At 41.1% G+C, this 284,085-nt stretch overlaps 5 protein-coding genes across 19 annotated transcripts; 1 reads left to right on the plus strand and 4 right to left on the minus strand.

The window, feature by feature from the left end:
* Positions 1-13,170: 13,170 nt before the first annotated feature.
* PARG (poly(ADP-ribose) glycohydrolase) lies at positions 13,171-141,908 on the minus strand. 9 transcript variants are annotated; one of them, XM_048858636.2, is made up of 19 exons: positions 141,370-141,908; positions 137,529-137,595; positions 133,531-134,360; positions 133,347-133,431; positions 128,615-128,798; positions 125,939-126,061; positions 123,962-124,045; positions 117,894-117,968; positions 87,872-87,964; positions 80,669-80,826; positions 58,573-58,652; positions 54,585-54,645; positions 50,978-51,053; positions 44,831-44,978; positions 34,362-34,440; positions 33,408-33,516; positions 25,899-26,004; positions 17,697-17,825; positions 13,171-16,780 (listed from the first exon to the last, which is right to left on the minus strand). In XM_048858636.2, exons 1-19 carry the CDS (start codon positions 141,587-141,589, stop codon positions 16,620-16,622), a joined length of 2,868 nt encoding a protein of 955 aa, XP_048714593.2. In that variant the 5' UTR covers positions 141,590-141,908; the 3' UTR covers positions 13,171-16,619. The 9 variants fall into 9 exon arrangements, 7 of the variants coding, with proteins under 7 accessions (XP_048714593.2, XP_048714592.2, XP_048714594.2 ...); XM_048858635.2 differs by having other exon boundaries at positions 128,615-128,801; XM_048858637.2 differs by having other exon boundaries at positions 128,615-128,801; positions 133,347-134,360; positions 141,650-141,908.
* Positions 141,909-141,954: 46 nt separating this feature from the next.
* TIMM23B (translocase of inner mitochondrial membrane 23 homolog B) lies at positions 141,955-187,937 on the plus strand. Of its 3 annotated transcripts, none has more exons than XM_048858647.2 (7): positions 141,955-142,181; positions 143,576-143,634; positions 147,342-147,435; positions 147,565-147,649; positions 152,780-152,838; positions 155,754-155,864; positions 185,848-187,937. In XM_048858647.2, the coding sequence occupies exons 1-7, from the start codon at positions 142,079-142,081 to the stop codon at positions 185,982-185,984; spliced, it is 648 nt and encodes a 215-aa protein (XP_048714604.1). In that variant the 5' UTR covers positions 141,955-142,078; the 3' UTR covers positions 185,985-187,937. The 3 variants fall into 3 exon arrangements, with proteins under 3 accessions (XP_048714604.1, XP_048714603.1, XP_048714602.1); XM_048858646.2 differs by lacking the exon at positions 185,848-187,937 and adding an exon at positions 157,202-157,927 and having other exon boundaries at positions 141,972-142,181; XM_048858645.2 differs by lacking the exon at positions 185,848-187,937 and adding an exon at positions 167,160-167,740 and having other exon boundaries at positions 141,974-142,181.
* On the minus strand, positions 172,402-197,775 carry NCOA4 (nuclear receptor coactivator 4). 4 transcript variants are annotated; one of them, XM_048858642.2, is made up of 10 exons: positions 197,596-197,775; positions 181,751-181,905; positions 180,140-180,280; positions 179,860-179,948; positions 179,098-179,206; positions 178,220-178,291; positions 177,267-177,410; positions 176,099-177,115; positions 175,673-175,762; positions 172,402-175,084 (listed from the first exon to the last, which is right to left on the minus strand). In XM_048858642.2, the coding sequence occupies exons 2-10, from the start codon at positions 181,889-181,891 to the stop codon at positions 175,079-175,081; spliced, it is 1,809 nt and encodes a 602-aa protein (XP_048714599.1). In that variant the 5' UTR covers positions 181,892-181,905; positions 197,596-197,775; the 3' UTR covers positions 172,402-175,078. The 4 variants fall into 4 exon arrangements, with proteins under 4 accessions (XP_048714599.1, XP_048714598.1, XP_048714601.1 ...); XM_048858641.2 differs by having other exon boundaries at positions 177,267-177,413; positions 197,596-197,773; XM_048858644.2 differs by lacking the exon at positions 197,596-197,775 and adding an exon at positions 197,205-197,321 and having other exon boundaries at positions 177,267-177,413.
* Positions 197,776-199,983: 2,208 nt separating this feature from the next.
* On the minus strand, positions 199,984-212,785 carry LOC125640353 (elastase-1-like). The gene is made up of 6 exons (XM_048858849.2): positions 208,468-212,785; positions 207,719-207,828; positions 206,013-206,107; positions 203,088-203,368; positions 201,876-202,039; positions 199,984-200,206 (listed from the first exon to the last, which is right to left on the minus strand). Exons 1-6 carry the CDS (start codon positions 208,472-208,474, stop codon positions 200,030-200,032), a joined length of 834 nt encoding a protein of 277 aa, XP_048714806.1. The 5' UTR covers positions 208,475-212,785; the 3' UTR covers positions 199,984-200,029.
* An 81-nt stretch (positions 212,786-212,866) lies between these two features.
* On the minus strand, positions 212,867-240,877 carry GPRIN2 (G protein regulated inducer of neurite outgrowth 2). 2 transcript variants are annotated; one of them, XM_048858846.2, is made up of 2 exons: positions 240,465-240,877; positions 212,867-216,389 (listed from the first exon to the last, which is right to left on the minus strand). In XM_048858846.2, exon 2 carries the CDS (start codon positions 216,373-216,375, stop codon positions 214,570-214,572), a length of 1,806 nt encoding a protein of 601 aa, XP_048714803.2. In that variant the 5' UTR covers positions 216,376-216,389; positions 240,465-240,877; the 3' UTR covers positions 212,867-214,569. The 2 variants fall into 2 exon arrangements, with proteins under 2 accessions (XP_048714803.2, XP_074986903.1); XM_075130802.1 differs by lacking the exon at positions 240,465-240,877 and adding an exon at positions 240,324-240,446.
* Between the last annotated feature and the right edge of the window lie 43,208 nt (positions 240,878-284,085).

The raw sequence follows: 284,085 nt of genomic DNA on the forward strand, positions 1-284,085 counted from the left end.
TGTCATATTATCATTGCTGCCGATTGAAAAAAAAAATCTGTCTGAGGCTTTATGAGAAAGTTTGGGAAAGTGTGAAATTTATTCCTGGCAAATCCTGCTCATAGGTGCCAGAGAAAGGAAAGGAAAGATAATTGCTCGGTTTGTTCCTCACACACACCCTTTTTAAACAGAGGGGCCCATGACCCCCACTTTGAGAATGTAACTTGGCAGGGGTGCAGTGCTGGGGTAGGGGTCCCAGGCCCCCCATCTGGCCCCTGACCAGAGCTGTGTGGGGTAATGGCAGAGCTTCTTCCCTGCGGCATGACAGGAGGGCAGCTATGGCAAATTTGAGTGAGTGGTATTGTGGGCTTGTGCTTAACCCCCCACTTTTGCAGTGCCTCCGGTTCTCCTTACCTGCTGTTCTCCCATTGCACTATCTTGGATGTTGTAGTAAGAGGAGATCTGGATCAGAGCAGAAAGCAGTCCATATGCAGTTTTGGACTATGGATCATGATCAGCCTACATCCTAAATAAAATGAGTCTGAAGCTGACATTTCATTCAATATTATAAAGCCACCAAGCATAACTGGCACAGTCTATCACTACTGGCAGCCTCCATGCTTTAGAGGCTTAGACCTAAACTAATAGGGAGACTGAATTATGACTTTCCTTCTAGACAGGCTGAGCCTTTCAGGACAGAGCTGAGATCACTGACTAGACAGAGCTGAAGAGCCTGAGCAGTGATAAGGCCATTATACCAGAGTGCGGAGATATAAAAAGAGAGCTTATAAAAATATTTTTAAAGCAACATGAACACTTTCATGAGCACAGGACAAAACATAAACCTAGATTTTATGGGAAGGTTTCAGTTTTGTGGTTGCAGGAGTTTCACCTTTTGAAGAAAATGTCACTGCACAGAGGTTTTCAAAAGCAAGATCTTTTATCGGGTGCGGCTAAGAGATCAGGCAGGACACTGGGAGCCAGGCTGCTTGGGGTTCTATACCCAGAGGACACTGACTCATTGTGGGAGTTGGACAAGTCACTTAACCTGTGGATGTCTCAGTATCTCTATCTGTACTATTCAAATAATGCCACCTTATAGTGTGTTTTGAATATTAATTAATATTCATAAATGTTTGTAACATGAGAACCATTGTATTCTTTGCCTGCTAGTGTCTCTCTGAGCCCTAGGGAGATGCTAAGGTAAGGTGTTTGAAAATATGTGAAGTCTGTTGTTTAGAGATGCAGTTCCACATCATCCACACAACATCCAGTGAAGAATTCGATCAACATTATTAGAGCTCAAATCTCAGATACAAATTTAAGATTATGTTAAAAACCATAGTTTAGTAACCCCACTGCCTTCTGCATTTTCAGAAGGGCAGAGCACTCTGCCATCAGTTTCCTTGGTACATAAGTACTTAGCTTTGGTCACAGACTATGGGCTTTTCATTGGTACAATTTTATATTGACCTGTCAAAAGCTTTTGCTACAGTACCACAGAGGCCAATTAAGACTCAATTTATTACTTAAATAATTTGAAGCTGTCTAAAGCTAATAGGTATATGGAATTCCCCAGACTTATTAAGCTTTGCAGAAACAAAGATGGGGGCTCTTGATGAAAGGAAACAGAATTTGAGCAGTATGGAATGGAAATGACAAAAGCCTGCATCCCATTAGCAGCCATTGGAGGATCCTGCTGTCTATCATAATGGAAAAGTTCCAAGAAAATACAGCTATTGTGCTAGATCATCTGATTGTTTCTAAAGCTCACATGTGAGGGGCTGGGAGAGGGGAGTCTCAGTGTTGCCAGCTCTCTTGACTTTAACACGTCTCATGCTTTTTGGAGAGGGATTTTAAAGCTCCAGATTCTGACGTCAGTTGATTACCAAGAATTAGCCATGATGATTGCAGGAAAAGACTTGAAAATGTGAATCCTATAGGTTCAAAGACCATGAGGCATATAAAAAGTACCCCAAATTTTAGGACCTGACTCATAATTTTTGGGCTGGCAGTACTGAGGAATGACAGATGCACTGAAGCAAGTGAAATGGGACTATTGATTATTATTACTGGGGTTGTAGTAGGGCAATATACACCCACATAACCAAAATACTATCCGCACCCCAAACATCCTGCATGTGGTTGGACAACACATGGAGAAAACGAGCAAAAGAGGAGGGAAGTGGACTGTGACATTCCCCAGAGTACAATCTAGATGGTTGAACATCTGTGTCCCCTAACCTCTCCAATTGCCGTGCCTTTTACACTACCTCGCTGTGAGAGAAACCGCCCCTGGTCTCTTCATGCATGCAAAATCACTCTTAGCTGAATTACAGGAGTGCTTCTAGCCAGCCACTCCTGAGAGTGACACCAGCAAATTCCCAGTCCCAGACTTGTCCCCAGAAATGTGGGTCCTGTACTGCCTACCTCTTTCCTTCTGGACAATACAAGCTGATAGAAAGTCTGTCACTTCATTAATAGAAAATGATATGCACAAACCCTGTTATCTCAAGTGGAGGTTCTCAAACAAACACACTGGCTTAGATGAAACAATAAAACAACTTCATTAACTAGTAGGGTGACCAGACAGCAAATGTGAAAAATCGGGTGTGTGGGGGGGGTAATAGGAGCCTATATAACAAAAAGACCCCAAAATCAGGACTGTCCCTATTAAATCAGGACATCTGGTCACCTTATTAACTACAGAAAGATAGATTTTGAATGATTACACATAAAGACAGATAAAAGTCAGAATTGGTTTGCATGATGGGGTATGCTTACCCTGCACTAGCCCAGACAGGGTTAAGCCCATATTATTGGCAGCAGAAGTCCTGCCCCTGCAGCGGGACTGGTCATACTCCAAATGCTCTAGCAGTATAAAGGGAGGAAGCCCAGCTCATTGTGGGCTGGAGACTGCAAGGGAAGGACCTGTCTGGGAAGCTCCTGCAGAGGGCCAGCCACAGCTCCTTACTGCGCCGGGAATCAGAGCCTCCCCGGGCCCACTTGAACCCCAGCAACTGGAGGAGCCACAGGAGGCGACCGGCCCAACTGACCATGGAGAATCCAAAGGCTCATGGGAGACCCCAACGCAGATACTAGTAGGAAGTGACCAAGGGAGGGTGACAGAGTGCTACCTCGCACCCGGGAAACCTCAATGTGTTTCAGTAGGACCCCCACACTGAGTCAGTAGCAAGTTGCTATACCACTGTTATGGCCCTGGGTCGGGCCCAGTGGAGTCGGGTGGGCCCGGATGCCCCTACCGGGGCTGCTACACTCCTTGGTGGGCGCCTCACCCCCATTGAACTCTGGCTGCTAGGGCACGCTGCCCTGCACCCAAGGGCTGCTCCATAGACTCTGGCCGCTAGGCCACGCTACCCTGACCCTAGGGGCGTAGACCGTCACACGTGGTGGAGAATGTGGGCAATGACCAGGACCTGCTGAAAGGTCCAGGGGAAGGAATCTAGATGACGGGAGCCCCACCACCATCCAAGATAGAGACCGAGAAGCTTCTCAAGTGGAGGCTGGAGAGTCAGCAAGAGCAAGCAGCCCAACAGCGACAGCAACAGGCTCAGATGATGCAGCAGATGGCCAGCCAGCTGCAGATGATCAGGGATCAGGAACAGCAGCAGCAGCAGCTTCTTCATAAGTTGGCTGCCTAGCAACAAATACAACAAGAGTGTCTGGTCCAGCAAGTGGCAACTCTATTATGCCCACCAGGAGCCCCAGCTCCTGCACCCATAGGGGCGGGATCTGGAGAGACTTTGGTGGGGCTGCCAATACGCCTAACTAAGATGGGACCAGGGGACGACCCTGAGGCATTCCTGGTCACTTTCGAGCTGGTCGCTACAGCCGCCCAGTGGCCCCTGGAGCGCTGGGCCACCATGCTAGCTCTGTATTTGGACAGGCACAGTGTCTACTGTAACCTTGATTCCCCAGAGGTCCTGGAGTACCCTTGGGTGAAGGCGGCCATATTGGAGCATACCGGCATTAGCTCGGAGACTTACCGCCAGCGCCTCTGCAAAGAACAGTACCCTCCTGGGGCTTGGCCACGGGCCGTGCACCAACGGGTACGGGACCACTGTTGGAGATGGTTGGACCCAGAAGGCTTGACCAGATCCCAGGTGGCGGAGATGGTGGCACTAGAGCAGTTCACCCAGATCCTCCCGGCAGGAGGGAGAGCATGCGTGCGATACCAACAACCTTGTCAGCAGCGTGAGCCTGATGGAGGACTATCTGGCAGCCAAGGGAGCTGAGGCACCACCCTGGGAATCTGGAAACCTGAACAGAAGGGACAGGCCAGGCAAGAGAAGCCCCTGGGAACCTCAGTCCATCGCCCACCCCACACTCACGAAACCCCCCAGCCCCGACCCCAGACACAGGATCGCCCAGACTCTGATTTGAAGGGATCGGCACTCCCAAGAAGCCCGAGAATGCTGCTGGGAGTGTGGCCAAGAGGGACATTTTTGGTGGGAATGTCCGTTCATGGACTGCAACTACGGGCAAGTCTGGGTTGCTGGCCAAAAAGCTCGGAAAAGAGGACTGGGAAAAATCGTGGTCCCTGTATGGGTTGAAGAGACCCCCCCACGAATGCCCTCATGGACTCAGGATGTAGTCAGACCCTCATAGGGGCGGGGCTGGTCCCTGACCTTAAACTCTCTGGTGAACAGATGCACTTACAATGTGTCCATGGGGACAACCATCCTTATCCCACAGCCTGGGTGAGGACTGAGATCTGCCACGAGGAGAAAGTCCTCCACGTGGGTGTGGCCCCCAGATTGGCCTACCCCGTAGTGCTGGGGCAAGACTGTCCAGAATTCAGGGAGATCCTCCAGAAGTATCAACCACCCACCCCATGAATGGCAGGGGCTAGGTCTCTGGGGAGAGGGCTGCTTGGACACACACCAGAGGCAGACCCTGGGGAAGGGACAGCTATGGCTGGGAAGATGCCCGCCAACTCCTGTGCAGCAAGGCACCCGCTGTGGACAACATGCAGGCAGAGCTAGAGTGAGATATAAGATTTCATGCAGGAGCAGAGAGATGACCCGACCCTGAGTAGTGCCTGGGAGCAGGCCACTGGCCTCAGGGAGGACGCACCTTCGAGACCTCCGCAGGGGCCCCAATTTGAGATCTATATTGGGTGGTACAGGAACCACAGACACCCAAGCTGCTCCATCAGCTTTGGTGCCCTTGCACCTCCTTGCACTTCAGTTTTGTTTCACAACTTGCCAGCTACGTGGAAGAGACCAGCGAAGTTTGTTTGTTCTTCTGAACTAGCAGAATTGAGTCTTTCCAATTTGTCTTGTTAGAGAAACCCATTTTCAACACAACTGCGGGGGAGAAAGAGATGCAAAAAATCCTGCTGCCCTACATTGGACATTCCAACTAAGAAGGCAGCAAGGAGGGAAAATGAATGGCTGTAGCACTCTTCTCACCCAACAAAACAAAACACAGTGGAGATGGGTGTTTAGCCAACCATGAGGATTCACTCATTTACTAATAAATAACAGTAATGCTTTTCTTAAACATTCATGAATAAAGACTCACCTCTAAACACTCTATTGGGGGCAGATAAGTGCTATTAACCCAATTCTATTCTGTACATAGAGAAACAGATACAGAAAGATTAAATACAAAATGCCCAAAGTAGCATTGTAAGTTACAAGCAGAAATGTACAGGAAAAGAACCCCAAATATTTATTCCCTGTTCTCGTCTCTAACCTGTGGATCACACTTTCTTCCCTCTCATTAAAATGAGTCGCAATCTGACATTTCCATGAGAAATTTCCATTGTAAGCTTTGAAGACTCCTCTGCTGAGACCTTCTCTGTGGGAAAACTATAAGTAGACGCCTTTTTTGATCAGAGTTTGGGATGCTCAATTCACAGTGGATGTTGGATTTTTGCTTTTCCACCTCCAATTTAAAGTTTTCCTTTTAAGTTGAACATAAAATCAAACTCTCCCTCATTCTTGACCCAGATCTGCAGAAGGTCAAGTAATTATGAATGAAAATGCCATTTTGTTTATACAACTTCTGTTTCATGACAGAGATGGAGTTATGAAATTTTTACTCCTGGCATCTTATTAATACTGTTTCTCTGTAAAGTTCCTCAGGCAACTGCGGAAATAATGACTTAAAACTTCAACAGGGTAATTACTTACAATGTAGGCATTTCTAAGATAGAGTTAGCACAAGATTTGAAAATACTATTTGTTCAGGGCCTTGTCCTTTTTTTAGAAAAAAATGTGAAACATATACAATTACCCAAATTTATTTCAATGACATTTTGGTTTAAACTCAATCAATTCCTAGTACAATAAGGAAAATTGTGTCATTTAATTACAGAATGCAGCCATCCAAAGCAGGTTTTTCACCATTTAATTTTGGAAATGTAAGTCAAATCTTTCCCTGAACAATATTAGCAGAATTAGAATTGGTCAAACTGGGATTTATAGTAAATTTATATTTGCATCAGGTGTGCCAGGATGTCCTGATGATTCAAATAAATTAATGTATTGCAGCACTGCGCTGCAACTTTCTGGTTCAAGTGCAGTTTTAATCTGAAAAAAAAAACTGTGAAAATAACACAATTTTACTCAACAGATTAGAATCTGGCCAGCTGACTCCAGAGGAAAAAAATGTTTATGCTGCTTTTTACTCTGACTAGCCCTGAAGAGCCAATACAGGTAAGAGGGAACAATCTGGTTTCTCATCTAGTTAGTACATCAACAGAATTGTTTTCCCACACCTCTGCAAAGCTATTAAAGACAGTGAGCATGAGACAGGTGTCACTAAGGGCCTAATTCAGCCTGAGGAACATTTATTACCAGTGAAAATGTTCAAGGTAAAAGAACTCTGTTTCAGTAATGGCCTGTGCCGCTCAAGTAAGGCCAAGCAAACAAAGCAGCCCTAATAAGGGCACCATCGAAGACTCCTAGTGTGGCTTAAAGTAGATGTAGCTGGCGCAGAGACTCCTCTCACTTGTGGTGGGGCCCAAACCATCCCCCAGTAGTGTCCGGAGTAGGGAAGCATTAAGCTGTGTGACAGGGTTGGGCCAGATGTCTACAGAAGAGTGATAGAAGGCAGATATATTAGCCCCAGGTTAAGTAGGTCCCTTTTCCCTGGGTAAGGTAACAAGGAAGGTTCCAGAACAATCAGGAACTTTCTGGAAACAATTAAGGCAGACAGGCTGATTAGAATGCAGCCAATCAAGAAGCTTCTAGAATCAATTAAGGCAGGCTAATCAGGGCACCTGGGTTTAAAAAGGAGCTCACTTCAGTTTGTGGTGCGCATGTGAGGAGGACCTGACAGTGAGAAGGTGTACTGCTGGAGAACTGAGGTGTACAAGCATTACCATGCAGCAGGAGGAAGGTCCTATGGTGAGGATAAAGAAGGTGTTAGGAGGAGGCCATGGGGAAGTAGCCCAGGGAGTTGCAGCTGTCGCACAGCTGTTCCAGGAGGCACTCTAGACAGCTGCATTGCACAGGGCCCTGGGCTGGAACCCGGAGTAGAGGGTGGGCCTGGGTTCCCCCCAAACCTCCCAACTCCTGATCAGATACAGGAGGAGTTGACCTGGACTGTGGGTTCACAAAAATGGCCAAACTGAGGGCTGCTGTGAATCTCCAAGGCGAGCAAATCCACCAATAAGCGCAAGACCCACCAAGGTAGAGGAGGAACTTTGTCACAGGTGGCTTGCAACTACCTTTGCCCCTGTGGGTCCTAAAATGAGCATCTCCAGGCCAGAGCTCAGTTTTGTGTTTGTAGATATAACAATGAGAAAAATGCTATATTTTTTACCTGTAAACTGAGCCATTTTGATTCAAGAACTGATAATGCCACGTTAGAGTAGAAATGTCTGTTAATCTTGGTGCTCATACAAACACTTGAAGAAGCCTACAAAGGAGGCCACTATATGTTGGATATGAACTTTGCTGTATTGTTCTTTGACATCAAGATCACCTTGTGGAGAAGGGACACCTTAGCAAATGGGCAACAATGCAAAAAAAGCTTGCCTAAAGTGTATCCCCACTAACAAGGTGGTCTGCCCCTTTAAGGGCTAAGAGCCCACTCCTCCCATTCAGAGAGAGACTCCCTTTAAGAACAGGTATTTGGGCCAGCAAGAGCGGATTATAAAACCAAGCTGGGACGGGACTGGATGATTTCTATAAAGAGCTGAAAGAACTCTGTTAAAGGGGGAGCTGTGGGAAGCATCCGGTGATAGGAAGACTGTGGAGCAGTGGGGAGAGATGTAAGAAGAAAGGCCTTTAAGCCTCTGCTGCTGATTTTAGTCAGGGCAATACCTTTGTTTGTGTTACTTTTTGAGTTTTGGTTTTTGAAGAATAAACTGTGCCTTGAAATAGTCTTTGGGCTTCACATTTAATCCTTCCTGGAGGGGAGACAGGTCAGCAACACACCAACTTAATTCTGAAAGCCTTGAATATTAGACAATAAAGGAGAGGGTGCTCTGGAAATAAACCAAAAGATGGAAGATAGAGGAGAGAAATCTAAACACACAGACAGAGAATACAACTACAGTATATTCCCATGCTAAAATCTAGACATATTGATGATGTTACTCTGGTTCATAACTCTACACTCACTTCATTACAGCAACACGTGAAAACTTTTATTGTATTATTAATAATTTGACAAACTTTTAAAAAAAAGAAACACCTAAATTTTCCAGGCCCAGGAAAGGAGTGGAAAAGAAAGGTGGTGATGTATTTGGAACCTGTGGAGGAGATTCAAACTTTCCCTTTTCCACTTCCTTGGTATGGCCCTGTCTTGGAGATAACGATTCTGGGTGGACAACTGTGGCTGGATGGCCAGATGCTTCTTCTCCTATACAAGGACATAACCTTGATTTGCAGAAGGTTTCAATTTCTCACCACTAATTCTGATGTAAAACAGTTGTTCCTTGTGTGAATTAAGAATTCCTGGTGGCCTTGAAGGTTGATGGATAGCAAGTATCAGACTTTTAGGGTATGTCCACACTGCTGCTTGGAAGTGTAATTCCCAGCTCCAGTAGACATATACACACTAACTTTGCTCAAGCTACTGTGCTAAAACAGGCAGTCTGGCCACAGCAACACAAGTAGCAGCTCAGCTAGCAGCTTGAGTACAATTCTGCCCACCTCTTTGGGTATTTACTCAAGCGCCTAGCCTCAGCCATTGTCTGGGCTGCTGTGAGCACACCACTCTTTTTAGCGTGCTAGCTCCAGGAGAGCTACTGCATATATGTCTACCCAAGCTGGGAATTACACCTCCCAGCTGTTGTGTAGACATACCTTTTTTATGTCTTGCCTGAGTGTAGCAGGGAAATTTTTGTCTAAGGGTAACATTTTAAGGAATTATTAAAAGAAAGTGATTAGTTATAACACCCTATCTACAAAAAAAGTCTTTAGAACAGCAGTGCCGAGCTACTACATGATTACCACCCCCAGTTTGTAATATAGTGAAAAATGGCAGTATCTCAGATGATGCTGTGTGCTGATACCTGGTAAATGTGGACTTTTTGACAACCCCTTTACCCGTCTCTATTTCACTGTCTCCAGCCACTGAATGGGGCCTTTGTCTCTCTCAGTGCAGGATGCCATTTTGGTGATCCTTCTCTGTATAGTAAGTGGCACAATGCTAATAATTTCTAAATAGTAGATGGCATCTCTTCAGGGGTAGTTTTTTTAGTTCATTAGGCAGGGCCTCCTGCTGGGAAGCAAACTGAGAACAAGATAGAGAAAGGCACCACTGAAAATACAAATAAATCAACAAGGTGGCTATTTGGACATCTACACTGTTCTCCAAGCACTACAGGAACAGTGAGGGGTGAGGGGTACAGGCTTCAGAAGATGCCACCTGTGATAGAAGGGTGCCATGCACTGTGGTGCCTCAGTCACCTTTGTCATTCAGGATCTTCTTTTCTATCTTCTTTTCGTAGTTATGGGAGCCCTCCCTTTTGGTTTCACGGCTCTAAAAACTTGATTGTTGGAATGGTGAGCCTGAAAGGAGATAAATCACTAGATAACTAAATCTCTCTTATTTTACAGTCCAGTTTTCCCTTTAATTTGTTCCATCCATGGTAGGGACAATACTGGGGCAGGAGTTTTGTAGATTAGACTAGTGTTGTCATTCTTTTTCGTAATCTGTTTTTGAAATTAAATCCCTTGTCTGTCTGGTAGATAGGACAGGTGGGATTTCTAAAATGCATTTAGAGAATAAGATTTAGAGAATATAGACAACTTTAAAGAGAGCCAGGTAGTAAATTCAGGTTAGCAAAAGATACAATGAAATGGTTATTTTATATAGGAACTACTGCCCTCTACTAGATGGATTTACAACTGATCAGCTGTAGACCATATACCCAGTACTGCTAACCGCGTGGGGTCGTTTAGCTTTTGGAATAGATCTAACGTCTATCCCCACTGACACCAAGCAGCCACGGATGTTAATGATCGTTGTGTGTCTAAGAACCTATCAAGTATGCTTAGAACATACGATAGCTTCCTTTAACCGTGTACCAAGTGTCACTTAGCAGAACCACATAGTTTTGTATCTCCAGCTGACAGCTCAGTTAACCAGAAATTGATGTGTTACTGTAATGGAGTTATCAGTGAGACACACCTCCTACATAGCTTCCAGGTCACACTCACTTACACAGTGATAAAGGAGTATGAAATACCATTAATCACAAAACAAGTACACAGTTTATAGTTTGCGAACCTTCAGACAGATACAGCTGATAGCCTTCTAAGGTTTTATGGATGTTTTTAATCCTGTTAAACATGCCAGATAATATCGGGTGGAAAATGCTGTTATAAACATTTTTGAAACATTTTACTACAGATATTCATAGCAAGTATTAGAGCTTGTCTGTTTTGGGGTGATAAAACATTAAGCTGGTAAACATGAAAGTGTTTATTGCAGCTTGTTGGTGTCCCAGCGTCTGCATAACTCCATCCTTAACCCCATTCCAAGGCCCAAGCAAAGATCTGTGAAATGGAAAAACACTTGGAGTGTAAATGTTGGCAGTTGTAAAATCTGTTTGCCTGAGGTTCCTATGAATAACGACAGAGACATTAAATAGGAAACTGGAGGCTTGCATTTAAGCAAGAGTCAAAACCTGACTAAATCCATGGGAAAGCAGACCTTGCAACTCAGGTTAGTCCCCAGTGCCATTTACATAAATTCCTTTCTCGGAATCTTAATTTCTATTAAGAATTAGCTGACCTTACTTCCCAAGGCTGCTGCCCCAGGGTACCATAGCATTACACCACTCTGTGACAGGGAGTGGTGGCTACTTTAGGTCTTAAGATGTTGCAGGAGCAGAGTGGAAGAGTTCCTTCTCTCATTAGTACATGCCCTTCTAATGTTTACAGCATATTTCTCCCAGCCAGTCATGGATTATCTAGGGCCCAATGGCCTGCGGCAGCTATCAATCTAGTAATCCATTCTGTTTTTTAATTGGATGGCCAACACCAATCAGATCCAGGTGATCTCCACTAGCATGCTGCAGTTAGAAAGCTGGAGTAAATAATATTTGACATTCACAAGCAATAATATGCTTTAGTGGCCATTTGCAGAAAAAATAAGTGTTCAAAGAAAAGAAAAATGACAGAACTGTGTCATGTGTGCTTGCAGATAAACGGAGACCACAGTATGGGGGAATTGACACAAGTGGTAACTGGTGAGAGAAGGTGGAGGGCTTTCAAAAGGTAGGCTCTTTTTTAAAATAGCAATGCATCCAAAGAAAAACACAAAACAAGTTTTCAGCTACCAGTGGATTTTCCATGTTAGTGTTTGCCACTGCAGGTTAGCTGTGTCATCATGCAAATAGTGCTACCATCAGAGAGAGCAGATGCTTCCTTTAATAAAAATATGATGAATGAAAGGGTGAATTTCTTTGAGTTGCATTTGATACACATGGCCTCCGGGCTATGGCATTTACTTTTTTTAAAAGGTCATAAATAAACAAGGAAATAGGGGGCAATTCTAGAGAGGAGCAACCATTGATAGCATCCTGCCGATGTAGGAGCTCCACTGAGGGGCAGCCACTTCAACCTCCCTTTGATGTTATCTGGTTTTAAAAGATCAGCTCTGCATGAATATTTACATATGCAAAATAGGAATCTAAGGAAGACAAGCTACAGCAAAATATTTCACCATTCAATTAAAAGGCAAATTGTTATTCACTTTCAGCAAGCTTAATCTGTGATCCCTCATCACCCAGATAAGCAAACACTTTTTCAGGTGCTGTGATTTGCTGGCTACTTCCTGCTTTAATTTGGAATCACATTCCTATTTCTGCCATAGCACTTCTTAAAAGTAAGCAATAAAAACTAAGATTCCATTGCTACCTCTATAAGGAAATAACTTCCCTATATGTACTGGACCTCATTCCAGACTGATTCATTGGGGTAAGATTTAGATGAACAGCTACATGTAATAGTATTACATTTGGGCTTGATTGATGCAGATTTTAAAACAAGTTCTAGATAGACAGACAAGATCTGCAGGGATGGTTGTTGCCTGCTAGATTAAAATCTAAAGCATTTTATAATCAAACACTTAAGCCTTGATGAGAAAATATTTTATATATATATATATTCCTCTTTAATGAAGAAAATTGATTTTGAAATTCATTTAAATGATGACTTTACAATAATCATTTCGTTCTCAGAGCTTTCATCTAGTGGGAATCTCAAAGTGCTTTTACAAATTGATTGGGCAAGCATAGGACACACAGCATTTGTTGTTTAAATTTTTTCAGTTTTTTTTTTAAATTAACGGTACTGTAGTATTTCCAACACTCGTTTTAAAGCAAAGTTGTGAATACCATAATACTGTTAATTGCTTGCCAATGGAAATTAAAGAATTTAATAGCCAACTATATGTGCACTTGCAAACTAACACAGTTTATTAGTTAGACCCCTGTACAAAATCACTTTGCTCATCCTTCAAATTTATAGTAATCCTCTTTTTAAAAAATGCTGCAATTGATCAACACTGCTTAGCAACAGCACACAACAGGCAAAGAAGGTTTAGCTGGACTACTCTTTGCTACAATTTATTTTTAGTCTGTTACACTACCTTGGTAAATAGCCAATATTATACAATGTAAACATACTGGAAATCTCAACCCATCTCAAATTTACCTAACATGATACATCACGATTGTAAATAATGAAGAGGACAAAGTTCTGATCATCAGATTTTTTTTATATTTTATTCCTACAAAAATCATGTAAACATTAGCATCCAAAAAAATCAAAATATGATGCATCAACTGCAAGTTTAAGAATGTGTCAAGAATATTTCAGCAATCCGTAAATTAATATATTCAGCTATTGGTACACATAACTGGATAAAAGCACCTCCTGACCGAGGTATTTAGGTGTAATAGCTGTAAAGTGAACAGAGGCACTCTGTCCCCCTAACCTGATTATAAGACCACACTCCAATCTAATAGACTGCCCACCATTGTTACATATTGATCATTCTATTTTGCAGCTAAAACAGTATAAATCAATTGTTAGGGTAGGAAGTTTAATAATTCTGTTTATTTGAACATATGTAGCAAACACCCCTATAAGAATGAAGAGAATAGAGCATTCCACAAACAGGTTTCTAGGAGAGTAAAATTCTAGCTTCCCTGACTGCAAGATTAGTCCATCAGCACTCTCCATTTCTCAATATTTTGAATTCAGCAACAGAAGCGCCTCTGGCTAGATAGTATGCTCCAGAAAGTATGGATGATGCTGATTGGGTGGGAAAGAAATTAAGATGTAGAGTGAATATTGCACTGACCCAAAGTTATCCTTTTGGCTTTGATGGAACGTCCTGGACAGTTTAAAATTTCTCTCAGATTAGAAAGAGCCTGGGAATATAATGCTTTTAACAACTTCTTAACCGTGTGCTATGTTACTTCGAGTCTGTATAAGTAAATATAATCTTTATGCTGCACTCAACATTACATTGCAAGTGCCTTCACAGTATTCCCCCTTCAAAGACCAAGTAGATAAAGATACAGGAGATATTACTTCTAATTTTTCAGGTGACTATATATAAATTAAATGAATTCTGTATGGACAGGTGAAAAAGCAGAGAATTTATTAACTAAATTTCAAAGAATATATATATGGAGGAACATACATTAAAAGAACTGAGCTTGAATAAGTTGCTCTCTCTGCTCCACCATTATTTAATTCTCCAGGATTTTAAGAAAAAAACAAAACAAAAAAAATCATAGATGTGATCACATGGGTTGTCCTGGAAATTCTTGATACTACCAACATCTTATTCTTTGAATTGAATACACTATGGTACAGTCAGAAAATGAACTTGAGAAAATCATCTTATAGTTACAAATATTCTCCATTTTCATGGCTGAAGTAGACTTTCTGGTAATGACAAGAAATTCATTTGGTAGAGTTTGATCTACAAAACTGATTTTTTCCCCAAAGATGAACACAATGCTTGTTTTCAATAAGACTCATTTAAAAAAGGGGGAAGTTATGCCCAACTACAGGACTTGCTGCTGTATTTTCTTCCAGTTGTTTAGGCCAAATCCTGTTCACCTTTGCTATAAGTAGTAAGCTGAACAGGATTTGACATTTAGCTTCAATTTTCTGTACACATGTATGATCAGGTTGTGTTTATTATCAGCAATGCATTGGAGTCAAATCCTAAAACATGATCCTTAGAACAAAATGCCTGGAATAAGAGTTCACTATGAGCATTAACCTCTTATAGTCAGAATCTGAGCAATTCCTGGAACAGACATTTCCTTTAGCTCTAAAGCCACAGGTATAAACGAAGTAAAGGTTCTGAAATGCTATTCCAAGTCTCTTTATGAGATTTCTTTTTCAATTTGCTCTTCAATGGATTTGGATGGACCAAAAGTACAACAGTTGGGAATTGCAGGGTTAAATCACCTATGCCATAATGTATTAAATTACAAGGAATGGTGATCTTTCCTAATTGAACCATGAGCATAACTGTGAAGATGTTTTTACAGAGCGTCTGCACTAATCTTTTTTCAAGTCCCAAATTCCCCACTAGTTCAGCTCCAACAGTACGAGCAGCAGCAGGAGCTTTAATGTAGGCGCACCAGTATTTAAGCACCATGTTGTCTAAGCCCACTCAGAGATCTACCAGACATCATGCTGAAAACGTTGGTGGCCAACAGTGCTTTATCTACTCTACAGCTTTCAGTATTACTACCACCTGCGGAGCTTAACTGGTAGCAGCAGCAGCAGCAATAATGAGATTGGACAAAAAAAGCCTACTGGAGAGAAGGCCATACTTTCCACCTTGGGACTAAATTGCAGACTGCTTACCAGAGGCAAAACTTCCACTGAAATCAATAGAGTTTGGCCAGGATACATTCCTGGGATGTTATGCTACAGTTATGTTCCTGAAGCCTTGAAACTCATTCATACTTTTTATTTAATGTACAGCAGCAGCATTCATTTTGGACTCATGGAGATGGTAATAGCACAATTTCTACACTTCTTCACGTGACATACCTCCACTGGTATCTCTTCCATACTTCAAATGGCACGCGCGCGCACAGCTCCCACCAACAGTTGCTGTTTTAATGTTTTCTTTTTTGTAGGATGGAAAGATTTCTTGCCCACTGATGCCTAAGTAATTATCATATCCTCATTTCATTTCTATTGTGTGCACATTTATACACATCTACATGTGTATATCTGTATATATTCTAGGTAGGGGATCATTGATATGCTGTTGTAAATCTAACAAATAACTGAATTCCAGCAATATTACAAATCACTGCAGCAAACTGAGTAATTTTAGATTCATCAGAATGTTTAAGAACTTGTTCACCGTTTTTATATAATACTTAGGACCTACTACAAATTTTTAAGAATGTAAGTAAACAATGTGAAATTGTTCCCTCTGCTTCCTCTAGTTTTAATGTTTTCTCTCTTTTTTCCTTATAACTCAGCCCCTCTTTTCCCTTTCCCAGTCTAACTTCCTGTTCTTCTCTCCTCAGAGTGCCAACACCAGAAGAGTAGTTGTGGGTGCTGCTTTAATTTTTGCTTCCCCAGAATCCTTGCAGTTTTTAAACTTTTACTTTTTATTTAAAACATATTTAAAATTGTGAAGTTTTAAAGCTGCAGAAATTAATAAATGAAAATTAAAGGCAAAAGTACCATGGCAGTTCCAGGGATGGACTGGAACTATTAGAATTTCCAATGAAATGGATAATTACAGGCTTTCCTAACATCACGCCCATGAGTTACATGGCTGTGGGTTTACTAGTAATCATTTTATGTTGGAAATCTGTATATTTTATAGGTGCTCTTAAAGAGAGAGTTTTCACATAAACTGGTATTTGTTGATTCCAAAGGGTAACAAATATAGACCAAAATCTGCCGATGAACAAGACGACATGCAAATAGGATTTACAAAACAAACCCTTTATATATGTGGATGGATGGGGTTTCCGTTGTATAAACAGAAAATCTCACCTCTGAAAGTTTGGTTTTAGGTTAGGAGAGTTTATAGGATTACAAATGCAGTATTATATACATTGATATTAAGTTAAGCCAGTCCATATATTATACCCAGCAATTCAATATATTAGGAGAGGAAAAAAATCCTCCTCATAAATTTTTATTTTAGTCATCAAAGCCCAATCCTTTCTCATCTTCATCGGTGGAATCTGCATAGGATTCAAGGGTATTATATAGGAAAGGGTAAAGCTTCACATCTGGTCCTGGAGTAGAACAGCTTCTGCATTCTTCATTATAATATCTGAGCAACAGCCTGTAAACATCCCCTTGAAAATGAAAAGAAATAAAATTAATAAAGTAATTCTAAAATTACTGCATCATACTATAAGTATGTATATATTCACAATCAACAACTGTGTACAGGCCAGAGGATCTGCATTTACATGGATTTCAGTGGCAAGGAACATTGTTTAGGGGAAGCGAAGGGGCAGCAGCTCTTATTTCAGTGTGTAGGCTGGAAATGCAGACCAAGAGGGACTGTGTCAATCTGTGGTTTGCTAGCTAGTTGAAAACAAGGCTTTGGGTCCCACTCAACTTCTCAGTTCCTTGCACAAAATCCATTGCTTACACAACTGATTGCAAAAAAAACTACCTGAACTCTGTGCTAGGAGTGTCACAGTAACTGTATGTATATACACTTTATAATTTTAAACAACAAAACCATTACAGAATGGATTATTTTTTCAACTGATTTGGAAAGACCTAAATTTAGAGTTCTGTTTCCCACAAAGAAGTTAGAGGTACTACTATCAGCAGGGCAATGAATGTAGCTTCTCCTGTATTGCCATTGGGACTCAAAGAGTCTGAATGACTTCAAATCCAGCTACTTAGGTGCATCAGGGCTTGTAGCATAGGGCTCATAATACCATACCAGAATAGTACGAGGAACAAAAATGTGGGTCCTATTTTTTTTTAAAGACAGAAAAGCATTTCAAATTCTATTTAGAGCTCTGGCAGGCCTTCAGTTACCATAAACTAACTAATATGATGGCACATGTTTATTATCTACCACTTTTTCAGGAATAGCTTCTTGCATAGATCTGTAATGCTGAGGTTTTCTTCACTTAAATTCAGCACTTTTATGATCCTAGTGTCTACATTTCTTACTGTTCAACTTTCACACTGGAGAGGGATTTATTCCTCTTTATATTTCACAGTGGAGAGAGATTGTTTTATGCTTACCAACAGTTTGGCCCTTCTCAGTGAGAAAGGTGTGCATGTTGTAAATATCCCTCATCAGCTCAGCATCTCCAAAGGTAAAATAAACCACATCTCGCCCAGCCTCCGCAGCTGCAAGGATTTGTATTAAGGCTGCAGCAAAAAATAAATACATAAATAAATAAATACATAAATAATTTTTTTTAAAAAGGGAGAGAGAACACAGAACACAGGTAAATATAGAATAAGACAATTTATTATAGAAGTAGAGTAATTTGTGGTCTAAATTTAAGGTTGGGAGCTTTCACAACTAATAATCACACCACATGGTATTCTTCATCTGGAGATCTTAAAGCCCACTTTTTGAAAAACTGCAAGTATCATTCCACTTAAAACAAAAAACAACCAGAAACTGAAGCTCAGAGCAGTTAAGTACACAATAGGCCAGATTCTGTCCTCTTACATCAAGTTGTATCTTGATTTTCAAGTAGTTCCCTTGAAGTAAATGGGTCTATTCAAGTAGGACTCAATTATAAACTGGCTAATGTTCCTGCACTGTGGATTAAGAGAGCATCCCCCCCTCCCTTGTGTGAGCTGTCTGCGTTGTGGGTCACAAAGCCAGATAAGTGCAGAGCAACAACCATTCAGGTGGGCAGGGAGTGGATGGAGCCTTCGCTCCTCACCCAACATAAAACCTGGCACATCCGAGTGTAAACTATGCCAGGAAAAGGGTTAGTATAGATTCCTTCCCCCAAGAACACGGGGGAAGCAGGGACCAAATGTGAATCCCTCAGCCAGTGCAGATACACACTGTCCTTTACTCAATGCAGATTGCCAATCTAGCCTAGTAAACTACTGCTCAGCATGAATAAAGGGGGCTTATGTGACCCCTAGAGAGTCAGTGGGAGAGCATGGAATATAACCCAAGTTTCCGAAGTCCCAGTTTTATATTTTACCCACTGGATGACGCTGCCTCCACTGCTCTGACACAGGCTCCCTCTATGAGCTTGGGTATGTTATACTACTTAGTCTCCCTGTCTCCGTTTTTTTCATATGGAAAATAGGGAGACTACTTTCTTCCGAAGAGTAAAATGTGTAAGTATTCATGTTAAGGAACCATACTTAGCAAGTAGCGTGATAGGCACTTTATGTATTATTTAATCACGTTTAGCTCAATCAGCCTTACAATGTTCCAAACGATGGATCTCGATCAACTGCTGAATCTATGGAGGGTTACCATTATTTCTCGTCTCTAGAGATATACTTGTCTGAATGCTAATCTTTCCATTCACAATGTCCGTCAGGGATATTATCTACTCTATACTCACCAGGTAGAAGGTGGTGAAGAATTTTATTTTAAACAAAAATATGACATAGGGAATTGTCCTTGCAGTCACACCTGGCAGGGCAAAGCACACTAGTAAGGTGTTCATTGTTCAGCTAGGAGGACAAATTTAACATACTATGCTCTTTAATCAAAGGGCCCTTTTAAACCCAGAACTAAATTATTCATTACACTCATCACATACACAATCAATCTCAATTTGGGGATGATATTTTAATTAAAATATTGAACCAGCAGCCTGTGGATTTGGTAACACTTCAGTAGTTCTGTTTTATAAAGGGCCTAATGAACTAACCTGCATAGGAGAACTGAATCTAATGAATCTTCACATTTAGGCCAAATGAACTATGCAAATGCGCATTGCACTAGGAGCATGAGAAGGTACTCTGCAAATTGCTTTCCACCCGAGTTTTTACTTTTAATTGCTAAAAGTCTGTAAATTTGGCACTCATGAAAGCGAGGAACAAACAGCAGTGGCTTCAGTCAGACTTCCCGCCATACAACCCTTCCCTTTCCCTTCCCTCACCTCTATTAGGGCCTAGTCCAATGTCCTTTGAAGCTAATGGAAAAAACCTCCCTTTGGTTTCTCACTTTAGTTTTTTGAACAGATTTTTTCAGGTTAGAGAAGTTTTTATAAAAACAGTGATCTAGGTAGTTGAGAAGTACCTTGTCTCTCATGTAATCACAAATAACATACCCCATTAAAATACATTTTCGTAACACTATGACGATACTGAACATTTAGCATTTATTTTAGTTATCTCAGACCTTGCTCCTCCCTTTTAACTTGAACATACCAGAAAACTGGGTAAATATTTTAAAACAATCAGGAAAGAATTCCTTTCTGTACAAGAAGCATCACTTCAGATTATTCCCCCCAAATTAGCACAATGGAACCATGAATCCTAAATGGAACCTTTTGGCAGTACTGCAATATAGGATTATGATATACTATTCGATTTTTCTAAAGAAAAAACTAAGTTGGCCTGGATAAAGTGTTCCAGTAGGAATCTACAGAATTAAGGGCAGATATACTTCATGGAACTATAGAAAAGACTGTAGAGGCCAAACAGCTCTAGTGCAAAGAAATTTAGAGGACATGGGAACAACACTGATGACTATGGCTGTTAGACTGTAGTAAGTCAGAGATCCACAGGATAAGTGTATGCATATCCTTAACCTTTTCCAGTACATACATACAGTGCAATTCAGAAAAAACAAACAAACAAAGCCCACTTCACAATACTAAAGCAGAATTTTTTGAAGGAGACAAAAAAGGGGCATTTCTATAAACAGCCAATTCTGTGGTGACTTTAAATCCGTTATAGCCTCACCTCAGGCTGATCACATTTGATACAAAGTAGAAATTAATCCAAATCAAAACCTTGCCTCCAAGCACCCCAATCTTTGGGAAGGTTTATGGATGTGGATCCAAACTTTGTAGCTCAGTTGTATCTCTAGCTGATAGACAGACAGACATTACCACATGTGTGTACACAGCCAGATAAACTCACCTTTTAAATATTCAAAATATCTATGCTCATAGCTTAAGATCATTGAAAACAGTCACAAACAAGCTGAAATCTACTTCAAAAAGTCTTATTTAGCCAACATAGCATTCCTCTATTTATAATCAGGAATAATTTTCTTTCTTTATACTGCAGTTTGTTGCGTTCTCAGGTCATTCACTGTGACCTTGATTCAGACTGTATTTTCAATACAATAGCTTTTCTTTAATGCGTGACACACAATCATGCTGGAGTGTGATTAAGGCTTCTAGAACAAATGTACTTTTTAAAAAATATATATATAAAATAACCAAGTTCTCCTGAAACATCTGCAGAATCTAGGGTGACGAGACAGCAAGTGTGAAAAATCAGGACAAGGGGTGGGGGGTAATAGGACCCTATATAAGAAAAAGACCCAAAAATTGGGACTGTCCCTATAAAATTGGGACGTCTGGTCACCCTAGCAGAATCTCTTGGTAGAACATTTGGAGATGAAGACTATTTTGCTTTTTTAATCTGTGAAAATGAATTCATATCTCAAACTTGAATCTTTGCATTTCTGAACACAAATAAAAACACTGGTCAACACCATACTAAAAAGGGTTATAAAAATACATATACAAAATATAGCCCCAAATGTCATATCAGTACACAAATTCTTCATTTCTAAAGTTGCTTTCTCACTGCCATATATTGTCAGATTTAAGACAGCCTGTAAAATCTATAATATCAGTTTCTTTTAGTTCATGAAAACTACAGATGACATTGATAATCTTACATGTATGTAATTCCTTCCATCACAAAGGATCCTAAAGCTCTTTACAAACTTTACCCGACAGACTTTTCTCCACCACTAAAAACTGAGCTACTACTGGGATGAAACCATTCCCAAATTTCATAGTGCAAACAATGGTATATAACATTTGAGGACAAGCGGAGAAAATATCTTTTGCACTTGAAATCATATAGGGAATTTGCCCAGGCAGAACGTAATAAGTAGTTTGAATTTGGCCAGGAATTACCCACTTCAATTCTCAGGAAGAGAATCATGGGATTTTAAATGATCAGAAGTTGGTCAAGTTCTTAGTTTTGCCCCATGTTTTATTCAAAAAGGCTGTTTTAACCCTTCAAGTATCGTATCAGCACTGACTCAGGAAAAAAAAAGTCACATGCTGAATCATAATACCTCTTGTGCAGCACCTAGCTGTTCCCTAATTCTACCAACCAAGTACTGACATAGCCAAACCCCGGTTAGAGCCTGATCCAAATCTAGTTGACGTCTTTCCACCCATTTCAGTGGATCAGCCCCAAAGTTTATAATATCTGATGGAAGCACAGCATAAGGTTAGAGCAGTGGTTCTTAAACTGTGGGTCAGGACCCCAAAGTGGGTCACGACCCCCTTTGAATGGGGTCATCAGTGCTGTCTTAGACTTGCTGTGGCCCAGGGCTGAGGCCCGAGCCCCACTACCCAGGGCCGAAGCCAAAGCCCGAGGGCTTCAGCTCTCGGTGGCAGGACTCAGGTTGCAGGGCCCCTGCATGGGGCTGAAACCCTTGAGCTTCAGCTTTGCCCCCCACACCCAGAGTGGTGGGCTCAGGCTTTGCCCTCACCCCCCGGGCAGTGAGGCTTAGGCGGGCTCAGGTTTCAGTCCCCGCTCCTGGGGTGGTGAAGTAATTTTTGTTGTCAGAAGGGGGTCGTGGTGCAATGAAGTATGAGAACCCTTGGGTTAGAGGATACATTTGTATATTCTGATCTGTATTCTCAACACAGTAACTGCAGCAAAACCTGCTTTCAAGTGGTACTAAATTGAGAATTTCAGCTCTGAAAAATCATAGATAGATACAGAAAGTAAGGCAAATTCCACCAATAGGTAGAGAAAGAGGCTAGTTTTCTCTTGCCAGACTAGAGATAATTATAGCACTTGGCTTACTGGAGATCAGGTTATAAACATTTTCTAACATCAATAGGCCACAATATTAGTGAACAAAAGCCAAATAAAATTAAACTTCTGTTCATATATTGTAACTGAAAAAAAGCTTATTTATGCTTCATAACATAATTTATATTTCTTTAAACAAACACACTTATAATTCTGCCATGCCCTTATACGCTCACTCTCTCTGAGGTCCTCCTTTAATTTTCATCTACTCAACACTGATTTTTAAGGAAATGCCTCTCTCCTCAACAAATCTGCTGGGACAGTCCTACTGGTCACCCCCAGACTGGACCTCTGCGTGAAAGGTATTTTCAGTGTAGGACCATCAATGTAAAGTTCATGTCCACTGTTGGTGCAATCGTACCTTAGTCAAGTGATCATTATTTCTAGCAGAAACCCATACATTTTAGGATTACACTGGAATATTGCATTTCAGACTAAGGAGCTCTTATGCAAATTAAAACATTTATTAAAACTCCCTAACTTGAACTGTCCATCAAATATGATCACAGATTGCAGCAGATGTGGCTCTTTGTATTGATAGCCTGAACTTGGTAATCTATTTTATTTAATGGAAAACAAAAAACAGTTGTCACGAAATCAATGAGCACAGAGTGAAAAATAGGCTCTCGCTGAGTGTAACACATTTGGAAAGAAAACTAATGAAGCTGGCAGCCTGAAGATCATGATGCTTACATTTAGTTTCTAACATAACCACCTAAAATATTCACTAGGTCATAGTTATAAAACTAACTTTTGAAAATATTTTTTCACCCCAAACACCTGACAATAAGCAGCAAAATATTGCAGTTTCTGTTTAGATTTAAATTATGTTAAAATTATAACTATGCAGAACTAGATTTGGGGATCTACTAATCCAGAAACCAAACGAGTGCTTGATTTGCAGGTACCCACAAAGTGGGAAGCAGTCCCAAATTAATCCAGGACTTTGGGGTCTGCTGTAGGTTGAATGCCTTGATTAAGGACAGGGCAAGAGAAATTGAGGGATTTGGTTGCAAGGAAGGTCTCAAGAATACACTTTGCCTTTTAGGAAAGCAGAGATCAAGAGGCATTTACAGAGGCTTCAAAGGAAGCTATGTTTCCTGTCCTTTCCTGACGATGATGTCAAGTATGTTGCATGGGCAATTGGTGCCCTCAAAGTGGTAGGGGAGAAAATGGGGCATGTAGCAAAGCGAGACTCACCGGCACGGTGCTCCTGCCGGTGATCCTGGGAATTAGCTCGATTCCAGGCCTCCTCCTGGCCAGTGGCTCACCTGCCGCTGGCCCTGGGTCCCTCCCAGGGAAATCCCCAACCCTCTAAACCCCAACTTGCCTCAGTGGCTACTGCCAGTCATCATCTAGCCCCCGCTCACTGGGGCAGACTGCAGTCAGTAAACCACTCATCACTGGCAAGCGGGTTGGACCAGCTGCCTCTGCCTAACCCCGGGGCCACGCCTCTGCAGCCCCGTACCTCTGTAGGCCTTGCACAAAGCTGCAGCCTGGGGAGTTACCTGGCTGGAGCTCCCCAGCTCCTCTTGCCTTTCCCCAGCACTACTCTACCTCATGTACCAGTGTGGGCAGCTAGGTCTTTCTCTCTCCACTGTTAGAGAGAGACTGCCCTGCCTTCTGGCCCTGAAGCTCTTTTATAGGGCCCAGCCTGGCCCTGATTGGCTGCCTTCCAGTCTTTTCCTATTGGCTCCCTGGGGCAGCTCTTTCCCAAGGATGGTTTTAACCCCTTCAGGGCTGGAGCAGGGTGACCGCCCCGCTACAGGGCATGAGCTCTCCTATAATGCAACTCATTCTTATCAGCCAACAATCTCCAATACAGTAACTTCCCACTTAACGTCCTCTCGCTTAACATTGTTTCGATCTTACATCCCTGTTCCATTACAGAACATGCTCCACTTAAAGTTGTGCAATGCTCCGCTATAACGACATTTTGCTGCCTGCTTTGTCCACACCTGGCAGCCCCCTATCAGCTCCCCTAAGCCCCACTCCCCCAGCGCCTCCCACCCACCGGCAGACCCTGTAGATCAGCCTCCTTCCCCCTGCCTCCTGCCCGTGGCAATCAGCTTGTTTGCAGCGTTGAGGAGGCAGAAAGGAAGAGTGAGGAGGCAGTGTGCGGAGTAAAGGGGGAGGAGACGGGGGGGGAGAAGAGGCGGGTTAAGGGTGGGTACTTGGGGGAAGGGTTGGAGTGGGTTGAGCCCCCCACCCCTGGTGCTTGCACAGTAGGGGAAGCTGCTGCTGAGCAACGTGCTTCTCCTAGCTTATGGCACCTTCAGTGTCCTTGCCTGCCTCACTGGCTGCAGTGCCAGTGGGCTGTGCCTGTGTGGGGTAAGGCGGGGGCACCTCCCATTGCTTCATACGCAATAATGATGTTCCCATTGCTTCATACTCAGCGGTGATGATTGTAATATTAAATTGTTTCTTTAAAATTGTTTAAAACTTATACCTGTATTAAACTGCTTGTTTAAAATGTATATAATGCCTTTTGTCTGGCAAAAAAAAATTTCCGTGGAACCTAACCCCCTCCCCCCGCCATTTACATTAATTCTTATGGGGAAATTGGATTCGCTTAACATCGTTTCGCTTAAAGTTGCATTTTTCAGGAACATAACTACAACGTTAAGTGAGGAGTTACTGTATTATACTTAACATTTTACATCTTCGGAGTGCTAGACAGATATTAACCCTCGCGTGGGGTAGATGGGCAGGTATCAACCCTGTTTTGCTCTGATTAGGAGTCTGCTTAAGGCAGTGGCCACTAATGATTTTTCTGTAAAAATCAGTGCAAACATACACTGGATAAACAAGAAAAGAATGAGAATAACTTGTAACAGATTAAAGAAACTGAGGGCGAGGCAAACTGTGGCAGCAAACTGTGCTTGCAAATAATTGCAGGCACTATTTTGCAACCAAAATGATTTGCTCCTGCATTTTAGGTAATTTAGGTATCTGAGGATTTGTGAGTGGAATTAGGTAATTAAGACAGTTTTGTGGGCCCATAAATAAAGGTCCACTTAAGATCGGGCTCAAAGTTTGGCCCAGAGAGGTTTGGCCCAAAGCCACAGAGTGTGCCAGTGACAGCAACGATTTAAAACTCAAATTCTTGACTCCCATTCCCATGCTCATTCCATTTGACCTTGCCTGTCAAAACAGAATTACAGCCTCCTCCCACTATAATGTGCAAAATACATGAATTTAAGAACAAGCATGTTCCTTTTTGGATTAGTATTACAGATGGTTTTAGTACTACTCCAGCCCTTGGCCAGCAGTTTGCTATGAAAACTCATTTCAATTTTCGGGACTTTTAAAGAGGGAGGAATAAAAACTTATTTCCTTCTCAACCAAAGTGTCCAAGCACCTAAAATAAAAAGCTTACTCCAACTTGACATTTGATTTGATTCATTCTGTCCTTAAAACACTGCTATTATTTACCTTTCAATCTGGAATCCCCACCGAAGGCACCACATCCCCAGTTTCCTGTGGCTACTGCTGAAAGATGCTGAGGGGGAACAGCTGGTCGAGCAAAGCCACAGTATGCCTGCAATCAGACAAAAAGCGTATCAGCAGAGGAGGTTTTTGACAGTAGTTCTGCTGTTATATTCTTAAGCTTAGTGTTAGATAACAGTAATCAACATTTTTATTCTACTGTTTTCTGGTAAACTAAAATTCAATATAGCTTCAGGCTGGCTTAAAAGTGAAAGTTCACACACTAGTTTGTTGGCAAATGAGCAATGATAGGCAATGGAAACATTTAAAGTGAAAATCAGATAGGAAAACAAAATCCTAGTTATTTCCCCAGGACTAATGAGGAGCAGGGAATCCCTCATGCCCTAGGTAGAATTCCAAGAATACCTGTAAAACAATGTCTTTCATTCCATAAAACCCTAAGGCACTTTACATATTTAAACGTAATGTGTATTCTATATCGAGTGAAAGCTCACTTGGTCCACTTGAAACCTTTCCGGTGAAATAGCTACACTATGCTAAAGTTGAGCAAAGAAAGAGGATACTTGTAGTCAGTTGAAACTTGAGAGCGTATTCAGGTAAATAGGAATTTCTTAAACGGAATGTGGCTGAGACCCTGGGATTAACCCTACTTGTATGGAAAATGCCATGGTCTCTTTAAATTACCATACTGGTCAGGCCCTAGTTTTTGTGTCTCATCTGAAAGCAGTACAGTACTAGGACACACCATGCTGGGGCTTCAGTTCAGTATCTACTCAGAGGGAAGAGTACTACCTCCCAAACCACATTATGCAGGTTGCTTAGAGGGCTTCCATCCAAGCACAGGTATTTATAGTTTTTCTGCATAATCCCCTTTACCCTATGCAACTCCTGCTACCCTAGGCCCTGCATAACTGTCACCTTTCAAGGATAAGGAAGTATTTCATTTCTGGCTTTCACAAAACTAAAGGTTAGATTAGCTATAGGTTTAAAATGGTATATCTTTTCTTACTGTGCCTCTCTCATATACCAATACTATAAAGTTAATAAAATTCTGTCCTTTTTATATTTTTAAGGTTTTTGTTTAGGTCTTTTGACCACCCAATTGTTTCTCATAAAGGTGTAAAATCTCTTCTCACTAGTTAAGCGATCAGAATTGAGAGAGCATGACCCAGAAAGGATCAACATAGCAAAGACAAAAGAAACTCATCTGAGCCAAGTAAACAGAATTACCTTACAAGAAAAGGAGACAAATTTCCAGCACTAAATGAAATGTAATGAAGCATTTTTGTGATTGCTTGTGAAGTGAAAACTTGAAAGGCCTATCGCTGATCCACACATGAGACCATTACAGTAGGTTAAACCACTACGTAACAGCAGGACAAATCTGTCCCATGTTCTTTAAAGCCTTGAAACTGAGAATAAAATACACAAAGCCATCTTAAAATACAGGTCTTATATAATATTAAGTGAGGGAAGGAGGAGGAAAACCTGACATAGTCACTCACAAATCTTGAATAAAGAAAGATGCTTCTACAAAAGACCCAGGGGGGGGCAAAAGGGCAAATCTCTCCTTGAAATGTTTACAAAGGTATAAAAATTTATTGAACGCACTGTCTGGTACGGATTAGTAAACTCGTTTTTTTTCGCCCCCATGTAGTCTGTAAATTCTGACAGATATTAGTTATGATTTGGCAGTACACCATTATTCAAAGTTTAAAACAGAGAGCTTACACAACGGTTCACAAATTACCTGTTCTATCAGATGCATGTGGCTTTTTAAAATCTCTCTCAAGTCAGAAATATTGGTGTGCTCAATGACTGGAGCAGGTTTGTGAAAAATGACAGCACCTAGCAAACCATTACACAGCTGTGTGGAAAATAAACCTCCCCAGATGAAAGAACTGGATCTGTATTGGAACAAGACAGCCATTTTGTTTCTGTGTTTGTTTATTTGCAGGAAGGAGTGGGACATGTATTTTCTTTGTGTACTTCAAAAATACATGGAGACCATGGAAACTGCCTTTATATTCTCTCTCACTGTCCTATTTTTTGTAGGCTTTCTTCCGGCAGCTCACGGAAGCTACTGGATCGCATGCCCTGATTCTCATGGGTGACTTTAATTTTCCTGATATCTGCTGGGAGAGCAATACAGCGGTGCATAGACAATCCAGGAAGTTTTTGGAAAGCGTAGGGGACAATTTCCTGGCGCAAGTGCTCGAGGAGCCAACTAGGGGGGGGCGCTTTTCTTGACCTGCTGCTCACAAACCGGGTAGAATTAGTGGGGGAAGCAAAAGTGGATGGGAATCTGGGAGGCAGTGACCATGAGTTGGTTGAGTTCAGGATCCTGACACAGGGAAGAAAGGTAAGCAGCACGATACGGACCCTGGACTTCAGGAAAGCAGACTTCGACTCCCTCAGGGAACGGATGGCCAGGATCCCCTGGGGGACTAACTTGAAGGGGAAAGGAGTCCAGGAGAGCTGGCTGTATTTCAAGGAATCCCTGTTGAGGTTACAGGGACAAACCATCCCGATGAGTCGAAAGAATAGTAAATATGGCAGGCGACCAGCTTGGCTTAATGGTGAAATCTTAGCGGATCTTAAACATAAAAAAGAAGCTTACAAGAAGTGGAAGGTTGGACATATGACCAAGGAAGAGTATAAAAATATTGCTAGGGCATGTAGGAATGTTATCAGGAGGGCCAAATCGCACCTGGAGCTGCAGCTAGCCAGAGATGTCAAGAGTAACAAGAAGGGTTTCTTCAGGTATGTTGGCAACAAGAAGAAAGCCAAGGAATGTGTGGGCCCCTTACTGAATGAGGGAGGCAAATTAGTGACAGAGGATGTGGAAAAAGCTAATGTACTCAATACTTTTTTTGCCTCTGTTTTCACTAACAAGGTCAGCTCCCAGACTGCTACGCTGGGCATCACAAAATGGGGAAGAGATGGCCAGCCCTCTGTGGAGATAGAGGTGGTTAGGGACTTTTTAGAAAAGCTGGACGTGCACAAGTCCATGGGGCCGGACGAGTTGCATCCGAGAGTGCTGAAGGAACTGGCGGCTGTGATTGCAGAGCCATTGGCCATTATCTTTGAAAACTCGTGGCGAACCGGGGAAGTCCCGGATGACTGGAAAAAGGCTAATGTAGTGCCAATCTTTAAAAAAGGGAAGAAGGAGGATCCTGGGAACTACAGGCCAGTCAGCCTCACTTCAGTCCCTGGAAAAATCATGGAGCAGGTCCTCAAAGAATCAATCCTGAAGCACTTGCATGAGAGGAAAGTGATCAGGAACAGCCAGCATGGATTCACCAAGGGAAGGTCATGCCTGACTAATCTAATCGCCTTTTATGATGAGATTACTGGTTCTGTGGATGAAGGGAAAGCAGTGGATGTATTGTTTCTTGACTTTAGCAAAGCTTTTGACACGGTCTCCCACAGTATTCTTGTCAGCAAGTTAAGGAAGTATGGGCTGGATGAATGCACTACAAGGTGGGTAGATAGCTGGCTAGATTGTCGGGCTCAACGGGTAGTGATCAATGGCTCCATGTCTAGTTGGCAGCCGGTATCAAGTGGTGTGCCCCAAGGGTCGGTCCTGGGGCCGGTTTTGTTCAATATCTTCATAAATGATCTGGAGGATGGTGTGGATTGCACTCTCAGCAAATTTGCGGATGATACTAAACTGGGAGGAGTGGTAGATACGCTGGAGGGGAGGGATAGGATACAGAGGGACCTAGACAAATTGGAGGATTGGGCCAAAAGAAATCTGATGAGGTTCAATAAGGATAAGTGCAGGGTCCTGCACTTAGGACGGAAGAACCCAATGCACAGCTACAGACTAGGGACCGAATGGCTAGGCAGCAGTTCTGCGGAAAAGGACCTAGGGGTGACAGTGGACGAGAAGCTGGATATGAGTCAGCAGTGTGCCCTTGTTGCCAAGAAGGCCAATGGCATTTTGGGATGTATAAGTAGGGGCATAGCGAGCAGATCGAGGGACGTGATCGTTCCCCTCTATTCGACATTGGTGAGGCCTCATCTGGAGTACTGTGTCCAGTTTTGGGCCCCACACTTCAAGAAGGATGTGGATAAATTGGAGAGAGTCCAGCGAAGGGCAACAAAAATGATTAGGGGTCTGGAACATATGAGTTATGAGGAGAGGCTGAGGGAGCTGGGATTGTTTAGCCTGCAGAAGAGAAGAATGAGGGGGGATTTGATAGCTGTTTTCAACTACCTGAAAGGGGGTTCCAAAGAGGATGGCTCTAGACTGTTCTCAATGGTAGCAGATGACAGAACGAGGAGTAATGGTCTCAAGTTACAGTGGGGGAGGTTTAGATTGGATATTAGGAAAAACTTTTTCACTATGAGGGTGGTGAAACACTGGAATGCGTTACCTAGGGAGGTGGTAGAATCTCCTTCCTTAGAGGTTTTTAAGGTCAGGCTTGACAAAGCCCTGGCTGGGATGATTTAACTGGGAATTGGTCCTGCTTTGAGCAGGGGGTTGGACTAGATGACCTTCTGGGGTCCCTTCCAACCCTTATATTCTATGATTCTATGATTCTATTTAAACAACAGATAGAAGAGCTCCAGAACTAGCAAGCTGAGTGCCTGGAGTACCTCTCATTGCTCCACAATGACCCTTATAGCCAATATAAGGGTGGAACTGTCTTCGTCATAAAATATCTCAAATTTCTAAACAGTGATAAGTGATGCTCTACTGGAAATTAAAAAGAGCAAGTTGCATCTTGATAATTAATCTATAAAGTATCACCAGGGATAGAATATTATTAACTAGCACTATTCTCAAGGGAATCATGATGATAATACAGTAGCCCTGTGGACTATCTTACTATTACATTTCTTACACTGTGTATTTGCAAATCTTAATATTGAAATCAGGCACAATGGATGCCTTAGAATTCTAAACAGCTGATCTCGGACAACATTCATCAGTTTTTTTTAGGGATGGGTTAAACCAGGTATACAGCCAGTTATAAAACCAAAGAATTATAGTTATCTTAACTTTGATTAAAAAATAATATATTTGCTTCATAGTTTGTGGCTAATAAGCAGAAAAAGACCCTAATCAGCAAATAAAGGAAGCCTATGAGAATAATTAGTAGGACGGATGCATGGTTAAAAAAAACTAATAAAAAGCTGCAGTAGCAAGACAAAGGAAAACGGTCTTAAAACCTTTTCTCTTCAAAAGAAACAAGCACAAACCTTCCCACTGTTCTGCTGGTAAACAAGGAGATGGGAGTGGACAAGAAAGGAAGGATAAAAGCAAGGATAAATTGCTTCAAACTGGGTTTTTGCTACAGCTAGCAAGTTAGCTGATGGGTATAAAGAGAGCCATGAATCTGAACGTTCTTTGTTAGACCCTACCTGATTATTCTGGAGCACACCAGGATGAGACTATTTTCCCTGGGTCTGACCTGTTTTTAAATATACTGATCACATGCTTATGAATAATTTGTTACTGTATTGGGTGTAGTGACTGGTTATCTTTGGGCTGTTAGGCATGTTTTGAGCAACTGTATAAATACCATTTGTCCTTTGGACTTAATAAAGAAATTTATGGTTGAATTAGTGTTTGGTGATCTCCCATATTAATATTAATAATTTCAAATAATATTAATAATTCCAACACCACGAGTAGGTGTCACTCCCAACAAACTACCTCTTGGGAAAGCTGAGTGACAACTAACATCTGGTCCCATTGAGATAAGTGCAGCTTAAAAAGGAGTAAAATACCAACTTATAAAATAGGATCCTTTTAAAAAATAAAACCACTCTATTAAATGTCTCTCTCAATTATTTCCTAATGCTTAATAACAGAATAGAAGTATAACAGAACTACAGGAGTCAATGGATACCGATCCCTATCCTATCATGGGGTGCCATTCTTGTATAAACAGGTATTTGATGGCCTAAATAAATAAATGGTCTAACTAATTAAATCATAATATATTTTAGATAAGAAAAAATGTATTGTTTGTTTCCACACCGCACAAAAAATTAACTCTCTTGGTTTAGATAAACTGACTGAAAACCAGTGTAGACAAATACACTAGCAATATGTTGTCTTCAGAAGGCATGGTGATTTCTAGTATGATTTAGTATAAAATTCCCCCTTATATTTAAGTTTACCTTACTTAATGGAATGTAAAATCTATTTCACTCAGCAGTTGGCTTAGCATTTTCCTCAGATATGATTAACCTGTTCACATTGAACTACCGCTGCCTAACCGGAGTTGTAAACAGAAGAAAATACATACATTTATCCTAATATATGAAAGGATTTGCATCTATCAATATGATTGATAAGTTTAGTCTGATCTCAAATGCATTGGGGTGGGCGATTTAGTTTTCCAATTAAACTGTCACTGAAGTTTACTAAATTAATTTACTGTCTTTTTCAGGGCTTATTTCATTACCATCAGTGATGGAATGATGTGATGTATGCGACTTTATACAGGAAACACAGGTTTTTAAACTAAAACTAGTCTTGATCGGTGTACATTATTTTTGGAAAAATAACCTTAAAAGTGGTATTTCCTTTTCAGTAGGAAGATTAATGAAAAGCTTGCCTATACTTGCTTGAATTTATTTACATATCTATAGTAGGACCTGATCCTGAAAGGTGCTGAATGCTTCAATTCCCACTGATGTACAATGGAAACTGAGGTTTCCCAGTACCTTTCACAGTTGGGCCTATATAGTACATATGTACACCTGCAAAAGATTAATTACAGGGCATAGAAATTAATGAAAAACCTGCCTTGTTTAGTTTAAAAAAAAGAGTTGCAACTAAAGATACCTGTAGCTGGAAAGGTATACCAAGAATGTACAGTATCATCAGAATTCAATGTTTACATGGTTTCTAGATGGGGCTAGGATCTGATCCATAATAAAGCAAGAGAATTCCCTCTCCAGTGTCTGAGTGAAAATAGAAACTTAAATTGGATAGTCATTTAGAGGAGAAAGAATTAGTCCAGAATTTGGTCATAAATTAGAAACTGTGGGCAGGGGAGAAGAGAAGGTTAACAATATCAGTATTGTTAACTGTCACTCTATAGAAATATGAGGTACTATACTTTTTTTTGTTTGTTTGTTTCTTTAAAATCATAGGGTAGGCTAGATTCATTACAGCTAACCAGTCAAACACAAATTGCAGGAAATATTGGTAGTGGTAACTTTTTAGTTCTGGGCTTAGAACCTTTGAAAAACATTATTGGGAAGATTTAGACAGACCTATTAGTTTCCATTTAGAAAATTAAAAAATGTATGCCAAGTCAGAAACCATTTACTAACAAGTATTCTATCTGGCATGCTTAGACTTTAATCTTACTATTGCAAAATATGAAGGATACCTATTATGAAAAGGTACTGCAATTAAACAAGATGTCCCCTTCAAAGGAGTTGCCGATCCTGCAAGAACTATGGGAAAGCATAACTCCAACATTAATGAAAGGCTGTAAATAATGGGCCTTAGAAGTTACTGGCCTTGTTGAGTTCTCTTCTAATTTTCTCAGGAACAAACTGATCAAGGAAACGTCTGAAGTGAAATGCATCAATAGCAACAATTTCAGTGCAGCGCCTCTGCCATTCATCCCTGCATTGGGAAAAGGAGGACAGCAAAATTTTGTGTAGTCAATAATATAGTGTCTAGAAACAATTCCAAAAATTGAAGTGTGACTCAAAGCTTCATTACTCATTCAGCAGGTTAACACTTTCAGTAGGCTAAGCTACAATTCTGAAACACAAACTTGGCAGAGATAATAGCACCACCTTATCTCACAGTGATGTGAAAATACATTCATTAGGTCTGTGAAGCACTGATATCATGGTGATGAAGGCCATGAAAAAGCCCTTTCAATGTGTTACAGATATTTTTGTACTGAAGACTCATAACTACACCACAGAAGTTATGAGAAAGTAAAATGGAGTCATAGGTAGCTGTGGCTTTTGGCACCGAACAAGGTAATGCTCAGCAGTGAAACAGTAAATGCTGATAAACTGTCAGATTTCAGAGTTAGCACCCTTTCTGAATAGATGCAATTTATGCCTCTCAGAACTACTGTTGCAAGCTGTCCAGTCTAAGGAAGACAATACTGTTACAGTTTGCACTTGGTTCCTCTTTGAAAGGTTTTCTTTGGAACCATAACGACTTTAAATTAATGAATTAGTTTATTACCCTAAACTATCCTGTTGCAAAGAACAGATTCTGCAGTAAATTGCCCTGCCATAGAATATATGCGTCTTATCTATAACAAAGCACCTACATGCTTTCTAGCAGTTTTAAAAAACCCAACTGGTCAGATCTGTAAAAAAGAAGCTAAAAAGTGCCCGAGAGCTGTAGTTCAACATTCATGATTGTTTCCTTACTCTTTTTTCAGGAATAAAGGCTAAACTTTAATTGTAAAAATTATCTCAGCTACTCAACAGTGAATGTATTACCTTGGGGTATCATCTTCATGGCTTCTTGCCCATCGGTATGTTTCTGCATAGCCTGTATATTCACTGTATTGCTCAGTACCTGAAATAAATCATTTGCCATTTGTCAATTTGCAGATGTTTCTCTTCTTAATACATCGCCTCCCTCCAAGGAGTCTTCACTCCTCTGAATATATGTGCAACTTATGTTAATACTAATGGGAGCTACATATGAACATTACGAGGCAAACTGAACCCTATGTAATCAATATGAGTCTCTTTTCCTCATAGTGTAGTAAGTAAGGTAGTAAGTAGTACTAGGGTAGTACTTACATAGGGTAGTAAGTGTCCAACACAGGCAATCAAAACTGCAGGTCTCTTTTACCTGTGTCCACAAGTCCTAACATACATTTAACTACCTGCTGTTCTCACCCTCCCTAGCCCACAGTGAAATTCACCAGGAAAGACACTGGGCTGACAGCTAAGGATGCAGAGCTTGTGAGTAGCAAGTTAATTTTTGCTGGGGGGGAGGGAGGAGAGGACGACGAGGAGGAGGACAGGGAAGAATGGAAGGACACGAGTTAATCCAACACAGAATTTTTCCAACAAACTATTTTTCCTTCAAGTTTTCACTGATAAACGTCTATTTAACAAAGAAATCAGATGCCTTACCGACCGGGGTTTTTTGTTTGAGACACAAGAAAATTAGTTCTTTCATATGAGCAAAAATATTTTCCTGAATTTTAATAATCTGACAATGATTTCTAATCTATATTGTTCAAAGATCAGAAATTTCATGCGAAACATTTCTTAGGAAGGGTTAAGTTATTAACCCTAGGAGTTCCTCTTTCAACTGGCAATTCAGTTAGGACATTTTTGAAATACCAGGAGTCAGCAAAGTGAGGGAAAAGGAGGAAGAAAATCATAATATGGCAAGTTTTTTTTAATATATATTAAACCTTTATTTTTATATATATTAAACCATATATATATATATAGATAGATAGATAGATAGTTAGATATGACAAGGTTTAACATATTAGAACCCATTAATACATAGTTCAACTCCTTAACATGACATGAATTATTAATTCATTTGGACCAGGAGCTAAATGGGCAGTAGGTTCGCAGGTACATAGACACTGAAACAATACTCGCATACATATTACAATGACAATAAAATACTCCGCTATTCAGAATATAATTACACTGTATTAACCACCATTCACTGAAAGACTGGAATGATACACCTAATGAAGGAAACACAATAAGAGGAGGAAAATGGGATCTCAGAGAGTAGTACATTTTCACAGGGCAATATAAATTTCTCTGAAAGAAAGTCTAGAGAATACATGAAGGTGTAAAAGACTGTGTGCCAGGAGTGGTGCAGAGCTGCATCACCCCAACAGGAGCCTTGGGCATCCAGACTGCACACCTTAAAATCAATACATCTGGTCTAGGGCTGTCTTGCACTGGATGTTTGTCACCTTGGACCTCAGAGACCCGTGACTGCTTCTTCCGCTATACCCGTACCTCCACTTGCTCGTCTTCACTAGCAACATTAAAGTGGTGCTGTGGCAGCACTTTCACGTGGCTTGTGTAGTCGCGGCATAGCACTGGGAGAGAGCTCTCCCAGCGCTATAAAACACCCACCTCCATGGGGGCCTGGCTCCCAGCGCTGGGGCACTGTCTACACTGGCACTTTACAGCACTGAAACTTGCAGCACTCAGGGGGGTGTTTTTTTCACACTCCTGAGTGAGAAAGTTGCAGCCCTGTAAAGTGCCAGTGTAGACAAGCCCTGAAGGTCATCAACCGGCAATTCATCTATGGATTGCTAACTGAGTGTATAATCTGTGTCCCCACAGCTCCAATCAAAAGTCTGACTGCCCCAGATCATGTTCCCCTTCACCTACATCTAAGACTGAAACCTAACTTAACAAATTAGAGTTGTTCGTTCAAATTTTCTCACCACAGCTGTTCTTCACGCATGGGTTGCTACTACTGAGCCAGGATCCAACACAAACCAAGTTATTTGAGCTCTCTGACTCTTCGGGTAAAGGATGCCAAAATGGCACGCTCTCTCTCCTTGTACCAAAATTCAATGACCTTGCTTCAGGAGGCAGGAAGGTTTCCTGGAGCTGCAGCTTCCATCCTGCACTGTGTGTGTTAAGTGGCCATCCCTCACACTGGGTTTGCCGGATGGCTTTATCTACCTTGCACATAAAGGTAATTTCATTGTCTCTTCGTGCTGAGTTTATTTTGGAGACACATTTATGGAGGCAGAACCACATTCCTTTGTCTAGGACAGGGTGATTTAAGCTCTGCCTGCCAAACACCCTTTAAGAACATATTTCCAGCACATATTTATAATTTTTCATCTATCACCTGTACTTTCACAACACAATAATATTAATGACCAGCATATTACCAGTTCATATAGGATACCTTACATCACACCTTTTAGATACAGATTATGACAACAATGAGTTGGGGTACACTGAGCTGGTCCGGCCAGCGAAGGCTCACTTCTACATACCAGGAAGCCCTTCGCCCTCTGGTATTGGAATGCTATTAGGATCACAATTGAACGATTTTTTCCACAACAAGCCTTTGTCATTCAGCGCACAGGATGGATGGTGCTCAATTAATGAGCAGCTATTCAATATTTTGTTTTCTCCTCAATGTGTGACCCTCCACCTCATTTACTCCATAGAACTGAAACCCTGCTCTAAAGACAGAATTATAAATATCCTCATAGGCTTTGCTATGGTACTCATCACTATAGTATCCGAGTGTTCTAGAAACATCACTTTATTTTCACAACATGCCTATGAAGTGAGGGGGTGATACTATCCCCATTTTACAGATGAGGAGCTGAGGCACCGAGAGATTCAGGTCAAAAATAGCTACTAATTTTGGATAGATCCCGGATTTGAAATGCCTAGAATCTGATTTTTCAGAGTACTTAGTATTACACAGGACTTATGTTCAAACCACATCTCCCATTGACCAAAGTTGCAGCTGTGACCGCTCAGCAATTCTGCAAAGCAGGCCCAGGGTCTCAAGATGGGCACTCAGAAAATGAGGAACACACAATCAGTGACCACTTCTGAAAAGTCTGATTTAACTGACTTGCTTGGTATCACAGAGGAACTCTAAGGCCAGGTCTACACTCAAAAGTTAAGTCGATCCAGCTTTGTCACTCAGGGGTGTGAATAATCCACACCCTTGAGCAACATAGTTAATCCAATCTAGTCCCCAGAGTAGATAGTGATAGGCTGACAGAAGAATTCTTCCACTGACCTAGCTATTGACTCTCGGGGAGGTGGATTACCGAGGCTGATGGGAGAATCCCTCCCGTCGCTGTAGTGAGTGTCTACGCTGAAACACTATAGCAGCACAGCTGCAGCTTCTCTGCTGTAGAGTCTCAAGTGTAGCCAAGCCCTGTGGCAGAGGCAGGGATAGAATCTACTTGTCCAGGGCAGCTTTCAACAGCCTTAACCATGAGACCCTCTTTTTTTCTCCCTGAAATCCTCTGCCTCATTACTACACACCTTTCAACTTCTGCAACAAACAAGGCAGGGGTCCTCCAGACAACAGCATCCTTCATGACACAACATTTATTCACCCCCCCAGGTCCTGTGCACTGGATTTCCCCCAAGCTTGACCCTTTCTGTCAAACTCTAGTCCTATCTCTTTCCCATCCCTGGCTCCTTGTCCAAGTCCCACTATCCTATTCTACCCAGTTCCTATTCCTCAGGCTTCTCACAGTCCCAGTCTCCTTGCCCAGCCACTACTAGTCTTCCCCTCTAGGATCCTTTTTCAAGTCCCAATCTCTTCTCCCCATGACTCCCAATCATTCCCCCTTCCCACATCCTGTCCCAGTCCCTCCACCACCCCAACTCCTTGTCCCCAGTCTCCTTGTCCAGTCAGTACCAGTTCCCCCTCTCTTTGGCTCCTCGTCTGATCCATCTTCCTTTACCCGCTAGCTCCTAATCCCAGTCTCCTCATCCAATCTCTGTTTCCTTTCCCCATCCACTCCCTGGCTTCTTGTCTCCCAGTTCCTTTGCCCAGTCAGTCACAGTCCTCCCACACATCCATGCATTTTGTTAGATCTGCCTCTGCTCCCCCCTTCTACACCTGCTGAGAGTGTAATTAAACTGTGTTTTGCCAAGGCCTCTGAAATCAGGGTACGATTTCATAAGCCAAGGAAAAAGAGGGTACGTGAAGTCCCCCAGAATAATGGTGGGGACAGTAACCCCGTTTATGACAATGTCATTTGATGAAAACAGTGTCCCAGACTGTCCATCAACAGAGACTCCCAATTGGTGAAAAACTCAGGCATCTTGAACGTTTCCAGTGCACCCATGTTGATATTCATAAATCGACCTCTGTGGTCCACTAGTGCCTGCATAACAATGGAATAGTCCCCTTTCTGGTTTATGTACCGATGTGCTCCTTGACGAGGACAAACAATGGGAACATGAGTTCCATCAATGGCCTCAGCGCAGTTAGGAAACCCAATAGTCTCAAAGCTAGCAATTACCTAAGGAATATCTTTAACGCCTGCCACCTTGAGGTAAAACACATGCCTCATTGCCTCAGAAACCACCGCCACCACTTTACCCACAGTCAACTTTCCAACACCAAAATGGTTGGTAACAGACCTATAACAGTCTGGGGTAGCCAGCTTCCAGACAGTTATAGTGACCCGCTTCTGGACTGGCCAGGGTGACCTCATTCATCTCTCTTTATGCTGGAGGGTTGGGGCAAGCCTCTCACAAATCTCCAAGAATGTTGCTTTCTTCACGTGAAAGTTCTGGACCCACTGCTGGTCACCCCAGGTCTGTATGACAACGTGATCCCTACAGTCTGTGCTTATGGCCCTGCGCTAGAAGCGGCAGTCTACTTAGGGGGCATCAGCAGCTATGCCAAGTGTATTGAGCAGCATAAGGGAGTAAGAGTCTGCCATGCCAGGGTACTCCCCCCTCCTCCATCATGGAATCAATCAGGTACCTTTGGTGGGTCAGAAAATGCTGTCCACAAGTGCCTCATGGAAGCTTTGCCCATTTCCTGACACGAGTGAAAGCGCAAGCAAGAGAAGTTCTTCAAAAGGCACCTCCCCAATGTTACTGGCTCTTAAGCTGAGAGCACACAGACCAAAATCACTCCTCGGCTGGCTGTGTTGGCAGGCTGGGTCAAACATTCTGTAACATGCAGGGTGGGCAGTAAAGTTTTCCCATAGCGCATCATGGTGAAAGGGCTAGAGAGGCCACAATTCCAGAGGATGCTAGGGACTCCAGGATAAGTTTGGTTTGACTCAGGTGTGTGTACTGTAGTGTGGAAGCCAGAGCTCCAGGTTCAAGCCTGGGATGGAAAGTCTTAAGTCAGGTTTAAGAATTAGTGTAGACGCTCAGGCCCAGGAGTTTCTCCCACAGGTCAGCTGACTCAAGTCCTATTAACCCTAGGCTTACACTGAAGTATAGACATATCTTAAGAGTATGATTACCATTAAAAATGCTAAGAGTCACAAACGCAAGTGAATCTGGCACAGACAGTGCATTCAGTCATTCATATACACACAAATGCACACAGAAAAGATATAGCTGTGTACAGTTTATAAAGTATTAAATACAAAAGACAAACCTTATTTTGAAACATACAGCCTATCAGCTTTCAATACAGGCTGTTCTTGACTTGCTTAAAATTCATATTTATTGATATGCCTGGGGAAAATGTCTGTGCAAACAACAAGAAAAGCAAATAAGAGCTGACAGCTCTCTATCAGGACAGCCTTGGAAACCTTCAACTTTGAGAAGAAAACGTTCCCTTCGGGTATAGCAGTTAGAAGGAAAGCACTGGGTTATCAGGAAGGAGAAACTATACCATATCATGACAGTTTAATGAGTGTAGAAGTATTAGTTTTGTTTTTTAAAGGGTCATTTTCATTTGCTTTTTATGAAAATGCAACTTCTGATGACCAAACTATGAAGAGATGAATTAATCCTCAAGAGGCTCACAGAAATCACACACAATTTAAACTCATGTCCCAGAAACCCACATTAATGAAAACCATTGATTTTCATAAATGAAACTCTGGAAAGATACCAGATAAAAATTATTACTTGACAGGCAGCAGTCTTGCCTGTGACTCACAGGCTTACAAGCTGAGGCTGGAAAAAGAATCAGCTCTGCAAACATTTCTGGAGAATTTCAGAGGCTCCTTTATCTTCTGCCCTATTTTTTGGGATAAATTGATTAGCATTTCCAACATCTGAATTAAAATGAAAGTATATACAGTAGCATACTGCAGAACACTAGGGAAAACAACAAGTAGAGAAATGTAGGAGGATAATTTGCCATTTACAAAGCAGAAAACAACAAAGAAAACGAGAGCAAAGAAAGAAACAAAACATATAGGTGGAGTGCCAAGGTTTAGAGGACAAGCTGCAAAATAAGATGAGGGTGGTGCTTATAAAAGGAGAAAAAACAAATACAATAAAGTAGCATAGAATATATTTTCTTTAGCACTTCTATGAATGACAGAAGTCGAGGAAAACTATGTTTGTCATATGCTAGAGCCTCTAAAAAGAATTGTGTATGTTACTAGAAACAACGTAAGGACTCCGGATCTTACTATGCTTAAGATCTACCATTGTAAATTAAATTACTTAGCTATAGGGGAGGAGGAAAAGGGCACTGCCCCACCTATTTTTCCCATAGTGTCTGCATGGAAGAAGATAGAACATCATACCCTCTGAGGGAGGAAGGTTAGTACCACTGGTATCCAGTGAAGTAGCAGAATAAGCAGCCTGTTTTTACTTTGGTTGAACATACTTGGTCTGAAATGGTAAAAAGGCTGAATTTAGAGTATCAGGACTTGTTCACAACCTGAGTAGAAACCACAGTCAGCGGCAATCGTGATATATAATGTAAACAAGAAAATATAGTAGAAATATATCACTGGAATCTCTAGCATTCCCTCTAACATTTCTGTAGGCAGACAATTCTCTGTGTGTTGAACTACTTTGTTTGCATGACCAGTTTCATATTCATTACAGTGATGATCTCAACCAGATGCTGCACAATCAGAACAAATTTAATTTCTTTCCAATTTCTCAGACTCTTCTGCAAATTTGAGTAGCACAGTTACATCCATTAGGCCACTGCATCAAGATGCATCACAGAAAGAATGTAATTTATCAGGAAGATAGTGGCATACAGTTGCAGACATGCCTAAGAACCAAGATGGAAGAAAGCCAGAGATCAAATAAGGATGATGAAATGGCCATTTCCATTAAGAGAGCAGAACATCACATCACAGATATTAATTAGAAGGCACTATAATAAAGTAAAGTGGATCGAAAAAAAAATTGGGAGAATACTGGCTGAATGAAAATGTCACACTTGTTTGACCCTAGCAACAAATGCTTGCATTTTTGAAGGTGAATGGCTAGCTGCCCCAAAATCTTTGTTTACTGTATCCAGAGATATAGACTTCTCTTGGGATGACTCCTCCTTTACAATCTCTTTTAGTAATCTTAACCTGGAAGAGCTAACCCTTTCCAGAGGAGAAGTAATTCAGTGCTTTAATCTTGTTAGGGCCTAACACAAGGCATTTGATTGAGAACCTGAAACTCATATCACCTTACAGCAAATGTGTTATGGCACATGAACTATATTCCTGAAGATATTTGCCTATTGATACAACTATATATAAGATAATCAAATTTAAAATGAGACCCTGAAAAATGGACATTGTACTAAACTATCTTTTGTATGAGTACATTCTTTCATTAAGTATTCTTTCAGAGGGTTTTATCACATGTGTGTTTAAATGTATTTATAAACTTATAAAAATTTTTTATCACTGTTTAACCTCTGGTCTGAATTAAAATTAAAGGGAATCTGGGTTCCATTAAAATGTAGACCCCTCACACCAACTTTAATTTCAAAGAGATTCTTCCTTCCTTCCTTCCCCATCTCCAGATCCCCCCCAGACTCATCTTCTACTCCTGAACTCTCAGTCTACCATTCCAGTGATACAGTTCACCCAAGCCGTCAGTTGAGCACATCATTATTTCGGGAAACACTACATAGCTCAAAGCCACAGCTCAGCCTCCCTTCAACTCTGTGGGGCTCAGAAGCCTGATTTAATCCATCCTGGTTTGGTGCTAGAAACTGTATTAACATGAGTAACAGTAAATTCCAAATTCTAAAAGGTGTAACAGATTGCACATTTCTGTAAACAGTCTCAAAACAACATATTCCAGGCACTGTGCAGACCCTGAGCATATTCTGTCTAAATAACTTGCAAAATCAACAGTCTGAGAGGGACTTCTTGGATTGCCTTGTCTTGCTCTGCTCTTTGTGTTGATTGATTTTTTTCCTTTTATGGTGACTATAAACCAGTTTCTTTCTTCAGACTGAGTTTTCAATCTCCCACTTTAATCAGGTTAAATGTAGCTGATTCCAGGAAGGTTTTGGAAAACTGTTTTTTGACGAAATAGAAGTATCTGCTAATGGTGACTGATTGTGGCTTTTACTTACTGACTCTTCTTTGCAGTGCTCTTTAGTTAAATCTTAAAAATAGCCGTGGAGACTGTTTAGGAGTCTCCAGAGACCTGTGTGTAATAAATGAGTTTTATTTCTCTTGTCAGCCTGCTGTTGGCCACTTTTTTACTAGCTCATTCACAAAAATATTCTATGCTGTATATTGGCCTTTTTCTCTGGAAATGGACAATTTGTTTTTTGTTTTTGTTTTTTTAAAAAACACATGCACTGTTGTACCATTTTTAAACTTCAACTTGATATATAAACCTAACTGAAATATTTTCAAATCCACATTCAAACTTAAAAAAAAAATTCAAAACATTGAAAAGTATTAGTTCATTTTGTTTCTACTGTTCTTTGTCTCAAACAGTGACAGATGAAGAAATATGAGATTAAGCCACAGAAAAAGAAATAGTAGTAGGGAAAATATTGCAGGTTGTAAATAGCTTGGTCTTTCCTAACAGTAATAATAAAACTCCATTATATTTATTCCATGTCTAAGGCCTGGTCCACCTCCCTGGGAAGTCAATGGGAGCTGTTCCACAGACTTCAGTAAGACCTGAGACCCTATATCAATAATTTAAGTATAAATATTCTCCTTTTATCTCTGATATCTTGGCCAATTCAAATTTGGGAAACTATATTCCTGTACAGTTTTAGATCTATTTATGTATTCATATTGTGTTCTTCGCAGGTATATTTAATCCAGAAAAACACAGTTAACTCTTAAAGTCCTTTCTTAAATTGTTGCATACATTGCTGTGTGCTACTAAAACAAACTCTGCAAACATTAAAACAGCTGTAATTTTCCAGCCCAGCTGTAACGGCACTTCAAACAGATGTAGTGAGTGGAGTGTTTTTAAAGACGGTGAAGTGCTTTGGACTCCCTTCAGGATGAATGTCACAATTTCACTAAAAATATAAAGGCTTAATATGCAAAACACACAAGTTGTTAATCTGCATATCAGTTAATCCTGTGCATCTCCTAGATATGCTAATAATGCAACCATCCTGATAAGAGCCACTTTCTATTCTTGACCACAATACTAACATAACCAAAAAAGAGACTACCTCCAAAAGAAGCCATGCCAGGTTTTACACTGGGCTCGTGATTTACTAAAATGGAACTTTGTGAGCATAGTAAATATTCTGTACATAACTGTGCAGGGTAGACATCTCCAATACACTTCATAACTACTATCTTCAATATCAAATCTTAGTATTTTAGTTCAAGAAACCCACAATAAACTGAGACATTATGTAGACTGAGTATTAATGTAGGTATTTTAGCCAAGTTACAGCAGACCCTAAGTGGAATTTACAATCAGACCATTAGACTCAAAAGAGGTTTGTTTTTTACTATAAAGCCTGTTACTGAGTTATCTGAAGTCAGTGGGATTTTTAGCATAAACTCACACTGGAACATAATTAGGTCATTAATCTCTTATCACAATAATTGCTCATTTGAGAACGGTCTACAAAGATCGGTTTCAGAGGAACAGCCGTGTTAGTCTGTATTCGCAAAAAGAAAAGGAGGACTTGTGGCACCTTAGAGACTAACCAATTTATTTGAGCATGAGCTTTCGTGAGCTACAGCTCACTTCTGTAGCTCACGAAAGCTCATGCTCAAATAAATTGGTTAGTCTCTAAGGTGCCACAAGTACTCCTTTTCTTTTTTCGGTCTACAAAGAGAAATATCAACAAACAGCATTGCAGTGAGTGTGAAGACTAGGAGATAGGTGCACAGGACACTTTTTAAATTTGTGATCTAAAAGAAAAACGGCATGAATAAATCAGGGTATGTATATGACTGTTGACAGTGCCTGAACTTCTGTGATGTTGGAGATGTCAACTGAAACCTCCTGGCATCACACTGATTCCATATATAATAGGAAGATAAGTATTTGAAACGTTCTGCACAGAGTTCACAAAGACTAACCTGTGATTATAAGACATTCATTGTGGTCCAGGACTTCAGTGATGAGCCGAGATACTATCAGCTCTGGATTGATTAAAAAACGAATTTCTTCTTGTACCAGTCCTGCACCAGTGACACCACCTCCAACAAAACGATTTGCAAAATCAACCTAGTAGAAAAAATGTCCTAGATGATTACAGAATAGGCAAACATCTTTACATCCTTTCTTTAATAAGGTAAATAAATGCTGTATGAGATTCATCTTTCTGTTCAGCCTTTGTTTTGTTTGCCTACTTGCATTTAGAAATGCAACTAGCAGGACTGACCCACCTTGCCCTCACTGCATATTAAGTGGTGGGGACCTTTGTCTGGCTTGACAAAGAAGGTGAGTTGCCCCTGTTTAATTGCAAAGGTGGCTTGTCCAGCAGGCTGATAGGAAAGAGGTTGTTGCGCCCTGTCCCCTGGTTAACTTCTCCACCTAAGAAGCAGAAAGCAGTTAGTGGATCATGTGGGGTGGGGGTTTATTATTTGACAAAATGCTCTCAGCCCAAGATCCTTAGAAGGAACACTTTCTTTCCAAACATTTATTGGAGTAAAATATAGTTGCTGTGTCCATTTTTACATCCCTTTACAATTTTCCCATTCTATATTTTATAGGAGTTAGAAAAATTACACATTATTAAACATTTGGCCATCAGCTGCATGTCCTAAACCATTTATAGATTGGTAATGCAACTGTACCAGCAGTTCTCTACCTAGTGAGATTCACTGTGAACTATAGCTGAGGACACCTGAATGGGATGAGACTTTTTGTTCAAAATAGACTGTCACACTGTTTAAAATAGATAAGCTTTAAACTCTTGTTTTTTTGTAGGAATAGCATGTATTTCACTTTAAAAAAGCCTCCAACCATAGAGATAAAGGTGGTGAACTAACACCTGTATATTAATCATGAGGTAGACTGTAAAGAAATTAAAAGTGACGGACTGGATAAAATAGAATCTATTTGGGTCAAAAGCACTTCAGGGGAAAAAATTACCAGAGGTTCCTCTAGGTTAGTGCTTGGGGTATGCTATGGACTTCCTAGGATCTGATGTGGATATGGATAGAGACATCTTTAATATTTTTAATGAAATAAATATTACTGGCAATTGTGTGATTATGGGAGACTTTAATTTCCCAGATATAGACTGGAGAACAAGTGCTACTAATAATGGTAGTGTCCAGATTCTCCTGGATGCGACAGCTGACAGATTTTTCCACCAAATAGTCACCAAACAAACAAGAGGTGATGCCATTTTAGATTCAGTATTGGTAAGTAGTAAGGATCTCACAGAAGAACTGGTTGTAAGGGAAAAATTTCATAGGGAGGGGTTGCAGACCAAACTGGATGAGCAAGCATCTCAAACAGGTTACTAAGAGAAAGCAGAAAGCCAAAAGCCAATATGGAATGGAATATGGGATGGATCAGAAAGGAAAGCTACTTTTTGGAGGTCAGAAAGTGTAGGGATAAAGTGAGAATTGCCAAAAGCCTAGCAGAGTTAGACCTTACAAAGGAAATTAAAACCAATAGTAAGGCTCTACAGCGGTATAAATAAAAAGAAAACAAGGAAAGAAGTGGGACCGCTAAGCATTGAGGATGCTCAGGGTTTAACTGATTGCCATATTTGGGGTTGGGAAGGAATTTTCCTCCAGGGCAGATTGGCAGAGGCCCTGTGGGGTTTTCACCTTTCTCTGCAGCGTGAGGCACGAGTCACTTGCTGGAGGATTCTCTGCACCTTGAAGTCTTTAAATCACGAGTTGAAGACTTCAGTAGCTCAGACATAGGTCAGGGGTTTGTTACAGGAGTGGGTGGGTGAGATTCTGTGGCCTGTGTTGTGCGGGAGGTCAGACTAGACGATCATAATGGTCCCTTCCAACCTTAAAGTCTATGAGGATGGGGTGGAGATTAAAGATAATCTAGGCAAGGTCCAACACCTAAACAAACACTTTGCCTCAGTTTTTAATAAGGATAATGAGGAGTTTAGGGGTAGTAGCAGAGTGGCTAATAGAAATGTTGATTTGGAAGAAGAACTTATCACATCTGAGGTAGAAGTCAAACTCGAACAGTTTAATGGGACCAAACAGGAGGGCCCAGATAATCTCCATCCAAGAATATTAAAGGAACTGGCACATGAAATTGCAAGCCCTATTGCAAGGATTTTTAATGAATACCCTACGAATGGAGAATTGGTAATATAGTACCTATTTTTAAGAAAAAGAAAAACAGTGATCCAGGAAACTACAGGCTTGTTAGTTTGACCTCAATTGTGTGCAAGGTCTTGGAACAAATTTTGAAAGAGAAGCAGTTAAGGACATAGAGATAAACAGTAATTGGGATAAAATACAACATGATTTTACAAAAGGTAGTTTGTGCCAAACCAATCTGATCTCTTTTTTTGAGAAGATAACTGATTTTTTAGACAAAGGAAATGCAGTAGATCTAATCCACTTGGATTTCAGTAAGGCATTTGATACAGTTCCACATGGGAAATTATTAGTTAAATTAGATAAAATGGGGATTAATATGAGAACTGAAAGGTGGATAAGGAACTGGGTTAAAGGGAGACTAGCATGGGTCATACTGAAAGGTGAACTGTCAGGCTGAGAGGGGCTTACTAGTGGAATTCCTCAGGGATCGGTCTTGGGATCAATCTTATTTACATTTTCATTAATGACTTTGGCGCAAAAGTGGGAATGACATAATAAAATTTGCAGACGACAAAAAGTTGGGAGGTACTGCTGATATAAGATAAGACTCAGGGAGCTTGACTTGGTTCGCCTAACCAAGAGAAGGCTGAGGGGTGTATGATTGCTCTCTATAAATACATAGGGTGATAAATACCAGGGAGGCGAAGAGTTATTTAATCCCCAACGTGGACACAAGAACAAATGGATACAAACTGGCAATCAACAAGTTTAGGCTTGAAATTAGATGAAGGTTTCTAACCATCAGAGGAGCGAAGTTCTGGAACAGCCTCCCAAGGGGAGCAGTAGGGGCAAAAAACCTAAGTGGCTTCAAGACTGAGCATGATAAGTTTATGGAAGGGATGGTATGATGAGACTGCCTACAACGACATGTGACCCATCTGCAACTGCCAGGAGCAAATATCCACGAAGGCCAGAGATGGGACACTAGATGGGGAAGGCTCTGAGTTACTACAGAGAATTCTATCCCAGGTGTCTGGCTGGTTGGTCTTGCCACTATTTGGGGTCAGGAAGGAATTTTCCCCCAGGTCAGATGGGAGACCCTGGGGATTTTTCACCTTCCTCTGCAGGATGGGGCACGGGTCACTTGCAGGTTTAAACTAGAGCAAATGGTGGGTTCTCTGTAATTTGAACTCTTTAAATCATTATTTGAGGACTTCAGTAACTCAGCCACAGGTTATGAGTCTATTACAGGTGTGGGTGGGTGAAGTTCTGTGGCCTGCAGTGTGCAGGTCAGACTGAATGATCATGATGGTCCCTCCTGGCCTTAAAGTCCATGAGTCTACATTATAAACTAGTGACCAGCATACATTTATAGTTTTATTTTTTTTAAAAAAAGGATGCTATTCCATCCTAATCTTTCAAATGCTATTATATTTTTCCACATCTCTCTTAAGATAACTGAATTCATAATAGATAATAAGAGTTGAACCAAAATGAGAGGATGGCAGAATAAATAAACCCCCTTGGACCAGAAACTCGTATGAAGTGTCAAGTCTAAAATGATTTTTAATCTTAGTGGCAAGGCCCTGAAACAACTAGCCAAAATAACAACAAATTCCCACTGAAACTTATGATGAAAATGTTGATAGACACTTAGTGGTTGAGGTGTTGCTAAAAGTAACTGTGGTATGTAAAACTCAAATGAAAATTCTCCAAAATGTTTTGCCAGAGTTCTTAATCCAAGCAGAGGGATTACGTGCTCTGTTAATATCATCATCCCTCAGGGTATATTTGTTTTAGCTGAGTTTAATGTAAATTTATACAACACATAAAAGGCATTATAAAAGTATCAACATAATTTCCTCCTCCCTCCGAGGGTTACAGGATGGGTGGCTAAGGAGAAGAAAGAAAAATTAATATTTCTGTGTAGTTTTTAAGTTTATCATCTCCATGCAGATTCTGGCTGCTTGGATTTAATGAAGCTATGAAGGGCTTCAAGGAGAAGAATTTTCCTCCTGTTAAAATATCAGCAATCTACTTGTGGTCATGCTCTCACTTGAGACATCGGATATGCCATGCTTGGTCACATCATTGGGTCCAGTATCGTGTGTCTGCTTGTGGCTAATATTGGAGCAGCACTAATGCCTACTGGGTATCAACTACAATATTTTAGAGCTGCCTGGAATAACTAGTTAATGTACTATTATTATTGATAATAATAGTATTATGTGTATACCGTGGTAGCAACCAAAGACCCCCAGTGAGGATCAGGGATCAATTGTCCTAGCTGCTGTACAAGCAAAAAGGTAGAACATGGTCCCTCCCTATTCTGAAGGGCCTAACAGTTTAAATTCAAGACAAGACACAAAAAATAGGAGACAGATGAGGAGAGATAAGGGTAACACTAATAAGTTCATATGGTTACACAGGGAATTTGTAGAGGTATAAATGTTTGGGAACCATTCTGTTGTGCATTTGTTAACCTATCAAACCATTATCTTCTGTGTACTCTTCATATTTGCTGTCCCACAGAAAGAGTAACCCTGGGCACATTCCTTTTTATATTTATATGTTTCATCTCCGCACTTCTACTTTGCATTACTGGTTCCTGTTTAATATTTATATACATATATATATATATATACACACACACACAAGATTTTATATGCATTAAACAATGTGTACACACACACACACACACACACACGCTGGCTATCAGCCAGGATGGGCAGGGATGGTATCCCTAACTTCTGTTTGCCACAAGCTGGGAACGGGCGAAAGGGATGGATCACTTGATGATTACCTGTTCTGTTCATTCCCTCTGAGGCACCTGGCACTGGCCACTGTCGGAAGACAGGATACTGGGCTAGATGGACCTTTGGTCTGACCCAATATGGCCGTTCTTATGTTCTTACACAATTTTCATAATGCTCTCAGACAACCCATATAATGATGTAAGCCCCCTTCCTCCTGGTTGGCCATTGGGGCCCGGAAGGTTTCCTAAACTCTGCAGGAATGGATCACTGCAGGTGTAAGGTGTGAATTGGCATGGAACAGCTGACATCCCTGGAGCCTCTGAGGTGATAAAGGCACCACCTCCCTAGCACTGCTCCACAGGAGGCAGGACAGACTTTCCAGACTCCATCTGGCCACTAGTGCTGGTAAACAGGAGATGCTAGGGTCTTTTTAAAGGGTCACTCCCCATGGAAAATTCTGTGGAGGACTCCAAATCACATGGAGCTCCCCCCTTAACAAACACATTCCCAGATGTTATCCAGCAACCTTGTAGTTCCAGCTACAGACTTTATGGATCTATTTCTCCCTCAGGCAAGGACTGTATTTCCCCTTTTCAACTGAGATTGCAAGAACTAAAAGCAACTTCAAATGACAGGGATAAGTTCATAAAAGGGATAGAACTCAAAGTTTTATACTAAACTCTAAAAGCTAAACTTGTCACCCCTTCAAACAATACTAAATATTTCTTTATGGAAATGGAGGAGACATTCTCCTTATCAATCGGTTTTAGCTGACGGCTCTCAGACCAAAACAACTGTGCTGGCAGCAGAAAGAGCCTTTTGACTAATGAACTGGTCACCAGATGGGGCACAGCAACAGCTTTTAAAAAATAAACTGAAAACTGTGACATCCTGTCAAGATCATACCCTGGAAACTCCTCTCCTGTCAATCTCCAATCCATGTCTGAACTTATAGACCTGAAGCTGTCCAGGTCTTGTGATTTTCTGTCAAATGGTTTTGGAAACAGGGACACATGTGAAAAAAAAAAGCTGGGGAATGTTGACACTACTAAGGCTTTCAGAATGATCAGTTTTGTGGTTTCTTTTATCCGGTATAATGTCACTACTTTAAAAAAAACAAAATGAAAAACAAGGAGGTATATGAATAACTGTGCTAAACTGCCCAGTCATCAATAATGTGCCAAAAGCACAGCATAAAGCCCTATTTTTATTAGGCACTTACCTGTAGCATACCACGTCCATTGCTTTCTATAGTGCCCTCATATGTGACATACAATCTGGTCAGTTTTTTATGAGATCTATAATTTAAAAAATATAAACAGATACAGTGTTACCTTACAGAGAATCAATTAACTACATCACCAAATGTAAAAGTCTCCATTATAAAAATCTGCAAAAAAATAAATGAACAAAATTATGTTTTCAGTTACATTAGTGTAAATCCAAAGTAACTCCATTGACTTCAATGAAAAGCTCTGTTTGCTTTCCAAAGGAATACTCCAGATATACAACTAAGACCAGTATAACTTAGAACAGAATTTGATACAATGTGACAAAGGTCAGATATAAGTTAGGGAAGTGGGAGGTGAAGAAAATGAATACTTTGCATTTACATCGTACTTTCCATCCAATGAGCTCCGCTCCCTATAAACACATCAGTCAATCCTCACTACCACTTGGTGAATTGGGTTTTATTATTCTCATTTTATAGATGGTGAAACAGAAGTTAGGTTTCTTGCCCAAGGCCACAGAACAAGAGAACAGCAGGTCTGGGCCTAGAATTCTGATACTCCTGGATGTGGCTGAGTGTAGGGGCACCATCTGCACCCCTGTTCACAAAGGATTAACTATAGCTTCCCTTTTCTTTTCTGTTACATAGCAACTCAGGCGAAGAACTATATGCAGGAATGCTGGAAAGACAAAAGAGAGGAACGTCTGTTGGAAGGCGGGACTCCACACTCAGGTACTGAGGCTATGAGAGAGCTCACAGCAGCTGCAATAAACAATCTGTGTAGCCGCTCTAAGGTAATGGGAGAGAGCTCATCCATCAGCTTAATTACTCCAGTCTCCGTGAGTGGCGATAGTTAGGTCAGCGGGAGAGCTTCTTCCACAGACATAGCACTGTCCACACCAGCACTTAAATCAGCATAAATTATGTCACTTGGGGTGTGTGTGTGCCTAATTCACACCCTAGAGCAACATAATTTATGTCAATTTAAGCTGTAGTGTAGCCATACCCTGAGTGAACCCACCTTGGGGGATCTTTTTGTTGTTGCTTTATGCTTATGGTAACTTATTTTGATCTATGCTGATAAAGATTTGCTGCTGTTGAAAAATCCTGTTGCACGCTGCCATTTTACTTCTGCTGAACTACACCCTCCAGCCCACAACTACTCTTTGGGTTTTCACAAAATTGGCCTTATTTTGATCAGAATGATCATTTTTGATCATTAATTTCTATCCAGAATTGTAAAATTAAAATAACTTAATTTTATGGGTTGATCACCAGTGTTGTGGACAGAATATTCTAATCTACCATATACTTTCATTAATAATGGTATTCAATCTTTTGACTTACTGCCTTTATTTCCTCCAGAAAGAACAATTACTCCCACACTTTGTAAAGAAGAAAGTCACTGACATATTTAACAATAATACAGTTGAATTTAAAAAAAAGAAAAAAAAAGAAAAAGAAAAAAAGAGGTTTAAATTAAGCTGCATTAGTTACAATCATCTATTAATAGATTTACAGGGGACATAAATCTGCCCTCTACTTGAGCAGGATATTAAGAAACAGAATATTCTGTGTGAGAAGCTAGTACATAGACTGAATTTCCTTCATATCAGTGATGGCTTAGATTCCTCACTTCAGCAAACAAGAAATAAAATGATGTTTCACCTTTCTGTTTAAAAAGAAAAAAACATTTGCCACTCAGCTCCCATTGAGGTTAAAGTGAAACATATCTATATCCTCAATCACCAATTTAAAAACCTTTAATAGCATACAATTACATATTTCCTACCCCTAAATAGTAGTTACAGAGATAGAGCAAAGAAGCACTATGTTAATATGACAAAATCATCTGACAGAAGATTTGGTCAGATTTTGAAAAATAATTTTGGGTCAGATCCTCATTTGAGTACACTGGCAAAGCATCAGGGAAGTCAATGGAGGTAAACTGATTTACACCAGCTGAAGATCTGGCCCTTGACATATACAATTGTAAGGGTGTGCAGTTTCCTGGAAGACTAGGGGAACCATGTGTACTCTGTTATTACTAAAGATGCATGAATTTATGTACTCCGAGACTTACAGTAATAGATTTTAAAAAAATGTTTTGGACCCCAAAATGAGAGCATCTTTTCTGCTCAGCACATATATATACCTGTTTACTTCTGCAATTCAAGGGTTAATATGACATTCTGAATTGATTCATCATTTTAAAATGGTGGCTTAATTCTCCTCTGCCATACCTCAAAGTCTCTCTCAGTAATCACTGCATATTTACCCTGAAACCAGAGCAAGCTGAGTGCTTTTTCCTTACAATTCACTGTGCCACCATCACCTCAAGAAATCAATCTCTTTGAAAGAGAGAGCACAAAATTACTCAAGCAGTGAGTGCCAAGGGAATGCAATGTCAGCTCCTACACTGAGTAACTACTTTCAATAGGATTACCTTCTAAAATAACTTTTGTTTTATACCCTTTAGGGCCTGGGCATCCATTTATCATGTACTAACTATAGTATATTTGAGAACTGGTAAAACTAACAAGAAATCCATGACATGCTATTTGCAAGATATAGTATCAGACCTTTCATTCTACTATGTGCCTAACAAGGGTACATTTTTTAGATTATAGTTAATATGCATTGTATAGCAAGTAAATCAAAAGTGAATGTACACACTAGTTATTTTAGCACATTTTAGGGATAGTAACTATTGTAACTACTACAGTTATAAGATTTTCTTTTTTAATAAACACCTATTATTAAAGTAAGTCTAAAAAAGAAAGAGCATGGAATAGCCAGTAAGTCTACACCGTGCTACTTACAGTTTTGGATACAAATTTAACATATGTTATATCTTAACTAGTATTTATAGCTATAATCCTAAATTTGCAGATTTTGATTCTAGGGTTACACATCCAATTTCTTGCCTCTTTTCCCAGTCCCAAAACTCCAACATCCAAAACTCTGCTTAAAACTAAAACTTCACATACCCAGACAAGCAGCCATCATCTTACTTGGACTGTTTGCTGATGACATGGCACTAGCCAATGAAAAAGCTAATAAATCAAAATTTTCATGCTGGTTGTCAGCCACATTGCATTCGAGTTCCTGTCATTGCTGCTTCAGATGAACCATCACACCCAGGCTTCCCTCATCCCCACATATATACCTGCAAATTTTCATGGAAATATCACTGTTTAAATGTTCATCTAAATCATGAACAAAAACAAAATGAAATGAGGTAGCTGAAGCACATAAATATGCTCAAGTTAGAAATTAATTTTACAAAATTTTAGAACTTTTGACTAAATTATCAACTTCTACAGAACACTGAAACAACTCCCCCGCCAAAGAGTAACAACCTCCACCACCAAATTGCTTTTGCATCAGTTCAGCTGACTTCCCCCCCCCTGCAAACTTGATGAATAAAAATAACAAAGATCCATACAAAATAGTGTCCCTTGTAATGATTAAGAGCCTGACTCAACTCCTAATGAAGTCACTGGGAGCCTATGACTTTACTGGGAGTTGCATAAGGCCCTAAGTCACCAAAATCAAGTAAAACAATTTCTCACACTGAGAGATGTGTTTAACTTACCTTTCCCAGTCTGGAAGGTCTTGAAAACTTTGTCTTGTAAACGTCACTAATCCAGTTGGTTCTATTTTTAAAAAATAACAAAAAACAATACAACATACATTATCAGCTGTATGTTTCAAATTTTAAAAGCTTACCACTTAAAATCATTCAGAGACTAAGGCTACAACACGTGGTTCTTACTCAGGAATATTAAAAAACAATTTAAAATAAAAATGCTAGTTAAAATAAATATTTGTTTCTCCTAAAAGGAAAACTGAAGTTTGATTCCCTCACAGACAGTGCCAGTGTTCAAACTGAAGGAAATGTATGCGATGATCAAACTTTCACCTCCTTGCCCCCACTTCCTTTTACATCTATTTTTCTTTTTATCAGCCAGCAGAAGTGGGGGTATGACATATGTCATAAGTTGGGGGTATGATTTATGTCCCTTCCCAATTCGAGTACATGAAAGTGTTTCTTTGCAATATCAGACCAAAGAAGGAAAGCACGTTGTTTCTCAAATATTCCACTTAAGCTGTAAACATCATGAGACTGGCTTGGTAGCTCAGGCGAGAGCAGAATGTGTTGCCATAGACAAAAATCAGACTTCAGATCCTGAGCAGGCTCCAGTCAGTAGGTCATGAAGCATTACATGCAAGTAGTAGGGGAGCATCGTACGTTTTCAGCCAAGATTCTTGGCTGATTAACATGAAGGACTGATGGATTTCAGAGGAAGGAAATTCATTATCTCTTGAAGCATTTGAGAGAGGAAATAGGAAGATTCCTGGAGGACTCCAGCCCTCAACAGAAAAAAAGATGTGTATAGACGCATATTATAAGAGTTTACCTCTATTTATGTGACTTCCTTTTATTTCACTAAAAATATGTTTTAGTTGCAGCAACAAAAAATCAGTTTTTGAATATTTGGAAGAAACTTATTTTATTCAATCTGTTCTTTGTCCAGAAAGCAATTCCATTTTTTCTGTGGAAAAGCATTCTTAGAGTGAGAAACATTAGAAACTATTAGAGACAATGGTGGTATCATCTAAATAAAACACATATTTTAAAACTTCTATTCTTTAAGAACTCCTATTTTTTTTGGAAAGAATAAAATATTCCTCAGAAAGTGTTAAATATTCCTGTAATACTGTTAGAAATGTTATGAGGTTATAAAGAATTTTATTTAAAAAGGTTAGCTTAATTTTTTAAAGAGAAGGTCTTGTATTAATCAAGTGTTTCCCCACAAGGGTTCTCTTGTATTATGGAGGTGATGTTTCACAAATTAAGCATACATTTTGAGTACTAAGCTTTGGTTTGCATACGCTTCAATGTATTCTGTTACAAGGAACTCAATTACTATTTATAATAAAAGGGCTGGGGAATTAAACATTTAATTTCCACTCATTTCCAGGGCTAAATTACTTCAGTCTTAATTCATTATGCGGGGGGGTGGGAGGGGAGAAAATAAAAGGGACAGGGTCTGTTTGAAAGTGCAATGTAAGTTACTAATTCAAGGAAGAACATTTGAGAATCCCATTAAATATTATTTGGAATTATAGTTAAAAAAATTCCAATTCACTGGTTACATAGAACATAATCCCAAATGATTTTAAGTACATAAAGAGGCAGAGCAGCTGTATAACTTAGAAGTAAGAGGTTGCTGTAATTCAGGTTGCATGTAAACATCTTTTCACTACCCTGTGAAAATGTAATAAGCTATACACAAAGTCACATGCCTGGGTCACATTCTACTCTTGACCTTGATGTCAATGGATGTTATTCACAAATGAGACTTTGGTAGGTATATGAAGGACAGGATGTGATTCTACTAGTTTTCATGGTGGCAGTATAAATCCTCAAGTCAAAAGAATGACTGTCAGATAAAATGAAAAGGAGGACTTGTGGCACCTTAGAGACTAACCAATTTATTTGAGCATCTAAGGTGCCACAAGTACTCCTTTTCTTTTTGCGAATACAGACTAACATGGCTGTTACTCTGAAACCTGTCGGATAAAATGGGAACCTTTTTTTGGCCCAAGTATGGGAGTAGCTTTTTTTAATGCCATTTTGCACCTGAATACCTCAAAAATGTCTTTTTTTAAAAACAAATGCTTCTGACTTGGTATGAGTTAGTTATGAGGGAAAATTACTATTCTCTACATGTTAGAACAAATGATTTTCTAAAATAAAGTTTAAGAGTAGAAAACATCATGATGTTCATATGGAGTATGCCATCAGAAAATCTAACACCAGACCAAGATATGATACTTCAGATATAATTAAGATACATATTGTATGAATGATTATTAAGGCTCCATGTTTGTCGCAGAAGTCACGGATTCCATGACTTCCTGTGACCTCCGTGACTTCTGTAGCAGCTGGTGTGCTTGAGCAGCTAGCCCTGGGGCCAATTGCTTGGGCGGCCTTGGGGACAGCCACACCGTCCACTGCTGGAGCAGCCCTGGGCAGTGGCTGATGCAGCTGGCCCCGGGGACTACCTGATCAGCAGTCCCAGGGGCGGCAGGAGCAGCCACAGCTCAGGGGCTCCTAGCAGTGATCCTGGGACGGCCAGAGATACCATTAGCTGCCTGGGACTCCCCTCCTGCCCCCAGCAGTGGCCGGAGCTGCCACTGGCTGCCCGGGGCTTTCCTCCCCTCACAGCACCCCCCCCACACTAAGATTAAATCAGAGGTATTTATGGTATGAGTCACAGACAGTTACAGGCCGTGATTTTTTGTTTTTTGCCCTTTACCTGTCCATGACTTTTACTAAAAATACCCGTTATTAAATCTTAGCCTTAATGATTATGCATACAACTAGAGCATCATAGGTACATGTTTATTGCAATGAGTGCTCAGCCACATACATGTGTTTTTACACGTTTATGTGAATGTGAAACTCCATGACCATGTAAGAAGCTTTAACTTGGTACATTAACTTGAATCTCAGATAGCTTATATAATCTTATTGGACTGTCCAGCTACACACATTCTGAGCATTATCTTGCCAGGCGGCTGAATGCCTTAAAATCCAGTTAAGTTCCATGGGAGTTGAGGGTGCCCAACATCTCGCTGGGTCGCTCATTTAGTGGGTTTATTTTAAACATGGGTCAGCTCTCTTATGAGCTTTTGGGGAAGAAGGGGATAGAAGTGGTTGGGGAAAAAATGAAAAAACCTGCATTATTGCAATATCAGAGCTGAGATTTTGGATACACTTAAGCCAGTAAAGTCAAAGTTACAGTTCCCCGGAAACCATTATTTTGACACAGAGTGTGTGTGTTTATATGCTTCTAACTGCTGCTATGTGCGTGAGTGCTCTCTCTCCTTTTTTATGGACAAGAAAGAGAATGGCAGTTAGCAGCATATGGAATAATTAAGATAATACATATATTTTAATTACTGAATATTCTGCTAACTGCCATACCCTCGCACATTAGAGAAACAAAGTGGGTGAGGTAAAAATCTCTTATTGGACCCTCTTATTGGACCAACTTCTGTTGGTAAGAAGCAAGCTTTCGAGCCACACAGAGCTCTTCTTCAGGTCTGGGAAAGGTACTCATAGCTGAAGAAGAGCTCTGTGTGGCTCAAAAGCTTGTCCTTCTTACCAACAGAATTTTGTCCAATAAAAGTTATTACCTCACCCACTTTGTCTTTCTAATACCCTGGAACTGACACAGCTACTACACTGCATCCTCTCACATATACATACACAAAGTGTTAAAGCATGTGTGTGAGTGAGAGAGAGAGAACACGTGTGCATGTGCATGGCAGTTAGCATCTTACATAATAATTTAACACTTTATATAGTCTGTACCTCAGGGCAAAGCTACAGTTCCTGTGGGAACCAATATTTTTCAATTTCTTGACTTCTTTGTTCAAAACCTTCATCATAACATTGTATTGCCGTAGATTTTTCCATTTATTATACATTCTTTATGTGTTTGCTTTGCAGCTCAGACTAAGGCATTTTTCACAGCATTCAAAAGAAATGAACTAATAAGAGGATATACTTTTTTCTGTGACTCTTCTAAAGTAGCAGAAAAGGGTTTTAAGCTTCTCAGGCTTCCTTGGCGACCGCCCTTCAAACAATCTGAATAAAAAGAAAGATAGAAAAGTGACTGTATTAGTTTCAATGGCACACAGAGTAATAATTAAGCTGTTTAATAACAGTGATCTGATTGGATTTTGAAAATAATAAGGATAACTTCAAGAGGCTTCTCTAGATGTTTAATAAGATAAAAGTGTCACACTCATTTAAATTGAAAAGTAACATGGAAAACAAATGTGATTTCTCTGTTCAAAGAGGGTTGTAAATCAAATGCATAATTTTCTCTCTTTAATCAGTTAGTAGTACTTACACACTCTAGTTAAAATCCTTGTTGCCTGCCATAAAGCCCAAATACTTTAGCTTTAAGCAGATGAAGTAGAGAGACTGTGGAGAAAAAAATCCACCCAACAACCAAGTGTCAGGTCCCAAGGCCCCTCCACAGCCACTATTCCAGTCTACAAGCTTGAAACCACAGACCTTCCATAGCATTTGTATGGGGTGTGGATATACAGCCTTCCCCTGGCCTGCCCTCAATGTTGTATTTACATGCTGGTCTATGCAGGCTGAGTGCAGAGACCTTTTCAGCAGCACCCTGGGGGCATGAGGCATACCTGCATGGTTGCTCAGCCAGTGGACAGCCTTGGGGAACCTCTACAGGGTTTAAGTGGTACAGATAGCCTTGCACTGGCCCTCCAGAGTGGGGTTAATTTAATCCCACTAGTATTAAGTGGCTCAAACAACAAATTATTTTGGTTGGTTGATTAAATGGAAGAATACTCCCATCCTTATTTTAAAGGGGAAAAAATCCTTAATGAGATAATAGTACACAACTAAAGCTTCAGATCTCCTTGTAATCTTCAGTTCTCCAAGACACTAAACCTTTTAATATGTTATCAGTTTCCTTAGAAATAGGTGCCAGTAGAACAGAGGTGGGCAAACTATAGCCTGAGGGTCACACCCGGCCCGTGGAACGCTCCTGCCTGGCCCCTGAGCTCCTGGCCCGGGAGGCTAGCCCCCGGCCCCTCCCTTGCCGTTTCCCCTCCTCCACAGCCTCAGCTCACTGTGCAGCCAGCACAATGCTCTGGGCGGCGGGGCAGCGAGCTCTTGCCGGGCTCACAGCTGCAGAGCCACGGCCTGACCCAGTGCTCTGTGCTGTGCGGTGGCGTGGCTGGCTCCAGCGCGGCTGCCTGTCTTGGTGCTCTGGGCGGCTCGGCTGTAGCACTGCAGGGGGCAGGGAGGTTAGATAGAGGACAGGGGAGTTCGGGGTGGTGGTCAGGGGTGTGGATAGGGGTAGGGAACAGGGGGGTTGAATGGGGGCAGGGGTCCCGGGGGGGGCAGTCAGGAATGAGAGGAGGGGTTGGATGGGGAGGAGGCGGGGGGGCATTCAGGGGCAGAGGTTCTGGGGGCAGTCAGGGGACAGAGAGAAGGGGTGGTTGGATGGTGCAGGGGTTCTGGGGGGGGGCAGTCAGGAATGAGAGGAGGGGTTGGATGGGCCAGCGGGGGGCAGTCAGGGGCAGGAGGTCCAGGGTCAGTCACGGGACAGGAAGTGTGGGGAAGGTAGGGGGTGTGTGGATGGGGCAGGGGTCCCGGCGGGCAGGCATCAGGAAACAGTGGGGGTTGGATAGGGGGTGGGGGCCGGGCCACACCTGGCTGTTTGGGGAGGCACAGCCTCCCCTAACCAGCCCTCCATACAATTTCGGAAACCCGATGTGGGCCTCAGGCCAAAAAGTTTGCCTGCTCCTGCCTTAGAACTAGAAGTTCAGAGAAATCTGTTAAAAAACCAATTAACATATTTCCCTGTTTTTCCCCTATTTATCCTCCATTACATTATTATTTATATTGCAAAAGCACCCAAAATATATCAGGAGTTGTAAAGACATATAGTCCCTGCCCCAAACAGTTTACAGTGAAAGGCACTGATCCTAGAAACACCTCTTTAATTCTTCTCAGAGAAGTATTCCCCATAGATTTCAGTAAGACTATTCAAGTGAGAAAAGGTACACGTTTGTTTGCAGGATTGGCTCCTAAAATGACAAAAGGCAGATAAGTGAGGAAAAGGCATACGAAATACAAACAAAGTGGTCAATGTGACAAAGGGCATATGTTTCTCTAGTTCTTTTTCATTCTATTTGGTTTGTAAATATACAGATCATCTACAACTACTCCTCAACCTAGCCACGGTTACTTCCTTCAAAATGCAATATAATGTACATAAACTACCCCAATTGCTCTAGCATTGGTAACTTTATAACAACAGCTTGTAAGAGGACAGTTGTGGATAACAAATCACTTATATGATAATAAATAAAAAGTAAGTTATCCTTAACTGACAAATATATACCCATCTATGGAAGACTCATTTATTCCCTAACATGGGTTAATTAGAACCACATGTCCCACTGCCTCCCACTCCTCAAATTCCCCTTTGTGCTACCATGGACAACAAAATTAAAGAAAGGACTGAAATAAACTTCTCCTTATTTAATTCTGGCAACCAGAATCTGGCAACCCCTGTGTTTCCGTACTGCTAACTAAAAACTGGCACCAAGGCCAATGTTTGTTCCACAGAAAAGCTGGTAAAGCATCTGTTGGATAACCTCATCCCTACAAGACTAAATACATCACTTCATAAAGAGACAGATCTGAGCTCAGGTACATCTACAAATACTAGTAGATATCACCTTAAAATTAATTCAGAGAATAGCAAACCCAACAGAAACTCAATATTTTAAATTAGAGATGAATGAACTCACCAAAATATTTTGAGAGACCATAAATTTGGGGGGAAATTTTTTTTTTTTTGGAGAACTGAAAAAACAGAAGTTTCCAACATTTGATTCTGCACCTGGAGCCACATGGGTAGACCCAGGGGCTTGTGCAGAATCCCACTGGAGTCAATCTGATTCCACACAAACACAATGGTCTACCCATACAGATCCAACTGCAGGACTGGGACCAATATTAGCACACACTTTGTTCCTTGTACTTAAAGCGCAGAACTTAAAAGCAGCACAAACTTTGGAGTCTACCTTCTTTTCTCCAAGCTCAGGATTGACAAATATTGACGGGAAAGTGTGGGAGAAGTTTACACTGATATTGTTATTGCTTTGCTCATTAATTTCAAAATTCTTTCATGACCTTAGTGCTCATGAAAGGTACCAGACTGACAATCGTGGAAACTAGGATCTATCTACAGAAAAGCTACAGTATGGGCAGCAAGAATGCAAGCTTCTCTATGTTATACCATAAATACTTTTCAACTTTGAATTGCAGAGATCACCTCTGGGGTGAAAAATTCATTTGCTTGCTATATCTATGCCATGCTTGGTCTCTCTGATGAGACTGCCAACAAGAACACCAATTAGTCCTATTTACAGGGATTTTGTAATGTTAAAAAAAGAAACCTGTCCTCGGGAATTGCAGCTGAAACTACTAATTCATTACATACTGGCTGCCTGGACTAGCAGATATTAAAGAGGGTTTGTTTTGATACTGCTCTGCACAGGACTGGCACTAGGAACCAAGAAGTTAAAAGCTGCAAATCCAAATTCCAGTACCCTAAGCCATCTAACTCTTCCAGTCAAAACTGAATTTTATCTACTTACACTTCAATGATCATGTTTGGAATGGAAATAATATAACATTGGCCTTCAGAAATTTCATTGCAAGGGGAAAACACAACACCAGCTACCTTTTCTTCTGGATTAAAAAACAAAATAAAAACAAGAAAAGCTGTACTTTAAATTACCAAGAGGGCTACTTCTGACATACAGAAATCCATTTATGAAAATCTAAGAAATAAAAAGAAACGTCCTTACTTTTAGCCATTAAGTGAATGCATTCTTTCCGTGTTAACCAAAATACTATTTTTACTGCATCATCTATCTTCCAACAACCTGCACTTGCATTGCTTAATTTGGTTTCCTACAAAATGACATGGCATTGTTATTGGTAACACATAATGCAATTTGTCTGGAGGGAAGAAAATAGGGGGCTTTGTAAGTAATATGCCTTGAGTAAGAAGTTCACTAAAAGATGTTGGATACAGTAGAAGCCCTTGGGGCTTAAGATCTCATTTCTGAAAGCCATTCTTAAAGTATAGCAAAATTGGCTGGGAATGGGAATGCAAAGTGACAGAATGCTATTCATCTACTTCCATGTAACATAAAGACAACCCTGCTTCAAAAGCAGAAAGCTTTAGGTGAATTCAGCCTTCTAGTATTGAAATGGATTAGATTTTTCATATTTAGAAAAGACGACTTACATAAGAACTATGTGAAGCGAGTGTATTCAATGTGAACAGATTAATTTTACTGGGAAATTATTATTCAATAAAAAAATTAATTGGGGAGGAGGGAAGAGAAGGGAAGGTTAGTCTCTACTCCTGGTTTCACTAATCGGGAGGGACGGGGGGGAGGACCTGTAAATAAGGACTTCAGGAAAACAAATTTTACTTGTACACCCCATTTTAAAATGGTGTTACTGCAGGCACTAATAAAGTACAGTGATTGTAGAGTTAAGGAGGCAAGTTGACTCAGCAAAACAAATAAAAACAAATTAGGTGTCTGTTAAAGGTTTTTCCTCTAAAAACTTCTGACTTTTTATTTTAATATTTGTGCTCTTTATCTGAGACAGTTTATATACAGGACTAATAATGCGCACACTAGCCTTTTGCCTCTTCAATTTAAATTGAAATAATGTTTAGGTTGCAAATAAATTTGTTAATCTCAACCAAATGTTCAGTGGATGGCCGTCCACATCACAAAGCCAACAACGATTCAGGATAACAGACAGCTTCTGTACAGAAAAAGCCAAGAACTGGAATAGCAGTGCTCATTGTTGGCCTAATTTTCTCACTGAAGTAAATGGGATTTTTATAATTTATTTCAATTGAGTGGAGTTCAGACCAACACAGAGCATCTTTTCAGAAGTATTTGGGTGGATTTCCTAAACATGAGAGACTTGCTAATCATCAAACGGACCCTTCTGGCCTTAGAATCTATTAATTGATTTCCTATTTCCTTCTCCCAGTTCCAGGTTTTTTTTTTCATTCTTAAAGCAATGGAGAGTTATATTTACAATCAAGAAGTCCATTTATATAAAATATTTTTTCGTTTCCAATTTAATTGTTTATATTTAAGATAAAGCCTTCATTATTAAAACTTTTTTCCATGGCAATAAGTGGAAAAAAGGATTTCATGGGCAAAGGCTAGTTAGATGAGAATGTAAATCAGTGCACCTCCCCTAAGCCAGTGGTTCCATACTTACTTGTTAAGAAAGATGTAACCCTGACACTTTCTGACCCCAAATCCATGCTCACTCCAATCAGAATAATTCTGAATTCATCACAATTAATGTTTGTTCAAATCAAAGAGTTTCACCAAATGAAGTATTGGAGTGGCAATTTAAGTGAAAAAAACAATGAGTGAAAATACTGGATGAATATGCTAGGATTCATTTCACAATCTCCATGTAGGCTTCTTATTAATTAGTGAGTTTGTCAATACAGATCAAAAATGTGATATAGCAGCCACACTTTTTGTAAGTCACTTAACAATACAAAACATAGAATGAGAGAAACATTTTGGTTCTTTGCAATGTTGAGACAGTTAGGACAGGAAACTTCTGTTCATTTGAGGCTCAGAAACATCTCTAGAAACTCAGGGCCCGATTCAAAGGCCATGGAAGTGAGTGAAAAAGTTCCCATTGATTATAGTGGTCCTTGGATCAGCCCCTAAATCCTTACATTTATCAGCTTATGAAAATGCATCCAAATGTAATCTCACTATGCAGTTTACTTCATATATCTTTTTTTTTTCAGTGTCCAAAGAGATTAAATGATCAAATTAGAAGACTTCCAAACAGCATTAAAGTTGTTGTCCCTGCAGAAGGGAGGGAGGGAAGGAGGTACATGCCTTTGGGGGTGGGGTGACATTGTGATGAATGAACACCTGAAAGATTGTTGGGGTTTTAAAAGTGTTTCACATTTAAAAATAAATTACATTGCCGGAGGGCTCCTTGAATGACGACAGAACTAGCTGGATTATAACATCAAAAGCAAGCATGAAATCTTCATGAAAATCCCCCCCCAAACAAATGTACAAACAACCTCTTAGGCCTTCCCTATAAATTATAAAGCAGTAGGTTATTTTTTATGGCAGTAAGCTTATTACTATAGTAACAGAGAGTAGGGTTTTCAACAGCACACACCATTGCCCTAACCAAGCTTCCACTGAAGTTGGTGGGAATTTTACAATGAACATGAATGGGAGCAAAATTAGGACAACGATGAATGCTTTCAAAAATCTTGCCCAAAAAATTATTGGCGAGCTAAGTCTCAAATTTCATCTATATTAATATGTACACCCAAATCTTAACACACACTAAACAGTCTCAGTTTATTAGTTTCCAAAAACTCCATTTAAATCCACCTACTTTTTCTTCCCACACCAGACTTGTCTGCAAAGTGCTCAAAAGGGCTGTAAGGTCAGCCACCTTCCACACATCATGACAAGCCAAAGGCCCTATTTTCAGAGGTGCAGAGATCCACATTTTCCCATTGACTGCAATCTGAGTTTTAGGTGCTTAGAACCTCTGAAGAAAAAAAATAAATAAATAAAATAAAAAAGAAATCAGACCCTAGACTTCTATTCTCTGTCTGAGAAAGTGAATCTATTCCAGAGCCAAGTTTTCAATTGCAAGAGCAGAGCTCTTTCTCCTGAAGGCAGGGGATAGGAGATGAACTAAAGACACACACAAAAATATTTAATCTAAATAAATGCAACATTCCCTACTAAGAAAAAGTCCAAACACCACATGAACAAATCATGTCTCAAGTGCATATGCATCATACAATTAAATATCTTTCAAATCTCCAACATGGAGACAAAGAATTAATAGTATCAGAGGGGTAGCCATGTTAGTCTGGATCTGTAAAAGCGGCAAAGAGTCCTGTAGCACCTTATAGACTAACAGACATATTGGAGCATAAGCTTTCGCGGGTGAATACCCACTTTGTCGGATGCATGTAGTAGAAGGCCTGTGAAAGTGAGGGACTGTTGTCCAGGATGGGTTGTAGATCACTGATGATACACTGGAGAGGTTTTAGTTGAGGACTGTATGTGATGGCCAGTAGAGTTCTGTTGGTTTCTCATCCTCCCTGATTGAACTAACCTCGTTACCCCTAGCCTGATTCTTGTTTGCATATACATACCTGCCTCTGGAAATTTCCACTACATGCATCCGACGAAGTGGGTATTCACCAACGAAAGCTTATGCTCCAATACGTCTGTTAGTCTATAAGGTGCCACAGGACACTTTGCCGCTAACGCACTAATAGAAATTAGTGGGACACTGGGAAAATATTAATAGACAGTTATACAACAACCTAGAGTATCAACTGTCTCTATGTAGAACCAGAAATATCAAATATTAATTTAATGGTGAGGTCTCATTAACACCTGTACTTGCTAACATGAAACTTAAAGTGAATTGGTCAATATGCAACATCATGGAAACATTTATTTCAAGTACAGAGTTTTGTAGTTTTAAAAAGAATAGGTTTTGTTAGGGCATGATATATATTAACTGGAATTTTTCTTGAGCTCTGTATGACAAGATCACAAAAAAGCAATTCCCTGAGTGGAATGTAGATTATCAATTTACCAATATAAGAATCCACGGCAAGAAACCATTAATACAATTTTTAAGAATTCATCCAACTAAACTGCACTGTAAATCAAACTCAAAGCACTGCAAACCCCATTTTAAATTAAAGTAATTGATAAATTACTTGCAACTGCATATTTTCATCCAGTAAGCCACTTTTGCTTTGTGCAAGATGTTCTGTCAAACTGCCACACAGCTACTTCAATTTAGTAAGGAGACAGATGCCAAAAGTCTGCCGAGCTGACCACTGAGGCAACCTACAATTTATCTTTGACCTTCTAGCTTCTCAACAAATGCAGCAGCAATGCTTATCAAATTGAAGCCCTTTACATAGATATTTAGGTATTCTGAGGAACCAAAGGACAGGCAGAAGTGAAGGTCAATAATAAAAGTAAGCAGACTTGTGGGAGCAACATAACAAGACATTCAGTTAACATTAGCAGCCAAACAAAATCTTTTCTGATTTAATCTTCAACTGTTTTCAGTGATTATGTTCTGAATATAAATCCTACACTTGATACAAAAAAAATCATAAAAAACTACAGTGGTTATGTTCCAACTAGGGCTGTCAAGCAATCAAAAAAATTAATTGTGATTAATTGCACAAATAAAAAAATTAATCGTGATCAATCACACAGTTAAACAATAATAGAATACCATTTATTTAAATATATTTGGATGTTTTCTACTTTTTTCAAATATATTGATTTCAATTACAACACAGAACACAAAGTGTACAGTGCTCACTTTACATTTAATTTTGATTACAAGTATTTGCACTGTAAAAAACCAAGAAATAGTATTTTTCAATTCACCAATACATGTCCTATAGTGTAATCTCTTTACCATGAAAGTTGAATTTACAAATGTAGAATTATGTAAAAAAAAAAACTGCATTCAAAAATAAAACAATGTAAAATTTTAGAGCCTGCAAGTCCACTCAGTCCTACTTCTTGTTCAGCCAACTGCCCAGACAAACAAGTTTGTTTACATTTGCAGGAAATCATGCTGCCCACTTCTTGTTTACAATATCACCTGAAAGTGAGCACAGGTGTTCTCATGGCACTGTTGTAACTGGTGTCGCAAGATATTTACATGCCAGATGCGCTAAAGATTTGTATGCCCCTTCATGCTTCAACCACCATTACAGGGGATATGTGTCCATGCTGATGACAGATTCTGCTCAATAACAATCCAAAGCAGTGTGGACCAACACATGATCATTTTTATTATCTTAGTTAGATGCCACCAGCAGAAGGTTGAATTTCTTTTTTGATGGTTCAGTTCTGTAGTTTTCACATCAGAGTGGTGCTCTTTTAAGATTTCTGAAAGCATGTCCACACCTCGTCCCTCTTAGATTTTGGAAGGCCAAAATCTAATCTATTATTATTTATTATTATAAAATCTATTATTATTTAATAATCTGAATAATTTTCAGATTATTAAAGCTTGGGTCAAGTGCTGTAGCTATCTTTAGAAATTTCACATTGGTATCTTTTTTGTGTTTTGTCAAATCTGCAGTAAAAGCGTTATTACAATGAACAACATGTGCTGGGTCATCATCCGAGACTGTTATAACATGAAACATACGGCAGAATGCAGGTAAAACAGAGCAGGGGACATACAATTCTCCCCCAAGGAGTTCAGTCACAAATTTAATTAACGCGTTTTTTTTTTTTAAAACTATCATCATCCACATGGAAGCATGTCTACTGGAATGGTGGCCAAAGCATGAAGGGGCATATGAATGTTTAGCATATCCGGCACGTAAATATTTTGCAATGCTGGCTACAAAAGTGCCATGCAAATGCCTGTTCTCACTTTCTGGTGACACTGTAAATAAGAAGAGGGCAGCATTATCACCTGTAAATGTAAACTTGTTTGTCTGAGCAATTGGCTGAACAAGAAGTAGGACTGAGTGGACTTGTAGGCTCTGAAGTTTTACGTTATTTTCTTTTTGAGTGCAGTTATGTAACAAAAAAATTACATTTGTAAGTTGTACTGTCTTTGTCATGAAAGTACTTGTCTGAGTTGAATTGAAAAAATACTATTTTCTTTTATCATTTTTACAGTGCAAATATTTATAATCAAAAATATACACTTTATTTCAATTATAACAGAATATAATATATATGAAAATGTAGAAAAACATCCAAAATATTTAATAAATGTAAATTGGTATTCTATTGTTTAACAGTGCAATTAAAACTGCGATTAATTTTTTGAGTTAATCACATGAGTTAACTGCCATTAATTGACAGCTCTAGTTCCAATATATTAGAATGCCACAAAAATATGCCATATGACAGAGTAAGTGGTGAGGAGTATTTAAAATAAACAATTTCAATACTATATGGTTAGAAACAAAGAAAATATTTTAAAAACACTCTTTAATTCTACACTTTGCTTAAAATTTTGATTTGATTTTAAAATGACATCATGAGATTCCATGTTTATTGTCTAATTACTTCTACATAGAATTTACAACTTTTACAAGTAAACTTCTCCCACACCCCAACTGTTAGGGCTGCAGTTTGCAGCCCCAGTTCAGGAAAGTACTTAAGAATGTGCTCAATGGCTTTTCTGAAGGCCTCGCCCAGTTAGTTTGGGCTGTGTTCTTTCTGTGGTTCCTTCACTATCGTCAGCAAGAGAGATTCTGGAACTGGAAACAAACTTGGTAACATGCTAGTTAAGAAAGAAAACCAGCCTTCCATCTCACTGCTGCTTTACAGGAATAAACGTACATATTTATCAGAAATATAGGCAGCTCTGACTTGGACATATTGAGATTAGATTAATTGAATATCATGGTGCCATGTTCACACAATAAATTTCCTGATATCATATTTTATAGACATTTCATGGCAAAACTACAAGGCAAAAAATATTTCAAATATAGTGGGTCATCATGTCAATATAAGTATATTAATTTTGTAACACTACATTATTTGCTACAAAAAACTGACAGGGCATGGGTTTTGTCTAATGGAAAGAAGTTGAACCTTTGAAGTAAATGGTTCTGAAAATGTCTTCTGTTTCATTAAATCAGAATAAAATCATCTAATTTTGAAACTTGGAATTCAGGCAACTCCACTATTCTAGTAAGTTTTTTCCAAAAACTGTGTCCCAATTCATAGATTTTTAAGGCCAGAAGGGACCCTTATGATCATCTATTCTAGTCCAACTTCCTACATAACAAAGGCCATAGAGTTTCATCAAGATCATATCTTGCATCAAGTAATCTCTGCATCAAGATCATATCTTGTGGCTAATCTACAGTATATTTTTTAGAAAGGTATCCAATCTTTATTTAAATGATGCATATTCCACCACATCCCTTGGTAAATTGTTCCAGTGGTTAATTACCCTAATGGTTAAAGATTTGCATTTTATGGCAAGAATGGCTCAAACGCCAAATCTCAATATAAAATTTCCCATTCACAGATACATGGTATTGATTGTAATTCCAGGACATTTACATGTATCCAAACACACTAGTTATGGTTCCCTGAACAACCTCAATCTGTAAAGTTAACAGAGAGTGCAATTTAAATTCTGCAGTCAACCCTATTCATCAAGAAAAAAACTGATCTCTGCTGATGCAATTGAACATAAAATCAGATTACTCATGCTGTTTCCTGGATTTTAACATGCTCTCACAGTGGATGACGACATTTACTCCTGTGCGGGGGGGCAGCACATATGTACCACCGAAGTCCTACTTAAGACCTTAAAATAGTTTAAAATGAAATTTAAAATATAGGACTTAAATGGAGCTGGCATAAAGATCCATTTCATCCTTTGAGAATAATATGTTATTGGGACAAAGAAAGCTGCCATGCATATAAGGAATATTCACTTTTCCATTTCAAAAATATCAGAAGGATACAACACATCTTTAAGCAAAAGTTCATTTGAATGCATAGGCTGACCAAATACTTGAACCCCAAATAATAAGCTATTATTATCACAGTCCATTTTATTGGGTGGATCTGCTTAGGAGGTAAACTATTATGCTTGTATGTCCTTCGTGAAGACTGATTTAAGTCTACATAGAGATACAAGATGGGTTAGGTAATACCTTTTATTGGATGAACTTCTGTTGGTGAGAGAGACAAACTTTCGAGCCATATAGAGCTCTTCTTCTGTGTGTTTCAAAACCTTCTCTCTCTCATCAACAGTTGGTCCAATAAAAGATCCTACCTCATCCGCCTTCTCTCTAATACTCTGGGACCAACATGGCTATGACGACACTTAGGTCTACTAGGTATTAAGAGCCTTATCCTTTACTAAGCTACGCACACTCAGATCCTACTGATGTCAGTGGGAGATGTGGACACTCCACCCCACTTCACAAGGCCCGAAGAGAAAAACCAGGGGTTAAATGGGAAAACACTAACATCATCATCTACTAGGCTAACTAGTGAGCTTAGAAGCACTTGCTTTCAACTATCATTGCTTATTTCTTCGAACCATGCAACTTGACTTCAGATTCTCCCCCCTACCCATAGAATTGCTTAAGGAAAACAGAGGTCTTATGCAAACAGAAATGTTTTCTCTTTTCAAAACCATCTTTTCTTTCACTTATTAAAGATCTGTTAGACTTCAATTTACGTTGTTATAAACATTTGCCTGAAACCTTTCAATAAGTATCCTGTCACATCATCAGCATTATCTGACCTTTTCATTCAATTATACTCCAAGCAAGTTTAATCACCACGGGTTCTCAACCTTATTCTTTCTGAGGCCCCCCGCAACATGCTATAAAAACTCCATGGCCCACCTGTGTCACAATAGCAGGTTTTCTGCATATAAAAGTCAGGGCCGGCATAAGGGAGTAGCAAGCAGGGCAATTGCCTAGGGCCTGACGCCACAGGAACCCCCGCAAAGCTACATTGCTCAGGCTTCGGCTTCAGCCTTGGGTGGCGGGGCTCAAGGCCTGTGCTTCAAACTCATGTGGCAGGGCTTTAGCTTTCTGCCCTGAGCCCTGCTAGGCGGCCTCCCTGAAACCTGCTCGTGACACCCCAGGGGCCTCAGGTCCCTGGTTGAGAACCATTGTCCGAGACCACACAGAGTTAGGTTTTTGTATCAAATGTTTGGGAAAATCAGGAGAATCTCTCTACAGAGTATTTGCAGATTGCAATGTTTCTTTATATAAGTGCAGCAACTACCTTTGAAAAGTTTCAGGCTAATAATAAAAGCAGTTGATTAGTATTATCATTCTAGTCACCCTTAGACATTAGGGGTTTTTTTTTAAACAAATATTTTCCATTTACATTTTTAGATATTTTGTGTTCCATCACAGATATTGATCGAGTTCTGTAAGATGAAATTGTGCTGGAATCAGTTATTCATCAAAGCCATCGTGAAGAACAAAGAGCTACAATAAGTGTTTGCTACTGTTATTTATATTCCCATCATCAAGTGAAATGGTCTCCACAACATTCCACTAGTGCTTTTGTGGACAACAGTATGTTGCACAGCTTTAAGTAGTTCAGCGTCAACTACAGACCATAGGATGGCAGTCTATAGAGATCTTTAGAAACGTAAAGAAATTTAGAATGGGAAATTCTAATCTCCAATAGAAAATATAAAACACAGCCATACTTGCTAGCACATGTATAAATCCCAACTCTGTCACTCCGAGTGCAGAAGTGGGGCCCACAAGGATTTTAAAAATTAATACTTGCCACTCCAGGTGTGTATTAAACTCCCAAGGTTACAGCTTTTCTCTGACCTTGGCTTGGTAAACACTGCTGCCACCCAAACGCAAAAAAAACAAAAACCCCTTTGAACCCAGGAAGGAGCACTTGGGAATTCCTCCCTGTGGGGTATCCTCAAGCCCTTTCACCCCCCGCTCCACGGAAGAGCTGAGAAAGAAAACAAAGGAAATTAGCTGTGGCTACCAGCACTCCCAGCTATCTTCAAGACACCACTGACTTCCTGAGGAAACTACAATCCATTGGTCCAATCCATTGGTGATCCAATTGGTGATCCATTGGTGATCCAATCCATTGGTGATCTTCCAGAAAACACCATCCTAGCCACTATGGATGTAGAAACTCTCTACACCAACATTCCACACAAAGATGGAGTACAAGCCATCAGGAACAGTATCCCTGATAATGTCACAGCAAACCTGGTGGCTGAACTTTGTGACTTTGTCCTCACCCACAAATATTTCAGATTTGGGGACAATTGATACCTTCAAGTCAGCGGGACTGCTATGGGTATTCGCATGGCCCCACAGTATGATAACATTTTTATGGCTGACTTAGAACAATGTTTCCTCCGCTCTCATCCCCTAAATCCCCTACTCTACTTGCGCTACATTGATGACATCTTCATCATCTGGACCCCTGGGAAAGAGGCCCTTGAGGAATTCCATCAGGATTTCAACAATTTCCACCCCACCATCAATCTCAGCCTTGACCGGTCCACACAAGAGATCTACTTCCTGGATACTACAGTACAAATAAGCGATAGTCACAAAAACACCACCTTATATCGGAAACCTACTGACTGCTATACTTACCTACATGCCTCCACCTTTCATCCAGACCACATCACACGATCCATTGTCTACAGACAAGCACTAAGATACAACTGCATTTTCTCCAATCCCTCAGACAGAGACAAACACCTACAAGGTCTCTATCAAGCGTTCTTAAAACTACAATACCCACCTGGTGAAGTGAAGAAACAGACTGACAGAGCCAGAAGGGTACCCAGAAATCACCTTCTACAGGACAGGCCCAACAAAGAAAGTAACAGAACGCCACTAGCTATCACGTTCAGCCCCCAACTAAAACCTCTCCAGCGCATCTTCAAGGATTTACAATCTATCCTGAAGGACGATCCTTCACTCTTCTCACAGACCTTGGGAGACAGGCCAGTCCTCGCTTACAGACAGCCCCCCAACCTGAAGCAAATACTCACCAGCAACTATACACCACACAACAAAAACACTAACCCAGGAACCAATTCCTGCAACAAACCCCGTTGCCAATTCTGTCCACATATCTATTCAAGGGACACCATCATAGGACCTAACCACATCAGCCACACCATCAGGGGCTCATTCACCTGCACATCTGCCAATGTGATATATGGCATCATGTGCCCAGCAATGCCCCTTTGCCATGTACATTGATCAAACCGGACAGTCTCTACGCAAAAGAATAAATGGACACAAATCAGACATCAAGTATTATAACATTCAAAAACCAGTGGGAAAACACTCCAATCTCCCTGGACACTCCAAAACAGACTTAAAAGTAGCAATTCTTCAACAAACAGACTCCAATGAGAAACTGCAGAACTGGAATGAATTTTCAAACTGGACATCATCAAATTAGGCCTGAATAAAGACTGGGAGTGGATGGGTGACTACAAAAACTAATTTCCCTCTGCTGATACTCACACCTTCTTGTCAACTATTTTAAATGGACCACCTTGACTACATTGGCCTCATTAGCACTATAAAAGTGATTTTCCCTCCCTTGCTATTCACCCCTCCTTGTCAACTGATGAGAATAGGCCACTTCCACCTTAACTGAATTGGCTTGTTAGCACTGCCCCCCTCCCCCCAACTTGGTAAGGCAACTCCCATCTTTTCGTGTGCTGTGTATTTATACCTGCCTACTGTATTTTCCACTCCATGCATTTGATGAAGTGGGTTTTAGCCCACGAAAGCTTATGCCCAAATAAATCTGTTAGTCTCTAAGGTGCCACAAGGACTCCTCGTTGTTTTTGCTGATACAGACTAACATGGCTACCACTCAAACTTAAAAAATGGTAACTACAAAATAACGTTGCTGAATAAAATATTTTAAAAAAACATCCAAGTGACTTGGGACCTTAAGTCTCACTGAAAATCAGGCTCCTAAGTTTCTTTAATACTATTGAAAATGTTACTCTTTATGTACAAGCTGATACAGATTTTAGTAAATCACTAATACGAGGTTTTTGTGGAAAAACAGGTCTCTCAAATGGATTAATGTTAAGAATGTTCTTTACAGTGTCAAAATTTTACCCAAATAATTGATCTCTAACAGTCCAGGTGATAATTCTGAGAAAACCTGTCATGATGGGTATCAAGCAGACTGCAAATTATCACTCTTGTGGTAATGCAGGAGGAAATGAAATTATCTAACGAGCTATTATGTTTTCTAGTGGGGAAAAACTTCAGAGCAGACTTATACAAGTCAAACACACAAGGCACTGTGAAATAAATAGATTTGATGCTGTTGTATATCTTTTCAAATTAAGTAAGTAAATCCCACCTTTCTACATTAAAACCTGCCTTCTATTCCTTTCTTTACATAGAGTAGCTTAGAGGTTTGGGATTCCCCTTGGCCTCAAAGAGAAGAAACATACTATACTTCAACAATTTAACTTCACTGGCAATTTCTTCTTTTAGTTACTGCAGACTATTAACTGTCACAGGTGTAAAATATTGTCAGCGAAACAGACAAAACCAGAGCACTGAACAACCTGATGTGTAATTAGAAATTTACCTTTAAAACAAAGATGTTTTTCATTAAGGTTTGTATGAACATATATACATGGAGCAATGTAATTTTTGTTGGTCAATCCAATTGCAAACACTGCCCTCCCTTACTACACCCCCAAAAAAGAGGCATCTCTCATTTCTGGGTTTTTCCCATGTTTGGTAAGTGAACTGGATCAAAGAAAATAATAGCAACTTCTTTTTTTAAAGTTACTGGGGATCTTTTTTAGTCTTAAGAACCACAAATTTACGCTAAGGAGCAAATCTTGCTCTCGCTGAAGTCAGAGGGAACTGTGGGAGTTCAGTAACTGAAAGTTAGGCCCTAGGTCATGAGTTAGGCATGTGAAAATTGACGCTTTCAAAATTAGTAAATACTTGAAAATTGTAGGGTATGTCTACATAGAAAAGAAAAACCTGCGGTTCGCCCAGGCCAGCCAACTCGGGCTGATGGGGCTTGGGTTGCAGGGCTGCTTCAGCGCTTTGTAGACTTCTGGGCTTGGGCTGGAGCCCGAGCTCTGGGACTCGCCCACAACGCAGAACCCTAGAGCCCAGGCTCCAACCTAAGCCTGGAAGTGTACAAAGCAATGAAACAGCCCCACAGCCCAAGTCCCACCAGCCCGAGTCAGCTAGCATGGGCCAGCTGCGGGTGTCTAGCTGCTGTGTGGATATACCCTAAGTGACTTAACTCACTGTATGACCATGGGTAATAGGAGAACCAGGAATAGAACCCAAAACTCAGTTTTTATGCTTTAAGCATTAAACCAAATTCCCATTATCCAATCATTAGAGTTTGCTCTACTGATTATTCTAAGAATATAAGACCTTTCATTTTGAAATTTAGACCACATTTTATAACCCAAATTCACATGTATATTTGTAAGTTGTACAGAAAATTACGCATTTAAAAATAAACATTTCCATCTACAATGAAGATTAATAGAATCCACAGCCATCATCCTAAAGGGGAAAAAAAACCCTTAAAAGCAATATTCAGTTCTTTGCAATGAAATGTTTATGGTTAGGAGGTAACTGGAGCCACTTTTTATAGAAACAATATATATTCCTATTCCCTAACCAGATCACCTCAAATACACTGGATAATTTACTCCACAGAGAATACTCAATGCTATGAAATTGATGTTGTTTATGGTACGAGACAACTGCATTATTGCTAAATCAGATTTCAGTTCCCCTGTATAAGTGTCTGTACAGTTTGCCCATTTCCTTTCCTATATTAAAAAAATCCATAAAAGATGCATATATCTTAACTAGTGTAAATTTTTTCCTATTTCCATTCACTAAAATAATTAGCTTAAAGATCCTGCCTGACAAGGCTGGAGTTAAATTTAGGATACATATTGGTGGTGTCAGTATATTATATAGTCACTATTGCAGAAATGCACAACAGTTTAGATGTAATTTTATATAACTTTATTTTATTGTCTTAATTGTGCGTCAAAAAATCTCCAGGTTTATGCCGGTGTATGTACCACTTTAAAATATGAAGCTGAACCCTGTGATCTGAGCTAAGCCTATTTATGACTTGGAACCATGCGCTTTTAATGTGCACAGTCTCTTGTTACAGGAAAACGGGGAAAGGAGCTACTGTAGCAGCATACCATAGCTAAGAGTCAACAACTGCTAGCAGATCAGAGCCACATAAGTAAAGCGTATGAGCTCTTGACAAGCCATTCAACCCCTCTTACAGTTATCCGGAAAACTACTTTGAGAAGAAAACGTATTTTACCCTCATAACCTGCTTCAAACTCAATTTTATTTAAAAACTGCCCAAATATCATGAAGGGGCTTCCCAAAGTCTAGGAATTTAAGAGGCAAGTCTAATAACTCTCAATAGGAACAACAGGCAAACTCAACAGTATCACAATCAGTACAAACCCTCATGACAGAGACCATTCTCATCTGCAATCCTCACACAAAAGTAGAGAAATTAAAGAACAAAAGATCGGCCATACATGTTTTATTTTTTTATTTTACAAGGGAGGGAACAAGGAGGAATATTTTGTTCCCTAAAAAGGTACTAGATAGATAAGCCCTGGACACAACTCAGATTCTCTGTCTATTCACAGAACAGATACACCGTAAGCAGAAGCAGCGTAAGTTTCTTCAACTACCCTAACAACGTGCCTCAACTATGTTCTAGAAGGATCACCTTTAGAACTGAAAAATGTAATTCATTCTCTAAGCACAGTTGGTGCTTGACCTCTCTGCAGAGTCTGTCAACAAGGGTGTCACACAACAACAAACTTAATGACTACTTATTTTGTGATGGAGATAAGATTGGCATTTCAACCATAACACCTAAATTCCCCGATTGTCTCTTTTTAATTCAGACAAGTTAAAATGCATCTTTTCCATGTCAACTTAATCTCTCTCTCTCCCTTCTAAAATATTGCTCACAATATTTTTACTCACATTTCAAATGTTCTGAAAGGAAACAGCATAGGCATTGTCCTAATTACAATTCTAAGGCAACATTTTAACACTGTAATCTAAAGAGAGTCTTAGAGACCATTCCATTTTATCAGATATACTTCTAATTTATATATTATACTATTAACAACTTTAAAAACCCAAAAAGGCACATCCTTGCCAGGTTTAAAAGGGATGTATTTAATCACATTGGCAAGTGTTTTACTACTTTATTATATTATTACTTAACAGCCTCTTAGTTTGTAGGAGGAAGTACAATCTAAATTTACATGAAAATGTTACAATGTACTATAAAGTTAAGCACCACAAAGTCAAAGATGTACTGACACATATATATTTATTTTAGGTGACAATAGCAAGAGTTGGACTGGAAAGAGCAAAGTGTAAAATGGCTTATGTTACGCTGATGTATAAGCATTCTCCCTTCCAGATGACCATAAAGCGGTCAGCATGCAGAAAAGCACTCAGGAAACTTGCCTTCATCAGCACATAACAAGGAGTGGCACATTTGAGATGGTTTACAGAAAATAAAATAAATGGTATGTCACAGGTCTCTTGTACCAAGTATGGCTTGTTTGATAAAACAGATTGATAGCCTTGTCAAATCACAGTAAGCAAACAGTGACAATTTTTATTTAATATGTACATACCAAGTGTATCATTTCATTTTATTACCTAAAATGGCCAAGCCCTAGACTGGAAAAGGGGGACATTTTCTGACAGCCGATTTAAAGTGTTTTAAATTAGACTTAAGACCTTTCTCAGTTTAACCATCTATGAAGTACCAATTTTTAAATGTGTTTAAAATTAATAGAGGTTAAAGGGGCATAATTCATTCTGCAATTTGATATAAAAGCCAAATCCACACAACTATGAGGGTACAGATCTTTTTCACTTTGAAACAAAAGTCCATCATTGTTAACGATGAGGGATGGATACTGTGAAGTGCAGAACACCATCAACTCCCATAGAATCCAGTAAGATACAAGATTGAATAGCAAAACATAGTATCAGGCCCTAAAATTAACAGGGTTGAAAATACCTATATTTGGCCGACGATTTTATAGTCCTTTCCAAAACAATCACTGAACATGTGTATACCTAGTCATTTCTTTGTAGAATAAAACAAATTAATAATCAAAGATTAGGAACATGACTACTGTATGAAGTTAAAGACATTTGATTAACAGATTTCTTATGCACATGTATTTTTTTACCTTAAGCTGCAAATTTTATTATTTAAAGATTTGGTGGGAAGAAAAATGTGTATTATGCAAACGTTGGGAAGGCAGAAAGTCAGTTTAATTATGGAATAATGCATTTGTTAAAAGAAAAAAAATCACAAAAATTTGCTAATATGCACACAATTATTCTGCTTCATTAAAGGAGTATAGTACGTTAATTTCTACAGGTAATGGAAGGAATTCATTCCATTATACAGAAGATAAAACGTAGTAGTTTCTACACAATTTAAGTCTCGATGCCATAGCACTTTGCTGTGGGGAAGCAGGGTTGCTGCAGCAGAACAACTTCTAATATATCCCTCTCTAACCACAGTAGGAAAAAAGCCCCCGATATTCCTTAGAAGTGGAGTGCATTGTTATAACAATCACAAATTATGATTTTGGACACTGCCCAGTACATTTTGTACATATGCTGCCAGCTTGTCAATGCTTGTTTGTATTTTCAAATCTTATAGAATGTAATGGGACAAATTCTGCCCTAATTACAAGCATGCAATACCACTAATGGCTAAAGACATTTATTTTATTGCCCTTTCCTTCCTGTTGACATGCCCATATTTTCAAAAACCAGGAAATGTGGAGGGAAGATGACAGTGGCATTGAGGGTAGGAAGAAAATGGTGCAAACTCTACGCTTTCCTTCTCTACCTCTCCCCATTTTCAAAATACAAATGGGGCCATGTTACAGTAAAAGGTGAGGTAGGAAACAGTGTTACTCCTCTGGGTCAGTTTCTCCCAGTGCTCATGGTTGAATGCCTCCATCCTTCAATCTACTTTTTGTATGCTTTCCTCCACAGCTCATGCCGTATTAATCCTTCCCTGTCTCTGCTATATTTATTCACTCTCCCTTTATGCATGGTCACAGCTGCTTGTTTTCCCTCCACACCAGGTGCCCTTCCCTAGTCTATTCATTACTGGTGCAAGGGAGATAGGAAGCAGAGTTCATGGTGGTTGAGGATATGACTACTACTTCAAGCAAATGGCTGCAGTACAGCTGATCTTTCTGTCGACATGTCACTTACAGCACTGCCTGGAGTAAGAGTTAGACAACAACTCCATGTGGATTGGACTCTAATGCAATGGAGGAGTAGCCCAAGGACTTATGAAGGATTGCATACCCATGGTTCCACTATGTAACAGAACTAGGGGAGATGGTGGTGACATAACATCAGACTGGCTAAACAGGTAACTGCATCAGCTCCAATGGTCAAAATTTGCAAGTGTTTACAAAAACCATGACAAAACACGCTTTTTGTAAAAATCAACAGGGACTCTGATAAGCGCTAAGAACAAAGACAGTTCCACTTTTCAGGGACACTATGCTCTCTTCCTTTCCCCAGCGTCAGTAGCCTTCCATGCATGCAACATTCTGCCCTATGTAAATAAAGGGATTAGTTTGTTTTAGCCTATGTTCTGAGCAGGAGGTTTGAGATACTTTGATTTAAAAAGTGGTGATGAAACAATGTAGGAATTTATATTGGTTGATGGGCAGAGAGTTTAAAGAGAAAAAAGAGGAGCAGGCAGGCATTACAGGCAGACAACATGGCACAGCCCAATATAATATTTAACAAAAGGTGTGAATTAAGATCAATTTAATTATTTCAGTGCAAGTTTGAGCCCATGAAGGGGAGACTAAAGGCTTGTCTACACTCAGAATTCCACTGGTTTTAGCTTAAGGTGCAATTTTAACTGCTGTAGTTAAACCAGATCACAAAAGGCTGTGTGGACACAGTCAGTTTAAGCCAGATTTATTTCAGTTTCACTTAAGTCTTCTAGGAACAGGCTGAAGCTAAAAAGAAGTAAGGCACTCTTTAATAAGAATTATACCTAGCTCTTATATAGCACTTTTCATGCTTATAAATGTTCATAAATGGAAATAAGAGTGTCCACAGAGGGGGTTGCAGTCAATTAATTAAATCAGTGCAAGTTTGTGAATAGATTGGGGTAGGACAACCTTGTTATCAAGCATTAACTTTTCATCCACAAGACCCTCATATTTCCCATGGATAATGTGATTAAATTGTTTCCTGTTTTTTCCTTATAATTTTAGAGGCAATAAATCAACTACTGAATTGGTGTTAATTGCCTTTTACTGATGTGAAAGAAAAAACAGAATTCTCCCCTAAGTGGCTACAATATTTTCCTTGAAGGGTCATCTGCTCCATTTATTCAAGAATGCCATACCTGTTGAAGTTAATGTCTGGATAACTAGAATACTCAGACTTCATCTTGGCATTGCGTCGTGGAAAAGTGCAGAAAAAAGCATTGGCTAGAAAACTAGCGATCTGCTCCTGTGACATTGTGATGGAGTGATTCATCTTTTGTTTCAGTAAAGGTATTGGCTACCAGAATAGAATGGACAAAAAAAAAGAGAGAGAGAGAGAGAGAGAGAGAAATAATTAGTTTAGCAATTCAAAAAAAAAAAAAAAAAAAAAAGCAGGAGCACAAAATTACATTTGCTAAATTAGAGCAAGGGTAATTTAGGGCCATTGGTTGGTCCTTAAATCAGCAGCACCATTAAAGTCAAGGGCTGTTCAACTAAGATGATTGGGAACTAGCTTGTTTGACAAATAGCAGATTTCTAATCAGTAACAATAAGGCCAACAAAGCACAACTTATCAGAGAAAAAACAGGCTCCAGAGGTGGAAACAGACTGAACGTAGTAATAACTGGGCAATCTTAAAATCAAGTAAGATATATATATATTATATTTTATTTATTCCAGCAGCTGGATTCTAAAGTTATGCCTGTGGGTAGTTCACTACTCTGTCTCAGCAACTCTTGTCAGGCCTGACATACCTTCTGTACCCCACACATTGGTGTCATTATCTGCATCTAAAAGGTGTTATGTAATATATCTACACAAACTGGTAACGTACTTGTCCCAAAAATCATTGCATGGTGCATGTAAGAGGTGTACACAAAGGGTAATGAATATGTTCCAGAATTATGTTCTTAAAATGTATTTGGCAAGCAATGCTTAAGATACAACTGTTTCAAAGGAATATGATTCTGATTGCTTGAATGTCTCTCCGTTGAAAAGTAGCCAAGATGTGACCAAAGACAAAGAAAAGCACACTGACATGCAAGAAAACAGACATCAGGAGAGCAAGTGGAGAAAGATGACCATTTAGCAATCTCAATGGGGGATGAAGATTGCACCCCAGGAAGCCCACCTATCTCTTGAAGCAGGGTCAATGAATTTTGGAAAGATATAAGCAGAGAGAAAAGGCCATTTTGGCATCCTTCACCAGAAGGGATAAAGGAACTGAGCACTTTGAGATCTATGAAGGGTCCTGGCCAGAGAATCTGGTCAGCCATGGTAGAAAAGAGACTTGAGAAACACTTCTTTGAACAAGAGTCTAGTTTGTTGAACCAGATTTTAGTCTTAGAAGTGTATTTTTACTTTTGTTTGTAACCTTTCATCCTTATACTTGGCATCATTCAATCCTCTGTCCTTTTTGTTAAATAAATTTGCTTTACTTTTACTATAAAACAATTAAGTGCACTTTTTGAAGGGAAGGGAGTGTAAAACCCACTTAAGCTAACAGGCTGCAGTATATTGTCTCCTTAAAGGAGCAACAAATTTAACTTCTGTTTGTTCACTAAGGAGACTGGACATTGCACTGAGAGGTCTCTAGGGAAGTCTCTGGGGGAGTTTGTTACCTGCAAGGCAAGAGCTGGACTGAGAGTCCTGAAGAGTTTACTGGGAAAGCTGAGAAGCTGGTGTGTCAGTGAGTTGTCACACTTCTTAGCAATACCAAAACTCTCAGCTGCTGAGGCTGAGAGGGTTAACATTAACTCTCAAGTCTGGGAACCTCAGCATACTGTCACAATGCTGTTGCACAATTTAAAGAAAATATATTATTACAGCATTCACCCATTTACAGCTGTAAAATGAGGGGACAAATGTCACCTTAACTATAAAAAATTTAATTACTCAATGATTTATTTTGACTCCCTCATCCAATTTTGTGTTTTGGATAACTAGAAGACTCAAATATAATTTGAATTAAAGAACACACACAACAAGCACCATTATTATTATATATTTATTTTATGACTGGCTTATCAATTTGAAGGCCTTCTTTCTTTATCCCCACCCTATAAAACATGTGCAGTGCATAAATTAGAAATTCTGTCCCTTTATGATATGCCTGAGGAGGAAGATGTTGGATGGAGTGGAGGAGTTGGAGAGGAATTTAGTTCACCATTTTCACTCCTGTGAGGAATCACTGTTCAAATCTTATTTGATCACAGGTGGAAACCAATTTGGAGAATCTCATTCTACATTCTAAGTGGGCATCTGTCCACAGCACAAAAATTAGCACAACTAGCAGTCCATGACATAAAAAGGACCAAATTTAGCAATACATGTACAGGACAAGACTAAAGTGGATTAACAGAGCTGTGAATAGGCCTGGGATGAGATCAGGAATGACATGCACTGGCAAAAATGAATCGAGAAGGTTGTACAGAGCCAACTTACAACTATCCACATTGGTAACTTGTATGATTAAACCTTTATTGACACCATTTGTTACCACTTATATTCAATCCATCTTAATCTCACAATTCCATGCAACATCCTCAGGTTGAAGATGCCTCTCTCCAAAGAATTTACAAGTCTAAATCATGAATGTTATGAAGACCAGGACAACATAATTAAAGATTTAATACTTTAAGGGAAGCATAATTAGCCAGAATGGAACAGTAACTTTTTTATTATTATTATTAAAATAACCCTAATGAAGACTAAAAAACAAAACAAAAAAGTTTGGGGGCCAGAAAATGAAAAGAAATACTGAAAACAGGAGCCACCAACTTTCAAAGTTATCCAGGAAAAAACAAAAAGTCTTAAGTAAAGACTAATAAAGAACAGCGTCTTACAAAGAATATTTTCCCCCCTCCCTATCTATAGGTTCACATCAGACAAAACTATCCTTCGGGGTTGTCCACACAAAACACTACAGTGGCAAGCACTGTAGCACGTCAGTGTAGACACTACCTACTCCGACAGAAAGGGTTCTTCTGTCGGTGTAGGTAATACACCGCCCTGAGAGGCAGTAGTGAGGGTGACAGAAGAATTGTTCTGTTGACATAGTGCTGTCTATATGGGGACTTAGGTCATCTTAACAACGCCACTCAGGAGCATGGATTTTTCACACCCCAGCCTATGTAGTTAAACCAACCTAATTTTCTAGTGTTCACCAGGTCTTTGAATCTGCTCACTATTCTGACAAGGCACTTGCTCATTAGTAATGGCTGTGAAACATCTGTGGTCACTGAAGATGGTCCCTGCTTCTTATCTGAACACCAAATATGGCTTTTAAACTCATGAGAGTAATGTTAACAGATACACTAAGCATATTCTGCAAGTTTTCCCCTCCACAAAATGTTCTATAGTGAACAGGATGTCAACTAAAGAAACTTAAAAGGGGCTATAACCCAAAGCAGACTCTCCTTGCTGGCAGCTCTATTTGGGAGTTCTGCCAACAAATTAACAGGGGTCATACACTACAAAGAATCTTCAGTATCTGGTTTTATAAATCATCATGAGCTGCTTCTCTGAGTGCTCTACAAGACCTGAAGAGGGGAGCAGGTTTCTGCCCCTTTATAGAAATGCTACCTTCCCCTAGACAGCAGCCACAGATTTAGGATATGTCTATACTGCAGTCAGAGTATGCGACTGCTATTTAAGTGGACACATACCCAAGCTAGCTTTAAATAAGCTAGCTTGCGTCCTGGAGCAACGAAGACATGACAGCACATGCTTCAGCATGAGCTGTATGAGCCCAAGAACCTTGGGTAATTACTCGCAGGGCTAGCCTGCACTGAAGTGCACACTGTTGTGGCTTCACTACTCCAGGACCCAAGCTAACTAGACTAAAGTTAGCTCCGGTATGTCTACTTGAACTGCCACCACACCCTGTGGCTGCAGTACACACACACACACACACACACACACACACACACACAATGGAAGCATCTCTGAAAGGGTATCTTCTGTCCCCACTCCCTGCAAACAGCACACCTACAGTAAGAGGGAGATAGCTGTAAGTATGAGGGGTGGTAAGTGCAGGAAGCTGGTCTTCACCCCAGCTGGCAGCTATGCGGGACAGCCACTTTCCTAGTAGGGCTGTAGGAATTCCAAAAGGCTTGAATGGGTAAAAGGAGAGAACCAGGGTAAGCATATTGGAGCCACTGCAGAGATTGAAGGACAGAGATTTATATCAGCTTCCCTCTCTCTAAATTCTTTGGCAATAAGTGGGAAGTGGGTGTTTTTGTTTGTTTGGCGGGGAGGTTGTCTCTTTTTGATAAGTAAAACGACTGCAAAAGGAGCATCCAGTTTGCACAGTGCAATTAGAACTTTACACAAAACTCAAAAGGTGGACTATAGCATTTATATAAAAACTAAGCTTTACGTTATTACTGTTAATTTTATCATTAAATTCCACACCATTCAGTGAAAAAAATACGCTTTCCATTACTACCACACCCATTTTTGCTTTGTGTTTCTTCCTTCTCTATTTGCCTGTTTTTCTCCTTCGTGTCTTTCCTCTTTTCTTCAATGCACATTTCCTCCTTGCGTTAATTTCCAGTTCTCATCTCCCATGAGCTTCACTCCCATGAAAATGATCAGCAATGAAGTAGTTAATGCTCACATTTAAAGCATGATCACTAGGTTTTAGAGTTAACCAATCAATTAGATGAATGGGGGTGATGGAGTTCACACTTCTCCAAGCTACCGTTTCAAGTTCTGTGCAAACTGATCCATGTTTTCAATGTCTGCTTTCCAACAACGAGAAACCAACTTTCCTCTTCCCCAGTGGAAGTTAGGATTCTGCAGGATGTGAACATGCCATCTCTCTTACACATACACACACACACACACACAAAAACATACATTAGAAAGGCTGAATCCAGGCCAGGGGCTATGTTTTTGACATTTCTGATTTAGAGTAATTATTCTGCATTAACTAGGAAATACTGTTGCAGAGCTATAAAAATGTCTTGAAACATTTTGTTAAAGAGGAGAAACTGTGTATTGGCAGAATAGAATGTGTTAGAATAAAAAGAGATGTATACCTTTAGACAACATAAGAGAAAGCAAAACCCTCAGATGCATGCAGCATTTTCACGAATGTATTAGCACATCAATAATCTCTGCATTAAATCCTTGGCTATCATTCTTAGTTTCTAAGGAGACCTTCAAAAACGGGTACAGATTCCCACTCATCTCTAGTAAATTGACCATTTTGTATTTTTACAAATCTACTTGCATGTCTACTATAAGATTAGGAAACCAAATTGGCTCTCAACTGCCATTTTGGTTTGCAAAAAGAAAAGGAGTACTTGTGGCACCGTAGAGACTAACAAATTTATTTGAGCATAAGCTTTCATGAGCTACAGCTCACTTCATCGGCATGCTCACGAAAGCTTATGCTCAAATAAATTTGTTAGTCTCTAAGGTGCCACAAGTACTTCTTTTCTTTTTGCGAATACAGACTAACACAGCTGCTACTCTGAAACCTGTCATTTTGGTTTGGTAACTTGACTTCAGGAGATGCAGAGTTTGAAAAGCCACATTTTCATACGAGCAAAAGCAAGTACACATCTGAAAAACAGGATGAAATTAATGCTCTTTAGATTTTAGAAACTGAAATCAAACTAGCAGACCCTGCTATCCTTTAATCATAGCTGACAGCATGAAAAATTTTACTGTGCATTAAAAGAAGTCTGAAAAATTTCCTTCATTGAGTTTTTCCCATAACATTCAAGGGATTTTAGTTTAAGAACCACTTTTATATCTGACACAATATTACAAAATAAGTTAGAATTATTTAAGTAATGGGCTAGTAGCTATTGTAATAGTCATTTAAAAAATAATCAAATGAAAATACATTTCTTCATCCCTTCTTCTAGCTCCTCCCTCCCAATTAAACAATTGCCATCTTTGCTTCTGGTTCTCCGCAAATGCAACAAGCACAGCTTCAGTGGAGCTGGGTCATTAGATTTTAGCACTAGCTGTGAAGAGACATTTCCTGTGTGAACAGGTGCAATAAGTAGAATTATTGGATATACAATCCTAGGAGACATGCAATAAATGAAATCTCCATTAAGAATGTTTTGACATATTTTTATAAAATGTGAAGTTATTAAATTTATATTCACTGAATTTAGATATCTCTTTTGGCTACAGGTTTTTCTTTCTCCATATATTCATCTGTTCATATTAGGGCTCTGTAAGACTGGGTTATATCACATCACAGAAGAAAAAATGGAAGAAAGATTGAAAAATCCTGTTTCACAGAATTCAGTTTATTTAGCTAAACTATACTGCTGTTGTAGATTAAGTCATTTCAGTGTATAAAATAGATTTCACTACTGCATCTTAAGTTCAGCTACCCCTAAACTCAAAGAGTGACTTAGAGATAGTATAAAAAGGTCAATAACTCATCTCTCAAATAGAAACATTTCAAGGCAGTAAAACTCCTTTAAAATATGCATAATTTAATCATCTTGGTGTCCTGTGCATGCTGAATTCACTTTTAAAAGCTTTGTAGCTGTCAGAAAAGTTCTTCCAGCCAAACGACTGGTAAAAAGACCAGAAAATATTCCAATTTTCTGAATTCGTGTCCTTTGTAAACATCCTCTTTAGCATAACTAAGCAGGGCAATGCTTTTCTATTCCAATACAAACACCTTACTTTTGAAAAACCTATTTTAAAAGTTGAGAGTCGTGCTTACTAATTAGAGGCTCTATCCTGCAAATGCTTACTCATCTAAATAGCCTTTACTCACATGAACAGTCCTATTGAGTTTGAGGTGACTATTCCCAGCAGTAAGCATTATACCAACTAAGAAGTGCCTAAAGGATTTGGCCCTATTACAATAAAGTAAAACATTCATGATCATTACTGAGAACCGTATATTCACAGACACTGTGGAGGTGTAAATATAATCATGTATTTTTATACGTAAAAGAAGAAAGCCTTATCTGAAGCATTATTCACATAAGATTAAAATAGCTTTAAAAGTGGTTTCAAATCCAAAAGGCTATAAAAATCAACTAAAATATTTTCAAAGTTTAAAAATTTCATGGTCATTTCATTAGAAAGAACAAGACATTTCTAATATATATAGAATTTTGACTGATGGCTTAAATTAAGGTTCAGAAATGAGACAGTGAGTTTTTAATGTTCTTTTGTACCATTGTGGGTGTGTGTTGTCCTCCCTGTTCCCTAGGCCTCAGCTAAATGAGACAGAACCACCACAGCTTTCAATAAGAAACGTAACATGGCTATGGCATTTTGACCCCAGCAATTAGTTATAGTTTATAGGAAATTAATCTGCCCTGGGGGTGTACCTATTTGTGCTTACTTACCTGAGTGCAGATACTAGGGAGACAAAGTGCTAGCTTCACCATATCAGGCAAGATGGACTGGAACAAATGCTGAGACTCTGCATCTTCGAGCACCTACAAAAAGAAAGATTTCTTTTGCACCAAAAATGTGATTGATATTAACAAGATAAAGACTGCACAGGTCCACTTTTCACACTGGAAAATAGTAAACATTAGGCAAGTTAATCTTAAATTATTTTGTTTAATAATCTCTTCATTCCTATAGCATCTTTCATCCAAAGTTTTCGATTAACTTTACAAACTAATTATCTTTCCCAATAATCTGTAAAGTACAGAGTAGGTAACCATTATCCACACATTTTACTTATATGTATGTTGAGAGCAAAGGTTAAGTGACTTGTCCAAGACAAAATAAGACGCAAATGACAAGGTGAATGTAGAATCCAATTAGCCGCTAATTAATCTCTAACGTAATAAAAGACAAGACAATGGTTATCCAAAGACACTTTACAGAGTTAAATAATAAAGTTACTAAGAAATAAGAGCCAAAGGGTAGAGAAACCTAAGACGTACAGGCAAGGGAGAAGAGATGTTTCTAGCTGTAATTTAAAATGAAATGAAGATTGCTGATGGAGAGAGAAACAGGAAGAATGTTCCCAGATCTCCCAACTGTCCTGGGTTTAACTGAACAGTCCTGCTTTGATCCCAAAAACCCCCTGTCCTGGTTGAAGTGAACATTTCCTCCATTCAGGGCTGCCCTGCGGATGGAGTTTGCCCTGGACCCCACTTTGAGAGGGGCCCCAAACCCAGTGGTGGTGGTGGTGACATGGCACACAGGGTCTCACAGCACCACTCACATTTGGCCTGTCTGCTTCTCCATCTCCGCTTCTCCTCTAAATGTGATTGGTGTTGCAATCCCATGTGCTAGGTTGCAACATCAATCAAATCTGGCCAGTCTGTCCTTCCATCTCTATGTGGATTGACCAAACCTGAGTGGTGCTGCATACCGCTTTAGCCACCTGAAATTTTGGGAGGTATATGTTCCAGGTGGCAAAAGCTGCAGTAGAGAAAAATTAACATTGGCTAGACTGTGTGGAAGATTAAAAAAATGGGGGTCAGGGAAATCCCAGGAACTTTTCACTCAAGATTACCAGTTTATACCAACTGGGGAATTGGTTAAGCTCAACTGAAGTCAAGAGAGCTACATTAATTTACAGCAGCTGAGGATGTGGCCTACAATCTTTGAGGGGAAGTGGCAGGTCTGAATACATCTGGTAGTTCTTCTCTGCTTTTTTTTTTTTTTTGCTCAGCCAATTTCCTCTTCTCCTCCCTCCTCTTATTTGATGTCACTCCATCTGTGTATATTTTTATTCTAGTTTAACACAAGGCACTGAAGGAATCTGAAGAGCAAGATAGTTGGGTCCCTCCAATAGGCAACTAAGATCATTACCTTCACCAACAACGACCCCCAAAATCTGGAGATCTAGTATTCCATAGTTTTGAAGCCAAATTGTCAATTTAGAACATCCAGAATTGCTTTCTAAATATTTTATATATTGTACACACCAAAAATATGAATAGTAGATAGTGGACTTAATATGAAAAACACTGATGAGTGTTATTGACTTTAGACACGCATAAGAGTTCAGAGATTAAATAATCAAAAGTTACAAAGAAAATATTTCTTTTTAGTCATATATTTAGTAATTTTCCTGCTTCAAGTGTCCATTATATGATTTCACTACACACTGAAGTCTCTTTGAAACTTTGCAGATAGATTTCTTGCAAAGGGGACCTTCTAGCTTCCACTGGACCACCATATACTACTTCAGTTCTTCACCTTTGTGGTTTGTTCTTCCCTTAAAACTTCTGCCTTCAATTTTCCCCAAATTATTTCTACAGCATGCACAGGAGATGCGAAGGAATGAATATAAGTGCTTAGGAAGTTAAAGGAACTTATGGAACTTATGGAACAAACTAAATATGTGAAAGAAAGGAGGATAATACAACCTTAATACATGCATAGTGTGGCTCTAGTTTATTATTTATAACTAGGTGAAAGTCCGTGCTGTCATTCAGGGGTAAATTTGTAAAGTGTAAAAAAGCCAAAAATGGCTGAAAACTTAAAAATTGGACATAGAAGTCCATGAATTCCAGTAATGATTGAGCCTGATGATATTCTAGACAAAAAGAGCACTCAACCATCCTTGAAGCTTTTTCCTTTGCTTTGTACTGACTCAGATATCCGAGGCTTCAGAGTGAGACATAGACAGAATGACAATCCTAGAATCTTATTATAAGATGTTCATGTAAAAAAAAAAAAAAAGACTATGATGTAGAGTTTTAAATTTCCATTTAACACTCTGAATTAAAGCTCGTCTTGCAAAGAAAGTTGCAAGTCTGAGAAATCTGAAGGAAATTTGGCTGCAGTGGAGCAACTGAGTGCAAGTTATATATCAATCTATTAACAATATATTATTTTCAGAAACGGGACATGTCTTAATAAAAATTGAATAAGGCACCTACTACACTGCAGTGGCTGGCTGTTGGCTTCATGTACATTTGCATTTTTGTGCAGTAAAAAACATGGATATCAAAGTTAACATCTAAAATCTAGGTTTCAGAGTAGCAGCCGTATTAGTCTGTAACCGCAAAAAGAAAAGGAGGACTTGTGGCACCTTAGAGACTAACAAATTTATTTGAGCATGAGCTGTAGCTCACGAAAGCTTATGCTCAAATAAATTTGTTAGTCTCTAAGGTGCCACAAGTCCTCCTTTTCTTTTTATCTAAAATCTAGTACCCTTCAATTTTAGCAGGAAACTTTAAAGATGTTGGCTTGTTCTCCCACAGCACAAACACCCCCGAATAATGAGATAAACAAAAAAGTGTTGCAAGTCTGGAATTTCAGACTTCAAGCCATAAAATAAAATGAATACATATATAAATTAAATCTATTCAAAAGAAGACATTTAACCTTAAGTGTCACCAGGCTGTCAAATTCTGATATTCTCTCTCCTTTGGGTAATGCTTCCTGTCTTTTAAAACTGACACATGAATAGTAGCCGCCATGCTTTGCTGACTGTCACAAACTATACAGTATCACTTATCTGGTGACACACTATGGTACTGAACTTTGTCATAGCTGTCAACACTTCAACCTTTTGTTTATGCTCCTTTGCAGAAAATGTAATGATAGTATGACACACATCCTTCCTGAAACAGAACCAAGGCCAGCAACTTCACAAGTCTGATGGCAAATGCGTAATTAAATGAATATAAGTGCACATTTTAAACTCTGCAATTCTGCTTTCCTTTTTCCCTTTCTTTTCCCTCCTTATGCCCCTACAAGAGCATCTTCCTCTGTCTCTCTTACCCACCTATAAGTTTGATTAGGAATCCTCCCTGTACAAATCATGAGGCAAAGTACAGACATTTATGCACAGGAGTACTTTCACTGGGACTACTCACGTGCACGAAGTTAAGCATGGAATAAGTGTTATCAGTATCAGGACCTAAAGGCCTAATCCTACAGCACCTACACAAGTGAATAATCCCACTGATTATTTTAACAGAACTCATTTACCTGAGTAAGGGCTACAAGACTGGGTACTAAATCCACAAGCATACCCAGGATCTCCCAGCTTTTTCTCTAGGGATCATCATTGCTTTCAACCCTCTCCTTTTTACAAGGCAGAGTTCCCTAAATAGTTTTCACCATAGATTCACAGTGCTTTTACCTAGAAAAGGGGGGGAGAGGTGATGAAGGGGGTACTTCCCCTTTTTCCCCAGCCCACTAGATCTTCTCAACAACACTTCTAAACTTAACTAAACTATCAAGTTTTCAGGAGGAAACAAAACACACTAACGTGACTGTTGCAGGATGCAGACCAAGAGCACACCCCCTTATGGCCTGCCAAACATTGCAACCACTGTGACTCAGTTTCCCTCCTAGTTTTTACCAATAATTCTCTTGGCCATCGGCACAGTTCCACTGCTGAGGTGACTTAACCCTCTGACCAAGTCACAAGAACCCCTTCTGGGCTCTGAAGTCCAAACACACACAGAAGTCTTCCAGTCATTCCTTCCTGAGGGTCTGTCTTCTTGTCACCTCAATTCCAGCCCTTCCTTCCCAGGCTCAGCAACAAGACATTGAGGGCTCTATTCAGTCGGTCTTCCCACTTATATAAAGGGGACATTGGAGGGTGGGAGAGTGCAAACAGAGTGGCAGTACAAGTGGAACTCACACCCACCCTCTATGGATTCCTGGCCCGGGGAACACTAAAAATTGGACTGACTGAACCCCATAACCACTATGTGTCTTGCTTCTCTTTTCTTCTATACTACCAGCTTTCCTGACTGCCCTCCTAATTCTTTATAGAGCACAGACTCCCAAGATTCCTCTCCCGGGAGTCCTCTCTACTTGGCTCTCCTCTTACTGAGATGCTGCCTTTATATCTCCCAGTGCACCCAGCTCCTAGTCATCTGATTGTCACATGACTAATTCATTTCTTTCACCTGGGGACACGGGGCAGGGCGGGCTCAGGTGTAGATGAACTCTAACCTCCTTACAAGTCCACTCACTCTGTGACAGTGGCAATAGAAAAAGTGATACAATACTTTAATTATAATAATAATAATATTGTGATCAGATTCAAATGATGAAAATCTATTCTTCTTGAGTGCAGATGCCCAAACTTTGGAACATTAAGCCATGCTCATTTGTGGATAAATTTACATTATTTCTCTTTTTCTAACTTAAGGTACAGAAGCATAAAAATTGTTGCCAACATTTTTCTTGATAGAGGGAAATAAAAAACATTAGCAATAAAAACCTATAGTTGACCAGTTAGGTCCTTACTTTTTTAACATGTACTTACCCTTTGCGGCATTTTTTGGGCAACTGGATTTGAAACTAAGTTATATAACTGAATGAAATCTACAGTGTATTTTACCTATCACCAAAAATTTTGAAGGAATATTTAAAGCTTTAAGATCTTTTTAGGAGGGTTTTATTTCTCAGGGAAGCTCTAGGGTTTATTTACAAAACATGAGCTACTATTTGCCAAATATAATTTGGTAATTTCATCAAGGTTTGCACCTGAGTGGTTGACTAAATGACTATGACTTCGTGATGCAAATGGTTTAATGAGTTGTAGCAGAGGTAAGAGCTCCTGGCCAAGCATACTTGACTTGCAATTTAGCAAAATGAACATTTATACTGCAGCAAAAGAAGCCCGACTAAACACTGCCATAAGTAATGACTGCTTGTCAATATAAACTGGTCCTCCAAATATAATGAACAAATGTGCCTGACAGCCCAAATGAGAAGAGGCTGAGGTAGCATGTGGTGGTAGTGATGGCAGGGAGTTTAAATCTAAATCTGACAGCCCATCAAACCAAACAAACTAAACATACGAAACATGCACTTAGACAACTCTATCCATCACATAAGAAGGTAGAATAATGAAGCCAAAAAGACAAAAACAACATGCAGAGACAGCAATGGCTTAACATTTTCTACTTGGTTGTTTTCTCTTCCCCATATTAACTTGCTGTGACAGGATGCTGACTGACTGAACAACACTTCAGTAACAAAATGAATGTTTCCTTCAGACCTGATGAAATCTGTGTTTCCCAACTGTAATTTATTTTGGTCATTTTACTCCTTTCTGCTCTTCAAACTGCAGTGGTACTGTTTGTAAGAAAACATTTTTCCTGTTTTAAAACATCTTGTTTCATATTTGGAATCAGTTTCCACAATACTAGTTACTGTCATGACCTGCCTTTCCAGCTAAGCAGTTTCGCCAACTATTGTAACAGTAGATGCAATATAGATGGAGGTGGTAACCACTCTACAGCTAAAACAATTATTGTTGATTTTATGTGACATTGTAATATCATGTCTACTGCATTCAACTTAAGGAGTTTTATGTTTAAATTTAGCAGACTATACTATTTCCCCCTAAACAAAATACCCTCAATATTCCTAGTGCCTAATAAAATCAATACAATATTAATTTCTGGATTTTACATATATATTAATTATAAATTATATTATATTAATAAATAAATAAATGTGCACACTCAGTAGCCACATACACACACATTCAGAAGCCAGCAGAGAGATTTTGAATCAATAATATAGTTCCAGGAATGAACAAAAAATATGAATGAAGCAGATTTTATTCTTGTATTTACAAAGTAAGAACAAACTGAAATTCTGGGTTAAAGGAGTTTAATATGAATTTTACTCCCATAAGAAGAGAAAGTGCAGAGAGGTCATTTGACTATTAAGTCATATTCATAAAATTCAGTCCCTTTTTGTGTATCAAAGGGATAAGGGCATGGAAAAGAAAATAAAGCAGAGCAATAATAATTAAAAGTAAAACACATTGTTCCCATTTGGGGAGGGAGCAATAAGCATTTACTATATTAATTTACAGATTTTAATTTGTTTGTTTCTTTACCAAGGCCACAATTTTGTCCTGCTTATATACATTCAAAATACTGCTGCAGAGGTCATTTTCTTAGCTCATCGCTTCGACCAGGTCACCCAACTTTGCATCCCTCCATCAGTTTCCCTTTCTCCATCAGATCAAATATAAGCTGCTTGTCTTCATTTTCAAGCCCTATTCCCAAAGTTGCCTATCATGTCTCATACACTAGTGAGATGCTGACTCTCATCTCCCTTCAGTCAATGATGTCACCCTTCAACATGCACTCATTAAGCTTCCAAAAGAGTACCTTTCTTGTGCTTTGGAAGAGTTCTTTGTATATAACTGTAAAGCTACCTCATTATCCTCCTTCAAAATACCTCCTTAAAACTATCCCTTGCAGTGAAGCCTACAAAGAAAAAACTTTAAAATGGTTAGGCAGCTGGAGTCCTATGAGAACTGCCTATCACATTAACCAATACTGGCTCCTTGTTTTCTTGTGCTTCCCTGAGCTGTTGTCTTTTGTCTTATACTTCAGGCCCTACTTAACTTTCGATATAGCAGATTCGCAATATTAGACTTCCACCGCAATTTTGACAGTGGGAGTCCCCGCTCTCAGACCCCAGAAGCTGATAACGGGAGCCCCAGGCAATCAACAGTGCAAAATCGTGGAAAAGTAATAATGGACTTTTCCGCAATTTTCCACAGCTTGTCCACAACGCAGCTGCAATTTTTTGACAATCATCCTGCAATTCAAGTTGGGCCTTACTTAGACTGTCATCCCTTTGGGGCACGGACCATCTTTTTGTTGTGTGTTTGTACAGCACCTAGCACAGTTGGGTCCCAGTCCATGACAGATAGTCCTAGGTGCTACCACAATATAAACAGAACAATTTTCTATCATACATCAATATTTTACCAGAAAGAAGAATAACCTCATCGATAACCATTCAGGACTCCCCAAGAGGCATATGATAAATGCTAAAACAGAAATGATTCAAAACACTGGGGATTCCGAAAAGTAATTTTGCCTATGAGTTTATTTGGTAAATATTTATAAACTACATATTAATCTAACCTGTTCCTGGTTTGACTGAGAAGAGATCCTCAGGACACTTTATAAACATAACCCTGGCTTCTTGCTTGGGAGATAATTATGATTCCACTTTGACTGCATTGTGCCAGCACACACCTACACATTTTATCAATGGTTTGTGTCAGGGACTGATACACAGATATGAGGGTGCAGTTCTCTAATAAGTATACATATATAGCCTTGTACCATGTAAAACAAACTATTAATCATTGTCTTTATCCAAAACACTGTAGAAAGCATGACAAGAAAGCCTACAGCCTGGCAGCAAAAAAAACAGTAAGTGTTCAGGCTTTTATTTTTATTCTTACTTTAAGAATTGTTAATGAATTTCCAACACTATAGGAAAACAAAACAAAAAACAGCCAAACAAATGAACTCCCTCCTCTCCCCTTTTTAAGTTATCACATGAAACTAATTAAGTAGGAAACACACTCTGCTGTCAACTCCATCCCATTACTCAGATACTCTTCCGATGAGAAACCATAGGAAGGACAAAGTAATCTTTGGAGGGATGAGAAAAAATCACAACACAGGATTATGCAGAGAAGAACTTTATTTGAAAAAAAGAGAAATGTTTCTGACATTTATCAAAACCACAAACTGACACTTTGAAAAGAAAAAGGAAGACAGGTTACAAGAGAGAAGTTAATTCATTTTTGTTTAAATTTTTTGCAGGCTCATATATGTCTCCTGCCAACTGAACCCTGAAATGATCTCTCAGGTCTATCAACCTTCACAGCTGCAGCTTCATTCTTACAGTTTTTCAAATTTTTAAATAAAGTCCAAACGGTTAATGAGAAATAATTATAAAAAGTGTATTAAATTTATTTTTATGACTCATTTTAATGTACTTTTTAAAAAAAACAGTTCATATTTCACCACAGTACTGGAAAGATAACATTTCCCTCATGGGCATGGACATCAACCTGGGTCTGGTGAATGACATACTATACTTTTTACATCTCAGTTGCTGGTCTGCATCAGTAATGATTGAAAGTCATTGACGTCTGAAGGTCACTTATGTGAAATAACCAGCCATCTCCCTAGCTATGAAGGATTGTTCACATCAGTACTTTCCTTTGTCCAAGTGATGGGGCTTCCAACACTTACTTTGAGACTAGTCAAAAGCCTAACAGATTTCATCATCAGGCACTCTGATATTCAGTCTATATTTTTTCCCCACTCATCTTGGTTCCATTATCCTTAAAATGTTTAATGACTTCCTTCTTTACTATATGGCCCGTGAGTGAAAACTAATTTACTCCAGAAGCTTTTCTGTCATCATGAAATTGCAAGAGTAGAGCTCCATCATTTTATGAGCACCAGCAGACCCCTACGAGGGAAAGCCTAGTAACTATGTACTGCAGTTGAAAGATGCTGGATTGAAGTCATGGAGTCTGAAGCATTACCCGAAATGAGCTGCAGCACAGGCAGCAGCAGCAGCAACGCAAGCTTCCCAACACTGACCATCCAACGTGCTCCACCCCTCACCTGAGCAGATCGTCTCTAGGAGTCAGCTTCCATGACTACTCAAATCTTTGACACATGTACTGCTGAAACTGCCAAAAAAGCTGATATACATCCTCTCCCACTCGCAGGAATAGTAGGTTCAACCTATTACCTTTTTGATTGTAGAATTTCCTCAATAATATTGGCTACCAGAGAAGCGCGGGCCAGTTTGGCTAGAAATATTAAATTCTGTTTCTTCTCACACATACATACTGTACTTTGGGTCAACCCATTGCTGAAAATGGACAAGAAATCATTAATGGGTAGAGTGGATGGATAAGGGGATAATTTGGGTGTCTCAGTTGATCGCAGAGATCAGTTTCTCCTATTCCAAGAACTCCAACCCTGCAATCTACTCGGTCCACCTGCATGACATTACCGGCAGCTTAAGCATCTCTTGAAGGACATTTGAGCCTGATGCGCTGGAAGGACCAGAGACTTCAGAATTGTTGTTGATGTGGTGAGAGCTTCATTAAGTTCACCCAACCAACCGGAGCCCATTATGGCTTACAGGCCCTAAAGACCCTCCCTAATTTAACTGCCTGCACCATGCATGTATATCCTTGAACACTAGCCAATGGGGAAGTGCCTTGCAAAACATTAAAAACTCTATCCAGCAGAGAATTATATTTCATTGATACTGGTCCCCATATAGGTTACTGTGGACAGGCCTTGCCAAAAAGAGACTCCTGCTGGAGATGTGGGTTTCCTGCAGCCACGCACTGTCTCAAAAGTTTTGCAGCTGATACAATCCTTTTGGCTAGAAATAAGTAGGAAGATTAATATGATAGTAGATATCTCCTTAAAAATTACTTCCCACACTGTGTTTAGCAATTTATCCCTTCATCTTGGAAAATCTCCATCTCACAGAAAGCTTGGTTCTCCAGAGCAGTGCTTGAAACCAAACAACTACGTCACACCTCAGATACATTTGAAAAGATTTGCTCTAACTTTTTAGAATCTTTGATTAATCTCTACAAAATAGAAACCAAAATGCCACTTTTTTGCTTCCCCTCCTCCCTCTCCATTCCTCTTCTTTTACTGCTTTGGTCTTTTGTCTCTATTCTCTGTTCTTCTCTCATAGGGGCGGGTGGAACCCAAGAAAATAAATTTTTTTTGAAAGGGTGTCAGAAAGCATTGTAATGGTAGCGTTTTTCAAAAGTCTACCAAGAACAGGCTTGACACCAAAAACTTGATTTGTGGATGCCACGAAAAAGGCAACCTATGTTAACAAATTTCATTCACTACTAACACGGTCCATTTTTGAATCAGTGTTCCCAGCTGCCAGCACTGCACACCTAACATGACAGAGAGCCCTACTTGAACAATATCTCTAGTAATAAAGATGCCATGTGCCTAATCAGAACCCCAGTAACATCTGGTGCAAACTCACGGCCTTCAGTAAGTAGACAGCTCTTGGTAAGCAATTCTGTTGATGAGGATACTATAAGGAATAGACTCCAAGTCACTTTCTAAGAGGAGACAGCAGGAGTAAAAAAAGCAGTTAAAAACCTTCAGTTACAAGAATAAGCAGATAGGACTTTGAAGACAGACTGGAAATATCTGTAAATGGCACTGCCATTTTTTTCCACAGCCACTTTTCAGGATAGCAATGTAATCAATGCACTTCAAAGTTTTGAAAGATTTTACCTTTGAAACTTTTTCAGTGGCACAACTATTTCTGACACCTATTATGTGGAGACACCATGAAATAAAGCAAGAAGAGGAATGTTCTGATGAAAGAGCCTGTAGCTCACTCATTTGTGACAAGGAATTGTTGTGGGTAATGGCATAGTTTTCATACAACCTAATGATTACAGTAAAATCTGCCTAAAGCAACCACTCAAAAGGCCTGACAAAAATCTGACTGATGAGCAGAGGTGGCTTTCAAATGAAGGCTGCGTATATAGGTACCTTCAAATTAATTAGATGTCTAATAGAAGCGGTCTCTTGCATAGTTTCACTGCATTTTAAAAATCTAAAATACACCTTTCCATATGGCTTAATGCATATGTACAAACTTTATGCGCACATAACATAATTATAACGCCACATCTGTTACAAGTGAGTAGCCTACTTTCCTCCCCACCCCACTTAAGGCAAATCTGTTTCTATGCCACGCTCATCACCATGGTGCCTGCATATGCCATTTTTTAATAATCACTGATAGATATGGAAAATCACCTATATGCCTGTAATTCAATCCTTATTGCTATTGTCTAAAATGTTTAGCCTCTACATTTTAAATCTGTACATTTCAGATAAATACGCTTCCAATATTTGAGCTAACTTTTTTCAGTTCTTCACATATTAGAGATGTTTATATTTTGTTCGGTATGGGGAAAAATTCATTTCTGCTACTTTGAACAGAAAACCCTCCACCGCACATTCACAAAACCATTTCAGTTTAGATTACTCTTTTTTAATCTGATGTAATGAAATTTTTTCAAAACATCTGGACTAATATGAAATCCAGAATGGAGCAGTGGATAGGTTATTTCATGCCTTAGGACATGTTGTTTCTTGCTTAAAAAGCCTACATTTGTAGTGCTGACCTCTCTCAACAATGCTTACTTCTGTTAGCACTGTCCAGCCAATTATGAAGATAATTTATCAAAAACCCAGTCATCAGTACAACAAGCCTGTACTTTAGATTTTCCTTTATTCTGGTTTCATTGATTACAGCACTCATTTATTCAAGCAGTTGGTTCAAACAAAAACATATCAAGGACTATTCCAGTCTTCCCTATGTGAAGGCTGGTAGTTATACAGAAAAGTAACTGCACGAACCATTATTTTATATATATATATTATACATACATACATACATACATACACACACACACATATATACATATACACACACCCCTAGTAAACAGACACTTAAATCATTCTTGCAAGATAAATGTACCGAATATTAGTTATGTGTTCTTAAGATGAACATCTTTCAAAACTAGAGTATAGTCTAGAGAATAGGACTGCTGTCAGAAGTTCTAGATTCTAACTAGATCTTGGTACTAAATGACCATGTGACCTTTAGGCTTGTTGTTTAACTTGAGTCTCCATTTCATCATCTATAAAGTGAGGAATTTTCACTTGTATAAGGATAAATGAGATGGCGAGGATTAATTATTTAAGGTTTGTGAAGCTCTTTGTAATCTTCCAGTGAAAGATTATAGAAGTATATTACCACCTAGACAGGACCATATTGATTTCATCCATATAAAGGAGGAAGCAGCTTACCGATATTTATGACCAGACCATTCCTCTAACAGAAGAGCCATACTAATTTGACCTGTGCTAGTCTGCATACCATCATCATTTGCACACAAGATTTGCTCCTTAATTCTAAAAGAGTTGATGGAGCGATGGCTACTCTTTGTTTGAAATATTACTACTTAAACATCAGCACTTCTACAAAATATACTGTCACGTGTACTAGTACACTATGTAGTAGTATAAATCAAACGAAACTATCCTTTATCAAATAAATGAACAAAATAAATTTAGTAATGCATTATCTTGGGTTGTGTGTGTTTTTAGTCACTAAATTAGCCAGCTCAGTAACAGGTTTCCCAGAAAGTGTGAATTTGCAAAGGTCTACCTCAATAATAAAATTATGCCACATTTTACATTTGTAAATAATTCTGGAGTGCAAAATATTGAATAATGGAATCAGAGGCCCATTGCAGTGGGTTCCACCGCAATGAACTTGAATTTACATGGAGTCTACACAAAAAAACTAAAAGAAACCTTTCTACAAGCTTCTTGTAAACAAGTACTTTGTGCCCATACTTGCATAAGTATTGCAAAGCCAAAATTTAGATATTGAGATCTGTGTAAATGCAAAACGTTTGCGAGTATGATACAACGTATGCTGTAATTAAAACTGCTAATAATAAAGAAGAAACAAATGTTAATGAAGAAAAGCATATGTATTTGCAATAAAGCAATTAATTTTCATTCAAAATAAGATGTATGCAATGATGTTCTAGTCAAGATTCACAGACACAGATCTGTATGTAAAGAAAGAAAACAAGGAACCTTACACCATGACAGAGCCATACTTTTCATAAGGATCCAGTAGCTAGAACGAAAAGATGAGCAGGTGAGGATTAAAAGAAAAAAGAATTCTTTCTTCAGTCTGAATGACCAACAGGACAGATCACTTGTTTCTGCTGCTATAGCTACATAAAGATTTACCTATTTCCATTAACCTTTGACAAATTATGCCATATTGTTTTAGTCTGACAGCTGACTCTGTTTTCTATAGATTTTACCAGAAATTATATAATGGTATAGACCTTGACTGATCCTAAAAATAAATTAATAAGAACAGCAGATTTTAGCATCTTAAAGCCAAAATAAAGTGCATCCGAGCTGCAAAGGGCCAGAAAAGAGGGAGGACTGGTTTTATGGCATGACCCTCCTTTCCCTTGACTCCAAAGATTGAGCTCTGTATCTGGGAAGGGATGGGTCAGAAGGTTAGCCCATTTCTGGGGCAATGTCACCATCCCCAGCCTCATAAGGAGTACCCAAGTAAGTGATGAATGAATCAACATTCATTTATGCAGCTTCCCCCACACAAAAAAAGGAGGGTTGGGAGCCATAGAGTCCCTCCTAAAGGAACTGTGTTTAAATGGAAACTGAGAGCAAGAATGGACGCACCTGGTCTTGAACAAATTTCCTGACACTCAAGGCATCGGGCACAGAAATCCTCCCTTCCTAATCTGCATAACCAAATCCAGGGCTTGGAAACAGCTAGTGTGTGCCCACACACCATACCGGCATCTCTCTGAAAAACGTGAGTAGCAGCAATATCTCAGCTGCTTTTTTTTTTTTTTTTTTAAAAGGTTTCTAGCTATTCGGGTTGCTAAGAAAGCTGTAAAAATTTGAACTGAGTTTAGCTGATGCAGAGATGTAAGCTGTGGAGAGCCCGGAACAAGAGAGGTGTGAGCTGCCCACTCATCTCAACTCAGATGCCCAGTGATAGTAAACCATTTTGACATTTAAATTATTTCATTCCTCATAAGAGAGGGTAGATCACAGGTCTTTTCCATTTCTTGAGTGACATCATTTTGATTCTACAAGGGGTATTGGCGTGAACCCACCACTTCCCTTCTGCCACATCAAGAAGGAGCCCACCAAAACATGTACAAGCCCCACCAAGGGGAGCTAAGCTCAAGGAGTCTGAGCTACACTCATTTCGATTATTCACATGGGAGAAGTTTCATTTTTGTGGATGAGCTTATAATAGTATCACCACCACTTCCTCTCCCCACCTCAGTCTGACTGCTGGCCATTTCCCACTTCTCATCTCTTTTCTTCACAGAAAATCAGTCAGGAACTCCATGAGTCCAGACTTTCCATTTACAAACCTCTGTGTAGGAATAACCTACAAAGTTGACAATTTGTCCTTTAATGACATGTTTAATATGAACATTTAACCTTTTTTTTTACTGAATGAGGTAACACAAACATCAATCCATTAAGTGTGGAGGGTCCTGAAGTATATATACTCATTGCCTGCATGTATAGAATGACAAGACCACAGCAGACAACTGGTGTCTCACACCCACCCCACTCTGCAGTAGAAGATAAAGCAAGATATGATCACTGGGTCTTTTGGTTTTGATTCCTTTCTTTCATTTAAGTATAAGAGGCAAGTACATTATTTCTATTACTTAGCAATTGATTTAGTCTGCAGCAAATTCTGGCAGTGGTGACATTTATTTTCTACTACTAAAAATCAAAATTAAAACCCATAGACTTCCTTCTCAAGGAGGGAAGCTGATTCTGACTCCAGCCCTGAGCTGTTTCACCAGCAGCTTTACTGTTAGTTTAAATACTGCTGCTATGGTTGCTCAGTTTTATACAGAGGCCAGAAATCTCTGAGCTTGACACAACTCCCCTGTACAATCAGTGTACAACAAACTCTGTGCCAACTCTTCTGCTGGTTACTCTGGCAGAATTCCAATGATTCTACTGAAGACTGGGTTCTGAAGCTGGAGAAAGCCTCCAATTTGTGAAATCAATGGAGTGCCAATTTGGACCTACTCGTTTAAGTCTCTGCTACATTCTATATAAACAAAACTAAATTTGCAAGCTGGGTTTTGTTTTTGCACTGGTCACTCCAACTGTGTGTACAACGGTGCCATGTCTATTTAAAATTCAAAAGTTTCTCCAACTCTTCAAAGAATGGCGCAGTCACAAGCAACAAAAGAGCAATTCACAAAGCAGCGTCAACAGTATGCTTAAGCTCAAAAAGTTTAAAAATTGTAGGAAGTAACAAAGGATGTCTTTAGCAGATATAACCCTCTTTGTCCTTGGAATTAACTTCCCGAGACAAAGCAGAAGCAATTGGAGGTGGAGCCTTTCACAGATCTTGGGATTTGGCTCAGGCAATCCTTTGCCCACTCAGAGAATGATAATTGGAAGTGGAATGGTAAATATACACGAAAGGAAAGGAAAAAAGTTACAAAAATAAACAGAGCACTGTTTATAGGGGACCATTAAATAAAACCCACTGGTCTGTTGTCATATAGTGAAGCCCCACCACCATTAGGTTATCATCTCACCTTGGGACTGCGACAGCCCCAACCCCAGCAACATCCCCCCTTTCCACCTCCTGCTCTTCACCCTTACTTTCATTGCCTACTCTTTCCTATCACTTTGGAACTTTTCCTCCTTGCCATCTGATTAGAGCCCAGCAAGATTTTCATGATCTAGCTGACAATATTAGCAATGATGTGCAAACGAATCACACACGTGGTTAGCCACTGTTAGAAAACAAGAGAAAACTGTGTGTCAATTCCATACACGTCAACAGAACTGTCCACCTACCAGATATCAATCCCAGGTAGCATCCATTAGGGACAAGTGAGCCATCTTGACTTAGGAGGAATTCTGTGCAATACTACTTAGTTATGTTTAAAAAAGTAAAGTGTTCATTTTAACTTTGTTTCTTACAAAATGTTTTAAGACAATGTTCCTTATTTCTGGAATGTGAGTTTTGCGTTCACACAGTAAATTGCATCCTGAAAGAGACTATTCCTAAAACAGTGTATGAGCTCCCTCTTGCGTTGGAAAAACACTAGAGCTACTTGGAACGTTTTGTCAAAACCAAAATGTTTCAAGGAGACTTGACACTAGGAGGGTGAGGTAATATCTTTTATTGGACCAACTTTTGTTGGTGAGAGACAAGCGTTTGAGCCACACAGAGCTCTTCTTCAGGTCATATTACCTCACTCACCTTGTGTCTCTAATATCCTGGTACCGACATGGCTACAACAATCACAGAGACTTATCAGTTTCAACAAAAGTTTTTGTCAGGAAAGTTGAGAAAGAGAGATACTGACACCTATAAGTCTGGTGGGTAGGGGACTGGCTTGAGACTTGGAAGACCCCAGGGTGATCTGGAATAAAAAACTCTGCTCTGAATCAGGCAAATAAGCAACTTGAATACGAGTCCCCCACATCCCAGGCCAGTTCCCTAATCACCAGTCTTCTCTTCTCCACTCACTTGCAAATCCAAAAGCTCATCTTTCAAGCCCAAAAGTGGAAATTTCAACACAACTCCATTTTTGAGAGGGGAAGGAGAAAACATTCAGAAGGTTTTGTTTTGATGTGGAACAAAATCAAACGTCAAAGCCTTGAAAGTTGCCACGAAATGGAATAACCATCTTCTGGCCAGCTCTAAAAACACTCAAACAATCAAACAAACAAAAAACAAACAGTCTCATTCTGAACACCTGCAGACACTCAATATGCAATTTATTTGGATTTAAACCAGTTTTTCTTAGCCAGTAATATGGCAAAAAATACACAAGAACATAAAAATAGCCCTTCTGGGTCACACCAAAGGTCCATCTAGCCCAACATCCTGTCTTCCGACAGTGGCCAGTGCCAGGTGCCCCAGGGGGAATGAACAGAACAGGTAATTATTAAGTGATCCATCCCCTGTCGCTCATTCCCAGTTTCTGGCAAACAGAGACTAGGGACACCATTCGTGCCCATCCTGGCTAACAGCCATTGATGGACCTATCCTCCATGAATTTATCTAGTTCTTTTTTGAACCCTGTTATGGTCTTGGCCTTCACAATATCCTCTGACAAGGAGTTACACAAGTTGACTGTGCGTTGTGTGAAGAAATACTTCCTTTTATTTGTTTAAAACCTGCTGCTCATTAATTTCATTTGGTGACCCCTAGTTCTTGTGTTATGAGAAATAGTAAACAACACTTCCTTATCTATTTTCTCAACACCAGTCATTATTTTATAGACCTCAATCATATCTCCCCTTAGCCGTCTCTTTTCCAAGCTGAAAAGTCCCAGTCTTATTAATCTCTCCTCATACGGAAGTTGTTCCATACCCCTAATCGTTTTTGTTGCCCTTTTCTGAACCTTTTCCAATTCCAGTATATCTTTTTTGAGATGGGGCGACCACATCTGCACACAGTATTCAAGATGTGGGCGTCCCATGGATTTATATAGAGGCAACATAATATTTTCTGTCCTATTATCTATCCCTTTCTTAAATTACTCCCAGCATTCTGTTGGCTTTTTTGACTGCCGCTGCACATTGAGTGGGTGTTTTCAGAGATCTATCCACAATGACTCCAAGATCTCTTTCTTGAGTGGTAACAGCTAATTTAGACCCCATCGTTTTATATGCATAGTTGGGATTATGCTTTCCAATGTGCATTACTTCGCATTTATCAACATCAAATTTCATCTGCCATTTTGTTGCCCAGTCACCCAGTTTTGACAGATCCTTCTGAAGCTCTTCGCAGTTTGCCTGGGTCTTAACTATCTTTAGTAATTTTGTATCATCTGCAAATTTTGCCAGCTCACTATTTACCCCTTTTTCCAGATCATTTATGAATATGCTGAATAGGACTGGTCCCAGAACAGACCCCTGGGAGACACCACATATTGATCTCTCTCCATTCTGAAAACTGACCATTTATACCTACCCTTTGTTTCCTATCTTTTAACCAGTTACCAATCCAGGAAAGCACCTTCCCTCATCCCGTGGCAGCTTACTTTGCGTAAGAGCCTTTGGTGAGAGTCCTTGTCAAAGGCTTTCTGAAAATCTAAGTAAACTCTATCCACTGGATCCCCTTGGTCCACATGCTTTACTGACCCCCTCAAAGAATTCCAGTAGATTGGTGAGGCATGATTTCCCTTTACTAAAACCATGTTGACTCTTCCTCAACAAATTATGTTCATCTATATGTCTGACAATATTCTTCTTTATTATAGTTTCAACCAGTTTGACCGGTACTGAAGTCAGGCTTACAGGCCTTACAGTTATGCCCCTGAAACCACAATTTAAGAGCTGTACATGACAAAACTGAATGAACTGCACATAAATCAGTCAATCACTTTTTACTGTCTGGTGGCTAGAAAATATAAAATAATCATCTTTGTTTTGCCTTAGCTGTAGTTCAAAGCTGCTGCAGGAGGTTAAAAAATTTAAACTGTAAGGATTAAGTTGGTAAATAGTGTGATCAATATGACAAAGCAAAATAGTTTGTACTATATAAACCTAATGGAACATGCTCAGCGTGTATTAAAGCACGGCAGTATATCAAAACCAGACAGTGAATAAGCTGTGGAATTACTATCACTGGGGATAATCAAGAAAGCCTGTGGAATTACTATCACTGGGGATAATCAAAACTAGACTGTACACTACCCATCCATCAAGGTAGTTAAGGGATAATTAAATTGATCCTGCCATGACACAGGGGAATAATTCTATGAGAAATGTCTAACACAAATTGTTTGATGTGCATATGGATGCGTTTAATTAACATTACGGAAAAAGGGTGTTTGTTTCTTCTAGTTGATATATTTTCCAGTTGAATGCTATGGGTTCAGTGACAAAGTTCACAAGTAAGGGCTGGTCTGGGCTAATGGAGTACTGTCCAATATGTTAAAACTCTTACTTCTAAAGTTCTGTATTTTAACAGTTCAAATGAAACAACTGAGCAGGCGGTACATACGTGTACGGCCCTCCACATAGCAAAAGTCCTTTGGTACATAGGCAAGACAAGGTGGCATTTAGGGAGAGGGGAGTACAGTCACACAGAATTGACTCTACGTTGGCTCCAAACAGACTAACATGGCATTGAGCAATCAGGGGTAAGCCACAGAAAGAGGTCACTAGACAGCACTTTTGAGGAGTCAGTGGCTGTAAGACCCTGGACTTCTAACACAAGAATATGGAAAGGCAACAATTGCTCTTCCAGCCTCCAGGCTGGAGCAGGACAGCCACAGAGATAGTTTCTAGGTTGCCCCCCTCCCAAAAAATAAAATATTCCAACACTGCTTAGTTCTCCCACAAAGCCAACAGGCTTTGTGCAAAAGAGGGAAGGGGTAAAGCACTAAATCTCCCCCTTTGTGAAGAGTAACTCCCTTCAAATATGAATTACACAGATGCATTGAAAGCACAACCTATATCTGTACTTAACCTATAAACACAGTGCATGTCCAAAGAAGACACATACACCATCATGCAGCTCCACAGGCACCGCCTGCCTTAAAAAGCGTGGCACTCAAGGAGTGAAGATCCATGGAGTTAAAAGGTACCAAGAGCACTTGATATCTAAGTTGTCACTTCTTCAGCTCATATCACAGTTCAGATTTCTTAGAATAGTACAAGTAATATATAGCAATCTCAGATAAAATGCCTCAACTGTTTTAACGACACACACAAAATGTAAATGTCATGCTTCGTTAGGTCTAGCTCATCTTATCTAATGGCTCTGATTAGCTCCCTTGTGATTTAAACAGTCCTTTTTAATTAAATTAAACTGAGCCGTAAAATAATGCAGTCTGTACTGATTAAAACATCCTGATTCATGCTGGGAAGGAGTCCAGAAAGAGTGAGAATTTCCATTAAATTTTAAATCTGAGATTCCAAAGCACAAAGAGAAAACAAACGTCAGGTGGCATCTTGTAAAAGTATGTAATATATTTGTAGTACTGACTACCTTCAAAATATCTGGTTTGCAGTCACCCCTGAGGCTGTAGCAAGTCTATGAGACCACAAAACTTGCAGAACACACACCTGAAAAGGCACATTCCAAGAGATACCCCCCCAAAAAAAAATCAACCTTAAGCATGATTATAAGTCGTACAAGACTGATATTTGATAACTTGCTTCCACAGCTTTACTCGCAAACAATATAAACAGCATTCCAAGCATACATGTAAAAATTCAGTCCTTTTTATTAGCATGTTTGTACTGTATCTCAGTTAATTGCCACACATATATAATGCATAAAATAGTATTCTGTAGCCCCAATCCTGCTATTCTATAGTCCCAGTCAGTCCATTAAAGGGACTGGGATTCTTCCCACACTAGCACTTGCAGATCCTTCTCCAGGATTAGGGTCTCAGAATGTTGTACAGGCTTTATGTCAGTCTGTGCTGATTGACTGATCTGCATTACTTGTCTTAGGCTTTGGTGACATGCATTTGATAGTTGAGAAAATAGTCTTTCAAAGAAAAAAACAAAAAACACTTTTTGTACTTAAAACTATTAATCAAATAAAGAACTTTAAGAGAAAATTAAACGTAAGTTTTAATGACAATAATTAGCGCTTATATTATGCACTTAAAATTTCCAGAAGTGCTGGGCAAACATTACTTACACCTGTCTTTTTGGGAAAGTGAAATAACTTAAAAAAGTTAATAGGTCAGATTTCCTCTGGGCATGAAATCCGTCTCAGCTAAGTTTATTTAAATTTATAAATGCCCTCACAGGAGCCTATTGCATAAATATACAGAACACCAATAAAATAATAATAATGGACTGATCACCCCACCTTAACAGAAATTGGAATAATAAAATAAATCCAACCCTTTGCCCACTCAAACACTTCATGGACTTTGCAGCATGCCTAGAAGGTTAATTAATTTGGGATGGCTCCAGAGAGTAGAAGACTGCTAGAGCAAGGTCCAAGGGCCTTTCTGAAGAGTTCCCAGATAGAATCCCCCTCCCATTTACAATAAGGAAGCTGTACCGCGATCACTGGTTTCAACTGTGATAATATAGTACCGGAAGAGAAGCATCGAACAGGACCTTAGGCATGAAATGTGTGAAATGTTCAAGTAGTCATCACAAGATACACAATAAGGATATTTATCTAAGCAAAAATACTAACACAGTGAATAGGCTTGTCAAAATATTGCATGGATTAATTCTATATAGTGAACTTCTTATGCTTGAAAGATATGCTACTACACTTTAATTATCTAAAGTCAACTACGAGGTTTATAAGCAGCTTGATCACACATTCATTATCTTCTAAACAATAGCACCTAGGTCAGGGGTGGGTAAACTATAGCCCGCAGGCCACATCCGGCTCGCCAGACGTTTTAATCCAGCCCTTGAGCTCCCACTGGGGAGCGGGGTCTGGTGCTTGCCCCTCTCCTGCCGAGGACCAGGGTTGGAGGCTGCTCCATGTGGCTCCCGGAAGCAGCGGCATTGCCCACTCCAGCTCCTACGCGTAGGGGCAGCCAGGGGGCTCCACTCTGGATGCTGCCCCCGCCCCAACCACCACCCCTGCAGCACCCATTAGCCAGGAACCGCGGCCAATGGGAGCTGCAAAGGGCTGCGCCTGCAGATGGGGTAGCGTGCAGAGCCTCCTGGCCACGTCTCCACGTAGGAGCTGGAGAAGGGACATGCTGCTGCTTCCAGGAGCCGCTTGAGGTAAGCGCCACCCGGAGCCTGCACCCCTGAGCCTTCCCCCGTGCTCCAACCACCTGCCCTGATCCCCCTCTCACCCGCCAAACCCCTTGGTCCCATCCCAGAGCACCCTCCTACACCCAAAACTCCTCATTCCCAGCCCCACCCCAGAGCCTGCACCCCCAACCAGAGCCCTCATCCCCTCCCGCACTCCAACCCCAATTTTGAGAGTATTCAGGCCCACCACACAATTTCTATTCCTAGATGTGGCCCTCAGGCCAAAAACTTTTCCCACCCCTGACCTAGGTCCTGTTAAATGATTGCATTAAAAACATACAAAAAATCATATGTGATGTACAGTTTATTAAAAGAAAAAAATAAAATAATTAGCCTGACCTAAAACACCCAACAAAACAAAAACAGATAATAAGGAAACATGTCCCAATGGATTTACCTGGGGAAAATAAACATCGGATCCCCCAGTGACATACGAAAGGCAGCACTAAGTATTTCCTTCCAGTGCACATAGGTGAATTCAACAATACATTGTTCCCCTTGGTATTCCTACTCACTGTCAAGAGATATGTGCAAAAGTATATGCATATGCAAATGTATTTTTGTTTCTGCTATCAAATCAGTGTTTCTCAGAGCTTTACGTAGAGCTACAAATTGTAATTAAGTGTTAACTCTTACTCTGTAAGTAATCTGCCATTAAAAGGAATAAATAAGCTAGAAATATTCAGGAATTCATACCACAGAAGCCTCTTCGTGCGTCTTTCAAAATTAATTAGCCATGGCTTTTATAAAATAATCTGAAAATAAAGTGCAAAAATGAAGGCACCTTTATTCTTGATGGGTTGGAAAAACATCTTATCTACACACTTTTCCAGATGGTCATATAATGCCAGCCATAACATAACAGATGTTTTATGATTCAGTCCAACATAATTTAAAAGAAACAAATCTACATAACTTCTGATGTTAGTATTTCAGCCTTTCATGCTTACTTGTGCAATTAGTGCTGTGCCTCTCAAAAGCATTTTTGACTTCTTACAAAAAACATAAGAGTAAAAAATCATTGTAATTTCACCTTCAGTATTTCACTATTTATGACTTGCTTTCTACCTTGCATTGTCCCTCACTCTACTGCTCCTTTTAGCTGTGTGATACAACAAATAATTGCATTAGACAGGAGTATCCCTTGTGGATCAGTCAGGACGTAGAGGAAAAATAATTCCTACCATAGCACTTTCTCCCCAGACCAACAGGGTTTAACATGGGTTCTACTTTCCCTCACCTCAAAACCACAAAAATTTATTTTAGAACTGCAGCCTCCCAAAAAGAATCCAATACATGGATTAGGAAAAGTGTGTTATGCTCAAGATTTGTTTCAAAGGTTTTAAAGATAAATCCAAAACACACTACATTTTTTCTTAGAAATCCAAATAAGTTAAATCCAGGAACGCTGTGAGGAAGAAAATCCTCTATTTGGAATCAGACGATGTTAATTCAGGTTAACTGTTTTTTAGAAGCTGTCTGATGCAGAGCATTATTTCAACAATGTAAATTTCACTTTCAAATGTACTAGGCATACAATAAGTGGTAAAATCAAGAGGAATGTCTTAAAACACACGCTTCCAAAAGCACCCTGAATGCATTAGCACAGGAGACCTTCATTCTGTAATGTATCGTCACATATTCCTGTGAAAAATTGCCACATTAAGAATATTGATTCATTGAGAATATAAGTTATTAGGCAAGTGTTTTGGATTTAATTTAGTGGAACGCTAACAGGAGAGCCATAAAACAAAGCATGTTAGCTTCTGCTGTTTTCAGCAGCTGGCAGAGAGGAAGACCAACATAGCACTTAAAATGCAAAAAACACTAAATATTGCCACTTCAGCTCAGCACCATTTTCAATTTTCTAATCACAGATAGAATGATAAATTGCAGTTAATATGTTCACCTTTACCTTATTCTGATAGAAATATGACTAAATCCATTACAAACACACAGTTATTGTTTTATCTAGATAAATACTTCCTCCCTCAAATCCCTTTTCACTTTCTAATGACATATGAAACTGCTGAAGATTTCAAACTATAGCACTTTACAGGGCTTGGAAGGCTGGAGGGCAGTATTTTTATTTCTTAAATTCACCCACTCCTCCCTAAAAGACATCTGTATTTATAATATTAAACTGGCTATCAGGATCAGCTAATAAGCCTACTATACTGATCCTACACCACAGACCGGGATACAAAACAGCTCCGTTGACATAAAAGCCACAATGAACCACAAAGAAAACTGCTGCTTATGTAGAATAAAATAGCTATTTTACATCCTCAAGACTGATTTATGTCTCTAAGGAGGTAACTTTGGGAGTTACCTAACTGCATGCCACTTGTTCTACTTATAGGAGGCTTACTTCCTACAAATTTCCTTGTTTTTCCTGCATTTAAGCAAGTTCCCTTTGCGCTGTTTGCCAGGATTTTTAAATAATGTAGATACTTTTTTTTTTAATTGATTTTACAACTGTGTAACAAATGTTTAGAGTATAAGACACTCCCTATCTTGAAGAATTTAAATTATACTCTAAGTCAAATCCCACAAGTATAACTGAGGAAGTATGAGAGTTAACTGCAATATCTAGTCCAGGTAAACATGTATTCCTACATCCAAAAACTATCATCTCAACTTTTTTGCTTTAAAAAAAATGAATACTTAGTAATATTCTTTAACACCTTTTAAGAAAAATCCTTCCATCCGAACAGATGTGAGCAAAAGAATACTAGAAATTCAAAAAAGAAAAGGGATTAAGATTAGGTGGATACGGCAGAAGAGACACTACTCTGCCAAAGATGGATTCAATAAAAAAAAATAAAATAAAATCCACCATATTCCCTAGTTTGAAACATTTAAAAAAAAATTTCTCTCTGCATTCAACCTTACTAACCAGCAAAATATGTTTAGCAATGCCAGGCTAAACAACAATATTTCATGCCTTTTAAGACATCAGTTGTCAATGGCCGAAATCCAAGAATTGAGGTTTCCTGTGCAAACTTAAACTACCTCGATTGTATGTATGTATGTATTATAAACTCAAATTATAATTTGTTTTACAGGGCCCCTAAGTCATTCAGTGCACAGAATGGACAATGAATGAGGCAGAAAGTTTCAAGTAGAGAAAAAAGATGTTCTCTTGTGTTTAAGGCACTGGACTGGGACACAGCTGAGCTGGGACTTTGCTACTTCTGTCAGACTTTCAATATGACGTTGGTCCAGACTATGAAAACGAATACACACAATGGGGCCAATTTAAGATTGCACAAGGAACCAAGTTCTGCCATTTCTTAACTTTCAAGTGCTTGACTTTGCAACCTTACCATTGTTATAAAATGTATTTTATATATTCTCAATGAAAGCACCCGCATATCTAGCAGAATTATATCCATCTGCTTAGGGCCACCAAAATCGTAAGCTCTTGCTCCTGCCCAAGGCCCACAACCAGACTGTGTAATTTAGCCCTATAATCAGGTAAGAGACCAAGAATAGTCAATTCAAAAATACTTGGGTATTTTTTATGAGGGCATCACCAAGCCACATCGATCTGATCTCTTAAACACATTTCAGGCTGTATATTGTACCCCCATGCACTTTTCTACAAAGTAACCATCATCCCCATCTTTTACTGTTACTTAACTGAAACAAATGACCTTCAAAAGTTAACTAGCTGTATACAGGTTGAGCTGACAGAATTATACAATGTCAATGGACCACCTGTGCATTATCATTCTGACAGCCAACAGGGGAAGTCCCTTTTGATCTTGCCCTCCTTACATCACTCAGCCTTTGGAATTAGCAGCACCTTTGGCAAACTAGAACTTTGAAACTTTCCCACATGAGAATGATAGAGACACTGGGTTGCGTACAGGAATCTGTTTCTAAACCGGTTTAAAAAGCCAAAGGAGCTTTAATATTTAAAACACTCACCCAAAGGTTTAATACCTATCTTAATAAGTATTGCTGTTACAATTAATTTGAATTTTACATTTAAAAATTTAAAGAATGACCCTGTATTTTGACTATATAACAATTAAGAAAATCACAAGCAGATCCACAAGACAAGAATTTGCTAATAGGATAGCATGAAACAAACTAGTGGGTGAGGAGCATTGAGCACACAGAAGATGCATCAGGAGATTGCAATGCCAACATTCTTTGGAATAACATTGTTAAATATTTATTATATACAGATATGGCCTAAAAGTTACACCCAGATACAAACGGGCCCCAGTGTGCCATTACAGCAGACAGGGCTATCCAGAGGACAATAGTGGAATGCAGTTAGAATTGTGGAGGCTCAGCTCTTCTGAAAATCAGACTGTACAGGACTTAGTTAAAAAAACCACAGAAAGTAAGCAGTGGCTGTGAATGAAAACAAAGGTTCTTGTCTTAGTCTCCAGCTCTAACAACAAAATCACAATTTTATACTTTTTTGTACTAATTTTGACCCATATTCAGCAAATTATTTCCTCTTAGTCAAGTGACTTGCCACCCCCTGGACTTTTACTACTACAGCTAGTTTTGCTTTCATCCCACCCTCTCAAACGGACTTAGTAAATAGGAGAAAGCATCAGTAATCAGTAAAACTGTAAGTGCTAGCTCCCAAAGTCAATAGGTTCAAACTCTGCACTTCACTCCAGCTGGCATGTTTAGGTCAATCTGCAACCATCTCCACTGAGTGCCCACAGAAGCTCAGCTTTTCATTCAATAGCTCATGTGCTCTGGTACTGCAAAGTAAGCAAAAGAAGAGGTTTTGATAATTTATGGAACCTTTCAAAGTTTTCATGTTCCTCAGTCCAAAACTGATTTAAAATAATTTCTCGATCTAAAATATATAGTTTTTTTTGTTTGCAGTGTTGTTGTAGCTGTTTTGTTCCCCGGATATTAGATGGATGACGTAATATAATTTACTGGACAAACCTCTCATAGTGAAAGAGACACGCTTTTGAGCTTACTCGGAGCTCTTCTTCAGACTTGTAAGATCAAAAGCTTGAATCTTTAACCACAAGAAGTTGGTCCAGTAAAATATACTACCTCACTCACCTACGACTTTGATAGTTTTTTGGGGAATTCAACTTTTTAACATGAATGAATACATGCATTTCCATGAAGTGATTTAGTTATGAGAGTAATGGGGAAGTTAGAAAATTTGGAGAGGGAAATTTTCCTGTGCTATAGCTCTAGACATTTAATTTCTGAACCGGGGGATGGATTTATTCCCTTTTTGTACAATTTATGTGATTTTCATTATTCTTTGTTTAGTATACCAACACACACTATTCAAGCCTGGTCTGCAGCTCAGACTTTGGTACAGCTTTTCTCAATTTCTCTGGGAATCTCACAAATAAATCACTGTTACTGTGTGACAGAAACTGCCTTCCCACCTTTGGATGGATTAATGCCCACTGTAGTTTATTTCCCTATTGTTCCTATCTTCTCCAGTACCAGCTGATATTACTTACTGCCTCTGGCTGATGATCTCCCAGTCTGATCATCCACAGTTTTTGAACTCCCACAGCATCACTTGCATGCATTATGACAAGCTCAGAAACATTTGTAGCTGTGCAGTATCAGTTTCAAACATTCGAGTGTATTCTTCAATAGTACTTTTGATAAAAAAACATTGGGGATTGAAACAGGGGGATATTGGTCCTTTAAAGGGAAGAGGCCAGGTCATCTGTGACTGGTCAGTTGACCCCAGCTGAGCTTAAAGCAAGGCACGTGGGCCATATATTTGGGTAGAGACAAAGACAGTGAAGGAGTCAGTCAGAAAAAGGGCAGCTGAGAGATGCCAGAGACCAGGAGACTGTAGGAATTCCCTGAAGGAAGCTATAGGTTACTGGGGCAAGGCTGACAGGAGAGACGTAAGAGTGATTTGATGACTGACCACTTAGGATAGAGAGCCAGGGCTAATGGCTGAGAGCAGGAAAGGAAGTTGCCTACTGACTTTAAAGTGGGAGAGCCACCGCCAGAAAGGGACGAATGCAAGAAAGCAGCAGAAGGGTTTGCCAGCTGACCTCCCCAAGGTCCAGGGCCAAAGGGCTGGAGAGGGATGAAGACAAGAAACAGAGCAGAGGGAGCTGCCGGCTGACTCTCAAGCTGGAGTTGAGGGCCAGAAAGGGCTGATGGGAAATAAGCAGCAGAGGAGCTTACTTGATGGCCTGTCTGAAATGAGAGGTTAATGGAGCAGGGGAAGTCATGGACTGCTTCCTGGATGAGGATGAACTTCCAGCAGAGAAGCGTTGTAGGGGGAAGAGGGATGTGTGTTCTCCACTGGGAAGAACAGGGTTGCATCCCTGCTGGAAGGTCAGGGATAGCTGTCCTGGCAGAAGGTCAGTAGAAGACTAATGAAAAACCCAGGTGTGGTAGAATACACTAGAGTGTGGTATGTCCCAAATTAATGGACTAGAAGTAATGGAATTTTTAAAGAACTACATACACTGTGGGCAAGTAATACATGATGTTTTAAGCCTTCTGTTATGGACTAAATTGCACTAGATTTGGTAATAAACTGGCCCCAATGAGGATATTAGTGAGTAAAGAAAGCTAGTACAGAGTTGCAGGTGACTCTAAAGGAGGGAAATTAAGGCCAGTAGGCCTGTTTTGCCACAACCTGCTGCTGGAGGGTACCCCAGCAGGGTCGTCCCATGACAGGGGTTTTCCCACCCCTTTTTTATAAGTTGTTATATTTTTTGAAATATTATATTGTTTGACAATATTATAGGGAGCATCTTCAACAGACCAGATTAATTTCTGGTGGTGCAGCCAAGGTTGCAAGCCCTGAGTGGTGGAAAGCACACCAGGAGCAAGGATGCAAAAAAATACCCACAACCACTGCTAAGCTAGTGGCATGAAAGGTAGCCAATGCAGCCCCAAAAGAAGATGAACTAGGACTAGGAGGGGGCAGCTCCAGAGAGGCCTGAAGACAGACTGATTCAGCACCTCTTCAAGACAATCTTGACAAGGAGGGCTCCCTATGAACCCATAAGCAGTTTTTACAGCTGCCCTTCTGCAGCAGTGTCACCGCCATGTTGTCCCAGAACCAAATCCCACTCCAATCCAGCTGTCCCTATGAGCATAAGAGAGGTATTGCAAAGAACAGCCTGCTTTCCCACATAGATCAAGTTGACCAAACGTTTTTACACGTACGTACTGTATGAACTTACAAAAAGGCAAATACATGAATTATGAAGAAAATTACTAAACACCAATTGTTTAAATGCACAGCTACTTTTGGATACTTATTGTTTCTCCTATGAAATTTTTGCTTCTGTACAAATTGGTCAACAAAAGAAAATACATTTTCTTCTACATTTTATAGTAAAGCAGGCATATTTCAAATTTTCTGGCATATCTTTGTAATGGACTACCAAAAAACTTCCCAACAAGTTCATACCATATTAAAAATTCTCCTTTATAAAACATTCAATACAAATCAAATTCAATTTCAACCATACCTGAATTACCTACTAGAGAAGCCCCCGGATGGAGACCCATCCATAATTTTTATCACCAAAACAAAGGCAGTCTTGTGTATTTTCTAAATACATTTCTTTCTCTCCTTCCAACTCAGAATCTGTGTCTTTTTTGGAGCTCTTAAACTCAAGATACAAACCCTTTCTTTGTAGTCTATTTAAGTTCTTGTACTGCCTTCATCAACATGGCATCTGAGCACTTTGCAGAAGTGCATTAAGCAATGTTACTAGCATCTGTCACCTGTAGCTCTCTTCCACCATCCTCTTGCCAGGGGGAAAGTTTGAAGATAGAGCAATTGCCCCATCTTCACGAGGGTTTGTCTAAAGTTTGAAATCAAGACCTCCCGTCCCTTAAAAGAAAAATATACTGCTAGACTTACAACCAGTCTCTGTGTCAGGGAATGAAACTGGGGAGAAACATAAAAATAAGTTTCTTTTTAATATAATGTTTCTTTATAAAAACACAATAGAGTTTACTAACAAATCTGGCAGCATAGCAGGATGATCACAGATTTTTTCCTGGAAGCAAACGGTTCAGGAATGCTCTAAAACTTCTGAGCTAGTCATGCAAAATCTAAAATGAAGCAAATGCCTTGTATGCACTAACCAAAGTATTACATTTGGGCCAGTTATAGAAATGTGCAGCTCGTGACTCTTGTTAGAAGGGAAAATGAAAAAAAAGTAACACAAGATATATAGTAAATATAGCCAGAATTCATTGAATTATCTTTTACATTTTCAGTTTTGAAGTAAACTTGCTTTACCTTATCACAGAAGTCAGTAAGAGCAGTAAAGTCCCACTTCTTGGCATAAGCAACATTATATCTCAATATAGCCTCCTATGGGGAAAAAAACACACATACTGGAATAATAAATACAGATTCTTGGTTGGCATATGACAATTCACTGAAGTTTATCTTTTCGAAGAAATAGCACCATCTACTGGCAGAAAAGTATCTTAACCCACAACAAACTTGCTATCTTGGGGCCTCACCTGAAGGCTTTATATAGACAAAAAACTCCCCTTGTAGTTGTCAGGAGCTTTTGCATGTGTAGGGCACTGGAGAATCAAAAGCATATCAAGGTTAAGCAGAACAATTAAAAACAGAGAAACAAGGACCAGGCCTAAACATAATCTTACCAAAAATAATTCCAAGAAAAACTGACTTAGTTCTTAATTTACTCTTTGTGCGTGTGTATTTGACTTTATGATTTCTTTTTGTCTAATTTAAACTCACTTTTTGTTTTCGTTTATTTTAAACAAAGAACAACATTTCTAAAATATCAATTTTACACTGCTTCAAGAAATTAGTCAGCCTCAAAACACACGCTAGGAATTGTTGACAAAAAAATAATTTCATAGTTGCTATGTCATTCATGAAACATATAAAAATTGAGCATTTTCTTTAGTCATCACAGGGCATAGAGGCTTTTTTTTTAATTGTTTTTAAAAAAGGTTTAAAGCCTTTCCAGCAGCCTCAATTCTTGTGAAATAGAAATAGAAGCAGGAATTCCTGACAGCCCTGAGCTCCAACAGATTGATGTGGAGATTGGTTTTCTGAGCTGTCCATTTGCCCTGAGGCATGAGAGCATTGAGATGAGTTCCCCATCCCAATAGCGATGCATTGGTCGTTAAAGTCAGTGATGTAATTGGGCGACAGAAGAGAATGTCCATGAAGATGTTGAATTGATCTTTCCACCAATCCAGGGAGTTCCTCACTTATAGAGGAACAGTCACCTGTCTGTCCAAGGTGTTTCTGACTGGAGAATATGTCATTCTGAGCCAACCTTGAAAACAGAGCAAGGGCCAGGTGGCTGGAAGACAGCACTGTTTCATAGGAATGGCCCTTGGAAGACCAGGATTGGCTCCTGTCAGAGGTAAACAGCCACTACCACCACGACCTTGCAGAACAGCCTTGGGGCAGAGGAGATACTGAAGGGAAGTACTCTGGAAATGATCCTGGTCTACAGTGAATCATAAATATTTCCTGTGCGAAGGGTGTATCATTATATGGAAATAGGCATCTTGTAGGTCGAGAGCTGAAAACCAATCCCCCTTCTCTGTGAAGTAATTATAGCTGCCAGAATCGCCATCCTGAACTTCTGAGGCTTTACAAACTTGTTCAGAACTCTTAGAGCAAAGATCAGTCTCCGCCCTCCATCCTTCTTTCATATGAGGAAATACTTTGAGTAAAACCTCTTGCCCCTCTGAGGGGCAAGGACTGGCTCTGTTGCTTCTAAAAGAGGAGTTCACCTTCCATCTTAATACAACCTCATGAAAGGGGTCCCTAAAGAGGAATGGGGAAGGGGAATTGAAAGGAGGTAGTGACATACAATGGATGATATAGCGTGATGTTGTAACCTCTATAACCCACTTGTCTGTAGTAATGCACCTCCAGGCATGCTGGAAATCAGAAAGGCAGTCCCCAAAGAGAGGGTGGAGGGCAAACAGTTGCAGCTGTAAAACCAGAGATGCAGGAGGATCCCAACTCTCAACCAGCCTCTCAAAACCACTGCTTAGGAGATGGTTGAGTCGTCATGGAGGGCAGGTGGGCTGTCCTTTTTCTCTGAAACTTATGTCTTTTCCTGAGGCGTTCAGTGGACCTATGGAATCCAGAGAACTGATCAGGACGTGATCTCCAGGCAGCTTGTGACCTACTAAACTGTCTCTTATTAGTAGGTGTATATATGCCCAGGGAATATAAAGTAGCTCCAGAGTCCTTCAGTGTATGCAAAGACTCATCTGTTGTCCCCAAGAAAAGCCTACAACCACTGAAAGGGAGGGCCTCAACAGTTTTCAGTACTTCTCTTGGAAATCCCAAGAGCTGGAGCCATCATGCCCTGCGCATAACTACCACCATGGAGATGGACCTGGCAGCAGTGTCCACAGCAACTAAGGATGTTTGAAGAACAGTCCTGGCCAATAATTGCCCCTTTGAAATGGACTGGAATTGCTCCCCATGTTCCTATCCCAGGTGTTCAATAAAAGCCATCAATTTATTATAGTTTCTGAAATGGATTGCCTGATAGTTCATGATCCTGAACTGCAGGATTGCTGATGAATAGGACTTCTGTCCAAAAAGATCAAGTCTCTTGTGGTCCTTGTCATGTGGAACAGAAATGGAGAAGTGCTGCCTGCCCTACTTGTTTACTGCATCCACTACTAGGGAGTTCAGTGGAGGGTGGGAGAACAAGAAATCAGAGTCCTTAGGGGAAATATAATATTTTTTGTCTGCCCTTTTACACATGGGTGGAATAGTAGAAGATGTTTGCCATACAGTCTTGGCGGGATCCAGGAGTGCCTCACTGATAGATAATGCCACCTGGAGGGTGTTGTTGACAGTAGAATATCTAACAGCTTATGCGTGTTGTGAATCCCCGACCTCTTCAAGTGGAATTTGAAGAGTGTCAGCTACCCTCTTTATGAGGTCTTCAAATTGCTGAAAATCACTGGCCCTGGAAGATGGTGGAGGCAAAACTGCTTCGCCTGGAGAAGAGGATGAAATTGGTGTTTGAGGGTGATTTCTTCATCTGCCCTGGGCTCCTGTTCCTAAAAAGTGTCTCTTCCTGGGGTGAGGAGGGTATGGGGTAGCTGGTTGAGGAGGAGAGGACTGAACAACCCTACTCTCGTGTCTAGAGAATTGCTGTCAGTAAGCAACCCAGGGATCCTAGTATGCCCATTGAAGGGGCCGATACAGGAATGGGGGTGGCATATAGGGTTAGTTCCACCACCTTTGATGATGGTTACACTCTTCCCTATGACTGTCAAAGAATGGGTTCCTGACAGGCTATGTTGGGGAACCCTGGACTCAAATAGAAGACCCCTTCATCCTCCTCAACGCTGTCCGATGGAGGACATAGAAAAGGATGGAGAACCCTGAGGTACAGGGGGACTACAGCAGTCTGGAGACTGAGGTCTCAGTACTGAGAGACACTCAGTGCTGACGAGGAACTGGGATTCCGGCTCATATGTTATGGATAGGGCCCTACCAAATTCACAGTCCATTTTGGTCAATTTCATGGTCATAGGATTTTAAAAATCATAAATTTCACAATTTCAGCTATTTAAATCTGAAATTTCACAGTGTTGTAATTGTAGGGATCCTGAACCAAAAAGGAGTTGGGGGGGGGGTTGCTAGGGGGTTGGGGGGGGTACTGCTACCCTTACTTCCCCACTTCTGCAGGTGGCAGCACTGCCTTCAGAGCTGGGCAGCTGGAGAGCAGCAGCTGCTGGCCGGGAGCCTAGCTTTGAAAGCAGAGCCGCCGCCATCAGCAGCGCAGAAGTAAGGCTGGCATGGCATTGCCACACTTACTCCTGTGCTGCTGCCTGCAGAGCTGGGCCCTCAGTCGGCAGCCGCCACTCTCCGGTCACCCAGATCTGAAGGCAGCGGCGCAGAAGCAAGGATGGCAAAAGCATGACCCCCCTAAAATAACCTTGCGACCCCCCTGCAACTTTCTTTTGGGTCAGGACCCCCAATTTGAGAAACCCTGGTCTCCCACATGAAATCTGTATCATAGAAGGTAAAAGCACACAAAAGGCCGGAGACCATGGCAGGAGACCAGATTTCACGGTCCATGATGCGTTTTTCATGGTCGTAAATTTGGTAGGGCCCTAGTTATGGACAAGTCCCTCACATATCTGAACTCTTGAGGTACGGAGTAGGGAAGCTGTACCAATGTGGTAGCTATGGACATGGTAGCCAAAGCTGACGGTATCACCGATGGCAGGCATACCAGCGTAGACACTAATGGAGTCTGGCACCATTGCTTCCTCGGTACCGAGGGTGCCAAATGGGTAGGTGCCGACATGGACCTGGAACTGACAGTACCGGACAACGGTGTTTATGCTTTCCCTTCTTCTCCCTGTCAGAGCCATGTCTCTCCCTCGAGCTCCAGGGCTTTCTGGCTCCACCAGTACCAGATGAGGAGTCCTTCTACTCAATGGTACCAAGCCAAGAGGTCAAGGCATTGGAGACTGTAGCTCTTCAAAGGGGACTGGGCTTTTCTGGAGCGGGCTCTTTCAGATGAGAGTCCACGCTCCTTTTTTAGGAGCCCTTTCAGAAGCCTCCAACAACATTCACTTCTTAAGGGGAGCCTGTGCCAAGGTGGAGGGGAGGGGACGGGGGGGGAGAAGAAATCTCCTGACCTGACTCAGACACTGAAGTGAGCACTCAAACATTAACAGTCTGAGCTTAACCTTCTTGTTCTTCCTTGTCCTCAACTTGAGGAATAGGCAGAAATTGCACCGCCCCAAACAATGGATACACTTAGAGTGGCTATTGCTCACAGGTATAGCCTCTCAGAAGGAAAGGCAACATTTGAAGCCTGGAGAGCCAGGCATGTCCTGCCAGAAAGACAAGGCTCCCCAAGGAAAAAGAGAAGAGGGGGGGGAAAAAAACCAATCCTCTCACTACTAACACTCACTAAGTAACTAACTACTACTAACAACGACCTACGCTCACAAAACTTAAGCTATAAATATAATTTGAAATAACTGAGGCATGCTCAAGGAGTGCATGCTAGAGCTCCATCTGAGGCCAAGGCGGTAAAAAAGGAAATGAGGGCGGTTTTCCCAAGCATCCATCTATGGCTTCAATGTCCAGCACAAGGAGGCATATGGCGCACATGAAGGCTGAACGAGTACTGTTACTGGAAAAATCTCCAAACAAGGGCTTGAGAAGCAAATGTGCAAGGAGGTATGTTTGGAGAAGTTACAGTGCAGCTTGCTGAGGAAAAGGCACTAGAGAAAATATTTATGAGAATTTAGAAGAATACCACTTATGTCTCTTGCTCATTTTCAGTATCTCCATTTACATCTGAAAACTGGTACACAAGACCTGCTACTTTTGAGTGAAAAGCAGTTCAGAGTGTTAAAAATGCCATGGTGCTCAGTGAGGACTTAGAGTGGAATCTGCTCTTTGCTTGGTCCAAAATAGCCCAAATCTGGGGACCATCTTGGTACTCTGCATGTGTCCTCTGTTGAATGGAGTTTTGGAGAGGGCTGAAGATGTGCTTCCTACAACAATGAAGGGGAAGAAAGGAATTTTTGTAGGTAGCTGATGACATGTTGAAATGATTATTTAACGCTGCTGGCATTTTATTGTGTTATGGCATCTAGAGACTTGAACTAGCGTCTTTATGATTTAAATAAATACAAATAACATTAAAAAGAGAAACTGCCTGATGTGTTTTGGACCTATCTCATACAAAACTAACCAGAAAATGAAGGAAGGTGCACACACACAAGCTAAATCTGACCTAAATTCTATTTTTTCCAGCTTTCTTCCATATTTAAATGGTCTAGCCTATTAAAACAATTAGATGGTAGGTTAAGATTCTGTATTCAAATTTCAAACCCATGAGCAGGTAGGATTGGTTTCTTTTTAAATTGCTAAATCAACAGTTCCTTTAAAAAGAAAAAACAAACAAAAAACAAAACGTGACTTAAGGATAATGCTGTTAGGCATTTATTGTGTTTAACCAGGCAGTGAGGAAAATAGCTCTGCTACTACACTACATAAAGGGATACCATCATTTAAAAAAAAAAAAATCACATTCCTGCCTGCTATGTTTCTTTAAACTAATGTTATCAAACACACCTAAGGGAACAGTGATTAGAGAAAAAATATCTCTTTTTCCAGTATCTTTACTTTGTGCATTTGACAGCACATTTTGCAGAATGAGTTTCACATTTCCCTGTATGGTCACTTTCTTCAGTTGTTTATGTGGGTCCATTCATCAGCAGAGAAAAAAAGAAAAAAAAACTAGGATTGGCAAAGGCACTCCTAGACAGATATAGGACCATTGACTTTATTTTAGATTGCCGCCTTACCTTCAAATCATGTGAGCTGGTGAACTTGTTAAGTAGTGCAGTCTGGATTAGCTCCCATCGGCTTCCAGCAGTCCTATCACCATTCTTTAAAAAATAAAATAAAAAACATGAACAAAGCAAAGCAAACACTTCAGCTAATAAAATTGTATTTGACCACCCAAGCCAAAAAGCACATAGCAGTAAAATATTCAGTGTTATTGACAGTATACCACAGTATAACTGTAGAGGGGAGAAAAGGAAAAGGGGTTCTCTATTTGCCTACTTTTAGAAAGAACTATGCTTTGAGCACTTGTGTAATTTCCTAATTAATGTCTCAAATCACACTGCATTTTGCTTTAAATTTTTTTTTTTTTTTTAAATTGGGACATTTGTTAAACAATATATAAAGTGCTCTCCTTCATACTGACCACACTGTTAGTCTTTTCTATACTACCCCCTCAGCCATAAATAATGCATTAATGGACCTTAATGCAGGAAATGGTTGACCAAAACATTATTAAAGGAGACCACTGTTGGAAGAAGTGAGCTTAATAGCTGAAGACCCTCCACCAGAAACAGTCTGCCTCTAGACCCAAAGGTCGCACATCCATGAACCGTAGGCAAAAGTGCCTCATATATCCTCTCAACTACCAAAATGGTAAAGTGGCAAAGAGCAAGTCCCTAAACGAGCCAAGTCCCAAATGACGTAGGGCTTTACAGATTACAAACACCACCATCAATCACACCCAGAATCAGAAGGAAAGCCAATACAATTCACAAAAATCAGAGGTATTCTATGCTCATTATACTAGGCAAGGAAAGGTGGTATCATCAAAGCAGTAGGAGACGAAATTGCTAGCGAAGATCTGGACCATCTGGAAACGGAGGTGAGAAATGGGAGGGTTATAATTAGCAAGGTAAGCGATATGACCAAGACTTGAACAAAAGTTTCAGCAGTAAGGATAAAGTGGATATTTGATTATGACATAATATGGCTAGAGTTATAAAATCCCCCAAAATCTCCTTTCACACTCAGAATATTAATTCAACAATTCATACTTCAAAAGCAGTCATTTTTTCTAGTATAGATAGGGGGATTAAGGTACAGAAAGTCTGTCTCGTTCTTCCACATACTTAAATTAAGGCCATATGCCTAAAGAGAGAAAAAGATACTTGGAAAAACTCCAATGCTTACTCTGTGTAAACACAGGCAATTTTCATGAGGCTGGTATGAGGGGGCTGGGCAAGACAGTTTACCTCTTCAGAGTCATGCTAATGGTCTTGTCTAAGTGGTGCCATAGGGTTTTCATGAATCCTTTTCCTATGAAGCACCAATTCATTAGTTATTAATTTTTCAGCTGCAGCAAAAATACCACAGCGGAGAAAGTCAAAAAGCCTTTAGGTTATAGACATGTGTGACAGCTGTCAAGAGGCAATATAATTTGGTCTCCACACAGGTCCATCTCCAAAAATTTGTTAACCTATAACTAAGGGATCTCTCAATCACAAGTCTCCCAAGTGGTAACAGGATACTCGTATCAAAAAATCTTTAACCTAGCAAGACTAGGCCATTTGTGGTTTAACCAGTAACATAATAAAGAAGATACACTTGAAAACTATGAACACATGCACACTGAGTGACAAACTATAACCGAACCAATCTCATTCTGCAAGGTGAATGGTCATCCCCAATAGGATCGGGGGTGGGGAAGGCTCTCCTTTTTTCCATGCTCAACCTGCCCCTCAGCCTTTTTCCCTACCATGTATACTATTCATCACACAGATGGCTAAATGAATTATCGGCTGGCAGAAGAGTTCTCTTCTTCTGTCTGAAGCTTAGCTACCAGACCAGATAGACCAGTGTTCTGGTTCAGTATGGCAAACTGAACATCTACAACTGTAGTAGAAGGCAGGGTCACAACTCCTTACCATATCCGTCTCAGTTTTATTGCCCAAACTTTCATTCATATTTGTAAGGAAATTTTTTTTTAATCTTACCTCATCCTCTACAGGGTATAAGTTTTGTTCTGAACAAGGCATTTTAACATGTTTATTATCCCACAAATCTTTATAATGAGTTGGAAAAGGTTTGGGCACCTCTTCTTCCCTCAATAGATCTACCTGCAACAAAGAATAGAAAGAAAATTCATGCTATGCAAAGTGCTTGTGAAAGCTATCTAAACAATAAGAAACAGAAATCCTCATGAAAAGTGAGTACACAGCCAAATTTTGGCCACAAATCCTTTTCCACACGTTCCATCAAGTTTAACAGCAACTATACCCAACATCTAAGAGCAGGCATTGACCCATATTATATAGTCTTAGACATAACTCTGGTTACGTGTACGCTACCGCTGTAAGTCAATCTAAGTTACACAACTCCAGCTAGTGAATAACATAGCTGGAGTTGACATAGCTTAGGTCGACTTACTGCGGTGTCTACACCGTGCTGGGTCGATGGGAGACACTCTTCCATCAACTTACCTTGCTCTTCTTGTTCTTAGTGGAGTACCAGGGTCGATTGGAAAGTGCTCTGCCGTCAATTTAGCAGGTCCTTCACTAGACCCGTTAAATCAACTAGCGGTGCATCAATCCAGCAGTAGTGTAGACATGGCCTCAGACACACATGTTTGTGTAACACTGCTCCTGCCTGGGCTTTCTGTGAGGATTGAACCCAGGACCTCTGGATCTAAAACAGAGTGCAGCTACTGCTTGAGCTAAAGCACCTGGTCAAATAGGTCAGCAGTAGTAGACTCAAACTTCTGTATGCAGTCTAGCCACCAGAAGGGGACAAAAAGCCACACTGTGCTGGTGTGGGTTACACTTGTTTTCAGTCTAAGACACTAGGATATTATAGTAAGAAAACAATCATTTTGGTGAAGACACTTTCATTACAAATTGATCATTTTCAGGTATTTACATAACATTTTCTAAAATTATTTCTTTTTGGGTTGGAGGAGCATACTTCCCCTTTTAAGAGGCAGGCTTGAGCCTACAACCAAGACAGCCTGGGTGTAATAAAGGAGGCCCCCTGCCCAACTTAGGGCTTGGTAATTTAAACAGGAACAGGAAACTGAGCAGGAGGAATGGGTCTAGAAGCCCTCCAGGCTGCAAAGGACAGTAGTCTCTCCCTCACGCTCCAGAGGGCTAGCCTAACCCAGCTAGAGGATTTCTTTGTGGACTTTTAGTTTGGAAATTCTGAAACAGGGTCATCTGGTAAGGGCCTATGAACTGCTGTTACAACTGCTCCTTCCCTAAGACCTTATTAAAGGGGATATATATATGTTGTTTCAGCTTACCCTTGCCTGGATTCTTTAGAGTGGATTTACTAATAGATACAGTTGGAAACATTGCGGCCAGGTGTATCTCCTGCACGTATCTGGCCACAACGGTCACACAGGGAAAGCACACACCTTTTACAGGTGAAAAGCTATTCATTTTTATACACAGCCCAAAAGTGGATTAAAAAAAATTGTACAATTTAGTTTGGCCTCTTTTGAGCCATCAGAATGCAGAAAATTATTTTTTCATGCTTTTACAAAATGTATTATATGCTGTTCTGCTTTCTAATAACTCAAACATGGATGTATTTTAAAAACTCCAGACATAGCACATTTGTAATTCTCAGTGTGATATTACTGGGTGAGCTTCTATGGCCTGTGTTATGCAGGAGGTCAGACTATACAATCATAATGGTTCCTTCTAGCCTAACATTCTATAAAAAAGTGTGATCATTTTAGTGCACTTTGAAATAAATGTAATATATGCAATCATTCCAATGTCTGATCACCTGCTAGGGTTTTTCCCCTCTAAAAATAAAAAATACTGAAAGCTATTCTAAGCCAATATGGCTAGAAATTTATATACAGAAAAGTCACACATTATGGTTCTAAATGTAGCCAATTATGTGTATGGACAACACACTCTATTATTGCACATGGTGATAACTAGTTGTGGATACAGTGGGATATATATTTAAAATTCCTGACTTTTCTGATAGTAAATTCTATTTATAACATTGCATTAACAGTTGAACACCTTATAGACCACATGCCTTTTAAGCAACATGTAAGTCAAATAAATGTCAATTTATTGAGAATGAATGCGATTTTCTTTACCTGTGCTTTGTGACATCCTGCCAGTTTATCATATATTTCACTTTAACAATTATTTAACTGTACATTATTTCAAAGAGAGAGACAGAGACAGACACACACATATATGTGCTAGGTTAGTATTGGATGCAAGGCTAAGATTCCTTTATACTCCTCTTCACTCGTTCACTTTTATACCTTGAATCCAAAATGGAGAAATTTTGAAAAGGGAAAACATTGACCAATTCTGGATACAGATATACATCCTGCAGTTCCCAGAACCGGGAAGTCAAATGGGGAGGCACAAACCTATCTAAAATAAAAGTTTGTCCCATAAGGGCCAGAGTCAAAATCTTAATCATGTTTCTGCAGCCCTACTCAACCAAACTGTAAGACCTCTGTATCACAGAAGGCAAGGCATCTTTAAGCATATTAGATACTCTAGCTAGCTTTCCATGAGAAGTCAAAAGTTTCCACAACCAGGTAAAGCTGCAAAACTGATAAATGGCAGGATATCAGTCTTATGCCATCAATTTAATAAGAAGGTTGTGTTTTCAAATAATATTTTGAATTATCATACTCTGATGGTCACTGTGTGATTGGTTGATGGTCTCAAATGAGGAAGACGAGCCCCACACACAGGCATTCTCCTCATCTCTTCAATAGGTGTCCCAAACCATTTCTTATTAGTGGGAAGTGAAGGTGGGATATATTTAGGAATCTTCCTTCCCGGCCTTTGGTGTTTGAATTCACAAGGTTCTTTTCTGCTGTTAAAATAAAAAGAATATATTGAAGCACATCTTATTTACAATGGAAAACTCTATAGCTAAATGTATGTATTAACATTAGATTTCAAACTAAATTTATGTCACTTAAGCAGTTTCTTTCCTAAAATACTTTTTAACAGCATCCAAAACACAGCAAAAGCTGAATCCAGAAACATCTTGTTTTCAGCAACATGCACAGTTTTCCATAGTGTTTTGTTGCATATTCAACAGCAGAAAAGCCATCCTCAAAACTGCTCCAAATATTGTAAACTTTATGGAATGGAACACAATCCTTAGCCAGGGGCATTGGTCCCATTAAGGTCCCCATTAACAGGAATCTAAGTATCAGTTTAATCATTAACTTTACATGTTCAATGCAATATTCTATTTATACATGATGAAAAGTGCTTTTACCATATGAACCCATCAGGACACTGTATTGGACAACAGCTTTCTCAAGATGACATTTACCTGTACCACCAGCTCCCCAGACACTACCAGTGGTATGGAACATATTGACTCCTAAGTCAGTAGTTTGAACAGCCTTTGTATTTGTATTTGTCCTCAAACAGCAGCAAAACAGTTCCAGTGTATTCCACCTGTGTACTAAGGCTTAAGCAGACACTGTAGAGACCTGGCACAAATCATCAGTTGTAGAACTTCAGAGTGATTATAGATCTCAGTTTAACAGACAAGCAACATCCTAGCTGAATACCAAAAAAAAGGGTTTATCAAGGTGGAAGCACAGACTGAGTGTTCAATCAGAAGTAGAGATGCATATTCAGAAGTGCTTGAGCATTCACAGCTGCCATTAAAATTAATGGGAGCTACAAATGCTCTTACACATTTCAAAATCCAGCTTTGCCTTTCACCTTATGTAGGTAATGATTTACACCCACTTTGCATGTGCATAAGTGACTACACAAAACGTAGGGCAATAGTGAATTGGGCCTAACACACAAGGAAAGATTATAGAAACAAGCCCAAACTTTGTTCTCTGTTACACTGGCATTACTTCAGACTTACACAGGTAATTTAGAGCAATAATTTGACTCAATTTCTTGAAGCTGGCAGGGGCTAAACTAACCAAAGAATCTCCAGAAACAAGACTGATTTTGGTGAACACTTCATTATTTATTAACTCATTGCCCAAAAGTCTGCTCAGTGCCCAACAGATACAAGAGATAGCATCCTGAAGCTTTGTTTGAATCTAGATTTACTAAAACTATAATAAATATATATCTATATATAATATATACATTAACTTGTGAGGAAATTCCCCTTGTGCAAGACTCATTTGTTACGGTAAGGTGAGCATCTCTACCAGACTATACAATGAAATACAAACTATCCAGAGGTCTCTGTGCTAATCTATTTCGTATAAAACCAACAGTTGTAATGGATGGGTGGCAATTCATTCCATGGTCTCATTGAAATCTGGTGTACTCATTCATTATCAGCCACTAAGGCAAAAAAAATTTTTTTTAAATCCTATTTTGAACTTTCTTCAGAAGTCAAAAGATCTACATAACAATTTTGACAAACTATATTACTAATTTCTTCTGTTAGATTAGACCTCCAAGAAATTAACTAGCTCTGTTTATCAGATTTTAGCCAAGAAAATTGCTACAGATAAACAAATGCCACCTGAAGAATGGATTTCTATTATCTAGTAACTTGAATCAAAGATGAAGTACAGAAAATTTCAGAAGTTTGAGAAAGTCCTGAAAAGTAAGGGCATGTCTACACCAAGGGGTAGAGTAAAATAAAAACTGGGACTCAACCTTAAGTACAATGTGCACCATGAAGTAGTGAAACTATAATAAAAGTGTGCACATAGTTTTAGATACATACTAAAGAGCCAAGGCAGAAAACAAAGTCTTGAATTATATTATTACTCAATAAAAAAGTCAGAAGCTTCCAAGTATTCTGTTTCCATGGAATAGGCGTAGCATACAATACTCTCGTGAAGCAAGGTTTCTGCTGCTTAAAAAATTAAGATCTACTTCATTAAAAACTTACATTTCTACTTGCACAAGTGATTTTTTACCAATTGCTGCTCTTTGCTATTGAGAACAGACGCAGTGCCACTGGCAGATGCAGCTTAATATCGAGCTAAAATACAGTATGTCATATAGTCAAGCAAACAACACTTCTCTGAACACAAATTGCTGTCCACTTTATTACTCAGTATGTCCACTTTATTACAAAGTATGTCCACTTTATTACTCAGAATTTACACTGGTGAAACTGAAATCGGAATCTGGCCCAAATTCATTCACTGTCCTCTATGATCTAATTTAACAAAAAGATTTTGTATACTGTATTGAAAGGGATCTGTTCTTCCCTCAACTCCATTAATGCCATGGGAGTTACCTGCATTTGTTAAGGAGAAACAGACGCTTTAGAACAGAGGTGGGCAAACTACGGCCCGCGGAACTGTCCTGCCTGGCCCCATAGCTCCTGGCCAGGGAGGCTACCGCCAGCCCCTCCCCCACAGCCACGCCGCCACGCGGGGAGCACTCTGGTGCGCCGCTCCTGCCAGACAGAGCAGCTTGCACCCACCCACCTCCCAGGCTTTCTAATAAGCTAGTCCCACCGCTCTGAGCAGCATAGTAAGGGGGCGGGGAGAGGGGGGTTGGATAAGGGGCAGGGAGTTCTGGGGGGCAGTCAGGGGACAGGGAGGAGGGGGCGGTTGGATGGGGTGGAGGTTCGGGGGGGGGGGGGGCGGCCAGGGGATGGGGAGGTTGGATAGGGCGTGGGAGTCCCAGGGGGCTTGTCAGGATGTGGACAGGGGTCGGGGCAGTCAGGGGACAGGAGGGGGTTGTAGCGCTTAGTGGATTTTCCACGCCCCTGAGCAACACAGTTATATCAACGTAAGTTTGCAGTGTAGCCCAGGGCTTAGACAAGTTAGATGTCTTCAAGTCGGCTGGGCCTGAGGTAATACATCCTAGAATACTTAGGAATTGTCTGAAGAGATCTCTCAGCCATTAGTTATCATCTCTGAGAATTCGTGGAAGAGAGGAGAGATATCAGAGGACTGGAAAAGGGCAAATACAGTATCTATAAAAAGGGGAATAAGGACAACCCAGGGAATTATAGACCAGTCAGCTTAACTTGGTTGTCCAGAAAGACAATGGAGCAAATAATCAAACAATCAATTTGTAAGCACCTAGAACAAAATAAGGTAATAAGTAACAGTCAACATGGATTTGTCAAGAACAAATCATGTCAAACCAACCTAATAGTCTTCTGACAGGATAATAATGACATCTTGACTTTAGAAAGGCTTGTGATACTGTCTCACATGACCTCTTCAAAAATAAGCTAGAGAAACCTATTATAAAGCATGTGCACCTCTTTGGGGCAGCTTGTGTTTCTGCTGTATTTTCAGAGCACGTAGAATAATGCGGTCTTGATCCATGACTAGGACTTCTATGCTTTATGGTAATACAAACAAAAACAAACAGCAAGCACCATCACCACTACATTTCCCAATTATGAATATCTTTCTCAAAGTTTTCTGGACTGAAATTTTCCATATTGGTCTCAACCCAAGGGTAAATATTTTGGTAAGTTTGAGCAAAACTAAGTCAGGTTGGTTTGTTTGTTTAACTGAGTAATGTAAGCATTGAAAAAACAAATAAAAAAACAAAAAAACAAAAGCCCCTTTCTCCCATGTGTTCTGATTGAATTTTGTAGCTTGTGCCTTCTTTGCCATTAGACGAATGAGCACACAAAAATCTAACTTATTTTTAATATAGATCATTGACAAAGGAACAATTGAAGTTTGAAGGAAATCTTCTTGATCAATGGATTAAATTCTTTACCCAAACACCTCAAAAATAGATTATCCATGTATTTAAGAATTGGTCCACTGGATCTCTTTCAAAGCTAATAAAAGCTAATTGTATTAGATTGTGTCACAGATCAGTAGGCCAGATTCATCCTTGCTATAAATCTATCGAATTCAATGGAATTACACTAGGAATTTAATTTGGTCCGATAATCATACTAATGCTTTAGAAAGAAAAATTCACTTGTATTCAAGCTCATATATATAACATTCAGAAGTATTTCCACAAGTCACAGTACTCGTTTGCCAAGATATATCAAAAGAAAATACATACCACCTCTTTATTTTAGAAGGATCTTGCTATTACACAATTTACTAAACAATGAATAGTAAAGCTATTCTTTGTCAATGATGTCCTGTGCCACCATGTATTAAAATCTCATTATTCTAAACTATTTCTTAACAAGATATACAGAGAAGCCCTTTCAGTACTCTGGCTTTAGAAGGTCAGTATTAATTCCTGACCTTAATATTTCTTCTGTGTTCTACAAATGGCACAAGACAAGCTGTCATTGTGTAACCTTGAAAGAAGGTTATATAAACATTTTTTAACTCATCTGCTATTTTTAAAATCAATGGTTTCTTCACTTTTATGTACAATTTTGCAAAACTGCTTAAAGGATAATAAAAGTCTACTGGGCTATTACTGAAGAGAAATATATTTAAAAGGGAAAGAAGGAAGAGGTTACCTTTTCTCCTCTGTCCTGGGTATCCTCATGAAATGGGCAGTGATTTTCGAGTCCTTCTTCCCACAGTGTTTTGCACCTTTGCATTCTGATGAAAGAGCAGGAGAGATCCCATATGACTTTGTATGCAATTCGTCCTCTTTGACAGAGTCACCCATCCCCTCAAAATGGAGGTTATATCGAGCACCTTCACAACATTTGGAAGAAAACGGTGACTTTCTCAACTCTGGGTCAGCATTCCCTCGCTGAAACCTGGAAGATTTGCTTGCAGCTTTTGATGTGTCAACATCCTCTTGCTCATCAAGAAATGGACTTGTTTCTTCATCAGCTTCTGAGCCCTGGCAGCTATTCTTAGAATTATCTACATCCATTGGTGACTCAGGTTCACTTTCTTTCTCAAAAGCATGTGAATCTCCTGAACTACTTTGATATTTGTTCAGTTTTCCTGTATCTCCAATATCAGATACACAGGTATCACTGCAAACATCTGAAAGTGGGCTTTCTGGAACTACATCCACCTCATCTTGCTCACTAGTCACACAGACTACATGGACAGGATTGCAGCTCTTTAGCTGCTGTGGATTACATGAGGTCACTTTTCCTTCTGTTTCACTGTCTTTTGATGGATGTTTTCTATTTGCCATCTTCACAGACCTGCCTGATGATAATTTCCTGTGAGTCCAATTGTCACTATTTTCTTCACTAACTCTGTGAACCTGCTTGCCAGTTTTGTGCATTTGATCAATATTGGCATTTTTAAACTGATCTCCAGACCAGGTCCCTTTGACAGGCTCTGTGTCTGATGGCTGATCTCTGCACGGCCCCTCTGCCTCCCATTTACACGGGTTTCCAGTCTGAGGCAGATTTACATGTTTTGTACTCGTTTCCACGGATTTTCTTGGATAGCTTTGTGGACAAGTATTCTCCAGCTTTTTAACATCATGCTCACACAAGTTATCCTTTTTAACAGAAGTCATCTTGGGATCTGCTCCTGTGTTATTAGTTTTGCTCTGCAAACTGTGGAAGAAAAGATGTAAAAAGCTGGGTTTAATTGTTTCTTGTGAAATTCTTATTTGTAGATTTAAAGGCCAGAGGGACTACTACAACCATGTAAGACAAACCACAGAATTTTACCCCAGTAACACCAGCAGTAAAGTCCAATAACTTACAGCTAAACTAGAGTATATCTTTTAGAACAGGGGTAGCCAACCTGAGCCTGAGAAGGAGCCAGAATTCACCAACGTACATTTCCAAAGAGCCACGGTAATGTGTCAGTAGCCACCCCATCAACACCCATCCCCCAGCTCCCAGAACCTCCCACCCACCAGCACTCCCACTGATCAGCGCCTCGCCCTCCCTCCCCGCACCTCCCAATCAGCTGTTTCATGGTATGCAGGAGGCTCTGGGGGGGAGGGAGAGGAGTGAGGGCATGGCAGGCTCAGGGGAGGAGGTGGGAAGGGGTGGAGTGGGGGCAGGACCCGTGGCAGAGCCAGCGGTTGAGCAGTGAGCAACCCCTGGCACATTGGAAAGTTGGCACTTATAGCTCCGGCCCCGGAGTTGGTGCCTATACAAGGAGCAGCATATTAACTTCTGAAGAGCCACATATGGGTCCGGAGCCAGAGGTTGGCCACCCCTGTTTTAGAAAGATAACACGTCTCCCTTTAAAGGTTCCAAGTGAGATGATGAATTAGTTACTTCTCTCAGTCATCTGTTCCAGTGGTTAATTATCTTCACAGTTAAAATGTTGCATCTTAGAAAAATTTAATTGGAAGTATCTTGTTATGCCTTTTCTGCCATCTTAAAGACCCTCCTAAATGAGGTCTCTTTTCTCTCAGTATAGGTAATTCGAGGCCACAATCTACTCATCTCTTAACCTTGTTTTTGATAATCTAAATACAATATGATTTAACTAGCTAAAATTAAGTCATGTTTCCCAGACCACAAATCATTTTTGTACCTTTTCTCTGAACACTCAGCAATTTTCTTACACACTTCTAAAAAAGTGTGGACAGCAGAACGGGACATAGTAATTTAGTTGTTTTCTCACCAATGTTGTATATACCTCTACTCCCACTCCACATACATTCAGTTTATACATTTATGTATAATAATTCTTGGATGCAGCAGTCCTAAACAGTCTGCAGTTTAATAAAAAATGATATTTACTAAATCTTTTATTATTTTACAACTAAGTCAGTTCTAGACTAAATATTACACTAAGATTGAACAGAGACATGATCTGCTGGTTAAATAACAGGCCTGTGAGTCAAAAGATTTAGTTTATATTCCCAGCATGCACCCAAGCAGCAGTGGGCAAGTCACTTCACCTTTCTCTGTTGCTCATCTGTAAATCTGTATAAAAATACATACCTACAGCGAAGAGATGCTGTAAAACTAAACAAATGTTAATAAAGCACTTTAAGATCTTCAAATAGAAGGTTCTATAATAGAATTGTCTATAAGTAACATATATCAAATGTTTGACAGTACTTTGTTGGGTATTTCCCTAATCTTTCATCATCTAAAAGATAAAAAAGGGAAATTACTGATTGTTACAGTTTATGAACTCTTTGACTAAACACATTTTGATAAGCTACTGAAAATCAGCAGCCACCTCAACAAATGATAAGATTCTGCTGTTCTTAGAAGATACTATGGATGAATAAATGGATTACTTGTTGTGTACTATGAACTAAGCAATACAAATAAACAGGATAAATGACTCACTGCTCAAGACCTGACACTGAAAGCGCAGAAGCTACAAGAACACCAGTTACAACTAAAAAGAGTTTAGTGGCTTTCATCTTACAATATTCACATCCACCTCCATTAATCTGTATACCTAGATCAGTTTCTCTACTCATTGATATTTCTGATTATATTACTGTCTACTTCTCAAGAAATACTGAAATGACACTGTCAACTTAAAAAAAACCAACCTTCTATCTGAATTTTAAACAACGTATTGCTAAAAGTAACACCTATGCTGACTATAGTTGAAAGAGACTAGTGGGGGAAAAAAACTTTGTTTTTGTTTATTTTGTATATTTGGCAGCATTTATATATATCCAATGGGTCAGTTTCCACTACAGAGAAAGTCAGGACCCCATCCTGCAAGCTTCATGTGGGCACAGAACTCTACCTGGGTAGAACGGCTTGCAGAGACAGAATTTTCCCTCTTTGTGCAAGTCTTTAAAATAGGAGCAAAAGTCATAAAAATTGGCAGAAGGACTATGGAACAGATATATGTACCATTCCTACTTTTTCATTATTTTTTATACTGACTAGGTTTCAAGTTGATCATGTCCCTTTAGAGGCCTCACATTAGAGCCACAGCTAGAAAGGGAATTTGGAATAAAGATTCTCATTCCATTCACCTTTTTGTGTCAAGTATTTCACCATGTATGGCGCATGATATCACATAGCAATCTGAGGCCCTGTAATATGCAGGTACAACGGGCACCACTTAATCAATCACTTTAATAGAATTTCCTTGCTTTTGCTGGTTATTTTATCATCATGGCTGTCAATTTTCTTTTCCAGTGCTTTTTTTTTGTTATTGTGAAAAATAAATCTGTTGACATGATAATTATGAGAATGGAACGGTTATTATTTTCTGCCGAAAAGATTGCCTAATATTACTTCATGCCAGATACCACATAAATTAAACCTTTGTGGGTTTAGTTATGTTTTAGAAACTATACTTAATAGCTTGTACCAGCAGAACGATGAAGATTGTACATCAAGTTTACATTTATTTGTAATAGTGATGCTGTCACACCAGCCTATGAATAAGTTTATGAATGCAAGATTGGGCATTCATACTCAGCAAGAAGAGTATGTTCCAAACTAAACACAGATGTGAGCAGCTACAACTTGATCACAGTCAATGGAGATGCACCACCTTATATCAGAACTGAATATGATCTTAAAAGCTGTAGGAACAGCAAAACTATTTGCTGAAAACAGGCTTACAACAAGAGCTTTGATTTATTAATGCTCTATGTTATACCACAATGAAAGCAGAGCCGTATCTACAATAGTCCTACTTCTATTCCAGAATAAAATGATTGTGTTAGTAAGTTATAATAAACCTTCTGACCCAAATCCTCTTTAGAGACAGTTAAAAGAATTGTTCCATTAATTAAAAAATATCTTTCAAGAAGTTTATATTATAGCTTTTACCTCTTTAACTCTATTGTCTTGGGTCCTTTATTCTCCATCCAAGTGGTAATTGTCCTTTGTTTGTAAACTGAAAAACCATAATATGTATATTATGACACAAACTGCAATATTACCAAAAACTATGAAGTTTACATTTTCCATTAGCTATAAGTAAAACATCTAAATTAAGTTTTCATTACCATACCTGCTTCAGGTATCATCCAGACCAGGGGTTGGCAACCTTTGGCACGCGTGCCAAAGACGGCACGCGAGCCGATTTTTAATGGCATGCTGCTGCCTGCCGGGCCCCAGCCGCCAGCCCCGCTCAGCCCGCTGCCGAACCGAGGCCAGGACCCCAGCAGACAGTAGCAGGCCATTAAAAATCCTGCCCGCCCCGGCCCGCTCTTCTCTGCCCCATCCCCCCAGTGGGGGCTGGGTGAAGAAGCTTGATCCTGCCAGCTGCTGCTGCAGGGCAGGCGAGCTCCCTCCTCCCCCACCTCTTCCCCCAGCATGCTGCGTTCCTGCCCCTCCTCCTCTCCCTCCCTGCTGATGGCCCTTGCAAGGGAGGGGGAGAAGCGGAGCCGCAGCACGCTCGCTGCTCCGGGGAGGAGGCGGAGAAGAGGTGGGGATGGGGCCTTGGAGAAGGGGGGTGAAAACAGGGCATATCCCCTCCAGCCCCCTGCCTTGAGCCGCTCTGGGCAGGGAGCACCCCCACAACCCTAGCCCACACCCCCAGCCCTCTGCTCTGACCCCTACACCCCCCCACACACACCCCAGCCCCTTGCCCTGACCCCTGCACCCCCTCACATGCCCCCTGCCCTGACTCCTGCACCCCCCACACCCAATGCCCTGGCTCTTGCGCCCCCCCACATTCCCACCTGCATCCCTCGCACCAAATGGGAGCTGCCCAGGTAAGTACTCCACACCCAAACCTCCTGCCCCAATCCTGAGCCCCCTCCCACATTCTAGCTCCTGGCCTCACCCTGCACCCTAACCCCCCAGCCTGCTCCTTCACCCCCAGCCCTGTGCTCAGTGCACTCCCACCCTCAGTTCAGTGCAGAGAGAGAGGAAGAGAATGGGCTAGAACCAGGGAGAAGGTAGGTATCCACTCTATGTGGGAAGGGCCGGGATCCCAGACCAGCAGTGGGCTGAGAGGGGCCGGCAGCTGGGACCCTGCTGGCAGGAGCCAGCGGATGGAACCCCAGACCGGCCGTGGGCTGAGCCGCTCAGCCCACTGCCAGCCCGGGGTTCTGGGCTGCCAGTCTGGGGTTCTGGCTGCCAGCCCCTTCCCAGCCGGAGTCCCGGCTGCAGGCCCCGCTCAGCCTGCTGCCGGCCTAGGTGAATGGAACCCCAGGCTGGCAGCGGGCTGGCAGTGTAAGATCAGCGCTTTAATTTAATTTTAAATGAAGCTTCTTAAACATTTTGAAAACCTTGTTTACTTTACATACAACAATAGTTTAGTTATATAATATACAGACTTATAGAGAGAGACCTTCTAAAAAACTTTTAAATGTATTACTGGCACGCGAAACCTTAAATTAAAGTGAATAAATGAAGACTCAGCACACCACTTCTGAAAGGCTGCCAACCCCTGATCCAGACTAATGATGTAATATTACAACACATGTAGATTTAACATCTGTAATTAGCTCTTGTATTCCCTGTAAACTCCAGGCTTGCTTTTAGGATACAGTCACAGGTTTCTTTCCTCCCCATCCCAGGATTATCTGCAAAGCAGGGTCAGTGCATTGGCTACTTAGTATTCACAATGAATACAAAGTAATTGGCTGGACTCAATGGAATGGGTTGGAAAATTACCTTACCCATACAGCTGCTCTTGATGTATTCACTTCTCAGACAGGAAAATTAGATGCTTCTGTATCTTTAGCTATTGGTACCAACATACACCTTTAGTATACTGGAAAAAGACACATCCTGGATCTTTAAATGGCAAAATTAAGATAGTCAATCTTGCTTCTCTACTGCCACCACTGCTCCACTCTATTGATCAGTGGCTAGGTTTAGTCTACCCTTGAAAATTATATTGGCATAGTTCTGTCGATCAGGGGTGTAAAAAACCATGTAGCTATGGCGTAGAAAATTACATAGCTATGCCGACATAACCCCCAAAGCAGACGCAGCTACATTGAAAGAAGAGAGTTTCTGACAACTCAGTTAACATTTTGAGGGAGGCCTACCCCAACAGGAAAACCTCTTCTGTCAGTTCAGGCTGCGTTTACTATATGGGGCTATGGTGACACAGTCTATGTCGTGCACGCATAGCCACAAGCAGTGAACACCGACAGACACATTCTAGCCACTGAACTCTCAGAATGTGTGGGGCAGGGGGAGAAGGTAAGAAGGGGTGAAACAAGATCCTGAACATCCTCACTAAGCTGAATTTCCCTTGCTCTTCATACAATTTTAGTATCATAATATACTTGACTGATAAAGCCAATTGGTGCACATTGTACAATGAAACATGGGCCTTGTAATACTGAGAGTATTAAAAATGAGCTGGAGCAGCCTTAGTTTATGCACTCAGTTGTTCCAAAGTTCAAAATAGAGAATGTATGTAACTTGCTCTTTTGGGTTAATCTAGTCCTTTTTTCTTTTGTGAATGTACAATCCACCCATCCTTTCATACCAGAAAATTTCTTGAAATGCATGTCCAGTTTTAGGAAGAACAGAATTTAGAATTTGTATTTTCAAGTGTATGTAACTGAATGCTACCATTTATTGTTATTTTATTTTATATTTTAGTATTATGAAGGTAAGATAGCACATAAGGAAAGGTAGAAGAGAATCTCTCTTATTAACCAAAATCTTACAACAAAAAAAATCTGATTTCTAAATCTGAAGTAGAATTTTAAGTTCAAAATATATTAAAGTAATTGACAATCTGTGTATTTGTCATAACTGGATTGCTGCTAAAAAGCCCCAAATATGATGGTACAACCCAGTAAGACTTAAATCTTCACCTTGAAACAACCCACTACATAAAGCATTTAGTTGGAGCCTTTTAACTAACTTGGCTACTCCAGTAAACAATCTGAAGTTTTGGTGGAATAAAAACATGCAGAGCAGCCAAGAAACTCAGCAGTTGCAAGTCATAGTGTTCTTAATTTGTTGGGGTACAGTACTTTCCCTCCTCTGGCTTCATTTCTACTCTCTGTCCGTATCCCTGTCTTTCTTTTTCCATTCACCTCTACAACAACCAAATCTCATCACTGCAATGGCCTCCAATGTTTAAATCTGACAATCATTACTTCCTGTAATCCCAATGGATGACCAGATTTGGATGAACATGAGAAACTTTTGGCCATTGAAACAAGTGAATTCCTTATAATTTAACATAAGCATTTCTCTCCATTAAGTTCATCACGCATATAGCGCTTTATATATTTGAAAAGTGGTCAGTTTTCTAGCTAGGTTAACTATTGCTCTCAATATACACCTAGCAAAACTATGTTCTGAAAGATTATAAAAAGTCTCAAATCTTAACAAGCCTAACTCCAAGAAAAAAGGGGGAAATGAACTCTTTCTACAGGCGACTAGTAGGGAGTAGTTAGTGAAGACATCATTTGCCCTGTTTATTTTAAGTACATGAAAGCAAACAAAACAATCAGAAGACTGAACAACATACTTGTCTCTGTGCACTTGTCTACCACTCTGATACTTGTCTCTGTGCACTTAGTACAATCTTGGCTTCTCCGATGGACATGGGGCTGGGGGGATGGGGAAGGGAATCACAATTACACACACATACAGGGAAAGACTCTCCCCAGTCAGACAAGAGACGAAAACCAGCCACAGAAAGAGATGCACGGAAGAAGGTTAAAAGGAGGCGGGTGGCACAAACCTTTGTTCCCCACCGTGGCTGCCAAGCTTTGGCAACTACCGCTGCTTCTGGGCCCTCGTTCCCGGGGGAGAGGGGGAAGAGAAGACGGAGGCTGCAGTGTCCCTTTTCTGTCCAAGGAAGGGGGCTGCTCTTCCTCCGACCCGCGGCTGCCGCTGGGAGAGGCGGGGGGGGCCAACCTGACTCTCTTCCTGGGGGGTTCACACTCAGCCCCTGCACTCATGCTTAGGAGACACCCCCCCGGCTGCGCGCACCCCCAAACGCGCTGCGGCGCTGGGCTCACCAGGGAGGAGAGGCAGCCCCCAAGGGAGAGAAGGCGGGCGCCCTTCCCCTCCACATCCTCCTGCTGCCGAAGGTGCGTCGGGGGCAGCTCGCCCGGCTCTCCCACGCCCCAGACCTTCCGGGGAGCAGCGAGCGGACAGGGAACAGGGACCCGCACAGGGCTGGACTCAGGCCAATGGGGGGGCAGGGGCCGCGGCCACACACCTCAAAATGTCTCCCCCTCTCCCCATAGCAACAGCTCCTCCGTCGCCCCGCCTCCTTGGGCCGGAAAGCCACATGCCCGGGGTCGTCGTAAAGCGGAACCGGAGACGTAAAAGCTGCGGCGCTGAGGACTCGCTTTACGGCAGCAGTAGCAGCGGGCGAGGGAGGGGGCGGCAGGGCGGTTGTTCGTTGGCTCGGTCAAGGCCAGACCCTGTCCAAAGGCGGCTGCATGGAGGGTGGCAACTCGAAGGGCTCAGGCCTCGGCGGCCTGTTCGGTGCTGGCGGAGCCGGGGGCCCGGGCTATTCCCACGCGGACTTGGCCGGGGTGCCATGTGAGTATCGGCCGGCCGGGCCCGGCCTCTTGCCCTTCCCGCCACGCTCGGCGAGCCCCCCCCCCCCCATATCCCCGGGGGCGGGCGGGACTCGAGGCCGCGGGGCAGAACCGGGGCGCGCCGGCGGGGTTAGAGGAGGAGAACTGGCTCTAGTGAGGGGGAAATAGAGGAGCTGGAGGTGCAGTAACCCTCCTGTGTGGGGGGGGGACGGGGGACGGGACGACCGCGCTCGCTTCTCGCCCCGCGCGCCCCGGTAGCGGGCACTGACTCGAGCCCTGGGAAGCAGCTAGCCCCAGTCACGAGCGTTGCACGGGTACCGGGCGGGGTGCGCTGCCCTCTGCGGCCTCCGAGTCTTGTGCAATCGTAGAGGAGCCAGTGGCCGAGAAGCGGGGGTCAAGAGCCGGCACGCAATACATCGGTCTTCAGCGAAAGCACTAATCGAGGGTGCGAGCTGAGGCCCTGGGCACTTTGACTGTCTCTCAGTGTTTCCATCCGCTATTACTAGCGTGGCGCCTGAGAGGGTGGCCAGGATTTATTCATACAAGCTGCTTTTGGCACAGAAACGTGAAAATGATCACGTCCTTGTTGGGAGTGATAAGCAGATAAGGGGGCCTTGCTTCTTAGTTTGAGAAAAACTTCAGTTTTTGAGATGACCTATACAAGACTTTATATATAGTTGAATGGATTTGACAGCTAAGTATGACTTAGGCAATTGGATCTGTAGTAAGCATTTAATTACTTGTCAGATAGTCCTGTTTTAGGGGGTCATCAGGTTGATTTCGGACAAAATATCATCTTGCTCATCTCAGCCTGGCTATAGGCTTAAAGAAAAATAAAAGAAATGTGTAACTTTTGCACCTAAGAATAATAATCTATACAACTTGTACCAGTCTGTCTATAAATAAATTGATTTACAAAGATGTTTACGGGGGGGGGGAGGGTGAGAGAACCTGGATTTGTGCTGGAAATGGACTACCTTGATTATCATACACATTGTAAAGAGAGTGGTCACTTTGGATGGGCTATTACCAGCAGGAGAGTGAGTTTGTGGGGGGAGGGGGGGCGGAGGGTGAGAGAACCTGGATTTATGCTGGAAATGGCCCAACTTGATTATCATACACATTGTAAGGAGAGTGATCACTTTAGATAAGCTATTACCAGCAGGAAAGTGGGGTGGGAGGAGGTATTGTTTCATGGTCTCTGTGTATATAATGTCTTCTGCAGTTTCCACAGTATGCATCCGATAAAGTGAGCTGTAGCTCACGAAAGCTTACGCTCAAATAAATTGGTTAGTCTCTAAGGTGCCACAAGTACTCCTTTTCTTTTTGCGAATACAGACTAACACGGCAGCTACTCTGAAACCAGTAACAAAGTTCTTTTTCTTCCTCATTCAGTAACTGGAATGAGCCCTTTGTCTCCTTATTTAAATGTGGATCCCAGATATTTAATACAGGTAAGAAGCATGTTTCTATTTTGATTCTATTAAGTCAGTTATCTTAAATGAGTCACTGTCTCCCTTGTGTAGAGCTGCTTTTCCTAAAGTAAAGAGGTCTGATTTTTCTCTCCTGTATCAGCGACAAATTGAACTAAGCTGAAAACTTAAAATTTGTATGGAACCATATTAAGTTTTATACTATTCATCACTTGAAGTCTGAGAACAAAGTTTCAGCACAGTATTTAATACAACTTCTTGATGTCACAGTGTCTGAGAGGAGAAATCCAGTTTAGGGACACAGTGTGAATTAGTTCAAATTAGAAATGGAACTTCTAGAATCTTAAGTCATGCTTCCTTCCAGGTCAAGATCTAGTACCCAACAAGAGGATGTATCAGTTGTGAAACTGATACTACGCTTAATCATTTCCCTTTGCTGGATCCTACACCCGAGAGGAGAGATCACCTACGTCAGAATTAGTTTAATTTAAAAGTATCCCTTATAAAATAACTCTCAGTTGACTGAGAGGGAGTTGACCTCCCTGCCCGCTTCCTGCGCCCATCGCTCCTCAGCTACAGGGAAGTGGGATCACTGTACGGGGAGCTGCTCCCCCATCTGCCTAACCCCTGTGCATCCAGACCCTCTCCTGCCGAGCCTCCCCGCCCTCAGAACCTCCCTTTAGAGCCCCACTCCCCCTTCACCTGGACCACCTCTACGAGCCACTTGTACCTGGATCCCCACCCCACCGAGCGCCAAATAGCTACACCTGGATCCCCATCCCACTGAGTCCCACTCCTCCAGCATCTGGACCCCCTCACTGAACCCTCTACACCCAGACACACACCCCCTCACCCTCCCGCCAAGCCCCAACCACCGTCACCTGGACCTCACTGCAGAGTCCCATTACCATTGCACCCAGAACCTCCCTCAATAAGCCCCTGTGCATCCAGATCTCCCCTGCACCCAGATCCCCCCACTGAGCCACCTGTATCCAGATTGCCTCACACAGAACCCTCTCAACCCACACATAGATCCCCCATACACTAAGTCCCTCCACACTTGGACTGTGCCTTGCTGAGCCTGCATGCTCACACCTGGTGTACCTGGCACAGAGGGGCAAGGCCCTGGAGTGTTTCTGGGGCAGGTCCAGTCCTTGCGCTGCGTCAGGGTTGGGTGTATCCCCACCGCTGAGCCAGTGTCCTGGGGGTGGGGGAAGCTGCAGAGTGATCTCCCACCTCTGTGCAGCCAGTAGCCTGTGCTCCCCAATGCCATGCTGGAGCCTCCACATTTATTTGACAAATAAAATTTGCAGAATTTTAAAATAATTGTGCGCATATTTATTTTTTGGTATATAATTTTTAGGCACAGAATGCCCTCAGGAGTAGTTATCAGTCCATAGGGTGTTGCAGAAACTCACTCAGAAAACTCAATTCAAAGTGTTGATGAAAAGATTCAGTGGAAAAGGAGAAATGTTTTCTTCTCTCCCCTTTCCCTTGAAAAGTAAGGATTCTACACTGACTTCCTTAGTTCTCAACAAATGTTGTTGCTTTGATATAACAAACCAATATTAACTGAGAGAGTAGTATCATGAATCCACTGGATCTGTGCTATGCCCCCAGCTTTGGAACAGTCTCTTGGAGGAATCCCTTCAGTATGCCAGACCCCCCCATAGGGGCTCATTCTTCCTTCAAAGTAAGCCACCGGGCCTCACCACCTCCTAAGGCTGAACATGTGGAGCTCCAGCACTCATGTTTCACACTGTGAGCTCTGTTCAGCGAATCCAACTGAGATAGGCTCCTGGTAGAGACTTGTATATTCAGGGATTAACACACCTCACCAAGCATCTGCAGTGACCCTCACATGGCATTGTCAAAGCAGTAGGCTTTATTAGTCAACTGGAACACAGCATAGGAAGTCCTTAGGTTAGCATAGAGAAATGAAGGGTAAAACATAATCCAGGTCCATTCTGGGCCCAGAGTGTGTAGTGAATGCCATGTTCAGACTCTGGGCTTGTCTACACTGGCAATTTACAGCACTGTAACTTTCTCACTTGGGTGTGAAAAAACACACCCCTGAGTGCAGTAAGTTTCAGCGCTGTAAAGTACCAGTGTAGACCGTGCACCAGCTTTGCTGAATTTGCTGGTCTCTTATACACTATTTAGGCATCATGGTGTATGAGTGTCGCTACGTTTCATTTTGTAATTCATAGTGCGTTCCATAACATGACAGCCAGAATTTTCTAGAATTTCATCCAATGTCCCCAGTGATTTTGGGAATAATGAAGCTAAGAATTGTTTGGATCCCAACAGAACAGACAGGGGAAGGAGATCATTTAAAAAAAAAAAATCTTAACTGTGCTTTCTGACATAAGGTTTAGCAGAGACTGAGGACTAATCTGTACAGAGAAATTGCACTAGTTGAACTAGGGGTGTGACATTAAACTGATTTATTACCCAGTGCAATTGTGTGGACACTTACAGCAGTTTAAGTCTGGTTTATCTGTTTAGTTTGCACCTATGCATTTCAGGTGCAAGCTAAATGGATATAAACCAAGTTTAAATCAGTGTAAGAGTGTCAGCTCACAAAATTGCACTGGTTTAACTAAATCAGTTTAATGTCACATCTTTAGTTGAACGGGTGCAACTTTATGCGTGGACCAGGCCTGAAGTCTGTGTGTTTTTGCCAAGTCTACCCACTCTGATTGAGCTAACTGTAAAAATTACTAAACTTCTGGAGTACAGATATCTTTGAACCAAGCAACACATTTTCTTTCTGACAAGTCATAATGTTGGAAAAATACAAAAGAAAATTTCCATAGATTTTGTACAAACAATACATTTAATATCAAATGCTACAGCAACACTGTTAGGGAATATTGTGAATTCTCAACCAGGATCACCTTATGATCTATCTTTGGCAAAGGAGGAGTTTGCTAGAAAAAATATGCAGACGTTGATTGCTTTGCTCTCCCACATCTGATGTGTTGAGAACGAAAGTGGAAACTGTTAGATGCTATATCTACTGTCTAGAGTGAAGAAGGAAACTTACCATCTACCTTAAAGAAAATCTTACCACAGAAAATATAAATTACCAAGGAAGATGAAATATTGAGTCAGAAAAAATACAGAACTGTGAAACTACAATTGTTCTTTTTCACATGTTAATTGGCTAAAGGGCAGATATTGTGCTAGACTTGTAAACTGCATAACAAATTGTAAAAACATATCTTACTTCTGAATTCTTTTATTATTGATGTGCGGGCTTCGGTGAAGCAGCTGTCCTGTTGCTTTCTTTCAGAGGCTAGACATTGAATTGCCTGCTATGAGGCATAAGTAATAATAAACATTGTACAAATGATTGATTAATGCATACTGAGTTTCTTGGTTTTTTTCACTTCATATTGAGCTAGCTGGAAATACTAGTCTAGGAAGAGAATCTCAGATTTAAACTTGCAGATTTAAAATCTCCCTTTTTTAGAATTTGTATCTAATCTATTCCAATCTGAATTTTTTTTGTAACATAATTAGTGAGAGGCAAGAGTATTCCTGATTTTTTTTTTTTTTTTTTCCCCTGCCACCCATGGTGTTCAGCAGCATTTATGTGGAAGTGTGTGTTTTGTATTTTAACCTTAGTATGGTTAAGCCAACAGAGAGAATTTGAGATGTCTGAAACCATGCCTACTTCGAAAGTACAAATGTATAAACACTTACCTTTTCTTCTGTTTCAGGATACAGATGAGTTTATCTTACCCACGGGAGCAAACAAAACTCGGGGAAGGTTTGAGCTGGCCTTTTTTACCATTGGAGGGTGTTGTATGACAGGTAATATCTTAATGTAAGATTGATGTTACTGTACTAAATCCCAAGTACATGAGACACAGTAAAAGTGAAGAGATGTTGTCCTATAGATTGGGAATGAATGTGTTTGTCCGTTTACTGTATTGTTGATAGGGGCTGCATTTGGTGCACTGAATGGTTTGCGGCTGGGATTGAAGGAGACACACAGCATGGCCTGGTCCAAACCTAGAAATGTACAGTGAGTATATAAATATACCTATGAATGTATACTTTCACCCCATCATTATTAGAATGGCTCAAAGCTAACTGAGTATATTACAATAACAAAATTAAAAGTACATTTGCCTCTTCTGTGGGACAAGGTGTACAAAGCGTAAATGCAGTATTAGGTAAATTGAGTTGTGAAATGCCTTGGTTAATCTGTTAAGTGCTAATTTTACTTTTCAAATGAGCTTTTGTAGGGGTGTTTGACCCTTCTCACAGGGGTCTGGAAAGAGAATAAGTGAAACATTAGTCATTCCCTGGATGCTTATTGAAAACCCACCTTGCATCAAGACTATATTTTTACAGGTTGAAGTACTCCCAAAGGGATTACAAGTTGTCTAGAGGCTGCTTTTTTTTTTTCCCCTCCCCCTTATCTGGAACTGAGTACTCTTTCTTCAGTACTCCCAGCCTTTGCAGGATCAGGCAGGGAGAGATTTAGGCTACGTCTATACTATAAAGACTATGTTGGCATAGCTTGTGCTGGCATAGCGCCCAAGTGTAGACACAGCTCTGCCAAAAGGAGGAGTTTTTCTGCCGGTGTAGGAACACCACCACTCCAGGTGACATTGTCTATGTAGATAGAAGTGCTCTTCAGTCAGCATAGCTGCATCTACACTGGGATTTTTATTGGCATAATTATGTTGGTCAGGGATATGTCTTTTCTCACACTCCTGGCAGACATCGCTGTCCCAATATAAGTTTTAAGTGTAGATCAGCCTCAGAATAGAATCAGTCTCCAAGCCAGCACAGAAAGCAAACAGATGGGTCCACCTGGATATTTTCCTGGGGGGGCAGGAGGAAGTTCCACTGTGGGACAGTCCAAGGCACAAAATTTGTTCTAGTGTGCTGTTACTCCTGAGATCCCTAGCACTCATCTCGCCTTACAGTGTTGCACAGGCTATATTCTTTCCAAGTCTCTAGATTAAACTCCAGAAACAGGGTGAGCTGATTGTATGACAAATAGGCTTCATATACTGCTTTCCCTCCCTCCCCTTCAAGAATGATTTTGTTGGGGAGACTCTCGTAACTGGATTGGCATAACTGTTGAAAAACGTAATTTTAAGTTGGCTATAGTACCTCGTCGTGGAATTAGTCATCTGGGGGAGGAAATTAGCACTCACTAGTGATTTTTTTCCCCCCCATTGACTTCTCATGTTTGAGCATTGTTTGTGTATCCTTTTCCTTCCTCCTTCACAGTGTATAAAATGAAAACATATAAACCAAATATTCTATAGTATAAATCTAAATTTATTTTTATCTAAATGGTTGATTTATTAACAGATCCTTTCTTTATAGATTGTGGGGGAGAGGGGCATAGTGAGCAAACTTGAGGCAAGAAAATTAACTATTTACTTTTCTTAATTGAGACTGTCATATGAAAAACTTACCAAGTTGAGCCAGCAGAGGGCAACAGACACACATACTCCACCTAAGTTTGTCCTTTTATGCAAGGCCAATGAAATCGTGAGCTCAGTTCCACTCTTTCATATTCAGCTAGAGGAGTAGACACGCCTCACATGTCTCTTTTATAAGCTGAAATTTAGTTTCATTTTGTTACATTCCCTTCACACTACATTTTGTATTAGGTAATCACTAAGATTGAGATTCTGTCACAGATTTTTTAGTAAAAGTCAGGGACAGGTCATGGGCAATTTAAAAAAAAAAAAAAAAAAAAATTCACAGAAGCCTGTCCCTGACTCTTACTAAAAATCCCCAGGGGACAGAGGGAAACTAACAGTCGGAGTGCTGCCAGGCGCTGACTTCTGGTAGCTGCTCCAGCCACATTGCAGTTCGTGTGGGCTGGCCACTCTGGAAGAAGTCACAGAGGTCCTGGAAAGTCATGGAATGCATGACCTCTGTGACAGTCGTATCCTTAATAATCACCATCACAAAGAATGTGAACAAACTTTTGAAAAATGTCTGAAATATCTTCTATTACTAGTGTATGCCAGGAGCTTCTGTCTGTTTATCAGGCAGCACAGTCCTCTCCCAAAACTTGATGGAAGTTTTGACACTGGTGTCATTAGGAGCAGGACTGAGCCTGATGCCTCTAATGACTTTACACTGAAAGGTCTTTGCTTAATTTAATCTTGCTAATAAATTCAATTTTAATTGCTGCCAATAACTGAATTAATTACAAAGGCTTTTTCATAAATTTCTGTTCTTTGCCTGTAGTTTATTAATCTGTCTCTTTATACTGTTATCTGGTTATAACATCGACTTAAATCAAACCATACCTTATTTATGAAAGCAAGGTAACCAGTGAAGGCTCCAGACATGGTTAGGGCAGACCAGTGGTGTACAGAAATATTTAGTTAAGTATGCTATCAGTTAGATGAGCTTTGCTTTTTTTTTAAAGAGATATCTATATTCTTAACTTTAAATTTACATTTATGTAAATATTTTTTAAAAATAACTCTAATACAGCTAGAGACGTTATTTAACATTGCAGCTATTTGAAACATGTCCTGACTCTTTAAATGCTCAAACTTGATGTAAAACTGATAAATTGGGAAAATGGAGGGTGTTGATGTGTTCTGGATAGATGGATATACTTGAGCACCTCTTCTCTATTGTACTACACCAGATAGTTTCAGAATGAGCTTCTCCATGCCCTTTCAACTCATTTAAATGTAGCAGCATTCAGTGTTGTCCTGTGTCTCAGTGAAAAGTTAGTGTAGTGTTACAAAGGAAAGTAATGGGGAAACAAGCTTTATAATTCAGAAACAAATACATGTAAAACATGTTTTCATAGTTTGACACTGAATTCCAGTGGCAGTAAGCTGTCCAGGGCAGTGCCATGCCTATGACATTGTTACACTGGTGGGAGATAAAGATACTGGCCATTTCATCTGTCTGTCTTCATGCTTCTGAAGGCAGCTGCCACCAGTGTGGAACAATGCTATACTTCCATGAGTGTGTGCTAGGCATTTGCCTTCACTCTTTAATGCTAGTCTGGAACCACACATGAAATACTTAAGAGTGAGGTCAGCGTACTTAAAGGGGAACGAACACACACACACACACACACACACACACACACACACACACACACACACACACACACACACACACACACACACACACACACACACACACACACACACACACACACACACACACACACACACACACACACACACACACACACACACACACACACACACACACACACACACACACACACACACACACACACACACACACACACACACACACACACACACACACACACACACACACACACACACACACACAGTGTCTCTGTCTGCCATGCTGTCTCCCCTCCCTCCATTCGTGCTGCCTTGTAGAGTGTGAGTCAACATTAACAACGAGTTAATCCTTGAGGGCTCAGCCAGTTGCTAGTTCATCATTTAGCAGTAAGACATCCCCTGGGAAATATCCCACCCACGGACTTCACCACCTCAACCAAGCTTCAGTCATCATCGCTGTGTGCCAGTATTAAATTGTTTAAAACTTAAGTTTGTGTGTATACATAATATAGTCTTTTGTCTGGTGAAAAAAATTTCCCTGGAACCAACCCCCCCCCCCCCTTTACATTAATTCTTATGGGGAAATTGGATTCGCTTAAATGTAACTTTAAGCAAAACAATGTTTTCAGGAACATAACTACAACATTAAGTGAGGAGTTACTGTACCTGCAGCCAGCCTAAAATTTTAATGTTTTATATCAGATTCTGACTTGATAGGGTCTGAGAAAATTGAAACTTCATCCATTTGTTTGCTGAAAGGGAGACTTTTCTTAAGCTTAGAAAGTAATCCTGGCTTTCTGCGCAGCTTTTCTTGTTGGTAACAATGGCTGTATCATTCAAGCCTGTTGGAGGTATTACATGGTGCATAATGGTTCTTGTATCTAGCTACATAATCACAGTCCTCCCAATGCATACCACACTAATTGCCAAAGATTGTTATATTAACTGTCATGAAGAGATGTCACTCACTGTACTTACAAGATTTTTCCAATTTTGAGTGCCTTGGTATCTTCTGTGTGGCTGGTTGACAGCTACTGTATATTGACAGTCATGATTTTCGTTGGAAAGAGCACAAATTACCCAGTGCAACTAATATTGCTATAGTTGAGCTAGCAGGTCATTCACAGCTGTAGTATACTCGTGTTTTAAAACTGAGAAGTTGGATTACTTGGAGAGGTACAAGCCAGATGAGAGTGGGAATTGGAAGGAGGATATTTTCCATTTTGTTTAGGACTTGACAGGGCCAAATACTTGTACTCAATATTGAGTGGCTAATTTTTCATTTGTAGCATTCAAGGTAGAAATGACACAGCAAGAAGAAAATTGATTGGCTTCCTTGTCTAATTCCCTCCTCTCATCCCTACTTCTTAAATCATTAGGGGAGTCTTAAGGTATGTCTACACTACAGTCCTTACAGCAGCACAGCTGTACCCCTTCAGCTGCGTCACTATAATGTCTCTCAAGTAGCCGCTATATGCCGCCGGGAGAGCTCATTAAACCATCCCTAATGAGCAGCAGTAGCTATACCAAGAGCTTCTCCTGCTGACATAGCACTGAAGCTTATTTCTGTCAGTGAGGTGGTTTTGTTTTTTTCCCACATCCCTGACTGACAAAAGTGCTAGTGTAGACAAAGCCTAACATACCTTTTGTGACTAGAAAGGGATTACTATGGTATCATTTGGAAGCACTCTAGCAGATGGTCATTTTGCATTTGACTGTCACTTTGTGCTTCCCAGAAGTACAGAAACAGGGTTTTGAACTGAACAGCAGCATCAGAGGTCAAACCTGAGAATTTGTTTTAAATTGTCTCCTGACATGAGGACTGGCATCAGGGATGTATCAGTTTAAACTTCAGGCAGGCTAGTAGGAAGTCGTATGTCTCTCTCTATATTAAAAACAAAGTTTTAAGACTACATAATCTCCTCTGATGATGGAATGGCTTTATATTAGATCTTCATACTATAGTTATTACCATATTAAATATATAGAATTCTGTGTATTCCATTGTGCTTTGCACCATGCAGTCCTCATCTTGATTGGGGCCCATAGGCACTTGATTAATAAATAAGGTATTTAAGTTTTATTAAATAGTGCCTTTTTTTAATCTTCAGAATTCTAAATATGGTGACAAGGCAAGGAGCTCTATGGGCCAACACTCTGGGATCCTTAGGTAAGTCCAATTTATCTCAAACTAAATAATGTACAAAGGGTTTGAAACTTTTTGGTTTCTTGGCACACTAAATGAGTTGATGTAGCCTATGGCTAAATTTTTCAGTCACAGCTGGTGATTTTGGGTCTCCACTTTAAGACATCTAAAAGGCTCAGTTTTTCAGAGAATGGTGCTCTGCAATGCCTGAAAACTAGGCCCCTTTCAGGTGTCTGAAGTTGGGCACCCAAATTCTCTAATCCTCTGATCAGAGAGACGTTTGTAAAATTAACTTGCCCTTATTCTTTCAGCCTTTCATTTGTATCATGACAATTGCTTAGTCATTAGTCACCATTTTTTGTCTCTGAAAAATACAACATACATTAAGAGAAATTTGAAAGTCCAAAATGGATTTTGAAGACTAAAGGTGTAAAAATAACCAACTAATGGGTTGTTTTAGTACATCAGAAGTAAGAAGACTGAACAAAAATCTGTGGGTCTGCTGGATCAATGCCAGTAATTAAGGACAATAGACATCCTAAAACTATTTCTTTGTGTGTCTCCCTAAAGTGATAGCAAATGAAATTCAGTGTTGCTAAATGCAAAGTAGCAATGCACACTGGAGCGACATATAGATTAGTTAATTTTAGAACTCTGTATGGTGCAAAACTATCTCAGCCCAAGAAAGGGATCTTGGTTGTGGTGTAGGAAGCTCAGTGAAGACCTCTACTTCGGGGCAGCTGCAGTTAAAAAAAGCTAACAAGATGTTAGGATGCATAAGGAATGGGATGGTCGATAATAAAATAATGCTTTTGTATAAATCAATAGTGCACCCTCATCTGGAATACTGTGTACAGTATTGGCCATCCAGTTTCTTAGGGTATGTCTGCACTGCAGCCCGGAGCAGTCCTCACAGCTAGACTCAAGCTAGCAGGGCTCAGGCTGCAGCTCAGACTTTCAAGCCCACACAACCCCCTAAACTTGAAAGCCTGAGCTGTAATGTCAGTCCACATTGCTATTTTTAGCCTTGTGCTAGCAGGCTAAAACTAGCAGTCTTACCCAGCTGAGAGGCTTACTCCCAGCTGCAGTGTAGACATTGCTGAACTAAAGGGACTCCAGAGGAGAACCACAAGAATGATCAAGGGCCTGAAGAGAGATTGAAAAGATTGGGGTTGTTTATCTTAGAAATAAGGCTAAAGTTGGGACACGATAAAAGTTGATAAAATGAATGGTCTAGAGAAGGTAGATTGGGAACTTCTGTTCTCCCTGTTTCACACAAGAACAAGGGGGTATTCAAGGAAATTGAAAGGTAGGAAATTCAAAAAACTGATAAAAGGGATTACTTTTCACAGAATGTGTAATTAAACTAGGGAATTTATTGTCAGAGGAAGTTGATGCCAAGAATTTAAGATTCTAAAAGGGACTGGATAATTTCACAGATATCCAGAGTTATAATTTACACCAATTTTTGGAATAAGCTTAAATCCTGAAGCACCAGGTTCAATATCTATCTGTAACTCTTAGAAATCTGGATGACCCAATGTGGGGAGCAGATTATCCCACATCTGGTACTTCAGAGGAAGGCACAAGAACCCTGCAGTATAAGATATTGGCCACTGTCAGACAGGATACTGGAAGAGATGAACCTTGGGTCTTTTCCATTATGGCAGTTCTCTTTTAGGTTTACCTATTAGCTGATTATAAAACTGGAAAACAATATAGATAAAAACACACGTCTGAAAAAGGTGCTGCATGTTGCAGTTCAAGGTTCCAGTGTGATGAGTGATATATTAACAGATTTTTTACAGCTGTGTTTGTTTTCTTGAGTAATCTTCCTTTTTCAGTATTTGCCTTATATTGGCATGCATTCCAGTGGCCTACTAGTGTGCAAATTTCATATAGAACATGACCTTTCTGGTTAGCATATTATAGTCCTTCGGAGTGCCAGGCATGACATGAGAGTTGGTTCTGGCTTCTCCTGTGCTAGGTGCTGGGGAAGTGCCAGGCTTTTTCTCAGTGTGGAGTGCTTTGTATGTGTGTGTCAAAAATAAGAAGCAACCCTCTCCTCTTCCACCTTGCTGTTTGTGTTAATTTTCAAGAGTCTCTGCTAAGCAGAGATGGTTCAATAATGTTACAGTTGTCCACTTATGGAGTGATCCATTTTGAAGGATTCTGTTGAACAAGAATTTTTTTTCCTCTAATACTGCACCCTTAAGGCCAGATCAATATCCTTGCTAATATTCAGTAGCATTTTAAGTGGGGCTGTTTTTGGAGGAGTAAAGTACAATCATGTGAGTAAAGGTATCATAGTCTGGCTTTTAGAGCCGCAAGAATAACTAACAGTATTGTATCTATATTGTTTTGAGTGATATGAAGTTCTTCGCCCTGTATGAAGATTCTAGATATTGTTACATTATACCAGGGATTACTTTATGTCTGCTGGCTTGGGCTCATGCAACCATATTAAGAATGCATAGATTTCCTTTTGCCACAGGGAGGGTCCCTCAGATTGATGCTTTCCTGTTAACTAAGTGTGTAAGGTGGTGCCACTCTTCATGTATAGGGACAAAATTATTATATGCAGATAGAAACAAAGAGCTTATAGTACAGTTGAAAATTCTGAGAAACCGAATATCCTAATTTAGAATGAGGGAAGACCTAGATGTCCTCCTTATAGAATAGAAATGATGTAATGTTAAAGACTGAAAAGGCCAAAGATATAGCCTTAAGGCATTAATAGTAGGAGTAAAGGGAAGTTGCAAAGACTCCATCAGAAATGAAAAATATGAATGGTGAGCTCAGGATGGATAGCTTTGAAAGCTGCATTTGACACCAGAATCCAAGGCCTGGTTAATCTTATCTCTTCTAGAACATGGATGGCAAGGTAATTTGGTGCAAATGTTTTCATATTTTACCAATAACTTTAATTCCTCTCCCAGCATTGCTTTACAGCGCATTTGGAGTCGTCATAGAGAAAACACGAGGTGCAGAAGATGACCTGAACACAGTAGCTGCTGGGACCATGACAGGAATGCTATACAAATGCACAGGTAGACTGAGAAGATCATATAAATATTTTTGCCAAAGATATGTAAAGCATGAATGTAAACTTAGGTTTTTAAAGTGCAGTTCTGCTCTGAAGAGTGACTATATAAAAAGGGCATATTTTTACTCAGTTTTTCCACAGATACAACTCTGAGTGCACACAGGACTTTAGTGTCAACCAACACAGCAAAGAATGTGAGCCGTTTTATTCCTTCATATATATATATATATCAGATTTGTTAAAAGCCTCTAAAGACAATGTGGTTACCCAGGTGGCACTCAAGGCATAGTTTTGCTCGCAGAATCTGTCAGTGCTGATGTGTGAGAATGGAAGAAGCCATATGGGAGTTTGTAGGGCTGGAAAATTGCCTATGTAAACTGGGTAAATGTAACCTGGAAATCATTTAAACAGAGATGAATCTCCACAGTGCTGTTTTTAAAGTCACTTTTCAGAGTAGACTTACGCTTAAGAATTAGAGCATGATTTAGCATTTAAAAAGTATGGAAATGTTTATGGTGGAAGAATATATTCTGTGATATAGTAGATTCACAATAACCACTTAATTACATGTGTTGTGCCTGTTGTTGCTATAACCAGAGATTTTAGGGTTAAGGCAAAATGAGGCCCAAGACTGTGTGAATCCTCAGCCACCTGAGAGGTAAAGATTGTTTAAGGGAACAAAATGTTGGGAGGGAGGGGCGTCTGACCAATAAAATCCTATTAGATAGACATACAGTGCAACTATAGTAGGCGTTGTTTTGGATTTCATCTTCATAAAAAAGATGACTCCTTAAATCAATTGTTTCATGCTCCAGCATAAGTACCAGCGGTACCCCCACGGCCCCTCGATATCCCCTTCCATCTTGACAGTGTACTGATGATTACTCTCTGGGAACAGTTTTCCAACCAGTTATGCACCCACCTATAGTAGCTCCATCTAGGTTGTATTTTCCTAGTTTGTTGATGAAAAGATCACGTGAGACCGTATCAAAAGAGTTAATAAAAATCAAGGTATACCACATCTACCACTTCCCCCCACATCAACAAGGCTTGTTACATCTGTGTTGGCATTACCATTACAGTACAACCCTAAGTACATATTGTTTATAATAGTAACCAAACCATTTCAAAGGAAAATGAAATTCTACAAAAATGAAAACCTAAGAATTTGAAGTAGCCTTTTTCCTTAAGGCAACAGAGAATTTGGTATTGTAATCAGGGGGATTATAAAACCACCTTAGTAAACAAATTAGTATATTGTGGGAGATAAATTTTGGGAATATAATTACATCACCCTTTGTAGAGACCTTACACTGTTTCTTGTGTAACTTGTTTCCTAAGCCATTAGGACATGGAGTCAAACACCACTGTGAATTGCAGCCAGACAGTGAGCGTTGGAAGATGATGGGATATTTCCTACAGGAAGCACCACAAAGCAAGCAGGCTGGCATACTTTACACTACCAGAAGTTTCCCATTGGTTTTCAAGTGTAAAACCATAAGAATGATCATAGTGAGACCAATGGTTCATATCGCCCAGTATCCAGTCTTCTGACAGTGACCAATGCCAGATGCTTTAAAGGGAATGAACAGCAGAGGTCAATTATCAAGTGATCCATCCTGTCATCCAGTCCCAGCATTTGGCAGTCAGATGCTTAGGGATACCCAGAGCAAGGGGCTGTACCTCTGGCTATCTTGGCCAATAGCCATTGATGGACCTATCATTCATGAACTTCTCTCTAATTCTTTTTTTAGTCCAGTTATATTTTTGTCCTTCACAACAACCCCGGGCAACAATTTTCACAGGTTGACTGTGCGCTGTGTGAAGAAGTACTTCCTTTGGTTTGTTTTAAACCTACTACCTATTAATTTCATCAGGTGATCCCTGCTTCATATGTTGTGTAAAGGGGTAAATAACACTTCCTTATTCATTTTCTCCACACCATTCATGATTTTATAAACCTTTATCCATAGCCCCTCTTAGCCATCTCATGGAGCATGCATTGCTTTAATCCAGTCTTGGGGTGGCACAGGCATGGATAACTTGTAAGGTCACCTAGCCTTTCCCTTGCCAATACAGGATTGTTCCTGCAGTATATCTTCAGTGTACTGATTTTCTTTGATTTTTTTTTTTTTTTAAAGACAAATAAGAAGAAAAAGGGTTGTATTTCTTTAACTTCTAATGTCCAAAGCTACTGAGCCAATGGAAGTGTAGATAGTGGTTTGCCTATGTTCACAGCACTGTATGTACCAATATATCACTTCAGGCAATTTTTCTATACTCTGTTACATATGAAATGCCACATGCAAAAAAAACCCTAAGAACAATTGGGATATTCAACTCCACTGGACCTAGTTAAGTACAGTATTAGCTGCTACACTATAGGTGTGATTGAAACTTTCCAAGGTTTATGATAAGGAATCAAAACTTAAGTGAGAACATCACAGATGATATTCACACTTGTTGAAGGGAATGAATTCCATCTTCACTTTCTAGGTTCTACACAGCTCTGACTTTTTCCCCTTCCTCCCCCACTCTTCCCTGAGTTTTGTTCTTTTATTCCTATTACTCTTTGCACATGAATGCCTCTGTACTCACCTTTTTCCCCTGCTGCCCCTATGCCAGTCATGTCCTTCCTGCATACATTATAGCCTCCATCTCAAATCCACTTCTCATTTCCACTTTCTCTCCAACCTAATGCAGTCTAGTTGTAATAAATTAAAACTGCTCATGTGTACCATACAGAAACAAGCAGTTATTTCACTGATTCAAATCAGTCATGTCATGTATCTAACTTTGGCAGTTTAGACAAGGCCTCTTTAGAGCGTTGAAACTTGCAGCGCTCAAGGGTGTGAAAAAAACACACCCCTGAGCGCTGCAAGTTTCAGCACTGTAAAGTGGCAGCGTACCAGTGCTGATAGCTGTACTCCCAGTGCTGGTCGCCACTCCCCTCATGGAGGTGTTTTTTTTTACAGCGCTAGTGAAGACGTGCCCTTAGATTTAAGCTCTCAGGATGGGGGAGGTGGTTTTTTTACAGTGCTAGTGAAGACGTGCCCTTAGATTTAAGCTCTCAGGATGGGGACCATGACTTTGCTTGTTATGTGAAGAGCCCAGGCACTATATACCAGTGTGAATTGATAATATCCACAGGAGAGGTTTATATGTTCATGGTGTGTCCTCTCCCACACCTTTTACTGGCAGCTGGCAAAGCAGGATCGTGCCCAGTTTCAAAGTTAGCTCCATTCTATAATCCAGAAAGGATGGGTACATTTGTGTTGGAGGCAGCGTTGTGGTGCACAGGTCTCGTACGGCCACCCTCTTTTTGTTTAACAATGAGTTCATGGACAATTTATATACAGTAATGTAACATTTGGCATTAACTTTGCCAGCAGTGCATGGATGTAGCACTGTGACTCAGTATCAGTGGTAGCCTTGCGGGATTGAACATTTCTGTGTCTGTATTATGAAGCTTGCTTATTGACTGGATTTGTAAAACTGCCTTGACTGAGCTTTTGATGAGGGGAAAACTGGTCAGAAATAGCTCATGGGAAGGCCATTGTTGGAGTCTAGTGCATTATGCTGCTACTTAGAAAACTCTTGCCCCAAACTAACCCTTGATCTCACATTTTGCCCTTATGATGGTTTTAAATGCACAAAGATGTCACAAGATCAGACTAGGAAACTATGTTGCAACAAAATCCTTTGCAGAATTTAGCTATTCCACATGGTCTAGATTAGCAAATGTTTATAAATGACTAAGCAACAAAATGAGTTGAACTTCGGAACCATGCACTGTTTGACCACTCTGGACAAAATTATCTAAGATTTTCTGTTTATGCTGTGGCATAAACTTAAGTGCTGTGATTAGAGACTTTTTACAACTGGAGCTAGTGAAGTACAGTATTAACTGCTACACTACTCTTGCAGCTTGTTGGGACACATTTTGAGATCATACTTCACACTGAATGTAGACAGGTTTCAGAGGAACAGCCGTGTTAGTCTGTATTCGCAAAAAGAAAAGGAGGACTTGTGGCACCTTAGAGACTAACCAATTTATTTGAGCATAAGCTTTCGTGAGCTACAGCTCACTTCATCAGATGCATACTGTGGAAAGCGTAGAAGATCTTTTTATATACACACAAAGCATGAAAAATACCTCCTCCCACCCCACTCTCCTGCTGGTAATAGCTTATTATCCAAAGTATGCATCCGATGAAGTGAGCTGTAGCTCACGAAAGCTTATGCTCAAGTAAATTGAATGTAGACAGTTAGTGATAGACAAAGGAAATCCTCTCCTGTTCCTTTTACCAGTATTATAAGCAGGAACATTGTTGGGAAAACACTCTAGGCCATCAGGGAGCATGTGCCTCTCAGTTATAGACTGATTTTTCCCCCACTTGTTGCCTGCCAAAAGTGGTCTTGTAAACAGATTTATAATCTCAGAAAAAGGCCAGTCAACACTTCCTTCTTCCTGTTTTTTTTTTTTTTCCCCTTCTTGGGTTGCACAACATCATCATAGTTTGCGGAGAAGTGGTTAAAATTCAAAGTCTCACTTCCTTATAGACATTCCAAAAACCCCTTGTTGAAGAGGGAGGCATCATGCAGATAAAATGATCAGAAAAGCCCGTAAAAGCAATAAGGTGGTGGGTGTCTCTCCCCCTCCTCCCCCGTTTAAAAAAATCTGCCTGTTGGGTGTTTTGCCACTTATAAATAGGCAGAAATAAGAACTGATCCGTTGTGGTCAGAATTACTGCAATGGATGTTATGATGCATACATGTTCAGACTCAAGCTTATATTGAGCCCATCTCTGTATGGGCTCATTCATTCAGCAGCCTTTCTTTTGATTCAGAAACAAGGGTCACTGAAAACTTCAGTCAAGCTTAAAACAAGTTTGGCAGTTTTCAATTTACCTGTTTAGCTATGAAAGCAAAGCTCTTTGCACAGTGAATTGAGTCAGCAGGAAACTTAACCTTTAACATAAAACATGAGCCGAGTTTGTAAATTACTTTCCTTTTCCCTCCTTATGGCTTAGTGTGTTTAGCTTTTTCTTTTGGGGAGGCAGGAGGGAGACCTAACATTTGGGAAAGGGACTGTTTCCATGTATGCGTACAGCACCTAGTACAATGGGGCTGTGATCCTGATTAGAGTCTCTGGATCCTAAATCTATTGCAATAAATATATATAAATTTGTTGCAATCAGGAGGTCCATCTGAACAGAAGTGACATACATGTTAATAGCTAAAATGGACCAGTCATCATTTTAGAAATACAGGACACAACCCTGAAAGTCAACAAATCCTAAATTCATTAAACAGGACTAATCACTTTATTGCTACCAATACAAAGTCTAACCAAGCCAGATCTAGAGACTAATTTGGTGTAGTTGTAATGGGCAGAAGTTCAGGAGAACTGGTCTAGCTGTAAAAGAAGCCACACAGACAAACCATAAGACAGCAAGCCCTGCAAACTGAGGCCTGATTTGTTGCAGTCAAGGTTTTCTGTTTCCTTGATCCAAGTCTGATTTTTCTTTTTTTTTAAATTTAAATCTGTATCTGCTAGGAAGTAGAGGTTCTCTTTTTTTAACCCCCTTATATTTCTTCAGGGAGAGACCCTTGAGGTATTTTGCAACCTGCTGTAGATACAGGGTCTGTGATATTTCTTGTCTTCAGAATCTACATAAAATTGTAGAAGATTTTGCTTCCTAGCTGTAAATTGAAATCAATTCAGATAATTTAGAACAGAGGTGGGCAAACTACAGCCTGTGGGACCCTCCTGACCAGCCCCTGAGTTCCTGGCCCTGGAGGCTAGCCCCTCCTCTGCTGTTCTCCCTCCCCCCGCAATGCTCCGGGCAGCAGGGCTGTGAGCTTCTGGAGCAGCGCAGCTGCAGAACCCGGTGCTCTGTGCTACGTGGTGCATGGGTGGCTCCAGCCAGGCAGCGTGACTGTAGTGCTGCCAGCCACCAGTGCTCCAGGCAGCGCGGTAAGGGAACAGGGGGCATTGGATAGAGGGCAGGGGAGTTCGGGGTGGTGGTCAGGGGGCGGGAGTGTGGATAGGGGTCGGGGTGGTCAGAGGGCGAGGAACAGGGGGGTTGAATGGGGGCAGGGGTCCGGGGGGGGCAGTCAGGGGCAGGGGTACTGGGAGCAGGGGAGGTGGGGGGGGCATCAGGGAACAGGGAGGGTTGGATGGGACAGGAGTCCCCAGGAGGCGAGAAGGGGGGCGGGGCATGCCTGGCTGTTTGGGGAGGCACAGCCTCCCCTAACCGGCCCTCCATACAATTTCCAAAACCTGATGCGGCCCTCAGGCCAAAAAGTTGCCCGCCCCTGCTTTAGAAACATAATGAACAACCAGTGTGGTCTGCCTTCTTTATAATGTCAGCATCTTAGATGCCACTTTGACATGAGTTCCAAATAAATCAACTCAACTGAATTAGGTTGTGGACAGATTCACTCTTAATCATGCTCTGATCCAACAGATGTTCCACATCTGGTGCAAGAAGGGAAGGGTATTTTTGTGTCTGATCTTACTACAAACTGGTATGTTACATATAATGATGGGCAGTAATATTTGATTTTCAGTCGCAAGGGAGGATGATCAAATACAACCCATTTGGGGGTTTAATCCCTGAATGGCTAAAACAGTTACCTCTGACTTATGCCTGTTCTTAGTTCTCTCAAGTAGCAGCACAGTGTAAAATAGACCACCTTCTCAGTTTCACTGCTGCTTGCAGGGTTCTGAATATCACCACTGGAAACACAGGAGCTGTCTAACAGACTCGGGAAGATAACACTGCATTGGTTAATATATAGAAGGTGATGCTAACAACCATTAAGGGGCTGTAAAGTGGGGGTGGGGTAAAGTGGAAAATTTAGTTTCTTTAGAAAATGAAGTCTGTCTCCCTTCCACCACCACCAAACAAGGAAAGTTTCCTAGTTTTAGGTGCTGCAGCTGTGCTGTTGTAGTGTTGATGCTTCCTAGACGAACATAAGGGGTTTTCCTGTTGATGTAGGGAATCCACCACTCCAAGATGCAGCTACAGTGAGGAGGGAGGTCAACCTAGCTGCATTGCGTAGGGTGTGAAATTGTTCATAGCCTTGAGAGATGTAACTAGGTCAACTTAAGGCTATGTCTACACTAGCACTTTTGTCTTTCAAACTAGTCGGTCAGGGGTGTGGGAGGTAAAAACCCACCCCTGACCAATGTGAGTTTCACCAACAAAAGCACTGGTGTAGACAGTGCTAGGCCGAGTCCACATAGAGTGGCTACGTGGGAGACCTTACAGCAACACAGCTGCAGTGGTGCTCCTGTAAGGTCTGTAGCGTGGACCTAGCCTGCGTTTTAAGTATGGACCGTGCCTTAGCATCTGGCTACAGCAGTCTGAAATCAGAGCTGTTTCTCTAGAACATTTCATTTCTTCAGCTCAGCTTTCCCTCCGTAATTTCTATACCAGCGGACCTTTCCTACCCTGACAACTTTTACAAACTCTCTCAGGGGCAATAGTGAACTTTTAGAAAATTTTCCTAGCATAGACCTACATTTAACTACACAAATGTACATATTAAAAAACAAAACAAAAAAACCTGTGGGCCAGATTCAGAGATGCCGATTAACTACAGCTTCTTTTTAAGTCGGTGGGAGTTGAAGGTGTTGATCATCTCTGAAAATCAGGCCCTTTAAACCTCTGAAGCTATTTCTTCTACGGGCTGCAAAAGAAAAAAAGGATTATTTCTCATTCTAAGTTCTTGGGAGGCAGATGCTGGAAGCCATGAAATGTTTAGATTTCACTATCTGCCTTGTTCTACTTGACATATTTTGTAAGTCTAGATTTCTGGCTTTGTGTTTTTAATGCCTACCTATTCAGGTAATAAGGCAGCAGTTATCAATGCTGGCATTTTCTTCTCTTCAGCTCCTGACCCATCGTTTTCCTTTTTTTAAACTTTCAGGAAATGATGAGGAATTAATGTTGCCTGAAACCCATATACCTGTTTGAGTCAGTGAAAACTATAGGCTAAAAATGTGCCTGTCCAGCTTTTTCAGCTTGAGCACATAATTCCTCCTGCTCTGTCAGCTCCAGTTTTGTGAAGAGGCAGTGAATTGAAATGGTATTATAGTTGCGCTCCTTGAGTACTGCAAGTATGCTGTACAATAAAGTCTAATACTAGGACTGGGACAGAATGAATATGCATGCTCACTGATATTGGAAGTAGACAGGATTCTTTGATAAGCTAGATCAGCTAAAAGTATACAACAGCTCATCTAACTTAAGGTTTGGGAAATGTATCCTTAGAAACTTTGGCCATTTCCTCAAATAACTTTTGTTGTTTGGCTAACCCTTAAAGATCTGGTTTAATATTAGATTCTAGCAAATTAAGCCTCTTTTTTTTTTTATTCTTTTAGCTTCACCTTGCTCATGTCAAAGTGAGATAATGGCATAACTATGTATGTCTGGTGGGGTGTGCCAAAGCAACTTGCTATCAAGACTAACAGAACGTGATTGTAAGGGAGGAGTGGGAATTTAGCTTATCACTTAGTTTACACCCCAGGGATGGGGGTGGGATAATTGCTAAGCAAGGTCATCAGGTCAGAACACTTAGCATTTCCTGCCCAGTAACTTAGTTTTGTTTGCTCTAGCCAGCAAACTGCAGTTTCACCAGAGCTGGAAGGATTTAACATCTTACTCAAATACAGTCTACCCACTTGGCAGAATGGGATAATACTCCTTTAGCAGTGCACTCCTGTTTGTGAATGCTTTGGAGAGCAGAGGCAAATTGCACCAAACAAGAGTGAAATTGTAGAACTCAATAGTAATAGCTGGGGGCTTAAGTATGTATTAGGGCCCAGTTCCTATGTGCTTTCGAGTTACCAGGAAGGCTCATTGTATAAACCATATGCATCACTTTCCATTACATGAAACAAGCTGTTCTGCTGAAACAGTACTCTAAATCTTTCAGCAAAGTACAAGAAGTACCAAGCTACCCACTCTGCACTGAAGTATGTGGTGGTTGGAGGGTTGTAAAAGCTTGTGTGAGGCTTTATTCAACTGCCTGACCTGCCCACATGAAAACTTTGGCCCTGCATCAGATGCTCTAAGCAGTACATTGACATGAAAATTGAAGAGTCCAAACTTGCACACAAAATAGCTAGACATGGCAAGTGACTCATTGCAACAACCAAATACATTCTGTCTTTATATAAATAGCTTCCTTCTGTCAGAAATCAGTCCAGACCCTCTTGCAACCTCCCTCTAGTGGGAGAATGAGATTTTTAGAAGAGAGGGGTTACCCTGTGTTTTAGCTTCTGTAGTGTTTGTTCTGCGAATAGGTGAAACCTTGCAAATTCCTTTCATCTGCCTTTACACCTAACTGGTTAAAGCCTTCCCTTATTTATTCTCCATGGCAAATCCTTTCCCACAGCACAAGCTAAGGTTTCATTTGGGTTTTTCCTTAGGATTGCGGGGAAGGGGCAAAATTTTATTGTTGTCCCCAAGATGATTATCTTAATTGCACAAATGTCCTGTCAGCTTTTTACCTCCTCTTGTGCTATGTACTCAAGACAAATTTTCAAGAATAGGAGTCACTCCTAAATCCTGTTTTAGGTAAATAAGGATAACTTTTAATGTTGCTGGGGGCTCAGTACTTCTGAGAATCAACCCACTTATTTAGAAGCCTAACTAGAATTGAGTTCTTGACCCACTTACAAACAAGAGATCTTGTAGCTAGGTAAGCACAGCTACTCTGGCTGCAAAGTTACAGAAGGTAGGACTGGAAGTAACTTGGGTCACCGGTTATCCCTTGTGCTGTTTCCTGGTTTTATTACATGCCTAGGCCAATGTAAATAGATTTAAGACATAGCAGCTCCAGAGGGATTCTGCTTAATCTTAACACTGGAATGTCTTAATCTAGATGAAACTAACAATTTGCCCCACTAAAAGTAATCTACAAAACCTTGAGCAGTTTAGGGGGAGACAACTAATAACCTAGGAGGAACTAATTAATTGGTACAGATTACCATGATAAACAGAAAAAGGAATGAGTAAGTCTGAAGAATTTGTGAAATTCCCCTGGTACTTCTGCTAATTCCCATCTAGCAGGCAGTTCATATCTAGCTCTAAAACTGAAAGTGATCCATTTCTAAGTGTCAGACTTTTTCTCTCACTTGGCTTGATCCTGGTAAACACTGAAGGTTCCAATACTTAGTGACATTTTCCTGACAGTTTAAGGTCAGGGTCCCTAATACCATTGCATGTACAGTGTGTTCCTGGAAATGTCCCAGGAAGCTTTTAGGTATTAGATACTGGAAACTGCAGAAGTCTCCATTTTACTGTTAGATGGGTGAAAGCTGAAATCGGACAGCGATTAACAGAGCAAGATGGTTAAATAGGGCATAGAACTGAAATGCTAACTGTCAAATGACTGAAAAACTTCATCTGATTATATTATGACCATTGAGTAGCTAAACCTACATTTTACCATTAGTAGTAGAACTTTTTTAAACTAAACTTGGAATAGGAGAGCCATTTAAAATGGTTTTATTATATTTCTCTGCGACTATGTGGTAGCTGGATAAATTGTTTTTTCATTGCCTTTTCTTGACCTCAGCTGCCTGATACTAGTGAGAGTGAAGTCAGTCAATTCAATGATCCCCATAAATGCTTGATGACTGATCCTATTTCCCCAATTTATTCCAAATTACCAAAATTAGCTAAACTATAAAAACCTAGATGCAATTCTGTTTAACTCTCAATTTCTAATTAAAGGAGTTGGGCCAGACAAAGAAGTTCTGTTGCAGAAGTTCACATCTGCTTCTGCTGTTGTTTGCTTGTCCCCTCACCTCTTCCCCCTTAGTTACCTTATTTGAGAGACAGGATTAGGATTTCAGGTGAGCTACAATAAACATGAGATTGATTCTAAAGCAGCAAAGGTGGTCTCTGCATATCAACATCCAGTCATAAGGACAAGAGAAATACATGGAAGATATGACCTATGAAGAGTTTTTTGTTTGCTTCAAAAGCCCTTTACCGTCCATTTAAAATAAGTAAAGCTAATAATTGTACAGGCAGTTATATGAACAGCATTAAAGCTGGAATCAGGAAAGACCCATTATATCATCCAGTCTAGTAAAATTACAAGTACTCTTTGGGAGAGCTTTGCTTTTATGAATAAGCTTAGACTTTAAAGGGGAAAAGGCGCAGTCACGTAGAGCGTCTTGTATTTGAGATCCTCTTAGATGAAATGGTGCCAATTGCTCTAACTAAATACTTACTCTCGGTATTATTTAATGCTATTTATTTTTCTTTTCTAGGTGGAGTGCGTGGAATAGCACGAGGAGGCCTTGTAGGCTTGATGCTTACTGGCCTCTATGCTCTCTATAATAACTGGGAGCATATGAAGGGCTCAGTACAACGACAATCCCTCTGAGCAGGGTCATGAGGACTGACTATAGGACACTTATGTAGTTCACCAATCAAATTGATTGCAAAATCTGTCTGGTGATGTCCCTTCTTATTTTATCTACAATTAGTGTGAAACTGAATGGAAGCTATTGTACTGTGAGGAAGTTCATTGACATCTCTTCTAGCCAGCAGACTACTGGAGGCAGCAGTACCTGGTGGGTCTGCAAATGATTACAATGTGGCTATTAACTTCTCCTCAAAAGGCACAGATTGTCTCCCCAGCATCTCACTTTCTACTAGTCCTGGACATAAGCTCCAAGATCTGGTCCCCTAACTCGGCTCACGTAGACAGTGCTATGCCACCAGGTTCATTTGGTTATTTCTGTACTATAATTGTGCTACTTTCTAGCCAATAATGTTTGAGTCCCTAGAGGTAACTGCTGCAATTCTAACATAAATAAAAATGGTTTTGTAAGCCACTGTTAATTCAGCTGGAGCGAGGTGGAGTCTGTCAGTAGCAGTTAGCACAAGGCAAGGTTTGTGCTAATGGTAAAAGCATAGTGAAAACTGTAAATAGGTATATCGGGCAGTAAATAGAAGCATGGTACAAATGTGCTTTTTCTAAGCTGTCCTCTTTTGTTTGGACAGGGCAAAGAAACATGCAGAGTCTAGTGGTTTTTGTTTGATTCTTAAATAGTTTGTTCAGGAACTTGTCAGTGCTAAAAATTGAGGTCCGTAGTAATTTCTCAAGAAACATTGAATGACATAACTTCCCTCCCCCCCACCCCCATCCCCCAATGTCCTTCATGAAGTAGAGTAATTTTGTAAAGTGTCCATCGTGCAACATGGTGGGGCCAACCCGTGGTTTTGTTTGAAGGAGCAATGTGATGAGGTCACAGAAGGGCAATACATAGGAATCAGTGGAATAGAAAAGCCACAGGCCAACTGACTCCTGCTGCCAGATAAATGGTAGGGTGATAGTTTTAAAGAGGGGGTAATTGACTGGGCGTTGTATTTGTTTCTATTACTACAAATAGAGGGACTCATTTCTTCATCCCAGGCTGTGGTTGGGATGAACTGAAAGCTGTTGCAGAATAGTTTCTCACTATTAAAACACAAGTGCTTCAAAATTAAGATAATGTTGAGGAAACTGGTTTGGTTAGTAAATTGGAACTAAGTAAACGGAACAGTACTGTTCAGAAAGCAATTTCTGTTTTAAACCATCCATTTCAACCTAGTGAAAATTTCTCTGTGGAGTCAAGCAGGATAATGTTTATGCTTTTTGAAGAAATCTGAACCTTCATTCTCAGTAAAGGACAGTTTCTCCAACAGCTGTCTTTAATACACCCACACTGAGAAGCATGGGCCTGAGTCTCTTCTCAGTTACACTAACATAAATCAGGAGCAACGCCCCTGAAATCAGTGGAGTAACACTGGTGGTACAAGGTGGAAAGGGGAAAGGCGAATCATCCATCATATGGGCAGAACTTATGACTAGAGTAGTGGATTCCTTAAGTGTATACATTAACATTTACTGGTTACAAAAATGTAATGGGAACAGCTGCAGCCTATGCTTAACTTCATATGCTTACAGTTGAGCATATGCCTCAGTAAGCCACATTACAGAAGTGCATATTAATCCAGTGCACTTACAAATTCCAATATAGGACTAAGATTCTATTCCAACACAATTCCTTCTCTCTAAAATAAACCCTTCTTTGCTTTCTCTTAACCCCATCTTCTGGCTGTTGATAGTTTGTCTACAGGAAGCCTCTTTACCACAATAGTGCTCTTGCATCGTGCCAGGAAATTATTACAACACAGAGAATTGGCTTTCAGTGAAAAAGTAGTTCCTGTCACTGGAAAGTATGGGAGGAGATTCACTGCAGGCAGCAAGCAGTCTTCTAGTTCCTCTGGTGGTTCTCCTACCTACTTTTACTGCTAATTTTGTTGTAGCCACTCCCTGGTTCATGTCCATCTGAGACCTAGTCAATTTCCTCAGGATTAAAGCAAAACCCCCTATGCTATGGCAGTAAATCAGGATGAAAAGGGAACAGTAAAGGGTGAGTTGGGGTTATTGTATTGTAGCTCCCCACCCCCCCTCCCATTGTTTTTTTAAGGTAGAGCCTGTGAATTAGTAAGCAGCCCTTTGTACTGTTTGAAAGCAGGACAATGGACACTCAAAAGCTTCCTCCTCATTTCTGCAACCCCCTGTGAAAGGTAATTTAAAAAAAAAAAAAACACCTCCCAGTTGAAACAACAGTTCTGCATCCCAATTCATACCTCAGTGCAGTGAGATCAATAAAGGCAGGAAGCAGCTGCTCCTGGCTTGATTTTACCTTTTCTTCTTTCAACAAGAGGAGATGAAAGGATGTGGCTTTTCACAGGACTTTCTTCCTTTGAAAGGGGAGCCTCACTTTACCCCATAGCAAATACCTTTTGGACCAGCTTTTATCTAGAGCTAACAAGCCTTATAATTGACACCCATTAGCCTAAATTATCAGTCATTAGAGCACAGAACCAAGCAGGTGTTTAATATCACCACTATAACTGGATGTAGCTGAGAGCCCCAGAGCTCTGCTACTGGAGCTACTTAAAACTAGATTTTGTGTTTTTCCTTGATAAGTGCATAGTGTGAAAAAGAGTAACTGCTGTTGCTTCTCCCTAATCGCTGCTTGTCCTCCATTCTAGCACGCTCAGATTGGAATAGCATAATCCATCAGTGTAGAGAGTTAAACAGCCATATCACCATACTATCTGCATCCTTTATGGATACAGAGGGATGATTTATCCAGCACATCTGACAGGTCAGCTGACAATGAGCAAGAAAATGCATGTGGCTCCTTTTAAGAACTCCCTCAACTCTCCCACCACCTTCATTTTTTTCTCCTGTGCTGGTCACCTTTAATACTTGGCAGGGGGTGTTGCACTTTTGTGATGGTATCTAAAGGAAATCTGAGATGGTGGGAGTTTTTTTGCTTGAAATATCAGGACTTAGTAAAGTTTCCTCCTATTTTGCTGAAGATTTTTTCAGGAGGACTGAAATGTAGCCTTATAGCTCACAGATCTTAACTAAAGCAGAAGAGGTTGTGAAGCTTTAACAGATGGACTCCTCCAGCAGGAGAGGGGCATGCAAGTTAGCTGAAAACTGAAGTTTTGAAAGCAAGTTAAAATAGTTCCCCTCAATTAGATTTCAGTTGCTTGATTTGTGATGTTAGCCCTACTCTCTATCCAGTTAATTGGAATCCTCGGCCCCAAAAAATTGAGATGGCCTCTTGTCTCCTTTGCAGGTCACCTGTAATTCATTAGATGCAAAATTAATTACTAGCCTGTATGATGTTCAAATTCACTAATGCCTTGAGGCCATAATTAAAGGCTAGATTTACTAGACTTCTAACTACAGTCAATCTATCCTACAAAAAGTCTCAAACTACTTTGAAGTGATGTCCCCACTAGAGCAAAGTAGGCTTGGGTCACTGGAAACAGGAGTTTAATTAATTTTACTTTTAAGGTAAGTAAATAGCCTTGGTTCATCATAGTCACAGCTACTCAGTCATGTGTCTTTGACTACATTCCAATATGTCCACTAGGAAGGAGGATGCTAATCTTTAGTCCTCCCTTGGCTTTTGTACCCAAGAAGGAATAATAGCATCAACATACTGGAGAGGTGAAGGCTTAGTATAAAATACAGGCCCTGAGACTTGACAAGGAGAGAAGTGGTTTTATAGCAGTTCAAGATGAATAATTAAAGGGAATGGTTTTAAACTGCTCACATGCGTTTAAAGATTAAAGAAAAAGTGGGAGATGGCTGGTAAGTGGAAAGGCGGGGGGAGAAGGTGGTCATGGCAGTTCTTTTTTATCTTCTTTGTCAAAGCTGTTTTGTCCTTTTGAAAGAAGCTAATCATGCTGTCTACTTTTACTCTCCATTGTAACTGGGAATGTGCAGAGCTGCCACTCTATGAGCAGCCAGCTCTCCAAACTCTACTGATCAGTTTGAGAACATTTACTCCAAGCAACCTGGCAAGATCGTGACATTTCAGGTGTAAAGAAATGCTTTTTCAGGTTTGCAAGGTGGTCTTCATTCATTATAAGGAGCAGCCAAAGACAAACTTCTTTTGCTGTTCTCTTTCACATGACTTCTCTCTTCCAGCCATACTTGTTAAAGTACCTTTCAGCAGATTGCATTTGGAATTCCCAGCCCCATAGTTCCTGGTTGAGGCAGAGTGCATTTCTGAACCATAGGGGTATGTACATGAAAGCAGTTAAGGTGCTAACACTCCTAGCCTCTGGGCACTTGTAACTGTCAGCCCAGCTTCTCCCTGAACTAAAATGTGAGGAGGTGCAGAATGATCCACCTTTTCAAAGGCCAGGTCCTAGCAGAAGATTGATTAGAGAAGCTGTGAAGCAGTCCAAAGAGAAGGGAATTCTCACTTCAGTCTATTCTGCAGGGAAGTTTAAAAGATTTGTACAGCAACTTTACAGAAGTGGGGTCTACTACAACAATACATGACATTTCTAGACAGCTAATAAGGAAAATGGCAGAAAACTCCAGGGTAGCTTGAATTTTTACTCATCACTAAACCTATAAACACAAGAGGCAGCCCTCACCTATGTCGTTTAAACTGTTGGATTTCTAAGGTCTTGTCTACACGGCAGATTTGCCAATTTCAGGCAAGCAAGTGAAAGTTGCAGCTTATAGCATTTACCCTGTCTACACTAGGGCTTTTCACCACTACATTTACTCCAATGACTTTAGAATTCCATGTAGACAAAGCCTCAGAAACTTCCTTCTCTACAGGAGTGTTCTGAGTTCCATGAACCTGAGCTGCATCTTATATTAAAGATGGCTTACCTATCTTTATAATCAGCTTGTGGCAAGTATCTACTAGCCACCTACTCTAAACAACTGATAAAGGGGCAGGGACCCTCTGAAATGCATTTGTAAAGGATGGGAAGAAAAAAAAAAAAAAAAAAAAAAGCAGGCATTAAGGAAGCTTCTACCTAAGGCTGGCCTTAAGCTTTGCCCTGCTCAAGCTGCCAGAATTTGGGAAGTGATGACAAATAGCCAGGCCATGAATTGCTTCCTCTAGTTTCAGAGTAGCAGCCGTGTTAGTCTGTATCCGCAAAAAGAAAAGGAGGACTTGTGGCACCTTAGAAACTAACAAATTTATTTGAGCGTAAGACTTTCGTGAGCTACAGCTCACTTCATCGGATGCATTCAGAGGAAAATACAGTGGCGAGATTTATATACAGAGAGAACATGAAACAATGGGTGTTACCATACACACTGTAACGAGAGTGATCACTTAAGGTGAGCTATTGCCATCAGGAGAGCAGGGGGGAAAAAACCTTTTGTAGCAGTTGACAAGTACGTCTGAGGAACAGTGGGGAGTACGGGGGTCTGGTAGTGAGGGGTTGTCCTCTCCCCATGCCAAGCATGCTGTCCAAGAGGCAGCCAGGACCAGCCTACAATTTATTATGCCTGCATGAAAAAGATCTTCAAGTGGCCCGTTGCTCTGCTTATGGCATTCCTGCTCTCCATCTTCCCCTCTGCAAGGAACCTAGAACAGACCCCCTCTTACAGCACCAGAAAGGACCTTCCAGTAGTATTCTTGAGGAGGCATTTGTTGCTGTACCTCTTCTGAGTAGCTTCTGTATTAAAGAGCACCCATGTAGCCTACTGGATAGTCCCATATCAGTCAAAGGACAATGTGCAAATCTGTCAAATGTTTGTGTTTAGAGCCACAAATGATGGTGGAGGCTGTAGGGAACAGGACAATTTAAGTTACAGAAAGCTGAGCAAAGAGTTTATAAAATTCCCCAAATACAGCTTTCCACAAAGAAATAATAACCACCACACCCACTTTTGGCTGCAATGTTTTTTAATGGAAAAGACTAATCAACAGTTTACATAAATATTTATTAGTATTAACTAAATTGGGATTCTGTGAAAAGCAAATGAACACACCCCCAGAAAGTTTTAAGGGCATAATGAATTGACTATGAAGTTAGTACTCATTGACTAAGGTTAAAAGGATTATAAAGGTGAGTTGCACATCAGACATCATTAAATTCAACTGCTAATCAAAATAGGTTATCATTGGAGTTAGTCATAGTGCAGTCTTTCCATGCAGCAACAGGCAATATGGTCAGGTAAAAACTGAAGTTCTGATTTCAGTAGACGACTCAAACTATTAAAAGAAAAGGTCTTAAGTGGTCTGCTAATCTAAAGCCCTTATAGAGTCTATTTTCAGTGTGCAAAGGGCCAAGATTTTTTAAAAACATCAGTTCACAGGCTATCTGAACACAGTGATACCACACATGAATACTTTTACTGTGTAGCACCAGGCAAGTGGTATTAAGTTTCAATCCTTCTAACAAGATTTCCTTTCTGCACTGAAAAGTTGAGGTCATTTTTACTCCAGACAAGCTTTAAGAAAACATTATCTAAAAATCATCAGAAAAAAGTTAATGAAAATGAACAGGGGAAATTAACTGTGCAGATATTTAATAACTTTGCTAATTCTTCATGCAAGCTAGCAAACCTACTGCCCAATGGCACCTTGTACACCAATGGCTTCAGACAATGTATGCACTGTTTCAGAAGGGTTTAAATAAAACATATACTAGAGGAGATATTCATGCTATATCCACTGCTACAGAGATCAAAATTAATCTGACCCAACTCCCCAACTCTGATATCAAGGTGATAGTTACCTTAACTATCGAAAACAGATTGAAAAGGTGGTGGGATCTATGCAGGCCACCCTCTGGAAAACACATTGAACAAGATTACATCCTACTTGGAGGCTCTCAAGCATCCAAAGTTCCATTTTTGTTAAGCATTCAGAGATGTTTCCATTTATAATTATATTTGTCTATGAACCAGCTAAGGAAACATAACTACCAGCAGTTTATAGAATATAAGTTAACTGCCAATTAGTCTAAAAAAATAGACATCTTTGCATCACTATTACATTTTTTTGTAGACCAAATTGTTTCAGTAAAATTGTAATTGTTACCTCATCAAATGCTGGGCACCTACTAGCTTCAGAGTCTATCAATTCACAAAGACTAAACAGCACCGAAAAGACTTTCAGTTCAAAAGCAATTTAAAAAGATCTGGGCCAAATATGTCTCAGTTCTCAGTAGCTGAAGATCTCATTCACTGACAGGAAGGTCTTCCTTTAAAAACACATCTAACAGTTCTCATCATGCATCAGGGGCCAAAAAAGTATATTTCTTTCAAAAACTAGAATACATTTGACAACTTTGGGCTGACCTGTACATAGGACGCATGCAACAAGTGCCATCCTTCAAAAGTTAACAAAAAAATTGCTTCCACCTAAGGAATAAGCTATCTAAAAAAGATGGAATTCTTCTCAAAATAAAGTTCTAGAATATGAAGGGCAATCTTTTGGGTAGGAAAATTGCAACGCTATATAGTACAGTCCAAGCACCAGAGATGCAGATTTCACAGCAAAGACATTTCATTTTACAATTGCTCTGAGCTTCACCATGCTTCAAGTGAAAACCCATAAAAGAAGCTTCACATAGGCCCATGAAAGATACAATCTTACAAATGCCTATTGTGTCAGTGTGCTTATATTCAGCAGGCCTGCACTCAGGAGTATTTATAACACAAAGGCATTTTCTGCACCATAACTCAGTTACATATAAATATAGTTTGTCTTTTAGCTAAACGTTTGGAAGAAAAATAAAGCAGACTAGTCAGACACAAACACAATGATTCAGCAGACTGCAATGACATAGTATGTTTATGTGGCAATCAGCAGGAAGGTAACGTGGTTCTAATGCTTCAGGTTCTTCACTTCTAGAACAAAACAATTCAAAATACAGAGTTATTTTATTTTGTTCTTTGGTAAAGGAGAAAGTAACACTCTGTGAGAGAAGCAAGAACAAAAGGGATGTTGAAAATGCTTCACATAAAGATACTGCTTCTGGGGCTAAGTTTCTTGGTTCTGATGGGTTTGCTGTTCCCTTGCCAGCAACAGAGCTTTCCAGTAGGTTAAAAACAGAGTGTTCATCTGTCAAATGCCAAATATAGGACACTGGCTTAAACTATATGACAGACACCCCAATGTGATGCATAAAAATTAAGAAAATCCCAAATTAGAGTGTAATTTACCATAAACCATACAAAGAGTCAATATTTAATATCAATTTATTTAACAAGGGAATGATTCCGTCAATCTCCCCTGGCAGAAGACGATAAGGAAAAGAACAATGGAGGACCAGGAGGGGTGGGAATGGAGAAAAAGGAATAGGCTGAGCTGCTAAAAATAGATATAGAAAGCAAATCATATGTTGCTTTTAACATTTAACTGTAGATATCTTAAAGGATTATAGAATGCACAACTGTGTTTATTAGCAATGCATTTGTGTAACTGATTAATCTTACCTGTAAAGGGGTCTGGTACAGCCACTTTTCTCTATCTCCATTCAGTTTCATACAAGCAAAAAGATCACAAACTGTAGGAAGGCCACAGTCCTGAAAAAGGGAATGTCCTTAATAATTATGTCCAAAATGCATCTAAGTTAGTTTTCCTGTGGGTCTGCACTCTTTTAAAGGGGTCAGATCAAAGAAAGTTAAATCTAATATTTCTTGTGAGATGAATCTTGGCTACATTCGCTTTACAAAGTTAGTTGGATTTCAATACGGAGATCTGTTTTATTTCAGCACTCTTAAAATAGTGGTTGAGCATTGAGGAGACAAGATTTTTTAGAAAAAACTTGAGTTTGGTGTAAACACAGGGCAAGAAGTAACACTGGTAATTATACTGTCTTAACACATTATCTAGGAATAAACATTAAAGACTATGCTCACTTGTGCCTTCTTGCGTAGCAGCCATTTATCTTCCACTGGAGGCTCGTTGACAGTTTCTATATTCTTTGAAGACAACACCCAATTGTTGACATGCAGAGGAAGGTGGAATGGGGCTAGGAGGTCTAGAAAGGGACTCTTGAAGTTAACTTCTGCTTTCTCCCGGGTTGCCTTTTCTTCTGTGCTTGCTGCTTTGTGCTCTGATTTGGCTAGCCAGGTTGTCAATGGACTCTCAAGCAATGCTTTTAGAGGTTCTACAACCTTCACTGAACTATCCAATTTCACTGTGGTAGTAGCTGACTCCTCTGGAAGCTGCCTGGAGGGATGAAGCCAGATGTTGACAGCAGATTTAGGCTTCTCAGGCTCAGGGTTCACCACCGGTATCTGGCTTACTGGCATGCCATTTTTATCCTTCCCCTCTTTCTTCAGGAGCCACTTACACAAAGCTTCCTTTTCACAGCTGTCATCACACACACACTCTGAAAAGCTAGTGCATGGCTCATTAGCTTTGCACACATCTTCCACTTTAAATGGAGTCTGGGGGTGCTGTAGGAGCCAGACATTGTTGGTAGATACTGTTGGGGATTTCTTCACATCCTGATGCTCATTCAGGCACTTAAGATTTCCAAGGTTTTCTATCTCTACACTCTTGGCCTGACTGCCACGACAGTAAGTGCAGGAGTCAGCTTTGGGAAGCCAATCATTTATGTTATATTCCTCCCTAAAAGGTTGAAACACACATTTCCATTTCTCTTCTGAGGCACTACCTCCATTTTCTGGGTCAGAAGGAGTAAGCAGCCAGTCAGAAATGTCCATCTCTTCTTGCTCAAGGAACTCTAATTCATCCACCTTTTCAGTGGAAAAGAAGGAGCAGGTGGTGGAACTGGAGCTCCTGTGCTTATGGGTATCTGTTTTTTCATAATTTTCTTCTCTTTGCTGATTCTGCAGGAGCCAATTTTCCAAATCTTTCAGATTTCCCCAGGCTTCCTCAAAATAACAGACTTTGGAAGAGTTTAAATCCTAAAAAAAAAAAAAAGCTGTTTGTACAGTGACAGCTCAGAATATTTTGAGAATCAAGCAAGATGTAACTAGTATAATGGATATGCTCCCCCCCTTTCCATTTCAACTGCAGCATGAAACCACATTCCTCTTTAATACGTGAAGAGCTTACCTGGCTGGTCTCTGGCACATGCTTTTTCATTAGCCAGTCCTCAGGGTTGATGCTGGGAACATATGGAGCCTGGCGAATGCTAGCAGACTTGCTTCCAAGTAGCCAGTCACCGAGTGGGGAACCCAATGTCCCAGACAATAGTTTCTGCTAAAAAAGAACGTATGGGGTCTCCAGGTTATAAACATAGCTATTTCATTGTGGAGGCAATCTACAGAGAATCTCAGAATGTACAGTGTGTCCGATGTGTACCAATATTTATTAACCAAAACAAGAACCACAGAAGTCCCTTCTCACACCATCATCACAAAAGCCTCACAGTCATCTATGTGGCAAAAAAACAGCTTACTGCTGTGTGGTTTGCTTTTCCTATTGTTTCTAATTATCTAGAAACTTGATTGAAAACAGTTAAATGTGTACAGTTAATCTGTATGACCTATGACCCACAGGAGTTCTGGATCCTGTGATCACTTCAGCCCTTTTGACTGTATAGTCTCTCCATCTACATGAAAAATACCTCGAACTTAGCTGCATCTCTGTGCTGGACCCAGCATGGTGCCTCCCAGGTGAACTGTTGCAATACAACTGGAACAGTTTCAAATCCTTGTGTGGCACACTTAGCACTCAACTCCATTTATCGTCTAGTATTTGGACTAGAAAAGCCAAGCTGGAGCTGCCCCATTCCATCCCCAGGGACAAATTAACTCAAGTTCATAGTCAAGGAGCTGATGTAAGGGAAGATGGCAAAAGGAAACTAGAACATCCACCCAACAGGCATTTCGTTGGGACATGCACCTTGCCACGTTGTTACTGAATACTCAAACAGCAATACTCAAACAGCAATACTTTAACCGTTGCCATGAAAATTACCAGTTAGGAAACCGGACAGATAGCAAGGTTATGCTTATACTACCTTTAGTCAAACCCTATTTTCAGAAGACAAATATTCATTTTACCTGTTCATGTTGGGCCAGCGTGCAGTTCTGCACTGACATCCAAGGGGAAGCATTTTCTGTCTCAGGAGTTTGCTATTTAAACAAAAAAAAAAAAAAGAAGAATATCACTTTCCTCATTTTTAAAACTCAACTCTAATTAAAAAAAACAAATGTTTAAACATTAAGACTAAAATGAAGCAGCATTAAAAGCACAGTTACAACTGGTAAACTCCTTTTATATCCCTGTAACTTCAAGGTAACTGAAAAAAATTTTTTTTTAAAAGTGGGGGAGCCTTCAAAATCAAGATATTATGGCAAATTTCAGTCTAGAGCAATTAAGCAGAATTATTTCTGCTTTTATAAAAGTAAATGCTCCCAGAGGCTGGGTCATGTACCTTTTTCACCAATATAGCCTACAGCTGGCATCCGCTAAAGTCAATCCCCACATTAAATTCCAACTGCTACAACAAAGAGCAAGAGCACATACCCGCCGCCCTCCACCCCACCCTAACCTTCCAATCAACCTCTGCCAAAAACATATATGTAAAGTTTTGTGCAGCAGCTAAGGAGATACTTTTGAAACAGACTTCTTGACAAATCATCTATAGCTTGGGTTTTGTTATTACTGTATATAAATATCACATCCCACCTAGGTGATCATAATCTATCTGATCAGGGAGTTCTAGACTTTTTGAAGTTAATTCAATATTGCATATAGCAATTTTTTTCATGTGCCTAAAGCTGTAATAAAACATACACAAATATTTTATTTCAACTAGAGATTTAAAATGAACCCAGTTGAATAAATAATCAGGGATCTGCAGACACCCTCTCCCCTTAAAAATATCTGAATCAAGTATTTTCAACAGTGATCCTACTATAAAAGCCTTGGTACTCACCATTGTTTTAATTGAGCCAAAGGATGTGATGGCCTGGCGAAGGAAAGACGTATCAGCCTCAAAGTTCAGGTTGGAAGACTCTTCTGGTTTGAGGGTCAGACTGCCCAGTCTAAAAGAATTAAGGAGATCTTTAATAAAAATTAAAGTTCACCCATAAGTTTAGTTAAATGCTTCACTAGCTTTAAGCTTATAAAATTGAGCCAATATTTGTATAAAGGCTTTTAATTGGCTCTGTTGCAAACAGCCAAAAATCTGAACTAATTTGAATTATTTATTTAGCTTTTTACACAAAAATAAAAAAGATATGTCCATCCAAGGCTCTTATGCAGTAAAAACAGAAAAAAATGAAATATCCAGCAAAACAGCAAACTCCTCTCCTCACTTACTCTTCCTCCCAAATCAAATGACATCAAACCTTAACCTCTGCAGTAACCTGCACAAATAGTTATGCTTGCATTACCATTTATGGTATCCTGACTTCTCTTTAAAGGATCAATTTAAAAATCTTACACTGAGATTTTCAAAGCAGTCCTGGGTATTTAGCCATACTCATCTTCTATCCTAGACTGTTTTGAAATCTCACCATTAATTTTTTTAGCAATTACTGAAAATAGCTCACAGTAAAGTATTATACATACTTCAGAAAAGCTAACTATGTAGAAGAGATGGTTTACAGATATTATGACCAGAAAACAGTTTAAATTCAAAGTAAAGTCAAAATGAATAGCACTCTCATTTATTCAGATCACGTAATATTTTTACCTCTCCAGGCACACAGAAATCTGATTGACTAGGTCATTGCTATGGGGGTGTTCCAGTTGGTGGATAAGACAATTGAACTGTCCCAGCAACTATATGAAAAATAAAACAATATTATTGCCTTAGCTCCAGTAAAGGCATCACATGTTCAAATTCACATTCTTATACATGACACAGGATATACCTGTTCAAGATTTTTTCTTTACCATGAATACATACTAGCAAGACCAGTGTATTTGAAAGGGCCAATATAGCTAAACTGAGTTACACACACACATCTTACCCAGTAGAGTTGATGTGTTTGCTGTTGCAAGGTCTCTTCTTTGAGCTGCTGAATGAGATCTACCTGTTCAAGCAGCCAAACTTCACGACTGCGCAGACATTCCATATGACGACTTATGCAGCTGTGAACCTGAGCTTTGACCTGCAAGATAAATACCGGCTCCATTTAGTATTTCTAGAATGCCTGTTGAGTAGTTCAAACCAGAGCATACCCAATGTTTCATGGGGGAAGAGAGGAGAGAAGAAACTGCACACTGAAATTACATACTAATATTTTTGTACTAATTGTAATCACCTCGAACCATAACCTGAAATTTCTTTGTTCAAAGAACACACCGAAGTCACCAACTCTCACACATCACAACATACAATTCACACACAACTGGCTGGGTTAAGAAACCTAATACTATTGTACACAAGTCTGAGTATTCTTTAGGACAAATGCAGTTTCAATTATTATTAAACTTCACAAAAGTCATGTGAGGCTACCCAATTCCACAGACAGATAATATTAAATAGCAATATTTGTCAATTATGCATATCACAGTAACACCCAGCGTCCCTCATCAGAATCTGGGCACCACCATGTATCACAGGCAAGCAGAGGCAGCGGGGATAGGGGAGAAGGGGGGAAATACAGTGTGACACAAACAGACATTAGCCTCCAACCATCTTCTTCTCACCCCATAAAATACAAATACAAACCATTTTGAAATCCATGTCATTGCATGTTTATGCATCTTTTACCCAACATACTTACCAGTTACCCCACTTCAAAGTTCAAGACCATTTCCATTGAAGGAGTACCCAAACACAAAGGATTATCAGTTTATTAAAACAGCCATACTACTACATATTATTTGTAGCACCTTTATATCATTCTGTTTAAAAAGAAGTTATTTCCAGTAGCATAAATAGTGAATCACTAAAAAAAATCCCATTACAAATAAACGATTAACACAAAAAATGTTGACGAACTGCACTTTTTATTTTGCCTGGTGAGGTTAGCAATACTCAAATGCTTATGTCTTCTAAGGATAATAGTGAGATAATGGTTAGGGCTCTGCATCTGTCATGAAGATTGAGGAAGTCATGGATTCCGTGACTTCCCGCAACCTGACTTTCCGCAAGCTCCAGCACTTCTGCAGCAGCCAGTGTGGCTGACCCTGGGCTGCCCAAGCAGCTGGCTCAAGGGTCAGCTGCTCAGGTAGCCCCGGGGCCAGCCACACCAGCCTCTGCTGAAGCAGCTCTGCAGCCAGCCACTTAGGTGGCCCTGCAGCAAGCCCTGTGCGGCTGGCCCCAGGGACCACCTGAGCAGGGGCCCGTGTGACTGGCATAGGTGCTGCTAGCCCGCCTCCCAAGGCTTCCTCCCACCCCCCAGATTTAGTCAGGGGTATTTATAGCATGGACAGGTCACAGGCCATGAACTTTTGTTCATGGCCTGTGACTGGTCCATTACTTTTACTAAAAATACCCATGACTAAATCATAGCCTTAATAATGGTGCTTCTAGGACAGATTTCAGTTTATTGTCTCAGAACACCAAGTATCTTGTAGAACTACCAACCAAAACTGGTAAAATGTTAGACTTTTAAAAAGTACATTTTAAATACCTCTCTCCAGTTCACTTTAATTTGTTGTTCAGCCTTGAGAATTCCAGCAATAGCTGTCTCCAAATCTTTCTGAGCTTGAAGGCACTTTACAAGGGGCTCCTTACTGCAGGAGTTTCCACTCCTATCCTGCGGTGGGCTCATTCTTGATAATGTTCCTAAACCACAAGGAAATTTTGTTTTAACAACAGTGAAACTTAAGTATTTAGGATAAGAAAGGATAAGAATGAGGAGGGCATATTCTGAACAGTCATCTGCATCTGTACCTGAGTAATATTAATTTGTTATTGAAAACAAATTTGAAATGTAACTTTTCTAGAGGTCAAGATACCGAATACTAAAAAAACTGCTATAAGAAAGTAATGTCCAGTAAGTTGTACACCTCTGTGGACAGCATGTCTGAATATACCAATCTTTGCCTTGGTTGTCCTCTCAGTTTACTTTTGGTACATAGTAATTTGCAATATATGATGTGCTACAGAAAACAAATTATCTGGAAAAATATTAACGAGGAGGTCACATTGAGATCTTGAGATTCTTCAGGGTAATTTTTCAGCACAGTAATTTATCCACACTAACAATATAAAAAGAAGATATACTGTTCTGCTAAATATCTACATGCTTAAAACTTCCCCATTAGATTTCTGTTTTCCAATGCTTTTAAACTTTTTTCTAGCTAAGGAAGACATGGAGGATGGGAGAGGTCACAGAAGACTGGAGAAGGGAAAATATACTACCTATCTTTAAAAAGGGGAACAAAGAGGACCCGGGAGCTCAGCCTAACTCTGATACCTAGAAAGATACTCAAATTATTAAATAATTAATTTGTAAACACCCAGAGGATAATAGTGTTATAAAGAATAGCCAGCATGGATTTGTCAAGAACAAATCGTGCCAAACCAACCTAATTTCCTTCTTTGACAGGGTTACTGGCCTAGAAGGTAGGGGCAAAACTGTAGACTTGATAAAGCTTGACTGTAGTAAGGATTTTGACAGTCACACATGACATTTTCATAAGCGAGCTAGATAAATGTGGTCTACATGAAATTACTATAAGATGGGTGCATAACTAATTGAAAGACCATAGTCAAGAAATAATCATCAATGGTACACTGTAAAACTGGGAGGACTTATCTATTGGGGACCTGCAGGGGTCTATCCTCGGTCCGATACTATTCAATACTTTCATTAACAATTTAGATATTGGAGTGGAGAGTATGCTTTTAAAATTTACAGATGACACCGAAGTGAGAGGGTTCACAAGCACTTTGGAAGACCAGAATTTGAAAGGACTCTGACAAATTGGAGAATTAGTCGGAAATGAACAAGACGAAATTCAATAAATGCAAGTACTATACTTTAGGAAGGAAATATTAAATGCAGATACAAAATGGGGCTAGGCAAAAACTGACTAGGCAGAAAAGAAAAAGACCTGGGGGTTATAAAGGATCACAAATTAAATAGGAGTAAGGCTACGATTTTGTCATGGACATTTTTAGTAAAAGTCAGGGACAGGTCACGGGCCATTAACAAAAATTCATGGAAACCGTGACCTGTCCCTGAAACGGTCCATGACAAGAAGTGGGAGGGAGGAGGGTCCAGCACCCTGCCCTGCTGTGGCTGCAGTCCCTGCCTCATGGCTGGGAAGGAACCCCATCTGTGCCGGCTGGGGAGCTGCAGGGGATCCCCTAGCTGCTGCAAGTTGCATAGGTCCCCTGCATCTGTGGCGGCTGGGGAACTGCAGAGATCTGCTGCCACTTGCAGTGGCTACGAAGTGGACAGGGGACTCCTGCCCATGGGGACGGGGGAGCTGACGGGGATTTCCCCGCCGGCCGCTGGTGGTGGCAGGGGTACCCCGCAGCTTCCGGACACCACAGGAGGTGGGGGTACCCTACAGCTCCCAGCGGCTACAGGCTGAAGTCACGGATATCTGCAGAAGTCACAGATTCTGTGACTTCCGCGACCTCCATGATCAAATCGTAGCCTTAAATATGAGCCAACATGATGCTGTTGCAAAAAAAAAAGCTAATGTAACTCTGAAATGCAGTCTTGTATATAAGACACAGAAGGTAACAGTGCACTCTACTTGGCACAGGTGAAGCTTCAGCTGGAGTAATGTGTCCAGTTCTGGGTGACACACTTTATGTAAGACCTTTTGTGGTTTTGGGGATAGGAGGAGGAAACTTTCTGTCACTGGTGGAGCCGAACCTATGTTTGCAGCATTAGGGAATTTTTAGAAAACACTGTACTCTTGAGAGGCCAAATTTAGAACAAGAGCTAATAGATTCTTCAGAGATTTGCTATAAAACTTGAGATTCACTTCAAATGACTATCAGAAATGTGCAGTATCTCTGGCCTTCTCTTGATTACGAAAAGTGGTCAAGTCTAGGCTGAGTTTAGGTAGGAAAATTTAGCTAAGCCCAACTACATCCTATCTTTTTGCTAGTCAGGACAACCCTAAATGAGGCACAGAACTACTCTGAAAGGTATGATTTATTTTTTTCCCATTCACAACAGTTATCAGAGTGAGAATTTTGTTTGGTTGAAAGACTGAATTACACTGCTTCCAATACACATTTTTTTAAAAGTAAGACTAGTTTCCTCTTCCTATCCCCCAAAACACTAAGAGTCTTACATATATGCAGGGTGGATAAAAAACAATGATTTTTAAAAAAATAAAAATAAAAAAAAAATCGGATTTTTCAGGAAAAGCCCAATATTTAATTAAGATACATTATAGCTCAAATTTCAGAGTAACAGCCGTGTTAGTCTGTATTCGCAAAAAGAAAAGGAGTACTTGTGGCACCTTAGAGACTAACCGATTTATTTGAGCATGAGCTTTCGTGAGCTACAGCTCACTTCATCGGATGCATCCGATGAAGTGAGCTGTAGCTCACGAAAGCTCATGCTCAAATAAATCGGTTAGTCTCTAAGGTGCCACAAGTACACTCCTTTTCTATTATAGCTCAAAGATATCTCATCCTGGAATAGGGATTATAAATTCTAAATCTATAGTATGAGAATATATTCATGTAATGTTTAAGAAAAATTTTGTAAATGAGTTCCAATAGTTCATGGATTACGGACCCAATCTTATGGGATTCCAGGGGCTTCTGTATAGATTATTTAGGTTAATTTTTCTATCTACCCAATGGGACTCAGTGCTCAGTCTAGAAGATACCATCAGAGATACTCAGTTTTGCACTTCTCAAACTGTCGATTTGTGTCTCCAGAGAAAATTCTTGTTAACAGCAAGATGTTATTTATGTTTTTAAATAAATAAATATATAGAGGTGAGAAATAAGACCTCAACCCTATTGTCCCTCTGCAAATTTGCGTACACAGAGTCAATCCCTTACCTCTCCCTAAAAGTGCAAAGTTTCAAAAAGTTCAGTGAATAGAACATTGTTGGGGCGGAACAGATCTGGACAAGGGAGAAGAAGTCTGAAGATAAATGTGAGAAGGGAGGTACAGACAGTATAAACAAAAGTGAAACTGTTTAAGCAGCATATTCCAGAAGTCTTGAGGTCTTTCCAAGTGTAGCCTTCATTGATTTGAGATCTACCATACCATTCTCTCACTAGAAGGAAAAATCTATAATGGCAGCAGGCTGCAAAAGAGACTCAGTTTAGGAATATTTTAATGAAGTTTCTCTACCTGTGGGTAAGACAGGCATGTGTGCAAAATGCAAACAGTGCAACAAAGTAATGCAAGGCCTGGTTGAATGAAACAACATCATGAGAAGTGTTCCTTCTCAAGAGGAAGCTGCATTGAATATGATGAAAGGAACATGTCTGAACATGCAGGATTTTCAGTTTTGTAAACTTTCTTATTTCATACTTCTTTCTTAAGGACTGCCTGTCTTCCTTCTGGACTATTCCTCTGGAATTCTCATGTTTGAGCAAAAAATATAGTTGTTACTCTATGATACTATCATTTTAGATGCAGTTGTGACAAAAAAAATAAATAGCTGAAATAGGCAGATCTTCCTTTTACAATTTCACCTTTAAAGTAGTACTGAGTGTCAGTGAATGCAATGAGTAATGCTAAATGAACAGTATGATAATAATTAAATAACTGCATTGACTTCTTTTGTTTAGGAGAATCCATCCTCAACATACAGGATTCTGAAGACTATCCACCTTCAAGATCACCATCATTTTCTATAGTTTCAGAGTTATCTGCTAATGATAGTGTTTCAGCCACATCATGTATGTCACATATATATCACCTGTAGCAAAAACAAAAATAAATCTCCATCATCCAGAAACAACTATAGATAAATCTGTGATAAAACCAGCAGATTTACAAAAAGAGGTAATTGATGAAAAAATTTCCCAGTTTGTTTATGCAACAAACTCTTCTTTCCTTATGACTGAGAACCCACACTTCGTTAATATGGTTCAGCCATTAAGACCAGGATACAGTCCACCCAACAGAGCAGATGTCGCAGATAAATTGCTGGATAAAGTGTATGAAAAAGAAATTGACCAGTGTGCAGAAGGTATAGGTGAGTAAAATTGTTAACCTTAGTCTTGATGGGTGGAGCAACGTCCACAATGATTCTGTTGTATGTGCTTGTGTGACAACAGAAGAAGGGAATGTCTTCCTTACAGAAACAATTGATAAAAGAGGAAATGCATACACACCAGAATACTTACAAGTAGCAGCAGTAAAAGCTATAACAAACTGGAAAAAAATTCAAATGTCTAGTATGCAGCTTGGTCACAGACAATGCTGCAAATATATCCAAAATGAGAAGAAATTATTTAGAAGAGAGTGAAGAGTCCCAAGCTAATAACATACAGTTGCAGTGCTTATTTGATGCCAAAGACTTCAGTGTTGCAGAAATAAAAGGGCTAATGTTGTTGAAATTGCAATATACTTCCGTAACAACCACTTTGCAGCGGCTGCTCTGAAAAAAGTGGAAGGAACCAAGCTAACTCTTCCACAAGATGTGCAATGGAACTCAGTAGTGGTCTATTTCCATATCAAGAACTGGCCTATTCTGATGACAGTTTGAGAACAAAATCGTGAAAAATAAATAGATGGCACTGTCACAGCCGAAGTTCTCAACATTGGGCTTAAAAGAAATGTTGAACACATGCAGAGTACCCTGAAGCCTATTTCTGTACCTTGAACAAAATGCAAGGAAATAACTGTTTTATTGCTGATGGTGTTGAAATATGGAAGGAACTGAGTGAGATCTTAAAAAGAGAAATATGCAATGACAGAGTTAAATTACAAGCATAAAAAAAAAAGAATAGGATAAGCAGTATCTCCAACTTATTTTCTTGCAAATATTCTTAATACTGGATACCAGGGTCAAACCTTAACTGCTGAAGAAGAGGACCTGGTTATGACATGGACATCCAGCAATCATCCCTCCATAATGGCAACTATAATAAACTTCAGAGCAAAGGGTGAACCATTCAAGAAATATATGTTTGCTGAGGATATTTTAAAGAAAGTCACACCAGTGAACTGGTGGGAGTCACTTAAGTACTTGGATTCAGAGACTGTTGAAGTGATAATCTCACTTTTAAGCTTATTCTGCTGGTGTAGAAAGAATATTTGCTTCCTTTGGACTAATTCATTCCAAATTTAGAAATCGTTTGGGACCCGAAAAAGCAGGAAAGCTTGTTTTTCTTTTCCAGATTATAAACAAACAGGAAAATGAAGGTGGAGAAGACTGAGTTAGCTGCAGAAGCCAATATTTTAAGTTTCTCATGTTGACCTGGCTGACACAGTCGATTTAATTTTTGATTTTTTTTTAAAAAAAAAAGTTCATTTAACTATTTTAGTTAAAAACAATTTTAACAAAAACAAGCCTGATTTTAAAAAACTTGAATGTTTAACTAAATTCAAAAATTCATATACTTGTTTTCTAAATTATTATACGTTTGCTGTTGAAGAAAAAATCCAGAATACATAATGTTGTTGTTTTAGTTAAATAAAACAATTTAAATGTCTGACGGGTGATTTTCTCCTCCTAATACAGCATGGCAAGAAAATCCTCCAAATATTAATGATTAACCTGTTGAATTGGAGATATTTATGAAGTCATTGGGAGGTGAACTATCTGCTTCATTTATATTTGGTAAATGAAATAACCAAACCATCATTCATTTTCTGATATAGCTGTAAAACTAATCTGAAAAGTTTTCAAAATAAAACAATCACTTTAAAAGTGTGTAGTGTGTACCTTCTAAAAATGAAACCTACATCTCTCTCTGAGTTGTGAAGAATATGTATTAAGGTTATAACAACCAACAAGAATGCACTTTTATAGCGAAATCCATGAGTAAACAGAGCCTTTTAGTGATTTAAATCAAACAGACCCTGGTCTTTAGTAATAATGTCACATGAAAATGCAGGTCACCACCAAGAAAGAAAGAACGAACAAACAGAACAAAAAACAACACAAATATAAACATTCTGCAGGGTGGGTTGTATGGTGTGTTTGGTTTTCTTCCTATGAAAAAGGATAGAAGCAACATTTCATATGTAAAATCAAAGATCACACCACGAGTTGTGAAGTAATTTCATCCAATACCTCCTCCTCTTGAGAAATATATGATCATATTCAGGCTAGAACTAGAAGAGTACTTTAATTCTTTTTTTTAAATGTACATAGGTCTCCACCAAATTATTCAGGATGTAGAGGGCCAACCTACCTTGTCTCTATTTTTGCTTGAATATTATATGTTTAATTCTAATATTAATGCAATTAATTTAGATGTTCAACTTGTAAAACTTTTGTAATCTTTCTTCTTGCTACAGTGATTGAGTCCAAGAGAAGCCTAAGTGCATCATTTCCTTTTAATTTTAAAGTTCAGAGGACACTGCTAAAACTTAATTTTTTTAATCAACTAATTAAAAAAAAAATTCTGATGCAACCGCCTCTAAATGTGTCCTGACTTCTCTTTTTAAGTTTCTTTTTGAAGAGCTTTCTGCTCCCCTGCTAATATTAAGCAGCACCTTTTGGGTGAGCCAAGAACAAGCTAACATGGTTAATTCTCTTCCCTGTCCTTTCTTGAATGATCCTGCCTGTTGCTAGGGTAAACTCCCTCTTGAAGAACCTGGAAAAGATTGTGCATGTGGACCCAACTCCCAAGCACTACATAAGAGCAATGGTGCTACTGCATGTGAGTTCAATCCTTGAGGGGGCCATTTAGGGATCTGGGGCAAAAATTGGGGATTGGTCCTGCTTTGAGCAGGGGGTTGGACTAGATGACCTCCTGAGGTCCCTTCTAACCCTGATATTCTATGATTCTATAAGATGGAAGCGTAACTGTAACTGACCAACAAAACAATGACACTGGTTATATATTAAGTGCTGTTAAATGCACTTACTAACCAGTTACAGTAAGCTTACCTACCAATTATGGAAATAGTAGTCACAATTTTTTCAGAAGATAGTATGATTTTTTTTAAAGTTAATTTTGCAGTGTTATAGTTTGTATAAATAACAGTGAGCTTGAAGAGACTTGGTGAAAATTACACTGGTTTTGTACATCTATGGAATGCAAAACCATTACAAGTTACAACACTTTGCAACTTACATATTTTAAAAGAGTAAAATTGACAATAGACTTGCCAGTTTCATGGTTGGCATTCACTGTCAATTTTGCTACCTTTTAGGAAAAAACAGCCAAAGCACTGAAAGGGTTGTAACTGGACCTCGCTGTCTCCCATCAACACCATCTAACTTTCATACACTAACTGATTTAGTACTCTATGTCCAGAACATTTTCCAAGCACCATATATAGAATCTTTCAAAATATTTTAACTACACACACAGTACCAATGAAATGAAACCGCCTCTGGAGTGAGGCAGCCACTTCATAGCCATAATTCGCCATCATGACAAGTGGCAGAGCTGAATTTTACCAGGAGGCCTGCCTATGCTACAGATTTTGCTTCAATGTCACTCAATTCATCTCTACTCTACAGAGCTACCACCCATCAGAACATTATTATGGGTATATTACAAACTGTGAAGATGCAACTAGTTTATAAAAACTTGGAGTTTTAGGGAATTTCTGGCCAAGGACATTCACAATGAGTGCCACTGGACCTTTAACACCTTCTTGTAGCAGTAAAAGCCTCAGTTTTTAACATTCTCATACAATAACTGCAGTTAATTCTAAAGAATGAAGGGCTGAATTGATTATGCTGGTATTTGAGGGACACTCAGGAAAGTTAAACCAAAGTTACTAAAGGTGTGAAGGTAACGCACATAAATTAAAGCACATTATCGCTCCCTACCCCCATGCTCTCATTCAGAAGTAAAGTGGCCTTAGTTCACTGTAGCTTAAACTTTTTCTGATCCAAGTAGCTGTTGAAGATCCAATGGCACACTTTATAAATGTTCCTAGCCAAAAATTCCCTAGCTTAAGCAACAGCAAACCAAGGCCACTTTATTATGTTATACAGAATATTTCTGCCATTGTCTCAATTGTGTATCACAGCTACAAAGCCACTGAGTTGTTTTACACATTTTATATTTCAAAACTGTCTAGATTAAAAATTCTAATTGCAATGTCTTTAAATATATGTATAGAAGACTGTTGATATGAAACCAAAAATATTCAGGGAAAAGAGTCTGTACATCTTACAACTTGTAAAATGAAAGCCCCCTACATTAGCTAAAACTACACTTTCTTCATCCTGCATTTCTATCCAATGATGGAAATAGTTCAGCAGTGACTATGGTTATTAACAAGCTTTTAGTGTTTTCTCTTTCAGCATCCACTGATTCATACAGCTTTCTAGGGCTCACCCAAAACCTCTTTTAAACAAAATTGCAGTCTTGTTCCAAACACATATCTGCTCAAGAATGCACAGAACGGTTTCTAGTGCAGAGGCAGCAACACATGAATTCTTCATACAAAATAATGCAATTAAATTTTCTGCTTAAAAAAAAAAGTCTGAAAACCAAAGACTTTGCTTGTGTCTAAGTGAGTGTTCCCAGAGCTGTTTAACTTTCTCATTATCATTCTATTCTGAATCTAACAAACGCAACATACTAACAGAAATCCATGCAATCACAAATCCCTGTGGTAAATATTTTATACAAATATTTAAAGCATACACCCATACCGCTGACTTTATGTCACATCCCTGCAGCCTGAAAGCCAAGCCTGCTTGTCCTACCTGTTTACTGTTCGTCTGCCCTCCCGTACGACGAGCCCAGGTTCTCAAGGCCTTATATAGCCCCTGCAAATTTATCAGCTGTGAGCACTGAGCAGGCTTTGGAATCTGCCAGCGCAGCTTACTTCCTAAGCCCACCCCTCGAGCCCCACGTGGCCAGGGCAGCCACAGCCGATACTCAGTCTTGCACGTCTTCACAAAAAGGAGGGATTTACGGGGGCACCAAAGGGAAACGCCTGGAAACAATCGTAGCAGCAGAGAGCTCTGACTGGCCTGAACGCTCATGCACAGAAAGCCGAGGGAGGCTACACCATAAAGCTGCGAGGGGAGGCCAGATTGCTAATACTGAGAGAGGAGGGACTCAGGAAGGGTTTTCTGTTTTTTTAAGATTTAATAACAGTTTTATTAAAATAAGCTTCTAGAGAAGTGGAGTCTTTACTTTGCATGGTTGCTGCACAAAAAGAACACAGCTCTGCTGCTGAGCAAGATGCCTGTTCCCTGCCTTGGAGACGCACCTTACACTTACGGACTTTAGTCTTTCTAACCTCTGTCCAACAGGATAATGCAAAGGGGAAAGGCCACATTAGGGGTCTTAGAAAACTGGAAGTATGGCAACGTTGGTCTCTAAACAATCCCCTTTTGGAAATTAAAAGATGGAATTTTGTTTACCAAACCTGCACACAGTTGCTTAGGGCCAAGCATGCAATCTGTGTATGTGGTTTGGCTAACAAATATGGATCCATTTTCTCAGAAAGATCTGTAACTTAGCTGTTCAACCAAATCTTCCACAGTTTACAAGGAGTCAATCTGTCCACATCAAAATCTTACTATTCTATTCAGCAAGGACAAAAATAATTGGCTTGAGATCTGGGACTCTGTCTATATTAAAAGACTGAGATGTTTCCCATTATAGTACCAATGAATTGTGGTTCTCCTGAAGTACCCATCCCAGAATGCAGGCCCCACAAATCCTCTTAACAGATGGAGAAGTGCTGTAGCAAAATGTAAAGTGTAATCCCTATAATAAGCATTTTTCAGTCTAAAATAGCATGCATTTAATAAAACTTGGTGTCAGCATTCCCCAAAACACAGGTCTTTGTTGTATGCTGTACCTTATAAAACAGAAGCCATACATGGGTACAGAAGCTGCAGTAGGCTCAAAACATGAGAGGAATTTGGAATCACCACCTTAATGAACAACAACAAAAAATGCTTCACATAATGCACTTTGCAAATCTGAAGATTAGACGTGCTCTTTATCTACCCAGGCCATTTTGGAATTGTATCAAGTGAACTTGTGTTGCTACACTTCCATTCACACTAACGCTGGAATAGTTCAGACTGAACCAGTTATAAGATTTGCTCAGAGTTAATGCAGTAATATCAATACACAATTGAGAAACATTACAAACACTAAAAAAAAGAAAAGGAGTACTTGTGGCACCTTAGAGACTAACAAATTTATTAAATATAAATTTATTAAATAAATTTGTTAGTCTCTAAGGTGCCACAAGTACACCTTTTCTTTTTGCAGATACAGACTAACACAGCTGCTACTCTGAAACCTGTCATTACAAACACTAGTGTGAAAAGTGTTTTACATGTGTTCTAGATGTTTGAAATGGTTCTTTTAATTGTTGGAAGTCTGTAATGTAGTTGGGACACAAAAGTTCAGCACCCTTCTGAAAGCCTGATTGTGGTTTTATGGCTTTTACATTAAAAGTAAACCTTTTTCAGCACCAGAGGGGTAACTATTGCTTATACTCATTATTAGCATGCAGTGTTGTTGCAGTCATGTCTTACTCCTGGGAGAATTCTGCATCGCTTCACACATGCAGAACTCATGTGCCACTCAGATTTTTTTTTTCCCCCAGCAGAAAATTCATTCTGCCAAATGTGCTGCAGTTACACCTTTTGGCCACCTGGGGCCGCTGTGAACATAAGAACTGCCATACTGAGTCAGACCAAAGGTCCATCTAGCCCAATATCCTGTCTTCCAGCAGTAGCCAATGCCAGGTGCTTCAGAGGGAACGAACAAAAGAAGTACTCATCAAGTGACCGATCCTCTGTCGCCCATTCCCAGCTTCTGGCAAGCAGATACTAGGGACACCATCCCTCCCATCCTGGCTAACAGCCACTGATGGAGCTATCCTCCATGAATTTATCTAGTTCTTTTTTGAACCCTGTTATAGTCTTGGCCTTCACAACATCCTCCGGCAAAAAGTTCCACGGGTTGACTGTGTATTATATGAAGAAATACTTCCTTTTGTTTTAAATCAGCTGCCTATTAATTTCATTTGGTAACCCCTACTTCTTGTGGTGAGAGGAAAAAAATGACACTTCCTAATTTACTTTCTCCACACCAGTCATGATTTTATAGACCTCTATCATATCCCCCCGTAGTTGTCTCTTTTCCAAGCTGAAAAGTCCCAGTCTTATTTCTCTCTCCTCAGATGGAAGCCGTTCCATACCCCTCATTATTTTTGTTGTCCTTTTCTGAATCTTTTCCAACTCCAATGTATCATTTTTGAGACGGGGTAACCACACTGGCACGCAGTATTCAAGATGTGGGTGTACCATGGATTTATATAGAGGCAATATGATATTTTGTTTTATTAACTATCCCTTTCTTAATGATCCACAACAATCTTTTTTGACTGCCGCTGCACACTGAGTGGATGTTTTAGCAGAACAATAACTCCAATATCTCTTTCTTGAGTAGTAACAGCTAATTTAGACCCCACCATTTTATACATATAGTTGGGATTATGTTTTCCAATGTGCACTACTTTGCATTTATCAACATTGAATTTCATCTGCCATTTTGTTGCCCAGTCACCCAGTGTGGCACCAGAACAGAGAACAGCCGTTCCTGGGCAGCCCCAGCTGCGGCTAGGGAAGAGCAGAGGCTGCGTTCCTAACAGTGCCTGCCCGTGGGGCCAGGAGGCACGGGATATGGGGGGGTACAGAAAGTGTGGGGCACATGGAGCTGCTTGGGTGTCACAGACTGGGGTTCAGAAGCGCTAGTGGGGGGACGGACTGGGGCATGGGCTGAATGGGAGTGCAGGGACACATGGAGACGGGTAGAAGAGGGTGGCTTAGTGGGGGTGCAGGAACACATGAGGATGGGGGAAGAGGGTGGCTGACTGAATGAGAGGCTAGGGGTCAGCCAGGGTCTGCATGGAAGAGGCTCCCTAACAATCCCCTCCCCCAACACACTAAAAAACCCCTGTTCCATATTTCTCCCACCCACACCTAACAAACCTCCAAGTTCACTCTCAGGCTCCTTCCCAGCAATTACTTCCCTCTCCCTCAGCTCCTCCATTACCCCAACTCCCCCAAGCCTTTGCACTGCTTCTGAGGGGTGCAGGAAATACATTTCTGTATTGTAGTTTAAATTAATTACTCAAAAGTTCTGTATTAACATGCCTAGTAAGGAATCTATTTGTCAAAAACATTTCCTGAATCTTTTGTTTTTGTCTGTATTGTTACACACATACTTGCTCACAGGTATTTTGAAATAAATTACCAAAATAATTTAAATGTGTGACTATACTGTGTTATTTTGACAAATAAAATATGCCAAATTTTGCTGAAATTTAAAATACTGTACACAGAATTTTTAATTTTTTGGCACAGAATTCCCCCAGGAGTACAGTCTCTCCCAGGACATTAGCAAGACAAGGTGGGTGAGGTAATATTGTTTATTAGACCAACTTCTGTTGGGGCCAAAGACAAGCTTTTGAGTTTACACAGAGCTTTGGGAAACTTACTCCGGTTTGGAAAATTTACTCAGGTCTGGTCTACACTACAGACCTATATTGCCATAACTATAGCACTCAGAGGTGTAAAATATTCACACCCCTGAGAGGTCGGTATAACTACGTTGAACTCCCTGTGTAGACAGCACTGTCAATGGGAGAGATTTCCCCACCAATATAGCTACTGCGAGTCCATTTGGCTGATTCTGTAGCTTGATTTGAGCTGTTTGTTCATGGAGGCCTAAATGGAGATCAGTCTTCCTTTAGTGTGATTTGCAAATGTAATTTTAATCCTATCACCAGTAGCAATATGCTGATTGCCCCTCAATAACCAAGTTAAATGGAAAAAATTGCCCATTAAATGAAAGCTCTTTGCAGATTCCCCCTATGTCTGTCCCTGTTATAGTCATTTCTGTTCTAACAGGATATCCACCAGTCATTCCATCACTTCAAGGCTATTCTATAATCCCAATGAAGTATGGAATGTGAGGCACATTCCCTTGAAAAACATCATGCCATATATTAACGTTGCCTATATTTTATACTTTTAGAATATATATATATAAAAAAAAGAGGCTTTCAGAGAAAAAAAACATGCAGTATGTCAAAAGAAATAACTTTGGGGAGTTCCACAACATGATGCATGGTGGGTTGTCACAATGCAGGAGATACAACGAGGACGGACACACTAGGACCTGAAATAAAAACTAACTTTTTAGGTGAGAAGTGAAGTGGTACCTAACCCTTAACCTGGTTACAGAGGGGGAGCCATTCAAGATATAGTTAAAATTATTGGAATTTAACATATTTCCATTGTTAGTGACCTTACAAGGAAAATCCAAATGTTCTTCCCGTTAAGACTGCTTCCATATTCATCTTCTTTTTCACCACTCCCTACTCCAGCCCTGCTCTCCCAATTATGCTTCTCTTGGTACTATACTTCCATAAGCACCTCTCTGCCTTCTCCCATGCTATCCCTGAGACCTGGAACGTACCCCCACATTTATTTTCACTACAGCCTCCCTCTCGCCCTTCAAAAACCACATCAGACAGCTACTTATATTGACCCTCCCTTCAAATCTAAGCACTTCTGTAACCTACCTGCAATTTTTTAAGAATTCTTCCATCTTATGTCTTACCTAGCCTGGAGTTAAACTCTTTGCAGAACACTATGCACCTATGGCACTGTATTAAAAAGCAAATTTATAATCACTACAGATAATTTCCAAAATGCTCAAGTCCCAGTGACTCAGGCTTGGCCTACACTGAAAAGATCAAAATAGCTGCCAGGGGTGTGAAAAAACCACACACCTGACCACACAGCTATACTGTCCTAACCCCCAGACGTAGACAGCTATGTCAAAAGAAGTCCATGGACCCAGTCACCATCTACTGAGGAGCCTACACCAACAGAAAACCCCTTTAGTCAGCATAGCATGTCTCCACACTACAGTACAGGGTTGTGCTGGCGTACCTACACTGACACAGCTATGCTGTGGTGCAGAGACAAGGTGCACTTAGGTGCTTTTGAAAATTTTGCCCTAAATCTAATTAACAAACATAAGCCAAAAAAAGATTTTTGATCATGCTCAAATATATTTACCAAGAACACATGATAAGAAATGCTACTATCTTTATGTATGATTGTGTAGGTTAGGATGCAGGAAATATTTCACTATTTGAACACAAAGAAAAATCTCATTTTCAAAACTGTTTAATTTAACGAGGTTCAGTGCCACCCATAATAAACTGTAAGATAAATTATTAAACCAACCAGGCTGCTGATTCTTAATTTTTAAAAGATTTTTTTCAATTGACAGTGTAGCTCAGAGTAAACAAACTAGTGCTTTCATATTGTACACCCATCACTTTGTTTATTATTCTTTATTAGTGCATCAAATAGAGAATTGTTTTGTTTAGTCTGTTTGGCAAATGGTACCTTTTAAAAGAACAGTCATATTCCTTACATTTGCAATGAGGCGAGTACAAAACTGACAAGCTCCTTTTATGTAGATCAGTGGTTCTCAATCAGGGGTACACAGAGGTCTTCCAAGGGGTACATCAACTCACTAGGTATTTGCCTAGTTTTACAACAGGTTACGTAAACAGCACCAGCAAAGTCAGTGCAAACTAAAACTTCAGACTCGTTTATACAGCCCTATATACTATACATTGAAATTCAAGTACAATATTTATATTTTATTGATTTTATAACTATATGGTAACAATGAGAAAGTAAGCAATTTTTCAGTAATCGTCTGCTGTGACACTTCTGTGTTTTCAACGTCTGATTTTGTAAGCAAGTAATTTTTAAGTGGGATGAAACTTGAGGGTACACAAGACAAATCAGTCTCCTGAAAGGGGTACAGTAGCCTGGAGAGGCTGAGAACCACTGATGTAGACTGTGGTAGCCCCCAGCATGTGCTCCTCAAATAGAGGAAACGTATCTGTGGGCGCCGTCCCAAAGTCCTCCCCACCTCCCGCACCCTCCGCTTACGCTCCCCCCGCGCTCGCCCCCACCCCACTCCGCTCTCTGCACCTGGCAGCCTCTCCCCGCCCACGTAGTCCAGGCAACATCTCTCCTCCCGTCTGCCTGCGCGGCTGCGCCCCCGCCGCCGCGTTACAGGAGTCACTGTCCCCCCGCCGGGACGCAGCCCCCGGGGGAAGCGCGGCCCAGAGCGGCCGCCCGCCCGTCAGTTAGCGGCGCGGGAAGGGCGGGGGAAAGCCACGTACGGCCAGGCCGGAGCGGCGGCGCCACCCCCGGCGCACACGGGGGCTGAGCCCGGCCGGCCTGCACGCGAGGCGGATCCTCGGCTCTAGGCGAGCACCAGCCGGCGGGGTTCCCCAGCGGGCGGGCGCAGGCGGGGCGTCCGCGCGCTGCGCGGCGCGGCGGGGGGAGGGGTGCGGGTCCCGGTGCGCTCCGCACTTACCGGGCTGGGGGGCGAGGAAGGTTCCACAGACGCAGCGGTTTGACCTCACGGCCTGGAGGCTCAGTACAAAAAGGGAGAGGGGGAACGAGCGGCTACTCTCGCGAGAGCTGTGCCCGTCGTAAAGCCTCGCGTGGAGCACTCTGCGTGTACTGATCCGTAGCGGCAGAGAGGCGCCACTACGCACGCGGGCACCTTCCCAGCCCGAGGTCCCTGCTGCGCTAGAACTGGGTCTGCGCATGCGTAAAAGCCTCCCCCTCGCCTCGCCTCCCGAGGGGGCTGGCCGGGGAGGGTGGCCTGCAGCGGGGCAGGTGGCAGGAGTGAGCGAGACTGACCGAATCCCAGGCTGGGGCCGCACGGAGCGGTTGGGTCCCGTTGGCCTGGCAGCGCAGCGCGCGTGGGGTGCGCTCGCGTCGCCCTTGGGCTAGAAACATCTGTTTTTTTCTTTGCCTGAGACCCTCAGTTTTCACGAATCACGGGACTCCCGCGGCTGGGACTTCAGGAACCCCCCCGCTGGCATGAGACGAGCTAGTACCCCAGCACACTATCATACACCAGTTTGGGGGGGCGGGTCAAAAGAATTCCTTGGCAGGTTTTCAGTAGCCAAAAAAAAAAAAGAAAAATCCCCCCTCAGTGCCCTAGGGATCCTGGCATATCGGACAAAAATGGAACTGGCAGCAGTGACCAGGAGAAAGCCTAGAAATGTCTTCATCACTAACACTGCTTTTACTAAGGCAGGGCTGGCACGTGGCACAGATCTCTTTTGACTGCCCCATCATGTTTGTCCGCAAGATCCTGGCTGAATTGTGGGTGAGAGCTGTAGCCCTCCCACCTACCTCTAAAACTTGCTATTGTGCATAGCATCCGGCTGAGGGAGGGGGACCTGAGAAGGGATGGGGCAAGCTGCAATGAGTGTGGGGGAGAGGGGAGCAGGTGGCCCAGCCCTAAAGACAGCTCCCAAACCACAGCAAGTCTGGTCTAAGGCAGAACTGTCAGGCTGTCTCAAAGGAGGCCACAGCTTGAGGCAAAGAACCCTGTGGCCACTTACTTACCAGTGCCTAGCCTCCCCAGCTACCCATCAGCACCAAGCCTCCCTTCCCATTCAGCATAGGCCAACATGTCCAACCATAAGCACCCAGCCTAGTCACCCCTCCCACTCTCCATCATCCAGACTGCCTTACCTCATTTTTCTGTCACCAACCACATGGCACTGCCCATCTTGCTTTTTCACTGCCACTCACTATCCAATAGCATCCCTGTGGCAACTGCAGCACATACTTGGGTAGAAAATACCTTATTCAGAAATTTTTCACTAACAAATTTTTCACTGGGTAGGTCCAGTTCGCAAGGGCAACTCCCCCATCCTCTCTGTCCACTGGTGGAGGAAGACTAGCTGTTTCCTCATACTTGTTTCAAGCTAATTTTTCAGAATAGCTGGATGCCTGTAGAAGTCACTGTGACTTGCCAGCTTTCTGTGACCCATAGTTTGAGAACTACTACTGATTTTAAAAATAGATGCAGAGATATGAGGGGGGGGGGTGACAGAGCTGTTTCACCCCCTCAAGGAAACCCATCTCCTAAACAATAACATAGACAAAGGTGTGAACAATACCTCACCACTCCCTTTTCACTGCAGTGAGATGTGAATTTGCATACTGGATGGAACTATATAAAGATTAATGTTTTAAAGCAGAAAAAGTCAAAGCTACACCTAGAACTGGAGACCAAGCACTTTGCAGAAATAACTCCATTATCTTCCTGCTTTCTCCCCACCTCCAAAAATCTCCATCTACCTCTCCCCATCTTTTAATTATTTTTGAAGGAGCACACTCCCTCTCTCCCCAAAGCAACTTCAAGCCTATACCCCATATATTATGGAAAGAGAAATGTTTTTCAAGTTTATTAATTAAGAAAATTGAAATATGGTGGCTCATCAAATCCCCATAATAAACACAGGGCTCCTTTACTTAATCACTGAACAAACGACCTGGCAAGGGACACTGAACTGTTAAGTATCCTGAATTTCTTTTTTAAGGCTGTCCCATAATTTGTTGTTGCCTCGTGCAGCCTTCAGTATTGTCTGGTGTGCAGCCTATTCCTTTTGATCAATGTTTGCAGAAGAGAGTAGAGGCATGGGGAATTAGAGTTTGGGGTCCAAGAAGAAAAAATGACAGAGAGAAGATGGCGGACTGAGAAAAAAAAGACACAAGATGAGAAGGGAAAGAGTCTATGAAAGACAGCTAACTGAACTTTACACTACTGAAAATTTAACCTAATGATCTGGTACTCAGGAAAGAGGAAACAAGTGGAGACTACAGCAGGTTCATCTATCTTGCCCTCTGCAAAGAGCCTAATTAACCTCAAAGTTAGAAATGAACACATTTATTTATGTAAAAGATTTTTATTTTTCCCCCCACTTCAGTTGTATCTCATGTCTTTACAAAAAGAAGTCCCGGATTCTGGTTGCTTCAATCCAGGAAATGTAAGCAGAAGTCCTTGTAAAGACACTGGGTTTGTTCTCCACTTTGCATCCAATAGGTCCAAAGCTAACTACACCATGCACTTCCCACTTTTCTCTTCTAATCTGACAGACCAGTGGTCCACCTGAATCTCCCTGGAAGAAACAAACAACCATTAGACAGGACTTGGAATTGCAGGAAATTGCTTACATGCCAATGACTTTGTGCTCTTTAATAGCTCTATTAACAAACAGAGCAAATCAGACTTTTTGCATGTCACATAATGCATAAAACACTCCTAGATCTATTTTTAACAGGTGTCATTAAGGTATAGAAAAGGATGTAGAGCTACACTGGAGTTCTTAACTCTGAGGCATCTTGTGCTACTTACAAGAAGCGAGGAAAGCACCATGTTTTAGAAGGATACTCTTGATGAGATTTAGCTGTCAGGTTAGAGTCCTCTTTAGGATTACCTAAACTGCACAGTTTCAAAACAACATGGGCCACCTGAACAGCATTTTCTGCCAAACACATAAGGATATTAGATGCAGACTGAGTCATCTCCTTGTTCTTTAAAGCTGTCTAATCATTTATTGGATTAAGAAAGTGGATGATTCAAAGATGTAGTAACAGTATACAATGTGTTTCATCTCTTAAATCATAGGTCTGGATCAAGGCTAGGTTGGTCATTACTAACATCTGATGGGTGTTCAGTGGCCCACATGAAGTGAATTAGTGGTCTTGATCCGATTCCTACTAGAAAAATGTACAGATCACAAAAACCATTTCTGCTGACACTAATATGCCCTACAGTTGGGCAGTCATAGCAGAGAGGTCAAGGACTGCATAGGCCAATGAGCCAATTACTTTAGTAATTCTTGAAGGGATGCATCCAGAGAGGGTAAAGGGCATGTTGACAGCATTGTGTAGGGAAGTTTGCACTACAGCTGCTTGTGCTGTAGCTGATCTATGGGAAATACAAATAACTTCAGTATTCAGGGCTACCAGTCACTTTTCACAAGCACTAAAAGTTAACACTCCCCAAGTCTTCCCACATCCAAAAATAAAACAATTTATTAATTCCCTTAAGTAATGCCTGACCAAAAATCATCATAAAATATATGAAATAATATATTCCTAGAAATTACCTTGGAATTGGTACATATCTTTCACTCATTATAATACAAAGAGGTGGAAAAGTTAAATACCCTTAATTTGACTAGTCAAAAAGTGATAATACACAAGCTTTTGACAAGAGATACCTTTGCAGCAGTTTGGGGCATTTTTAGCAACCTTTTTTCTAAGGATATATACAGCTATGAACATTTTTCCATATATCGTTGAACTGCAATGGGCTTAAAATAATCTCTTCCCAATTCTCACTCCCACTCCCCCTCCACATTGAGGTCAGGATACAGAACTAATGCTGCAAACCAGGACTGTCTTCTGTAATTTAAGGCCTCTGACAATCCTAATCTATGCCACTGCTTTAAAACTATTTCTCTCCAATTGTATGAGGGATGTCCAAACGTTGTCCTACTAAATACCACGTTTAAACCTCTTAATTGCTTTTAACAGAGAAGCTTGTAACAGCCTTTATCCCGAACATGGGAGTATGCCCCTTGAAAACTACATATCCCAGCATGCAGTATGGACCCTTGCATATTGAGAGTATAATATTCACAGGCCACACACACTTCTCTTTAAAGATAGGGGCAGCAGCAGGCCGTTTTTTAGAAAGCCACAAACTACATGTTAGCTACCCCTGTACTGAACAGCCTGATGTTTTCATTCATAGTTGGAATTAACAGCTGAGTTTTGTACCTGACAGGCAGCAGGAGGCTCCCCAGTGTCCCTGAATCCAGCACAGAGCATTGACTGCCGAACTCTGTCTCCCCAGAACTTCTTTAGGCGACATGTACTGAAATCTATGACTGGTAACTTGGCCTGGTTCAAAACCTCAGACAAAGCCAGGTTTTCTTTCCCACCTTAAATAGATAAAATAGATGAGAAAAGGGAACATGAAAAACATTTCCGTTCTAAATATGAACATTTCAAGTGACATGGAATGTAATTTAACAGTATTCATGTACTTGGGTCTACTTTGTTCCAGATTAAAAGATTCCCACCATTCCACTTTTGTTTCCAATTTGTTAATTCAGATTTTTTGTTTGTTTTAAATAGTCATATTGTGTATGTGTTTATTCCACAAGTATAGTCAACTATGAAATTGCATTTCCCCACAATTTATTGTCACAGGATCCAACTATTCATTCATCCCTGGGCAGGGTCATGGTATGGTGGCAGGGCAGTAGAGGGAGGTTTGTAATGCTGCTGTCCATGTTTTATCTGTTTTGCAGATAATGAGACTTCAGTCTCCAGGACTAAAGAGCCTGGCACTTTTCATGGGCATTAGTTAAAATATAAGCTCTTTGGGGCAAGGATTGTATCACAGATGTTTGTACAGTGCTTAAAATGGGGCTGTAATCCAGACTGGAACCGCAAATGTGCTACCCAAATATAAAATAAATAAATAAATACATACATACATAAACATGAAAACAGGGAAGAACCTCAGAATAAAATCTGAATGGTTGTTGAAAGATTTAGCTGTGCAAGTATGCAGGTATTATGGTAGCATGGGCAGTAACTGTTACCAAAATGTCACGTACACTCTTTGGGGCAGGGACTGTTCTGTGTTTATACAGTACCTAGCACAATAGGGTTCTTGACTTTGACTGGGACTCCTAGGTGCTATGGTTATGCTGTTATAACAGTAACATTTAAGAGAATAAGTCAGTCACCTATTTCAAGAAGTGCTGTTATACTAGGTAAGCTATTTGGTTTTCTTGTGCCTCAGCATATATGAAGGTACCCTGCCTATATTGCTATGTGCTTTGAAAATAATCCTCCTCTATATCATTGGAATTTCAAAAGAGTAACTGGCTAAAAGTTGGTCTCTGACAGGCATTCACCTTCCACAGACTCGTGAAGTCTAACCTCTGAACCCATGCTATGAGAAGCACTCAGAAGTACCTCTTGTGTTCCCCCATCCAGTCACCCAACAGAATTGTCCTGGATGAAGAGTGCTGTCTCTCTTAGGCAGGCAGGCATAGTGAATAAAATGGTTTGTTATAATGTCTTCTACAGGCTTGACCAAGGCAATGTCATAATCCAGCTCATTTAGGTGAGGGTAGCAGAAATGCTCATGCTGATAAATTCGCTTCACACGGTAGACTCGCTCTGTGGATTCGGTACGATTAAGGTTATGCTTGCCCAGGAGAATTCGCCAGTTTGCTGCATCTTCTACCTTTCCTCTAAAAAATTAAAACAACATAGGGTGTCATTATATTGAACCTAATGCCCTCTTTTTAATGAGTTTTTTCCACTTAATTATGTGCAATACTCCCCACACTCACATAATTGACTAGAAGGCTGTTTACCCCAAACTTGCAATTATGTAGTTTTATTTTGACAAATAAAATGTTGTGAGTTTAAAATGACATTGTTTAGAAGTGCAAAATGGTAGCCTGCTGAAATGAGTGGGAGTATATTTATGATGAAAAATGAGATCCTGCCAAAGAAGTAGATTAGAAATTACTTTAAAGGATTCTGCTGACACAATAAATGTAAAAAGCAGCTTTCCTAGTATTTAACAGCAACAAAGATACAGTTTGACTCTTCACTGCAGGAGGAAACAATGCATCATTATTTACAGCAGGCCTCCATATACAGTGGGAATAAACATATTATAGATGCTTAGGAAGTATCTATAAAATACAACAATAAAAAGCAGGTTTAGAGGCTTAGTGCACTTATCCTTCTCCTTTGGACACTGCACATGAATGTATAACAAGGTTTTGGATCAAAGATTCAGTACCATTTCTAGTTGACTGAGAAAAAGGAATGAATTTTATACATTTCTTTACTCCTCCTGAGTAAATGTGCTTTATACCAGGAACTTCAGCTCTCATTCAGGAAGTATTTACTGGGACTATTCCTGTGCTTAAAGATAGGTACATGCTTAAGAACCTTACTGAGTTGAGGCCTAAATGAGGACTGGAGAGAATGGAATTCATTCCCTCACTGCTCTAACTATGGGCAGAACATAGGACTTGTAGCTTTAGATGGGATTTCTAGCTACTGAATCTGTCAAGCTTTACCACCGTGCAGCTTAAGTGGCATGACAGGCTTTACACAGGGTCTTTGCAACAGGGTGAATTTTAATCTTACACCAAATTACATATTGGCATGGAGGTTGGCCAGATATTTTTCAGAAAGTTTGAAGTTTTCTTAGTTAGACTGTAACTTACTGAATAGTTGGAATGACTTATTGTTGAACAAGATCAATGCAAGATCAATTGCATTAGTTTCTATTGTTACTTGTTTTACACTGTACTTCACCTGCATGGCTTCTCCATCCTGTATAAACTAAAAACTACATTACAATTATTTTAAAAGGGGAGTTACCAAATTTGTGACACATTCACAGGTCATTATCATACATGGTACAAGAAAAGGAACACTAAATACAAAGAAAATTTACCAAGTACAGAAAATAACTGCTTTATGTGTCATTATATGAAAGAATAATAGTGTTTTTTTGTTTATTCAAGAACAAGTGTGGAACATTGATCGCAGAAAGCAAGACATTTTAAGAACTGGGTAAATCCATATTTGCTTGATTTTATTCCTTTCTGTGATGGTATATTTCTCAGTCCACGTAAAAAAACTAGAAGTTCTTTTGACCTCATTTATATGCTTTCTTTCAATATATTTTCCCAAGTAATATCCCATGGTTGTCATCTTTTGCATTTTGATGGATTTTTCTTTTGCTATTAATACCCTAATTTCTAGGTTGTGTTCCCCAGTTTATATTCCTGGGGGAGTTCTGCACCACTGCGCAATGCAGAATTTTCCAGAAATTAACGAGCACACAGAATTTCCTTTGCCCCATAGAAATGGGCTGCAGTGCTGCTAGCTGCCACTAGGGACACAGCAGAGCACAGCTCACACATAGAAGACACCGCTGTGAGGGAGGGGGAGAGAGCTAGAGGGTTCCTGGCAATTACAGTTCCCAGCATGCCCTGAGGAAAGGAGAGGGCAGTGCGCAGGAAACTCCGTGAAAACCTGACACTGAGCATCAGGTTGCTGACAGGTATTTTGAAATAAATTATCAAAATAATTGAAACTGGTGTGATTATGTAGTGTTATTTTGACAAATAAAATCTGCAGAATTTTAAAATATTGTGCCCAGAATTTTTAGTTTTTTGCCTTGAATGCCCCAGGAGTAAGTTTAAGAACCACCCCACTGGTGTGCACAATTTCCCTTGATCAGTAGGGTTACCATACGTCCATATTTTCCCAGACATGTCTGGCTTTTTGATTCTTAAATCACCATCCAGGAGGAATTTTTAAATATCTGAAAACGTCTGGGATTTTGCCATTATTATTTTTCCCCAAAGAAGAGTTGATCATTCAAGAAAGAGAGTGAATGTTGATCACTCGAGAGAGTGCCTGCCTTTTCCCCCTAGCTCCCAGCGCTTGTGCTGCAAAACAGCTGTTTCGTGTGGCTGGGAGGGATGGAGAAGGAGAGGGAACCCGGCACGCTCAGGGGAGGAGGCAGGGCCGGGCCGAGGATGGAGTTGGGGCAGGGACTTTGGGGAAGGGGTTGGAATGGGGGCAGGGAAGGGGTGGATTTGGGGCAAGGCAGGGGGGTGCGAGCAAATACCCCCCCCCACCCCCATGGAATGTTCTTTTTTTTGAATGTTCAAATACGGTAACCCTAATTTCTGTCAGTCTTTCTGATGTCCCTTTTCATGGTGGCTCTGAGTCACAATGGCTGAAGTACAGAATACATCTAATTCTGCACTTATTTCTGCTTTCAGTGGTAATGAGTATACAAAAATATATTCCATAACCTCCAAGAACTCAAGCAAAAACTGCAAATGTAAAACTTACTTCTGGAAGCAGTGGGCAGCAGTGAGAACCCAGCTTTTGTGAATGAGAGTCCCTCCACAAACATGAATAAATTTGCTATTTGTTCTAGTCCAAACCTAGAAAGAAAAATAAAGTTAGAAAATAATAGAACTTTATGTCAGAGGAGATTTCATTCTTGGGCACTTGAAAGGAATGGATGAACTAATGGTGGCTAATGGATGAACTAAAGTGCCCTCTACTGAGCAATATGTGTTACTAGCAGTTGTGGAAGAAATCTGTTTATCCCGGCATTCTTTTTTCTGTGTGTAAAATAATGCTAAAGAATTGTTAAGAAAGACCTGTCTGCTAATGCCATTGTGGAATAAAGATGGGGTAGTGAAAACCACTGTTAACTAATAAGCAATAATTATGAAGATATTTGTATGTCCAGACTGCCAAGCCCTCATTATTATGTTTTACTGCTGTAATCTGGTCTTTTCTAGCATTGAGGCCAGCCCTATTGCCCCCTCAAGTCTATTCAAAACATTGTTGCAAGGATCATTTACCTTGTTTGTTGTTCTCATCACATCACTCCCTTCTTTGCATCCCCCTATTGGTTCCTCTTCCAACATTGCAGTAAACACATGGAGGGTAACAACATTAATATGGAAGATAAGGACAGAAGAATCTTGCACGGAAGACTCCTTTGTGTTTTGTTTGTGAATCCTATCACAGCCCATTATCTCTCATTTTATTTAAATCATAGGTTATTATAAGTTATTTTTAACTTCATTTGCCCTTGCATGTTATCCATTTCCACGTCCAAATTATCAGATGTCAGCCACACTTCAATTATTGATTCTTTATATATACATCCCATTCTCTTCCCTGACTGAGCTTTCTCCAGCAGAAATATAGTCTTCTTTGATGACCAAGAAAAATGTATCAGTGGTGGAAAGTAGGGGACTATCTGAGTTAGAGGTTCTGGAGAAACCAGTTTATAAAAGACTCCTTCTGGATGAATGAGACTATGATCTCCTTTTTTTATTGTGGTGGAATAATTCAGTCACATACCAATCTACTTTGCTTAGATACAAAACAGACTATATTACTAATGATGAAAATGTGTTGCTGTCTTGAAGTTCTGTATTTTCACCAATGTCATACAGAAATACCCTCCATCCCTCTTCTTTCTATTTCATCCCTCTTGCCTGCATCTGTAACCAAGTCTTCATTATTTTCTAGGGAATTATTTTCCCATGAAGCTGCTATACAATTCTTGGTTTTAAAATTTATTTTTAAAGTGGCCAGTCCTCCTACTATTAAATATACAGGGCAGTTAAAGAGAGAAAAGAAAATTTCAGGGGGTTTGGGATGACTAAATCCTTAATTAAATGTGCTTCCATCAACTTTTTGGAAAGTATACTTCAATTCAGGTTTGATGGCTACATACTGTAGCTCACAAATATTTTACAACCATAAGAAACTACTTATATATAAAATTATATAAATAGTTCTTAGACTGCAATCCCTTTATTTAAAGATTTGTGAAAAGCACTCTTTATCTATACATACATTTTACCATTGACTTCAGTAGGAGAAGCTTGTGGCACAATATAGAGACACAAGTTACATTCACTTGCTTGGCTGCACACACACTCTTAATAACTTTATTATTGACTTCAATAAAAATGTTGTACTGACAAAGGACAGCCAGGTTTGTTACTCTGTCTAAAGGTCATTGTTACCTGTAATGAGACTTGCCAAGGCCAAGAATGTGGCCTTACTTCGTTGCCTGATATAATCCTCTCCACCGTGTTTGGTTGAAAATATGGAACACCACAGTTTGTTGGCCAATCTAAAATACATAGCTAAATAAATGAAGTCCGCAAGATCATGTTCTAACAGTAGTAGGCTGATTCTGAAATGATGGGGCATGCAACTCAAACATGCAGAGAATTTGGAAAAATGGGGTAAAATGACAATCATTAACAATGTACTGTATTCACCAGCCTTGTATTCATATTACTCTCTTTTGTACAATTATGCATGCATGTATAGTGATAGTAAAAAAGTTAATAGATTTTAAAACTTCAAATAGATCAATAAAATACATGGAAGAGTTTATTGTGTGAGCTTATTAGTTTTTACACCCACAGCTGCTATTTTCAAATGTCTATGACTAGTTTGCTTTTGGGCCAAAATTCCTTTTGCTTCTCAATTTACAAATGATTGTTTCTCTGGAATGTGTGATCACTTTCTGTTTGACTACTTTGGAGATATCTTATTGTGAGAAGATTTTCAGATCTTTTATTGGTTTTGTGTTACTGGTTTATTGGACACATTCTTTTGAATTTTCACTCAGATACCTCAAACTGCATCTTTCAGAAACTTCATATTTACCATGGATGCACAAGGCAATAGGGACAAATGCCCTTGACAGGTTTGAAGAAATGTGAATTAAAAGTACAAAGTTGGGTATTTAAAAATAGCCCACCCTTCATCAGGAGCCTGATCCTGCAATCTCTAGTCACACAATTGGTTCCAGTGTGTAAATCAGGTGCATGACAATCTTGCCAGGTGTCAGTGCCGTCACCGGAGTCTCCAAGACTTCCCTTTTAAAATGGGGCTTTCAAAATATTAACAGAAATGGCAACTTCTGACCTAGGAGCAGAAGAAATGACTTATTTGGGCTATTAGGTAGGGTTGCTGAGCACTTGACCAAAGAAAGAAATCCCCATGGAACCCAAATAGCTCCTTCTGATTTGACCCGAGGTGCCCCGTTTCACCTCATGGTATTAATTATTATTATTATCTGGTTGTTTTTGGGTTTTTTTGCCAGTTTCTAGGGAGCAGCCATTAGGGTTTGGTATCATTAACAGCCAACAGTGTTATGGCACTAATCAAGTCATATTTATAGTAGATATATTGCAGATGCGGAGAAGGGGGAACATTTGGCAACAGAGAGCACTATTAAGCAGGGAAGGAACGAGCTTATCAAACAAGTTTAAGCGTGTGCACAGGATCTGCTGAATTAAAATCCACTGGATAATGGCATTAGCCTGTTTAATAGTTTTTTCCAAAAAAAAGAGATCATGTAGTGTCAACTTACCGACGTTCAGGAATTTGGGATGACGTGCATTCTGGACTGAAGATGCTTGTGCTAAAGAAAGCACTAACAGCAGCATAAGCAAACCGTCTACAATCATTGTCAAGAACTTGATCAGACGAGAAAAGAAGAGAGACTGAATTTTTGTACTGCAGCACAAGTGTCATTACTGAACATGACACTGGAGGGACAGGACCATAAACACCACAGCTTGTTGTTACTTTCATGATAACTACAGCAAAACAATGCAGGGCAGATCAAAACACCAAGGCCTGGATGGTTCTGCCTGTGGTTAGCATTCTTGTTATGACTGGCTGTGGGAGGGTGGTTCTCATCAGCAGTTTTACACTGGAAGGCACAAACAAAATGGGCATTTCTGCAAGGTACTGTTGTATGTTTAGGGAATTTTGGTCCAACATCCACTTTATGATTAATGATTTACAAGCTCAAATGAAGAAAGCCATTGAATTTTTATTACTTGATAAAAATGAGTGGCAGATCCAACCACTGAGCAGCAGATGGGGCTAGGGAACCTATTTTCTACGAAGTAACACAAACACACTTTAATTCATTGAAAGCTCTTGACCCAGATTCATTAAATTATGCTACCTTTAACCACATAGGGAACAAAATCTCTCCTCATGAGGCTAAACAGCTTGCAACACCATGTGGTTAATTGTTGCTGGGGTTGCTTTTTTGCCAGTAAGAAAACAGTATGTGGTTGGAAGAGGGTTAAGATTTTCTGGCATCATTTCCTCATTCGTGTTTATTCCCTTCCTTTTAAAAATTCCCTTGAAATGTTGTTTGAGCAATGTATTCTGTCGCATATGGATGGCTGATAATAAGATAGATGGCATCTGTTTAAGTCACATATTAGTTGGGATTAATGCTTCTAAAGACTTACAGACTGCAGCTTAGTACTCTGCTATCTGAATGCATTGACCCTTCTGCATGTGATGACTGTAAGCTCAAGACCCAGAATTTCTAGAGCTTTAGAGAGGCAGAAACTGTACATTCAAACAACTGCAGCAAAGCCTGCAAGTGTGTTTCTTGATCTGATACAGACAAGAGTTAAATGTGTGAAGAAATTGGACATCCAGCACTTCCCCTGAAAGGATGTTCCACATAACCATAAGAAAGGTTTTTCTGATATTCAACCTAAGTTTCCTTTTCTTAATTAAATCCCGTTATTCTTTGGGGCTTTCTTTTCCAAACAGGAGCTTCAGTTCTGCAAGCCCATGTCAGCCCTGAAAGGGGGTGACAGGAAGAGGAAATGAACCAGTTGTACAGTACTCCCCAATGGCAGTTGCAATCTCTCTAGGCCAGGAAGCTGAATCTCTCATTTTATAAAGTGGTGGTGATAGTGAGAACATTCATTCTTAAAACAACCAGTGTCTTTAGCTGCAAGACTGACATTTCATCTTTCCAAATGAGAAAAACACAGATCTTGTTCATCTACAAATTACACTCTCCATGCAAAATGAATACACATCCTGTTACCTTTCTGCCCTATTGCAGAGCTAGCCTATTTAGAATGTCCAGTTCAACACAGGAGGCTAGACAGCACTACTCATTTTCATTGTCTGTAGTGATACAAGGGTGTGCAGTAGTTACAGGCATATTGAAAAATAAGGGCTCTGCCCAGAGGAACTTACAGTCACCGGTTTCTTATCCTCAAATGGCTAGATGAATCCAGCAACATGAACTATTAACGGGGTGAGATTTTAAAAAAGATGTGGGTTAGACATTGGTTTTTAATTGAGCCCTTAATTTCAAAGCTATTTTGCTGAAGAAAGTGAAAAAAATGTAATTTATAAACCAAATAAACCCCATAATCTCTATCTTCCTAGCCAAGAAAGCAAGACATAAATGACTAGTGTCATGAAGAGTTCTGTATGGTTATTTAGCCCACACTAAGGGTTTACTGAACGTACTTATTTCCATCTAATAAACCATTCTTCTCCCACCCCTTTTTTCCAATTAACAATACTACTTAACACTAATATAGCATTTTTCATTTTCAAAGAGCTTTGAAACCATGAATTAATCTCCTCAACATGGCTGCAAGGAACAGTTGCAAGTATTACCTTCACAGCTGGGAAAACTCATGAGAGCAGTGTCTTGCCCAAGTGACAGAGAATGTAAGGGTCAGTTCCAAGACTAGCACTCAGAAATTTCTGGCTCCCAACCTTGTGGTAAGAGCCCCACATCAGACATTATGGCTTAGCCGCACCCTCCCCAAAAAGTGTTTTTCCTACAAAGAACTATATGACTTTGTTCTAATTTTAACAAGGAACAAACAACCTTCTGTCCCACCAAGGACCTCTTACCTCACCACGCTTACTGGCAGATCACTATTTCCTTGGATTTACAAAAAAGCTAAATAATTGTGTAATGAGCCTGCCACCACAGAAGTGATCCTTTCTTATTGCTTCAGATCATAAGGATGGCAGGAAGAAATGCCTCCCCAAACACATACGTCTTTGAACAACTGGCTAATTGCCTTATAGGGAGTAGGGATTCTTTTCCTCTGAAGTACCAGCAATTAGCCACACTGGGAGGCAGAATACCAGGTCGTCTTGAATTCATTGCCAGTTTGCATTCTTTCACATGAAGGCAAGTGGAGCCTCTGGGGATGGAAATTCTCATCTTGGAGTCCTGGTGCAGATTCAGGTGCACCAAGATCAGAGTATATGGTTTATAATCCCAGGGCCAGATTAAAAAAAGATCAACAGGCATATTTTTTATTTTTATTATTTTAGTAAGTGCTGGTGTTATTTGTTGTCTCTCAAAAAAACTGGAGCCTGGTTAGTGCTCATGAAAGTCTTGGAGATCAAAGAACTCCAACCAAGAACAGGTACAGCACAGATGGTTATTCTGCAAGTTTCTTCTTCACTGCCTAGCCCAATTAATCTCTAATACTGATCTTGAGGGGCCACTTTCAATAAGCGAGAGAGGGTCTAATTCAGTTCTTGGCCTCTTCTCCAAGACTGGAAAGAGCAGATTTAATGATATTGATACTTGTTTATTGGTAACTGGACTAAGGTAACTCATTTCACACATACTACCTAATAAGCACCCACACCAGGTATTACCTATTCTCAATCAACGCCAATTTGAACTAGAGCTGAACCAGTGACCTAGAAGGGAACAGCTTTGTAACTTATACTTTAAGCAAGCCGTGAGCCATCCAGAATCCATGTGTTCAGTTTCTAGCTAGTCCTTCTAGTGCTAAGTTACCATTCTCTAAAATTTATTAATTAGCCACTATCTTGATAGTTCCAACATGCCCTTCTCCCCAGCATCTAGACAGGTCAGCACCAATTGTTATCCAGAGTAGCATCTTCTGGTTTTTGGAACATAAATTTGGTGCCAATTCTCTTTCAACAGCTGTTAGTTAAATTTTAAATGCAGACAAGCCTGAATCTACAGCATTCCAGGTCATTAGAACTCAGAAGTCAAAAACTACTGTTCTGCCTCTGATAAATCTAACACCCCAGTTCCATGAACATTCACAACAAGAATTTTGAACAGTGGTCAAAAATGGAAAAGATTCAATGAACGTGTTACCTGACAGGCATTTAGATTCAAAATGCGAAAAGTAACTTTCCAAGGACCACATCCAAAGTGAAAAAAGAGGCAGTTTAAAAAAAGAGGCAGTTTTCATATTTCATCCACAGAGTTAATATTCAGATGAATATTTTAGTTTTCCTAAATTCCCATTAAAAATCTCTTCTATTTTAATCCTTTCCAAAAGCAAAGGAAATCCGCAGATGCACACACTATATTTGTTAACAAGCCACAGTGACTCAATTAGAAGCCTAAAGACCTGAAATGCCCAAAATAAGGGAGCATCTGTTTTTTTTGATTAGCAAGACATTGACCTGATTGCCTTACTGTCCTTCCCCTGCATTTGCTGTTTATTTTTCTCCTACAGTGATAATCAGATATTGGTAATGTAGTAGCAAATCTGTGCCAGTCCAGTACTATAGGTTTATTCACTGCAGCGGTTTATATAACCTAGTAATTGTAGTACTAGCTTCTAATCTACACTGTATAGCAGCCTATCATTGTTTAAGAGACAGTGATCCTAATTGGTCTCTTCTTCCGCTTACAATTCCCTTCTAATCAATACCAATACTATTTTAGGACTTATTACAATTATTTTGAAAAAAATTACAGTGATCAGAACTATCCCATTATTTTCAAATGATTTCCCAAAATGTGTGTGTGAGCACACACACACATTTTGGGAAGAGGGGATCCTACAGTTCACATGGCAAATCAATTAGCTGGAAATTTTACCCTTATAGTTTAAGTTGCATTATATTAAAAGCAAATGAACAGAAACCAGACTTTAGGAACATGTTTCACTCCAGCCAAATGAGGACACGAGGTTGGTGGAGGGCAAGTTGTTCAGGATGGCCCCTCCGCTAGTGTACTGTACACATCCAAATAGGCATCCCTGTGACTATACATTTATCACGTATGCAGTTTTTAAAAAATCACAATTCAATGTAGATGCACATCCAGAAATCACTAAAAATTACATTTAATGTCAGGAAACCAAACTGACCACGTATAATCTGTAATATAGACACAGTATGACAGACTAACCTGAGATCCTTTTTTTGTGTCATGTGTTTGTAAGAAAGTTATTCAGGATAAAATTCACATTACATGAGTCATTCATGATTCATTAGGTATCTTTGGCAATATTGTACATTTATGTCTTAGTTACATTGCAAGTACTAATTCCTTTGGATACTTATTGTGTAATTCATTATAACTATATAGACTAATTTAAGTGATGTTGCAGTAGTGTCGTCTATCTATACATTGTCCGTGACATATGTGATGTATAGAATTAAGTCAGACTAGCAGAATTGAAGTTACTCTGCACATTTATATTACAGATCACTCTTACTCATTAACTATATAGCAATTACAGTGTAATTAATATTATGCCCTTTATATATTACTAAAGTGGTATTTATGGCTCTGTAAAGTCTAAAATGCAATTAAGTTATAGTTTTTAAAAACAGCATACTATTTCCCCAAACAATTTCAATCTAATAGGATGCTAAAGAATGTAAGTTGTATTTTTAAAAAGTTTTCCTAACTAGAAATTATTAAAGTACAAAGTACAATAACATGACCTTAAAAGATCTGTCTTTTAGAAAAAAAGTGTATCATTGCTTGTAATATTATTCACATCTAATACACAAGGACAGAGGAATACTATAGTAAACAAAAAAGTCAAGGAGCTACAAATATACAACCCTTCTGCTTTCTCCGGTAATAGATCTCCTTGGAGTTTCTTGTTGAGTTCTCAGGTAATAGATCTCCTTGGAGTTTCTTATTTTATGTCAACTCACAGTTTCCCACCCTATTCTAAAGTGACTGGATTGTCCACACTAGCTGCGTTAAGTCTTAAGATGTAATGTTTATTTACAAGACAGTTTAAATGTTGCAGTCATGTAGCTATGTTCACTCCACAACAGTATTGGAACGGGCACAGCAGCTTGGGTGTCTCAAAGAGTGCATCATTGTTCTAAATGGCCTTTTCTTTGCCTCTTTAGCTGGAGGTGACTCCTCAGTACTTTTCCTAGAGAGCTCTATAGGCTCTGTCTGGAATTGTTCTATCTGAATTTCAAGATGTTTTTGAATGGCTAATCCAAGAACTTCTGGGTCCACTGCTGCCCCATATACTTCCCATGTCATCCCTTCATCATCCCATCTCACTTCACGTACTGGAGACTTTGGGGCCTCTTGGTCATGTTCTAAATTAACCTCTGGGAACACATGAGGATGACCTTCAGCTACAACAGATGGGCTTGTGGCCACAGACTTGCATTCCACTGTTGAAATGGTTTGTACCTCTGCATCTTTGCACTGAAGAGGAGATTTCAGTCCTTTGGTTAAGTCATTCATAGAGGTCATAGTCCATGTGTCTTTAGTCTTCATTATCAAATCTGCACGTTGCTGGTCATGCAACACAATGTAAGAAGCCTTCGTTTCCTGTTGAGCTCTGCTCTGTTGAATGCAGTGCTGAGCATGTGACAGATGCTCCCCAGGAACACTACAGCATTTCAGGATTCGCTTTGCATCCAGACCTGATTCGCTAACAGATGACACAAGTTTAGGAAAGGTCATGATATCTGAAGTAGGCAAGGACTGACGATATCCAGGAGTTACCTGTTCTCTTCCCGATTCACTAACTGAGTATACCAACCTTGGAACAAGTTGAAGAGATGGTATTGGCAAAGAATGGCAATAGGCAGAAACAGTGCCGTCTATCTTCATAGCAGAGTCCTGCCTTGCACTGCAGGGTAGAGCAGTGCTGTTGTGAATTGTCATCACTGTGGCAGGGTATATACCGCTTGATACGTTACTGTAAGTCATGCCACCTTGACTAAGCCCAATTGATTGACTGCACATTGTCCTGTTTGGGAAACCACTTCCTGGCATGTGTGGTCCTAGAATGGCAGTGTGAAATGTTCCAGGATCTGTATAAATGGTAGTGTTATATGTTACACCGCCACTGTCAAAGCTGTTTGTGGGCACTTTTTGGTCGCTATATGACGTGGTAATCTGAGTCACCTGGTTTTGATAGTTAGGAGTATTTTCATATGTTCCAGAGCCATATCTCGGTCTTAGGAAAGAGGTGTTATGCACTGATGTATCATAACTACTGCTAGAAGAACTTATAATGGAGTGTGTGGCACTGGTTTCCATGTGGGTGACAGAACTCTGCTGCTTGCAACTGCATGTTAGGTCAGAATGGCTTCTCTGAACTACAGCTTCCAGTCCTTCCGTTCTAGTCACACTTTGCTGGTGTGTATCACAGACTGAAGAAATGTTTTCAACAGTGCTACTCTTGACATGCATCCTAGTGTCCTTTTCTTCCAGGGATATTGGAATCTGGTCAACGGTCAGGAAGCGGTTTGTAGTGGTAGCTCTGTTCTGCACATTATCACCTTGTGCATGATCACTCGTCGTTCTGACAGCAGATGAACTTTCCACCATTCCCGACTGTGTAGAAGACCATTCAGAACTAGGGGTACTTCCAACATCATTCTCACTCACCTGTGTCTGGCAGACAGTACTACTGAGGCTCTTCTTGAGATCTTGTTTGCTGCTCTGTCTTTCATCAGAACTCACTTGCCCAATGCACGCCAGACTTGAGGAGCTCTTAGACAGAGGGTGGCTGTTCAGATTCAGGGGATGGTGGCAAACAGAATTTAGTGTTTCCTGAGGGGAATGGGTTTGGACCTGGTGGCTGTTGGCTGCCATGGCAAATAAGAGACCTGCAGGAAGGAAAGAGACTCTAAAAAACAATTCAAGAAGGAATGTGTAATTAGCAATACTCTAGATCAGGAAATACTTATCATCCCTATGGAGCCATTGCTTAGGCTTCCCTTGCTTTTTATAGTCAAAAGCATGTGCCTCCAGAGATCAAAGTACAACATCTTTCTTTATCCTCAAGTGGATCAGCTTGTTTTTACCATTAAGATTGTTATACAAAGGACGTTTTTCCCAAATTGGGTTTGTACTTCATGATACAGAAGGAGAGTCAAGTCTCTCCTGAGTTTACTGAAAACCACTTCTTACGATGTCCAGAGACAGGCACTGTGACCACCCACAACTTAACTGAAGGGAAGGCCCATTGTTAAACAAAGATGAACACTCAGGAGAAAAGTTATTAGGAACCTACGTTAAACAGCTGTTGTGACAAACAAAACACAAAAATGTTTTCAAGATTAAAAATCCTTTCCTCTCACAGCTGTTCAGCTTTTAGTTCCTTGTGATGTCATGATTTTCACAAATTATCCAGTCATCGAGTCTTCAAGCATAAACTGGATTTAAGTTTCTAAATTGGAAAAAAAAAATCAACTGTCCTGCCCTGCCCCCTCCCCCAAATAAGCCGAAAATCCTTTAAAGCCTTATTTAAATATTGTTTAAAAAAGGTAAAAGAGGAGACTAGTCATGTGGCTTTCCCATTCTGCTGCTAGCAGTACAAACACACACTGCATATGGTCTAAATTTACCCCTTTCCTGGTAGTTACCTTAACACACTCACACCCACCCAACCACAACAATTCAGATTATTGCTGGATTTCCCCTGTTATCTGTCCTACCTCAGAGAGACTGTCATGGCCATTTATACTTCAAGGTTGCAGTTATAGGATCCACCAGGTGAGTTAGCAGAAGAGCTCTAACGAGGCCAATTCAATCAGGCTGGATGTGGCCCATTCCCAACAGTTGACATGAAGTTCAGCTCTTCTTGACAACTGTTGGGAATGGGCCACATCCACCCTGATTATATGGCCTCATTAGTACTGACACACACACCCCCCCCCTTGGTAAGGCAACTCCCATCTTTTCATGTGCTGTATATTTATACCTGCCTACTGTATTTTCCACTCCGTGCTTCTGATGAAGTGGGTTATAGCCCATATGTCCAAATAAATTTGTTAGTCTCTAAGGTGCCACAAGCACTCTTCATTGTTTTTGCTGATACAGACTAACACGGCTACCCCGCTGAAACCAGAAGAGCTCTGCATCTCAGAACAGGGTTTCCTTTTGCAAATTGCCTTAAGAATCCAGAAGTTCATATTAACTGTTGAAGCTAATACCCAACAGCAAGGTGAAAAATGCTCATTTTCAAATGAAATATTACAACTCTTCTGTCTTTGACAAGAGAACTATCCAACTTCTGTTAAGAACATACTTGCTTCCACTGGCTGGTATAGTACTATTTGCCCCTGTGACCCCTACAAATGTTTATGTTAGTATTTCCTCATTTAGGAGAAACTGTAATAGTAACAGTCTTGTTTTTAACCAGCTTTAACAGGCCCTAAGTAGCTTCTTCCAGTGGCTTTCTTTTTAATGTCATTTATTCTATTCTCCTGCTGTTGCAACATTTGCACTGACTATTTGGCCTATTCACCTTCCCTCCTCTTACCAGACACTTTGATGTATAATTGAAGTGAAATTATTTTAACAGCTTTCTGCAACAACAGAATGTATTCAAAAGAACACACTCAATTTTTCAACCAACACATAGTTAAATCAAGCTGCAGCATTTAATTTATTAGCATGCAATTAAGTGGCCAGCTCAAATAATACCAAGTATTTTTTTATATAGAAGTACAGATGAAAGTGTTCCTAAATTTCATGCCTCAGGGCTTCAGAGGATTGTCAGTAGAGGTCCAGAAGGAAATATTTTTCCCCACCTAATGTATTTCAGGTTTGTTTCCCTACTCCTCCTCTGAAGCATCAAAAAGGGCCAGGGCTGGAGATGGGACACTGAAAAGGATAGACTGGAACTCTGAGGTGGTATGGCGAATTCTCTCATGCAGATGTTTGGCTGGTGGATCTTTCTTACGTGCTCAGTCAGCTCAGACTTGTACTGATCACCATTTTGGGGGTCAGGGAGGAACTCTGCCCCAAATCAGATTGGCAGGAACCTGGTGGGGGTTTAGTCTTTCTCTGTATCATGGGGCATTGGTTGCTTGCTAGGATAATCAGGGTGCAACTAACCAAATCAATTGCTTGCCATTGCAGCAGCCTCTCAGGCATTTGTGCACCTTGGTTTCTCCTATTTTCTATTGTAGCATACAATATTTTAGTCTCCTGAGGACTGTAATACTGAGTCTAAACCAGGTTTTTGGGCTCCATACTGGGTAACTGGGTGGGGATTAGCAGCCTGTGATGTCCAGGAGGTCAGACTAGAGGATCTGGCAGTTCCTTCTGGCCTTAACCTTTATGACTATGTAAGTCCCAATGTTTTTAAGAACTTTTAAGGAAATGCACGCTGCATATTCTGGCTTTGCAACAAGAAAGCATTTGCAAATACACGATTCATGCCATTAGAATGCATTTCAAAAAAGAACTTTAATTCTTGGGACAAGAAAGCTAGATGTAACTGATAAGTTCATCACACAAGAACAAAAATACCCTGTAAATAGATCAAAATACTCTGCTCATCTCTCCAGTAAATTGCCCAATCCCTGAACAGAAGGTGAGGGCTTCTAATACAGCCACCTTTCTTCTGGCTGGCAGAGGAGGAGGAGAGTAACAGGAATAAGTTCATGTGCTTACATAGTTCCCAATCATTTACATATTGGGGTTTTAAAAGATCTTTTAATGTCGATTTTAAGATGTTTGGGGAAGGGACTGCCCTGGTGTTATGTATAAAGCAGCTAGCACAACTGGAGAGTTGAGCTGCTCTAACTGTTCTTCTAGGTGTCCTGTGATACAAATATATAATTGCCTATCATTTATTTTCATATTTTGTTTGCTTGTATTCCCCAATTCTGTACAGACTAATGCCTCCCTAATTAGCAGGATTAATTCCTTTCATATGTATAATATTAATAAATGTAAACTGTTCCCTCAGATGATGTAGCCGGAAACACATGGGGCTGGGACACTACTGGCGCCCCAAAGGCTTCCCCCACTCTCTCTGCTGCTGTCCAAGAATGGAACAACAGTGGAGAAAATCCACTGATCAATTACGGAGCCCATGCTCCACTGTCCCTGCTGTCTGGGACTGAGAGACCTGCCTGTTGCTTAACCCCTACTCAGTCACCCTTCTCTCCCACACCCAACGGTTAGTCTCCCAAATTCAGAGAAAAGCTCATACACGAGATTGCTGAGGGCATTAACCAGTGCTGCTGAATGGGGGGTGGCAAGGGCTGCAGGGGCCATGAACCCCTGGAGTCCTGGCTCCACAGAGATGTAAAGTGCTCAGAACTGCCTCTACCTAACCCCAGTGCTATACCCTTCATACTCTGATCATCTGTGACAGCAACATGATGTTCCCAATGACTAATCTGCTACAAAAGCAACATGTGATAGGTACTGGAGAGCACAGTCAGAAGGGAATGACGGACAACCACCACTTGCTGTCAATATGAATAACTCATTCTTTACAACTCTACTGCTACCCCATAACTGAAAGTGTTTAGAAAAATCCCATTCAGAGAGCACATGAGAAGTGAAGCATGTGATAGGAATGATATCTAGTTTTAAACACACTTCACTGGTCCAGCTCTCTCACAATGCACACACGGGCCCAGTCCTGCGTACAGATACACCGGCTAGCATATCTTTCCACATGTACTCTAAATGAAATGAACAGGATTAAATGCCAGAGTACAACTGTATGCGTGGGCATAACTGATTGCAAAGTCAGGGCTTTAGATTTAAACTGTTAGGGCAGCGATCTTGTTTTCCTACACATCTGTAAAGACCCTAAGACACCATTGGTGCTAACCAATATTTCACAATGTACATTTCTTCAGCCACAGGATCTATAAGTCTCAGATGAGAGGAAGTCTCCAATACAACAAAGAGAAGGTAGAGATATAGGGCTTGATCCTACTCCCACTGAAGTCTACAGGAATTTTTCCAGGGACACAACTCATGAAACTTGTAAGACTTGGGAGGTAAAGATCTGTTAACACATCAAAGTATGAACAAAACTTTTTACATTACAGTAAACAGTGCAACAGAGAACTGTTTACATAAAGGAGAGCCTGAGGGGGGATTTGAATGTCAAATTCAGGTGAAGAATCACTAATATGGCAGAAATACTTTTACATGAACTTATGATCTATTGCCATAACAACATCAGCTGAAAACTTAAAAGTTTAAGTTTTCAATAGAATTCCAAAAAGGAACAACTACTTTATAAAATCGTGTTTGTCTCTCTTGATGCTATCCACACCTACAGATAATTTTAAACACAGCTACACTGAGTAACTGAACACCAGTAGATTAGAAAGCCAACCTCACATCCATGGTTATTTCACTCTATGGACAGCAAATAAATTATTGCTTTACAGACCTAGCATTCTAAATTTGGTTATTGTTCAGATACACGTATATTCAATTGTGATACAGGATAAATATTGCTCTTGGCACCCAGGACCATAGGACCGCAAAATAATGGAAACAGTCACTTTCTTATTCCTTAAATAAAAAAATTAAAAATGATTATACAAAAAGGGAAATTCCCTAACAATAACTTTAAGACAGAGTTAAGGATGGTGAAAGATATACCTTCCAACAAGATGAACAAACCTCTATTAGAACAATATACTTTACAAACATGTTCCCCTGCCCTCCACACCAATATCAGGAAATTCAAAGTAAAGTTTCCACAGACATCCTCATCTTTTCCCCCAGTTCCACGCCCTCTTTCTACCTGTAAATCTTATTCTCCTCAGTCCTATGTAATAATCCATGAGCAATCAACCACCCACCAAATACTGGCCATAGCCCAAGTTCTCTTTCAGTCAATACACTCTATGTGAGCCAGAATTAAGATATGTATGTCTGAGTTGATAATTAATACTTAGCTCTTATAAGGCACGATCACCCATATCTCAAAGCACCTTACAAAAGAGAAGCAACATCATTATTTCCATTTGTAAAATGAGGAACTGAGGATCCGTGATGTGAAGATACTTTCCCAAGGTCACTTGGCAGTTGAACAGTACATTGTTGTGTTACTTACACTATGATATACTTTTATTCCCAAGTGGGGGCAAGGGATGCTCACTCCTGCTTCTTAACCTTCCCTCTACTACCCTCCATCTTTCCTTCTAACAATCAGACCCGCCAACACTATGGGTTTCTGACTCTCCTGTAGGTGAATGGGGGAAACCCAGTCATTCTACAGAGAAATCGCACATTGATTGGCTGCATTCTCAGTAAGCAAGATAATGGGGAAGGACAGCCAGTCAATGCTGCTGCATATGCTGAGCAGCTGCCTCCTTCTCCTTCTCTCTGTCACTAACCCATACACAAAAGCCTGGGAGCGCTACTGAAGCGCCCAGTCCTTTCATCTCAGAGCCTCCTGAAATGTAGACACAGGGCAAGGAGATAGGTGCAGAACTAATTAAATGGCACCCCTGGGGATGGGTCTGCCATGCCATCAGGCAGTACTTTACACAAACTTAAAATGAAATTGCTTTGCATCACAAGGGACTGGCAGGTATGTAATTCAGATCACACACACTCATCCTCCCTCCAAAACTCTACATTCTAGCGACTAGCCTACAAAATGCTGCAGACTTGAACCTCCAAAGTCCAGAAAAACCCATCATCATCTCCCCATACACCATGTCCCTGTGGCATAGGGGCACCACTCTATATACCATTCATCCTTCCAATATACACCAGAGAGATTCTCTTCCACATACTGGGTTACGTACAGTGTACCTAGAAATTCTCCATTTGAAGAGGGGAAAGGAGTGGGCACACATCCCAGCAATTATACCAAAATGTGTATCTTCACAAAAGCCATACTGGTGTCATGAGAATGGTATGTATAAAAATGTGGATCACTGCTAATGTAATTTACACAGTCAGTGGGGCACTTTTACATTTTGTGCAGAAGCGAATCAGAAACTCGGATACACACGTAGAGCATGGAAAAGGATAAAGGTAGAGTTAAAGCTGGGGAACTTGAAGATCTGAAGTCCCTTTCTTTCAGTGTGTGGGGTGAGGGAATTGCTTGGTTTTATTTTAAATTCAACAAAACACACCCGTGAGGTTCATTCTATTTAAAGATATCTATTGTTTACATTGACTTTATGTGAAAAGTTTTAGTTCAAGAATCTGAAGATGTCTGCACTTGGATACATGAACAAGAAAGCATGCCATTTGAGGTAGATATGTTAGGAGTATATACAAAATTGTTAGACAAGCACAGAAAGGATTAGGATAGAAATGGAATTAACATCCACTATTTTTGGCTTAGCTTCAGATGGCTGCATGAGGGGATCTAGGATGCTTTCACTAATTCCACTGAACTACTTTACTTGAAAGCAACAAATTTGTGTGGTTTTCTATGACTTATGATTAAAGTTGTGACCTATTTAATGCATTAGTAAATTTACTATAAGGATATTACATTTTGTGCATTTTACTAGTTGAGATTTACTGACAAATTACTATGCCTAAATGAATTCCTCAATTTTGTTTTATATTTCATGCATATGCTTTCAATTACAATTTTGAAAACAGAATGTAAATGGATAAAATGCAAAACAATCCATAAAACCATGTTGGCATCTGGATCAAGTTTTCAAAGCAAGTGGCATTACATATGCACAATACCAGCAATAATCTTTCTACATAGACTTTTTAGTACTATTCATTTTGCAAGTGATAATTCTGATGAAGACAAAACTTTGTCTTTCTTCCATGGTTTGAATCAGGTACCTGACACCTACTAGCTCCAGGATAATCCTACTCAGCAAAGTACAAAATGCCTGTATCCCCATGCACCCCAAGCCATGTACATCTGTAATTTAAATAAATTAAATATTTGTGTTTCATTTGCTATTGCTTAACTAGAATCTTGCCGATCAATTTTCAGTTTAATTTTTTTAAAACATAATTTATCACTCGGGCTTACCAAATAACAGTAAAATATATTTGTCAGTGAGTTTTTACATATATGTGTCATATAGTATATTCACCAAGAATTATTTGAGCAGTTACAACGCTGGATGAATACCAGTGAGATCCATTAAAAAATGCCACCCAACCGCATCAACAGGTAGGGGAAACTGATGGGGCCAGAGGTGAAAGGGGGACATTCCCAGTAGTGATGGAGAGAGGCACTTGCCAAGGAACAATAGCCTCACATGTGGTCTCTGGCACCCATTGGCCAGCAGGGTGAGAGGGGTGCTGACTGGCCAGCATTCCCAAGCTCCCAAATTTTAGCCCAGCACAGGGGCCATGTGGAGCCTCTTTCAGCTCCATTCCAGCAGCCCACCCTACCCACCCAAACTAGGAATGAGAACTTGGCCTGACAGATGCTGTGGGTCTAGCCAATCATCTGTTCAGGGGGTCAGGAAGGAATTTTTTCTCGGGCCAAATTGGCGGAGGACCAGGGAGTTTTTTTGCCTTCTACACAGCATCTGCAAGCAACAGGGGGTTAAGTAGGAACACATGTTACCTAACAGGGGTGGTGTTACTTATTCGTTACAACTTGCAGCCAGTTTCCAGTGTGGTTGAGAGAATAAAATGAACAGTTCTCAGAGATAAAAGATCTGGGATTTTGGCAGGGCTGCCCAGAGGATTCAGGGGGCCTGGGGACTTCAGCGGCAGGGGTCCTTCCGCTCCGGGTCTTCGGAGCACTTTGCCGAAGACCTGGAGCGGAAGAAGTGTCGGCGGGACTTCAGTGGTGGGTCCTTCACTCCGGGTGTGCTGCCGAAAACTCTCGTGGGGGGCCCCTGAAAACTCTCGTGGGGGTCCCTGCGGGGCCCGGGGCAAATTGCCCCATTTGCCCCCCTTCTGGGTGGCTCTGGAATTTGGTGATGGGCCGTGGGTAAGACCTTGTGGCCCTCGTGGGCCGAGGTCCCCTATCCTGCTACACCCTCTGTCCCCCTCGTGGAGGGAGGGGTGCTAGGTAGGTTTCAGAGAGAGCTGAGTCCTGGGGGGTAGGCTGAGGAGAGCTTACCCCACATTGTGGGTTATATATTAAGGAGCCCTGTAGCCCTAGCACCAGTTATGGGTTATATGGTAAGGAGCCCTGTAAAACCTACACTGGAACCAATTAAATGCCTAGCATAGGCAAGCGTGGGTAGTGAGCAGGTAGCACACCTTCCTTGTGCTAAAAGAAGTTTAATAAAAGTTGTGGGTTACCACTTAATTCCGTGCGTGTATCTATCGGTCTTCATTCTGCCGCTGTGTCCGCATCAATTTACTCAATACTATTAAACCAGCCCTACTTATTACTACCCCTCAATTGCTTTTGTTATAGCTCCACTCCTTTCCTGGCTTCACTACACATTATCTTTTCCATAACAGATGATAGTGTATCTTTTCCTTGTCCCTCACTTACAGGGTCACTGTCCAGGGGCAACAGCCAGGTGAGAAACCAAGTGCCCCCAAGCTGGTGGGGAAGAGGAAGAGATTCTTCCCATGGTGCTACTTTTTCCAATTTTCTTACCCAGTGTTTGCTTCAGCAGCTCTTCAGAGTTTTCACAAGCATTATTAGCATGAAACTGACCTGATTCTTGTCAGTTTTCCTGCCTCCGGCAGGGTGTTCTAGTAGTAGGAGTGAAAATCAGTAAGAGCAATTTTCAGCTTGCTATGGCTTTGGAAAGCTATGAGGAGCAGCAGGTGCTGTTTGTCTGCTTATCTGGGAAGATGACACTGCATCAGTGGGTCCCAACTCTGCACTCCCTGCACATGCCCAACTTCAAACGAAGTCAATAAAGAGAAAATATATGACATACAATATTTGTTGATTTAGTTGCTTTTATAGCCCCTTCATCCTAGCAGCCAAGTGCCTATTAGCACCCTCAGAACTGTGGTAATGGAGAACAAACCAGTTTCTAAACTCTCGTCTGTTTATAAATAGCACAAAAGTTTTAGTATCAGAGCTTAATAGCTCTTTGAGTAGTTAGTACTCTTCTCCCTTGAAAAACTGCTGTGTCGCAATTCATATATTGCATTGTTAAAGACATTAAATAGACTCTTCTGGGATGCTTGTCACTACGTGTAACAAAGTTCCTCCTCTGCCTTGGTGGATCCTGCGCTTATTAGCGGATTTGCTTTCCTCAGAGATTCACGGCAGCCCTCAGTTTGGCCACTTTTGCTAGTGGCTCAAACGTGCTGTTCACTCAGCTAACCTCATCACTGGCCAGCATGGGGAAAAGGAAGGAGAACAATCCCCACAGTCCCTGCTGGTCCACCTAGTGGGTCGTGGGACAGGCCAGGGACCTTCCCCTCTGGTGGGACCCACAGTCCAGGTCAACTCCTCTTGTATCCAATAGGGAGTTGACGGAATCGGGGGAACCCAGGCCCGCCCTCTACTCCGGGTTCCAGCCCAGGGCCCTGTGGATCACAGCTGTTTATAGTGTTTCATGTAACACCTGTGTGACAGCTACAACTCCCTGAGCTACTTCCCCATGGCCTCCTCCCAACACTTTCTGTATCCTCACCACAAGACCTTCCTCCTGATGCCAGATAGTGTTTGGACTCCTCAGTCCTCCAGCAGCACACCCTCTCACTCTCAGCTCCTTGTGTGCCCCTTACTGACTGAAGTGAGGTCTTTTTTAAACCAGGTGCCCTGGTTAGCTTGCCTTAATTGATTCTAGCAGCTTCTTAATTGGTTCCAGGTGTACTAATTAGCCTGTCTGACTTAATGGGTTCCAGCTAGCTCTTGATTGTTCTGGAACTGCCCCTGTTACCTTACCCAGGGAAAAGGGACCTGCTTAACCTGGGGCTAATATATCTGCCTTCTATCACTCTCCTGTAGACATCTGGCCCGACCCTGTCACATATGATATCTGGACACCTCACAACAGCCCTGTGAGATAGGGAAATATTATTGTGCACATTGTAGAGGAACTAAAACAGAAATTAAGCTGCAATTGTATAAAGACTTGCATCGGTGCTTCATTGTCATGCAGTTGTTGACATCATTGATTCTACACACACCGGTGATGTTAAACATGTGAATTACTGTTTGCAAGATTGGGGCCTAAAGGAAAATTTATTTGCTAAGTTCATGATTTAGAAAGCCCACCCAAAATGTGATTTACCCTATGTTTCATCCACTTATTGCCATGGCACTTTTAAGAAAGGGACACTATCTTGTTAAAATCTGAACTAATAATAGATTTGTGTGTGCCACTAATTGCACGTTAGATGATAAAAGTGAAATTTAAAAAAAAAAAAAAAACAAACCACTGATTCAGTTTATTTTTTCATCTTACTCAGTTTGTATAATTAAAGAGACTTATTTTCATTTTCTGGTTCTCATGAACACTGTGTAGTACTATTTGAATGGCTAAATGCTGCAGGAAAATATTTAGGTCTAGACAAAATACAACCAATTTTACTGGAATATACTTTAAGCAATGGAAATTATTCTTTTAAAAATACACTCTATATTTTGAGCTTTAAGTCAACCCAACAGCATCCTTCTAACTAATTGAATATGTAAATAACAAAATGTCTAATGCTCTATACAGCATATACACACAGATTTGTTACAGTAGCTGATTTCAGATCTGGATTTGATTTGATTTTAGAATGTAACCTTGAAAAATACTCTCCAGCCCAAAGAACAATGATTATTTTCAGTTACTTGGCTTCGCAATCCCATCATTCCTGTACCAAGTCTGTGCAACAGCCACAATTGGCATGAAACATCACATTACACAAATTAAATAAATAATCTCTTATACCTGTGAAAAGGAATTTGAATGATTACCTGACTCATTGAATTCTGCAGAACTTACCATGAAACAGAATTCTACTATCCTCTGTGAAAATGCACTATGTGTACCATTTCCTGCCACAAAAATGGGTGAGACACACAATTCTCACCAGATGGTAGTAATCTTGAAAGAGCTCTCCAGAAATTGTACCACTTTTAATCCATGTTCTCTGCATTTCACACTGAAACATTTGATTATGGGGATCCAAATATTTTGTACTAAGTTTCTAAACGGTATTAAGACTGAATATATATCTTGCTCTCTCTCTCTACACATACACTTCTATGCTAGTGATAACCTTGGGATAAATTGCATTCATCATGAACATTTGGTTGCTTCACCTGTACTTTGTCCCCTAGTCCATCTCTGTCAGAAAATATTCCAGATCTAATCATGAAGTCTATAGCATTCTAACAATTCTATAGCATTCTAACAATTTTTTAACAAGCTTCTAACAATTTTTTTATAAAATCTGTCCCTAAAACTTTTCATTGCCCCCTCCCCTACCAAAATATGGATTTATTCCTCCAAATTAAATTGATACTAAACAAGTCAAATTCAGTTCTAGAGTAAGGGTTTAAAGTGCAATTCTGAAGAATGACTATATCCAAACAGCACCATCTTACTCAAAAAATCTGACTGCCAATACACACAGCTCACGTACTGAGCTCTGACTGCTCTCTTTACTCTTGTAGGCATTGCAGAACCGACATAGCGAAGAGAACTAAACATTCTTTTCCATTTAAAAGGTCAACACTATTGTTTTCTAAGTTATAATCAGTTACACCTGTGAAACCGTACTGAAGTCAGTAAAGCTGCACCAATGTTACTAAACGTTTAATTTGACCACAGCACCTTTATTATGTTGATAGTGCACGAGATGCAAAAAACCCAGTTTTGACTCTGTACCGAGGTACAGATGCCATGTGGGGGTTGAGGTTAACATGTTAACAGAACACATTTCAAACAGAAGTACTCACTCAAACAGATAACATACAGCCCTCTATTGTCATTAGTACAGGGTCACTTATTTGTCTTTCAGATATTGACCCACTCTGAGAACAAAACTATCAGGATTAGAAACAGGAACTTTCCACCTGATGAAGTGGGCTTTAGCCCATGAAAGCTTATGCTCAAATAAATTTGTTAGTCTCTAAGGTGCCACAAGTACTCCTCGTTCTTCCCACCAACAGAAAGCCAAGAATCTTTCTTTGCTAATAGAATGAGATTTGTTTGGGGGCTTGGGAAAAAACACACATAAGATACTGGACTTTTTAGAACACAACATACATAGAAAAGCTATTTTAGATCATTTCTAAGCTGCCTTTATTGCATTTTGGGACAGGAGTTTTAAAAGAGCTCAGTGTTGGACTAATGCTGCAGCGACTGAAGCGGAGATTTTTACCACAACTTCCAGAGACAAGAGTTAGGTCAACACTGTGCACTTTGGAAATTCCCTCCCTTAGTTATCCCAAGATACCATACAGATGGATAGCTGATACTAAGAGAGCCTCTCTTTATGGATGGAGAGATGTGATAAATAGGAGAGAAACAGAAAAAAAAATTTTTGTACATTGTGACTTATACAAAAAATACAGTACAATATAAAGGTTTGATACTAGTATATATGGAAGGGGTATGCTGACGAGAGATGTATGGATGTTTGCATTTCCTCCAGTAGGTGAAGGAGGCCTTGTGAAACAAGTGAAACAATATTGTCATCTAGAAATCTGCAGCAGCTTTATTTAGCTAGTTATGTCACGCTAAAGTGACTGATGGTTAGCTGTGCTCATTTTTAAACTCGTTGCTCTGTAAATTGGAAATGTGTGGTGCTAACATTAAGTTCTCAAAAACAGATTAAATATGTACATTATGAATTCTCTGCAGAACTTGGCAAGAGGCAAGGAGAGAGTGCATTACAGATTCACCACCATCTTGTAAAAATTCCTGCACATTTCCAGTATCCCTATTGATTACTGTCCATATTCTATATCAATAACTTTTTATGGATTACTTATTCTACATAAATGTAATATTCAACACACAAACTGGCTATAATGCACATAATTAGAGAAAGAATAATGATGGCAGAGCCGACAACCCTATTATAAGAAACCCAGACAGCATTGGTTGTGGGTATTATGCTTGTAATGCACGTTCCTCTCCTCCAGCTATTCTTAAAGTCAGGCAGGAAGGCAGTATTTTATGAAGATCTCACAGCAATGGATTCTTGTAAAATTTTGCTCCATGCCTTCAAATTCAGCCTCTGATTACAGAGTAAATCTGTTCAAAGTAGAACCACCCTTGCCACAAATGCAGACTATATACCAGTGAAATTAAAAGAAAGAGTTCTATAATAGACCTAGGCCAAGAGTCTCAAAATGATTAATAATTTTGGGTCTCCAACAGGAGACAACTGAACGGGGCCTGATTTTTAGAGGTTGGGTGCTCAGGAATTTCAGAAAATCAGGCCCTGTTAAGGCGTCTCAAGTTGGGCACCTAAAAATTACGACTTTGTTTTTAAAATCTTGATTCTAGTTTGTGTCAGCATTTATTAAACTACCTCATGAAAGGCTTCATAAAGTCTGTCAGCAGAACATTCACAGCACTACAACTTCAGGGCACTGAATTCTTCTTTAACACCAGGACAGATGTACGTATGTTTTATACCAAGATGGCAGCGTGATTTTAATTTACTTATAAGATTTATTCCAGTAGAAGGCTGCTATATCTAGGTTCTTAACTCTATTTAAGCCTATTACAGACACCCTGAATGTAACCTGCAAATTCCCTGACATACTGCTCAGGAAGAATGGCCTGAGAGAGGCTACAGTTGTTATTAATGATAGCATATGGCAAACGTTCAAGGACTTTCATTGCAATCCAAGCAGCAGCAGTTGTGATCAGTTACAGACTGCATGGTGGGATGGGGGAGGGAATACCGTACATCAATACTAGAAGTGCAGAGTGCATCTTCATTACAGAGTTCTGTTGTAGTCACCCATGAGGGAAAACTACTATACTTAAATGTCTAAAGAGCTTTCCTTTTTCAAATATCTGACATTTCCTTATTTTAGAGCTGGGCGGATTAAGCAATTAAAATAAGGAGATCATAATGGGAGTGCAAGAAAAAACAAGTGTGCCCCACATTAGAGTTCTTTGCACATAGCAAGAATGTTATACAGGCACTCGATGAGTGCAATACAAAAGCCTAGATCGTATACACTCCATATACATATAAGTAAGCTGATCAGCTGCATCTGTTACTTCTTATCAGCTATACAATGGTTAACTCCAAGCAAGCTTCCTTTGATTTCCAACACTACCCTCCTGTTCCTCAGCCTGGCTAAGGTGTGGAATATCAGACAGACATCTCACTTACCCACTGACAGGGAGTCAAAGGAAGAAGCAGGAGTGCCTGAGAAACTCTGTATCAAGTGAGGAAGTGTCTGGGAATACTCAAAGCTCCAGCAAGGGGCTCTCTCCTCTCACTGACTCCCCAAAACAATGACATATCAGGGAAACCCTGCTTATAATATTACCTTGCAATGACAATAACATGAAAATAGCTATTTTGTGGAAAAAATGAATGGGTTTCTATATTTACTGAGTTAATAAAAAATGCAATCAAATCACAAAGACAAGTTCCATATGTCCATAGTTTATGTGCTCAAAGCAAAATCACACAAATGGAGATGGTATTCATGTGATAAATTAGTGTACAGACATTTGACCATCTTGCCTGACCTCTGCTCATGAATCCAGGGATGGCCTGCAGTACTCACCTGCGGGTTTACTACACACGGATATGACCAATACATTCTGCCCTTTATGTCCCCTCCATCCGCACGCATACATACATTCCCACACACACCACATCCTGGAGCACTGCCAACTGCCAAAAATCATGAGTCAGGTCTCAAAAAAACCATGATATATTTTAAATCTGATTATTCTGAAATCCAATAAAAGTTGCATGCTTTTAATTTGCCTCCCGTCGTCAGAGCATTTAGGGTTCATGTTTTCAAGCTTTTCTCCACAACCATGAAGGCTAAAAGCTTTTTTAAAATGAAAGCTAGATGCTCATGTAATAAGCTGATTTCAGTAGATGAGGCTTTAAGAAAAACATCAAATATTGTGAGAAGTGAGATGACCTAGTACTATACTCACAGTGAAAGCTCTGCTGTCTGCAGAATTTACACATTAACATACGGTCTCTAGACTGTAACAACAGACTAAAGTTATACAGAGCAGAGACTTAATCTAATTGCCACATTTATTTAAGTAGGAATATCGTGCAACTTATATTCAGCTAAATGTCAGCAAACAATAGTCTTTGTGGGTATAGCATTTTGCTGTTTCTTAAGGACTTCAACTCTTTAATGCACAAACATGACAGTGACCAATACCTGGCTTCCCAACCACAATGCAGAATGATTCAAAAAATAAATTACAACTCCTTAACACTGGGTGCTACTTAAAATCCAACTTAAAATCAAAGTCAACCATCAAAAATATAGCACAGCAAAAATGTACAGACAAATGCAAATTAAAAGTGAAAGGCATCAACAAAGTTTGTAACCCTTGTCCTTCACAAACCCCACCCCAGTCTTTCCAGGCTGGCATTGATGTAAGTTTGAACTCTGGGCTTGGAGCCTCTGATGAGCTCCACCTCGGTAAACCCCATTGCAAGGTCAGGGCCACAGTCCCCAGTCCCAAAAAGAGAACCACATAGCTCAACCCCTGCACCTACTGACTACAACTGAACTCTGTGCAGACACAACGATCCACCCATCTCAGTCCCTGCAGGATTGGGGACCTGAAAACTCTGAGTCAGGGACCTATGTTTTGAGATTGTCTGCAGGGCTGCTCCATGCACACAGGAAATCAATAGAAATAAAAACAATAAAAGCCATGATTTGCTGCTGCTAGTGTAACGAAGAAAGCAGGAAGCCAAACTAAAGTAATTTGTTTACAGAAGGCTGCATGCAACCACCCATGTCTTGCATACCTAGCCCACTCCACTCCAAGAGGTTAGATGACTGAAATATTTATATGCACTTGTAAATTAATATTATACTTGCTTTAAAATACTCTGATATTCTTGCAGGGTTTTTTTTTTCCTGTTTGTTTTGTTTTTTTGTTTTGCTGCTAGTTTGGAAGTTTAACAGCAACAGTTAAAATGGAAAGAAATTAATTTGATCTGGCCTAATGTCATGATCTATCAAAGTCCCAAGTTCAACATTAACTTCAGGACTAAGATTTCTTTGGCTAGCTGAGCTTGAACAGGACAACAATAAGGTGTCAGACTAAGGGACAACAGTGTGCCTGGCGTTCTATACATTTAGAGCTCTTTGCCACACATTCCAGTGACAGTAGTCCTTGGAGATGCTCACATGATATCATGCTTGGCAGAAGGACGGCAGTTGTTTTTATAAATTGCGGTGGGTGGTAGCAGCAATGACACTGGAAATATAAAGGAAAGAAATGGGTGGTGACCCCAGAATTTCTCCACACACCCAGGGAAGCCAATGCTCACATGCTTGAAAGATGCCCCACCGAACAGATCAGTGGGGAAGCTCTCTTTATCTTCTTATGGATGAAGACAGTTCTGTCTCTTTCATAAACCCAGTGTCATCAGTATTATAGGTGGCAGGTGGACTAAATACCCCAATAGGTTCTCTCTCTCTCCCTGGCTCTCATATTTTCCTTCTCTACTTCCTATACCACAGTCTGTACCCATTTAGACTTTGAGGTTCCAAAAGTTACTTAAAGTTACTCTAAGCAGCAACATGGAGCAAAAAGAAAATAGATTTTAAAATTATGAAAAGGGGTGAGGAATGTGCAGTGATTGCAGAAAGGAACTGGGAACCAGGACTACTGGTTTCTATCTCCATGTCTGGATCACTGACTCACTGTGTGACCTTGAACAAGTCACCCCCTCTCTGTGAGACTCAGCTTACCTATCTGTAACATGGGGATAAGAAAAATACATCACAGGGGTTTTGCAAGGCTTAATTTATGCTTGCAAAGCACTTTGAAATCCTTGGATGAAGGATGTTAGGAAAAAAATCTTTTTACCTTTTTAAAAGAAGGATGTTGCTTGAAATAATTAGTTAGTTTCTTCAGTATAATGAACTTTCTGCCACATTCACAGAAAACTACCTTATCAGAAATGGTTACATTCTATTCACTCCTTACCAGCATCAGTGCAGACCTATCCACTTCCTCAGACTCCCAGTGTTAGGTCAGAGTGGTTAATCCAAAGGATTTCGAATAGATAAAGCAATGATTAGTTGAACAGTAACATTGTTTCACCATAGATGACAATTTCTCCAATAAGAAAGTGCCAGTATAAAAACCAGTTGTCTTCAAATGCCTTTCCCATCAGATGCCACAGAATAAGCATTTTACTTACTGCTGGGACTGACTTTAAAAAAACAACAACTTTTATCTGTACTGGAATAATCTTGTTCCAGCAAATAAACCAGAGGCAGGATCTGTTTGCTATAGGTCATAATTATACTTGCCTATAGGTCAGTTTTATGCTGCTTGCACCCTATTTCATAGCTATATCCTCATGTGGTGACATGTAGCACTCCTGCTCAAGTATGCAAGGGTTTACCACGAACACACACACTGGTACAAGGGGTGAACTATGATGTAATATTTTATCATAATTTGAGTCATGCTGAATTTATGTCCATAAGAACAGAGCTGTGAAAAATCATCAGAATCTGGAGACTTACCTATAGAGATTCACTCACTTACTAGTTTTTATTCTAGTATGCTAAACTCTTCATGAGTACCAATAGCATGGCAAAAGCAGTACGTCTTTGCACTGGCAGAGACTGAGCAATCTCTGCCCAGAGGGGAGAAGTGAGCATGCATCTGTGCAAGAGAAGGTTAAACTGGTTTGAAAAGGAGTAACAAGAATAGTTATGTAAATACAGTTTAGTCTACTCAATTAATGTGAAGTATCATACAAAGGATTTGTTCCTCTGAAATGTTGTGGGTCACATGAAGTGGAATGGGGAGGAGGGGGAACAGGACAGAAAGACTTTCCATCTAGAAATTTTGTTTAATTATATATTGGGTGCAACAGTTATCATATTAGCAAATAAACAGGTGATAACCTCACTCAGAGATATTGGGAGTGAGAAAGTATCATCAGTGTTGCCAAAGATGATGACTTGTGGCTAGAATGGGATGATGCAGGATATTCATACCTAAACACCGAAGTGAGCCTACAGCATAACTACAAGATCCACCACAGAGAGGCACAACTAAAGTCCAAGAAATAAATCCCAGCAGCCTCAGAGACTTACGTTGACCTAACTATGTAAGTGTCTATGCTGCAAGATGTAAGTCACTCACTACATCGATACAATAACTCCACCTCCATGAGAGGCATAGTGCTTAGGTCAATGTAGTTAGGGCAACGCAGGGTCCGTGTAGACACTGCATTACTTACATCACCTGTTGGCTGTCAGCCCTGAGCGGGGCTGACAGCTGGGGCCCCACCTCCACCCCTCCCTAGCACTTACAGCCCAAGCTGTCAACCAGGCCGGGCTCAAGCTGTCCGTGTCCCACTTCAGTCATGGACGCGCTCCTGGTGAGGATGCACACTGCCGACAGAAGGAGCATGTATGGACTTGAACCACCCGCTGTAATTAGTGCAGTGGCTGTATGTCAACTTAAGTTGACTTAATTTTGTAATGTAGAGAAGCCCTAAGGCTCATTTGAGCTCCTAAGAACATAAAGCTTTTACTCTTTGGCTTAACTCAACTATAACTACAACAATTTGACCCCATCAGATGGTGTACATATCCGAACAGAGTAGGTATTTTATGCCTCTTACTTATGATTACTTTGAGTTCTTGTAATTAGATTTATTTGGGCAGTCACTGTGGACCATTTTCAGAGACAAGAACGATTAATCTGTTCTCCCAGGACACAGAGAGGAAGGGATGAAAAAAATGTTTGTACTGGAGCATTTAGCTGAAGCCGTGGGATGGAAGAGTGTCCATTCTCAAAAGATCCTACAAAAGACTGTCTGCAATCAACCAAGAGCGCCAAAAAAGCCTAAACCTCAAGTTGTGGCAACAACTGGAGACCATAATTTGCAAACATGGTATCAGCATTGTTCACAGGATGTCTAAAATTCTGAGGAGAAGCTACTGTATTTTCAGGAATAAATATATCTCCCATTCTGTGGGAACAGGTGTGCTTCCCCACTGCTTGGCTGATCTGAAGACAATGGCTTCTCTCAACTGACTGCTCAGTCAGTTACAGAATCGCCCACTTCTTTATTACCATCTGTTATTAACATCAGAAAAGCAAATTTTGAAGCATAATGATAGAAAGTGTTATGAGCCCTAAAGAAATTCATTCCAGCTCATGAAGATTAAACATTTCAAAACTAACATCAGCTTGGGTAAAAGAAGATACCTTGCCCACCTTTATTATATCAAATAACTATAGATGACCATCTGAAGCAACTTCTATTAAGCACTGCTGGAGACAAGATACTGATCCAGAGAATAACTGGTCTATTCCACTATCGCAATTCTTTTGATTTTAAGATATTTGAACTAGTATTTTCTTGTCTCCTTAATTTTGGGCCTTTGCCCAACATTTGGACAATGGCATGTTTGCCATTCATGAATCTATACATGGGTTACTAACATTTTGTATCATAAGTTAATTTTTTTTCTTTTGTTGGTAGAACTTGCACCACTTGTTGAAAGGGTTAAGACAACAAACCACTAGATAAAGCATTAACAAGAGGAATTTCCCCCTACATTCTACATTAAGATCAAGTCAACGCACACAAAAACAGTAAAGTCTTAGTGTGTCTTCCCAATTTGTCAGGAACACCCCAAAACCATATAGTTTGTTACTTCCATTATATTATGGACTTCAGTGTGATCATAGTCCAAATAATTCAGCAAGACAACATTCGGGATACCACAACATTGTATATCAGGTATCAAAACCTCTCTTTGAAAGCAACTGTTTTAAGAACTAAAGAACAGGAAGAAGGCCACAAATAGGAAAGATCTTCTCTGGCAGAATTTAAAAAATACACTGAAGATACAGTACATTCACCTTACCCTAGTTAGACACATGTTTTGCAGAAAGTGATGAGCAAAGAAATCTTTTAGAATAGGGTGCCATTTTAAACATAACAAAAAATATCATGGTGGGGTTGCACATTTACCATCTGTTTTCCAGATCAAAATTTGCTTAGCTGATAAGTAAAAAGATCTGATCCCTACTAATTCGACATGGGCAAACTAGGTTCTTTCACTACCATGCGTTACTGATAGTAAAAGATTCTGCAGGCCAAATTAAGGCCTTATTTACATCCATTCAGCCCCATTCCATTCAGTTGATTACACAGGTGTAGACTCACTGGAGTTTAATTGGTAAACATTTTGCACAAGGAGAAAGAATCCAGCTCATTCCTCTGTGCTGTTAGCACCACAGCACAAACAGGAGTAACGCCATCTGTCTGAGCAGATGTGACTTTAAATACACACAAAGAAACTACTGGTTGAGTAAGAAGGTGCTATTTTTACAGTCCCTTTTCAATGCAGAACCAAAGCACTAATAGTTAATGAGTAGGCTCATAGCATTGCTCAGGCTGAGATGTCTGCTGGTGTCAACCTCATCTACACTTAGCTTGTTCCTAGTCCCATTTCCTAATTGAGTAAGGGATTACTCAAAACAGGTTCACAACATGGCTTTAGTTTAATTAATAGATGTTTCTGTTGCTGAAGGAGCTCTTTCTGAATGGAATTTCTGTAAGATCTAGCAATTTAAAAACAAATTGAAAACATTCTTCCGAGGTAATTCTTTGCTTATAGCTGCACCCATAAAGCGTTTCTATATTAGATTAATTTAGTAGTTTTAACTCATCCATAAGAATTATGGCATCAACGTTCTCAGCTGGAGAATGGTTTAACATCTTTTCACTCCACTGCCCCTTCAACATATCCCTCCCCTTGTTCTCAAAAACAGTTGAGGTCACAGAAGTGTAAAATAAATGGTTGTTGGTTTTAGACAATTTTCTTGTTAAAAATATAGCTTGTCACTGAAATGACTCTTGTAAAAAACAAAATTAATATTTAGAGTTCATTGGGGATTCAAACCTTTCAGAATTTGAAAATTAAGTAAAACAGCTGAGCTACCAGGAAAAAACAAAAGCCCCTTTCACATAACTGGCACAGATTTGCTGTAATGGATGCAAGATTTATACATACACCTTTACAGTATACATCATAATAGCTTCACTGTGAATCTACATGAGGACAGCTACATAAGATTAGTGACATGTTTCACTCTATTATATGGAAAAATATTAAACCCCAGCCTCCATACATACTCAAGATCTAACTTCAAGGGAGACTGTCCACATGAACTCAAATCAATTTTAAAAATATGAAGTTGAAGGCAGTGTCAGGCACTATTTATTATCGTATGGTTTTCTAGAGTGAGCATCAGCATAATATCTAAGTCCACATTTCTACCTTGCAAAGTCCACCTGCCAATTTTCGTAGTTTTACAATCACGTCTTTTTCTATTTTAGTGTCCCTTACTGCTGTGCAAAGCACTCACACAATGGAGGAAACTGACTGTATAAGAAAAAATAAAATTGACTATACACATACTGTGGTCAAATGCACCAAGCAAACTGAAAAAAAGAAACAGTTTTTCCTCTGACTTCTTACAATTACACTGACCTTGTGACAAAAAAACAAAACAAACCACAAATAAAAATACAATTTTTAATTCAAATGTATCCCTTAAACCAATAAAAACCAGGGGAAAACAAAACAGAGTTAAGACTTAACATAGTATCTTCAATTCACCCTGCTGTTTGTAATTATTGGAAGATGTCTCCGTGCATTGAGGGATCTCTCATGCCATGTACTATATAACATTTTGTAATGTTCAAGCACAAGAAGGTGGCCTTAGACTAAAGTTTCAGCTTTAACTCTGGAATCTCCCTGCTGTAGTAGATTAAAGCGATACTTTACATGTGACTATAAGAGGTTTTGTTTTTAAGATTCTAATGACAGGGAACGGCAGCTAAGAACGCAACCTGTTTAGGTTAAAAAAAAAAAAAGGAGTTATCAGAAAGGGAAAGAGGAGGAAACCCTTTGCTGTTCTGTACAGAACTAACCCAGCATGCAGACAGGTGTAACATCATCTCATTAATGCACCAAATGGCTCTGCTCCTCTGGACATTTTAAAGCTACACCTGATTTGTGCTATTTTATCATAGCTCTCCTCTCCCCCCAGCTCTTATTTTTCAAATTGATTTTGATTATTTGAAAACAAAAACTTAGCTTACTGTAAAAAGAGTAAATATATTTCTGATGCTTTAACCTGGCACCATTATCTAATGAATGAATAATCTTATTAATAAGCACAAATAAAAAGCCCAAGGACATTATGAACAAGTGATTGCTCTTAATGTTTAAGTGTTTGTATGCAATTATCAAATAAAAAATTAAATTTTAACTACAATTCCCCTGAGAGTAGTAACAAAATACATCTTAATGAAAAGAACACACAGAACACTACAGCTTAAAAAAGTCAACAAAAGCCAGAACTTAAAAAATAAAAATTAAAAAGACACTTCTTAAATCCTGTTCTGTCTTATTGCAGAGGTCTTTGAGCATTAGGCAAACTATTGCCCTAATCCTGAAAATGTTTGCCCGCATGATTAACTTCCAATGGGATTAAACAAGTGCTTAAAGTTAAGTTTATGCCTAAGTGTTCACAGGCTCAGGACCTCAACCATCACCTTTGCAGGTAGGCACAATACAGCAACTGGTGTTTTGCATCAAATGATTACTTTGTTTAATACATAGATTATTGACAAATAGATTTTTTTTTGTATTTATATGTTCTGCCTTGTTTGTGTACCTCCCCATGTTTAAAAAAAATAAGTTCTTATACAATGACTCTCTCTTCCCAGTCAATATTTCATGTGTACAAGCCACTACATAAAAATAACCTGCTTGTTTCTCTTCATTTCTTTCCCCTAATCCATAAAATGCACTGAGTATAAGTTTTTAATTTTAACATGGGACTTCATGAGCTAGATAATGCACACAAAACACAATTCCCTATTGCAGTCTCGGACTTCAACACAGCAAAATAATTGCCCCCCATTTGAGTTTTGTTAAATCAATTTGTACTTGGGTTGAGACTTTTGAAAACCAGGTTTCAGCTCAGAGCAAATTTTTAGTCAGTCATTCTAAACAGCTGAAGACAAAAGATACCACTGAAGCCATGATGGATCCTGTACATAGGGCAGCAACAGAGAAAATAAAGCCGATAACATCATTTAAAACAATGGTATAATGCAAGTGTGGAGCAGTGATTTTTTTCAGGTTGCATTTGCTGTTGTGCACTAATTTGCTGACAGCTTCAAAAATGTATGGGATGACCACGTGGTACAGTGCTGGGAAGGTTGTTCTCTGATGGAATATTACAGCAAAAACACCCAAGAAATAAGAGTTAGTAAAACTACTATACGAGTTATCTCCTCTTCCTTTTAGTAGAACTTTTTTGGTACCATAAAAGTAAAACACACACGAGAGAGTTGGATACAGCAGCTGAGCATCCCTACAATCCAAAGGGTTCAGGGGAGAAACACCTAATGTATTTATATTCTTTTAAAATCTCTACAAAATACCATAGAACACACAGAGATTAAAGGACAAACAGACACACATTTTAATGAAATCTTTCAGGCATTTGGCATGGAAAGAGAATCGCCTTTTGCAGAGCTGGATGAGATCTGTTTAAAACTCAAAACAAATGCCACCTTTGAGAGGTCCTCCTCTCTTTTTAGGAAAAAATAAAACTCTGCAGATTAATTATTATTTCAGTTTTAATCACCGGATTTTAGGTCTCCCTCTCAGAGTCCAGCTATCATCAGCCTCCACCCAGCACAATACTCACAGAACTCTGGGTCTGTCTCTCTGCAGCTCCTCTCACTTCCATACAATTTGCTTTGTTATTCTCCAAGACATGCCTTTAAAATGAAAAGATCTCATTGTATTAGAAGAAAATAAGAGAACATGTATCTCCTGTGGTCCTTACCTTCCCCCTACTCAGAGAGATTTTACATCCAGCTTGCCAGTCCAGGTTACCTGGGTGGGGGAGGATTTCAAAAGATGCTCAGTAATTAAATGAGAAAATCAAAGCCAGGAGAGTTTAGGTTTCCTCTGAAAACTCAGATTGCTCCTCCTCCTGTTGGTAACAAGGTGTATGCGGGGGGAGAGAGGAGTGGGGAGTGAAGACCATCAAAACAAATGGAGAAGGGATTAAGGGATGCAGTTTCCTTTGCTTCTACAGGTGACGCCTCTTCCTACCCCTTCCTTCCCCCCCCCCCACGACTAAAGAAGAAACAAAATGGAGCCTGGGAGGGAGGGAGAGAGATAATCCTGCTGCTTCATCTGATTAGAGAGACTGGGCCTGTGCAGAGCTAGCAACTCAGCAAAGGATAAGGAAGCATGGAGAGGGGAAAGAGAGGGGGTCAGAAGGAGGAGCAGATGGTGGGGGGGGTCACAAAAGAGGAGGAGGAGCAGGGGGAAAATAAAGTGGGGAGGAAAGAGAGGAGAATAAGGTGGGAGGGGGAGGAGTGACTACAGTGATGGTTATGAGAGCGATGTGGCAAAGTGTGGGTACCCGGGCACAGAGGGACTGCTGCTACCTGGGGCATAATTGCTCCCTATTCTCACACAGACAGGAAAATATGGCTGGGAAACACCTGCTGCTTCCGTGTCTCTAAAGGCTGTAAAGAAGGAAATAAACAGCAGCTTTGCATGCATGGATTTGAAACAGGAATCTCCTGGTAAATTCAGAGGAGTAGCATCTGCTTGGGTTGAATAGGAGGAGGAGGACAAGGGATGTCCGGCTGGCCCAGTGGACATTCTGGCTAGTGCTTTACTATTTCTCCCACCCCTCGGGTTAACTCCCCTAAGAAGTTGGGGAAAAGAGGTCTGGTAAATTTTAGTTTAAATTTGAATCTCGTAATTATCAGGGCCTCAAAAAGAACTACAAACATAAGGATGGCCAACACAGTGAATAAACTAGTCAGCAACGGATAGAACGGGCACAAATCAAAATGATTTTTCTATCACAAAGTTATTTTCTAGAGGTCATTTTCACTTTGTGGAAAAATCTTCATTGAACCAAAGTGGTTTAAAAGTATACGTTTATCAGCATTGGAACTGCCAAAATATAACCAGGCACACGAAGTGTAGCCTCTAGCTTGCAAGAATCCATAAGAAAATGCACAAAACCCAGCCCTTGATATTGCAGAAATACATAAGTGAACAATATCCAACTATCCAGTCACTACCTTGTCAATATTCGTTTATGAAAATGCACAACACACAGACTCAACATTGCAAAACACATATGGTAAGAGAATACTCATAAAACCTAGCTCCATACTGAAAAAGTGCATGCAAAAGCCACACAAAATCAGCTGTAAAACTACATTCAAGAACACACATCCCAGTGTCAACATTGCAAATACCCACAAAGACATTCAATACTAGAAGTCTGGGGGATGTTTTGGATAAACATGCTGAACTTGAGATACTTAGCCAAACTCATGGAGCACTCTCTCTCTCTCTCATTCTCCCCTCTTCACAAAGCCCCGCGGCAAAAGGCTTCCCCTTATCTGAAGCTGTTTTTCTGACACTCAGGTCAAAGACTGCCCTCTCTGGTGATTTCAGAAAACAGCCATCAAGCCTGCTGCTCTTTTGTCTAGACCCTAGGCAACACAGATCTGCTCCAAACCCATTACTAAGAAGCACCAGAAAATAAGGGGAAATTCAAGATAGCCTGGTGGAAATGTGCAATATTGAGGGAGGGGTGTTTTGGCAGCAGGTTGGGTGCGGGGGGGGGGAGGGGGGGCAGGAAGAGAAACAGACAGAAACAAGAATTAGTATGGTGGATGGGTCTCTTACACCCAATTGGGCTGAACAGTAATGAGGCAATGGGAAGGGAGTACTTTGATGGTGGATGAAGAAAGGAAGCATAAAGCAAGGCAAGTAGGTGGGAGATGTCCCTGGTGAGGGAATCTGAAGCAGTGAAGGGAAGGAGGTTGTGTGAGGTCTCTGTGATAAGAGGGGAAGGTGGTGTGTCTCTAGGAAAAACAAGATAGTGCAAGAAGTGGACACTGTCCAGGTTTCTTTGCCTGGTATCCTCCCAGGCCTTTTACTGTTTACCCACTCCTGTCCCTGCATCTTTTATTTTCCCCATGTAATTACGTGGCTTCTATTTTGTTGTGGCCCATCCCCTCTCCTTTGGGTCCTCTCTCCCTTCTCCCCCACAAGACTGGCGGGTTATGTGGTAAAGGAAGGGGCAGCAGGAAGAAAGGTGGGGAGGTTTCTGGTGGAGGGAACTTGGGGTGGCGGGTGGAGAAAACAAGTGGAGCAGGGAGAAGGAAATCGAGTCTCACAACAGCAAAAACAAAACTCCATGACCTGTTTAATTTGTCCTGGTCATGAATGTGTTAATTTCTTTCCTGTTTAATATTGACATCATAAGCTCTCTTTATATCTAAGCTCTCATATAAAACCCTCATCACCACTCTTATCTCAGTCTGGCTGGGAGAGGGCGGGAGCAGACTCAGTTTCTGACGCTTCCCCTTCCCCGGAAAGAGATGAATAGGAAGGGGAGGGGGCTCTCTCTCAGCCTTCAAAGCTGGGCTTTACTGCCGAAATAAGGTGATTATCTGCATCCTTCCAGGCAAATTCTCTCCCCACACATAGGAATTGACCTCAGGCTGTAAAATTGTAGGGCAGTAGCCGCTGTTGTGCTGCACGTCAAGGGTTAATAATTTTGTTTTATTGAGCAACAGCCTTTTGGAGTCTGTAAAGCATTTTTTATCTGCAATGTTTATTGGAGCAATAAACCAAAACAGGTGTTTATAGTAGGCTGCTGGGGCTCACCTCAGGGATGTGAGGGAGGAGCTCACCAAATCAGCATGGTCCAGAATGTCCCCTTCAGTGTGCCCAAGGGGAGGGCAGGGATGCTCTGTGGGCAGTTCTTCCCCTGTCTGTACGGGAGGGGACAGGGCATGCCACTTCCACTCTACTTTCTCTTCACTCCTTGCTCCCAACAAGAGATCCTCGGCCAAGGTGCCAAAGGGGCAGAGGTGGAAAGGCTATACCCGAAGGCACTGTTCCTTGGTAACTGTTGGTATACCAGCAGCATTCCATAGGTGTTACTGGGCAGGTATAGGAGAACTCAGTCAGTGACACCCTGGCTTCTGCAAACCCCCACTCTCCATGCTCTGTGAGGCTGGGAGCAATCACCCCTTCCAACCTCTACAATCTCCCAAACATTAGAGGGAACAATATACAGAAAACTCTCTGAAGCATATCTTAAAGCATTTCTTTCCTCTCAGGCCCTCTGCAGGAGGGGGTATTTGGCCTTCTAGTTTTTGTTTTGGATTTGCTCAGGAACACTGATACCCAAAACTGTTGACTGTTTGCATTCAAAGTAGCAAAATACAGATTATTTGGATACTGAAGGATTCTGGTGACTTCTGACTTTTTATTTTTTAATAATTATATTTCCATGAGTGTCAAAATGCTCTCTTCTACCTCAGTCTCTATGACAATCTTCATGGTCCTCAGCCAATCAGCAGCAGAAAAAATGAGAAGGAAGAAAACTCACTGATTGATGGGGCGAGATGTGCTCTGAGATGGAGAGACCCAAAACCAAAAAATATCCCTGAGCCTAGGTCACTGCTGTAAAGAGTGGCAAAGAGACTATTTTGAGGCATTGTAGGATTAAAGTGGTGATTAGGCTTTATAGTGGCCAGTCACACAAGTGTGAATTTCACCCTATAGTTCAGTAATGCATACCCTTATTGGCACACCCAACAATTTATTGTTGGTCACATATGCCTCTTTACTTTTACACTGAATGAGAACAAAAATAATTTAAAAATTCAATTTGGGGCAGTTTATTCAATGTATCTTTGTTAAAATAGTTCACAATGGAAGGAGAACTGAATATAAAAGATTATATACTTACTTAGATCAGAAGCTCTTTGGACAGGGACCATCTTTTTGTTCTCTGTTTGTACAGCACCTAGCACCATGCGGTCCCGTACTGTGAGTGGGGTGCTACTTAAAAAAAAAAAACCTTTTAATTGTGGGTCTCTGGATTCCTCAGATGCTATCCAAACCTAGCGTGAGTTTGTGGCAGAGTTTGGGTGAGACATAGGGTCTGGGCAGGTGGGGAGAAACTTCACAGGATTGTGTTTTGCTTAAATTCACTCTCCCTGGGGTTTCTGGTTTATTTTTACAGGGTTCTTATGAAATAAAATTCTTGCATGGTTGCCAGCTCTCAGGGTATTTGGAGTTTTTCTTAGAGCCCAAGTTCCTTGAATCGTTTTATGACATAAGAATCTCAGCGGTGTTGCTTGGTTTGTAAAATAAGTTTCTAGCCCTTAGTGCAGTGAACAAAAGCTTCAAAATGTAACTCCTGAAGGTTCAGAGGGCAGAAGGTAAAAAGAACCCAACATGTGTTATTTCAAAAATATCATGATTTAAAACCTGTCTCGTCATTTTGCAGGGCCTGACTCATGCTGTTTGAACACATGTGGATGGCAATACTCAGTGGTGAGCTAGAGCTGGTTCGCTGGAACCAGTAGTTCCAGCCAAAAGCTGGAGCACCCACAGGGAAAATTTGGTGGGTGCAGAGCCCCCACCAGCAGCTCCCCGCCCCGCACCCAGCCCCAGCTCACCTCCACTCCACCTCCTTCCTGAACGCACTGCCCTGCTCTGTTTCTCCACCCCTGCCCCCGCCCAGCTTCCTGTGAATCAGCTGTTAGCGCGGAAAGCCTGGGAGGGCTGAGAAGCAAGTGGAGGCTTTGCGCTCAGGCCCAGGGAGGCGGAGCAGAGGTGAGCTGGGGCGGCGCAAGGAGGGCCGCCCGCGCCGCAGCAGGTAACCCAGGGCACGAACAGGGGAACCGCTCCCCGCCCCAGCTCACCTCCACCTCCACGGGCCTGAGTGTGAAACCACCGCCTGCTTCTCAGCCCTCCCCGGCTTCCCACGTGAACAGCTGATTCGCAGGAAGCGGGGGTGGAGAAGCAGAGCGGGGCAGTGTGTTCAGAGGCAGAGGCGGAGTGGAGGTGAGCTGGAGCCGGGAGCTGCCTTTCCCCGTGGGTGCTCCAGCCCTGGCACACCCACGGAGTCGGCACCTAAGGTGCCACTTTTGATGTGATCAGTGGGGGGAGCGGCCGCTCCCCCTGCTCCCCCCCTAGCTACGCTACTCTGCCCCTAGGAGTCAGAGGGACCTGCCCGATGCTTCCTGGGAGCTGCCCCAGGTAAACATCACCAGGACTCCCCACCTTGCCCCCGGCAGTTCCCTTTGGCTTTTAGAGGCAGGGTGGGCACCACTATAGTGGCCCACGAGACCCTCCTGCCCGGTTCTGGGGGTAGACAGGGGAGGGGGGTGGATAGGGCATGGGTCCCGGGGTAGGGGCATCAAGGAACACGGGGGGTTGGATGGGGCAGGAGTCCCGGGGGGAGGCGGGGCAGGCCACACCCCCTTGTGTGGTGAGGAGGGAACTTGTTGTTAAGATTTTGGCACCTCATCACTGGCAATACTGAGTGCAGCTGAAATCCTTAAACTCCAAATCCAGAACTATCTGTACACACAAAACCAATATAAGCAAACAGAGCACCCCCATCTGTTTCTCGAACACCCCCATCCTGGCTTTCAAGCCAGTACTTCCTACCTCCCCAGCCTAACTAGGCTCAGTTGGAAGTGCCTCTCTCAGTTGACTGGGAAAACTCAGCTTGGATTTCACTCACAGAAGCCCCTCCTCTGCTTTGTAGCAAGGCGGGCTCTTCCCTTATGGGAGCCACAGGGGTGTGGAGTATATCATGGCTGCAGGCTCTGCTAAAGAGGGTTCAGGAAGACTTTTACTCACTGTCACATGAGTCTATTCCATTTAAACCAGTGAAGTTGCACCTGCAACCAGGTTGCCTGTAGCCAGCACCAAGAGGCTGACTTTCCCCTAATGTATTTTACTATCTGTTGTATTCTATGAAAATAATGTAGCCCTCCAGGAAGATATGCCATTTTGTAGGTTACATTGCTCATTTCCTTGAATTCCATCTGCTACCAGCAATTTGGATCAACTCCAAGGTGTCCATATTGAAGATTTTATATTGTAAATTTTTAAAGGGTTAGATTGTGCTATGAAGAAATCTAAAGCAATCTCAACCATTATGACACAACTTAACACAACACAACCCGATGTACCTCTATCTTAGAAATCACAGTAAAATGTTATTACACAACACCAGTTAGAAGCTCTCCCATTTGAACACTGGCTAACTCCTAGTCAAGTCTAACATCCTTCATTCATGGACGTGATATGAGCTATTAAGTGCCCAGGTTTGCAGTTTGGCTCATGTAGTTATTTGCAAACAATGAATTTGTGTATGCAAAAATAGCCTGTGTGTACAGAAATGAGGTATGTGTCCATGCCCAGCAGGTATTTGTATGCCTAAGTTAGCATATGCAAATAATTGTGCACTTCTAACTTTGAAAATTTGGGATCATTTGAATTTGTAGATCCAGCAGGGACTTCAAATTTGACATATAAAATACTTACATTTAAAGAAATTTTTTTGACATAGGAATTTTACAAATAAATCTATTCCATTTCTCAGGTGTTACAAACCATTTCATGCTTAATTTTTAGTTCAATTACAAGACTATGTTGCATGCGGAGCAATAATTTTAATGGTAGAATTCATTTGAGTTTATATTAATTTTCTACTTACAGAAGCGGTGGCCACTTGTAGACAAGAATGATTAATTGGGAAGCTGTAAATAGGCCAGCTCTGATAATGTATTCATTGTGGGGTTCTGACTGCGATCCTTAGAGCACCGCAGTGCCAGATGGCATAGAGCTTTCTGATCTGTAGCAGCGAGACTCATGTGGCCTCAACAGCTCAGTACACCTCAGATACCGTTGTCAATATTTATCCAAAAGGTAGCATGTAATATAGTATTGGAAAACTAAAAACTCACTGATCATTCATATTCTTGCATGATGTATGTACAGTTAACTTACAAAGAACTATATAGATGTGCTGGCCATATGTGATCAGAATGTGTTTAAACCAGGTATCGCAGGGGGCTGATACAGAAGGAGCAGTCATGGAGTGGTCGAGGGGAACTATATAAGCCTGGGGCTAATTAAGGCATGGTTCCCTATAGACTAGCGAAGGTGGCTGCAGGTTAATTGGAGCACCTGCAGTCAATTAAGCCCTGTCAGGAACCTAATAAAACCCCCTGCTTCAGGCAGACAGGAGAGAAGGAAGAAGGACTAGAGCTTGGAGGTATGCTGAGAGATTTAGAAGACCCTGCCTAGCAGGACAGGGAGACTCCCTTTCCTCCAGCAACTGAGGACTGAGGGTAATCCTATCTAATGGGGATGAGGGTAAGAACCTGCAGGGGTTGAGAGGGGCTGGGGCTCAGAGTGAGAAGCAAAACCAGACCCCTTCCCTCTTTTACCACCTTCCTGGACCACTACTGGGGACCTCAGTGCCCCAAGAGCAGGGGCAAGGTATGGTGTCTTAGCCCCCTGCCAAGAAAAGCGCAGGACCCACCATACTAACATTGGCCATCTTGCCACAGGGGAAACTGTTAAACAGGTTTTTCCAGATGAAGGAAAAGGGCTGACACCTCAAGCCAGGTATAGCCAAGGACAGGGTACTATTTATTTGTATTGGAAAGTGCAGGAAGATCATAATTTACACTGTAAAAATCTCAAGCGTATGAGAACCCTTATGGCACTTCACCCAGCAGGGAAAAGGACCTTCTTCTGAAGATACACTTCAAAGGTTTCCTGGATTATAAAGAGAGGGGGAGAGAACCCCAAAGTTATCCTTCAGCTGTGTGACAAAGTAACTGAATGCTATGTTTGGATTCTGGCTAAGGACTAGCCAGCCATGCTGGAAGAATGACTATAGTGAAAAAACATTTTAAATAAAAGATTCTAGTTTGAGTATCATATTTTCTTTGTTTGTAACCATTTCTATCCCTATTATTTCTCCTTGGTATCACTTAAGCCTATGTCTTTTTGTTAATAAACTTGTTTTGTTTTTCCTACAATCCAACTCAGTTCTGTGACTGAAGGGAAGGGTGTGTTAATCCAAGTTAAATTAACAGGCTGCTGTGTCTTTAAAGGATCTGCAAAGATGATGTTTTGGGGGGAGAACTTAGGGCTTGAAGAGTTGTTGAAGTCCCCATTGCAAAGAGTATCCAGGCAGAGGAAGCCAGGGTGTCACATACATGCTTGTATGTTGGCTCTTGGTGTCAGAGCTATGTAGCATTCTTGGCATGCAGAGTTCAAGGCAGTTGTTGACTGAACCCCTTAATGTCCTGGGTGAACTCCAAAGCGTCATACTGATACGTTTTAAAAAAAAAAAGTGACAGCATCAAAACCAAATAATAGAATTTTAGCCATGTTCGCATCTCCTAGACCATGCATGAACTGCCCAGTATAATATACGAGGCTTAATTTTGAAATAAATCTGCAGTTTCCTGAGTCCTGTTTTACTTTTCAAACTTCCCAGCAGGGATGCACTAAGCCTGTAAAGGCCTCAGGTTGATCGTTTGCATCACAGCATCATGATGATGGTGTAGTGTAGGGGTGGGAAAACTTTTTGGCCTCGGGGCCACATCTGGGAATAGAAATGGTATGGTGGACCATGAATGCTCACAAAATTGGGGTTGGGGTGCAGGAGAGGTGAAGGCTCTGGGATGGGGCCAGAAATGAGGAGTTCAGGGTATGGGAAGGGGCTCTAGAATTGGGCAGGGGAGTGGGATGTGGGCTCTGGGGTGGGGCTGGGGATGGGGAATTTGGGTTTGGAGGGTAGGAGGGGGATCAGGGCTGGGGTGCAGGAAGGGGTTCAGGCTCTGGGGTGGGGCTGGGAATGAGGGGTTTGGGGTGCAGGAGGGTGCTCCAGGCTGGGATCCATGGGTGTGGAGGGTGGGAGAGGAATCAGGGCTGGGGCAGGGGGTTGGGGCTCAGGGGTGCAGACTCCAGGCAGCACTTACCTCAAGCAGCTCCTGGAAGCAGTGGCATATCCCTTCTCCAGCTCCTATGAGGAGGTGTGGCCAGGCAGCTCTGCATGCTGCCCTGTCCGCAGGCACCACCCCTGCAGCTCCCATTGGCTGCGGTTCTCAGCCAATGGGAGCTGCGGAGGTGCTGCTTGGGGCAGGGGCAGCATGCAGAGCAGAGCCCCTTGGCTGCCCCTATGCGTAGGAGCTGGAGGGGGGGCCATGCTGCTGCTTCCAAGAGCTGTGTGGAGCGGCCTCTGACCCTGCACCCTGGCTGAAGTGGGGCTATGCTGCTGCTTCCAGAAGCCACATGGAGCAGGGCAAGCCCCAGACCCCACTCCCCAGCGGGAGCTTGAGGGCTGGATTAAAACGCCTGGCAGGCTGCAGTTTGCCCACCCCTGGTGTAGTGTCATGATGTTGTGACATATGACAGAACAGCTGTGCTCATGTCTCTCCATACACAGGGCCTGGACCACACTGCATCCACACCAAATCTCCTACTGCTCCCAGTATTATGTTCCATTAAAAATCTGAGGAGCTACAGGTTTCTCTCTTTGCAGCCCATCTGCCATTTCAGAACAGAGATGTATCTGATTAGTAAAACATGAAATAGTTTTAGCATGTGGAATAAAATTGGAGCTTTCTGACTTGATGCCAGTGACTTCACACTCATGTTTACAACATCTAGAAGAAAATATGCAGTTCTGACCTCTCTAGGGTTGCCAATTTTGGTGGGCTGGATTTCTGGAGGTTTCATCACATGACATAATATTTAATTAAAGATTAATTTCTGGAGACTCCAGGACAATCCTGGAGGGTTGGCAACCCTAGATCTCTCTCCTCATTTCTATGTGGTAATTTCATTTTACACCAACAGGAAGAGCTCTGGGAAGAGCACTTTCAAGGTGGTATTTGCACTCTTGGGATGGTTAAAACCACACCATCAGTGTCTTGGTTATAACAGCACCTGATTTATAATGACCCAAGACTGCAAAGACTTACATGTCTTACTACTTGAATTTGTCTAATTATAATACATATGAACAATTATGACCAGTAATCACTCTGTGGTTGAAAAGCAGTAATAGGCTTACTCCATAAGCACTCAAGCATATCCAGTATAAGGAAGGTCAATAGTAAAAGAAAACTAATTTGTAATGTGCAAAGATTTTTTTGCATTTATGCCTTGCAAGATGTGGTGTGTTTAGCTCTGAAGCATGCTAGCACAGAACGCAAAAAGAAAAGGAGTACTTGTGGCACCTTAGAGACTAACCAATTTATTTGAGCATAAGCTTTCGTGAGCTACAGCTCACTTCATCGGATGCATACCGTGGGTCAGTCTATGAACTAAGCCTCTATTCTGTAATTTTATTTTTCTGTGAATGAAGAAGGTAGATGATTCCTGTAGTCTTTTTTCATCTATTGGTTCCATAAAGTCATGACTGAATTCTGGCAGGCTTTATAGATTCAGCTTCCCTGGGAATAATGTTATAACAGTATTATCATCCCTTCTTTCAAGGAGCAGCATGGGTGTGGTGTTCTTTTCTTTGGGAAATTAATCTTTTTGAAAGCCTTCGGGCTCTTTAGTAATGTGGAGACTGGTATTTTTGAGCTATGTCACCTCCTTCCTCTATCACCCTGGATTTAAAAGCAGCTTTTCCAGCTAAGCAGACCAGTTCTTCTGCTTCTAGTCAGCCTATGCAGTTTGCAGTGGAGCTGCTGATTCAGTTAATCTTTTAGGGTAAACATTTCAAAGACTTTGCAAATTACAAGGCAGTGCAGCTGATTTTTCAACCAAGGAAATGGTTGATTACAACATGTTCTTGTTTGCCTTTTCTTTTTAATAGTTGTTGTGCTTCACACTGGGAAAAAATTGGTTTATACATCTTAATCAAGAGATTGTCTCATGGCCATCTCCCCTCTCATTTCACCTTCACCCAGATCGCTTCCCCTCCCATGCACTATCGCCAGACTGTCTGCCCTCCCATCCACAATTGCATAATGTTCCTGTGGCAAACACAGAAATAGTTTGCATGGAAAAATATTAGGACAATATTACAGTATTTTGGTAGATTTAAGCTGCCTTTAGTGCAATAAGTGTTTTCTCCTTTTTGAGAAGTTAATCACACTGTCTACTTTTGCTGTGTGTTTCATTGCCCCCCTTCCATCTGCTTTGTTTCTCTCAAGGGGAAACCAGGTTAGTCAGCGCAAAGTGACCACGCAGTGCTCAAAAGAGCACAATTTGGAAAACTCATTTAAACAATGAAAATAAAAATTACACACCTCAAGATCACCTTAAAAATTCTTCATTGTTGAGGTCGTGTACACCAAGACATTCCTGCAAAATGGGGATTGGGCTTCTTTCAATAACACACATTAATGCACATCATAAATCTCTTGAATTTCTTTTCTTAAAGATTGTGATTCAGAAAATGTGTTTTTTGTCTCTGAACCAAACTGCATAAATTAGCAATAGAGCTGTTGAGTATGATTTTGGAGGTAAGAGTAAGGGGTATGTTCCCCATCACATTCACAGAGAGTGTGTTGGAAAGACCGTGAGTCCAGGGACCTGCTTCTGATCTCAGTGACACAAATGGCAAAACTCCCCTGGCTTCAGCAGAAGGATTAGGATTAGGCCCTAACTGCCAGGAGAGAGAGAGAGAGAGGCATAAAGAAAAGGTTGTGCAGTGATGGTGCTGTCACAAGCTATGAGATAGGGAGGTGGAAAGTAATATTAAGTGCTTTGTGAGTACACTGGGCATGGCTGGCTGAAATCAAACTCCTGTGTCTACATGCATGTCTTCATTTTTCTCTTTCAACAGCATATGGCCAGATTCTGCCCATGTATGTGTAAACAAGACTCCCCTGAAGTCAATAAGAGCTCTGTTTATGTGACCAATAACTAAATTTGGCTCAAAGGTAGCACTCATAGCGATAACGCTAGTTAAGGTTGCTTAACACTTTTCAGGGTAAGGCCCTGTTTTTAATTACTTATAGCTTTGCCAAATTTTAACAGTTCAGGCTGAAATTTGCCATGTGTGTGCTTCAGGCTCCTTATATTATTGTTATTATTAAGTTTCAGGAAACACAATTCAGCCATTTTCTAGAACAAGGTTAGGGGAAAACACATTGTTTTGCCCATGTTAAAATAATTTGAATGATCTCTGTTTTGGAGCAGGGATATGAAATGTGGCTGGGAGGGAGGGTTACCTGGTTGTCAGAAATGCTGTTCCTGTGAAATTCCACCCAAACTTGGCAATATTATAGCTTCTGAAAAATCAGTTTGTTATAAAGACTCAGAACATTATTTTCCAGAGATTCCATATGCATTGAGCATGCTCTATTCCCACACAGCTCCTATGTACTAATTAGCCTACACATGTTCCTTCCATACATTTCATGCTTCAGGACACTGATTAAAAATCTGGAATGATGCAAAATTAACGTGCCACACATTAAATGGATTTAAAACTAGCTAACTGATAGGGAATCATCATTGAACAGGTGTGTTTCTAGGGGGGATCTGCAGGGATCAGTTCTTGGCCTTATGCTAGTTAACATTTTTATTAGTGACTTGGAAGAAAACCTAAAATCATTGCTGATCACATCTGCAGATGACAAAGACTGGCGGAGTGGTAAAATCATGAAAACAGGTCACTAATACAGAGAGATCAGGATTGCCTGATAAACTGAATGCAAGCAAGCAATATGTATAATGTGGCCAAATCTAAAGTTATACATCTAGGGACAGAGTGTAGGCCATATTTATAGAATGAGGGACTCTAATCTGGGAAGTAGGGCCTCTGATAAAGTCCTGGGGACAATCAGCAGAACATGAGCTCCCAGTGCAACATTGTGGGCAAATGAGCTAATACGATCCTGGGATATATAAAAAAGTGAATTTCAAGTAGGGGTAGAGAGATAATTACCTCTGTACTTAACACTTCTGCAATCACTGCTGGAATACCATGTCCAGTTCTGGTGTTAACAATTCAAGAAGGATGTTGACAAATTGGAGCGGGTTCAGAGAAGACCCATGAGAATGATTTAAAAAATTAGAAAATGTGGCTTATATTGATAGACTCAAGGAGCTCAATCTAGTTAGCTTAACAAAGAGCAGAGTAAGGGGTGATTTGATCACAGTTTATAATTACTTATGTGGGAAACATATTGGATAATGGGCTTTTCAGTCTAGCAGACAAAAGTAGAATGAAGTCCAATGGCTGAAAGATGAAGCTCAGGAAAAAGCTGCAAATTTTAATTGAGTAATTAATCATTGAAACAATTTACGAAGGGTCTTGGTGGATTCTCCAACACCATCAATTTTAAAAACAAGACCGGATGTTTTTCTAAAAGATCTGCTCTAGTACAAGCAGGAATTAATTCAGGGAAGTCCTACAGCCTGAGTTATATAGGAGGTCCGACAAGATGATCACAATGGTCCCTTCTGGCCTTGGAATCTATGAATCCCAATACAAGTCCCTGACTGCTCTGTTCTGGAGATGCAGCCCTTGAAGAGAGCTTCCCCTGCATTTTCCATGTGCTGCTCTAGTGTCAGGCACCAGAACTGACTGGGGAGACTCTCCTGTGCTCTCAGTGCTCCCCCTGCTGGTACCTAAGCCGCATGGAGGAGAAGGAGGATGCAGCCTGACTTAAATGCAGAGGGACAAGAAGTAGGTGGGGGACAGGGATATGCTGGCAGCAACAGGAGCGGATGGTAACAGGTACAGGAGCTGGGGGCAGTGGATAGTACTTGAAGGTAACAGGACAGGAGTGGGTGGGCATAAGAGCAGAGTGGAACGGGGCAGGCTAGAGGAACAGAAGCAGAAAGGTCTATAATAACTAGAGAACACTCCGTTCCAGAACCTAGACTTCAAACCAGGATTCTTGAGTCTCAGCATTCCTCTGCTGTCTAGCAATTAGCTGTGAAACCCACAGGCAAAGCATATATAGGTCTCATCCTCCCCTGTAGTAGCTGCTCCATACAGAGAACCACTCAGGAATTGGTTGCAATAGTAGGCAGCTATCTCAAGTGATGGAGGTCTGTCCTGTGGAGCTAAAGGTTTGAACCCTCTTTATGACCTGAGCTGGAGGTTAATTTGGTTCCAACATGCATGGAATTTCAGTTCATCTTATAAAAACAAAAAAACACCTGAGGAAATTACATAAAAAAATCCTACCCCAACTAAAATATAAAAATAAGGTTGCCAAATCAAGTATAAAAATAAGGACATGCCTGTGCAACCTTAATTCAGCGCCTGTGTCCCAATGCACTATTATATAGTCTTTTGTTACATGAGCACATACTGTTTTCTTCACAATATCCCCGCCTTATTTACTTAACAGTTTGGATGGGAATCAGAGTTCTGTTGGAAGAAAACCTAAAATCATTGCTGATCACATCTGCAGATGACAAAGACTGGCGGAGTGGTAAAATCATGAAAACAGGTCACTAATACAGAGAGATCAGGATTGCCTGGTAAACTGAATGCAAGCAAGCAATATGTATAATGTGGCCAAATCTAAAGTTATACATTAGGGTATGTGTAGTATGTGACGCTATTGTCTATAGGACCCTGACTTGTTTGGTGCAGATGTTGGAAGGTGTGAGGCGAATGTGCCAGGGGACTGCAGAAAGAAAAAAGGATGGTCTCCTGGCTGAAGAAGCTGACTGCCATTCTGGAGCATCATATTATATTCTGGCCTCTTCTACAAAGTTCCTGTGTAATGCTGGGGAAGCCATTTAAACCAAAACTTTCACAGGTTTTCTGCATGCCCAGCTCGATACACTGGGACATGAGTTGCAGAAGCACCTAACACTCACAGGTGCAACTGAAGTCAATTGGAATTATGCTCTGAACATATAACGTGTGACAGAGTCAGACCAGAAGGATACAAGAGAGTGGTCCTTTTGAGCATCGGGACATGGCTAGCGCTCGCCCACTCCTAAAAGCCCCTCCCCCAGCCTAGGGAGGGGCTATTAAACCCGGAACCCAACTGAGTTTGGGTGACAACAAATGCAATAACGGGAAAGGTGTGGGGGTCAAAACTAGGGAACCTGAAGGGGACACTGAGCAGAGAACCCCAGACAGTGCCCACTGCTCCTCAAAGACATCGAGAGAGCCTGCGGCCGCTGCGCAGTGGAACTCTGCCCAGATGCGTGAATGGATAAAGGAGCGAAAAACAGCCCCACAGTTGCAGACCCACCCCCTCTGCCAACCTCCTCTCCCTGGTGTTACGAATGGCCACCTTGGCCATGGCTAGGAGGAGGTTGACGAGGTGGTCCTGCGACTTTGTGGGTTTTTGAATCGGGTGTGCATAAACAAACAAGTACGGGGAAAAGTGCAGCCAGAACATCAATAAGAGGTTCTGGAGCAGCTGGAAAAGGGGCTGCAGCCTGGCACACTGAAGATATGCGTGCATCAGGGTCTCCCTCAAAAGGGATAGGCTTCAGGGACAGAGGTGAACTGCGCCAAGTACACACCTATGCTCACGGCTCCATGGAGGAGCCGCCAGCTGATATCCCAGCGGGCTGTGGGATTAAGATGGAATATAAACTGGCCCACCGGGGTTCCCCACCCTCCAGGGCTGGTAAAAGGTCCCGCCACTTGGTATCAGGGCGGGACACAAGGGTGGGGTAGCAAAGTGTGTGCAGCACGAGTGTGTATAGCTGGTCTCTTGGTGCGGTTTGGAAACAAACCGGCTGCATTGTACGCAGCTGGCTTGAGGTACAAGGAGGGGGAGGCCGGGAAGGCTCATGGGGCAGGGAGCCAACGGAAAGATCTGGAGAGCCTGGAGTGAGGGGTGGGCAGGGCGCACCCTCTCGCAGGAATCACTAGAGGAAAAACTGAGCCGCAGGAAGCAGGGCTGCCTCCACCTCCTGGAGTACGCGCCAGGGAGTTGTAAGAGTGAAGAGGCCCATGTGCTGACCGAGCACCTGGGGACCCACCCAACCCCCCAGGTCCTAGTCCAGGAGGTCTCCAATCTTGGTGACTCCTGCCAGGACCAACCTCCAGCACACCAAGGGGGACTCCGCCACCTGCACACAAAGATGGGGATTGTGTAGTAGGGGCTCCGCGAGGAGATCTAGCCCCTCGGTGACCACGAAGGACCTGGTTGCTGAAACCAACCTCCAGGCCCGGAGAAGGTCCCGGTAGAAAACCGGCAGCTTGGAGAGGTCTCGCAGAAGATCTATCGAGTGGAGAAAAAAGAGCTGCTAGTCATATCAGAGCCCTTGCAGGCGGCGGAGGAAGGCATGCGCCAATATTCTCCACGCCGAGCCACCCACACTATAAAGCCTCTGCAGGGCCTGGAGGTGGAAGACATGGACCTGCGTGCCCTGTCCTCCCTCCTCCAGGGGGAGATGGAAAACAACTGCAGAGACCCAGTGCAGTCCCGGCCAAAAGAACTCCAGGACCAGCCTCTGGAGATTGGCCAGGAACACCGGGGGCAGGCACAGGATGTTGAGTCGGTGCCAGATCATGGGCAGGACCAGTTGGCTAAGCACCAGCGCTCTCCCCCAGAGAGAGAGGTACAGGAGCAGTCCCGTCCAGCCAAGCAACCGCCTAATCACCCTGTCCTCTAAACCATGCCAGTTCTCCGGCAGAGACAGATGCGTGGCAGAAAGATAAATGCCAAGATAGAGCAGTGGACTTGCGCTCCACCGCATGGCCTGAAGCACAGGTGGGAGGGAGCTGGCCCGGCCCCGACCACCAGGCCAGAGCTCTTGACCCAATTGACCTGGGCGGAGGAGGTAGCCGAATAAATAGCTTGACAGGCCTCCACCCGCACCAGATCATCCGGGTCCTGGATCACAAGGAGCACATCGTTGGCGTACACTGCCAGGACCAGCTGCACCTCCGGCTCACCAACCCCGTCAACCTCTTGTGAAGGAGATGAAGGAAGGGCTCAATGGCCAGAGTGTACAGCTGACCCGACAGCGAGCAGCCTTGACGCACCCCTCGCCCGAACCTGACAGGTGCTGTCAGGGTCCAGTTGAGCCTGACCAGACACTCCGCGGAGGCGTACAGCACCTGGAGAAACCCCACAAACCAGGGCCCGAAGCCAAATGCCAGCAGAGTGCCCAGGATATACCCGTGGTCCATCCAGTCGAAAGCCTTCTCCTGATCCAAGGACAGGAGGGCGAATGACAGACCATCCCTACACCCAAGCACCAAGAGATCCCTGACCAGATAAAGATTGTTGAAGATGGTATGGCCCGGGACGGTGTAGGTCTGGTCTGGATGGACCATGTCCACCAGCACGGACTGCAGCTGCAGTGAGATGGCCTTCGCCACAACCTTATAGTCCGTGCTGTGAAGAGCGAGATGGGACGCCAATTCCGGAGATCACAGTGGTCCCCCTTCTTTGGTAGCAAGGCGAGCACTGCTCGCCTGCACGACAGAGGGAGGACCTCACTCTCCAGAGACTCGGCCCAGACAGTGGCAAGGTCTGGGCCAAGGACATCCCAGAGCACACAGTAGAACTCCACGGTCAGCCCGTCCATGCCTGGAGATTTATTGGTGGGCATGAGACGGAGGGCTTCCGAGAACTCTGCCAGAGTGAGAGGCAGCTCCAGCCGCTCCCGGTCGCCCATGCTGATGGTCAGGAGTCCGTCCTAAAGCACTCCAGGCTTCGGCATCGGTCGGATCTGGGGAGAAAAGGCCAGCGTAGAAGGCCCTGGCCCTCTTGCGCATCTCCACTGGATCAGTGAGGGGGGCACAATCCTCTGCCAGGAACGGGAGCAAACAGCAAGGGATTGAAATGGGGGGGGGGGAGGAGTCAGAACAAGTATGCCACAGGTGTGGAGCAAAAAACAGGGTGGGTTCAAAAACAAACAAACAAAATGGGAGGAGAATGGGGCTGGCAAGCATGCCTGCACCACGGGACAAGGACGGGGCAGACAAACTAACCAAGGACCAAAAAACAGAACAGTGCAAAACAGAGCAAACGGGGTGGCTAGAAGGGAGGCAGGCGGAGCAGGCAGCAAAGGGAAAGGGGGCAAACAGCTGCAAGATCAGGACAGTGGGCGAGGCAGAGGGGAAGGGGGCCCACCTGCCAAATGCCGCAAGGGAGGAAAGACAAAGCCAAGGGAGGGGAAAGGAAACACGCACCCACGGGTGCCCAAAAAACAAGTGCCCGCTTGCTGCCGCTACTGTCTCGGTTGGATAGAAAGGCAGAGCAAACTGCTGGTCTGGGGAGTGGAGAATAGAGCCAGAATGTAGGTGGAAAGGTGGAGGGGGCAATGGCGGTGGCAGTAGGGGAGCGAACAGACCAGGGGGAGGGCTCCATGCCACTCCCCCAGCTCCCTACAGCAAAGGCACCTACCACCATGGAAGCAAAGATGTTACAACAAACCCCCTCCACAGAACAAGGCCCCCTCAACTCCCTCCTCAGCTCCAGCAGCAGCAGCGACAGGCTCTCTAGCGCAGCAGTAAGGGCAGCAGCAGCCCAGCCAGGGGAGTCCCCAAAACAGATGGAACAAGTGGGGCCTCGCACTACCCTCTGAGGGTCACACCAGCAGAGTCCTTCCCACAGCGGCAGCAGCAGCCAGGGGGGCAACCAGCCAGCAGGATGACCTCAAAAGCGTAGAAGGCAGGTATATCAGCCTCAGGATGAGCAGGTCCCTATTCCCTGGATAGCCAAACAAAGGCTACGCCAGGCCAATCAGACACCTGATGCCAATTAACCAATTAAGGTCATGAGGCTAATGGAGACAGGAGGAACCAATCAAGGTCTCACTCACACTGCTTAAAAGTTCTCCTTTCCAGTCTCTCTTTGGAGAGCCCAGGTGAAAGGAGGAAGCATTGCTGTATCCTGAGGTATGGGTGAAGCTAGGAAGAGGGGACCACGGGGGAAGTGGCCCAGGGAATCAAAGCAGCATTTAGCGGTGGAGGGAAAGCCACCAAGAGCTGCTACCCTTACGGTCCCTGGGCTGGAACCCGGAGTAGAGGGCAGGCCCAGGTTCTGTTGCCACCTCCTCCCCCCCACCATACTCTACAAAGATCCTCTTGAGAGGGGAAGCAAGACTCGGCCCATTCAGGAGGGCAAACTGTGCCTACTGAGCTCTACAGAGCAACAAAGACTGTGGGGTGTTTCCCCTTTCCATCTCCCATACTGGCCTGTGATGAAAGTAACTCAATAGGCTGTGACTCTGGCCACTACACTGAAAGGAAGGTCACGTTGGGGCCTTAGTGAGTTTGAGGCCCCTGAATCCACCAGGAAGTGCGGGGACCCACAATTACAGGCTCGGAACTTTGTCACACATGCTAAAATATGCTAAATACTCTGAACAATCAGGCCCTAGGTACAGGACTGACCTTAAGGACAGGTGATCAGGGCAGTTGCCAAATCATTCTGCTAGTTTCTTTTTTGTTTGGCTACTTGTGGGGTACCAAAAATATTTTTCACTCCGGAAGGAAAAACACCTCCGGACCCATGTTCTTCAGCTCTAAAAACACAGGGTCAAATTCTCCTCTCAGCTACACTGATGCAACTTCACTGAATTCAAGGCGGTTGCTCCAATGTAAATGAGAAGAAAATGTTGCCCTCACTCTTCCCCTGGAAAGTGGACACTTGGCATTTTTGGGCTGTCTTTCTGTGCCTCAGCTCTAATCTGTAAAATGGGGGATAATGGTCCAAAAAAGAAGTATGGGTCTAGTTAACGTGGTGTAAGCACTGCAGCCTTGACGCACTATTTAGTATAATGGTGTGCAGCCCTAATCAGGGTTCTGTTTACGTCTTTGACTTAGAATATTTCCAAATAATTTAGCCTACAGTACATTTAGAAGCATGGCCCCTGCTCAGATGAAATACAGAATAAAAGCTATTCAGCCAGTATGTCTGAGTAGCAGTTCACATTTGCAAAGGCAGACTAATGGTACTATATGTTCGATAGGAGATGCAGAAATAAGAGCTATAAAATAGTACAGATGGTTCGAACAAAAACCGGAGCAAGGAATATAGTGATACATCAAGCGCATACCCTGCCAAAGGTAGTTCAGGAGGATGGAATCTGAGCTCCATGTTGGCTCTGTCTGCAATAATCTGCAGGGTTGACTCTGTGACAGATTGAAGTCCAATAGTGGTGTTTATGCAACTAAATCTTGTTCTAATCTATCAGGTTTATGTAACCTCTACTCATGGACATAATGACTCAGATTTCAGGAGCATAAAAAAAACCCTCCTCCTTTTTTCTCCTCTGCCAAATAAACTAAATAGATGGCAACATCAAATCATGCAGGAGGCTCTAGTCCTTTCACCTTGGAAAACAACAGGTTTGAAGAAAAAAAATGTAATGATCCAAGTAACAGAAAAAAACTGTTACTTACCTTTCATAACTGGTGCTCTTTGAGAGGTGTTGCTCATCTCCATTCGAAGTAGGTGTGCGCATGCCATGTGCGCAGCAGCTGGAAGGTGTTTCCCCTCGCAGTACCGGGGGGGTGGCCCAGGCGCTCCCTGGGGTTGTGCCTTAATGGCACTGAATATAGGGCCCTGCCGCCCCGCCGCCCCTTCAGTTCCTTCTTGCCGTATTGCTCTGACAGAGGGGTAGGCGGGTGTGTATTGTAATGGACATGAGCAACACAACTTCAACAACAGTTATGAGAAGGTAGGTAACCATTTTTTTTGTTTCGAGTGATTGCTCATGTCAATTCCAATTAGGTGATTACCAAGCCTAGGTTTCGGAGGCAGGGTTGGAGCTCAAAGGTTCACTGACTGAACCACCGCCCTCCCAAAAGCTGAATTGTCTCTAGCCTGCAGGGTAATAGTGTTATACTTATAAGAAGCACATGGAATCTAAGGGGATAAGGCAATATGCCATGTTTGAGAGTACAATTTAAGCATTAAAATCATCATATGCATTCTCTCTCTCTCACACACCCACCCCCCAAAAGGTTCTGCAGCTGGATCTTATAGTTACTAGTCTTTAGTGATGCTCGGTCAGTTCCAGTAGCCAGCTGAAACTGCACACGAGGGAGGGGAGATGGGTCTCTGTCGAACATATTCGAAGCTCTGATGTTGATGCAGGACGAACCCAAAGTCCCATGGCAATACACCCTTCTTTTATAGTAATAATTTTCCATACAAGCCTATGGACTTTGCTGTGTCACACTGGAGCTGTTAATCATGAGGTATTCAAGGTTGTTCTTAAATCAGCCTTATTTTGAGTTGTTACCGGGAGGAGTTATCTTGCCCCTGGAGTGTATGCCTTTGCTTTAGGGTCATCAATCTGCCATCCAGGTAATTCTGATAATAAAGTTGGTGCCTCTCGACTCCTCCACTCCCCTCTTGACCATCTGGCCCAGCTGTCTCTTCTCAGTTAATCAGTATACCATACATTCTTCACTCACACACCAAACAGTAAATAAGGCAATAATTACAGCCATAATTCTATTCTTCTAAGAAGAATTATTAGCATAATTAGCAAAGAATAAACTCAGAACAATTTCTTTTTACTAATTCAAAGCTAGCAAAATGGAATACAAAGCAAAATGGAGTACAATTTACTTGAGCCAATTTTTCCCCATTAGGCTTTTGGCCTACCATAGCGTAATGCGAGGTAAATGTATGTATAGATGACCAAGTTGCAGCTCTGCAGATATCTTGTATTGGAATAAGGGGCAAGGAACGCCGCTGACGATGTCTGCATTGTAAGCAGAGGGGCTGGTATCTTCGCCAGATCATAGCATGCCCAGATACAGGACGTGATCCATGACAAAATCCTTTGGGAGGAGACTGGAACCCTCTTAATTCTGTCTGCTACTGTGACAAACAGCTGAATGGACTTCTGAAACTGTTTCATGCACTTGATATAGAAGGCTAATGCCCGTCGAACATCCAACAAATGAAGTTTTTGCACCCTGCTGCTTGCATGCGGCTTAGGGTAGAAAACTGGAAGAAAGATATCCTGGTTAAAATGGAACTGGGAGACAACCTTAGGGAGAAAAGTGGGATGTGGTCTGAGCTGGACTTTGTCCTTAAAGAACACGGTGTAAGGAGGCTCAGATGTTAGGGCCTTGAGCTCTGACACACTCCAGGCCAACGTTATCGCTACCAGGAATGCCACCTTTTATGAGAGGTACAGCAAAGAACATGTCACTAAGGGTTCAAAGGGTGGGCCCATTAACCTGGAAAGGACCAAGTTAAGGTCCCAGGCAGGGATCTGCTGTTGTACATGAGGATATAGTCTGTCTAGACCTTTTAGGAAACTACTCACCACGGAGTTGGCAGAGACTCAACAGCCCTCCACACCTGGATGGAAGGCAGAGATGGCGGCGAGCTGTTCCTTTATTGACTATATGGAAAGCCTTTGCTGTTTGAGGTAGAGGAGGTAGTCTAATATCATCGATATTGACGAACGCGTTGGAGACGAGATACTGGGATGACCAAATTGCAAATATTTTCAATGTGGCTAGGTAGGTAGCCCTAGTGGAGAACTTTCTACTGCCCAGGAGGACTTCTCTGACTGGACCCAAACAAGCGAGCTCCATTGAGTTCAGCCATGGAGCTTCCATACCGTGAGGTGAAGCAACTCAGGTTCAGGTGCTGGAGATGGCGGTAATCCTGAGTTATCAGGTCTGGGAAGAATAGTAAGGTTATTGGGTTGTCCACAGACATTTTCAGGAGAGATGTGTACCAGTGCTGGCGGAGCCAGGCCCGAGCTATCAATATCACTGCGGCCTCGTCCTTTCGAACTTTGAGGAGCACCTTGAGAATGAGAGGTATGGAGGAAACGCGTACAAAAGGTGTCCCTTCCAGGGAAGGAGGATCACATCTGCGATGGAGCTTGGGCTGTGATTCAGGAAGGAGCAGAATTGTAGGCACTTCCTGTTGTGTTGCATTGTGAACAAGTCTATCTGGGGAAACCCCCACAGTTGGAAGATGGTAATCGTGACATCCAGGCATAGGGACTACTCGTGGCCGTGAAAATACCTGCTGAGATAGTCTGCCAACTTGTTCTGTACTCTGGGGAGGTACAATGCCTCCAGGTGTATTGAGTGAGTTATGCAAAAATCCCACAGTCTGAGGGCTTCCTGGCACAGGGCAGAGGAGCATGCACCCCCCCACCTGTTTATATAAACATTGCTGTTGTATTGTCTATCATGACCAATACACATTTCCTTTCCAAATGGACTTGGAATGTCTGGCATGTCAGACAGACTGCTCTCAGCTCTCTGACATGGATGTGAAGTGAGAGCTCTGCTGGGACCAGAGGCCCTGAGTCCTGAGGTCTCCCATGTGGGCACCCCAACCAACGTGGATGCATGCATCACGAGTAAGAGGGTTGGTTGTGGTCTGGCAAAGGGAACACTCGCACACATCTCCTGCGGGTTGAGCCACCATATGAGGGAGTAGAGGACCAGACAAGGAAGAGTGATAATCTTGTCTAGACTGTCCCAAACTGGCCGATACACTGACACCAGCCACGCCTGAAAAGGACGGTCCACGAACTCATCGGCCAGCTGCCCTGCATGCTGCAGGTCCTCTGGCTTTTTGTCCCCCAACCACATCCTCAGGTCAGTTCAGCAATGTTCAGACAGTTGTTCCAGTAAAATCAAGTTAACCATGTCCTCCTTAGTCTGGGCCCCATCTGCCCACTTGTGGACATCCCTGCATTCGGAGGATCAGTTCCAGATACGTGACCTCAGGGGTTTTATGCAGACTGAGGAACTTTTTCCGGTACACCTCGAGAGTCTTCCCAAACTCGTGTAGCAGGACCTTTTTGAACAGTTCATAGTTTCCTGCCTCCACCCCTTCCATTCGGCTGTACAGCCCCACGGCTTTGGGGCCCAGTAAGGGGGTGAGAACCGGAGCCTGTCTGCAGGGTCAACACTGCAACTCAAAGGCAATCAGGAATTAATCTAGGTCCTCCCCTTCCTTATGCTAGGACAGGATGCACTTATCAAAGCTCCATGCAGTCCTAGGTCCCCCCTCATTCATCGCAGCAGGGCGCTCTCTGCTCCTCAGCCTTGCCAGCTCCAGTTCATGCTGATGCTACTTTTCGCGATCCTTTCACTGCTTTTCCCGTTCTTCCCGCTCCTCCTTTAGTTCCTGCTGCCTCAGCTCCAGCTCTTTCAGTTTTAGCTCCCTCACCCATTCCAGCCACCTCAGCTCCAGTGATGGGGAGCTCTGCTGGGAGGATCCCCTGCTGGCCGCAGGGGTCAGGGTGCCCTCGGTGTTCCCTGGGCTCCTTCCAGCCCCTCTCCTAGGCATAGGTAGGAGGGGTCTTGGGATGCCCTCCCTGCCGGGACAGACCCCAGTGCCCGCCCTGCGTCTGCAGGGCTGCTTCCCTCAGAGACAGGGATCGGTTCATCCAAGTGATCTTCCTCATCCAGCTGGGCAATCAGCTGTTCTTTGAGCTTCCCAATGGGCAGCCCCCTCCGCTCTCACAGCTTGACCAGGTCCCTCTTAAGGTGATGGTTATACATCTTCCTGCTGGTCCCACGTTACTGTGGACTTGAAGGCCTGTGTGTTGGTCCTCATCAATCCTCCTTCATTTCACTGCTCCCCAGTCACTTACTGCAGGAAGCGCCATGCACGGGGTTCAGTAGATCCCACCACTGCCACCAGTTATCAGGAAGTGTGGGGGAGATAAGGCCCTGCACCCCCCACTTCCTGTGATTCACCGTGACTCTCTGCCAGCCAGTAAAACAGAAGATTTATTAGATGACAGGTATACAGTCCAAAACAGAGCTTGCAGGTACAGACAACAGGACCCCCTCAGTCAAGTCCATATTGGGGGGGCAGGGAGCTTGTACCCTGGCTCTGGGTCTCCCTCCATTTCCCCAACCAGCTCCAAACTAAACCCCCCAGCAGTCTCACCCAGCCACACCCCATGGCTCCTCCTCCAGCCTTTGTCCAGTTTCCCGGGCAGAAGGTGTCACCTGGCCCCATTCCCCTCCTGGGCTCAGGTATCGTCCCTCAAGTGAGGTCACACTCTGATATCCCATCACCAATGCAGACAGTACCAGAAACTCCCCCGCAACATCCCCAGGTCAATCCTCCCTACTCAGTCACAATGAATTTACCCTGTATAAGCTTTATACAGAGTTATACAGAGTTAAACGGATTTATTTGGGGTTTGGATCCCAGTGGGAACTGGACATTTGGGTGTTGGAGACAGAAGCACTTCTTAAGCTGTTTTCAGTTAAGCCTGCAGCTTTTGGGGGACGTAGTACAGACCTGGGTCTGTGTTTGTAGCAGGCTAGTGTGTCTGGCACAATCAGGCAAGGTACTGAAGGCCCAAGCTGCCAGGGAAAACTGGCTCAGAGGTAGTCTCAGCACATCAGTTGGCAGTCCCAAGAGGGTCTTTGTGACCCAACCCGTCACACTGAATAGTTTGTTGTATCTGAAACCTGTAGCCAGGAACTCCTTCCCATGGCTATCCCCAAGGCTACAGTCTGGGTGGCCACATCCACCACATCAAGGGCAGCTTGTGATGAAGCTTGAGCAGCGAGCTTGCCCTCCTCTACGAAGGAGGAAAACTCTACCCTGGAGTCCTCTGGCAACAACTCTGTAGGTTTTGCCATAGCTCCGCAGGAGTTTTAATTATACCTGCTAAGGAAGACCTGATGGTTGGATATTTGGAGATGGAGCCCTCCAGTGGAGTAGTTTTTTTTTCCCCTCCTGAAGAGGTCCAGCTTTTTAGCCTCACGGTTTTTTGGGGAGGGCCCCTGGTAGCCTTGGCACTCCCACCCGTTTGCCGCGGCTACCACAAAGGAGTCTGGCAGACGATGAGTATAGAGGTGCTCGAACCCCTTAGAGGGAATGAAGTATTTTCGTTCATTCCTCTTTGCTGTTGTAAGGAGGTGGAGGTCTGCCACAATGTTTTGGTGGCATCATTAATAGTTTCAATTAGTGGCAGAGCAATACAGGAGGGACCAGAGAGGGTGAGAATGTCCACCATGGGATCTAATCTCAATGACCTCCACCTGGATTCCCAGGTTCTGCACCACCCTCCTCAGTAGTTGCTGGGCACTTTGCTGTCCTCCAGGGTAGGAGCCATCGACATTCCTGCCACCACCTCATCAGGTGAGAACGAGGCCCTATCCGGGAGCGGGTGCTGTTCCCTGCCCTGGGCACTAAGGGGATCTCGCAGCACCTGCTCTTCCGGTGTGATCGGTGCCGCAGCTGGTGCGGATGGTGCTGACACAATGAGTGCCTGGGCCAGTATGGTTGGTGCTGGCGTTGTCGGGGCCAATGCAATTGTTTGGTCTTGCTAATATGCCAGAGGTACATACGATGCTGAGGCCACCGATGCAGACCTGGAGTAGGACCTCTGACGCTGGCCCTGGCAGAATGCCCAGGGGGTCCAGAATGGCCACCGGGCAGGAGCCTGCCACTGAACAGGCCACGTTTCCGGATGAGGCTGCTGTCTACGCCTGCCTAACCTAGATCTCCTGGCTCTCCTAGACCGGTAAGACTCCGCTTCTGACTATGAGGACTCTGTGTAGGAAGACCATAGAGGGGCGGTGCCAGTCAGTGCAGGAGACTGGTGCCAGGAACTCGGACTGGTGCGGCTCCCCTATGTGAACGCTGGTGGAGGGCATTGGCGACCGGTGCTGAGGGGACTGTGACTGGCGTGGCATCGCAGTCTTGCTCCTGGATGGCACTGAGGGTCTCATTTGGTCTCGGCAGCATCCATGTAGGAGACTTGTCCCACCTTGGAGGGGAAGGCGGTGCCACGAGGGCGATGAGGTCCTTGGCCGCCTCAAATGCCTACAGCATGGATGGCAACTGTAGGTCGCAGCTCTCCCAGGTAGGGGAGTGTTGTGGGCCCGGACTCGATGAGACCCTACTCTGTGGAGCCAAACTCATGTGACCCGATATGGGTCTCATGGTAGCGGGCTCCTTGTGTGTCGGTCTGGGTGTAGGGGAATGGCCCCTTTCAGGTCTCCTCTTCTTATGGGGAACCAGGGATTGGGAACTGTGCCGCCCACTGACATGCATGGAGCTCCCTATGAGTGGAGCACATATGGTGCCGAGGGTCTCTGGCGGAGTCCTTCCTCAGGGTTGACTCATCTGTTGCTGGCGCACTGCGCTCCAAGGATGAGGTGCTTAGCGTCGGCTCTGCTGATCTGGGGTCCGATTGCGGACAGAGAGCAGCCTCCATCAGAAGGATGTGAGGCGCTGATCCCTGGCCTTCTGAGTCCTTGGACAGAATCCCCTGCAGATCTCGCAGTGCTCTTTTTGGTGGCTTTCCCCCAAACGCTTCAGACAGGAAATGTGAGGGTCACTCCTGGGCATAGACTTGCCGCACACTACACAGTGTTTAAAACCCGGGGACCAAGGCATGCCCCAGTCCGGGGGGAAACAAAAAACAATATACACAGACAGGTGTCCTGAGGGGAAGATTAGCGGGGGAGACTGGCTGTACTAGCAACCAGAGACACCAGTGTTGAACAAGGTGTGTTCCCAGGAAGGGGCAGAGAGTGACAGTATTCTTGTCCATTTTTTAAGGTGCCCAGCCACTGACGCACACAACTTATTAGCCCCTGTACAACTTCCTCTGCAAGGAAAATTTCATTGCTACCTTTATATCAATTGAAAGAAAAAGGACTTCCCTATGTAAAAATTGGTAATGGAGAGTCCCCCAAATGTTAATTATAAAAGAATCATTGTTTTAAAAGATTTCTATGTAGGAAGGGTCCAATTACACTGAAACAATTAAAAGTATCCAACAACTATTCTTACCATACACTGGACTAGAGAGATATTTATGGCTGTAAAATTATACCAGGTTTCAGTCTAACAGAGCATCTATCACTTTCTACCTTGGTGAAGAATGTATTGCTTATAGTTATAATCAAAGTGGTATATATACCTGCTATAGTGAAGCCAGGAATACCCAGGGAGCAATAAATTAATATGACAGTTGTGCCTAGTATGTTGTTTCTGTCTTATCAGCAAAGAACCCCTTTGCCTCAGAATTCTGATGTGTGCTTGCGAACAATACGCCCCGAGAATGCTTCCTTTGTTTCAAAATGGTAACGTTCAAATTAAAATATTTTTGACAGCACACCTGTTTTGTGAAGGAGTGACGTGCCCACATGGCACTCTCTGGCAGTCATCTGCACTATTGGTATTTCATTTAGTTTGCAAGCTCTTTAGATTAAGGATCTAGGGATGAGTCCAAAATCCATTGAAATCAGTGGAAATCTTTCCACTGATTTCAGCAGACTTTGGATCAGGCCCTTAGTTATTAGGTTTGATTTAATACAGTAGTTCTCAACCAGGGGTATGTGTATCCCTGGGTGTACGCACAGGTCTTCTGAGGGGTACATCAACTCATCTAGATATTTACCTAGTTTTACAAAAGGCTACATAAAAAGCACTAGCGATGTCAGTACAAACTAAAATTTCATACAGAAAATGAGTAAGCAATTTATAAGTAATAGGGTGCTGTGACACCTTTTTATTTTTATGTCTGATTTTATAAGCAAGTAGTTTTGAAGTGAGGTGAAACTTGGCATATGAAAGACAAATCAGACTCCTGAAAGGGGTACAGGAGTCTGGAAAGGTTGAGAACCACTGTTTTAATATACCTCACCTGCTAGATAGCATCATGTGAATTTGGAGTACGAGACAAAAATGTCAGCTATCCAGGATGTCTTTACCGTTTGTTCTCAGTTGAGAACTGGCCTATTTACAAAGTTCCTTTGCACATTCATCTTGTCTTCCGCCAGATTTTATTGGATCATTTATTCTGGCAGAGATGATAAATAGGCACAGAAAATTAGTCATTTCCCAACTCTGAGACAATGTAGCAAATTATGAAGCCAAAATCCAGCAAGGGGAGCCAGAGAATTGCGACTGGCCTGTAATCACACAACAGTTTCACAAAGGGAAAGGAATCATCAGCTCAAATGAAAAATATTTGGATCTATGAAAAGTGTTTTGACTTCCAGGGTTTGATTTTAATAGATCTGAGACCTAATGTCCACATGCATCTTTGTATGGACAATTACACTCCTACTTTTTACACAAATGCGTGAGACTGCATTTGGAAATCTGGCAATTGTGCACCCAGAAGGATATTTTGATCCATGCACAGTTGAAGTAATGCATGGGTAAAGTGATGCACAAATACACATGCCTCTCAGTCTTCAGACTGATGAAAATCAGGCCCTCAACACCTTATTCTGATTGTATATGTTCCCAGTAACAAAGACTCACTGGGCTGAATTCTGCCTTCAGGTATATCCATGCAGCCCCGTGCATTCCCAGGGGTTGCACCAGTGCCAGTTATGGGTGTAACTGGGCAGAACTCAGCTCATTGCGTTTGTTAGTATTTAGCATTTTTACACATTGTATATATTATAATTTTGAACTTTCCCAGTATCCTATTCAGCCAAATCGCAGGAGGCACACTTGCATACAGACACACAAAATGACAGAATGGTCCTGTGGGCACAGCCAGTCAGGAAGACACATTCAAGGGGATTTCACAACCTCCCTGGGAAGTCAGTTCTCTTCAGTCTTCTTTTCTCACAGGTCCAGTTTTCTAAACCTTTTATCATTTTTGTTGCTGTCCTCAGGACTCTGTTCAGTTCGTCCACATCTTTCCTAAAGTGTGGTGCCCAGACGTGGACACTGTACTCCAGCTGAGGCCTCATCAGTGCTGAGTAAAGTGGGACAATTACCTCACGTGTCTTACATACAACACTCCTATTAATATTCCCCAGGATAATAGCCTTTTCTGCAACTGCTTCAATTTGTGATCCACTATAACTCCCAGATGCTGTTCAGCACTATTACCACCTAGCCAGTTATTCCCCATTTTTTAGTTGTATGTTTGATTTTTCCTTCCTAACTTAGTAGCTCTTTGCTCTTGTCTTTATTGAATATCATCTTGTTGATTTCAAACCAATTCTCCAATTTGTCAAGGTCATTTTGAATTTGAATCCTATCCTCCAAAGTGCTTGCAGCCCCTTCCCAAGTTGGTGTCATCCAAAACTTTTATAAGCATCCTCTCCCCTCTTCAAGTCATTAATGATAATATTGTATAGTACCAGCCAAGACTGACCCATCTGGGACCCCACTAGATACATCCCACTGTTTGACAGTGAACCATTGATCATTACTTTTTGAGTAGTCTTTCAACCAGTTCTGCACTCATTTTCCCACCTAGTTTTCTTATGAGCATGTCATGTGAGACTCCGTCAAAAGCTTAACTAAAATCAAGATACACCATGTCCACTGCTTTCCCTGCATCCACTAAGCTAGTACTGTGTCAAAGAAGGAAATTAGGTTGGTTTGGCATGATTGGCTCTTGGCAAATCTATGCTGGCTATTCTTTATAACCCTATTATCCTCTTGGTGCTCACAAACTGATTTAATAATTTATCCCAGTATCTTTCCTGGTATTGAAGTTAAGCTGATGCATCTAATTCCCTGGATCCTCCTTTTTCCTCTTTTTAAAAATAGGTACTGTGCCTGCTCTTCCTGGATTTAAATAGGGCCCCTTGACCATTCAGAGGCCATGAAGGAAGCTCTCAGTTTGGCCTCCAAGATGGTAACTTCCTGTAGTGTTTATCTCCAGAGGGTCTATGTGATAATGCATATGGCCCTATCATAGCTGTTGTGTAGTGGTATGGAGGTGTTGGCTGTCCCACACCCCAGAAACTTGGGTTTTAATCTCACACTCTGAAAAACAATCTGTCAACATGTTGTGCACCCCTGGAAGATGCACTGCTGAGAGTGTGATCTGGTGGCAAATGCACCAGTTCCAGAGATTGGCAACCTCTGCAAGGAGGGGTGGCCCTTGCCCCCCGTCATCCCCCCCCCATTTGTTAATATAGTAAATCGTTGTCATGTTGTCCAACATGACTTGAGCATGCAAAGTCCAAAATCATTTGTAGGCTTTGTATGCTGCATGCAGCTCCAGACAGGTTTATGTACAATTGGGATGCTTGATTGTCCTGATGGGCTCCCCTCCCTAGTAGGGAGACATCTATATTCAGTCTTTATGTGGGTGGGGAAGGGACAAAGGAAACAAACACACACACACCCCATCTTCCTGTTATCCCACCAGGAGAGAGAACTCAGAACTCTTGGGGGGAGAAGGGGAGATCAGTTTGTCCAGAGTTTGCTTGTTTGGCATGTTGACTGTCCTTAATTAAGCCTGTAGCCATAGAAGGGAAAACTTCCTGAAAAAAAAAAGTGTCACACAGATACATAAGGTCCTGTCAACCAAGAGGATGAGACCGGTTAGAACAAATTGCCTGAGGGCTCAGTCAAGGCTAATGGTCTAGGGACATGCCTGGTTAGGACTGGATCCAACCACATTGATTCCAGATCTGTGTAGTAATGTCCTCCAGGGCAGTGTATCTAGGCCCTGATACTGGAGAGTGGACTGGGATTTTCTGTCCCTGGGTGGTGCCAGAGCTAATGGCTTCAGAACCAATGACTCCTTCTCTTGCTGTGTTGGTACTGATTAGTGTAGGAGGCACCTGCCACCTTCTGTCTCTCACCAGTACCAAGGATGGTGCCGTGTCTTTGGCTAGGGATGGTTTCAGGGCACTCCTGCCTTTCAGTGCCAGGAAACTGGTACTGTGCTCATTGTAAGCTCTGGACACTCTTGTACCAGAGTCCACCCAAGTTACAGTGTGTGGGAGAGGATGGCTTCTTCTAGATGAGGACATGGAGGGGCATTTCTCATGTTTCTTGTGAGAATGTTTACTCTCACCTTCCTCATGGTTTTTGTCTGGAAGAGTCTTTAGTCCCCAGGCCAGAGACCACCATGCTGGGAGGTGAGCTTCTTGGTGCCTCTGCCCATCGTACAGGTTGGTCTGATAGGCCAGGATCAGACTGAGGCCTCATTGCACAGTCCATCAGGAATCTTCTAAGCCTGTGCTCATGGGCTTGATGGGTTTGGCTAGGAAAAGACCAGCAGATATTGCACTTAGAGGGGATATGAGCTTCCCTGATATAATAGAGGCACATGCCATGGTTGTCACTGACCAGAAAAGCCAAAGGCAGGTCATGCAGATCTTGAATCCTGGGATTCTGGGCAAGCTGTACAGTGGGTGGGTGTTCTGGAAACAAACACATCAGAAAAATTTAAAGTTGGAGATAGTCAGTATGCCTGAGCTTCCAAGGAAGAGAGAAAGTCCCAAGAAAATACAAATGGGGACAGGTGAAACCAGCTACCCAAATTCAGCAAAGGAATTTTATGAATATATTGTGACAGGGTCAGGCCAGATGGCTACAGGAGAAGGCAGATATATTAGCTCCAGGTTAAGTAGGTCCCTTTTCCCTGGGTAAGGTAACAGGGAAGGTTCCAGAACAAATCAGGAACTTTCTGGAAACAATTAAGGCAGACAGGCTGATTAGAACACCTGCAGCCAATCAAGAAGCTGCCAGAATCAATTAAGACAGGCAGGCTCATCAGGGCACCTGGGTTTAAAAAGGAGCTCACTTCAGTTTGTGGTGTGCGTGCGAGGAGCTGGAAGCAAGAGGTGCAAGAAGCTGAGAGTGAGAAGGCATATTGCTGGAGAACTGAGGAGTACAAGCATTATCCGACACCAGGAGGAAGGTCCTGTGGTGAGAATACAGAAGGTGTTGGGAGGAGGCCTGGGCTACTTCCCCATGGGAGTTATAGCTGTCACGCAGCTGTTACAGGAGCCACTGTAGACAGCTGCAGTCCACAGGGCTCTGGGCTGGAACCCAGAGTAGAGGGCGGGCTCAGGTTCCCTTCAACTCCCTACTTGGTACCGGAGGAGTTGACCTGGACTGTGGGTTCCACCAGAGGGGAAGGTCTCTGGCCTGTTCCCCGATCCACTAGGTGGATCAGCAGAGACTGCAGGGATTGTTCTTCTTCCTTTTCCCCGTGCTGGCCAGTGATGAGGCTAACTGAGTGAATTGCAGATTTGAGCCACAAAAGTGGCCAAACTGAGGGCTACCGTGAACCTCTGAGGCGAACAAGTCCGCCAATAAGCACAGGACCTACCAAGGCAGAGGAGGAACTTTGTCACAACATCTACTTCAAAGTAATTGATTTTAAAATGTCCAGTATTCAATCAAGATTTGAACAGAGAAGCTACAAAATTATTCAAAACCTTGACACTCTCATAATTATTCCAAACAACATAAATGCAAGTTCAAGAAGTCCTTCAGTGTGTTACCTCAAGGGGAATAACGCAACGCTTTAGAAAAGAAAACTTTAGAAATGTTAGAGGGGAGATAAAAGGAAATCGCCTTTTCTCAGAAGGACAGACTCTACTCCCTTCCTTATCTGTCATCGGTGGATTTAGCTTACAATAAGGGTCTCTCCCCCTCCCTGTGCGATGTAATAAAAATGAAGAAAAGACAAGGTAATATGGTGCAAACAAAGGTAAGTGTATTAAGGGCAAAAGTACAGAAAAATGGGGTGGGGGTGGGGGAGAGAAGAAACACAAAACTTGACCATACAGTGATTTAGTGACTGGCTTTCAGAGCTTGAAGCTGAGACCCAGAAAACGTCCTTTGGCCTTCAGAAAAACAATTAATGAAACCCAAATACAGAAACCTTTTCTATGATTTAGGCCTAGTGAACACTATGCATGGACGTGAGGCCCAGGACTTTCTACTCTCCGGCTAAGTGGAAGTCTTTGAGGAGGACCACTGGGGAGTCCTGACAACTGCTGAATTTTGTCGCAGGTGGGGAGACCCTGTGGGATGTTGGACACCAGGAAAGCAGGACCCTCCCTGGTAAGATGGATTCGATTCGCTGTGACGGGGATAGTGATGACAAGTCTCTCCTTCCTCAACCTTGTTGCGGGATAGATGGTACTTTTCTCTCTAGCTTTGGAGTGTTAGGAAGACCCTACCATGCACTCGCTGCTGCTGAAATGGCCCGCACCACGCAGGCGCTGAGCAAGATCTTATAATCTCTAAGATGGGAAAAGTTTTGAGGGACTAGAATGTTGGGGGTTTGCTCTGGCAGGAAAAGTTGGTTTGAGCCAGAGGACTCCAGTGTCTAAGTTGTAAACAGGTTTGCTTACAAAGATGGAGTCCAAGGGTCATAGTTCATATACTTCATATTAGATTCTATTAAAGCCAGTGATTCACTTAACATTACTTCAAAAATACATTAAAACAACTAATTTAACATATTAAACAGTACCAATATTTTTTACTTCTTTATACCTAAGAAGTGGTATAGTCCTGATTTCAGCCATGATTGCCTGAATACTCAGCTTCATTACTTGCAAGCCAGTTGTCAGCTTATGGACAGGAAAAATGTGAAAGCCAGTTCAGAAATCTCTCACTTCACTCAGCCAAACCAAGCACCAGCTGTTTTCTGAAGTGATGAAATTTATAAAAATAATTTTGATGGTACCCACACCCAATCTTATAAATAAGCATACACGACTTCAGTTCACAATGATCACCCTGCGCTTGCAAATATCTGCAATGCTCGTGACACATCTTCCCTGATTTTGGGGCTTGTAATTAAACTTTTTTAAAAAACCCAATATTTTGCACAGCTCTACTAAAGATAGCAGCAACTGCTGGAGTTCTTCATTAATACAATCTCAGCTGACCAGAGACTCACCTGAATAATGTTTCAAACCCAACAAATCCTCCAGCAAAACTAGGGTTGACATCTCTGAAACTTCCAATTTAAAAAACATGAAGGAATTTCAAAAATTCTTTTCAGGCTTCTCTGCACATCATACAACCCAAAATAAAAGTCCCAGGCTCAAGTTTTTATAAATATATAGCGTGGGTCATCTTTGAGAACGGTTTACTGCATTAATTTGAGCAATATTAGAAGCTGCCAGTAGGTGGCACTATTGTTCCTAGTATCAGAGGAGCAGCCCTGTTAGTCTGTATCTACAAAAACATCCGATGAAGTGAGCTGTAGCTCACGAAAGCTTATGCTCAAATAAATTGGTTAGTCTCTAAGGTGCCACAAATACTCCTTTTCTTTTTGCGAATACACACTAACACGGCTGTTACTCTGAGAGGAGTCCAGTGGCACCTTAAAGACTAACATTTATTTGGGCATAAGCTTCTTTAAGGTGCCACCAGACTCCTTGTTACTACTGTTCCTGTAAGTTTTATGATAAGACTATATATAAGAAAGGTGAAGAGATTAAAAAAAGTCTCAAGTCAGCAGCAGCGATGACCTATGGGCCAAATTCTACCCTCATTTTACATCAACCACTTCAAGAGTACCCAGAAGTCACCTACTACAGGACAGGCCCAACAAGGAAAATAACAGAACACCACTAGCCATCACCTTCAGCCCCCAACTAAAACCTCTCCAACGCATCATCAAGGATCTACAACCTATCCTGAAGGACGACCCATCACTCTCACAGATCTTGGGAGACAGGCCAGTCCTTGCTTACAGACAGCCCCCCAACCTGAAGCAAATACTCACCAGCAACCACACAACAAAAACACTAACCCAGGAACCTATCCTTGCAACAAAGCCCGTTGCCAACTCTGTCCACATATCTATTCAGGGGACACCATCATAGGGCCTAATCACATCAGCCACGCCATCAGGGGCTCATTCACCTGCACATCTACCAATGTGATATGCCATCATGTGCCAGCAATGCCCCTTTGCCATGTACATTGGCCAAACCAGACAGTCTCTACGCAAAAGAATAAATGGACACAAATCAGACATCAAGAATTATAACATTCAAAAACCAGTCGGAGAACACTTCAATCTCTTTGGTTACTCGATTACAGACCTAAAAGTGGCAATTCTCCAACAAAAAAAACTTCAAAAACAGACTCCAGTGAGAGACTGCTGAATTGGAATTAATTTGCAAACTGGACATCATTACATTAGGCTTGAATAAAGACTGGGAGTGGATGTATCATTAAACAAAACAAAACTATTTCCTCAAGTTTATTTCTCTTCCCCCCCCCACAAACTGTTCCTCAGACATTCTTGTCAACTGCTGGAAATGGCCCACCTTGATCATCACTACAAAAGGTTTTTTTCTCTCTCTCTCCTGCTGGTAATAGCTCACCTTACCTAATCACTCTTGTTACAGTAAAAAGAAAAGGAGTACTTGTGGCACCTTAGAGACTAACCAATTTATTTGAGCATGAGCTTTCGTGAGCTACAGCTCACTTCATCGGATGCATACCGTGGAAACTGCAGCAGACTTTATATATACACAGAGAATATGAAACAATACCTCCTCCCACCCCACTGTCCTGCTGGTAATAGCTTATCTAAAGTGATCATCAGGCGGGCCTGATGATCACTTTAGATAAGCTATTACCAGCAGGACAGTGGGGTGGGAGGAGGTATTGTTTCATATTCTCTGTGTATATATAAAGTCTGCTGCAGTTTCCACGGTATGCATCCGATGAAGTGAGCTGTAGCTCACGAAAGCTCATGCTCAAATAAATTGGTTAGTCTCTAAGGTGCCACAAGTACTCCTTTTCTTTTTGCGAATACAGACTAACACGGCTGCTACTCTGAAACCTGTCACTCCAATGAGTTAGTCTTTCTTATCAGGAGGCACATTACAGTTACACTGAAAAGGTTGGCAATCAAGCTCTAGAGGGGTCTAAGTAGAGACAATAAATGAATTACTGTCTGTGAGGGACTCGGCGGGTGGGGGGGGCATACTGGTGCTCAGATAGAAATGGAATATAAAAAACAAACACACATCCTCTCTCTGTGCCAGCTGTGGCAATATCTGTGCACTCCTGCAGAAGACGACTGACAGGGACTGATACAGCCAAGTGCCAGGGCCTCTGCAGGTGGACAAAACATTCTACCAGCCTGCCACAGCTAGCATTCCCAGGGCTTCAGACAAGATGTCAAAGCAGGGCCCCGTGCCTCCAATCCTTCCTCTTGCAGCCTCATGCTCTCCCCCTTTTCTGTCTTCTTATTCTTTCTGTCTATCTAGGTCGCTCTTATATTGGTGCCTATCACTGAAATATCAGAGTGCTTTTTCTTTCATCCACCTTGTTCATGCCTCTTTCTTCCCTTCTGTCACTGTCGGCAGGATTTGTCCCTCTGTGCAATTTTGTTTGGAGTGTGTTCTGGATTCAGATCTGAGAGGCTTACGAATACTTAGAGGTAAGTCAAATTCAGCAATAAAACTGGCAAAAAACAAGTCTGACAGGTTCATCCCCATTAGGATTTTCCTGCTTTCCCTATTTATCAGCCTTCATTTTGAAGCATGAGGAGCTGCTGCTTCCTGGAATAAGTTCCAATGAGGAATATTTTGCAAAGCTCGGTCTTTGTCTCAAACTTTCTTTTCTAGTACATTCAAGTATCTGAAGTCTAGTGAAGTTTAAGTTGTAAATGCCAATATAATTTCAGTAGCAGATTGAAATTTCAATCTCAGTTACACGAATATACTCCAGATCCTGTTAATTGGACAACTCTCTGGCTGATTCACCAACTTCAACAAAACCTGTCTCTTAGTCAGTACCATTTTTAATTGGAAAAAATCTACCTCTTTCTTGAGCTCATTATTTTAGCTTAGTGCGCTAATTATGTGAAAGTCAAAACTCATGAACCGTGGGAGGCAGGAGAAGAGGAAGTATATTAAAATACTTTGCTATTTCAGTAACTCCTGTGGTTTGTATTTATTCTCTGGTTGATACCAGTTTTTACTGAGAGTGGCATTTCTTGTAAAGGTGTCAGTAATAATTCTAAAATTATAAGTGAAATACAGTAGGTGTTAGATTTTAGACACTGTCAACTTGAAAGCTAATCAATTATAAAGCTATTTTTAGATACTACTTGTGTCCCTTAGATCCTTCTACCAATGTTGTGTTTTTTACAACCCTATATTTTAAAAATAGGTCTCTTCCCCCCTATTGCTGTGACGGCACAACATGGAAAAGTGATTATACAGGAGAAACAGAGTCTGAATATAAACACAACGTCAAATACACAAAGCTGAACTGAAAGCACAAGCATGAAGCAGAAACTGAAAAACAAATTAGACAATTTTCTCTTTAGTGTAAATTGTAACAACAATATAGGCAAAGCTATTCAGACAGAAGTGTAACCTACGTTGATGGTGTCCCTTTACAGGGACATTGACAAGTTGAAGGGTCTTTTTTAAACTGACTTGTTTAAGAAAACTTTTCTAATGGAGTGCCCTTTAAATAGCATGTTTTGACTTCTTAAAAAAAATCCTTAAATAATTCTAATCCTTTTCCAGCTCCCCTACTGATTTTTGGAATGATCTTTGGTGGTCTTGGTCTCAGACTTGCCTCAAACATGTCCAAGCTCTCTCCTACCACATTTCTCTGTGTACATGCCTGCCGCCTTCTTTGCGGCAGCTGTTGTAGGTGAGCCTGCACCTGAGCAGCACTAGAGTGATGTCCTCATTCTAGGGCCTGAGACAGGAAGAGCAACTCCCCATTAACAAAACCCTGACAGTGCCTATATATGAAGCAGTGTCAGTTGCATGAAGTCACCACTGTGTTGTCAACTCTCACAATTTAGTGAGTCTTGCGATAACTGGTATTTCCTCAGCTCCTGGGGTCATGTTATTTCATTAGAATCACAACTTTTTCTTTTTTTGTTAAATGTTGCGGGGAATGTTTCTAACCCTCATTTTTGAAAAAATGACCGAGTTTGAAAGGAAGTTTCAAATACCAGAACGCAAACAAAAAAAACCAAACCCTCAAAGTTTTTTTTTTTTAATCTTCTGGGCTCTGACAATTTTTGAATGTAAACGCCATGGGAAAAAAAATGGAGAAAAATTTGTTTCCCCCCACCCCCTCAATTTGCTATAACAAAAGTCATTTCAATTGTTACCTTGAACAACAACAGCAGGTACAGCCATTTGGAGATGAAAATGAGATTTTCACATGGATGCTGTGCCTTTAAACTCTTAGATTTTGCTATTAGAAACTAAATCTTGATCTTTACAGCAGAAATATTTATTATTTTTACAGCACCTAAGAATGTGCTAGGAACCCTACAGAACATCTACAAAACACTATGCCTGCCCCCAACATCTTCCAAGGGTAATAATTAGAATTACAATTCGCTCTGTTTTTAGGGAGAGAGAGAGAGAGAGAGAAACTTCATGTCAAATGTCTATTTCTCATCCTACCATAGATCATCAATGCAAATGAGTAAATACTCCAGCATGAATTTGGAAACAAAGAGCACTGGCAACTTTAATCCTGATTTTTTTCCCAGAAGAACGTTCAAAATCAGCCAACTAGAGAGAAACAAAAGGGCCAAATTCTACCTTTGACACACACGTATTACTCCAATGGAATTAAATGGGGGTTGTCTGCCTGTTTGAGAGGCAGAATTTAGCCCTCTGTATTGAACTCTCCCTGGAGGCATTTCTAGTTTCCCTGCATGCTAACAAATTTCTGTGCAAGTGTGAAAAGGAGCGGATGGGCAGTTTCCTGTAGTTAAACCCAAGGCTATGCTTTAAGACAGAGAAAAATAAATTCCAGATTCTAGGTGGAAGTAGTTAGGGCTGCAGCCAGACACAGAGGATAGGGGGCAGAAAGTAACCCCATGGACATCTGCCCCCTTTCCCATGGAGTGGTAATGGGGCCCTCTTCTGCCAGGAGGTGGAAGTGTCCCGGAACACACCTCCAGATGCTTTTGGCAGGCAGTATGTGTGTTGGATTGTTTAATTTACCTTCTCCAAGCACAGTGAGGCCAAATGTTTTACTACAGGCTGTACAGGGTAAGAGCAGGGCCTTTGTGGTAAATAAGGGCTGTGAAGGAATTTGATTGTCAGCTGGCTAGACAGGAGGGCAGGAAGGAGTTTCTATGTGAGTGGAAAGTGCGGGACACTGTGCTGAAAATTTTGAGACTTACCTTTTTGCTACTTATCTGTTTGATTTTTAGATTACCAAGGTCATTAGAATGGGAACCATCTTCTATTCTGTTTGTGTAGAGTGCCTAGTGCAATGAGGTCCTAACTAGGCTCTGAGTGTTACCAAAATACAAACAAATAACAGTACAAGTACACAGTACTGTTGAAGTTCTTCTCATTTAATTGTGAGAATTTACGTTTTCACATTTTGAAGGTCAAGAAAATTTCTCAAACAACCAAATTTTGGCCAGTCCTACCTTGTCTTAAAATCCTGGAGAAACATGGGATTAGTTAAAATTCACCATATTGACTGGCTGAGGTCATCTGCTTTGTAATGTATAAGCTGCATAAGTATAGGAAGCTGTATATACTGTAACAGAAAAGTAAACTTTTGCTAAAATATTCTAGTGCTTTTCATCCTGAACGTTCACAAAAGGCTTCACACACACACAGGTGGAGCTTTACACTTCACTAAATTGCAACTTCCTCAGATGTGGATTTTAGTAGCTATTTAATGCAATACCCCAAGGACTGATTACAACAGGAATTGAAGAAAACTACTTTACTTAATTGAAACAGAGCCAATTAAAGGAAGCCAAGTGCAATTACCCAAATTGTAATTTGGCCAAGACAGAAGGGAGTTAACAGTCTGCTTCCTACAAGAAGTTGTATAAAGCCTTTAATATTACAGTTTGCAAAGAAACAGCCAATGTGGTGAACATTGCAGAGTCCTGGGTATTGTCGCAAATTTTTCTTGAAGCTCTAGCCTTGGGAGGTTGGAGTGTGCTTAGATGGCTTGGCTGGTTTGAAAGATGTGGTGAGGGGTCTCTACCTACAAGGTGAAGCTAGGGTAGTGAGGAAGGTAATGTACTAAAGTTACATTTATACCATGTGGGGTCTATAGAATCCTAAATTAGACATCACACTGTTCTATAGTATCTAGAGAATTCAACTCAACCTTATCTATGGGACTGTGCCCACTGCCTGCATAATTTCTCAGTGGTATAATTCATGTTGATTAGAGAAGACATCACACCAAGAAGTGTTTAGAATCATTCCTCAGGATGAACTCATTCAAGAGGTAACAGCTGAAAGAAGTGAACGTGGGGATATTTTCATGCATACCTCAGGTGGCATAGGAACATGAGACTCAATCACTGGCAGTTCAACATCATCTGTGTGGCTGTGACCACACCCCTTTCCTTCACAGATGATATACGGATCCAGAGTCAATAATTCTACATCTATATTTATGATGTTTGTGAATGCTATTACATAACAAGTGATCATATAGATCAGAAGTACTGGTATGAAAAATAGCAGTAAACACCTCTTATTCTAAATATGTAAGGGAAGGCTTAATAGTACTATACTGATCCATAAGGAAGGGTGAAGTGAGGAACAAGGATATATTAAATTGCTTTCCAAAATGTAATTGTTGGCATAAATGGACTCCTTTCTGATAAAGATTGGATGAGGTGGTAAGGGTTTTAAATAAGCTTATTCCCACAAGCAATTGGTTGTTTATATTGTTTCCCATAGTATTACAGCCTCATAGTAGACACTATATAGTTAAGGCTGAAGAGGAGAGGCTTAAAATGGAAATGCATCCTCAGTCACTTGATTTTGGGGTGTGGGGAGGTGGAGAATAAAATAATTACAAAATTGAGCCATCATCATTCCCTGTGCTATTTGAATACACATAGGGAGCAGATCTGCTGAGTGAGAAGAAACTACCTATGGTACTTATATGGCCCCCATTACTGTAGTATCTGAGCATCTTACAATCCTCATTTATATATGCTCACAATACCCTTGTGAGGTAGGGAAGTATTATTATCCCCGTTTTATTGGGGGGAACTGAGGCACTGAGAGACTCAGTGACTTATCCAGTGTCACACAGGAAGTCTGCAGTGGAGCAGAGAACTGAACCTGGGTCTCTCAAACCCCAGGCTAGCATCCTATCTCCTGGAGCCTCCCACTGTTCTTTTCTTCCTCCGAGTCTCCATAGTGAAAGTGGAGTCATTCCTTCAAATGACCATCCATCAGTTTCTCTCATTCCTAGCCACTTGCTCGCTTTAAAACTTCCTTTTCCTCTGCAGCCTGAAAGCAACAGCTTTCTATGAAAAGCATTTTGTGATGCTGCATATTGAGGAGGATATATATGGTGTGGTTAATTAAGAACATTAGAATGGCCATACTGGGTCAGACCAATGGTCCATCTAGGCTGGTATCCTGTCTTCTGACAGTGGCCAGTGCTAGTGGCTTCAGAGGGAGTGAACAGAAGAGGGCAATTATGGAAAAAAGATCCATCCCCTGCCATCCAGTGCCAACTTGTGGCAGTCAGAAGTTTATGGATGCCCAGAGCATGGGATTGCATCCCTGACCATCTTGACTAATAACCCTATATCCTCCATGAACTTTTCTAATTCTTTTTTGAACTCAGTTATACTTTTGGCCTTCACACAATGCACAGTCATAACCTGTGGAACTCATTGGCATGGAACATCATGAAGTAGTACTTCCTTATGTTTGTTTTAATCTGCTGACTATTAGTTTAATTAGGTGATCCCTAGTTCATGTGTTATGTGAAGGGGCAAAGACCACCACTTTCTTCTTCACACCATTCATGATTTTATAGACCTCCGTCATATCCCCTCTTAGTTGTCTCTTTTCCAACCTGAAAAGTCCCAGGCTTTTTAATCTCTTCTCATATGGAAGCTGTTCCATACGTTAATCATTTTTGTTGCTCTTCTCTGTACCTTTTCCAATTCTAATACACCTTTTTTGAGATGGGGCAACCAGAACAACACGCAGTACTCAAGGTGTGGGCGTACCATGGATTTGAACTATAGCAATATGATATTTTCTGTTTTATTATCTATCCCTTTCCTAATGGTTTCTAACAGTCTGTTAGCTTTTGTTTTTACTGCTGCTGCACATTGAGCAGATGTTTTCAGAGAACTAGCCACAAGGACTCCAAGATCTCTTTCTTGAGTGGTAACAGCTAATTTAGACCCAATAATTTTATATGTATAGTTGAGATTATGTTTTCCAATGTGCATTACTTTGCATTTATCAACACTGAATTTCTGCCATTTTGTTGCCAAGTTACCCAGGTTGGTGAGATCCCTTTGTAAGTCTTCGCAGTCTGCTTTGGACTTCTATATATTTTGTAACCTGCTTTTACTGTGTCCCACTGATTTTTTTGTCCTTCCACCAAGTTTCTGTGATGCCTATTATATCAATATTTTCGTTTTAATACCAGGCACTTAAGTTCACTCATCTTAGTATTCAGACTTCTAGCATCCGTATTCAAGCACTTATAAAATTTGTCAATATTCAGTTGTTTGTGGTCATGTGATGTTATTGAATGGGACTCTCATTTTCAGTTCTTATTGTACTTTATCAACTTCTCTTTTCTAGGATATAGTGTATCCTCTTTAATTAATCCTCCCCTACATGATGTCTCTGTCTGAAGTGTGTTCTCCTCCATATCTGTTGGCAAATTTTACATGCCAACAATCTGGTTTCATCTTGGTTTAGGTGGAGACCATCCATCCTGTATAGACTCCTCCTTTACCAAAAGATTCTCCCTTATAAACCAGAATCCCTTTTTCTGTTAGGAAGAAAAATTGATATCACTCCATTGATATATCAGATTTGCTGACATCACCTGGATCTTGTTTTATGAATACAAATTGCAATTGGTTTGGGGTTTTTTGTTTTTTTGCCCCAAGACTACAGTGTACACAAATACAAATATATAGCAATCAAGGATACAAAAATATAGCAAAAACACTCATACCTGCTCTGGATGACAAGTTGT

The sequence above is a fragment of the Caretta caretta genome, chromosome 7 (assembly GCF_965140235.1).
Source record: "Caretta caretta isolate rCarCar2 chromosome 7, rCarCar1.hap1, whole genome shotgun sequence".
NCBI classification, from domain to species: domain Eukaryota; kingdom Metazoa; phylum Chordata; order Testudines; family Cheloniidae; genus Caretta; species Caretta caretta.

Coding starts and splice junctions, on each gene's coding strand:
- PARG (XM_048858631.2), bottom strand. CDS start 141,589: ATGAGTGCAGGGGCTGAGTGTGAACCCCCCAGGAAGAGAGTCAGGTTG. Junction 137,596..141,369: donor AGCCACGGTGGGGAACAAAG/GTTTGTGCCACC, acceptor ATGGTTTTTCAG/TTTACAAACAAAGGACAATT. Junction 126,062..128,614: donor ATCACACAGTGACCATCAGA/GTATGATAATTC, acceptor TCTTTGTTGCAG/GTAGATCTATTGAGGGAAGA.
- TIMM23B (XM_048858647.2), top strand. CDS start 142,079: ATGGAGGGTGGCAACTCGAAGGGCTCAGGCCTCGGCGGCCTGTTCGGT. Junction 147,436..147,564: donor TGGAGGGTGTTGTATGACAG/GTAATATCTTAA, acceptor TATTGTTGATAG/GGGCTGCATTTGGTGCACTG. Junction 155,865..185,847: donor AATGCTATACAAATGCACAG/GTAGACTGAGAA, acceptor TCTTTTGTTTAG/GAGAATCCATCCTCAACATA.
- NCOA4 (XM_048858641.2), bottom strand. CDS start 181,891: ATGAGCCCACCGCAGGATAGGAGTGGAAACTCCTGCAGTAAGGAGCCC. Junction 179,207..179,859: donor ATTTCTGTGTGCCTGGAGAG/GTAAAAATATTA, acceptor TAATTCTTTTAG/ACTGGGCAGTCTGACCCTCA. Junction 177,414..178,219: donor CGCTGGCCCAACATGAACAG/GTAAAATGAATA, acceptor GTTCTTTTTTAG/CAGAAACTATTGTCTGGGAC.
- LOC125640353 (XM_048858849.2), bottom strand. Junction 203,369..206,012: donor GCTGCCCACTGCTTCCAGAA/GTAAGTTTTACA, acceptor TTAATTTTTTAG/AGGAAAGGTAGAAGATGCAG. Junction 200,207..201,875: donor AGCCTCCTGCTGCCTGTCAG/GTACAAAACTCA, acceptor TGTTTCTTCCAG/GGAGATTCAGGTGGACCACT.
- GPRIN2 (XM_048858846.2), bottom strand. CDS start 216,375: ATGGCAGCCAACAGCCACCAGGTCCAAACCCATTCCCCTCAGGAAACA.